The 281,224-nt window shown below is 45.0% G+C and overlaps 4 protein-coding genes and 1 long non-coding RNA gene across 17 annotated transcripts; 2 read left to right on the top strand and 3 right to left on the bottom strand.

The window, feature by feature from the left end:
• Positions 1–1,543: 1,543 nt before the first annotated feature.
• Positions 1,544–51,493, top strand: XIRP1 (xin actin binding repeat containing 1). Of its 12 annotated transcripts, none has more exons than XM_074946345.1 (8): positions 1,544–1,672; positions 5,696–5,851; positions 7,876–7,930; positions 9,614–10,015; positions 12,013–12,094; positions 36,107–36,249; positions 38,045–38,098; positions 39,986–51,493. In XM_074946345.1, the coding sequence occupies exons 2-8, from the start codon at positions 5,727–5,729 to the stop codon at positions 47,738–47,740; spliced, it is 8,616 nt and encodes a 2,871-aa protein (XP_074802446.1). In that variant the 5' UTR covers positions 1,544–1,672; positions 5,696–5,726; the 3' UTR covers positions 47,741–51,493. The 12 variants fall into 12 exon arrangements, with proteins under 12 accessions (XP_074802446.1, XP_074802449.1, XP_074802451.1 ...); XM_074946348.1 differs by having other exon boundaries at positions 9,830–10,015; XM_074946350.1 differs by having other exon boundaries at positions 9,953–10,015.
• Positions 51,494–52,365: 872 nt separating this feature from the next.
• LOC141983328 (uncharacterized) lies at positions 52,366–60,255 on the top strand. The gene is made up of 3 exons (XR_012638350.1): positions 52,366–52,843; positions 57,118–57,242; positions 60,245–60,255. It is a non-coding gene; the product is annotated as an uncharacterized LOC141983328 (long non-coding RNA).
• Positions 60,256–71,309: 11,054 nt separating this feature from the next.
• Positions 71,310–113,158, bottom strand: LOC141983327 (solute carrier family 22 member 13-like). The gene is given in 15 exon segments (XM_074946360.1): positions 71,310–71,394; positions 81,660–81,869; positions 82,696–82,804; positions 85,255–85,469; positions 86,198–86,292; positions 89,683–89,757; positions 89,759–89,804; positions 90,258–90,420; positions 92,969–93,123; positions 95,278–95,381; positions 95,780–95,953; positions 106,192–106,345; positions 107,446–107,623; positions 111,895–112,103; positions 113,012–113,158. Coding segments are annotated over 11 exon segments (1,407 nt in total). The 5' UTR covers positions 106,255–106,345; positions 107,446–107,623; positions 111,895–112,103; positions 113,012–113,158; the 3' UTR covers positions 71,310–71,394; positions 81,660–81,661.
• A 3,949-nt stretch (positions 113,159–117,107) lies between these two features.
• On the bottom strand, positions 117,108–238,939 carry OXSR1 (oxidative stress responsive kinase 1). 2 transcript variants are annotated; one of them, XM_074946359.1, is made up of 19 exons: positions 238,752–238,888; positions 229,603–229,805; positions 199,438–199,550; positions 188,544–188,652; positions 179,573–179,714; positions 159,314–159,369; positions 145,804–145,913; positions 142,062–142,163; positions 137,714–137,847; positions 136,191–136,239; positions 134,491–134,556; positions 134,090–134,212; positions 128,494–128,529; positions 126,106–126,264; positions 123,750–123,817; positions 122,284–122,336; positions 120,643–120,711; positions 119,580–119,644; positions 117,108–118,879 (listed from the first exon to the last, which is right to left on the bottom strand). In XM_074946359.1, the coding sequence occupies exons 3-19, from the start codon at positions 199,450–199,452 to the stop codon at positions 118,805–118,807; spliced, it is 1,431 nt and encodes a 476-aa protein (XP_074802460.1). In that variant the 5' UTR covers positions 199,453–199,550; positions 229,603–229,805; positions 238,752–238,888; the 3' UTR covers positions 117,108–118,804. The 2 variants fall into 2 exon arrangements, with proteins under 2 accessions (XP_074802460.1, XP_074802459.1); XM_074946358.1 differs by lacking the exon at positions 229,603–229,805 and having other exon boundaries at positions 238,752–238,939.
• A 20,513-nt stretch (positions 238,940–259,452) lies between these two features.
• On the bottom strand, positions 259,453–276,525 carry MYD88 (MYD88 innate immune signal transduction adaptor). The gene is made up of 5 exons (XM_074943555.1): positions 276,168–276,525; positions 269,119–269,238; positions 267,714–267,894; positions 266,124–266,215; positions 259,453–262,953 (listed from the first exon to the last, which is right to left on the bottom strand). Exons 1-5 carry the CDS (start codon positions 276,523–276,525, stop codon positions 262,799–262,801), a joined length of 906 nt encoding a protein of 301 aa, XP_074799656.1. The 3' UTR covers positions 259,453–262,798.
• Between the last annotated feature and the right edge of the window lie 4,699 nt (positions 276,526–281,224).

A 281,224-nucleotide genomic window follows, 5' to 3' on the forward strand; every position in this document is an offset into this window, starting at 1 on the left:
ACCCACCCACTCCTGCTACAGCCCCTAACCTCTGGCTGAGTTACTGGAGCCCTCAAATCCTGATTTAAAGACTTCAGGTTACAGAGAATCCGCCATTTACTCTGGTTCAAACCAGCAAGTGACCCGTGCCCCACGCTGCAGAGAAAGAACAACACTTGTGTTATTTCTGGAGGCTAGACAAAGAGCAGTTTTCCCAAGTGCCATAGCTTGTCCTTAGCAGATCACTTCCCGCACAAGTACACAGCCGGGCAAGTCTTGTACGCAGACCTGAGAAGGATGGTCATGTGTGTCATGTATTTCTGTACCACATAAGGACTGTCTACAGAGCTTGCTTACACACACCAGATGTGTTCATCATAAGATCTTTTAATGCTCTGCTAGGTACGGCTGAGGTTCAGTTAAATAAGGTATTTTACACACAGTGCCAGTTAGTGGCTGAATGGTACAATATAGTTTAGCACTCCCTTACAATGGGTTTAAGACACTAGACTGGGACTCAGGAGATGTGGGTTTAAGTCCTGAGTTAGCCACAAATTTCTTGTGCAGCCGTGGGCAGGTCACTCCATCTCTTTGTGCCTCATGACCCAATCTGTAAAATGGAGATAATGATATTGATCGCCTTTGTAAAGGAGTTTGAGATATATTGATGAAAAGGGCTATATAAGAGCTGGTTATTATCTGTAAAATGGGGATAATATTTCTTCCTTTTCTCCCATAATCCATCTGTCTTGCCTAGACTGCAAGCTCTTCTGGGCAGGAACTATCTCGTAGGGGATGTGTACACTAGATACGCTACAGCGGTAAAGCTACAGTGTGGCAGCTGGGCGCTGCTGTGGAGAGGGCGATTACTCCATGATGGAAGGAAGGGGTTCTTCCGTCACTGTAGTAAATCCACCTCTCTGAGGAATTCTTCCGTCAACCGAGCGGTGTCTATCCTGGGGCATAGGTCGGCTTAATTACATCGCACAGGGCGTGAACCCCAACTTTGTCCTCTATACCAGTCCTTACTATGTCTATATATAACACAGCACTATAGATGCTCTGATCCCGAGTGGATCCTTAAGTTGCTACTATAAACAATGGCCAGCGGTTTATTCCCTCCTCAATCTTTTTAAGACTCTTTCTTTGCTTTGTATGGCAGAGCAAACATCTGTCACCCTCTGGATCAGCCTGTTCTCGGTGCTGTTTTTCCTCCAATAGTAAGCCACCTCTCCTCCGTATGCAATTCGGTACATAACATGTACCCTAGCCACCAGCCTCTAGAGTGGCTGAGTGTATGGCTCTGATGCTCAGACTGATACATGGCTGCAAAATGCTTTAACAAGACAGCACGTTTTGGTGAAAATGTTCCAACCACCTCTGCTGAAATCTGGATTAGCCCCAGTGTTTTTCTAAGTAAAAGACTTTCTGAGGGGGAAACAGCCTCACAAGGACTGGTGGGAGCCATGCTCCTCTGCTCTTTGATGCCAGCTCTCCGAGTCGTGGTGACCCTGTTCTCACCTCTTACTTTTAATATTTAACTGGAGTCCTGCTGGGGGACTTTGCCCACCTAAGTTCCTAGCACCAAAGTGAGTGGACGGGAATAAGGAATCAGCTGCATGGTAGCAAGGAACATTAAGGAACAATTTATATGGCAGAGTCATATCCTGGGCTCAGACCAGCATTCTAGCAAGTAAGTGACTTAACTCTGAATTCTCCTGAGAACTATTATTCTGTGCTGTGATGGACTGCAGAAAGCTGAATGCACTCAGCCTAGAAATTACTGTGTATTCTTGTCAGCTGGGGGGCTGCATTGCTCATATGGGAAATGTTTAGGGTGTTCTAGAAAGGTAAGTAAAGTAGGAGTAATGGGTTGAAATTAAGAAAAGGGAAATATCAGCTGAATCTCAGGAAACATGTCCCTAATGGTAGGATGCGGCTGTAGAATAATCTTCTAAAGGACCAACACTGTGAGTCATTTAAAACTAGACATAATGCACTGCAACAGTATACAGTATGGCCTAACCCCAGACTGGCCCACAGCAGATGGGACTAGATGATCTGTTAAGTCTTTTCCTTCTCTAACATCTATGATTTTTAATTGAAACATCCTTGCCTGTGAAACGGAAAATGTCATGGCCAAAGGTTTCAAAAGTGACTAGTGCTTTGGGTGCCCCAGTCCTTGGGGACCCAGTTTGAGGGGCCTTGAAGGGGACAGATTTTCAGAAAGTGCTGCACCACCAAAATCAGGTCCTTTAACGTGTCTTCAGTTGGGCACCCAAAATCACTAGTTTCTTTCGAAAATCTTGGCCAGGCTATTCTTTTGTAGAATGCAAATGGCTACTGAAATACAGTTTGCAAACAAAGTGGGGAGTTTTAACGTGAAAATCTAATGTAGGAATGGTTTCAGTTTTTCCACAGTCTCGTATTGTGAATTTTCATTGTAAATAAATAACTTACACACAAACTGCAGCCAGTTATTGTTTCTGTGAGAGCAATGTCCAGAGGACCCATTCAAAAACCAGGGCCCAGAAGGTTCAGTACATATTGAAATATCAGTTTAATGATCTATAGACCAGTGCCTGATACTTTTGCTACTTATTCTTGGGGCTTGAATACAGCCATATCTAGTTAACAGACATTAAACTAGACAGACATATTTATGGCAGCAGAGGCATACAAATGCTAAATATCACCTCCTCCATTTACCACCTCAGTTAAGGAGAGGAAGTTGGAAGTTCACATAACACTGGGACTAAAGGATCCATTGGTACTAGACCAAATTGTGCCCTCAGATACAGACACAAAACTTCCATTAAAGTAGTTTATTTTTGTAATGATAAAGAACTCTCTGTCTCTGGTATGTCTTCATTAGGGGCTCTCTACCCTACTCTGGCAGAGGGATGGACATGAAGATCCAATAGGGTTCCAATAGCGAGAGACTGAAAAGACCTAGCTCCTGCATCAGACTTAAATTTGACGTAAAGAGCACCTTTGAGCTGGATTTAACTTTTTAAAAGTTAATGTCGCAAAGAATGAAAAAAGCGAGCACTGTCCTAGTTCAATCAATGTTGCCTCTAGCCCTTGCCGTGCCTAGCACACTAGTAGGTACTGTACAAATACTATATTTTTTATTAGTAGCATTTCCCAAAATTTGAAAAACCTTTCCCACATGGTTTCAAGAGAGACAGACATAAAAGGGAAAATCCTGGTTCCACTGAAGTCAATGGAGTTTTGCCACCGACTTCAATCAGGCCAGGGCCAGAATTTCAACCCAAATGTCTCCTGGTGGAGAAAACTCCAAGGGTGAGTTATTTTTACTTTCTCTCTGTAATTTACTTTGTAATTTACAAGCAGGCAGCCTGGACAGAGTATGCTCAATATCCCAGGCTTTGCCAGCTCTCTCCCTTCTCTGTCAATTCCCTCCTTCCCTGCTCCCTTTAATCTGATTTAAAGTGTAGCTGTTTCTAGCAACTCTAAACACCAGGGGTTGGATGAGGATTCACACTTCGGCATGCATAGCCAAGCTGGGCAAAGGAACTTTTGTATTTTCCTCCTCATTTCCATGCATCTATAGCCATCCTCAGGCTGTGCACTGAGGCCCCAGTTCAGAAAATCATCCTTCATCAAGGCAGAATTTAAGCAGGCGGAATTAACTTGAAGCACGTGCTTAAGTCATGCTGACCTGCTTTCCTGAATCAGAACTGTAAGCCTGTGATGGGGTGTACAAACCCCACTCTGGAGAACAGGGGGTTAAGGAGCAGATCTGGTCACAGGAAGCTCCACCCAGCCGCGCCTGGTGGGAGTGCTCTCACTAGAGGTGGGTTTAAAAGGCGCAGCACACTCGGTCAGAGTGGTCATGCAAGCAAGGAGCTCTGCACCGCCCTCCACTCAAAGCCGCTAGCCACTGCAGAAGAGACAGTGGAGTAGCTGCTCATGAGTGGGGAAGGGAATCTCTTAACCCTCTCCTGGGGGGATGCTGTAAGCCAGGCCTGCAGCGGGCCTCAGGAGAGGCCAAGAGATGGTAGTAGGCTGGGTGATACCTTATCCCAGGTCACATACCTGAACTGCCTGCCCCCAGGCCCTGGGTTGGAACCTGCAGGAGTGAGAGGGCCCAGGTTCCCCTACCATCAACTCCCTGGACTTGAACCACTGAGCACTACTGCCAACTATGGCTAGCCAGTGCTCTGACCACTAGTGGACTGGGTCTAACAAGATGGTCCCCATCACAACCTGCACATACCGTGGTAGTATCAGAAAGCGCTAGATCTTTCCTATGATGTTTCTGCCCTGTGACTGGGGTCCCGGGGGGAGCCAGCTGAGGCCGCTCAATTAGGGTGAACTGCAAAGAATGGGGCAGACAATCCCCAAAAACTGGTGGATAGTCCAATACTTAGATTTACCAAACCAGCATTAAACAGATTCTTTATTACCGCACTGGTTACTCAGAAGTCAACAACACAGTTCCCTTAAAGTAACCGAGCCTTAGGCCTCCACGTAGTTTACCCAAGTCAGATATGATGAGGATTAATGAAAATCTTGTTCATCATAGAAAAATGTTCTACCAATCCCAAAGGATTGGACACATTAAACCAGATTAATGAATATTCCAGATCTTACCCAAATACACACTTACAGCCAATTCTTATGAATTAAACTAAAATTTATTAAAAAAGAAAAGAGAGAGAGCATGGTTAAAGGATCAGTATACATACAGACATGAGTTCAGTTCTTGAGGTTCAGATTCATAGCAGAGATGGTGAGCTTTGTAGTTGCAAAGAGTTCTTTTAGAATTTAGTCCATAGGTTATAGTCCAATGTCCAATATCATATTCAGTGTGTTCGATCTGAAGACCGGGATCTCAATCCTTATAGTTTAGGCTTCCCCTGAATAGTTTAGGCCTTCCCCTTAAGCAGATCTGAGATGACAGGATCAGGACCCAAGGAGCTCTTTTACAGTTTTGCTTGACCACACAGTCCTAGCTCAACAAGCGGCTTTTGATGTAACCTTCTGTTTTCTAAACCTCACCGGTAATTAACTACATGTATTAACATAAGATAATTTATCCATTAAGCAGTCTATCACAAACTTCAAAGAGACATATAGACAATGACATTATTTCACCCAAGATCTAAATCATCTAAATGTTAATATTCCCTTTTGATCTCTGAATCAATAGCTATAGAGACAGACAGGAACTGTCTGTTTAGATGGCTAACATTTAACAAGATTAATAAGTAAACACATAATTAGTATCACCTTTAATTTCTAACAATATAGGTTTGCATTTCAAGGTTCTAGCCTATCTAACATTGAATGGCCTAATTACCATTCACATACTTTCTAACATGTCTTTAAAGGTCGGCTTTGGGTTAGTTAGCCTGCAAGCTGTTTAATCCTTTCTGGCCGTGTGTTATACTTTGTATATGTTGCAATTATATAACAGTGGTAGCAACAATGGTTTGCATAATTATATTTTAATTAGATAACATTACAGGCTCCATCAAATGCCAGAGTATCTATAGAGCCCCATGTTCGACATTCCGCTGCCCCCATTCAATCCCTCTGATGTAAGGAGTTTGCAGAGGTGTCATGGAAGATAGAGCTTGGCCCACACAATATACACTGCTGCACGGTATAAATGGACTGGAGAGACTTTCAAAGGCTTTCCCCAGACTCACAGTGCATTGATTTTGCTTCTTTTCTCTGCTGCCAGCAGATAGAGAGTTGGAGCAGGTACGGAGAGCATGGAAAGGGATGATAAGCCGAGGCAGCCTCAGTCCTTTCACGCTGCCTTTGGCTCTCCAGGGAGCAGGTCAGCCCACAGAGCAGTGGCTCTAAGAAGAAACTCTGTCTCAGCATTAGTGGCCAGGTGAGCAGCTGACTTCCAAATGCCGCTAACCATTCTGTATTATTGACGTATTGAGATCCGGACTAACTTCGGCAAAAAACCTCCAGTCCACCCTCAGGGAGTTCTTGACAAACTCTTAAACACACAGTTCATATGCAGCAGACTCTAACCAACAGGGCCAGTTACAACCTATCAAGCCCTAACTGGACACGAGGGCCTCCTACCTCTCTCCTCTGCTGTACTGTCATAGCTAAGGTCAGCGGGGCATGCGAGCTGGGTATCCCTCATGAGGCAGCAGCTAACAGGGCATGTTCTGTGAGGACTCTGGGATTCTGGAACTTGCTCCGTGCCTTGATCTGAAATAGCCCAGTTTGGTGACCTTCCAGGCACACTGGAAAAGCCCCTTGGTGGAAAGAGTTTTTGGAGAGGGTTAACCATGCACTTCCCACAAAGAGGAAGGGTTACTAGGTGACTGGCGGGCCGAGGTCCTGTTAAAGTGATCACCATGATGCTGCTGGGATTCTATCAACAATATGCCAGGGCAGCTAGAGCCTTGGAGAGGCATCTGTTTATTATTTCAAAATTAAATAAATCCTACAATAACACTTGCCCACTCGGAGCACAACCTCAGCAGCAACACTGCTCAGCAACACAACTCAGCTGTCTGGCCTCTGTTATATATGAGGTTAGACTAGATGATCACAGTGGCTCCTCCTGCCTGTAAAACCTATGAAATCCCATTTCTCTGTACCTCAAATATCAAAATCTCCATGTCATCCCTATGATGCTTCCCGGGGTACTCAGGGTAGTGAGGCACCTTGCTACCACCTGCCCTTAGCGTGAGGAAGCCTTGTCTGTGCCTGCCAGGGGTCAGCTCCCTGTCACCACCAGCCTAGAGGTAACACAAGCACTGCCTTCTGAGCCTAAGCAGGTTCCACTGTCCCTCTGCAGGTAAGGCACACTCCAACCTCCAAGCCCTTCGAGCATCCCCCCCTCCCCCGAGTGTCCAGCCTCTGTTCCGCTGGGCACTCGCAGAATTCACAGATCCGCTGTTCCCAAAGGAACAGTGTCTCCCAGCTCACCACGCCACCCAACTCACAGCACTTAGATTTGTTTACAGGGAAAACAAGTCAAAGTTTGTTTAACAAAGTCTAGAGATTCTAGAAGTAGCATGCAAAAGATTTGGAAACAGAGGCTTACATGTAAAGTAAAATCATACCCTGCTTTCTAGAGCCTAAACTTAAGACATCCTCCTGTCTCACAAAAGTTAGCTCACCCGAAGTTTCTCTCATGGGGTTAAACAGCCAGACCAGCTGTGATCATCCATTCATAAGATAAGCCAGCTGGCAGCTTGTCCCCTACATGAAGGATACCTGGGTGTACCTCTACACCCTCAGATATAGTTCCAGCAATCCATTGTGTTCACTTGTAAACAGGGTACCCCTTGCTGCTTGTTTTTACTGGAAAGACTCTTCCCTGGAGACTTCACAATCTCATGGTTAGCATTTGCTCAGCCTTTAAATAGGTGTTCCTTGTGAAGTATATAGTACTCAGTTTACATATAGCCAGGCAGGTATATAAGCACCTCCCAACTGAAAGAAACTGGTTTATCACCTTTTGGTACCCAGCCCCAACTCTGACCTTAAGAACATATAGATACATGACTCCTTACGAATTATCTGCACATACATTTCACAGCGATTGTGATGACCAGTGTGACACAAGCTTTCAGTAGAGACTTTACATGATCCCGTTTGAGGAATTATTATGTCAATACCAGACCCAGGGGATCCCTGTAACCCTATGCACCGCTCTGACTTTTGGCACCAGGAGGTCGCAATCCCAGATTCAGACCCATCCCTTTATCCAAAATTCATATCAAAGCCAGAATTAGTTTTTCATGAAACCTGAGTTTCAAAGGTTTCAGAGCCCCTCTTTGAAAAGACCTTTGAAAAACTGGGAATTTCCTGTACAAGAAAAAAATGTATGTATTCAATGCAGTGTATAGAAAGGAAGTAATGTGCCACATTCTGTCTTTTGTGTAGGTATCAGAACATACTGGATTGTGAAAGTGCCTCATCAAAGCAAGACAACTGCAAGGTGAGCTACCGGCAAACGGGTTAGTATATGAGGGATAGAAGAGAGTACAGGCTGACACAGTGTATTGTCCTAATGAATGAAAATCAAGCAGTTCATAGGAGCTGGCTAGTGCCCTTCTCACGAGGGTTCAGTTCAGTCACATCATTGGTATGCCCACAGAGAATCAGACACAGGAAAGGACACATTCGGTACGTCTACCCCTGAAATGCTCCAGCGGCAAAATTGCAACACTGTCGTGTTTCTAGTGTAGATGCTTACTGTAGCATCACTTTAGGAAATCCTGCTCTCCAAAAAGCAATAGGTAGGTCGATGGAAGAAGTCTTCTGGTGATCTGGTGGTGTCTACCCCCGGGCTTAGATTGGCTTAATTATATCACACCAGTAGTGAAATTTTTCAGTCTTAAGTGATGTAGTTAAGTCAACCTAATTTTCTAGTGTAGACCAGCCCCTAGAATTCTCTATCTATAACATTTTTAAAGTTTCCTTTAATAAAATTCAGTTGATTTTTATTTAATATATAAGAGGCTTTAGGACCTTGCTGAATCCTAAAACTGTTAGCAGAATTTCCCACTGGCTAGACTGCTGCTTATCATGCTGTGATGAGTACGGTCTCATTGTTGACTTGTACTCCTCCATCTGCCTGTATCTACCTACTGTGTCTCATCTTATACTTAGATTGCAAGCTCCTTTGACCTGTGTTTGTACAGCACCTAGCACAGGGGGGCCCTGATCCATGACTGGGGCCTCTAGGAGCCAGGAATACAAATAATAAACCCACACCAGGGAAAATATTCAACTCCCATTGAAGAAAGAGATATTTAACTAACCTATTTTCACATGACTAAATTCAAGATTTGAACCCATGTCTGAAGAGGTTAGTTGCTGATCTTGCAAGCTGATCCATGCAGGAAGACCCCATTGAAATCTGTGGGGCTCTGTGCAGGTGCAATGGTTAGCCTACGCAGACCAGCTTGCAGAAATGGATGCCTAGCATCTTAACCCAATACACCAACTTGGCCTATACCTGTGTGTATCTTTATTTGTTTAGTAACTTAAAAAGGAACAAGAACTAAGAGCTTCCCTTCCCTGCTCCCATCAGTCAGCACAATGCACTGGTATTTCTGCATTAGGACGCAAGCAAAGTGTATTTGAACTCAATATTGAACAAACATTTCTGAAATTAATTATACTAATTGTTATTATCAAGCATTTAAACAATACTGTAGATATAGAGTCTGATTCTCTTCTCACATCAGCCTTATAGCTTTGTAATTTGATTGACTTCAGTGCTGCCATTCTTGATTGACACCAGTGGAAGAGGGAATAGAATGTGGTCCAAACACAGCACTTTACAGAATGCAGAATAAGACAGTCCTTCCCACAAAAAATTACACTCTAGCATAGACAAAACATGCAACCACAGTTCAGGAAAGGGTGAGCCATGCGCAGATCAGTGTCGCTAGAGTTTATGGAAGGAGTGGTTTCTAGGGAGGAGTAGTCAGAAGGGCAGGAGGAGAATGATTGATGGAAGACTATTCCAAGCCTAGTAACATGACAGAAGACATGAAGTTGAGAGTGGGTGATGGGGATCAGGACTGGGAGTAGAGTATTACAACCACAGTGCACTCCCTATGGAGAGAGCTATGTGGGAGGTAGAGTGAGTCTATTTTGATGCAATTTTTAGATCATGGTGAGAAATGTTCTACAACGGGCTTCGGGGGGGAAACTTGCCTCACCTCAAGGCCACGTCAATGAAGGGTTGAGGAGCAAATCCATGGAGAACCTCACCTTCCATCAAACCAATAGCACGGCAATGAACTCCAGGAGACTTCAGACCAGCTTCAACACCGGTAAAGCTGCTCCCACTTCACGGCTTACGGCTTTCCCTTTTGCTACACAGCAGACAGCATCTTTCAGTGGCAGTTTTAGGGAGAGTGAAATGGAGTCCACCATAGTGACAACCACCCAGCCTCTGACCCAAGGGGCTAAACCCTGGACTGAATTGTCCTTCTCGTCATCCCAGAGCAATAGCAGGAGGCAACAATGGAGTGCTGCAACCTCCACAGGGAAGGATTCAGCCAGAAAGGTTGGTGAACTTTCTTCTTCCAAACCTCCCAAGAAATGTATTTCCCTTTGGGATTCAGGACGGAACCCAGCTGCCTTTGAACTAGGTGATGAAATGCCAGTGGTTGTCAATGGGATAGGGAAGCACTACTGTAGAATGGTGAGCGGAACTGAGGAAAGGAGATCAGGTTTCAGGAGGGACAGATATTGGTGTGAGACTAGATGCTCAGAAAAATAGGTCTAGGGCTTGCTCCCGGGTGTGGCTAGGAGACAAAGAGCAGCGCCTATGCACGCAACACTGGCTTCTCTGCATGTTCACTTACACCATCTTTCTTATAACTCACAGTGCTTGCTGTGCGAAACAAGCACACTAGCAGCTTCCCAAGCACACACCATGTTTCCTGTGGACCAGTTTTTGTCACCTGTACTTATGTGCTCCATGAGCCGCCCCACTGGGTTCAATGGAACTACTTCTGGAGTAGGGTACTACTTCATGGGAGTAATAGTGGCAGAATCTGGCCCTTCACTAGTAATTGGTGGTGTGCGTAAAGGGAAATTTATTAGAGTTTAGCACCAATTCATGTGACCAGTGAATAACACTGAGGAGAGCCAGGAAACAGCCACTGGTGAGAACAAACTTATTTCCACTTGTAGTTTAAACTAAATTTGAACCCTATTCTGCAGAGTGTACAAATCCACTGTGGGACAAAGTCCCCTCCTCCACAGCCTCCTAATCTAAACACGCATCCTTCTGACCCTGAAACACAGCTCAGCCTAGGCCATCCAGGCCTCAGTGATTTCAAACTGGCTGTTACCAGGAACAAGGGGCACGTGCCCCAACATCTACTAAGTACACTGAAAATCCTTGGGCGATCCAGAAAACACAGTCACACAAACGCACTCAGAGTACCCCCATGACAGTCACAGAATTGAGGCCGTACTGGATCTCGTTGTGCATACTCTTTCTGAGACCAACCAACAAAGACAGGAGAGCTGCTTGCCCTGTTTTCTACAGCTCTTGGCAGCAGAGACAGTGACGGAATCAACTGTAAATCAAAAAGTCTTGGAAGAAGGGAGTTAATGTGCCTTGACACTTTGGAGGAGGGGGTAGGGATGAAGCACAAACCCGTAAGCCCGATGAAGGGAGTCAAACAAGATACTACTGCTAGTCATTAGCATCAAGGTAGATGACTTGCCATAGTACTGCTGGATGAGGCCCTTTTGAGACCCCATCTGGAACAGCATGTAGCACCGCTGCAGTGATCGCGATTCCACAGGGAGGAGAGGATTCCCTGGCTGAGGAGGCAACAAAGGACAACAAAGATAATTCCAGGCATGAGAAATCTACATACTGTAGGGACAGGTTAAAGAAAGGGATGGGCTTACCTCGGTCAGAAAGATGAGACAATGAGGTGATCCTAAAAAAACTGGCAAAACATTGCCCAGGACTTCGGGTTGATAGGCAAAGAAACCTTTCTGGAAATGGCTAAAAAATAAGGGATACAATCGCCAAGGGCCAGATTTTGATCTCTTTACTTGCATGGAGTAGTACCTTACTCACTATATATGCTATTGAAACCAATGGGACTACTCCTGGAGTGATTTATTACTTTGTGTGAATACGGGGGGCATAACTGAGGCCAAAATTAAGAATAAACCGGGGATTTATTTGGTGACCTGAGTTACCCTGGGGGTTAAGTGGCTCTGGCGCATACTTAGGTGAAGCTTTAACAATGGAGTGGAATCCTTAGTGCTGGTTAGAAGTGCCTGGAATCAAGACACTGTCAGCTCTCTGGGGCTGGTGCACTCTCCTAATTATAAAACAATTTGGGCTTGACGATGGCACGCCAAAGTGTAATATGCAGTGGGTCTATCAGAACCACAATGGGACAATATACCCTATGGTCTAATGGTCTGATTGCCTTCCATACATGCCAGTGCCTAGCAAGGTTCTTAAAATCTGTTTATGGACATGTAACTGTTCAGCTAGCCGCTCAGACTGTTCTCATTCTCGTACAGGAAGTGAAGCTCTCCGGGAAAAGTAAGACGCCCATCTCTAAAGTGCCAGATACGGCCTATGACTCAGCTGTGGGCAAGCGCTGTGAGTCTCTGATTTATTTTGGTTCCTGGGTGATCTCAGCTGTTCTGCTGCCATGTCTCTGATTGCGCCGATCACAAAAGAGGGGTCATCCCCAGCTCTTGTGCAAACCCACTGATATAAGTTAAATCAACCCAGTTTGACCAAGGTCATTCTTGCCAGCATCAGTGGCAGCTTGGATGGCAAGGAGAGGTAGCTTGAGGGTCTGTCTTCCCTAGAGAGATACGAACCCAGTAAAGAGTCACTCTCCAGGAGCCAAAAGAAGAGGGCAAATTATCTAGCAAGTAAGACATACTGCAAGTGACTCAAAGCAAATCAAATGTAAATCTATCATTTCATTGACTTAGCACAGATGTGTCACAGTGAGGTTTTTTAGCCTGAAAGCGTTAGACATTATTATAGTCCGAGTTTAGAAACTGGGAAACTGAGGCACATTACTGTTAAGTGATTTGCTCATGACCGCACTGAGTCCATGAGAGCAGGGGTTGGAATGCAGGCCAGTGCTCAGTCCACTGGATCATGTTGACTCTCTCTATGCTGGTTAGTCTCGAGGCTAATAGTTAAAAATAGGTGATATCAAATGAGTCCATGTTTAGCCTGGCTGGGTTTGCACTGCATTCAAGATGAAATAATTTTTCCATGCTACTCAGTAAGCTATGCGGTTTATTTTGTACATACCTTATGATTGAACTACAGCACTCTTGGCTTGATTCCATTTCAGACATTGCATAGGTGATTAATCAGACCCAGTCATCATTGGCTTAAGATAGTATATAGTAAGTGATCCCAGTGCTGTGATCTCATTAGAGCCTAGCCATTGCTTTTGTACCGTCTTTAGGAATGTACTCAATAGTACAGTTATTTGGGGAAAAAAGCAGCTCAGGAGAACATGGAGGTATCTGGTTCCCACCAGCTTTTTAAACAGAAAGGTGATGGGAATCATCACCGGACCTTGCTAAATAGGTATTGAGATCTTTGGGATACCATTAAAGTTAGCTACATCATTCATTTTACAATGCCAAGTATAGGAACAAAGCTCATCATCTGGCTGATGAATGATGATACACTATCTATCTTAGGCCCAGTCCAATACTTCTCCTATCAGGAAGCAATAATGAGTCCTACTTTTGCTTGGTTGATGGTGGGGTAGGACCAGGGGCAGAGCAGAAACAGCAGATGGTATTGGTTAATAAACCCTTGAATTTTTGGCAGTCCCTATTAAAATGTTCTGGGAGGGGTCTGGGTACACAGCTGCAGTGCGTGCCCAGAGAGCAGCATTCTCGTTCTGCAGCCAGGCCACCGCTCTCATAGTATCTGGTTATCTGTAGGTTTCAGAGTAACAGCCGTGTTAGTCTGTATTCGCAAAAAGAAAAGGAGGACTTGTGGCACCTTAGAGACTAACCAATTTATTTGAGCATGAGCTTTCGTGTGATACACATTGTGAAGAGAGTGGTCGCTTTGGATGGGCTATTACCAGCAAGAGAGTGAGTTTGTCTGTGGGGGGGCGGAGGGTGAGAAAACCTGGATTTGTGCTGGAAATGGCCCAACTTGACGATCACTTTAGATAAGCTATTACCAGCAGGAGAGTGGGGTGGGAGGAGGTATTGTTTCATGCTGTGTGTGTATATAATGTCTTCTGCAATTTCCACAGTATGCATCTGATGAAGTGAGCTGTAGCTCACGAAAGCTCACGCTCAAATAAATTGGTTAGTCTCTAAGGTGCCACAAGTCCTCCTTTGGTTATCTGTAGCGTGCTGTGCCAGTGGGGCCTGCAGTGCCATATTTTCATCATGGAACTGGATGGATTACCTGCACAGAGCTTGGTTCTCTATTGGGAGCTGTGACACTTGGTCTTGCAGCATGAGGAGCTCCTCCTGGGGGTGGCCAACCATTGAGGCATCTCCAGTATCTTCTGGGGCATGCTGGGCAGGGAACGGCCAGCTGCCTCCATGCTCTCCCAGGGTAGGCCTTAATCACGGGTTAGGGTGGTATGGGCAAACTATTCAGAACCTGACAAGGGCAGTCAGGACCAAGAGTTAGAGTGGGGCCAAATCTGAGGCTGAGAGTAGCAGAGAAGTTTGTAGTCAAGTTCCAGGCTGTGGTAGATATCAAGAATCAGAGTCCGAGTCAGGTTTCAGGTCCAAATCAAGCCAGGAGTTCAAGAGCAGAATGCAGGCATGGTCATGGCAGCTGCAGGAGATCCACACAGTTGCCTGGATGCTTCCTGGAATGCCCCTTAGATGTATATAGGATGGGGATCCAATCAGGAGCCATGAGGCTGCTCTCTGTCAGACCCCTTGAGGCGGGACTTCCCGTGGTCTGTGTCTATTGCGGGTCATGGGTAGTGGAGCACAAGCTGGTTACTGCTGGGCCTTCCACTCGGTGACTGAACAATCCATGTCTGCCTTCTATACCTCAGCTGGGGATGCTTTCAACATTACCAGTAGGCTGTAATGTGGGCCTCATGCCAAGACTAAGGAGCAGACACATTGGTGAAATACAGCAGTCTAGCTAGGGGAAGATAAAGTCTATTGGATAGTTTGGAGCTGCATGGAGTTAAATTAGCCACTGAATCTGGTACATAATCATCTGGGAGATTTAAATGTTCATGGCATTGTTCAAGATGTTTCCGCTGATCAGCATTTCACTGTCAAATAGATTTACACCCAAAAGGCATCATGGGGGTGGGGGGGGTAGGACCAGGGGCAGAGCAGATTACAAAGCAAATGCACCAGTTGTTGCATTACTCTGCAGACCATCTCTTCGTTTTGTCCTAGACTCCAGTAGTGCATTTAGCACTTGGCGAGATCATGTAGTAAACCTCAGCATCATGAGATGACCCTGCCATCACTAGCCAGAAACCAGGCGCTCCAAGGGCTGTTGTGAATGCTCTAGGAGCATGAGTATAGTGAAGGGAGTAAGTGCCAAGGAGGAAGAATGATTCAAAAGGGCATAATTAGGAGTAATGGGATTAAACAGAGCAATGGAAAATTTAGACTGACTGTAAAGAAATATTTCCTAACAGTGAAGTCTGCAGGATCATGGAATAGCCTCCTAAAGGAAATGATGGAAAGCCAGTTGCTTGTGTCATTTAAAATTAAAGTGGGCTACGCACTGGAGACTACGCTGCAGGTGAGGAGCTGGAACAATCTAGGTTAAATAAGATTTAAGAATTCAAATCTTCTCCCGGTGGAACCTTGACCACTGGAAAGAAGAGACAGAGCAGTCAGCAGAGGCACACGATGCATTGGCTTTTGCGTGTCTGTGCGTTTCACTCCTCTAACGGACAGAATACACTTATATGTATTTTTTACATTATTCAGGTATTTTGGGGGGTGGGTGGGAGTTAACTGAAAGGCAAAGCAGGATGTGACATCAGTTCAGTGCAACAAAGCTTAAATTGGTGTCTGATGTGACTACAAATTACAGCATGTTCAGAGCAACTGTAATATATATATATATATATATATATATATATATATATAATTTCTTCTCTTTTCCACTCCATTTTGTATTCATTTAAGAATGTATCTACAGGGACTTTTCAAAACTCAAAGTGGGGAGAGAGAGAGAGAAAGTGAGAGAGTGTATAGCTAGATTATATATTTCTTTCCCTGGCGTAAGGTTCACACATCCTCAGTATAGTAGGAACGGACCATAAAATATCCAACAATCACTTTATTTTTATATTTGTTAGTTTACCAAAGTTTATCACTTTATTTTTATATTTGTTAGCTTATGAAAGCATTTCTGTTAAGGTACCTGTCCCTTCTGATCAAGTATCAGGGGACAGCCGTGTTAGTCTGTATCCACAGAAGAAACATCTGGTGGCACCTTAAAGACTAAAAGATTTATTTGGGCATAAGCTTTCGTGGGTAAAAAACCCACTTTTTCAGATGCATGGAGTGAAACTTACAGATGCAGGCATTATTATACCGACACATGGCCTTCTGATAGTCTCTCTGATGTGAGCGCTTACACTGCCATCTAGTGGTAGTGTGGTTTCTTCCCTGTACTCCAAATCCTTGGACTGGACCTTCGCAATTGTACAAATCACCTGGCAGAGATTTCTGTTGTTCAGTAGTGGATTGCGGGGGGAGTGAGGGAAGTAGTTGCTGTTTAGGAGGGAATATCTCATCTCTTACTCCCTTGGCTGTCTGGCAGAACTGAGGAAACTGTTCTCCAACTTGAGGGAGGCGAGCACTGTGTCACTCTGCAGCAAATTAAGGAGCAATATTGCTGGGCTCTGAAGATGTTGCCAAGTCGTCTTTAGCAAGGAGGATAGTGACTGTGATATGAGGCGCTGAAGTGTGGGGAGTGGAAAGGAGAGAAAAATAAGAGATTTCTCTGGGCTCTAACAGGTCAGCACCTAGCACATTCTAGTCAATTTCACTCTCGGATTCTCATGCAGGATGCTTCAATGTTAGGATGGCAAACTCTGCTCTTTTGTTTAAACAAAAGCTGTTTTCTTATGCAGTTGAAACAAAAGGCAATCATGAAAACATTTCTATTGCATTTCTGTTTCGGTTTATAAACCTGTTTTTTTGCACCAATGCTGACCTTATGAGTCTTTTTCAGTCTGAATATTAGCTTTGTGGATGGATAGATTGAAGATTGGCACCATTTCTGTTAAGGAAACTGTTGCATCATTTCTATTGCTTGAAGAAAATATGTATTTTTAAAAGCCATTTCATATACATATAAAGTTGCCTGATCTGATGATCCATTGTGCAAAAATCTCAGAGGTTTTTGTCGATTGAGTCATATTGGTCTCTTCCCAGTGAAAGTCAATATATGTGCTGAATGTTGCTGTACATGGACTGGGACACTGTACTTAGTAAAGGCCAGATTGTGATACCTTAACTCACTTACTCTACGAATACAACGGGACTACAAATGCTGCGAGGGTGAGTAAGGGTATCAAACTCTGGCCCTAATTTAGCAGGACAGAAACCTTGGCCAGAGCCCTGGAATACAGGCAGCTAATCAAATGAGAAGGGCAAGGATTTGTGACTCTCCTTTATACAAGTACGGCTGTGCATGTGTCCCAGCAAACACAATTACTTTCCTAACATGACAACAGACAACTGAATGCAAAGTCTATTGTAACTAGCCAATAGAGCTGGCTTTCAGTGGTTTGTCTCTCTCACTGTGTCCCAGTTAGCAAGGAACCTAGGTGTTTTAAAATAGGGGATCCAGCTACCTAGCTAAAATATAATGCTGTCTTGTGGCAAAGAAGCAAGGGAGAGTGTAACAGGGTCTTCCCTAAACCCAGCAGACCCTGCCTCTTCTTCAGTTTCCCAAGTCTCATCTGAGCTGGCAGGAGGCCAACTCCCCAGCCATTTTGTTAATGAAGCTCCCATCACTGTCAGTATTTCATTCTCTTTTCCCAATGATTCCCTCATTGTTCAAACACAAGCATGGATCAGTAGGAATCAAGGCAGGTAAACCAGGGCCTGCCCCCTGGTTCGCCTGAGGTTTTGGCCACTGCCTACACAGCTGGTATCCCAGTCAGATTTTTTACCTAGCGTTCCCTGACCAGGATCTCCTGTAGGAACCTCCCTACTTCCTGCAGCTCTCTGCTTAAGTGAGCTGCCTGTTGGCTTTGTATCTCACCAGCTGGGAGGCAGCTGACAAGTGGCAGGTAAGGGCTATGCCCAACCCCCTGACTCACCAACTCTTCTGGCAGCTACTTTGATTTAGAGGTCTCAGGAATGAGGCTGAAGTCCTCTTCAAAGATGAGCAGTTTCAGAACCATTCCGTTAACAAACTGCCTTGTTTGTTTTGAATTAATGACTTTTTGTTACAGTGTTTGTGTCTGTATAAATAACACGTGATTTTCAGGTTCTGATTTGCCAATTGAGGATAAACACATTTTTTTTTGTTTTTTTTAGCAATTTTGTAAGTTGTGTGTTGTTTAAAGTGCTATTGTGACTTTTCGTTTTAAAATTGATGGTGGTATATTATAGTCACCTAGTGATTGTGGTCTATTATTTGAATGCATGAAAATGCTCTAAGCAGAGCCATATGAAGTTAGCTGAAAAACATCAATTTACATTCGACTTTAACTTAAGCTGATCCAGTATTTAAATCCATGTGAAAATCTCTGGATTTTTAAACTGTTTTTATTTTAGTTGGAATTCTTCTTCTTCTTTCTCAGGGAACAGATGAATATTAGATTCTTTTCCACGTATTTAAAACTAATTGTATAATAATAGCTCTTAAATTATGCATTGGGCAGGGACTGAATTAACGATTTGGTGATTTGTGCCCCACCTGTCAAAAAAGTCACAAGCTGCCACTGGTAGACACTCTTAAGATGGGATCTCAGCCAAGCTGCTACCAGCTGCTGTCTTCTCCAGCAATGTGGTGCCGCCCCACCCGCACCCTGTTGTGCTCTGTCCTTGACCTGGTGCCTTTTCAATGCTCACTGCCTTTTCCTCTTCCCCATCCGTATGAAATGAATAGGCTGCAGCTCTGCCGTGTGTCCTCGGCGTTCCCAAGCTAGCCTGTCACTCCGTTTGCTGACTCTTGCTTGTGATAGAGCTTATGAATAATCTAGTTAGCTGAGCTGGTAAACATATGACAACCCCTGCCATTTCCATTCCTGAGTCAGAACCTGGCTGGTAATCAATGAAATGTATATTGCATGCTTACTCAGATCCCCGGCCTTTCCCCTCTCAGTGTTTGAGATACCCCGTGTGGGGATATTTCATATGAGACTCTACTACTGAGTAATAGTGCCTTACTCAGAGACCACCCCATGCGTGGAGTGCAATGTCTTGTTGACATGGGAGATTAATGACTGTGGTCTCTGCACGATAGTTTCTCCAGGGCTTTCCCCCCCCCCCCCCTTTCTGGTAGTTGGATTTCAATCAGTTCTGAGCGATCTCAACTTTCTTCCCTGATTCTAGTCTATCGAGGGAAACCAAAGAGCAGTTCCTGGAGGGGGCTGTTCTTGTGAGACACAGGTCTGAACCCAAACCCCTGGATCTCAGAAAGCGGCTAGTAAGTTGTGGCCTAATTGTGTATTTAAGGCGCTGGGGGTGGTGAGGATTTGAGCCACTCCAGGAACCACAATGGGAAAGGAGAAATATACAGTATTGTAGGGCGGAGATACCCAATGATTGTAAAAAGGAATTGAGCAACATGCATTGAAAAAGTAGCATTCTCAAGCTATTTGGCCATTGCCACAAGGAAAATAGGGTGCCCACTGGGGACCAAAATCTGCCCTCACTACAATTCCCACTGAATTCTTATCCTTATTTATGTTACGCTAGTGCCTGCAGGCCCCTACTGATAGCAGGGCCCCACTGTGCAAGGTGCTGTACAAACACAGTCATGGCCGCAAAGACTTTACCATCTAAATAGTGAAGGAAGACTAAAGAAGTCTGGGGAACTGAGGCCCATAGGATTGAAGTGGCTTCCCCAGTGCCACACAGGAAATCTGTGACAGAGCTGGGAATGGCAGCCATCTTGATTTCCAATCTGCTGTCTCAAGCGCAAGACCTTCATAGCCTCTATCTCGTCCAAACTTGTCCTTCATCTCTAGCTGGTGGTGGCCTTTCTACCTATGTTTCTAGTGGCCACATTATACGAACTGTCTCTTCTAGAGCAAGCCTACACCTTCTTACAATTCCTCAGCGGGTAAGTTAGACCAACTTAGACGCCTCTAAGACATCAGCAGAATGGGTGAAACTAGATCAAAAAGGAATCTGAATGTAAAGGGACTAAACTAGTGCAAGATCTAACTTATACATCACCTCTGAATCTGGCTGACAGGCATAATCTGAAGGTGGACTGAGACTTGAAGGCACTCAGACCTGCACAGGATTAGCTCCTGTATTTTTCACTCAGGCCAACAGTTCAAAAGAAAGCATGAAACCCACACAGAACACCTAGGTGCAATTTTCTAAGGGGGGAAAATTCCCTAGTAATCAGTTGTGCTATGAGGTATGAAGTCTGTCCACTCTTGTTGTCTAGGCTAATGATAGGTGCTATTGTTGTTTATGTGTAGCACCCTTCTCCACAGTCTAAGAAGAAGAAAGGAAAAATAAGAGGCAAAAAAATATAAACTAAATAAAAAGAAATGCTTTTTAATCAGAGGAACTCATTGTCACATGATATTATGTAATGTAGTGGACTGCCCAGCTGGCCTTATATTATGTTCCTCTGCCATATCTCCTCTTGCTGTTCTCTTTTCTAAACCAAAGAGTTCTAGAAAAAATACACATCCATTTAAAAGCTAATTAGGACTCAGCTCGTGTTAATTAATACTTGTTGCCATTACCAGCTTTTAACACAGTAAAAATCTTGTGACAGTCACAAGGTGCCAATGCCGTGGCCCAAGGACCCTTGAAAATGACTCAGGAAAGTGCCTCTTCTCCAATGCACAATATTTGGAAGCTTACACATCCCTTTACTGAATTACAGTGGGGCACTGCTGAATGAATAAGTCTATCGGCATTGCAAGCTGTTAGCGCCAGCGACAACTCAAGACTCCCCCCGCCATAGCTGCAGGAACTCTTGATTGACTCAGCCTGATGGAACAGCAACTTCCGTATTCCCTAAAAATAAACCATTTGGCTCATCCTCTCAACTTAGCCCAGCACACTGTGATAAAATCAGCTGTCAGAGACCCATCAGAGGCAGAGAACAGGATCAAGGGACACAGATCGGCACAGGGCTTCTCCATAGGATACACTAAGGGCTGCTTTGTTGTGAATTTCAAAAGCAACCAACTTCTGCTGGGATTTTCTACCGAAAAGACACGACTGGCTGGAACTCTCTGTAAGTAATCTTCTGCTTGGTGAGATTCTAGTGAAGATTTGCATGTGTTATGTGAACAATGTACCATTGCAAAAGGCCCAGTCCTGAAGTTCAGTGGGTGCTGAGGGCACTCAGCCCCTCACAGTATGAAGCTCCAAGTGAGTTTGCTGCCATTGGAAAGCAATGAATTTTGTCAGCCTGGAACCTAGTGAATCCAGATCTCTGTGGTCTCTTTTCCTAGGGAGGTTATTGTGTCTGTACCATGGGTTCTATTTTCTCTCTAGTGCAGCAAAATGTTGACTTGAGCATTATCGGATGCTTGAAATGGAGAGAGGGCTTTTAACATGGTGACAAAACCATTCCTCCCTTCCCCCATAATGAAGCAGCCAAGGTTGTCACTATTTCTAGCTTCAGTGCAGCCATTTTAAATTCACTGGGCAAGTTTCTCAACTTCACTTACTTTAATAGAGCTACATCAATTTATACTAAGGGGCTGTCCCATTGTGGCAGTCAGATCAGGTGTAGAATCTGTGCAAGGTCCGTGCATTCTGTACATCAGCTAGCCAGATGGCGGTGGTGATAGATAGATTAGATAGATGATGATATTCTAAGAGGTAACACCGCATGTGACTTGCTAATTTGCATCTATGTGGCATTTGAAGACTGATCAGGATGAAACAGGTCCCACTTCAATTTACACCCTTCAGGAGCAAGTGGCAGCATAGATTTTGCTAAGGATAGAATCTGATTCCCCCCTCTATGCTCCCACACATCAAACAATGAAAAAAGCATTTGTGTGTCCCTATCCAGGGATCATTCAAGGGGCCCGCTCTTGAGAGGTGCACAGCTCCTGTCTGAAGTCAATGGGATCAGCGGTTGCTCAGTACCTCTCAGGATCAGGCTTATAGGTTATAACTTTTGGAAATCCTTTTGTCACTTCTATTCACTTGTCCAGCCCAGTAAGCACCTTTGGACAAGCCCATAGATCTGTCAGATTCTTTGTACCTTGAGTCTCTCTCCTGCACTGCTGCATCTCTTTGCTTATTTGTTTAATGGGCACCAGAGCTGCAGCTCTAAAGTGCAGGTGTTGTCTAATGGGTGGAGCAGGGCCCTGAGAGACAGGAATCCTAGGGGCTGTTCTTGATTCTGCCACTGACTAACTGCATGACCTTGGACAAGTCCCTTAACCTCTTTGCTCCAGACCCTCAGTTGGTGTAAAATGGCATAGCTCCGCAAATGTCAGTGGATTTACATCAGCCAAAGACCTGGCCCTGTGTCTCTCTAAAAGAGGTGTACTACCTTTTATCCTGTGATCAAGCAGGATTAAAATTGTCAGGTGCTACTGACATGCAAAATATGCTCTTCATTTGTTTATTCTCTTATTTCTTTCTGGGATTTACCCACTGGCATTCTGCCAACTCCTGCAAGGACAACAGAGCTGATCTTTCCCCTCCCAGTTTTTGGCTAAAAACAGCTTCAACAGCTTCTTTTTAGTAGAAAAATGAGAGAGCGTGAGAGAGAGAGATTCCATCTGCTATAACAGCTACTTAAAGAGGGGAACAAAATGAGAAGAAGCTCCCCCAGGCCGACACCAAGTGGTAGATGGTTCGCTAGTCTAAGTGAGAGTAAAGAGAACCTTCGGCTGTGGGTGGGAAATGTTATGATGCACATTCAGGCCCATAAGTGCCTTGAACTATTAATTATTTCTAAGGAAAGGAAACAGACGAAGCTCAAGGTGATTCCCTGAGCACATTCCTGAGAAGCTGTGGGCTCATCTACTCACAGAAGTTGTACCCCTGTAACTATCCAGGGATCGCTAAAGCAGTAAAACTGCCCCGAGTGCGGGCACAGGCACATCAATCTAAAGGTGTTTTATATTGGTACAGCTTACTTCTAGGTGGGACTGGGAATAACCTCTACCAGTATTAGGCACCTTTATACCAGTATAACATGTCCACTCGAGGGGTTGTAATGGTACAAATGTAATCAGTAACACATCACACCGCTAACGGACATAGCTATACCAGTACGAAACCTGCGTGCAGACCACATCTGAGAGACACAGAGATGTCTGGAAAGTAGCAAAATATGATTATAATTAAGCACCCAACAATACCCATAGGAAATGTTGGGCTAATGTTGATTTCATTCTGCTGATTTTGTCCTTTAGCTCATCCTCTCAAAGATGTCATAGATGAAATCCCCACAGAGAATTCCATAGTGTCAGCTACTAACCAGTAACTCATTCAGTGGTGACTCAAGGTTACTAAGTACGACCCCCCCCCCACACACTTACTTCCTGATCTCTAGAGAGCTCATTGCCTGGCACAGCTCAGATCCTCTTTATTCCATCCCTACCACAAGGAATGGATTTCCCAGAAGAATTTTTCTCTTTTCCAGGCAGGAGCTCTCAAAACTGCACTGAGAGCAGCTGGCTTTTGAGAAAGGAGATACATTCTGGAAGCTCTACATTTGTATAGGGAGCAATAGATCTGTGTGTATGCACCTTCAGATCTCTATGCTTGAGCCCTTTGCAACAACTGCTGTGAGGAATTGGCCAGTTCATGATGCCTCAGTTAAAGGGCAGAATTCCCTTCACATCATGTTTAATTGTAAGCTCTGTGGGGCAGGGGCCATGTCTTTGTATAGCGCCTAGCACAATGATGCCCAAAAATGAGTGGTCCTGTGGTGCTACTGTAATATAAATATATAACAAATAATAACAATCAGATTTTGTCTGTGGACTTGAAATGGTGCCACAAACTTAACGCTGTTATCAGAACTGGATGCAAACACATCCCCTGAACTGGGGAGAAGTTTGGGGCCCGGATCAAAAAATGTGGAGCTATTCTAAAACACCAACATGAAAAAAGTAGGATTTCTCTCTTCTGCTCTTTTATAGGCAGTCCTCTTCCCCCCTTCTCCATTCACACCCTCCCCCCCGGCCCCCCAATCCTAGCTAACAGTTTGCCTCTCTTGGGAAGAGTGGGAAATGCTAGTGGAATACAAGGGCTATGCTTGTTTGGTTTTTGCAGATATTGTTGGGATTTTTTCAAACAAGGTTAGTTTTTTCAGAGCAGACATAAGTGCTGGAACTAGGGGTGCCGCCGCACCCCCTGGCTTGAAGTGGATCCCATTATATATAGGGTTTACAATTTGATTCAATGGCTCTCAGCACCCCCACTATAAAAATTGTTCCGACACCCCTGAGAGCAGAAGATAGATCTCTTGGCCATTACTGACTAAGAACAGTCTATAGTTTCATGGGTGCATATGATAATTTACCACCGCTAAATTAATAGAAAATATGGGAAAGCTTTGAAACAATTACTTATGACTTAATTGGTGACAGGCATGCAATAGCAGAGCATAAATCTCCACTCAGCTAACCTGTAAGGTCAACAGCATTGCAAACACTGTTTTAAGGCATACAGTCAGACCCCTTTTTATGGGGCATAGATATTTACTTGCCTTTATGTACTGGGATTCCTTCTGCATCCTAGAAACATACAGTACATGCAGCAAAGGGAGACACATACAGTGCTCAGACCTGTCCTGACATTCTCAGGATTCAGAGTAACAGCCGTGTTAGTCTGCATTCGCAAAAAGAAAAGGAGTACTTGTGGCACCTTAGAGACTAACCAATTTATTTGAGCATGAGTTTTCGTGAGCTGTAGCTCACGAAAGCTCATGCTCAAATAAATTGGTTAGTCTCTAAGGTGCCACAAGTACTCCTATTCTCAGGATGTCACTTCACGGTGATTAGAACAGAGCTGCCTTAAAAGGCATGGCATTCCTAGCACTAAAGGCGAGCCTTCTCCGCATTAAGATTTGAAACCAATGGCCAACTCCGTACTACTGTTCCGAGTGCTGTTGTCAGAAGCAAAGATATTACTACGAGCCTGTCAGCTGTAGTTTGGCCACACACAGAGTGGAAGAACCTTTAGGAATCAACTCTTTGCTCAGCTTCAGGTCACACCAATGAGTCAAAAAGCACCATAGAAGGAGACTATAGGGCTTGTCTACACTTACTGGGGGATCGACGCACGGCAGTAGATGCATCAGCGGTTGATTTAGCAGGTCTAGTGAAGACCCACTAAATTGCTCCCCCATCGACTCCTGTACTCCACCTGAATGAGGAGTGCAAGGGGAGTTGATGGGAGAGCATCTCCCATCAACATCGCATTGTGTGGACCCCATGGTAAGTAGATCTAAGTACATCAACTTCAGCTAAGTTATTCACATAGCTGAAGTTGTGTAACTTAGATCGATCTCCCTCCATAGTGTAGACAAGGCCTAAGAGAATAAGTTATCAAAAAAGTCACATCTAAATAAAGATCAGTTTTCCATTGGAAGAATGATCCTGTGGCTGTAGCACTGGATTGGGGCTCAGGAGAGCAGAATTCAGTTCCTAACTCTGTCACAGACTTTCTGCGTGACCTTGGGAATGTCACTTAACCTCTTTTATAACCTGGAGATAATATTCCTTTGTCCATCTTACTGTTGAGATTGTGAGCTCTTTGGGATGGGAACTGACTCTCCCTGTAGATAAATGCAGCACCTACCACAATGAGGCACTGATCTTGGTTGCAGGGTTTCAGAGGTAAAAACAACAACAACAACGATAATAGTTAATAACTGGTAGTTAGATAGTAAAGAGATGTGTATGGTAGAAAAGTAGAACAAAAGAGGCAGTTTAAATAATAGTCAGAGGATCCATTTGTGATCACATTTTAGACTAAAATCCATAAAGGGTTAAGAAATTATTAATATACGTTACAAGAGTGCTACAGACAAGAGTAGCTCTTGTGATAGGCTACTAAGCACATCAGAAGTGTTATAGATGGTTATAAGGCATGGTTATGAGCAACCTGTTGACCTGACGGAATCGATAATAATTTATTAAACATTGAATAAAACATCTGCTAATCATTTATTTCAACCCTTTACAAATGGAAGCTGACTACAAAGCGCGACCCCACTGGTAAAACAATTGTGAATCTGCAGCCATAGTTTCATCCATCTAGTCAATTAAATTCAGAATGCCTGGAAGGCTTGCCTGGGCGTGGCTTAAAGCCCTCTCTAAGCATGGATCTTTCTAACCAGTTGCCCCCTTGCCAGCACCCCCCGCCCTTCTCCAGTCAGCAATACCACGAGCAGCTGTTACTTGGGGAAGCGTCTTTGCATTTTTTGCACCCCAGGAATAGTGTCTCTGCATTCCATCGAGCCTGAATTTTTTACAAAGACCAAAAATAACAGCCCAGTGCTTCAAAGTGTCAGTCCAGGGCTGCGTTTTACTGAGTCACCTCGGGACCTCTTTAAATGGCATGGGAGTGTTAAATTGTGAGATGCCACCTGCAAAGAACTGTCAGATTCAAGTTATATGGCCAGGATTTTTCAGGAGTGACTAATGACTTGGTTGCCTCAGTTCTAAGGTACCCAACTTGAGATACCTTAAAAGGGACGAGGAGTCCGGTGGCACCTTAAAGACTAACAGATTTATTTGGTGTTTTTTTACCCACAAAAGCTTATGCCCAGATAAATCTGTTAATCTTTAAGATGCCAACGGACTCCTCATTGCTTTTGTGAATACAGACTAACACGGCTACCCCTCTGATACCTTAAAAGGGGGCCTGCATGGGCAGCACAGGAACTACGGGCTGGGGAGGCTAGCTCCCAGCCCCGCCCCTTCTACGCCCACTGGAACCCAGAGCCCCCCCACCGTGGCCGCCAGCCCCCCCCCCAGTGCTAGTGCCCGCAGCCTCCCCAGCCTGGGAGCACCGGGAGGGAGAGTGTGCAGCGTGGCGCCAGCCCCTGGAGCCCAGTGGCAACACAAAAGGGAGCCCGGGGGCGGAGTGTGGGCGGAGCCAAGCCTGGCTGGTTGGGAAGGCACAGCCTCCCCCAGCCTGGCCTCCACTACCTGCCGCCCAAGGGGCCTGATTTTCAATGGTTGGGGCCTTTCTGAAAGGCAGGCCCATTTAAGGTGCCTCAAACTGAGCACCCAAATTAGTCACTTTTGAAAATCTTGGCCATTCATTAATATTTAAATCCTAACTTGTTTTGCTCATAACACCTTAGATTATTAAAGCTGAAAGAATTTCCTTTCCACCAGAGCTGCTCTGTATTTACTTGTTTTGCATTTCACTCTGCTCTTTTGTTTATAGTCAGTTTCACTTTCCAGCTGACATGTATTTAGCACAATGTTGCAACAGGATTCTAAGGCACTAATACAAGGTTACTATGCAACAGGTGGGTTGAAACCTCTGCAAGAGGATGTTTAAATCCAAGCTTTTTTTAAAAAAAGCTGATTTATATTTTATTTTTGGTAAAGATTTGTATTATGATAATTTATTTGCATCTATGACATAAGAACGGCCATACTGGGTCAGACCAAAGGTCCATCAAGCCCAGTATCCTGTCCTCTGACAGTGGCCAATGGCAGGTGCCCCAAAAGGGAATGAACAGACAGGTTATCATCAAGTGATCCATGCCCTGTCACCCAATCCCAGCTTCTGGCAAACAGAGGCTAGGGACACCATTCCTGCCCATCCTGGCAAATAGGCATTGATGGACCTATCTTCCATGAATCTATCTAGCTCCCTTTTGAACCCTGTTATAATCTTGGCCTTCACAACACCCTCTGGCAAGGAGTTCCAGAGGTTGACAGTGCGTTGCGTGAAAAAATACTTTCTTGTGTTTGTTTTAAACCTGCTACCTATTAATTTCATTTGATGGCCCCTTGTTCTTGTATTATGAGGAGGAGTAAATAACCCTTCCTTATTTACTTTCTCTATACCACTCATGATTTTATAGACCTCTATCATACCCCCCCTTAGTCGCCTCTTTTCCAAACTTTTCCAACCATGACAGAGCTTAGAGACCCAAAAACAGATATCAGAGCCCCATTCTGCTAGTTGCTGTGCACACTCATTATAAAATACAGTCCCTACCCCAAAGAGTTTGCAATCTGAAAACAGTGTTACTAGCTCACTTACTTAGTGTTTTCCTTAAAGCCCCAGTTCCTGGAGTCATGTGAATACATGAGTATCTCAGCTTTCTTTTTTGTTTAAAAGGGACATTTCTAGCCCTCATAGTTGTGGAGAAAAGGCTGGAAATGTGACTCAGGTGCACCTAAAGGGTCAAAAACCAGAAAGGAAAAAAAAAACCCAAGATGTATTTTTAAAAAAAAAAAACACCGTGATTTTTAGGCCAATTTCATGATTTTTTGGGAACAGACTCATCTGACTATTTGTGGTTGGCAATAATGAACTATCCCATGCTGGCCCATCCCTAGAAAGAGCCCAGCTTGAATTTCAGATTCCAACTGGACTTTGCAAAACTGGCAGTTAGAGGGAAACAGGCAGTTTGCAAACCAGCAAAAACCTGCTCCAGAAGGCATGGAGCAAGAGAGAATAAATAGGAAGCCTCTGGACATCAGTGTTCCCGATTCTTTCCTGCCAGCAGCCTCACTTTAAGCAGCTGTTTCCTGCCCTCCGCAAATGCTGCCCTTTCTTCTCACATTGGCAAAATCAGCACATGGCCTTTGAATGATTTTTCTCATGTGTCTCCCAAATGCTCAACAGCAAGTTGGAGTTGGGCAGACAAGTCAGAAATAGCTGAAAGGCACTTTTATCCACTGCTGAGCTGCCTGAAGAAAACCTGCCTGTGCCCCCACCTTCACGCTAATAGAAGGTCTATAGCATTTTCCACTAGTTCCAGGGGTGTATCCCCAGGCTCACTTCCCCTTTCAGCCCAGCTGTGGGAACTCCTGGTCCTCAGAAAGGGAGAGTGATTTAGTCTGCCTGGTCAGTCCTCTGAGCTTCCCCTGCCCTCCCCCATCTGCTTCCCACATAGTTAGTATTCACCGCAGTGACAAAAGGGCTCCTGCAGAGCTGCTGTCGCTGGATCATTCCATGAGGAATGTGGACCCAGCGCGGGGCTGAACAAGGCCCATCGGCCTTTGCTCAAAGTGATGGATCAAGGGACTGACAGCAGCACAATGGGCTGTCACAGCACAGAATGGAGGAAGAGATTTGAACTTGTTCCCATTGATTTAACAGGGCCAATGAGCGCCTAGTCTCCCAGATTAAGCTGCCACACTGGCTTCTTCTCCAGCTATTATTAGTGCTTACCCAGCTATGAGAATTCCACAAGACCAGCCACATGAGTGGCGCTCGCATTGAGCAGGCCTTTTGTCAGGGGACTGATTATCTCCCCATGAAGCAGGGGGAAGGGCGTGATTCAGCACAACTGACTTTCAATGCTAGCGACAGGTACATGATCCATTAAAACTGGGGTGAAGGCAAATTGTGATTCTGATGCACAAACACTGAGGGCTGGGGTCACTGATCGGTGCTGGCTCCATCTCATGGAGGCTGATGGTGAGTTTCCCAGGTTTCACTAACGCACAAGGTGGGTGACCTGGCGAGGTTCGTGGAGATGGAGGTGGGGGCAGTGGCAAAGAACGCTGCAGAACACCCCTCCAGCCGGCCACACAAACACACTGCTGAGGAGTCTGAAGCAGCTCCTGCAGAGGACCTAGCAGCTGGGTGACTCCGAGCCCTTCCCACGCAGCAAAGAATAGCTGGGATTCTAGAGATTCTGTGCAACAAAACCAGCCAGCTTGGAATATGTCAAAGACCATACAGCCACGTGGGTTACGCTCAGTCGCTAAACTGCTTAATCCACGGAGTTACCCCGCCGCTCGAGGTATTGACAAACAGAGCGGGCAAATGGTAGAAAACATACCGTGGAGAACAATCCTGCTTTGGCAGGTAGAGGAAAGAGAGCTCTTTGCCAGCTCTGACTTCCACAGACCTGTGAAAAGGCAGGCTGTTCGTCATAACCACTTCACATTCAGTTTAGTGAGGCACAGTGCACGTCTGCTAGTGACTCATGGTACACTAGTGATTGGCACAAACAGGGCTCCGAAAAGCCCACTGGAAAGAGTAGCCACCTATTTCCCCATGGCTGGGGAAACACCATGCAAGGCGAGGTCTCCAGTGGCTTTAATCAGCCACACTTTCAGAGCAAGAAGAGGAAGCTATTTTGCCTGGCATTGCTGATTTGCGTAGATGTGAGTTTACTGAGCTGAGAGCTCAGTTTCACACTTCACATCACTGGATTTGTAAAAACAAATTGCAAACACATTAGCCCACACGGCAGAGCTCAGATCCCATTACGCCATCCCACTGTACAGTAACAGGCAGGGAAATACAGAATCACCACTACTGGGATGGTCAAGGTGGGGTTCAGATGGTGGGACTAAGGGCGTTTGCTTAGCAGCTGTGTTTGTTCAGTGCAGATGATTTCAGGAGCAAAGCTGATGACATGCTGTTAGCCGACCATCTCAGCTAGACTGGGTGCTGAGCTTGCAGCTTCTGGTTTTCACTAGGTGATTCAGTCATTCAGTAATTCACTGGGGACGGTGGTGCTAGCCGGTCTACGAAAAGTCCTAGCAAGAAAGATGATGGACACTAACAGGTGGGTGGCATTGTTTCCCTACAGCACATAATGGTTTAATGGCAGGAGAAGCCAATCAGGGTTGCTAGCTTATTTAAAGATAGGTTTTTTTCTCAGTGGCAAAAGAATTTTGTTTTCCTTTATTGGGATTCTGGCTGTTGGAGCTAACATAGTTAAGAAAAGAAAAGAAAGAAAGAATTTTGTATTGAGTTTTGCATTATAATTACCTTCTTCCTATGTAGCTCTGACGCTTTCTTCATCTTGTAGTGTTACCTTCAATAGAAGGCAGTGTGCTCTGGTGGTTTTAGCTACAGTGTCAAGTGGTTAAATGCTTGTTTGTGTTTACGATTTAGGGCTTATCACTACACACACCCCCCAGGAAGTCTAATAACTGATCAATTAATATGAATGAATATGATGCATAATTTCCCAAGCAGGGAAAAGTGTAGGTTTCTCAGGTTCTGTGTTATGCAGCTTTCCAAGATCCTTGTAACACTGGGAGACTCTGAGTCTAGCTTTAGAGACTGAGCACCAGGCTAAAATGTGCTTTAAACACAGGCTTGACAACAGAAATATACAACGCGTCAAACTCTACCCCGGGTGTAATTTAACTGATTTCAGTGGAGTCGCATCAGGGATGAATTTGGTCCTCTCTTCTGTACTTTGTGGGGCAGAGTCTCAGCAGCTGTAAATCAGGATCGCTCCGTTAACTTGAATGTGTCTACACTAATTTACACAGCTGAGATTCTGGCTGTAGGCGTGTGTTTTAAGGTAAAGATGAATTAAATGATTGGAAAAGTGACAGACTAATGGCCGCTAGCTGGCGCTGGGCGTAGCTCAGACAGGCACTGTGCAAGCTAACCACTGATACACTTCGCTGATACTCAGCAGGCCTGCAGCACCTCCTGCTATTCCACTGCTGGGCCACTGCAGACTTCTACCCGCTGCATCTCAGCTCGTGCCTGCAGCTTTCCTGGGCCTCGATTGCCGCTCCAGGCCTCTGTTGAGCTGAGCCCGCCAGCTGGCCCAAGCTGAAGGTTACGGCTAACAGAACTAGATGACTACCCAGAGGTGTTTGCCGGGGTACAGAAACCGTCGCCGCTTCCCAGATTCAATTTATAAATGCTCCATGACATTCCAGCTCCATTGGAGCCGATGGGCATTTTGATGTGGTCTACAATGGGAACCAAATCAGAGCTGGATCCTACAATCTTTACCCAGGCAAAATTCCCAGTGAAATCATCAACGGCAGGTTTTCCTAATCAGGACTGACTGCAGGGTGCAGCGGTCACGGAAGCACATTTTAATCAGCCGGCCAGTGAGGGTGGCTGTCGTGATCAGAGTATCAGCTTTTAAATCCCTAGACTCCCTGGGGCCACAGCAGGGTCTGTTTTATTTATGTCAGCGTCTGCCCAGTGCTACTGGGACGGCTGTAATAAATAAAACAAATTCTAGCGGCGTCAGCCTGGCCCTTCTTCGAGGGAAGGTAGAAAATTGAGTCCCGTACAGTTTACTAGAGCTTTCGGATGAGATGTTGCAATCCAGGGTCTCAAACATTTTAACCAGACCCAAGAGATTCCATGGCAGTTTTTGTGATCAGTAAGGGTTTGCCCCAGAGGTGGCCGCGCTGCACTAGAACGATATGTTTATAGTTTGTGAAGCGCTTTGGGATTCCAGTTGCTGTCTGAATGTCAAATAATTAGACCCCGTATAAAATGCTGTTTAATAATTGCAGACAGTTTATAGCCTGGCTTTCTGGTTACCAGGATGAATTGTTGTTCCTCAGCTGTGTGGGCCATTATCTATAATTAGCAATTTAGTGAGTGGCTGCTGTGCCCATGCTGTCCTGCAAAGCTGTGGGTCATTGCATACTTTCCATGCTTTCAGAGCACACAGCTCATGCTGCTGTTTTTAACTCCCTATATCTAAGGCATGTGATTTTCGGGACGGTGATAAGCAAAGAGCAGGTTTGCAAATCCCAAGCACCGTAGAAGAAAAAGAAAGAAAATGACAGGAAGAGACTTGACTGAAAGTCTTATATCTAACTGTGTCCATCATCCAAAGAGCAGCCCTTTGGTCTTTCATTCAGTGGATCCAAATGCTTGCGGCACTCAGGAAAAGAATTTTGCCACATGCTAGCAATGGAGTCATTCATTTCTGCTAGGCATATGATTTAATCTACTATAAATCTCAATTAGGTGGTAAAAAAAATGTTATATCCATAAATTCTCTGGGACAAGGACTATCGCTTTGTTCTGTGTTTACACTCACCTAGCACAATGCTGTCTTGGTCCATTTCTGTGGCTCATAGGCACTCTGGGAATACACATAATAAACAGTACTCTGCAGTACCACCAAAATACAAACCTAGGAGCAGGTCTGCTGAAACAATTTGTGTAGTGGGGATACTGAAAGCCATTGAACCAAACTGTAAACGCTGCGTATGATGGAGACCACTTCAAGCCAGGGAATGTAGCTGCACCCCCAGAACCCTTAGTTCCAGCACCTATGTCTAGGGTAACTAATGCAGACAGCACATCCCTGGATGGCTTCAGGATATAGAATATTTATGCAGCTCCATAATATTAATTTCTAAAGTGCCTGGACCCACTAGCTGTAGGCCGTATACCTGAATTTCAGGCGGCATTATCAATCCCGCTATTTTTATCTTTTTATCAGTCTGTTTGAATTTATCATTTTCAATTCAGAGATTTCATACATATCTAACTCACTCACCTCCTGGGTGTGGTGTTCTGTTCCATCTAGTGGCACCGAGACCACTTAGAGAGAGATTAATGAGTCTGCTCTACAGCCTGAGCTAGGGGCCACGTGGCTTTTAGCTCATGCAGTAGAGGCTCATGCACTAAGCTTCAGAGGTCCCAGGTTCGATCCCGTCCACCGACAAACAGTATGTTGGTGTTACACATACATAGACTGTGGTTCTTTGCAAGGGGAGGGGCTGGAGGGAGTGATGAAAATTAAGCTCCACCCCCAGTCCTAAACCCCTCTTGCACACCTAGGTCAGGTCTACACTCCAGAGTCAGGTCAATGTAAAGCAGCTTACATCGACTTAACTCTGTAAGCGTCCACACTACAGCATTGCTCCTGCCTACGTAAGTCCCCCACAACACCAACCTAATAACTCCACCTCCACAAGAGGCGTAGTGCGTAGGTCAATGTAATTAGGATGATGCAGTGTCTGTGCAGACACTGCATTGCCTGTGAGCCCCACTGCCAGGCTGTGGGCTCCTCTGTGGTGCCTTCTCTTTGTTGCGCTAAATGGAGATTGAGCTTCTTGAGTCTATCACTGTAAGACATGTTTTCTAATCCTTTAAGTATTCTTCTGGATCTTCTCTGAACCCTCTCCAATTTGTTGATCCTCCCCTTCCCATTCTCAAATACTGATGTGGCAAATACCTTAGCGGCTTGCATAGAAAAGTAATAATTAGATAGATCCCCGTATTTGGAATGTTCTGCTGGTGGTATCTATTTCCTCTCCTTCTCTTATGCGCCAGTGACCCCAGCAGATCCAACTAGGCTCATTCCTCATTGTTTCCAGCTGCTTCCCAGGTACCCAACCTCCTTTCTGCATTGAAAGGCCTGGGCATTTGTAGAAGCAACTGGAAGCAAGGAGGAACACCCAGCACCATGTGACCTACTACCTTTCAATGGACTGCCAAAACGGTCACCAATAATCGCAGGGTGAGACACACCATTCTAGTGTGTGTGTATCATTGTCACCAGGTCTCACGATTTTATCGTGAGTCTCATGCTACTTGATATACTACCTAAAGCCCAATCCCTTGGGGTCATATTATTGTGTGAGATTCTCAGCTTTCCATTGGTTTTGAAAAGTGCATTTCTCGCACTGATGTGAGCAGAGAAAAGCTTAATCAATGTGAAATCTGAGGATCAAAATCAAGAAGGCAAAAAAAAAAGGACCCTCCAATTTATTATTTTCACTGTGTCGTTATTTTAAGCCAATTGTGTGGTTCTTGGGGACCTGACTCAATGCGTGGGGCTGGCAATGCTGCATAATGAACCAAAAGGATTATTATTATTACTTATTCAGCACCATCAATATGCATACAGTGGTCACTTGTAAAAACCAAAGCAACCTTTACTGCACTGCAGAAGTTGGATTTATTGTGGTGTTTCCTATACAGTAGTTCAAGTAGAAAACACTGTAAATACTGCCGTAAATTGCAGTGCCACAAACACTGGGTTTTTTTTAAGAGGCATGCAGCATACAAGCAAGGTGCTGTGGTCCTCTCTTGTACTGAGAGGGGAAATAAAATCTTGACTAGCAAGAAGAGAAAACACATATCCACGTGCATTCATATGTGGACATAGCTGTACATATACAAGCGATGGGCTGTGGAATTTGTGATGGCATTTGTGATATTTTGGCGTGCATTTGGGATATCTGCCTTCCTTACTCATGACAAAGCAAAATAGAAATACATTGGCTGGACTAGGGAGTGCTGGATCTCTTTTGGCACGGTCCAATCGGCCACAATAGGTGTATTCATTTCAATATCCATCTCTCTATTAGGGTCTCACCCTGATCTCATCTCAGTCAGTGGCAAAGCTCTCAATGACTTCAGGATCAGGCCCTTAGCTACAAACACATGCACTGGTTGGGTAACAGTGAGCAGGGGAGAACTACTGGAAAAGGAAAGTGGACAAGCGGGCAAGCAACAGACTGTGGCCTTCTCCATAAGGCAGTGTTGGAATTATGTTAGCAAATGCTTGGGGTGGGTGCTGGCAGCTCAAGGAGAAGAGCAGATATCTATCATAAGGGAGGAAGGATGGTCTTGTGGTTAGGGCATTAGGCTAAGATCCAAATTCAATTCCCAGCTGTGCCACTGACTTCCCACATGACCTTGGGAAAAATCAATTAACCACTCTGTGCCTCAATTCCCCATCTGTAAAATGGGGATTATAATATTTCCCTACCTCACAGGGGAGTTGTGAAGCTAACTACTTGTGAGGGGCGCAGGTAGCATAGTGATGGGGCCATAAGAAGGGGGTGTTGATTAAAGTTTCAAGTAAATAAGAGTTTCATTTCCCCCCACCCTCTCATTTCTGGCAGTTGCATTCCAACATCAAGGTGGCATTGCCTTAGCTCTATGAGGTCCGGGTCCGAGCCTTACAGAAATGCAGCTTTGCTGATAAGACAACAGAATGAGGAGACTGTTTGAAAATATGTCTTTTGCTGCTCACAGGTGGCAGCCAGGACGTGGTCTCTCCTTCCAGCACATGGTATGGAACAGGCAGGACCTGGGACTAGATGGCCCAATGCTCCAGTCCAGTATGGCGGTTCCAGTGTCCCCTAGTTTCCGTCTGATCTCTTAGTTCTCCCCAACCCACATCTCACAAGTTAATTTCCGTCCCCTTGAGAGTTTGGAAAGTTTCATTGTCTCTTTCATAACCCCAGAGGAATCACAGTTAAGAAGGAACCTTGTGATCAGCAGGGCTCCCCATCTGCCACACATTTCACCCTGGGCTGCTTCCCTATCCAGTCCCAGAACATGCAAACAGATCAACGACTTGTCCTTGGAGCAGGGTCCCCTAGCCTCAGTGACTGACCACCCAGTTCCCCCCGCCACTCGAGACCTGAGCAATTGGGACAGGAGTTCCTGAAGGGATTGGGTGAGGAGTTGCTGAGGCTCCTGTCAGGGCCCCATGCAGTCACTTGTCTCGCTTGTGCATAAGGCCAGCCCTCTTTGCTGCCTCGGCACTCTGGCGTATATCTAACATACACCTCTGTCCCTGTTTCAGTTGAGAGGACACAGTCAGTTTTAGACAACACTAGACGCATACTGCACCAAGGACACGGGAAACCCTCCTCTCCCTCCGTGAAGGAGCGGTCAGCTCTCTATCTGTCTGAGACAGCTGCTCACGCAGGCAGCCTCCCAAAGTCTGTAAGTATCTCATGCTTTTCATTCCTGGCCCTCGTATGAGTCACCAAAAGCATCTCAGCAATGTCTGTTCCCAGCAACTGGCCATAATGAGGGGAAAGAATAAGTTTGTTTTATATAGATTTGGAAGAATATGGAATTAATCCTCCAAAAATCACCATCTTTCTCTTGCCAAGGAACTGCAAAACATATTAGTTTACCATAGATATATATATACACACATAAGCCCCTGGTAGAAGGGTTGTGTGTTATATTATACATGCATGTACACATACATATATTGTATATACATTATATACACGCAGACACTCATATATATGTGTGTGTGTGTGTGTGTGTGTGTGTGTGTGTATACACACACACAATTCTATATCCTGTATATTTAATAACCATCTTCAAGTACAGTGCCTATGTTAAGCATCTACAGTATTCTTGCAGCTTCAGCGGCCTGTGATTTTGTTCACTCCCATCCCTGCATTCTTGAGCAGTGTTGCTGCGTGCTGTTAAATTGCTCCTGTCTTACACCCCAGAGGTGACTACATTTCAGCAACAAATAAAGTCATCCTCAGCCTTGCTGGTCCGATCCCACTTGCACTGCAGTAAATAGCAAAAGTCCAATAGACTTCAAAAGGGCAGGATCAGGCCCTGTAGGAGACACATAGTAATTTGTAATATGCATTGGAGCTTTCAAAAGGTGCCAGACCCTAGGGTCTGATCCTAACTGAGGCTGAGCACCCGCAGTTCCCGTTGACCTCAAGGGATGTTGTGGATGCTCGGCACCTTTCAGGATCAGGCCGTACCTAAATCCTAATGGATAAATCAATTTCAGACTGGAAGGGAAAGGTTTTCTATGACATTTACTTGGATCTTCTTTCCATGAAACACCTATATAAAACCACATCAAGTCACCCTGTGCCGGCAGTGCAGCAGCACACACAAAGTTGGTGCACTCTAACACAGCGCGAGGGGAACTTATCCAGTCAGGCTTCATCTACATTTGAGCTGGGAGGTGACACGCCTGGCTCATGCAGCTAATCCTCTGCTGGCTCTGCTCAAGCTAGCACCTAAAGTAGCAGCGTAACTGGGATGGCACGGGCGGCTTCTCGAACTCACCACCTGAATCCAAACCCACCCAGGCCCCCTGGAACCTACAGGGGCGGCTAGCCCAAGCTGCTGTCTCTGCTACCACAGCTATGCTACGACGGTACATCTACCAAAGCTGGGAATCCCAGCTCCCAGCTCAGATGGGGATGTATCCACAGCCGCGTTAAGCCCTAGGGCAATCGTCCATACTGAGCGGCATGAAGTCTGAAGCTCTATTCACGTCCGGTTCCCTTATTCACAAATGGGCGGGGTACCAAAAAGGGGCAGGTGAAGAATGGATACAGCTGAGAACAATGGTTTAAATATGAGCTTTCTCAAGTAGCTTAGCTATCTGGTCCACGCTTAGGGCTCACTCCTGCTCCTAAATCAGAGGACAGTATCATTGTAGCCCCACCACAATGCTCTCATCCATGCAGGTTCCGATTCCCATATGCTCCCCGTCCTTTGTACTTATGTATGTAACACTCCATGCCTCTCCTGTGAATCAACATGTCCACAATGCACTTACCGGTCCACTAGGGCATTCTTGGTTTTCAATTATAACGCCTTCTTCTGGGTTTTGTGTTGGAAAACATAATTCTGAAATAATAAAAAGGTCTAATGTAAGAACTAGTAAGTTACACAGACATACACGCACACAGAGCACATGTGAATGTGTGCAGTTCTATATAATTATGTTTTATTTCTCTTTCAGAATACCACAAAGGAGAGCACTGCTCATCGTCTTGACAGCCAGAAAGCAAGCAAGGTAGGAAATGCTAAGAATACGTGTGGTTGTCTAACCAAGTCTTTGTGGACTGGTGTCTAGTGTGATTTAACTAGCTGTGCTTGACAATGAGGAGCGCTCTCATGCAGAATATGGAGGTCTGACATCTCAACTACCCAGCCGTATTTAGAACTTGTTTATGGGGTTCAAAATCGCCTTACATAAAAAGGGTCCAGGAATTTAGAAATATATCAGCTCATATGAAGCTGCAGTGTTTTGCAACTTGCCATGAAATATACTCATTTTGGTCTTTTGTTACTAAGGTTCAATGCATTTTTTTAAAATGGAAGTATGTGTGTGTTTAACCGAGTGACATAACATTGCACATAACCGATCTTGAGTGAAAAAATACACAAAGTTTAATGGCATGCAAAGGTTTCTGCTTATGTTGAAAGATGGACTGCTAGAATTAGGGTCTCTCCTAGGTAATGATTATTAGCATCCGCTACCTCCCACTGGTAAAATCTCCTATAGATTATAGTAGATATAGTAAATCTCCTATAGTATAGATGCTGTGCATTCAACATAGCATTATGCCATAAATCAATCAAACTTCACAAGCTAAAATACTAGGGAGCAAAGTCAGTGTATAAGCAGACAAAATTCTAATGTCACAGAGATGCAACTCCCATTCACTTCAATATCAATGTTTCCATGTAACCGAGAGCAGAATTTGGCCCAATAGGTCTGGAGGGAATCTAGTGGCGTAACTTACACCTTCTCCTGGCCCCTCAAAGTGTGTATGTTACACCTGCTTAGATTTCCTTTCCCCTCCTTATGTATCACCTCTGAATTTGGCCCACCAAGTCTAATTGCATCTTAACTGGTTTAATTCTCATGCTGAGGAGCCAGAAGAGAGGTGAGGACCTCATAAGGAAAAGCAACGAGGAGGAGGGTTTAAGGCAGTGGAAGTTAAAAGGGACCACACACTACCTTATTGTACACCTTTGTACATTTTCTTCTGGCTCCATGCTGTGTAAGTTACTCTCCCTTACAGATCACAAGTGGGCATGAGGGGCTCTCACTTACACCAACTCTCATCTTGGCCCAATACCTATGTCATTCCAAGTTAAACGTCACTCATCTTAGGTCTCTGATCTGCATTATGTTTTCCAAGCATATTAACTATCGTCGTTTCACCTGGAGCTATGGGACACCTGGTAGAGCCATAACAGAGGAAATCATTAATCCAGTGAAGTTTTTCTTCGTTCTGGAGGTGTAGGTTTGCACAGGTTATAAGAAAAGGCTTTGGCATAGATAGAGAAAGGCTAGCTCTGATTAAGACCCATCATTCTGACTACTTCATGCAGCGTTCCATCCACCCAAATATATAGATGGTCTTCACTCATCATCATAGTCACTGAGTTCTGCCTCCTCACTGGGTCTTCTCCCATCTGATTACCAGGAGGTGGTAGGTCCACCGGCTTCCTTCATTCCCCAGACCCACTGCAGTACCGCACACCTGGGAGAGATCTAAGCAGGGCATTAGCTCCCTGCTATTCAGACGTGCCCCCATTAATATTATTCTGATGCTCATCCTCTCTTGCTAACACTATCCAGATCAGGTCTCTTTGTTGCTCTCTAGCTGACTTTAGACGTGGAGATTCCAGACTATAACTGCTAGAAATGTGTGGATTAGAGACCTTGATTTAAACTGCCTGGCTGTGGAAACAGATTTAACACCCTAACCCCAAGCCTGGAGAGAGTTTGCTGTGGCGTGATGCTTTTGGGTGCTGTGTGCCGTTGAATCCAAGGTATGGAATTCATATTCACTAGGTGCATGGGTTTTCCTCACTTGTTTGCTGTACTCACTACTAACCGGGCTAGTGGGGAAAGATAATGCTGATGTTTAAAACTGTTTCCCCAAAGATGGCAGAGCTTCAGAACCAGACGTCATCTAAAGTGAATGGCAAGAAAATGGAAGAGGACTTACCTCCACCTCCCCCTCCCCTGCAAGACTCCTTCCAGGCCTCTACTTCCCTGGTTGGGAGCCAGGATTCAAACCCACGGCCGCCCCCTAAGGGATCCTTCTCAAAGTTCTACCAGCAGCGCCAGGTGAATGAGCTGAAGAGGCTCTACAGGCACATGCACCCTGAGCTGAGGAAGAACCTGGAGGAAGCTGTGACTGAGGACCTGGCGGAAATGCTCAGCACGGAAGATCCCAGTGCCCAGGCCTCAGTGAATCTGGATGCCGTGCTCCCGGGGGAGGTTCAGTCCATGCGCTGGATCTTTGAAAACTGGACGCTAGACTCTATTGGGGAGCATCAACCGACCAAGACGTTGGCGGAGGAGGAACCCATCCCAAGCGGGGATGTGAAAAGCACCTCCAGGAGGTTTGAAAGCCAGTCGTTAAACGGAGACAGGCTGTCTGCATTGACCAAAGTGCCCACGACAGTCCACACCAAAGGCGACGTGCATACAGCCCGGTGGCTGTTCGAAACCCAGCCCCTGGACTCATTAAACAAAATGTACTCAGATGAAACAGACGTGCAGGAGGCAGTTCTCAAGGAGCCTGTTCAAAAAGGGGACGTGAAAGGTGCCAAGCAACTCTTTGAAACCTACTCCCTGGAAGCGCTGGGCCACTACAGCTCAGTGGAGGAGCAAAGTATCCTGCAGCTCAAATCAGAAATCCAGGAGCTAAAGGGCAATGTCAAGAAAACCATCAAGCTGTTCCAGACAGAGCCACTCTGTGCCATCAGAGACAAAACTGGCAACATCCACGAGATCAAATCCGTCTGCAGAGAAGAAATACAGAGCAATGCGGTCAGGACCGCTCGCTGGTTGTTTGAGACTCAGCCACTGGATACCATCAACAAGGACACGTCCAAAGTGAAAATTATCCGGGGGATTTCATTAGAAGAGGCAGGAAGGGGGAATGTCAGTGGAGCAAGGTGGATGTTTGAAACTCAGCCACTTGATGCGATCAAAGAATTGACAGTGGAAGAAAAGGATTTCAGGGCTTCCATGGATTTCATTGACGGGGCAGATGTCAGTAAGCAGCGTCTACTTTTTGAGACCCAGCCTCTCGATTCTCTGAAAGGAGAGGTCTCAGACAGCAGCCCAGCCAAGGAAGAAGTCATCGGCGGTGACGTGAAATCTACACTCTGGCTGTTTGAAACCCAACCAATGGAAACCCTAAAAGATAATTTTGAAGTGGGTCACTTAAAGAGAGTGGGGCTTTTGGAAGAGGAGAGGGGGGATGTGAAACAAAGAAAGCAAGTCTTTGAGACCTGTCCCCTCAGCAGCATCTCAAAGGCATCCTCTGAAGACCCCCTCTCAGCCTCTAATGTACAAGAGGTGATGAAGGGGGATGTTAAATCTTTCAAAAACCTGTTTGAGACTCTCCCATTAGACAGCATTAAGCAGTCTGATGCTGAGCCCATCACCAAACAAGAAGAGGAGATACCAGCTGGGAACGTCAAAGCCAACCAGGTCCTGTTTGAGACAATACCTTTGTACGCCATCAAAGACAGCTTCGGAAACTTCCACAAGGTCACCTCTGTAAGCAGAGAGCAGATCATGAGCGGCGATGTCAAGAACTACAAATGGATGTTTGAAACCAAACCTTTGGACCAGTTTGATGACAGCACCAAGAAGGTGGATATAATCAGAGGGATCACAAAGCAGGAAGTGATAGCTGGTGATGTCAGAACAGCAAAATGGCTCTTTGAAACCCAGCCCATTGATGTCATCCATCACCAAGCCAACCAAGGAGAAGAGCACTCCTCGGTGAAGAGAGAGGTTACCCAGCAGGGTGATGTGAAGACCTGCAGGTGGCTGTTTGAGACACAGCCAATTGACACCCTGTATGAGAAGGTGGAGAAAAAGCAGGAAGGGGAAAGCTCTGTACCACAGGCTGACGTTAAGTCGTACACGTGGATGTTTGAGACCCAGCCCCTGGACTCCCTGAAAGGCCAGGAGGAGCAGTATTTGCAGGTTGGCAAAGCATACTGCCAAGATGACTTACAAGGAGTCGACGTCAAAACTGTCAGACATCTGTTTGAGACTGAACCACTGGTTACCAATGCCTCCAGCGAGACTGACTCAAAGAAAATGGTCAGGTACTTCAGCCACGTGGAGATACAGTCCGGTGAAGTGTCTCGGGTGAAGGAGTTCTTTGAAACCAAACCCTTGGATGTACTGGGTAAATTGGCCGCAGCCACAAAAGAGAATGGTGTCCCTGCAGATGGGAACATTGAAGCTGGATCAGTGCACAAGTTCACCTGGCTCTTTGAAAACTTCCCCATGGATACTTTAAAGAACAACACTGAGGGCATACAAGAAATCCCCCCAGAGAAGGATATCGAGGGGGGGGACATCGGAGGCAAGAGGTTCATTTTTGAGACCTACTCCCTAGACCAGATTCATGACAAGGTGGATGAGACGGAGATCAAGAGGATCCAGGAGGAGACAATGAGCAAAGCCAGCATCAAGTCCTGCACCATGCTCTTTGAGAGCCAGCCCCTATATGCCATCCAGGACAAGGAGGGGGAATACCATGAGGTCACCTCACTGAAGAAGGAAGAAATAATGAAAGGCGACTTGAAAGGTGCCCGGTGGCTCTTCGAAACCAAACCTCTGGATCAGATCAAGAAGGAGGAGGAGGTGTTCGTGATCAGGGCTGTCACCCAAGAGGACATCAAGAAAGGGGATATCCAGTCTGCCCGATGGAGGTTTGAGACGGAACCTCTCGATTCCTTCTCTGGGGGGAAGAGGTCTGTGGCCAGGACAGTGGATGATGTACAGAAAGGGGATGTCCAGACCAACAAGCAGCTTTTCGAGTCTCAGTCAGTGAGCCAGAAGAAATACGTGAGGATGGTCAGCGTCAGCGATGTCCAGCAGGGCAATGTGAGGACGTCCACCTGGCTTTTTGAGAACCAGCCCATCGATTCCCTGAAGGGAGAGTCTGAAGCGAGCTCCAGCATGACCACTGTGCAGAGAGAAGACAGCCAGAAAGGGGATGTGAAGCGCTGCACATGGCTGTTTGAAACTCAGCCCATGGATAGTCTCAAAGACCCTGAGGGGTCTGCCAGCACCAATGCCCCGGAGGTGGTCCCTCGTGCTGATGTGAAGAGCACAACATGGCTGTTTGAAACCACCCCTCTGGATAAACTCAGCTCTTCTAAACACAGAACCGAAACTGAGGTGAAAGAGAGGACAGTGAGGGAGACTTTGGAAGGCCTCTGCGCCTGCCAGGCCATCCAGCATGACGGGATCCTCATAGAAGCCAATGACGTAGGGAGCGTGAGGATGGTGAAGTACCAGTTCAGCAGGCAAACTACTCCAGAGATCCAAAAGGAAGAGATTGTGGGAGGCAATTTGCAAAGGATCATGCTGCAACTACTGCACAGGACCAATGTGGAGGCCCAGGGGATGCTGGTGGAGGAGGACGAGGAGGGCAAGATCAAAGTCAGCCCACTGCAGCTACTGGACCCAAGCGAAGCTGATAAAAGCAAAGAGGAGTTGAGGGATGACGTTGCTAAGGCTCTCCAAAGTCTCCTTAGCCAAGATGCCTCCATCAAAAAGGGAATAGTCATGCAAGAGACAGAGGTGGGGTCGGTGAAGATGACTATCTACTCCCTCCTGCACCACTCCGTCCAGCAGGAAGTTGTCAAGGGGGATGTGAAGTCAACCATAGGGAACCTGCTGGCTTCCTCGCAAGAGCAGAGGTTGATGGCAACCATCAGACGGGAGGACAATGAGAAGGGGAATGTCCAGCTGTACACCAGCTGCATCGAGAAGGGAGACCTGGACTACCTAAAGAACCTTCAGCGGGAGTCTGAGATAGAGTCCCTCATCTCCTCTCAAGCAGACCAGGAGCCAGCAGAATTCATCCAGCAGGATGTGCAAGGGGCTAATATGCATGCCTTGCAACAGGAAGAGCCAGCAGATAAAGTGACTGAAGATGTGGGACAAGGGGGCATTAAGGGGGCTAAGAGAGTGCTCATGTGTGAAGGTGTAAGCAAAGAGAACATGTTAGAAAGAAAGGCAGTGCATGCAGGTGACACAGACTCCACTGTGCAGTGTCTTGGGCAAAACCTGAGCCGGCCCACAGGGGAGGGAAAGGAAGATATTGTGTGTGGGGATATTCAGGCAACCACAAAGTCACTGAAAAAGGCTAAGAATGTCAGCAAGAAGGCAGAGAGAGAGGAGAGAGTCTCTAGAGATGTGAAGGAAGTGAAGATTGCACCACAGGGAGCAGCCTCCACTAAAGTGGCGGCTCAGAAAGATGACATGGCCAGAAGCCAGCATTCAGTGGCAGGGGAAACCAGCCAGATGACAAAAAACATGGAGGAGGAGGCCCTTGGAAGTGATCTTCAAGCCGCAATGCAGAGTCTAAGGCTGGCCACAGCTGAGGCAAAAAGCATTCAGCACCAAGTCCAGAGCAAGCTCCACAAGAGCACAGAGGAAATCCATCTCGCCTCTAAGCAGCAGGCACCCAGCATTTCGGGGACAGTGACCATGCAATCAACTGTTCGCCAACAGGAACGTGCACCCCCCAAGCAGCATCAAGCCAGCGCCACCATCAGAGTCCAGGAGTCATCCAAGTCCCACGCAAGTGCGTCTCAGGAGAGCATGAAGTCACACAAAAAGGTCAGTACTTCCGAGGAAGTACAGGGAGGACAGCATTTGTGCCAGGAAAGCCAAGGTGTGCCTAGTGCAGATGTTAGCGTTAAGGATGGTCTGTTTACTGCCAAGCCAGTGAAACCCTATGTAAACCCTTTTATTGAGTCTGATTACAAAGAGCAATCAGTGCAAGAAGAAAGAGAGCAAGATGTTATGCTCAGAGGGGATGTAAAGACAGCTATCAGAGCACTGCAAAGTGCTGCAACAGAACAGAGACAAGTAGAGAAGGAGGATGTTGTTCGAGGTAACTTAAAGGCCACTCTTCAGTCGCTGGAGAAGTCTAATGTTAATGTCTCCAAAGGGGATTTTAAAGCCGCTATGATATACAGAAATGCAGGGCAGTCATATTCCATATGTAAAAAGGAAAACGAAACTCAATCAATTAGTAACCAGACAGCTGTAGTGGCTTCAGGGTCCCAGTCTGATAATGACTTTCCTCCTCCTCCCCCAGTTGCTGTGATGAAAACTAAGTGTTGTCCACCCATGACACAAGCAAGAGAAGCTGCCCCTTCCCAACCAAGCAAAAAAGATGAAGCCCTAGGATGTTCTGCACCCATGCACAATGCTCTCCCTAAGACCCTCACTCCCGCCTCCACCAATGCCAATGATCAGAGGCCTTCAGAGAAACCAGCGATTCTCCCCAAACCAGAAATTACTGCCCCACCAAGGAGGAAACCCATTCCACCTCCAAAACCTGAGCGCTTCCTGCAGGAGAAACCTTCACGCCCTGCTAGCAACAGTAAAGGGAGGTTGACAAAGCTAGTCCCACCCCCACTGCCTCCTAAACCTCCAGGCCTGAGCGAGCTAAGCAGAGCAAAAACCCCACCTATGAATCAGGCAAAGGACTCGTGTTGCTCTGATGCCTTAGCACAAATGGGATGTGAGGACTGTCAGTCAAAGTGTTGTACCGCTCAATCACCAGTGGCCAATGCTGTTACAGTAAAGAACCAGAACTCTGAGAAGAAAGCACCAAAAGACATCAAAACACCTCTTCAGATAGCAGAGGAAAGGTACAAGGCAACCAAGGAAGAACAGGGCAAGCAAGAGTCAGTAGACTCCAAGACGTCAAAGCCACTTAAAAATCGAGTGGCTGTCTCTGAAACAGAACAGGTGATGACCAAAGAGAAGGCAGCAGCTCCAAGGAACTGCTGTCCAGCTGAGGAAATTCCGGGACACAGACTTTCATCTGGCCAAAAGAACAGCTGCACATTAACATCAAAACAAGAATGGCTGGATGGATATCAGATAGGTCTTACTAACCCCAAGAGTGAGAATAAGCCAAGTACCTCTCCTAAGAATCAAGCTACCCTTCTGAGAAAAGGATCTGCCACAGCACTAAATGCCTCACCTAAGACAGAAAGTGCAAGCATGTCTAGTACCGATGGGTCATGGGATAATCAGAGCACCACCCAGAAAACAAATCAGAGAAGACAAGAAGAGCCTTCAGCATCTTCCCATCAGCTTTCCAGGGACCTCTTTAAGGAGCAGCAGCAGGTGAACAGTAGACAAGGGGGCAGTCTTGAAGCGAAGGGGGAGCAGTTTGCACAGAAGCCAGTGGTGGTCATGCGAGAAAAGCCCTGCAGAGAAACGGAGGATGAACGTCTCAAGAGGCTGTCTTTCCACAAGGAGGAGATCATGAAGGGCAGTGTCAAGGAGGCTATGGAGATCTTTGAGAACCTGCGAAGGCAGGAGGAGCTGCAAGAGATCCTGACCCGAGTAAAGGAGTTTGAGGAGGAGACATTTAAGGTGGATGTGAAAGCCCTGAAGAGCTTCTTTGAGAACGTCCCAGAATGGGTGGTGCATCAGAAGGCTCACCAAGTGACACAGCAGCACAAGGCCGAGAAGACCGAGCAAACGACGAAAGAAGACTCTGACAGCGTCTCCTCTGTGGAGCTGGCTTTTGAAGACCTGGAGAGGGCAAGTGCTGAGATCATCCACCTGAAGGAGCAGACGTTAGCTAGGTTGCTGGACATTGAGGAGGCCATTAGGAAAGCTCTCTATTCTGTTTCTAATTTAAAGTCAGAATCAGACATAGCTGGGCTCTCTGGGCTCTTCAAGGAGTCTCTGGGGAACGCCCAGAGCCCTACAACCAGCAACAATATCCGTAAGATCAGCATCGTCTCCAGCAAAGCCAAGCAAGAGAAAGCAGCACAAGGGATGCAGAACGCAGCATCTGTGGGAAGTGCAAATGGGTCCGAAAAGACGGAGATGCCCAAAGGAGAGTTAGAGGTCCCCTGCATCATTGAGCAGCGAGTAAATTCTCCATCGTCTCCTTCTTATATCTCCATTGAGTCTGCAGCCAGAAAGCCTGCCGAATCACCCAAGATGGCATATTCCCCCTGGGATGCCCCCTTACAAGATTATCCCGACATGCCAGGAAAAAGGGACACATTCACTCAGAACATCTTTAACTCATTAACTCGCAAATCAGTGGGGTCCGGTGGATGCAATCCAGCTCCCTTGGAGACTGAACAGGAGCCCATCCAGATGAAGATAGGATCAAACTCAATTAGGCAACACTATCTCAGCAACCCTGAGCATCCGCTTAGTGGCAACAGTGACAAGGATGGGTGCGCACCGAACTCATCCAAAGGCAGCTGCCATGGTGCAATCAAAGGAGGCTTTTCTGACTACAAAGCTCCCCTGAACATCTCTAGCCCACAGAATCCAAGGAGGCAGAAAAGCATATTAGAACTGCAGACAGGTCCGGATGGATCCAAGCTTTACGGAGCCACCAGAACTGTGACCGAGCAATACGAGGAGGTGGATGAGTTCGGAAACAAGATCATCACTTCATCCACCACCGTCACCAAGCAATCAGAGACCCAAACCTCCTCCACGTGCAATGTGGTCTCTCCTCCCCGGTATGAGATAACCGCCTCACCCCTCCTTCGGAGGTACCTAAACAGTCCTGGTGAAGACTTCCACTCCAACGGCAGCTTCCAGGAAACAGGGGTGGTCTTTGTCACTTTTGGCAACTCCAAGCCAAAGAAATAGAAGGCTTTGAATAGTGGGGGATGCTAACCAGGTAAAGAAGAAACAATGAATTCATCGATTTAACCATGTGACATACAGGAACTCCGCCAAGCCTTGTGATGCTTTTAGAATATTCTCCTAGTGTTTGGCATACAAATACAATTCAGGGCCAGCACTTGTGGTAAACAACATCCTTCACCTCACTAACCCGACAGACTAGGAGTTACCCCACATCCGAAGATCTGAGTCTTGGATAGCAGCATAAGCAAGAAAATAAACAAATGGGTGTTTTAGATGGTTTCTTTGCCTCTGAATAGTGCTTGTGGGTGTGTCCAGGACATCTCTGAACACAGGCAGGAAAAAAGGACAACTAGAGCCAGCCAAAAGAACTAGCCTGTCTGGGTATTTTGGAACCAGACTCATTTATCCTACCTTGTCCATCTCTTTCTGATATCAGCGCAGACCTCATCTCTCTCTCTCTCTCTCTCTCTCACACACACACACACACACACATGGGTGTGTTGGAATAGTTTTCACTTAGCTATTAAAAGAAAGAACATCTTCAAATTGCTTTTGGGGTGGGGGAGAAGGGGGGAGGAGAGATACTTAGCAGAAACCAGTACATAGCAAGTATTCGGTACTACCTAAAATGGTAGTAATCAGGATTTCCAGAATATTTGCCAGTGTCATTCTCCCTAAGGTGGACATGAAGAAAGATGCTCTAGTTAAGATTGTATCAAGTTCAACTAAAGAAATAGATGGCTATTGCTTTCCTTTCTTTCTTTCTTAGACCTGTAATTTATTATTCATTATATACAAAATATTTTATTTTACTGTCCATGTATTCTTATGTTTAATGTTTAAATCCACTTTGAAACTTTGTAAAGAAATTTTCTTTTTATTATGAACTTGTTTTGTACATTCTCAATTCAAGATATTAGATATTTTGTGCCCCCTCCCCCTTTTTTTTAATTTTTATTGCTGCATTTTGAAGGTAAACATTACCTCTGAAAATACACTGGTCTGGTTCTTTTGTTTTGCCACGTGTTTGATTGAGTTCAAAGTATGTAGAATGCCTCTGCTGATGAAGTAGTTGAGTCTTTCAGTGTCACCACCAAGCTTTATCAATGGAAGCTAAAAAGAAAACAGAGCTAGAACCGGTAGAAAAAAACTGAATTTTCCAACACAAATGTATTTCCAACCAAAAAAAATCCACTCCACATTTTCGCTCTTTTACGGCCATATTCTTTTGAAAATTCAGAATTAAAAGAAAAATTCTATGTATTTTGACCAGCTATAAAAACATGAGCAAAGAATGTGTCTAATGTTTGATTAGTTGATTGGAGTTACTTAGGGCTACCTTGTGATTTGGTCATACAAGAGAACAAGAACACCTCTTCGCTGTCGAGTTCATTTGGGTGATCGGCATCCGGTTCTGAGCCAAGCCTGGCAGGAGCAGTCACACTACAAAGCCACATCCCCGTTAGTGTGTCCTTACTGAAGCTGCACTCACTCACATGCCTCACTAGGACTTCTGGGGGCATAGCCCATGGCTTTCAGAGCTACAGTGAATTGAGCTGCTCTGTGATTCTTTTCCAGTGACTTATGGGTGAACTTGTCTGTTTTTCTGGGCACAATTGTGGGAAGGCGTTGGAGAACTATCAGCACTGGAGTGGTTTAGCCTGTGTCCTCACTGCAAAATATGTGGGTTATCTGCCTGTGTGTAAGCAGCACTTGGGTTTTACCCTGTATCCCAGATGAGCCAGCTAGCCCAGGTGTAAAGCACCACCAAACTCAGGCCAGAGGGGTTTGCGTGCGGATTGCAGCTGGATTAGGGACAACACCTATGAAAGAACCTTCTGTGCAGGCTGCTCAAACCTTGAGTTAACAGGCCTTCTCTGGAGTGGCAGGCTCCAGCCCCATTACTCGTTGGCCAACACCAAGGTATAGCAGTTCACTGCTAGTACAGGCCAGGAGCAAATTACTCCCTCTCCGCCAGAGCACTGAGGAAGCAAAGCTGTTGTGACTCAGCGGGGTGTCTCTGCCCCTCAGGGCTACATGTGGGGCAGTGCAGCTGATGACCTCTGCTTGGGCTCTGCCTAAAGTCACAATCTAGCTCTTCCTCTGGAAAGGAGAAGAGTTAGTGGGGATTTTTCTCAAGCTGTGTGAGATCATGGAGGATCTATTAAAAAAACTAACCCAGCAGTGCGGTGTAGTGGTTAGGGCCCTCTGGATTCTTTTCCCAGCAATGTGAGTGGGCATGTTGGGTGACCTTGGGCAAGTCACTTTGCTGCTCAGTGCCTCTGTTTCCCCTTCTGTAAAATGGGGCTAATGACACTGATTTATTTTGCAAAGCACTTTGAGATCTACTCATGAAAAGCACAGTATAACAGCTGGGAATTATTAATTATTATTGTTGTTGTTGTTGTTGTTATTCTTTCTACCAATTCCCCTTTGAGATAGAAGGGGTTCTGACACTTACACTGATGATTAACAAGAAGAAAAAAAAATGAAAGAAAATATCTATTCCTGCCACGTGTAGTTAATGTATGGAACCTGCTGCCTCAAGATACCCAAGGGAGTTAAAGTGGCTAGATTCAAAGGGCAGGGTTATTCTATACTTGCCTAGCACTAGGTGAACTCAGATAAGGAGAAAGGTAATCAGACTTCATACTTCAGGACATAAGCTGATCAACTGTGGGGAAGCCAGGAAGAAATCTTGTCTCCCATATACGGTGTTGCATGCATTGGTCAGCTATGTTATGGCTGGTTTATTCCTTCCTTTGAAACATATGGCATTGGTCCCTGCAGAAGGTAGGATGGACCAAACAATCAGATGCAGACTGGAAACTCATGGAAGATACATTAAGAAGGAACACAGGAGCTCATCCAGTGAGCTGATATGGTCATGTGGTGGGGATCTGAGTTCACTCCTCACTCCTTGCGGAGCAGGGTCTGAGACGGCAAAGCTCTGGAAGGAAGGAGCACCTCACATATAACTCTAGGATGACTCTTCCAGATGACATATGTAGTAGCCCTGATAGGCTCCAGCCAGAGCCTTGATGAGCCTTTCTTGGAGCATAGGAGGACCCTTTGAAATGGAAAAACAAGTATAAGCCAAGAAGAAACAGCTCGACCCCTTAGAAAGAATGCACACACACCCAAGAGTGATTTTTAACTGAATGCATCCGATGAAGTGAGCTGTAGCTCACGAAAGCTTATGCTCAAATAAATTGGTTAGTCTCTAAGGTGTCACAAGTACTCCTTTTCTTTTTAACAGTGGGAAGATAAGGGATTTGGCTTTGGACCATGTTAAATTGAAGTTGATGGTGAAACATCCAGGAGGCAAAGTCAGAAAGACAAGAGGCAATAGGGAAGTTTCAATTCTGGCCAGAACCCAGAAGAACAGAGATGCACAAAACAATAAAGGAATGGGCAAAAGCACCTAGGGTCCAGGCAAGACACCATCCATTGAGTATACCTGATCTTGGGGGATAAAAAGATATCCAAGCGTTTTAGCTCCTCCAGCATTGTTTTGTTCAGGATCAATTCTGTAAACAGGACTAAGGGGGTTTATTTTGATTTTTTGGAGTTGCTGTAGAAAATATTCCTCCTTGACACAATATTAATTTGTTTCAAGTTCCCTATGCATCTGCTTTATTTTATTTAATTTTAAAGACAGCTGCAAAGCTGCTTTAGCAAACTGCATATTGCTTGCATGGGCTGTGTATTCTGGTTCCACAGGAACTCAGATAAACCCAAATATCTTGCACTGCCAGCACTTAATAAATAATAATCTTATTGTTTGCGTTGCTGTTTTTTATGGGCTTTTCCAGTGCCTCAGTGATCCATTTATGAGGTTGAAGTAATTTGAGAGGTCTTCCTTTCACGCTATTTCCATCACCCAGGAATGGAAATATCATGACAAGAGAGATGTTGCATTATTTCAGCTCTGTATGTGGCCTCTTGAAGTGTGAAAAGAGCCAAAGTAAAACAAATGCAAATACCTGCAACACAAATACAAGTTGAAAAATCAACACATTCTCACTGCCTCACCACCATTTGAGACCCTACAACAAACCAGTAGAGGGTTTTTCCTCTCAAATTCCAAGCAAGGTTGTATACTGCTTTCGGGGGGTCTTTGGAGACAATACATTATATTGTTCAGAACATAGGCACCGACTTCTGCAGGTGCCGGTGGGTGATCGACCTGCCTCTGCCCCCAGCCCCGCTCTGACTCCACTCCTGCCCTGCCCCGCTCCCATTCCAACCCCTTCCCCAAAGTCCCCACCCCAACTCCACCCCCTTTCTGCCCCATTAGACTCCTTCCCCAAAATCCCCACCCCCACCTCCTCCCCTGAGTGTGCCACGTTCCCACTCCTCCCCCCTCCCTCCCGGAGCTTGTTACACTACAAAACAGCTGTTTTGTGGCGGCAAGCACTGGGAGGTATGCGGAGGAGCGGGGACACGGCACGCTCAGGGGAGGAGGCAGAGGTGAGATGAGGTGGGGCGGGGAGAGGAGCTTGGTTGTCAGTGGGTGCAGAGCACCTACTAATTTTTCCCTGTGGGTGCTCCAGCCCCGGAGCACCCAAGGAGTCGGTGCCTATGGTTCAGAATATTTGCCCTGCTGCGTCTCTCTGCAGAGAACGGGGATCATTGTAAACGTATACTTGCAAGAGGAAATTTGAAAAAGACAAGTGCAAATTACTACACTTAGAAAAGAAAAATAAAATGCACAAATACAAAACCATCTTGGCAGTAGTACTGTGAAAAAGGTGTGGGGGTTATAGTGGATCACAAATTGAATATGAGCCAACAATGTGATACAATTACAAAAAAGACTAACAACACTCTGAGGTATATTAACAGGAGTGTCATATGTAAGACACGGGAGGTAATTGTCCCACTCTCCACAGGCAAGGAGGCCTCAGCTGGAGAATTGTATCCAGTTTTGGGCATCACACGTTTAAGAAAGATGTGATCAGATAGGAGACAGTCCAGAAGACAGCAACAAAAATGATGAAAGGTTTAGAAAACCTGACCTATAAGGAAAGGTTAAAGAAAATTGGACATGTTTAGTCTTGAGAAAGAAGACTGAGAGGGGAATCTGATCACAGTCTTCAGGTATGTTAAGGGGTGTTATAAAGAGGATGGTGATCAGTTGTGCTCCACTGAAAGTAGGGCAAGAAGTAATCAGCTTAATCTGCTGCAAGAGAGATTTAGGGTGGCTATTGTGGGGAAAATGTTTAACTATAAGGGTAGTTAAGCTCTGGAATAAGTTTCCGAAAGGAGGGTGTGGAACCCCCATCATTGGAGATTTTTAAGAATAGGTTGGACAAACACCTGTCACATATAGACTAGGTTTATTAGGTCCTGCCTCAGCACAGGGGACTGGACTAGAGGACCTCCCGAGGTTCCAGCCCTCCATTTCTATGATTCTGTGAAAGCAGATGGGTGGATAGACTGGGGCAGAGGAGGGTATGTATCACACTTATTATGCAGACCCAAAATTTCCAATCATGGCTCTGTCCCTTTAAATAATATCACAGCAATGAAACAACAAAAGGAGAGAGGAACAGACTGAAGTGCCACCCTTTATTCGGCTAGTTAGGCCTACAATGTCTGTAGCAGCATGTAGAGTGCATGTCCCATCAACCATTGTTAGGATACTTCTGTCACATTAGGAAACAATAGTGTATGGCAGAGGTGGAGCCTCTGCCTGAAATTTGAACCTCCCAATGGTTACCAAGTTGCATCACCACCTCAACGTGAGTTGGCTGGAGTTTGTCATCAGTGAAATAGGCTTGGGGAAAGGAAGGGGGCTTTGAATCAGGCTCTGGCCCCCAAACTCAGGTCTTTCTACTTTGTTCTTCATTACTCAGCCCTTAAGGAAGCCAGGCAGCTTTCACATGTCACTAAGAATGGACATGGCCCCAATCAGAAGCCTCTAGACAAGCTCAATTAAAGAAACATTCTGCATACCTCCCAAATTATTATTAAAATTACTTCCCAACTCCATTATCCCACCCCCAGACCTTCACCTCTAGCCCAACTAAATATATTTGCTTCAGCCCAAGGGAAAGAGTTGAACATGAGGAGCCTTTCACACTGCAATCAAGTCCAACGGGCATTCAGGATTGGGAGGGCCTAAGCGATGGTTCTGTTTCTCACATATTCATACCCAGGGGCATTTGTGATTAACTGGGGAGGCCAGTAACTAGTAGTAATACTGGATGGATAATCACAGAATCATAGTAGCTGGAGATGGAAGCAACTTACTACTCATTGAATCTGTGCCCTACAAAGAATGGATCTAATCCCCCAATAAAGGAGGTATCAAATAATAAAGTTATACCAAGCTTGATCTTAGCCAAAAGGCCAAGGCACCTGCAATGCCGAAGACCATAAAAGCTTTGGGCAATTGCTTTCCTGCTCAGAGCACCTGGTGACAACAAATACTAACGGCAGACTGTAGACTTGAATTAACTGCCCAAACACTTTGATAGCGCAGAATAAAGGATGCCCAGGCCTGCCTTGTGCCCTTTCAGAATGTGGAAAGTGGCTCAACTTAAACCTCTGAAAACCAGGAAATACAAAGTTATGATACATGCCAGCCTCTGACATTTCCTTCAGACCCCTTTTTCCACAAAGACACAGCACTTTGAGGAGTGACATTGATAGGTGAGATCCCTTGGCTCACGTAGATTGGATGAATTATTGTCGAAAGTTGACGTTTGTTTTCTGTGTTCATTTTTCAGGACAAACGTAAGTTGCTGTGTTGACGGAGGACAGTATCCCGGTATCTCGTTAGTCAGTGTTGACCATAGGCCAGTTCTAAGGCCATGTCTATGCTGCAGGCACAACAGACTAGCGATCGGACTGTAGCTATACCGCTGTAACCCCGTAGTGTAGGCACAAACTATACCAACCGCAAGGGCTTTCCCATCACTGTAGGAACTCCACCTTGCCGAGCAATGGTAGCTAGGTTGACAGAAGCATTCTTCCATTGACCTATCTGTCTACACACTGGGGGTTAGGTCAACATAGCTAAAGTGCTCAAGGGTCTACATTTTTCACATCCATGAGCACCTCAGCTATATCAACCTAAATTTTAAGAGTAGACCAAGCCTTAGAAGGCTGTCAGGGTTCCTTCCCCACTCTGAACTCTAGGGTACAGATGTGGGGACCCGCATGAAAGACCCCCTAAGCTTATTCTTACCAGCTTAGGTTAAAAACTTCCCCAAGGTACAAACTTTGCCTTGTCCTTGAACCGTATGCTGCCACCACCAAGCTTTTTAAACAAAGAACAGGAAAAGAGACCACTTGGAGACATCTTCCCCCAAAATATCCCCCCAAGCCCTACACACCCCCTTTCCTGGGGAGGCTTGAGAATAATATCCTAACCAATTGGTTACAAAATCATCAAAGACCCAAACCCCCGGATCTTGGTACAATGGAAAAATCAGTCAGGTTCTTAAAAGAAGGATTTTATTAACAAAAAAGAAAGGTAAAAATCATCTCTGTAAAATCAGGATGGAAAATACTTTACAGGGTATTCAGATTCAAAACACAGAGGATCCCCCTCTGGGCAAAACCTTAAAGTTACAGAAAACAGGAATACACCTCCCTCTTAACACAGGGAAAATTCACATAAAACAAAAGATAAACTAATCCGCCTTGCCTGGCTTACCTATGCTGGTTGCAATATTGGAGACTTGGATTAGGATGGGTTGGAAAAGATGGATCTCTGTTTGGCCTCTCTCAGTCCCAAGAGAGAGCCACCACATAAACAAAGAGCACAAACAAAAGCCTTCCTCTCCCCCACCAAGATTTGAAAGTACCTTGTCCCCTTATTGCTCCTTTGGGTCAGGTCTCAGCCAGGTTAGCTGAGCTTAAAAACCCTTTACAGGTAACAGGATGATGCCTCTGGCCTGGAGGGATTTTATAGCACTGTATACAGAAAGGTGATTATCCTTCCCTTTGTATTTATGACAAGGGCTCTCTAGTATGGGCACCTCTCCTAATGTCCAGCAATCCCTTTGATTATACAGCCATGGACAGTCTCTGCTACTTGCTTTTCTTTGATGACACTCAGTCCCATTGTTCAAGAAATGGGTCAGGAGCATGAGTCATGATTACATTACTCTTACCACATTACCCTTATCACTTAGTGTCTTTCATCTTCCCTCTATTTAATTAATGCTATTTTCCTTGACAATTCTTCTAAAGTAAAACTGGAGTCTGTGTGGATTTTAGAGCACTTCGAAATACCAGCTCTTAGGCCAGAAGCAAAGTCTCAGGGCACCTCTACATTTAAAACACTGCATCAGCACAGCTGCACCATGCAGCTGTGCCACCGTAGCACTTTAATGAAGACACTATGCCAACAGAGAGAGCACTCCTATTGGTGTAGTTAATCCACTACCCAAGATGTGGTAGCTATGTCAACGGGAGAAGCTCTCCTGCTGACATAGTGCTGTCTACATGGGGAGCTAGGTCAGTATAACTGTGTTGTTTGGGGTGTGGATTTTTCACATCCCTGAGCAATGTAGTTATACCAATATAGGTCTGTAGTTTAGACCAGACTTTAGGGAAAAGGCTGCTAGAGAACAATTGCTCCCCAGGGCGTGAGAGGACTTCCCTGCCTCCAGTAGCCTTTGATTACAATTATTCACCCCTTTACCTCCAAACTCTAGGGATGACTTAGCTATTATGCTCATGAAAATACTTCTGATGAACAATTGTTTGTCCTTTGAAATGCACCAGATGGCAGGCCCTTAAATTAAGTCCCCTGGGGAAAGATATCCCTGCCCCACACCAAAAAACATTCACCCCACTTTATACACATACGATGTGCCCCACTATCCATGTCATTCTGCAGAATTATGTACATACATTTCCAGCAAAAGTCAGATCAAATGTAAGTTTGCTCGCTAAGTGGCACTGCCTCCTTCCTAAGTCATAATTAAGAGAAAGCATTTTGGTTTATATGGGAAAACAAATTAATAGATACCCCTCTTCTCTGCAAGAATGCACACACCCTTCTGATATATGAGGGTTCAGCATAACTTAAGGGAGCACCTTTGCGGGTGTCTAGAGGTCACTGTGTTCAGTGTAGAAAAAATAGATCTGTAGCTTAAAAGTACATCTAAGAACATAAGAATGGCCATACTGTGTCAGACCAATGGTCCATCATCCGACAGTGGCCAATACCAGATACTTGAGAGAATGAATAGAATAGACCAACCAGGAATTTGAGAGCTTAAGAAAAAATTAACATCATTTGTAATATGACGAGAAAGTTCAACAAGAGGAACCAAATCAGCAAAATGATGTTGCATGTTTAATTGCAGGAGTTGGGGTCACAGAGCTATTTAACTTTGGGTTTGTCATTTCAGTCGATGATGAAGGAGGTATGTTCCTCATGCCTCCAGCCTGTCTCTTCTATGGAGTGTGTGGCAGCCAACAAGGTCCTTCTACACCACTCATGCTTCTGCTGCACGCTCTGCAAGAGGAAGCTAAGGTAAGTAGTGGGAGTAGGTGCCATTTACTCCTGAGGGATCTCAAAGTGGTTTACAAAGCATGGGCCCAGCAGTCCCCTCCAGTAACTCTGGTAGGGAAGAGCTCTGCAGTGGTCACAGAAAGGGGAGCAGTGTTTCTGTGATATAATCTCTCCCCCCTTCCCTGGAGCTTGAAGACTGCCCTTCTCAAACCCATGGTGCTAGGGTTCTGTGGATCAGGAATCCTGCTGAAGGCAGTTGGGGCTACAAGCAGGAAGCAGCTGCAGCCCCCAGGCATGCTCCCCGCAGACTTCAGGCTGCACCTTAGCAGACATCTCTGTAAGAATTAATGACATTTCAAGCAGCACGGACTCGTACCGGGTCTCCTGAGTACAGCACAGCCGTGGGGCGAGGCAGTCAGTGATAGTGAGCACTCCCTGCAGCCGCCATGGGGCGAGGCAGCCAGTGACAGCGTGACTCCCACAGCTGCCATGGGGCGAGGCGGGCAATGATAGCGCAGCCCCCCCCCCAGCAGTCATGCTACAAGGGAGAAGAGACATGCCAACAGGTCAGCACAGAGAGGCACCTATTCCCTGCTGAGGCTGTGGGAACTATGGGGCTTGAAGCAGCGTTCCCAGTGGATCCTAGGCCCTGCAAACATTCCCCCTGCCTTCTTTAAGGCTCCCCAAACTCCTCATCCCTGATGGGAGTATTAGGAGGAAACTGAAGGGCGAACCATGGCATTTCCTGGGCCCTCGCACTCCTGCAGCTGGCTTTACCACAGGAGGACCCTCTGCACTGTTACAATAATACTCAGCATAAAGGAATTATTTTACTTTTGACATGCAGCCACCTCTGGAGTGGAGACTGGCAACCAAGCAGCACACAGTGTATTGCACAACAATGGCAAAAAGGGGAAAGGACAACAAGGTGAAACCTTTCAAAAAAATGTCCTGAGATCTTTAAGAGGTGACAGAGCATCAGCTTTCAATGTCTTTCACACACAGTACATTGCTTGTGGCACCTTAGATGAAGTGAGCTGTAGCTCACGAAAGCTTATGCTCAGATAAATTTGTTAGTCTCTAAGGTGCCACAAGTACTCCTTTTCTTTTTGCGGATACAGACTAACATGGCTGCTACTCTGAAAACAGTACATTGATTGCCACTCAATTTATTGACCTAGATTCGTAGATATTAATGCCAGCAGGGGCCATTCTGATAATCTAGTCTGACCTCTTCCACAGGCCACTGAATTTCACCCAGTGATTCCTGCATCAAGCCCATATCCTGTGGTTGAGCTAGAACATGTATTTTAGAAAGACACCCGATCTTAATTTAAAGATTTCAAACGAGGGAGAATGCACCACATCCCTTGGTAAACTCCATCCAGCTTACTGTGTGCGAGAGGCCTTCAAAATGGATGCCCTCATCAGAAGGGTGAAGGACTTAGCTGAACCAATTGGGATTTGAACCAGTGTTGTCAGGGTGCCATGATATTTCGAAGGCCACTATTTTAGTCCCTCCAACTGGGCTTGTTTTCAAGGAACCTGAAGAGCCACTGTGAGTTGGCTCCGAGATTCCTCAGCCTTAACTCCCATAATAAAAAGTTGCGATAGGAAGAATGAACACTTGGTAGGCGGTATCCTCTCCCAGGCACGTTTTGAAATGACACCTGCTATTTGATGCAACAGGGTCATTCCAAAGGTAAATATACACACATCACTCTTGATGTGTATCGTTAAGCTCTCGGGGTAAGTGTCAATCACAGGTTAGGGTTGCCAACTTTCTAATGTCTGAAAACCGGACACTACAGCAGGAGAGTAGGACCCTCCCACCGCCCATGCTCTGCCTCGTCATCTTCCCCAGGCCCTGCCCCCCTGCTCATTCCTCTCTCCTCCTCCCCCCATCTCTAGCTGCTCTCCCCCCTCCTCATTCCTCAATCCTCTACACCTGCTCCCTGCCGCTGCAAGCTGACTCCCTCTGCTCCAGGGCTGGGACAGGAACTGCAGCCCCTGATGCGGAGCCTGCCTGCCCATGAGAGGCAACCCTGGCTGAGCAGGGGCTGGCACGAGTTGATGACCCAGCGCCTCCCTCCCCCCTCTCCCATGGTAACTGGACTTTTGGTGTGCAGTCAGTACATCTGACTGGACACTGCACAGGTCCCTTTCGAAAATCAGATACCTGGCAACCCTAGCCACAGTAGGATTGATCTAGCAGTATACAGAGGGGAGGGAGATCACAAACAAGTTTGAACCTCAAGATGGGGATCTGTGGGCTACCTGGGAAATCTCACAGCCATCCAAGAGAGCTGGAGACACCAGTTTGAGAACCTTGTTGACATTGTTAGTGCTTAACACATACACAGTGACAATAGATTCATAGATATTAAGAATCAGAGTTAGTTGGAAAATGGGCTTTTTTCTGTGGAAAATTCGACAAGAATAAAAATCACGTGTTTTCCTCAGAATTTTCCATAGAAAAATTTGGCTTTCTGGTGAAAAATTGAAAAGAGAAATATTTCAATTTGAAAATGCTGCTGTGGCATCTCATGGGAGTTGTTGTTTGGATGCCTCTTGCTCCCATTCTCCTTTGTACCTGGGCTTCCTGGTCAGACTACAATCTCTCATGATACACCGTGGTCTCCCCTCATGGAGAGGTGAGACATTTGTGTCATGGGAGTCCCCTCTCATGGTGCATCAAGGGAGATGAAGTCTGTCTGGAGAGCCTGACTCACAGAGGAGAATGGGGACATGAGGAAATGGAACTACGACTCCCATGGTGCACTGCAGCAGGATAGCCAAATAGAAATATTTCACTTTGCAGGCGTTTGGTTTTTTGACCCCACTCCCCCCACAAAAATCCATAGAAACCAGAAACTTCTAGTGAAAATTTTCATTTAATCAAAAACCAAAAATGTCCATCATAAAAGTATTTTGATGCAAACTTTTCAACTAGCACTAATGATAATGATAATTCTTTCCCTCACACATAGTACTCAACTGTTGTCCTGATGTGTGTTTTACAGCTTGCATAACTCCACTGCCCTCCATGGGGTATTTTACTGCAAAGTCCATTATAAGCAGCTTGCCAAAGCCAGGGGAGGAAGCGAGGAAGAAAAGATTGAATGCAAACAAGACCAGCAGCTACACGCAATGCTAACACCAGGCCAAGGATCAGAGCCTAGGAATAGATATAACAGGGCAGAAAAGAAAATTGTGCAGAGAGAGAAACTGCAACCCAGATCCTTTAATTCACGTCGCAGCTTGGCGCCACCTGATGGAAGTAGGCAACTGAGCAGTGAGTTTGTCTCGAGAAACCAGCTCAGAACTAGCTGGCCGCCTTTGAAGAAAAGCTCTGCAGAGGCAGCCAGGAACCCGGACAAACCTGGAAAGGGCGAGGGGCGAGACACTGCATTGAGCTTAGAAACCTGTCAGGCCGCAGGCAGCAGAGCCGATGGGGTTATGCTCAGAACACATGATGGAAAATCAATAGCAGAAAGGGCTGTGAAAAAGAAACCGAGCCTGTTACCTGGGGTCACCTTTCTAAAGGAGGAAGGGCAAGGTTTTCCCTGGGTTAAAGCAGCGGGTGGGAAAGGAGAGCTCAGAGATGGTAAAAAGAAACTGGAGTTCATGGAGGGAAAGGTGGCGAGAGCGCTGAAAGGAAAGCAAGGGAGCAGAGTATCTGAGAAAGTTGCTGGTTTCCAGCAGAGTAAACCCAGACTGGAGAGTAAGAGTCTTCCTGCCATCTCACCATTAGCATTGGTGCCTGTGAAACCTCCTGCCCATGGTTCCTTCGTCTCCCATTCAAAAGCACTAAGAGCTACCAATTGGATATCTACAACAGCTGTTCAGGCTGGTGCTCTCCGCACTGCAAAACTCCTGCCGAAGGATAACAAGCTTAGTGTAACTCCCTCCACCGAGGCCCTGTTTAAGGAAGGAGACATAAACCTTAGCATAGAGAGAGCTGAATCTGTTCCCAAAATTACAGTTAGTTTGCCTGAACTGACTCTATCCATGAGTTCAAATACACAGGACCAGCAGCATCCTCAGGATCCTGGGCGTGGCCCATTGGCCTCTCACGTCCTAGGAGAAGCTGAGACGCACAGCATTCCAAACATGGTACCAGAATGCGGAGCTGGGGGTTACATTTCTTCCCTGCATAAGCCTGAAGCTCAGATGCATCCAGCTGAACATGATGCTCTCAAAGGCAATGAAACAACTTGCCTCCCCAGTGAGTCAATGACATCTTACACAGTGGCTGGCTCACCAGAGCTGGGAGTTTTGGTGCCATTACTCCAGACAGCTCAGCAGGTGAATGAGAATTCAAAGACAGACAGCCAAGAGTTCTCTGGAAACCTAATGCCACTAACTTATGAGGCAAATGTGCAGGGATGTGGAGAAGACCTCAAAAGCAATGGGGCAGAGGTTGAAAAAGTGAAAATAATGCAACCAGAGAGTAAAGACTGTTATGAATTTGTGGAGCATACTTCTGGACATCTCTCTCAGGAAAGCAAGCCAGAAGGAAGAGCCATCTCTTCAGCTGGACAGGCAGGGAAAACAGATGATCAAACTGGGTCCTACTTACCAGAAATAGAATCTCAAAACATGTATGATCCCCTAGTAAATATCCCACAAGGGGATATTTTGATAGATAATGTTCAACTATCTACTAGGGACATTTCAGGATCAATGGAGACACATCTGAATACAGCCAGCGCTACTGGGATCTCACATGATAAGCCCAGCAGCTCAGAAGATACTAAACTCAAGTCAATGGGTCAAGATGACACTTTGGGACAGAGCAGCCTTCATATTTCTGAACCACTGGGCAGAAAGTTAGAAGCTTTCAGATCTAATGAATTAGCAGACAAACCTGAAACTCGCCTAGCAAGAAATGGGACTGTGGATGTGAAACCCCAACATGAAAGTGAGTCACATGGAACTGCTAGTGCTCCCCAAGGCAAAGGGACTGGAAATGGTCATGCCAGGAAAGATACACTCACAAAAGCTTCCAGTCTTGGGAAAAATCCCTTTGCTAGGCTTTTTGCTTCCGAAAATAAAGGCAGCACCTCAAAGAAAGAGCTTGCAGGGAAAAAGAAACCCACAAAGCCCCAATCTGCCTTGGTGACATTATTTGGCTATTCCTCAAATAAAGACAGGAATCCAAAGGAAAGTCTTACAAAACCTTCATCAAAACTTTCAGAGCAAACAAACAATGGAGATCAGCAGGAACCTTCCCAGACTGGAAGCTCCTCAAGCCAGGCAGAGCAAAAGGCCAACAAGAAAATAACAGCATCAGATGCTGTTACTCAGATCAGAAGAGCAGAGGCAACCCCACAAGATTCACCGCAGTCTTCTGGGTACCACTTGGGAGATGGACGAAGTGAACGTTTTCCACATTTAGACAGCACTGAAGTCTTAGGGTCCAATGTGCTTTTGTTGACTCCTGGTGCAGACAGTTTGAGCAATGCTCGACATTTACATGAGGCACCTAGTCTTGAATTTCATGACCAACCTGATTTAAATGTGCAAACTGCACAACAGGGTGATGCCAGTTGCTCATCTTTGATTCCATCAAGGGACTCTCAGGAAGAATCTCCAGCAACCACGGAAGGCAGACAGCCTCCTATGGGACCGACGGCTGCAACAGACACTAGTGTGAGTCTGACCAGTGAAGGAAAGCATTATGACACATGTCTACATAAAATGGAAACCCTGGCTGGTTTGGATGATCAAGATTCAAAGATCAAGACTGGAACCTTTTCCACACTAAGTCATTTAGGAGCGTCACACAAAGAAATTGACCTTCCTTTAGAAGACAGAGATCTTTTAGAGTCCAATACACTTTTGTTGTCTGCAGGGGCCAGTCATTTAAAAAGCACAAGCAAAAACTTTCCTGGCATCAGTGGCACAGATATCCAACGCCCAGCTGATTCAGACATGCAAAATTCGCAAGTGAAGGATCAACCTTCCTCCAATTTAAATTCCTCTGAATTATACAATACAAGTCCATGGCAGAGAAATGACCCTCAGCTGCTATTAAAATCCAGCTCCCTTCTCCTGATGGAAGACGACCTTTTAGATATTGACGATACTCATGGAATTTGGAACTCTGAGTTGTTACAGCAATTTGAGCTAGACTCCCACTCTCAGGTGGACACAGATGGTCCTTTTGGACTGGGTCTCGACACTAGACAACCAACTACTGATCATCTGCATACTTTGAGAGACAACTTTCAACCAATGTCCACATCTATTCCCCACGTTGCTGAGCCCCTTAATGATATCCTGGATACCTTGAATACTGCGGCAACAGCAGCACTCCAGCAAGCACTGATGATAGTGGAAAAGAGTGTACAAGCACCAGATCTTCCATAGTATTGCATGATCTCCAGCCCCACGCAAACCTGGCTTTGCTTAATGATGGTTTTAAAACCCAAGACTGTTTTATATAGATGTGATTAATGGCTAAAAGCACAAGCACACACACATGCACGTACTATAATTTAGCTGACACTGAATTTGAATGTCTGTGATAATTTTTGAACGGCATGGAGATCTGAGTTGGAGATCACAGCCCAGGTCCTGGTGGATAAGTGCCCGTATCACAAAATCCATGATCACAGCTGGATCCTTGTCAGCAGTCTCCACAGAGAATTGGCCACAAGGACTAACCTACCTTTTCTCACCCCTTGAACAGGGCCTCTTCATGCTGGAGCTGAAGCATGACATCAGGACAGCACGGAGAAAGCTTGAACTGCTGTTTTCTATGTTATAGTGGATTCACAGAGGCCTTCAAGCTCCAAAGATGTCACTCTAGTAAGCTTTCATGGGCAACAGATTCAATCAGAAACCAGAAGGGAATAGCACTGTCATTTGAGAATCTACCTCTCCTTAATAAAAATGACAGCAGTGGAGATGCAAACTCTGCAAAGCAACAATTTCCCATCGCTTTTCACCATGTTGTTTGTATAGCACCTAACAATAATCCTTGACTTCCTCCTGCCTTCAACACTCGTGATCTCGCTCCTCCTCCTCCACATCCTGCCCTCCCGTTGGCTTTCCTAGCACCTTCCTCCCATAGTTTCCCCTTGTCAGTCTCGCAGCTTTCTCAGCATGTCCTTTAGCAGTTCCTCTCCTTCTGGCCCATCTCCCCTTCTCAGAGGGAGTCCCACAAGATTCTTCCTGTGTGCATGCGTGCCTGCCTGTATATGCATGTATTGCTCCCCTCTACTCAATACTCCGTTCTGTGCAATGGGTCCTATATACTGCTAATAGTGATCTTCCCTTTTCTAAAGTGTGGGGGCGTGGGGGGGCGGTCCTGTGCTTCTTGAGAGAAGTTCTATCCCCTGCTGCTGCTGTGACGTTCAGCAGGGCCACACTGTGCAACTTAACAATAAATGTCACATCTTTGATAGCCATTGATTTGTTTCAGGTGTAACCTGCCTCCCTCCCCCTATGGAGTTTGCCAGCTCCTGGAGCTCTGGATTGAGCCTTTAGAAGCTAGCTGTCAAAGCCCACGGACCCCACTCCCAGCATACGTGGAGTCAGGGTTGAAACAGACAAAACTAGAAGCTGCTGCTGGGACCAGTGAGCTTTTATGCAGGGGGTGATCTGGACAAGCAGTCCACTGGACAATGACAACCCAGGGCTTCATAGCCCTCAGCAAGTTAACAGAGGAAGGGCCAGCCTGACAAAGAAGGTGTCCCTCCTAACTGTGCAGGAGGCTAAAGCGGGATGGGTGGGGAGCCCAGGTGCTGCCCCCGGGGGATCGGAAGTCCCAGGGGAGTTGTAGAGCAAGCTCACCCTGCACTCAACCCTGAGCAGAAGCTGCTGCGACACCTGTCCTGTAGGTCTGGCTGGGCTTGCCCTTGCAACCCCGGCGCTCGGGGTGGCAGCACTGCTCAGGTTTGGCCCAGCGCCCCTTGATGGTGGGGTTCACAGGCCCACATGTGAGTGAGTGTCGTGTCACAGTGCCACTCACTGACATTTGGCCTTGCGACCCTCTCTCAGACCAAACCTGAGCAGTGCTGCGACCTGGTGCACCGGGAGCTGGGTTACAACACGCAGAGCAGGGAGCCAAGCCCAGCCAGCCCCGTGGGAAGAGGAGCTACGTGAACTGGGACAGGGGATTGTGTGGCTCAAAACGGGCTAGTCCTGCAAAACATGGGGCTGCTGGGAGGTCGGAGAAAGCGAGTTTAAGTTGGGAAGCTGGGAGAGAGAGAGTGCACCTCAGGGCGTCCCTGCCACATTCCCACTGCCCCCAAAGGAGTTGGCGCTGCTCTGAAATCTAGTGGCTCCAGTGACTGGAGACGACCAGTAACTCTTGATGGGGGAGGCACAATTTAAAGGTTTGGGAGGCACACGGTGACTGCCCCACGTGTCGCCTCTGGCCCCTTTCCCACTTCCCCTGCGCCTCCCACACCCAGCACCACCTCCCCCCCACTCCCCACACAGCTCCTTCCTCACTTACTTCTCCCATCGCCTCCTACTGTGAGCACAGCGCGAGCCAGAGCAGGCTCCAGCCAGCTACTGCCGAGCAGGTAACTGTGGCTGCGGGTGAGGAAGGGACGAGACTCAGCGGGCTTCCCTGCACCCTCTCTGGCAGAGCTGCACTGCCAGCCCCATCTCTCAGCCCAAATCTGGCCTGCTAGTAGGGGGTCAGTGGGAGCGCTAGGTGCTGGTGCCTTTCCCAGGCACATCCCCCTCCACCATGTTCAGCCCAACTCCCACCCTGGCAGAAATCTGGGCGGGCATGTGACCCCACGTGGCCCCCACACTCATCTTCTCTGGCAGTGACCAGCACCCAGAGGGGGAGAGATCCAACCTGCCACCAGCTATCGAGGGCCAGCCGAGAGCCCAGGATTGCAGACCAGGGAAACCAGCAAGCCCAGCTGGTGTCAGGAGAGATCCCTGCCCCACTTGGGGGTGAAGATAAAGTAAAGGTGACTTTTGTTTAAGCCAGCCAATGCCACGGCACTCCAACTCTCCAGCTCAGGCCACACAAGCTCAGCCATGCCATCCACCTCGGGGAGGTGCCAGGGAGGGAGTTGGGGCTGGAGGAGCTAGAGAGTGTTAGGAGGTGGAGAATTGGGTTATTTATAAAATGTTTAGTAATTATTAATCCTTTCCTTCCCCAGATCCTAGTTTTCTGTTCCCAGTAAAGCCCCCACCCTCTGTTTTGCTGTTCGATTTGGTGTAGCATTCCTTTGCTGCAGTTTGTTGCATTTACTTTTTCTCCACTGTGCACTGGGGCTTTGCCCTCCAGGCAGCTTGGAGTATTACTCTGGCTTTCTAAAGGGACATCACCCCCAGGTATGCAGCAGAGTGAGGAGTCACCTTGAGCAAAGACACTAGGCGCCAAGAACAACAAAGCTAAACAGGTCCCAACCTGCACAAGGAGTGGGGAGAAGCCCCTCCAAGTACTGGGGATCCCAAGTAGCTGGGAGAGAAAAGGGAGAAGGCTTAAGCCACACCTCAGGGAAGGGGGCTATACAGATTTCAACACTCCTTTGCCCACATGAACCCTCTTATCCCAGCTGGGCTGGGGAACACAGCCTGAGGACAGCTGTGCCAGTGCTAGTTTGGGTTACAATGGGCTGTAGAGGTCATGTGATTTCCAAACGAAACAGGTGGAGAGACATGTGGGTGAGCACCTGAAATGAACCTCCAGTCCTCCTGAGGAGGCAGGGGTTAGCGTGTGAGCTGAGAGGCTGGCTCATTGCCCACTCTGCCACACTCTTCCTGTGTGACCTTGGGCTAGTCACCTCACCCTCTGAGCTGCAATTCCCCTTTTATAGAATGAAGATAAATACTCTCTTTCCCCTGCCCGTTCTCTGTCTTCTCTATAGGGTCTTCAGCGCAGGTGCTGCCTGTTATGTGTCTGTACAGCGCCTAGCACACTGGGGCCCTGTAACCTATGCTACTGAGGAAAAACTTCCTAAGTGTCAGGGTGGTTAAGCACTGGAATAAATTGCCCAGGGAGGTTGTGAAATCTCCATTGTTGGAGATTTTTAAGAGCAAGTTAGACAAACACCTGTCAGAGATGGTCTAGATAATACTTAGTCCTGCCTTGAGTGCACGGGACTGGACTAGACGACCTCTCAAGGTCCCTTCCAGCCCTATGATTCTATGAATAGCAACCCTGGCTCAGACTCTTGATACACTATGTTGGGCTAGTGAAACACTCCCGATATGCATAACTCCCAAACCCACCCCCACCCCCAAATTCCCAAGCCCCCGTTAAACATGGCCAATTTTAGCAGAGGTGAAGTCCAGCATCTGCTGCTACAAGCACACGTACAGACATTTCTGCCACTGTTTGTAATCCTCAATTGCCTCCTTTACACCGCAGCAAATAATTGCCAGAGTTCATATGATACATAAACTATCGGTAAGGAGGAAGGAACAATACAGCCAGCACACATGGAGGTTTTTATTTATAAACAGAGTTTAAGCCAAGAAGTTTGTGGTGGCAGATGTTGAAAAAGGAGGAAAGCCACATCTCATTAACAATACACAGATTCTGCTCCATCTCCAACCCCTTGTCCCTCCCCAGCCTTGTCCCTGTGCTCACCTCTCACACACAGCCTGAGTGAAGAGAAAAGCCTTACACCATCAATTGGAGATCAGACAACCACTGGCTTAAGGGAAGTTGTCAATACAGCTCCCAAGGAACGGGAACACACCAATACTCTCCACCAACAAGGGACCCAGGACCTCCCCACTAGATTTTACTGGCCATGAGGGGCACAGGCTTCATCTGCAGGTGAGAGGAAACCTAGGAGAACCAGAATCTCAGTGAGCTCATGTCAAGGTTCCTTCCCCACTCTGAACTCTAGGGTACAGATGTGGGGACCTGCATGAAAACCTTTAAACTTCCCCAAGGTACAAACTATTTTACCTTTTGCCCTTGGATTTTCGCTGCCACCACCAAACGTCTAACCGGGTTTATTATTGGGAAAGCGTCATTTGGAAAAGTCTTTCCCCCCAAAATCCTCACCAAAACCTTGCACCCCCCTTCCTGGGGAAGGTTTGGTAAAAATCCTCACCAATTTGCATAGGTGACCACAGACCCAAACCCTCGGATCTTAAGAACAATGAGAAAGCATTCAGTTTCTGAAAAGAAGGATTTTAATAGAAGTAAAAAGAATCACCTCTGTAAAATCAGGACGGTAAATACCTTACAGGGTAATTAGATTCAAAACATAGAGAATCCCTCTAGGCAAAACCTTAAGTTACAAAAAGACACAGACAGGAATATCCATTCCTTTCAGCACAGCTTATTTCCTCAGCCATTTAAACAAATCATAATCTAACGCATATCTAGCTAGATTACTTACTAAGTTCTAAGACTTCATTCCTGTTCTGTCCCCGGCAAAAGCATCACCCTTATTTCTCCCCCCCTTCAGCTTTGAAAGTATCTTGTCTCCTCATTGGTCATTTTGGTCAGGTGCCAGTGAGGTTCTCCTAGCTTCTTAACCCTTTACAGGTGAAAGGGTTTTTCCTCTGGCCAGGAGGGATTTTAAAGGCGGTTACCCTTCCCTTTAGATTTATGACAGCTCATGTTATACTTATTCCTCCTGATGTGGTTCTGCTCCTACCTCTGATTGATTTTATCCGCAAAATAAGCAGGAAACTCCTTACAGTGAAAACGCTTTCACTCTGCTTTAACTGTGCTGCACATCTCCCAGAACAGTCCCATCTTTAGTGGTTTGGCAGACAGTATGAGGGAGGAAAATGAAGTCTACTTGCAAGTCCAATGCACCAGTTGTGCTGCAAACAAATATCCTCCGAGCTGCCCTGCCTCTGCCCTACGCATTCATCCTTAGCAAGTTATCCGTATAACAAGATGGCCTGTGAGGATGCGCTAGTGTAAGGACAGGTTTCCCTTCAGAGGAAATGGCAAAAAGATGATCACAAGCAATTATAAAACATAGTGATGGGTGTGGCATAAGAAAGGGAACAGACCATCTCCCAGATCATCACTGGAGCAGGATATAGTCTGTATAACATTTTCTCTTGAGAGATCTCAAACTCCATGAGGTTCAACCATCTCCATGGTTGGGCAAATTAAATAAGGTGGTCCCCTACAAAGTGAAAACCTGCTTCCAAACAGACCCCCCAGAACTCAAAGCATTCCCCACAAGTTTTCATTTTAACAGCCAAGCAAGTGACACCTGAAGGACGATTGCTTGCCATTCTGCAGCAAAAACCTAGTTACCCCTCACCCCCTGGTAACTAGGAGCTAGATAAAAGCAGCAGGGTTTTATGCGAGTGCAGAGTAAGAAGAGAATTAGCGTTGACAACACGTACTGCAAGAGTCCTGAACCTGCTCTGAATCATAACCCACCTTAGCATTTAATTTGGAACTGCCCCCCATTACAACAGTGAGAAGGACATGGTCACCTAGTGTTGCAAATACATTTCTCCAAGGGATACCAAGCAAACCACTCAAATCAAAATGCAAGTCAAATGGTAGGCTAAAAACACCCTTACTTTTAGACCTAAATGGTGCTCTGACCCCATGCACCAGGCTGCAAAGCCACTCACTCAGATTTGGACCAGCTGCCGTTATGCCAGCCGAGAAGGGGGTCTGCCCTTATGCCATGCTGGTCCAGTCAGGAGCCAAGGGGGGGGTAGGGCTGGGCTTCTTTCCGTCCCCTTGTTGTGCCCCTGCTGAGTGCAGGTTCTCAAAAGTGGGAAGTCTGCACCCCTGCTTAAAAAGTGCGGGGAAGGGCCCCCGTGTCTGGAGCCTATGGCTGTGCCCAGTGTTCCCTCGAATTTTTCCCACGCTTGTGCAGAATGAATTTTGTACGTGCACAATGTGTGTGACACATCACCTCCATATTGGCGCACATAGCAAAATTCACATGCTGGGGGTGCGGCCGCGGGGTGCATGGGGGTACGGACTCTGGCTGGGGGTGCAGGCTCTTGAGTGGGGCTGGGGATGAGGGGTTTGGAGTGCAGGCTGCCCTGAGGCTACAGCGGGGAGAGAGGACACCTCCAAGCTCTCTCCCCGCCACAGCAGCTCCAGGGCTCGGGCCGCGGGATAGGTGCCTCTCACCCAACTGTGGCAGGGCTGGACCATGCTGGGGCCAGGGCGCCTCTCCCTCAGCCGCGGCAGGTCCGTCTGCAGTCCAGGCCACCGGTGACAGTCCGCGGCTTCAGGCTCCCCATCCATAACTGGCGGCCCAGAGGAGTGGCAGCGACTGTGGGCTCCTTCCCACCACCACGCCCGTCACTGGCAGGCAGCTGCTGCCTGATGGTGACTGAGAGCAGTAGCGGAGAGAGGGGGACATGAAGAGAAGTCCTGGTCCTGCCACCATTATAAACCTGGTACTATGGGCTGGGGAAGGGGCGCCGCAGCCCTGAATGCCTGCACAGCGCTTAATAGGCGGCTGCACGGCTACGCAGCTGAAAGAGAACTTAGTCTGTGCCCCCTAGAAAGCCTGGCAGGCGCGCGCCCTCCCTCGTTGAGCACCTATGACTTATTAGATGTAGGGTGACCAGATGTCCTGTTTTTATAGGGACAGTCCCGTTTTGGGGGACGTTTTCTTATATAGGCGCCTATTACTCCCCACCCCGTCCCGTTTTTTCACACTTGCTATCTGGTCACCCTAATTAGATCGTTTCATTAAATCTGTTCCCCTGCCCACGTGGGACTGTTTTCTTAGGCTGTGTCCAGTCCTGGTTTATATATTTGTAAGTGATTCCCAGGCTACTCCACAGATGAATAAAACTCACACTTGGGAAAGGTTTGTGCAGCTGGGGGAGAAGACGAAACAAGAGACCCTGTCTTAGCTTCTGATTTTTATCTTAAATTCATCCCTTCAATTTCTCCCAGCTCGGCGTTGTATCTAATACTCACTGAATGGAGCAGCAGTGACGAAATGAAGGACTTACTGGGGAAGGCCAAGAGGGAGCACATGGGGAAGGCAAATGGGAAAGAGGAGAACAAGTGCTGGCAGAGAACTGTTCTGCTCCAAGAATTAGTGTAAATAAAGAACCAAGCTGAATCCACTGATGGCTTGCAGACCTCATTCCCAGTACAACACTACATGGTCTTTGATTCCTCAGGATCTTATGGCTGTTTGCTGGCTCAGCTAAACGCGCGTGATCCTTGTGTGTCCTACATCTCGGTCGCCATCTTTTCAAGTGTCCATTTTCACTGGACCTAATGAAAGGGAATATGGTTAAATATAGGAGAAGGACCCTTTTCAATATTATAACAGCTTTTCCAGCTTTGCCACTGGCTTGCTGTGTAGCCTTGGGCAAATCATTTCACATTTATAACATTATAACATGAAGACAGTCACAGAGGTGACTAAGAAAGGGTTCTGGCTATGTTTGATGCATACTTTATACCTCAGAGAAATGTAGTTTATGAAAGAGCATGTTTCCACCAGAGAATTCAAGATCCAGGAGAAAATGTTGGTTTTAAAAAAAAACAACAACATGTGCACTGAATACAGGAGCTCTCTGCATACATTGGCTGAACACTGTGATTTAGGGAATGCAAAACATCAGACAGAGGCTGGTTACTGGGTTAACAGACAAAACCTTTCACAGCAGGTACGAGTGAAAAGAGATTTAACCCTTGCAACAGCTATTCAAATAGCAAAGCAGTCCAAGGTGGTGAGACAGCAAAACCCAAGAGCAACTTGCCAAACTTGAAAAACAAGAAACTAGCTTAGACGCTGTTAACAGATGCAGCATGAGTGCTAAAAGCTATTCCCATAAGACCCCTGAGGCAAGGAGAGAGAACTCCCAGGCCGAAGCACAAATCCCAGACCCATTCCTTGCTCTTCTGAGTTACAGATCAACACCAAGCTACTGCGTATAGTCCAGCACATCTACTGATGGGAAGACAACTCAGAACTCCTATTCTAAGTCTCTAGGGTGCCACAAGTACTCCTTTTCTTTTTGCAAATACAGACTAACACGGCTGTTACTCTGAAACCTATTCTAAGTTTGGAAAAGAATCTCTCTCTAAAGTAGCCAGAAGTGAAGAGAGTAGCCAAACTGGATAAAAAGCCAGAAGGAGTCTACAGACATTTTTACAACAGATATCACTCTGTTAGAGAACTGCTGGGTGTCAGGGACCGGAACAGCTGCCAGCCTGCTAACTGTCCTGCTAGGCAATCAAGGAGCCCAGCTGAACTGCCTTCGAACTCAGTGGCCACAGCCCCGACTGGTTCTTGGTTGAGCAGTCCTGCTTATAAGCTTGACTCCACAGCAGATCAGCATGTGCTGAGTGCATAGCATGCCCACAGCTACACTTGCCCTTGTTCCAGTTCTTGCTTCAGCCTGCTCCCAGCTCCTGCTTCTTCTTGTTCCAGCCCTTGTTCCAGCTCTGCACTAGCTTCTGCTCCCCACTGGCTTTGACCCCCAGCTCTGCCTCTGGCTTACAACTCTGGTTGCCCCTTTGGCTCTGGCATTCAGCTTCTGTTTATGCAGTAATGATCCCTAGATTCACCTCTTGCTTACAACTCCTGTTTACCTCCCTGCCCCTGGCTCTGGCATTTGGCTTCTGACCCCTCCAGTAGTGACCCTGGGCTTGTTTCCTGGACTCTGCCCACCCTGGACCCAGCTCCAACAGGTAGGCCGCCGAACTCTTGCTTTCACCACTAGGCATGACTGCCCACAGCCTAGACAGCAACAGTTGAAGCACGCCAGTGCAAAGGCTAGGGACCCATCTCACTGTCATGGACCTACACTTTCCTGACAGCTCTGGTAGGGGCCATACAGAGCTTGCAGTCACAGGTGTCCACCCTGCAGGGGCAGAATGTGGCCCTACAAGCCCAGGCGGCTTCACCGGCAACCCCAGCTCTTGCCCCCCAGGAGCCAAAGACCCTGCTCCCAGACAAATTTAGTGGTGATCATGGTCAATTCTGAGGTTTCCCAAACCAATGCCAGCTCCTCTTCTTGCTTCACCCCTAATTGTTTCCCACAGATAAGGGCTCATCATTAGTCTGCTTACTGGGGAGCCCATCGCCTGGGCCTCCACACTCATGGAACAATCACCTGACAAAGATGGTGCATTTTATGCCATTTCACGGCCACCCCAGCACCCAGGAAACAGCTCGTCTGTTCAAAGACAATGTCTTTCACTTTCTTGGATTGCCCACATTGCATAGTATCTGACTGGGGTTTCCAGTTCGTTTCCCACTTCTGGTGGGAATTTCTGCACATCCTGGGCATCAAAACTTACACCTCAACTGTTTACCACCCTAGTACCAACAGTTAGGCAGTGACAATCAGGTTCTGGAGCAGTATCCACGCGATCTCCTAAATTACCACCAGATGATTGGCTGGTACTCATTCCCCATACAGAATTCACCTACAACAACTCCACAAGTGCTGCGACCCAGCAGACCACTTTATTTGCAAATTATGGGTTCCACTCTCAGTATCACCCTGAAATCCCCCTTGACTTGCCAACGCCCAGCGTTGCTGACCTCACCACAAACATCCACCAAGTACATCAAGAACTCAAGCACTGGTTAGAAGAGATTAGGCCAGCATACAAGTGCCACACCAACCAACACCATCAGCTGACCTCTAATCTCAAGGTAGGGGATAAGATTTGGCAAAACCTGAGATCCATTTGGGAAACTGGACCATAAATACTTGGGACCATTTGCAATCATTGAACAATTTAACTAGGTAGCCGCCTGATTGCAGCTGCCAGAACCCCTTGAGATCTACCCACGTTCCACATCTCCCTCCTGGAACTTTTCATCAAGAAAACCTTCCCATAATGCACTACTCCTTCCCCTCCACCAATAGCCATACAGGGTCAAGAGGAATACATGGTCCAGCAGATTCTGGACTCCCGCCAAGTCCAGGGAAGACTCTAATATATAATGGGGAGGCCCAGAGGAGCTTTCATGGGAACCTGTGGAACACATCCAGGCCCTGGACCTCCTGTGCACCTTCCACTGGGCCTACCCCATGAAACCTGCCCCATGGTCCCCTGGGAGGCGATCCTGAAGAGAGGAGAGTGCTGTTAGGGACCAGACAAACTCGGAGCAGCTGCTGGCCTGCTCCCCGACTAACTGTGTTACGAGGCAACCAACGAGCCCAGCTGCATTGCCTTAGAACTCAGGGGCAATAGTCCCAGATTGGCTGTTGGTTGACCAGTCCTGCTTATAAACCTGGCCCCCACAGCAGAACAGCAGCTGCTCAACACATACCACACCCACAGCTGTGCTTTCCCTTGTTCTAGTCCTTGCTTCAGCCTGTGATGGGTTCGGTCCCAGAGATCCCCTTGGGACTGCCACCTGACGTGCTGGAGTTACCTCTGAGCCTGTTTTCCCTGCCAGCTTGGGACTCCAGAACCCTGCCTTGTTGAGCCAGACACACTAGCCTGCTGCAACACAGACTCAGGGTCTGAGCCCCCAAAGCTGCAGGCTTTAAGTGAAAACAGCCCTGCAGGTTACCTGACTCCAGCACCCAGACACCTAGCTCCCACTGGGATCCAAACCCCAAATAAATCCATTTTACTCTGTATAAACTGTATACAGGATAAACTCAAATTGTCCGCCCTCTATAACACTAATAGAAAGATATGCTGTTTGCTCCCCCAGGTGTTAATCACTTACTCTGAGTTTACTAATAAACAAAAGTGATTTTATTAAGTATAAAAAGTAAGATTTAAGTGGTTCCAAGTAATAACAGACAGAACAAAGTAAGTCACCCAGCAAAATAAAGGAAAAATACGCAAGTCTAAGGGTATGTCTACACTACAAAATTAGGTTGAATTTATAGAAGCGATTTTATACAGTCAATTGTGTGTCCCCACTAAGCAGATTAAGTCAGTGGAGTGCATCCACAGTACCGTGGCTAGCGTCGACTTCCGGAGCGTTGCACTGTGGGTAGCTATCCCACAGTTCCCGCAGTCTCCGCCACCCATTGGAATTCTGGGTTAAGCTCCCAACGCCTGATGGGGCAAAAACATTGTGGCGGGTGGTTTTGGGTACGTCGTCAGTCGCCCCTCCCTCCATGAAAGCAATGGCAGACAATCGTTTCGTGCCTTTTTCCGTGCGGATGCCATACTGCTTTCAGCAGACGGTGCAGTAGGACTGCAAACCATCATCATCCACCACTTCCGCTGCAACTCTGCTCTCCTGCAGACGCCATACCACGGCAAGCATGCAGCCCGCTCAGCTCAGCTCACCGACACCACCGCTGTTGAGTCCTGGTGCTGCTGGCAGCAGACGGTGCAGGAGGACTGCAAACCATCATCATCCACCACTTCCAATGCAACTCTGCTCTCCTGCAGACGCCATACCACGGCAAGCATGAAGCCTGCTCAGATCACCACGGCAGTTATGAGTGTTGTAAACACCTCGCACATTATCCTGCAGTATGTGCAGAAACAGAACCTGCAAAAGCAGGCGAGGAGGTGACGGCAGTGCGGTGACAAGAGTGATGAGGACATGGACACAGACTTCTCTCAAAGCAGGGGCCCTGGCAATTTGGACATCCTGGTGGCAATGAGGCAGGCTCATGCTGTGGAATGCCGATTCTGGGCCCAGGAAACAAGCACAGACTGGTGGGACCGCATAGTGTTGCAGGTCTGGGATGATTCCCAGTGGCTGCAAAACTTTCGCATGCATAAGGGCACTTCCAGGGAACTTTGTGACTTGCTTTCCCCTGCCCTGAAGCGCAAGAATACCAAGATGAGAGCAGTCCTCACAGTTCACAAGTGAGTGGCGATAGCCCTCTGGAAGCTTGCAATGCCAGACAGCTACTGGTCATTCGGGAATCAATTTGGAGTGGGCAAATCTACTGTGGGGGCTGCTGTGATCCAAGTAGCCAATGCAATCACTGAGTTGCTGCTATCAAGGGTAGTGACTCTGGGAAATGTGCAGGTCATAGTGGATGGCTTTGCTGCAATGGGATTCCCTAACTGTGGTGGGGCAATAGACGGAACCCATATCCCTATCTTGGGACCGGAGCACCAAGGCAGCCAGTACATAAACTGAAAGGGATACTTTTCAATGGTGCTGCAAGCACTAGTGGATCACAACGGACATTTCACCAACATCAACATGGGATGGCCGGGAAAGGTATATGACGCTTGCATCTTCAGGAACTCTGGTCTGTTTGAACAGCTGCAGGAAAGGACTTACTCCCCAGACCAGAAAATAACCATTGGGGATGTAGAAATGCCTATTGTTATCCTTGGGGACCCAGCCTACCCCTTAATGCCTTGGTTCATGAAGCCTTACACAGGCACCCTTGACAGTAGTAAGGAGCAGTTCAACTACAGGCTGAGCAAGTGCAGAATGGTGGTAGAATGTGCCTTTAGACATTTAAAAGTGCGCTGGTGCAGTTTACTGACTCGGTTAGAGCTCAGCGAAACCAATATTCCCATTGTTATTGCTGCTTGCTGTGTGCTCCACAATATCTGTGAGAGTAAGGGGGAGGACGTTTATACTGGGGTGGGAGGTTGAGGCAAATCGCCTGGCCACTGATTACATGCAGCCAGACACCAGGGCAGTTAGAAGAGCACAGAAGGGCGCGCTGCACATCAGAGAAGCTTTGAAAACCAGTTTCATTACTGGCCAGGCTATGGTGTGACAGTTCTATTTGTTTCTCCTTGATGAAAACCCGCCCCCTTGGTTCACTCTACTCCCCTATAAGCCAACCGACCTCCACCCTTGGATCACCACTTGCAGTGGCAATAAAGTCATTGTTGTTTCAAAATCATGCATTCTTTATTCATTCGTCATACAAATAGGGGAATAACTGCCAAGGTAGCCCAGGAGGGGTGGGGGAGGAGGGAAGCACGGGGTGGGGTGGTGCAGGAGGGGAGGACAAGGCCACACTGCACTTCAAAACTTATTGAATGCCAGCCTTCTGTTGCTTGGGCAGTCCTCTGGGGTGGAGCATTGGGTTCCCAGAGGTGTCTCTCCCCCACCCCCGCATTCTTGGGCATCTGGGTGAGGAGGCTATGGAACTTGGGGAGGAGGGTGGGTGGTTACACAGGGACTGCAGTGGTGGTCTGTGCTCCTGCTGCCTTTCCTGCAGCTTAACCATACGCCGGAGCATATCAGTTTGATCCTCCAGTAGCCTCAGCATTGCTGCCGCCACCTCTCCTCTTGCTCGTCCCTCCTGTCCTTGCATTCATTTTCTGCTTTCCTGGTCTCTTCCATTGTTTTCCTCCATGCATTCTGCTGAACTCTTTCAGTGCAGGAGGACTGCATGAGCTCAGAGAACATTTTGTCGCGAGTGAGTTTTTTTCGCCTTCTTATCTGCGCTAGCCTCTGGGACGGAGATGATAGGGGGAGCGTTGAAACATTTGCAGCTGTGGGAGGAAAAAAAGGGAGAGTAGTATTTAAAGAGACATTTTAGAGAACAATGGGTAGACTCTTTCACAGTGAACCAAGCTGTTAACATTACATAGCACATGTGCTTTCAGTACAAGGTCACATTTTGCCTCTTATATTGAGGGCCTGCCAGTTTGGTGTGAGAGATCACACATGCAGGGCTGGGCAACAGAATTCGGCTTGCAGGCAGCCATGGTAAGCCAGAGTCTTTTGGCTTCTTCAACCTTCATAACCTGTGGGAATGGTTTCAAACAACAGAGCCCTCATTTCCCATAGCAAGCACCCGCTGGGTTGGCCATTTAAAATGGGTTGGCCATTTAAAAGGAGGGGGTGCGGTTTTCGGGTTAACGTGCAGCACAAACGCAATTAAATCCCCCCACACACCCAATTCTCTGGGATGATCGCTTCACCCCTCCCCCCACCATGTGGCTAGCAGCAGGGATGATTTCTTTTCAGCCACAGGCAAACAGCCCAGCAGGAACAGCCACCTCTGAATGTCCCCTTAATAAAATTCCCCTATTTCAACCAGGTGACCATGAATGTTATCACTCTCCTGAGGATAACACAGAGAGATAAAGAACGGATGTTGCTTGAATGCCAGCAAACACTGGGACCATACGCTGCCATGCTTTGTTATGCAATGATTCCAGACTGTGCGCTACTGGTCTGGTGTGGTAAAGTGTCCTACCATGGAGGACGGAATAAGGCTGCCCTCCCTAGAAACCTTTTGCAAAGGCTTTGGGAGTACCTCCAGGAGAGCTTCATGGAGATGTCCCTGGAGGATTTCCGCTCCATTGCCAGTCACGTTAACAGACTTTTCCAGTAGCTGTACTAGCCACAAATGCATCCCAAGTCTTCAGGGCAAATTAATTATTAAACACGCTTGCTTTTAAACCATGTATTATATTACAAAGGTACACTCACTAGAGGTGCCTTCTCCGGCTTCATGGTCCAGGAGCCCGGGTTGGGAGGGTATTGGCTCCAGGGTGATCAACAGTTCCTGGCTATCGGGGAGAACGGTTTCATCCTCCACCTCCTCATCTTCCTTGTCCCCAAAATCCTCATCCCTGTTGAGTGAGACTCCCCCCCTGCAGGAGTTCACGTATAGGGGTGATGCAGTGGTAGGGGCATCCTCTAGAATTGCATGCAGCTCATCATAGAAGCAGCATGTCTGGGGCTCTGACCCAGAGCAGACGTTTGCCTCTTTGGTAGGCTTCCCTGAGCTCCTTAATTTTCAAGCAGCACTCCTGCGGGTCCCTGTTATAGCCTCTGTCCATCATGCCCTTGGGGATTTTTTCAAATATTTTGGCATTTCATCTTTTGGAACGGAGTTCTGATAGCACGGATTTGTCTCCCCATACAGCGATCAGATCCAGTGTCTCCCCTTCGGTCCATGCTGGAGCTCTTTTGCGATTCTGGGACTGCATGGTCACCTGTGCTGATGAGCTCTGCATGGTCACCTCTGCTGATGAGCTCGCCATGCTGGCCAAACAGGAAATGAAATTCAAAAGTTCCTGATGCTTGTCCTGTGTACCTGGCTAGTGCATCTGAGTTGAAAGTGCTGTCCAGAGCGGTCACAATGGAGCACTCTGGGATAAGTCCCAGAAGCCAATACCATCGAATTTCATCCACACTACCCCAAATTCGACTCGGCGATGTCAATTTCAGCACTAACCCCCTCGTCTGGGAGGAGTATATAAATCGATTTTAAGAGCCCTTTAAGTCAACAAAAATGGCTTTGTCGTCTGGACAGGTGCAGGGTTAAATCGATCTAATGCTGCTAAATTCCACCTAAACTCATAGTGTAGACCAGGGTTAAGCCTAATACATGAAGAAACTGATTACAGGTAAAATCTCACCCTCAGAGATGTTCCAATAAGCTTCTTTCATAGACTAGACTCCTTCCTAGTCTGGGCCCAATCCTTTCCCCTGGTACAGTCCTTGTTAGTTCCAGCAGACGTCTTAGGTGGAAAGCAGGGGTGTTCTCATGATTGGCAGCCCCCTTTGTTCTGTTCCACCCCCTTTTATAGCTTTGGCACAAGGTGGGAATCTTTTGTCTCTCTGGGTCCCCACCCCTCCTTCTAAATGGAAAAGCACCAGGTTTAAGATGGATTCCAGTATCAGGTGACATGTCCACATGTCACTGAGACCCCAGCCTCCATTCTTCCTGGGCTGTCCCACAGGTACCCCAGAAGGTTTGCAAGTAAACAGAGCCATTTACAGGTCATTAATTCTGAAGCACCCGTAATGGCTTCCACTTAATATGTTTACATCAGTAATACAAGTTTATGTCTTATTCTCCTCACTCCAGACATAGAAATAATACATGCAAACAAATGGGATGACCACACTCAGGAGATCATAAGCTTTGTAATGATACCTTATAAGAGACCTTTTGCATAAAGCATATTCCAGTTACATCATATTCACACTCATAAGCATATTTCCATAAAACATTATAGTGTGCAACATCATGCAGCCTGCTTCCAGTTCTTGCTCATTCCAGCCCTTGTTTCAGTCCTGCTCCAGCCCCTTCTTCTCCCTAGCTTCAGACGTCTGGCTTTAACCCCTGGATCTGCCTCTGGCTCACAACTCTGGTTGATCCTGTGGTTCTAGCATTTGGCTTCTGTCCAGGAGTGGCAGAAGGTCCCTAAAAGTGGGGGAGCCCCACACTGGTGTCCAAGCTGAGGCCCCGGCCCCCCTTCACTGCCCCTTCCCACAGAGTCCCCGCTTCTGCACCACCTCTTCCCCCCAAGACTCCACCCCCTGCTCACTCCTCTCCGCCCCTTCTCCCCCCCCCCCCTTTAAATCTGTTTGGTAGCCATCCTGCAGCAAAAAAAACTTCAGTACCAGACTTCCAAGAGAAACTGCTGAGCTTCAGTTCATTTGCAAATCTGACACCATCAGCTCAGGATTAAACACAGATTGTGAATGGCTCGCCAACGACAAAAGCAGTTTCTCCTCCCTTGGTGTTCACAACTCAACTGCTAGAAGAGGGCCTCATCCTCCCTTATTGAACTAACCTTCTTATCCCTAGCCTAATTCTTGCTTGCATATATATACCTGCCTCTGGAAATTTCCCCTACATGCATCTGACGAAGTGCGTACTCACCCATGAAAGCTTATGCTCCAATATGTCTGTTAGTCTATAAGGTGCCACAGGACTCTTTGCCACTTTGAAAGCTTTTACTGTATTTTGTAAATGATAGAAATCTAGAACTAAAAGGGGGAGATGTAATGGAATACTGTTCAGCCACTAGGTGTGTGTAAAATACCTTATTCAAAGTTAACCTTAGCCATACCTGGCAGAGCATTAAGAGAACTTATGATGAACACTGTTAGGGGGCTTATTCCTTCACCCGCTTTCTTCCCTGGTCCTTCTCGCATGAACAGAGAGCAACAATACCCAAAGTCCAAAGGTGCAAACAATTCAATGTTTATTGGGGTGAACTTCCAGCAAGCATGATTCCAGTTTCCTTCCTTAGTGTCCCCCTTCCCAACTCTGACACCACAGATCCTTACCTGTGTCCCTGTTCCCATTACACATCTGGTATGTATGAGCAAGCTCTGTGACCAGTCCATATCTGGTACAGAAGAACATGACAGCATGGCAGTAGATTTCTGACAGGGTAGATCAAGACTTGCTTCAAGCAAAAGTCTCAATCAGGTTCTGGCACTGGGGCCCCAGGGGTTCCTCCAAAACCTAGGAAGTTAAGCAGCTGGGGACTGGTATTTCCCTAGTGGCTAGTCCCCCCATTTTCCATAAACCTGACTCCCTCTCTCACCCACAGTCAGATTGTTTAGACTCTTCCTTTCAGAATTAGATCCTGTCAAGCTACCTGCTTGATGAGTACTGACAGTGTAGGTGGGAGTCTGATGGGTCTGAAAGAGCTGGAAGCTCAGCTGGAGACCACTCTTTGTTTCACCTCAATGCTCAAAACACTTTGTGCATTGCAGAGTTTTTCATGAGCTACAAGTCAGGCCTCAGCACTGCCTTGACGAGCATCAAAGAGGGAAGCAACAGATCCCACCAGTGCCATTTAGCCACAGGTGAAAAGACGAGGGACATAGAAACATCAGCAGACAAGTTCTGAGGACTCACCACTAGCTCTCCTTAGCTTCCTCCATGTGATCCTGAAGCTCTTTGTCATGCGTCTGTGGAAGCAGGAAGCAGAGGATTCCTGCAGTCACTGGAGTGCTTCCAAATATCGCCATAGGAATAGCAGGATGGTACTTGTCCAAGAGACTAATCAGAGGGAAGATGATGCCACGCACTCTGGCTGACATTGAACACAACCCCACACCAGTTAGCCTGGTAACAGAGCAAAATATGGAAGGTGTAAACTGCATGCATTAGAAGAAAGTCTTTGCTTATGGGGATGTCTCCAGGGGTTTAGATCCCTGTTCTATTCGATGGCTTGTGAAAATCCCAGTTCAAGCCTTGATCAGCAACCCATCTTCCACAATTGTAGGTAGTGCTAGAGGATAACTTAGGATTTTTAGCCTTTATAATTTTGGGCGAAATCTCCCATCTTTGCATTATCATTAGAAGAAGCTATAGCATAGATGGGACTCCAATGTCTGGAGAAAGCTGCTTAAAAACAACAGGTCCTCAGTCAGTGAATTCTTGATCACCAAGTGTAATTGATTATTGATCTTTCAGCTAAAAATTAGTGGCTTTAGGAATAGGGCATATTAGTGGCCAAAGGAAGGCATTTGCCAAAGAAGAAAGTAATTGATGAAACAAACCACCGGTGGGTAGAGGAGAGAAAAAAGCACCAAGTGGCTTCTGATTTTAAGGAAAATAGCCAGCCCAGTCCCCATGCTACTAGGCCATGTTGTCTCTCAGGCAGTAAAGGATGCATGTGGTCACCCAGTCTGGTATCTTGTCTCAATCCAAAACCATAACTCCAGAGCCTTAACAAAGACCACATCCCTGTCTGTTCTAGAGTTGGGAAGCAGGCAGGAATTGCTGTACAGGACTGTAAATGAGGACAGAGCTTCTGATCACAGCGATCTATTGAAGAAAAGGTTATTCTTTCAGCAGGCCTTTATCCAAATCCTCTGTTACCATATTAAAAGCTTGTATTAAACCCAGTTCCTGGGCTAAGGCAGCATGAAAAGTAAGGACACGTCACCTGATGATGGTGGGGAACAGCTCTGCAGAATACACATAGGAGATAGACAAAGCAGCCGCAATGGCAAACTTCCCTATCACAGCCAGCGTCGTGACCACCACCGGTGAATCTAGTGGCAAAAGGAGATGCTGTTATACAAAGCCTATATGGGGGGTGTCATAAATATAAAGGAAAGGGTAACCACCTTTCTGTATATAGTGCTATAAAATCCCTCCTGGCCAGAGGCAAAACCCTTTCACCTGTAAAGGGTTAAGAAGCTAAGGTAACCTTGCTGGCACCTGACCCAAAATGGCCAATGAGGGGACAAGATACTTTCAAGTCTGGAGGGAGGGGGGGAACAAAGGGTTCGTCTGTCTGTGTGATGCTTTTGCCGGGAACAGATCAGGAATGCAGCCTTACAGCTTCTGTTAAGTTAGTAAGTAATCTAACTAGAAAATGTGTTAGATTTTCTTTTGTTTAATGGCTGGTAAAATAAGCTGTGCTGGAGAGAATGTATATTCCTGTTTTTTGTCTTTTTGTAACTTAAGGTTTTGCCTAGAGGGATTCACTATGTTTTGAATCTGATTACCCTGTAAGGTATTTACCATCCTGATTTTACAGAGGTGATTCTTTTACCTTTTCTTCAATTAAAATTCTTCTTTTAAGAACCTGATTGATTTTTCACTGTTCTTAAAAGCCAAGGGTTTGGGTCTGTGTTCACTTGTACCAATTGGTGAGGATTATCAAGCCTTCCCCAGGAAAGGGGGTGTGTAGGGCTTGGGGGAATATTTGGGGGGAAGACGTCTCCAAGTGGGCTCTTTCCCTGTTCTTTGTTTAAAACGCTTGGTAACAACATACGGTTCAAGGACAAGGCAAAGTTTGTACCTTGGGGAAGTTTTTAACCTAAACTGGTAAGAATAAGCTTAGGGGGTCTTTCATGCGGGTCCCCACATCTGTACCCTAGAGTTCAGAGTGGGGAAGAAACCTTGACGGGGGTTAGCTCAGTTTGCGCTGCTCCACATACATCTGCCAGGAAGAAACGGTATTATACATGTACAGAATACAGTGAGAGCTTCGCTAAGGAGCCCACCTCCAATGGGCATCACCATAACCAGGGACAAAGGGTGGTTCTGCTCTGAAAAGTGACTCTGTATACATGGCATCTCCACGTTTATCGTACCTCACTGATCAAATGCACTCAGTGTACCAAGTGCAAAGACCTTTGCCCTAACTGCCAGCCCTACAAACTCACCCTGGATTCTGCAAGGTAAACTGAGTTTCCTTCTCAGCACCATAAGCATTAATCGAAGGTGCCACAGATCAGATTACACCCTCAGTTACACTTGTGTAGCCCCCTTGCCTTCAGATTATATGTACTCATTTACTCTTCTGTAATCCCCACTGTCTTCACATTGCTCCCTCGATGGCACCTGTGCAGCTCCACTACCTTCAGATTCGGCCATTGGTGACATCTGTGAAGTGAAGGGTAGAATTTGGCCCTGCAATTGAATTTTTGTAATTCCACGGATGATTTATGAGCCAGATTAGAATCCAGCTCCCACAGCCAAGCCGGATCTGCAGACCTAGCAGCTATGAAATTTTAGTTTGGGAATTGAAGTCAGTAAATACAACTTGAGATGCACACAGGGAGCCGATCCATGGGATAAAAAGGAAATCATTTGTATACAGTCACTTGTCAGACCAGAGCCACATTTTACAGAATCCCCAAGGTTTCATAGAATCATAGAACTGGAAGGGACCTTGAGAGGTCATCTAGTCCAGTCCCCTGCACTCATAGCAGGACTAAGTATTTCCAGTGCAACGCCAGCCAACTGCCAATTAAAGACAAACCTTTATTAGATGATCAGTTGCAGCAGTTTCCTTGGACGGTTACTTAAGATAAGTTATGCTGTAGACTTTCTAGAAGCCAGATAGAGAGGTGCAGAGACTCACACTGGTACAATCAATCAAGTTCCGCCCACAGCTGACTTCAACAGAGTTACTCTAGGATTGAATTTATGAGGCTACTTGATACTTCAGAAGGGGATTTTCAAAAGGTACAAATGAGAATTAGACGCTCCCAATTCCAATGGACTTTCAGAAGGCGCCGTGTGCCAAACTGCCATGGTGCCTTTGAAAATCTTTCCTTGAATGTCCTTTATTTGAAAAACCCTGACAGCTAACTCGCCCAGGGGAATTCAGATTTTCTAATCTATCCAGGCAACTCTTTGTCACTACTGAAATCTCTGGCTAGGCAAATGAACCCCAAGCGTTGCTTAAGGATGAAGCAGGAAAACAATGTTTTTCAATGGTGCTTGCTTGCAAGAAAGGGGGAATTTTAAAGAGCCAGAAAGAGAAAAAAGTAACACGAAGAAAATTCAGTGTATCATTGGCCAGTCAAGTGCCACCTCCGGAGAAGGTGGCTCAGGCATTGAAATCAAGTGTTAGGAGCCAACAGAGCGGGCCCCAGTCAGCTGAGCTATAGAAGGAAGGAAAATGGAGTACAAAGGAACGTGTCTGGGCCTCGACTGCTCCAGGCACCAGGTAGGTTGGGCTGCACTCCAGGGACTTGCCGTGTACCTTTTGGGATGCCGGTGATGATGAGACACACGGCTCCGCCCAGGAGCAGAAAGAAGCCCTGGCATTTCTTCCTCCCAAACCACTGCAGCAGGAAGATACAGCTGAAGCGAGCTGGTATTTCCACAGCTCCAAACACAAGCTGCGTCCGGTAAACGTCCGAGCCAAAACTCCCCACGTTAAGGCTCAGGCCATAGTACACCAGGCTGTTCACAAACCTGAATGCAAAGCAGAGCAGAGTGTATACATCTCCAGGAGTGTGGCTAGCCTAGAGGATCCTCGTTTCCATAGGGATGAGAAATACCCACTGGCCACATCTGCTCTGGTACTTCCGATTGGTCATTGCTACAGGTTGCTGTATAGGTTTGGGCTGTGATCTTGGGAGATTCACAAGGTAAGTAGGGTCAGATGAAAGCTCATTAAGTGACTACAAAATTTCCATGCACCAAATCTGCACACACAAAAATCCCTTAGTTTTTTTAAATAGCTGTTTGTGATGGGGTATACAAACCCCACACTGGGCAACAAGGGGTTAAAGGATTATTTGGGGCCCTGTCAGCCCCACCCTGCCACACTTTCAGCAAATGCTCCATCTGCTGGAGCAATTAAAAGACAGGGAAACAGCTCACTTGGGCCACAGAGCAAGAAGAGAGCAGACCTGCAGCCCGCAGCTCCAGCAGTGCAGAGGAAAAAGAAACCTAAAGTCTCTGACACAGCTGCCCAAAGGGGCCCTCCCTGAGGAAAGGGAGGACCCACCATAGAAACAGTCAGAGGGAAGTACCCCTCTTGCCCTGCCTGTGGACTCTATACATTGGTAATCCCCTCCCCACAACCGCCCAGCCAGTCATGGATTGCAGCCTTAAACACTAGGCCACGCTTCCCTACCATACCCCAAGTGAGGACCATTACACTGTTATAAAAATGGAGTAATGTTTGGACAATTTACCAGATATAAGCCATAACTAAAGTCAATTTCCTCAGGTGCTTCTTGAGGAAGAGATCCAGAGTATTTCCAGACTTAACCTTCTTCTCAGGTGTCAGCTTCAAAATTCACAAAGCAAAAGGGTCAAGACATGAAACAGAAACCAGTGGCCTGATCCAATTCACACTGAAGACTTTCACCAATGTCAGTGGAAGTGGAAGGGGCCCCAAAAGTTTTCTGCTTCTGAAAGGTAGAGCACTGCAGTACGCAACATGCTGGATTTACATGACCAAAGCCTGTTTTTCCAACTGCAATGTTTTGGTCACGAAGAACATTTTCTGACAAGTGAGTTTTGGGAAAATGTGGTAGAAATGTTGGGTTTGGTGTTTGGCTTTGTTTTTTGTTTGTTTGTTTTTTGCAATGCGATAAAGAGAAGAAGCACCGAAACATCCAACAAATTCCATGGTATTTGAGCAAACTCATCTGAAGAAAAGCCATTGTATGGCTTGAGAGCCTATGTACAACCTGTTTGGACACCATAGATGGGCCACAGAATAGCGAGAGCCCAAGAACAGTCTAAAATGTTGTCCTTTTCCCTGATCTGCTTTCTACAATATACAGCCTTGAATAGAGCCTGCTGGAAGCTGGAAGAATCCACCACATCCCTTGGTATGATTCCAGTCCTTTGAACTTCAAGAGATACCTCAATAGCCACCTGTTTCATGAAGCATTTAAGCTCTAATGGCCACTTTGTGTAAGTTCTATCTCATCTTGTGTATTGTCTTTCTTGCTCCTTTACTTTTGTTTGACCGGAAGCCCTTTGTGTCGGGCACTAGCTTTGTGTCCCACTGCAGCATTGACCCACATAAGATTTATGTGCTATATCTGCATAATTCAAATTATTATTATTAATCATCTGTTGGAGTTGCAACAAACCCATGGGCACAAATAGGCACTGCAGGCCCCAGCTGAACTGTGCACTTCCTGATTCAAGAAGAGAATCCAGGACTTTCAGAAACATAGGCCTCAATCATATGAGCTAAAGGTGAATTCTTTCCATTAGCTTTCACTTGTGATTGAGGATTTCATCCTTTGTCAGGCAACCACTAGAGGGCAACAGTCCTGTGCACTTGACCAAGCTTAACGCTGTATCCAGCAAATGGCAAAGTCAAATACAGCTGCACACTAGTGGGACCATGTCAGCTCATACCCAAAATAAAATCAGGTGATATAAATACAATGACAGTTTTGAATTTGGGAGAAGTTAAAAATCCTTCTTACATTTAGGATTAAAATGTAAAAGTGCTAGGGGGTTTTACAGAAAAGTTCATCGTTTGCGTGCATCTCCATCCTATGCCCTGGCATAGAATGCCCTCCTTGGACTGGTCTGCAAAGGCCACTCCCTCTCCTCATTAAGACCCAGCCTCTGCCATGGCACCTTTATGGAATGATCCAGTTCTTGATGGCTTGAAGGCCCGATGGGGATAGCTAGCATTCACTTTATTTACAATAATCAAAACAAAGTGCAAACGTAGATATAAAGCCCCCATTCGGCCAACACAAGGAATTGAACTTGGGACCTCCAGAACTAAAAACACAAGCCATTACAGCTTGAACTAAAGATCCAGCTTTTCTACTTGCTCATGTGAGAGGGTCATATTCTCTGTGGATTGGTCACAGCATGCTGACACTAAGCAATGGGCTATGTATATATGCATATAAAACTTGTACATTTGTATCCCTATTCCCCTCCTTTCGTATATGATTTGTTTTATTAGATAGTCAGCTCTTTGGGGGCGGGACCACGTGTTTGGACAGCACCTAGCAGAACAGGGCCTGATCTTAATCTGGGCTTCTTGATGTTACTGAAACAGTAACATGACAGAAAATACAACATATAAGTTACATTCTCCAAGGGACTAAAATCAATAAAGGAATAAAAATTGACACAGTTCTACCTCCAGCAAAATGGCATGAATCAGCCATTGCAATTTTAGTAGATGTTCCTTTCTGTTGTTTCAATAGAAGGTCCTGGGTCCTTTGATATCACACGTGCATGGTTTGGCTGGTGACCATGGTGGTCAACATGGCCAGCCATGAATTTTTTGCCAAGTGCAATGGAAGATACTTGCAAGTTTCAATGACTTTACTCCTGGGGGAATTCTGCATCACTGTGCAATGCAGAATTTTGCACAGAATTAATGTTCTGCTCAGAATTTCATTTTCCCTCCACAACTGATGCTGCAGAGCTGTTGGCTACCCAAGGGGCGGCTGGACCCAACAGAGTCTGGCTCTCCAGCTCGCAAATACAGGGCACTGGGGGAGGGGAGGGGCAAGGGGAAGGAGTAGCTGCATGGTTCCGGGAAGCTGCAGTTCCCAGCATGCCCTGAAGGAAGGAGGCAGCATGCAGGAAACTCTGCACTCTCTGGATCCCTGGCGGGAAGGGATGTGGGTGTCTGGGCTGGAGGGCGTTCTGCGGCTGGGCTCTGGAGTGTAGGGGGTGTGGGTGGCTTGGCTGTGGAGGGGCGTGCCTGGGCTCTGGGAGGTACAGGGTGCAGTTGTCAGACCAGAAGGGCAGAGTTTTCCCCCAAGATGTGCGCTTGACATACACAGACTGACACACCCATTGAAAGAACAACAGACAAACAGGAACTGGGTTGTTGTAGGCGTTCCTTTAACTTTCTATTCCTGAGGGGAATCTTTTTTGTTGTCAGTATTGTTTCAGACATTTGCTGACAGGTATTTTGAAGTAAATTACCAAACTAATTGAAAGTGGTGTGATTATATTGTGTTATTTTGATAAATAAAATAAGCAAAATTTTAAAATACTGTGCACAGAATTTTTAATTTTTTAGTGCAGAATTTTTAATTTTTTGGCCAAAATTCCCCCAGGAGAAATGACTTGCAGGACTTTTAAGGAACAGTGCAGTCACTCCCTTATGGAGCATCAGCAAATGGCACATCATATGAACGCAGCCTCTGAAGTTCTCTCTCCTCTTTTGGCAAACAGGAAAAAATGTTAGGAGCTTCTCTGAGCACAACAACATGAATTCACAAGTGAGGATTGGTTTGCTCATATGAGATTTGAGAATATTAGGATAATTCTGTTTCTGGGGGAGATTTTAAAAAATTCTTAAGGAATTTAGACGCCGCAGTCCCACTGACTTGAGACATGTTCACCTAAATCCATTAGGTGCTTTTGAAAATCTCCCCCCTGTATTTTGGGTTGTTTGCTAGAAGACAGAAGGAGAAATTCCCCCAAGAGTTTCTTGCCAAAACCACCTTATTTTACAGTCTAAATAACACTGAAACAATAAGGCCTGAAGTTGGATGTTCAGTACTGGAACACAGTAAAGGGTTATTCACAGGCAGCACGAGAGTCATTAAAAACATTTTAAAGCTGTTTATCCACTTATATAAATATTTATCTGTTTTACCCCCCAAAAATTGGTCTCTGAATCCTACACTTATACATATTTTGCAAACACCCCCGTCTCAGGATTTATGACCTGATCAAGCAGTTCTGGAGAGATGGTCCGTTTAGTCACAGATGCTGCTTTTGAATCAGTTTTTTGGCTTCCTTTACCTTCTCTTTTGTGTCAGGAGCCACCGAGCAGATTCTGGAAGGACCCTACAAAGCATGTGAATTCCAAAGAGTTCTTTGCTATCAAAATCCCAGTTACTCACTTAACTTCATCTACTTGATGCATCTTCCATAGCAGTAAAATCTATCTGATGATGTGAGTTTACTACGGGAGATGTAATTCTTCTGAGGTGCTATGGTTTGGGTGTGTGTATATGGGTTGTTTAGTTTCAATAGAAATAATGTTATTATCATGCCAACATTTTCAAATCTTGGTGCCTAAAGTTAGGCACCTACATAAAAGTGGCTGATAGCCAAAAATGCTGGGGGCCCAGCAGATCCCATTAACTATGTATAAACCTTTACAAGATATGGGCTATATTGGGAAAGAGCCAACCCTGCAATAAGTAGATGAATCCACCCTGTAAAGCCCGTGTATAACCTGGATCACAAATAACACTGCAATGTTTGAGAAGAGCTCTCTGGCAAATGCATGCTTACCATATGTAAAAGAAAAGACAAAATACAGGGGCAGCAATCTGCAGCAACCTCCAGTTGCGAACGCCATAAGCTAAGCCAGCCAAAACCATCTGTCCAACGGAAAAGCAGAAGTGGGTAACAATTACTGCATGTGACCGGTAGGGGACTCCAACCCATTCAGTACCTAGAGACATTAACACAGATTCAACTGCTGAGAATCCTAATGATTCAGCACTTTTAAAGGATTTTTTTTCTATTCCAAACTAGATCAGCTTTCATTTGGGGAGTGCTATCTAGTAGCTAGAGCAAAGGCTCTGGAGTCAGTACTCTGGGGTTTGGCCACTGGATGACCGTAGATAAATCACATACACCCAGGCTTTCAGAACTGACTAGTGACTTTAGGGGCTTCCATTTCTGACTGTCCAATCAGAGTCATCTTAAAGGGGTCTGATTTTAAGAAGCTGTGTGCTTGGCACTTTTTGAAACTCAGGCCTCTTTAAGTTGACTCTTATTGGGCACTCAAGATTCACTGGTCCCTTTTGAAAATTTCTGCCATAATTTCTGGACCTCAGTTTACACATCTGTAAAATGGGTATAAATAATAATTCGCTGCCTCTCAGTACTGCTGAGAGGTTTGACGAAAGAACTTTTGTGACTCTCCAGGGAAAAGTGCTCCATACATGTAAAGTACATTGATAAGAGAGGGGCTTTCCTGTCTGCATGTAGCCAGTGATCTTAGAGATACGATAGCTAATAGCCACTCATGGGAGATACTCAGGAGCGCAAGTACGGCTGTACCCTCTGGTGCCCCATACCTGCAAGAGATTTCTAGCCAGTACAGGGTACAAGAAAGACGTGGGGCCACCAGATGGCCCCACACTGGCAGCTCCGGCCCCACACCCACAGAGCTGCGTAGCCCCACCAGAGGACATGGCTGGAGGGGCAGGGCTGCGCTCTGCTCCTTTCCCCTCTGCTGCAGCCGGGAAAGGAGCAGAATGCGGCTAGGGCATTTGATGGGAAGGAAGTGGCTTCCCCAGCATCTGTGAATAAGCACATGAATGGGAGGAAAGAGGGTCTCCACCCATTCCCACAGGGGAGGTGTGAATCACACTGGCTCAAGTGTAATCTCCCTGAGGCCAAAGTCGGTGCCCAAGGAAGCCAGTTCACTGCCTGCTGTTATCAAGGAGATTCAGGCAGAGCTGAGCATTACTGTGGCTGAAACTGAGGCACAGCGGAGGCGTGCTGTGTATCACCTTCCATCCAAGAGTGGGGAAACTGAGGCAGTTAATGAGTACTGCCAAATATAGAATACCTGTCCGACTGCCCAAGGTAGGAGTAAAGCAGATGCTTGGGAGAATGCTGAGAATGGCTGTAGGCCTGTCACTTGAAAGATGCTGCATATGGAGAGACTGGGGGAGACAGATAGGGCAAAGGGACAGTTCACCCCAGAGCCATAACAACACTAATTTAAAATGAGAGAGATGCATATTGTCAGTGAAGAAATATGTTGACTGCATGACTCTGAGATTTCAAATTCTGAGTCAGAAATGTGGCTTCTCAGTTTTTCTATGTTGGCGGAACATACCAAATGTAAGTTCCCTGCCATTTCACAATCTGTGTGTCTGCAAAGCACTCCAGTGTAAAATAAATGTTATGCTAATTATATACAGGAGTAAATCACCAACAAATTAAGTACCTTAAATATTTGAAGAAGAATTAACAATCAAAGTACTAGGTTTCAGAGTAGCAGCCGTGTTAGTCTATATTCACAAAAAGAAAAGGAGTACTTGTGGCACCTTAGAGACTAACCAATTTATTTATGCTCAAATAAATTGGTTAGTCTCTAAGGTGCCACAAGTAATCAAAGTACTAGTCATCATCCTGGTAATTTTTGGGTACACACTAGGGACCCTATCCACGGATGCAGATCCTAGCAGAAGGCTCCCAACAGCAGAAAATCCAGCTGGGGAGGAGGCGGTTGTAAGCAGTCTGTTGCAGGGGGTGGGAGGAGGGGAGCAGTGCCTCAGTAGCTGGCACTGCTTACCAGAGAAGGAGAATGACCAGCCTGACTAGGAAATGTTCACTAAATCCTATTCATTCTTAACAGCACAATATGTATGCTAACAAAAGCTTTGTTTAAGCTTGTTGGCATATGTATTGCTGTTTTACGTTGATCAGGCCCAAGTCAAAGATGCAGTTGTAAAATTTTAAGATGGGTAAGGAGGGTGTCGGAGGGGACGGGGAGAGTGTGGGGGCCCCGGGCTGGGGTGGGGAGGAGTCACATGGAGGGTCACGTGGGGAGGTCACGTGCCCCCCTTTGTGTCCCTCCCATGAGTGCAGTACCAGCGAGAAATGATTTCTACTTGCACAGCTGGAGATACTAATGACAAACCGAGCACAAATAAACCAATATTTCACATTCTCCAACTCACTGAACCTGCTCCTATGCTTTCTGCCTACCTCCCACCAAATATGTAAATACCCAGGCCGGATTCTCCTCTTTCCTTCACTGGTGTCACTCACCTGACTTTAATGTGATTACTCCTGATTTACCCCAGCGTGAGAGGAAGATCAGGCCCACTGTATTTCGAGCAACATTAATTTGGTAGTCAATTTTTAACGCCATGTAGCATGTAATTGCACAGAGCGTTTGTCCCTGGGGTCTTTTCATTGCCTTTTGTCAGACCACATATCCTGTGTAGCTAAAACATCGAGCAGTGAGAGAGTCTTACCTAAAGCCAGGGCTCCTGTGAAGATTCCAGGTGCAGCAGCACCCACAAGACATCTCAAGACGACATAGACATAGAAATTTGGCACAAAAGCTGCTCCAACACCAAATGCCCCCATTATAAGCATGGGGAGCAAAATGGTGGAACACCGCCCAGTCCTAGGGGAGGAAACGTTTTCATAAATCTCTGAGGCTACTGTCAGCTTTCACTCCTAATACAGCAGGTAAGGCACCTGGAAAATGTAGTGATAGTCATCAGTGTCAGAACTTGGCTGGACACGCTAGTTGGTTGATATAGGGCTTAAATAATGTTAAGATTGGAATCCTGCAACATCCGAGTTCTGGCCAAGATGATCAGAAGAAACAAGTGACTTTGGGAGCCCAAAGTGGTACACCTTTAAACGGCCCCTTTAAGGTGTGTCAAGCTGGTCACCCAAAACTTGAGGCACTGGAGGAAGTGGGGCCTGGGGGACAGAGCATTGGACTGGCAATCGGGAGCTCTACGTTCTATTCCTGACTCTGTGACAGGCAGGATGACCTTGGGCAAGTCACTTTCCCAGTCTGTGCCTCAGTTTCTCCATCTATAAAATGGGGAGAATGATCCATAGTTTATATTTACAACACCATCCTCTCCATCAGATACACATTCACTTCATCCCACTTCTGAGTTCCCCTCTGTGTCGCCCTGTCTTAGAGAAGCTAAACTCTTTAGGGCAGGGGCTGATTTTTATTTTTATGGCACAGTGCACCTTCACCAGTAAATAATAATAAAACTTATGGTAGGTTCTGAACCCCATTCTAAACATAACAAAGGGCCAGACCAGTGAGCACTTAGCCTGCTTTGAGTAGGGCAGGAACACAAGTAGAAGAACGGGGATGAGGAAGAATGGGCAGCAGGGAATTGTGAGGAGACAAGGGAAACTGAGGTGTCGGGGGCTGGGGTAGGAAGAAATTCAGAGAATGCCCTCCCCCAGCAGTGGCTAAACAAGGCCCCAAGGGCCCTGGTGCAAGAAGAGGTTTGGGGCTCCACTTCCTTTTCTAAAATCCATCCCAGTCCAGCTTCCCGCACTCTTGGAGATCTCTCCACAGCCCCAGTCCAGCCCTCCAGTCCCCCACCACCTGACTAGCTCCCCCACAGCCCCAATCCAGCCCTCCCCTCTCCCACTTCCTCCCTAGCTCTCCCACAGCCCCAGTCCAGCCCTCCCATCCCTCACCTCCTCCCTAGTTCCCCCACAGCCCCAATCCAGCCCTCCCATTGCCCCAATCCTTCCTAGCTCCCCCACAGCCCCAATCCATCCTTCCCGTCCCCTCTATCCTGCCTAGCTCCCCCATGGCCCCAATCTAGCCCTCCTGTCCCCACCTCCTGCTTATCTCCCCCACTGCCCTAATGCAGCCCTCCCATCCCCCCAATCCTGCCTAGCTCTCCCAGAGCCCCAATCTATCCCTCCCATCCCCATCTCCTGCCTAGCTCCCCCACAGCCCCAGTTCATCCCTCCCATCCCCCCTTGGCCATAATCCAGCCTTCCCATCCCCCACCTCCAGCCTAACTCCCCTACGGTCCCAATCCATCTCTCCCATCCCCGCAATCCTGCCTAGTTCCCCTAGAGCCCTAATCCATTCCTCCTGTCCCCCACCTCCTTCCTAGCTCCCCCACAGTGCCAATCCAGCCCTCCCATCTCCCATAGCCCCAATCCAGCCCTTCCATCCCATGCCTCATGTCGAGCTTCTCTCTAGATCCTTCATGCCCCCCTCAGCCACACTCTCCAGCCTCCTTCAGTCTAGCTGTCAGCTCCCCCAGTCCCAATCCACTCAGCCTCCCAGGCCCTTTTAGCTCCCTTGCTGCCCCCCATTTCCCTGATCTGCCCTCCCCCCAGCCCCATTTCAGGCCCCCACAAGCCTTCCCCAAGATCCCCCCACTTGCCCTCCTTCAGCTTCATTCCATTACCCTCCACACGCACAGCCTCCCATGCTCTGATCCAGAACCCCTGAGTCCCGCTCCAACCCCCCCTTCCCCAATCCAGCCCTGCAGCTCCACCCAGTTCGGCTTCAACCCTCCTTTCCCACTCCCCCCACACCCCACCTCCCCACGCACAGTGGCTGATGCTTAGACCTTTCACTCCATCTCTAGAGAAGCCACATCTAGCCTATAGAGCACATCAGTGTCAGGGCCTAGAGGTCTGGGCTCCAGTGCTCTAACCTCATCAGCCTTCACCCCAGCCCCATGGCGGCGAGGCTCCATGCAATACGCCCCCAAGCGAGGTTATGTTGCTGACTTTGCACAGGTAACTGCAAGTGGATTTTCTCTCTCTTTACCTGTCACTTAAGAAACCAAAGACCACGGCTCCAAGGAGAAGTCCCACCATGTAAATGGATTGGGAGATGTCATGTAGCTCTTTTCGGTCACATACCAGGTCAAACTGAAAGAAGGAAACAAAGTAGGTTTCATTTTAAAGGGGTTTTATTTTGATGGCTCGATTCATGACTTGCTAGCAGCACAAATGTTCCCAGAGAGAACTGGAGATTAAGGTACACTGCCTATAAATCCAAACCACCATTCATTCACCTACTATAGCTGAACCACGGGTAGCCGTGCCCATGAGAGCTTTAATCTAGCTAACATAGGTAACAGCGGCAGTGAAGATGGGGCAGCATGGACCCTCAGCAACACAAGTACACATCCAGGTTCCCCCAGGGTCTTGTACTGGAGCTCCTAGTCCATGCCACCACTTCTGCTACGTGCACTAGTCAGGGTAAAGCCAGTGCAGGCATGCTTACCCACGCTACAATTACACTCTCATTTGCAGTGTAGACGCACCCTAAGTGCCTTGCACTGGGTCAAACCAGATATTTGCAGTAGAGGAGGAACTGTAGCTAGATCCCCCATGGTCCAGAAGTGCTCTAACCACTGGACAGTGCTTCCTCTCTCCTTTCTGCCTGGCTGCTCGCAAGCTGCAAACACTAATGGCTGGTCCACACCTAATAGCTGCACCTGTTTAACAAAAAATTGGCATTTAAATGACCAGACTAAGCTAAATCAATATAAGTCAACTGTAAAGCAATCTATGTGCATCCACACGGTTGGGCTGGTTTAAACTGATTTAAAATCCAGCATATCCATTATGTGTAGACAATCCCCAGTGTGCGTGTACACTTTCAGATCAGCATGATCCTTAGCAATAAATATAGACTCAAAATGCAGTTACAAACCTGAGTCACCAACATTGGGTTTTGTCCTGAAGAATAGACGCACCCCTCTTGGCACTTCTGAGTGACATTAAGGCCGTATTCTCCGATGGAGTCAATATCCCAATTCACAGGAGTTTACATGAGGCATCCTTCATAAGATCCCTGTGTGTTCCTAGGGATAGTTAGCTTCAGCAGCTGTTCCTCAGTCAGGTTTGGGCTAATGGCATAGATCCAGCTTGTCTTAGAGTGATGAGGCACATCCAGAACCAGGAACACTTGGCCGGGGAAAAGCCGGGAAACATGGGAAAAGCCATTAGAAAGTTTGCAAGGCTGAGCATCAGCACCAGCCATTTTTGAAATGGTCCCAAATCTCCTATTGTGTTGATAATATCTTCAAAGTCTGCCGTTGTTTGCTTGTCCAGTGGTGCACTGTAGCATGGAAGCTTTTTTTATATGGGCTGAAGTTAATGTTTAAACTCAATGTGACTCCAAAAAATAATCAGCTAAGACAACATGAAATGTTGTTGCATGCTCCATGCTCATGTCAGCCTAATGAATTATGTTTTTAATCTTCAAGCATGTACTTCGAAACCCACTAGTTACTTTCCACACTCCAGACTTCACGTGCAATAGTAAAGGATCTGTTAGCATTTCCACAGCAAATAAAACCAAGACACACAGAAGTTTCACTTGTCATGACTAACTGGCTTCTGAAGGCAGAAGCCTCAGCAAAATGGATGCAACCGGAAAGCATTGGTTGGGATTTTCAAAGCAGAGCAGGGGATTTAGCCACACATGTGGGGGAGCTTGGATCTAGGCCTTTTTGGGGTCTAACACTGATGTAATTCTAAAGGTTTAAGAACAGAAAGGAAGGGAAATCTAGACATTAGGCACTAGCCTAGGACGTGTGAAACCTAGGTTCAAGTCCCTGCTCCGCCACAGAATTCCTGTGTCTCAGGGCAAGTCTACAGGACCAATGCAGCTGTACTGCTGTAGGGTGTCTGGAGAAGACACGTTATGCCAACGGAAGAGGCGGAAGCTACGTTGGTGGAAGAGTGTCTCCCGCCAACATAGCATGGTGTGGACACTGCTCCATGTCTAGTTGGCAGCTGGTATCAAGCGGAGTGCCCCAGTGGTCAGTCCTGGGGCCGGTTTTGTTCAATATCTTCATTAATGATCTGGAGGATGGCGTGGATTGCACCCTCAGCAAGTTTGCAGATGACACTAAACTGGGAGGAGTGGTAGATACGCTGGAGGGTAGGGATAGGATACAGAGGGCCCTAGACAAATTAGAGGATTGGGCCAAAAGAAACCTGATGAGGTTCAACAAGGACAAGTGCAGAGTCCTGCACTTAGGACAGAAGAATCCCATGCACCGCTACAGACTAGGGACCAAATGGCTCAGCAGAAGTTCTGCAGAAAAGGACCTAGGGGTTACGGTGGACTAGAAGCTGGATATGAGTCAGCAGTGTGCCCTCATTGCCAAGAAGAATAAATGGCATTTTGGGCTGAATAAGTAGGGGCATTGCCAGCAGATCGAGGGAAGTGATCATTCCCCTCTGTTCAACATTGGTGAGGTCTCATCTGGAGTACTGTGTCCAGTTTTGGACCCCACACTACAAGAAGGATGTGGAAAAATTGGAGAGAGTCCAGCAGAGGGCAACAAAAATGATTAGGGGACTGGAATACAAGACTTATGAGGAGAGCCTAAGGGAACTGGGATTGTTTAGTCTGCAGAAGAGAAGAATGAGGGGGGATTTGATAGCTGCTTTCAACTACCTGAAGTGGGGTTCCCAAGAGGATGGATCTAGACTGTTCTCAGTGGTAGCAGACGACAGAGCGAGGAGTAATGGTCTCAAATTGCAGTGGGGGAGGTTTAGGTTGGATATTAGGAAAAACTTTTTCCCTAGGAGGGTGGTGAAGCACTAGAATGCGTTACCTAGGGAGGTGGTGGAATCTCCTTCCTTAGAGGTTTTCAAGGTCAGGCTTGACAAAGCCCTGGCTGGGATGATTTAGTTGGGGATTGGTCCTGCTTTGAGCAGGGGGTTGGATTAGACGACCTCCTGAGGTCCCTTCTAACCCTGGTATTCTATGAGTCTATGATTTATTAGCCCAATTAGAATCCGGTTCCCCCATAGATGTCCTGGATCTGCAGAACGAACAGGAGGGAAGACTTATTTTTGGCATTGAAGTCAGCAAATACAACTTGAGACACACACAGGGAGTCAATCCATGGGGTAAGAAGGCATCAGTTGAGCACAGTCACTTGTCAGACTAGAACCACACTTCACGGAATCCCCAGGGCTTCCACTGCAACTTCAGCCAACGGCCAAGATCAACGTTTATGAGGTGATCAATGGCAGCCACTCCCTGGGACGAGAGCTTGAGGTAAGTTACACTGTAATACGCTCCAGGAGCCAGATAGAGAGGTGCAGTGAATCATCCACAGGAAGTCAGCAGAGTTCTGTCAGCCACTGACTTCACTGGATTTACACTAGCGTCAAATTTAGCTCGTGATGCTTCAGAGGGAGATTTTCAAAGGTACAAATAAGAATTATCCCTCAATTCCAATGAACTTTCAGTGGGAGCTGGGTGCAAAACTGTCCTGTGTGTCTTTGAAAATCTTTCCTATTATGTTCTTTTTTCTTATTCTTATGATTTATTATTTATTATAGTAGCACCTAGGACTAGGTGCTGTACAAACACAGAACAAAGTGACAGTCCCTGCCCCACAGACCATACAATCTAAGTACAAGACAAGAGAAAAACAGTGGAGCACAAGGAAACAGTGAGACAATACTGTGTAAATAGACCAGACAGAAACAGGGTGGGGAACCGGGTAGAATATAAAGCAGAGTGATCAATGTGCTGGTGGCTAATTGCACATTAGTGTCACAATTTTGGAGTGGGGGGGGGGTTACTTAGGAGGGGATTTGCTACATGAAAAGAAAAGGGAAGGGAAGGGGGAGATGGGACCATGCAGGGGTGGAGAGGCATAAGAACGGCCAAAATGCGTCAAGACCAATAGTCCATCTAGCCCAGTATCCTGTCTTCCGACAGTGGCCAATGCCAGGTGCCCCTGAGGGAATGAACAGAACAGATAATCATCAAGTAATCCATCCCCTGTCGTCCACTCCCAGCTTCTGGCAAACAGAGGCAGATGTGGAGTAAAGGTGAGGTGAAGAGACTGCGGAGGGATGGGGAGAGTCAAAGCAAACAGCCAGTCAGCACAGAGCAGCGTCAGTCAGAGAACAGTCGTACCATTTTGGCTAGAATATCCAGAAGTCAGAAGTCCCCTGCTTGGGTCCTAGTGCACCTGGAGCGAGAGGGTCTGCAGAGTTCTGGGTCCAGAGAGCTGCTAGGGGAGGGCGTGGCCCCTTTTAGTTTAGTTAACTAGCACGGGGTATTCAGATTTTCTAATCTACCTACCCAGATGCCAGCAGGCTACTGTCGCTACTCAAATCTCAGGCTCTGCCACAAACCCCAAGCATTGGCGAAGGCTGAAGGAAGCATGAATCGCACCAGCCTGCTTCAGTCCCTTTGAAAAGCACTAGAACGGAACTATGGCATCAGCGAGTTCGAAAGAAATTTGTAATCGGTTTCCTTGCATTTTGTACAGTGCTGAGCACACTGCCGGCACTTCCAGAACAACAACAGGGGAAGGCAGTGAGATCACAGGCGACAGGAGAGAAAAGAAGAGGAAAAAACAAGGAGGGTGGGAGGAAAAGGAAAACACTGCCAGCCCTCTATAACTCCTCCTCGGCCTGCAAGAGGGAAGCGTCTCCTTGACAGGCTACACCATGTTATTCCATGGAGCTTGCCTGCGAGACCGGGGGGATTTTAAAGAACCAGGAATGTAAAGAGAGAAGAAAGTAACACTAAGAAAATCCAGAAATTGGTCAGGAATGGAGCCGTGTGGGTGGCATCTCCGGAGAAGGTGGCTCAGGCATTGAAATCAAGTGTTAGGAGCCAACAGAGTGGGCCCCAGTCAGCTGAGCTATAGAAGGAAGGAAAATGGAGTACAAAGGAACGTGTCTGGGACTCGACTGCTCCAGGCACCAGGTAGGTTGGGCTGCACTCCAGGGACTTGCCGTGTACCTTTTGGGATGCCGGTGATGATGAGACACACGGCTCTGCCCAGGAGCACAAAGCAGCCCTGGCATTTCTTCCTCCCAAACCACTGCAGCAGGAAGATACAGCTGAAGCGAGCTGGTATTTCAACAGCTCTGAACACAAGCTGCATCCGGGAAATGTCCAAGCCAAAACTCCCCACGTTAAGGCTCAGGCCATAGTACACCAGGCTGTTCACAAACCTGAATGCAAAGCAGAGCAGAGTGTATACATCTCCAGGAGTGTGGTTAGCTTTAGGTGACCCCTGTTTCCATGGGGAGGAGAAACATCCACTACTTACGCTACAGAGTAAGTACTCCATGAAAGCCAAGCCATGGAGTGCTGGAAGACCCAGTGAGAGAGGTAACATCAAAATGGCTGCTACTGAGCCTGTACCACTGCAAGCAAATCCTCCAGCAGCTGTGAGAATATGCCTGGGAAAGGTTCAAACAGCAATTTGCGCTGTATATGAAAGCCACAGGGGCAAATAAACTGGAGAATGAGCAAAAGGTTGCCCTGCTCAGAAGCCCTAGGCGTATACAATGCATTCCAGGTGGGGAAAGAGAGGAAAGCTTTGCAGAAATAAAGCAAATGTTGGAGCATCATTGTGCCATTAGAAAAAAATGTTACTTGTGAAAGATACGTGTTCAGGATGAGAACATAGAATGAAGGGAAACAATAGAGAAGTTTGTTACAGACTTACAATGAAACAGGTCTGCCAATATGGAATATTAAAAGATTCTCTCATTAAAGGCCAGAGTGTCCTGGGGTGTACCAATAAACAAGTCCACTAAGAAAGATGAATCTGACACGATAAAGGGCAATATGTGTATGGCAAAGAGCAGAACAAATACAAATTAAAACCCTAGAGAAAGTTACAAAGCATATGACCCAGTAGCAGAGCTAAGCCAGCAAGGGAAAGGTTCACAGAAATTAAAATGGAAAACAGGAAACAATGCCAACGATGTGGCAACCAGCATGACCATAGGAAATACCCAGCATTTGGGCAAATGTGTGGAAACTGTAAAAAACCAACCATTATGCTAAAGTGTGCAGAGAAGCAGGAAAGTGCATGTACTGAATGCAGAATGGGACACCTCACATGAAGAGGAAGACCTGCCCTTATGCACAGTAATGGAGAAGGCTGCAGACTCAAAAGGGTGACTACTTAAAATGTGCACAAATGGCACATGTGACATACAAGACAGGCACTGGGGCAAAAGTGAATGTTACAGAAACTGAACAGTGAGATGTAAGGAGGACCTAAAAGTGGAAAATTCATAAGTGTTGGGGAAAGACTATAATGGAGGAACTATTCCAGTGTCGGGACAGTGCACACTGACACTCAAATACAAAGGGAAAACAATAAAATAAGAGTTGTGTGGTGGTACACAGAGAAGCAACCAGGCTTGGGTCTATATACATGTGAGGTGCTTGGTCTCGTCAAAGGAATATATACCACAGAGAGCCAAAGACAACACAGAACCAGGTGTGAAAGTTTTAAGAGCATCATATAAAGATGTATTTACAGGAAATGGATCCCTCCCAGTAATATACAAGATGGGGTTAAGAGAAGATGTAGAAGCTGTTGAACATGCTACAAGAAAAGTTCCACAAGCTTTAAGAAAGAGGCTAGAAGAAGAGCTGGGAAACTGGAAAGCACATGGTATAATCTGGAGAATGGAAGAACCAATAAACTGGGTTCTCTCCTTTATAATCATAGGAAAAAATGGAGGGGCACAGTGGCTATGCATGGCTATGCAAGGAGCTGAACAAAAAAAAAAAAAATAAAGAGACCACCTTTCCTTTTGCCCAAAAGAAGTGAAATATCATCTCAGGTGGCCAGAGCCAAAGTCTTCAGCAAAGATGCACCAGCAGGATTTTGGCAGATCCGCTTGGACACCCACAGCTCCAAGATCAGCACTTTCAACACACCAGTTGGCAGACACTGCTTCCTCAAACTGTCTTTTGGGATATGTTCAGCTGCAGAAATACTTCACTGTACAATGAGCTGGATGCTGGAGGGTCTAGAGATGTCAACGTGTACGTAGAGGACATCATCATTTGGGGAAGCACTGCCATGGAACATCAGGAACCACTGAGAAGAGTACTGGAAATTGCAAGAGCTAATAATCTTAAACCAAATAAAGCCAAATGTCAATGTTAAACAATGGACATAGTGTACTTGGTAGAGAGACTAATCTTGTCTGATGAATCATCGAGTTAGGCAATGCTGAACATGCCAAGACCTCAAGATAAAAAAGGGAATGCAAAAACTGCTGGATATGTTGAATTATGTCAGCAAGTTCATATCTAATTATGGAGCTCACCTAAGACATCTCCTCTACAGTGTCACTGAATGGTCATAGATGCCTGAGCACGAAAGAGCATCCAATGATGTAAAGCACATCCTGATACCAGCTAAAATGCTGCCATTTTTTGACATATTGAAAAACATCAAACTCTCCATAGAAGCTGAGAAAGGAGGGCTGGGTCCAGGACAATTACAGGGTCACAGAACTGGTTAGTTGCTAGTCTCGTATGCATCAAGGGCTATGACAACTGCAGAGAAGTGGTACGCACAAACTGAAAGACACACCAGCTCTGGAGTGCGGAGGTACAAGATTTCATGACTTTCTTTTTGGGCGTAGCTTCAAAGCAGACACTGATCACAAACTACTGATTGCAGTACTGTTACGAATTACACCTGAGAGGACACGCACACAACTGCTGCGAATTATACCTTGTAGGACACGCGCACAAATGCTTCGAATTACACCTGGTAGGACACGCGCACAAATGCTGTGAATTATACCTGATAGGTCACGCACAGTTCGAATCTAGGCTGAGGCACAGAAACAAAGTCTACAACTGCAGAGCTCCCAAAAGACACTAACTTTATTACGCTCGAGCGTGGTGCCCCCCTGCTAGCCAGGAGGGGACCCTGAATACAGATTATACAAAGGTTATATACTTTTTAGCAAAGCATGTTGCCCTCATGCATCGGAAACCTTAGCCAATAAACAAACCCTTGTCTTATCTACCACCTATCCCTGCTTGGTGCATTCCTCGTGCTATACCAGTATGTTAATTACACAGCATGGTCCTAAAGCCATGCATCAGTAACTTTTATTATCAGGATGGGAGGCCTCACATCAAGGCCAAAAGACAGGGAGTTAGAGACTGACAAAAACCAGATACTGGGAGTCAAGGCAGGCTGGAGACAAGGAGGAGGATTTTCACAGGGATTCAGTATCTAAGGATCACTCCTCCTGGTGTATGATGTGCTGGCATTTAAACAATGGTGGGCCCCAAACCAAAATGAAGTCTAACTTTTCCTTAACAGTACACAAAAAGGGACTTGGAGAAATACCATCAAGGATACAACAAAAGTACAGAAGGAAGTATGGTGTGATCCTTGAGTTCCAACCTGGATGCCACTTAGCAATGACAGACACATCCTCAAGAGAGTATGCTCCATCTGTCAGTACACAGCCTGATGATCTAGAACAGTAAACATACCTGTGAACGTGATGAAAGTATCACGTCTGTATCCCCAGGCATTTGAGATGACTGGGAGACAGACTCAGCTAAAGACACTGTAAGCAGTGATACTAGCTATAAGCATAGTCTCACTATAAAATGAGCTTTCAGTGATCTCAGGAGTGCTCTTGAAGGGTACACAAATGGTGGTTCCCTCAGTTATGAGAAGGAAAACGTTTGCATGAATGCACGAAGGGCACCTTGGGAAGACCAAATCAAAAAGGAGAGCTAGAGAGATTGTATTCTGGCCATAGACAAATAGCGACACCAAAGAAATAGTGAGCAAATGTGGAATGTGTCAGACACACAGATATTCCCAGCAGCAAGAATCAATGATATTGCATAAACAACTCACAGTGCCATGGGACAAAGTCAGAATTCACATGTTCAGCCTGAGAAGACAGGATCACTTGAAAATCATGGAAATTGATCAATTTCCCAGAAGCAGTCGTACTCAAAGATACCACACAGCTGCAACAATTGTCAGGAATATTAAACCTGTATTTGCACATCATGGAATTCCAACAATAGTAAACAGAATACAGCCCTGTATTTACAGCCAATACACTAGTGTAATAATCTTTCTACCAAGTATGTCTTATAAGGTATCATTTGAAAACTCATAATTTGCTGGTCAGTATTGTCCTGATAAAATATGTGTGGTAATATTGTATGTGAAGTTATAAGATTTCCCTGTATGACATTAAGGGTGCATGTTCAAAACTCACATAGCAACAAACTGGTCAAACAGTTCTGTCTTGAACAAAGGAGTGCATGTTTGCCTTAATTTGTATTTAAGTATTGAACAGAGTCATCAAGCAGTAAGGGAAAACAAAGGAAGCTCAAACAGGTGGAAAAAAACAGCAGAGAACATCCTTCCACACAGATGTTGTCTCCTAGTTCCCAGCTGGAAATGTTTTTCGAAAGGGGGACAAACTATAAAAAGCAGGGGCAAACACTCCAAGAGAAACTTCTCTCTCTGACCCTGCCCATCACATTCGCTGCACCTGAGAAGATAAAAGGAAACAGCCATAGTACTCTGGGGAAAGGGTTCTGACCTGAAGAGTTTGGTCAGTAATCTCGCTGGAAGCATGGGGTGAGGAATTTTGCTTTAATCTAATATAGTTTGTTAAGTTAGGCACTAGTAAGCATTTTGTCTTTATTTTACTTGTAACTATTTCTGACTTTTATGCCTCATTACTTGCACTCACTTAAAAGCCACCTCTCTCTTTGTAGTTAATAAACTTGTTTTATTGTTCCATATAATCCAGTGTGTTTAAATTAAAGTGTCTGGGTAACGTCACTTATGATAAGCTGTTGCATATTATTTCCTTAAAGGAATAACTAAATATTTCTGGACTGTCTGGGAGAGGGCTGGACAATGCAGGACATACATTTATGGGGTGAAAGTCGAGGACAGGGAGTGTGATGGGGTCTGGTATGGTAAAAGTCAGGGTGTGACTGGAAGGCAACAGGTACACAAACACATCTGGGAGTGGCCTGAATGCTGGTGGCTGATTGTGAGCAGTCCAGACTGGAGGCTATAACAGCAAGGCATTGCAAGGCACCCCAGGTTACAGAGCAGGGGTAACAGCCCCACTCTGGTCTGGATTGTATCCCAGCATGTCACAATTTGCACATCATGGAATTCCAAGAACTCTGGATTTCCTGGACTAAAATGTACACTTTTCATCGTGAGACACCAAGTCCCAGATAGCCTCCTTGCCAAATGATTAGCTGAATGTGGAGTATGTATAGTGAAGAACTTGCTAAAAAATAAAATAATGGATGCAAGAGATGATCCAGATTTAGCACAATTTGGCTATAGAGCTACAATCTGGAAAGTCACCTGCTGAACTCCTCTACAAATACTCAATTACTAAATATGGGACAAAACTAAAGGATGACAAAGGTGTCAGTGATAGCAAGGAACAGACTGGGAAAAAGTTTAAGTACACAAAATATTATAACAATGGAAAAAGATATCTTCCACAGTTACAAAATAAAGACACAGGGAATTTTGCAAAAAACGGTTACTTACCTTCTCGTAAGTGTTGTTCTTCGAGATGTGTTGTTCACGTCCATCACACATCAGGTGTGCGCGTGCTGCGTGCACAAGCATCGAAAACTTTTTCCCTTAGCAGCTCCCGTTTGGCCGGCAGGGCCCCCCGACTGGCACCACTGCACCGTGCATATATACCCCTGCTGCCCGGTCCCCTCCAGTTCCTTCTTGCAGGCGACTCTGACAGAGGGGTAGGAGGGTAGGTGGTGGAATGGACGTGAACAACACATCTCGAAGAACAACACTTATGAGAAGGTAAGTAACCTTTTTTTCTTCTTTGAGTGCTTGTTCACGTCCATTCCACATTAGGTGAATCACAAGCTTACCTCTGGAAGAGGGTAGGAGTCATGGAACAACTGACTGGAGGACCGCTCTGCCAACCGCCGCATCCTCTCTGGCCTGCTGGTTGACCGTGTAGTGGGTCATGGAGGTGTGCACAAAGGACCAGGTGGCTGCTCTGCAGATCTCCTGGATCGGGACCTGTGCCAGGAAAGCAGTGGAAGTTGCTTGCACCCTAGTCGAGTGGGCCATGACCGCTGGGGCCGGAACACCTGCGAGCTCATAGCACACCCGGATGCAGCTTGTTATCCAAGACGAGATCCGCTGCGCCGACACCGGGAGGCCTTTCATCCTCTCGGCTACGGCCGCGAACAGCTGCGCTGAGTTACGGAAGAGTTTGGTGTGCTCCAAATAGAATGCCAGCGCTCGACACACATCCAGGGTGTGTAGGCTGCGGTGACTCAGGTCCGTATGGGGTTTTGGAAAAAACACCGACAGACAAATGTCCTGGCCCAAATGGAATTGCGAGACCACCTTAGAGAGGAACCTGGGGTGTGGTCGGAGCTGCACCTTATCCCTGTGAAACACTGTATACGGTGGCTCAGAGGAGAGAGAGCCCTCAGCTCGGACACCCTTCTGGCCGAAGTAATGGCCACCAGAAATGCCACCTTCCAGGAAAGGTGGAGAAGGGAGCAGGTAGCAAGGGGCTCGAACGGGGGGTCCCATGAGTTTAGAGAGGACCAAGTTAAGGTTCCAAGGAGGGAGTGGGGGGTGTGAGTATGGAAACATCCTCTCCAATCCTTTAGGGAACAGTCCCACCATTGGGTGGGAAAACACCGAGCCCCCCAAAAACCCTGGATGGAAGGTGGAGATGGCTGCCAGGTGCACTCTAAGTGAGGATGGGGCCAGCCCCTGCTGCTTGAGGTGCAGGAGGTACTCGAGGATGGCTTGCACCGGGGCCTGGCCTGGCTGCACCTGTCGAGGCTCACACCAACAGGAGAACCTTTTCCACTTGGCCATATAGGTAGCCCTGGCAGAGGGTTTCCAACTGCCAAGTAGAACCTGCTGCACAGGAAGGGAGCACTGGCTCTCCAAGGCGTTTAGCCACAGAGCTTCCACACCGTCAGGTGTAGTGATTGCAGGTCGGGGTGGAGAAGCAGCCCACCATCCTGCGTGATGAGGTCCCGGTGTAGGGGCAGGACTACCAGGGCCTCCACCGACATCTCTAGGAGCGTTGTGTATCAGTGCTGGCGGGGCCACGCCGGGGCGATGAGGACCACCGCCACCCTGTCCCTGCGTACCTTGAGCAGGACCTTGTGTACCAAGGGGAGCGGGGGAAACGCATACATCAAGCCCCCTCTCCACGGGATTGCAAATGCGTCCGCGAGTGAGCCTGGGCTGCGGCCTTGGAACAAGCAGAACCGCTGGCACTGGGCGTTGTCCCTGGTGGCAAACAGGTCTACCCGGGGAAACCCCCACCTGCAGAAGAGCAAAAGCAAGACATCCGCTCTCAGCGTCCACTCGTGCATGTGATACGACCTGCTGAGGTAGTCCACCAGCTCGTTTCGCACCCCCGGGAGATATGATGCCTCGAGGAGAATGGCGTGGGCTATGCAAAGGTCCCAGAGGAGGAGAGCCTCGTGACAGCGTGGCAAGGAACAGGCCCCACCCTGTTTGTTTATATAAAACATGGCAGTAGTGTTGTCTGTCAGAACTTTCATGCTGTGACCACTCAGAGTGGCATGAAAGGTCTGGCAGGCTAGACGAACCGTCCTGAGCTCCTTCACATTGATATGAAGCAACCGCTCTGCTCCGGACCACAAGCCCTGAGTCCCCCCAGGTGGGCCCCCCAACCGAGGTCTGACGCGTCCATCACCAGCGTCAGGTCTGGTTGTGGGGCAACAAAGGGAGTGCCTTCGCAAACCACAGGTTGGGACTGCCACCACCACAGGGAGTCCAGCACGTCCCTTGGGGCTGTCACTCCCAAGTCCAGGGGGTCCCTGCCTGGGCGGTACACCCAAGTGAGCCACACCTGCACTGTCCTGAGTCTCAGTCAGGCATGCCCAACCATGTGCGTGCATGCTGCCATGTGGCCCAGCAGCAGCAGGCAGCACCTGGCCATTGTCATTGGAAACTGGCACAGGGAGGCCACTGCTTGCTGGATAGCCAGGAATCGGGATATTGGAAGGCTTGCCCTGGCGTGCAGCGCGTCCAGAACCTCCCCTATGAATTCCACTCTCTGCGTGGGCACGAGCATGGCCTTGGGGACGTTGACCAGGAGCCCCAGCTCACAGAACAATCTCAGGGCCACCTCCATGTGGCCCCGCACTTCCATTTTGGATCGACCTGCCAGGAGCCAGTCGTCGAGATATGGATAAACCTGGACCCCCTGCCTCCGTAAGAAGGCTGCCGCCACCGCCATGCACTTTGTGAACACCCTTGGGGCCACGGCTAGACCGAAAGGGAGAACCGCAAACTGGTAACGTTCTTGGTGAAGCATAGGAACCGCCGACGTGCTGGGTGGATGGCAATATGAAAGTACACGTCCTTCATGTCGAGGGCAGCATAGCAGCCTCCCAGATCCAGGGAAGGGATGATGGTGCCCAGAGAGACCATGTGGAACCAGGCCTTGACCAGGAACTTGTTGAGCCCGCGCAGGTCTAAAATGAGACGAAGGCCCCCTTTGGCCTTGGGGATGAGGAAGTACCGGGAGTAGAAACCTTTCCCTATTAAAAAACCACCTCCATGAAGCGAATAGCTTCCAGCGCTGGGAGCGCGGCTCCCTGTTGTGCACGGTCTACCCTGGCACTTTACAGCGCTGAAACTTGCGGCGCTCAGGGGGGTGTTTTTTCTCACCCATGAGCGAGAAAGTTGCAGCGCTGGAAAGTGCCAGTGTAGACAAGCCCTTACTCAAGATTTGTAAAGCACCTTGGGATCCCAGGATGAAAGCTGCTACAGGGTAAAATAGTCAAGAGCATGGACTTCCATGTCCCAGAGGAACTCTTGAAAAGTTTATCCACAGTGTAGAAGCACAACAGAGTTTATTAGTATTAGAACAGTGTTTGTATTTCCATTAAAAAACATTCATTTTCCAAGAGTTTACAACATGGCCAGAGGGGCTGAATCTCTGGCAAGGAGGACATTAGCTAGGGAGAAAGTTACTTTAAGTTTACAAATTAACAAAGGGAAAGAATTGTTTTGGTCATTGAGTCACTGGAAACTATTTTTACAGAAGCATAGTGGAAACAGCTGTTTTGAAACAAACTGGTTTAAACAGGAGGTTACTATAGCGGGGTAATTGGTTCCCAGAAATAACATTTGTCTTGAGAATGCTCTGTGCACACGTGGCGTCTGCACTGACCCAATAAGAACAGAGTTGCTGTCCTATACGCGTGCTTCCTAACGCAACAGTGTAGTGAGCTTCCTAATGCAACAACCTGAGCAGTGAGACCGGTTTCAACAGCTAGCACAGAGAGGCCATTAGAAGACCAAGTGCAGTGTCACAGGGCCTGCTAAATAACTGATCAACTATTTTTTGCATTTATCCAACAGCTGGATGGGTTCTTAATTCTCATACAAATTAACAGATGCCTTCATGGCCTGCAGCATTAAGCCATTCAGTGAGTCTTTGCTCTAAACAACTAAGCTACTTGGATTTGGTTTCTCTGCAAACTTTTGACTGGCAAGGGACTGCACAGTTAATACTTGTCTGGTCTAAAGGGAAAATTGTTCGGGAGTCTCCTCTGTCCACATTCACCTCTCCTCGCTCCTGCTGCTGGGGTCTTTGCTTTTTACACAAGAAAAACAACGTGGAGAAACCACCAGGGCAGGTAAGTCCCAAATAACCATGTTGATTAAATATACCCAAATGTGAGGCCTAGCTACATGCACCCTGCTGTTCTGGTGGCTTCTAAAACAGAAGAGATTGCGCATTACTAGAGGGTTCAAACATTATTCAAAGGGTACTCCTCTGTTCCTTTGTAGTACAGCCCCAAGTCCTTTATCCATTCAATGAATCTGATACTTCCTTCATCGGGGAATGCTTCTTCCTGAAGAAACCACTTCAGAATAGCCCTAAGGTTTCAAGTAAAGCTTGGACTAACTGGTCAAAGACCAGCCACCTCTATTAAACAACTAATTTTTGCTGGCATCACTTGTGACTGCATTTCACGCCCTCTCCTTCAGGGGAGAGACCCTGCTTATTCAATGCCTGTATAAATCACAGGTTTCAGAGTAGCAGCCGTGTTTGTCTGTATTCGCAAAAAGAAAAGGAGTACTTGTGGCACCTTAGAGACTAACCAATTTATTTGAGCATAAGCTTTCGTGAGCTACAGCTCACTTCATCGGATGCATAGAATGGAACATATAGTAAGAAGAGAGATTGTGTGTGTGTATAAACACACACACACAGAGAAGTTGGAAGCTTCCATACAAACTGTAAGAGGCTAATTAGTTAAGATGAGCTATTATCAGCAGAAGAAAAAAAACGTTTGTAGTGATAATCAAGATGGCCCATTTAGACAGTTGACAAGAAGGTGTGAGGAGGATACTTAACATGGGGAAATAGATTCAATATGTGTAATGACCCAACTTCAGCCCCCAACTAAAACCTCTCCAGAGCATCATCAAAGATCTACAGCCTAACCTGAAAAATGATCCCTCACTCTCACAGCTCTTGGGAGACAGACCAGTCCTCACCTACAGACAGCCCCCCAACCTGAAGTAAATACTCTCCAGCAATCACACACCACACAACAAAAACACTAACCCAGGAAACTATCCTTGCAACAAAGCCTGATGCCAACTCTGTCCACATATTTATGCAAGTGACACCATCATAGGACCTAGTCACATCAGCCACCCCATCAGGGGCTCGTTCACCTGCATCTCTACCAGTGTGATACATGCCATCATGTGCCAGCAATGCCCCTCTGCCACGTACATTGGCCAAACCGGACAGTCTCTACGCAAAAGAATAAATGGACACAAATCAGACGTCAAGAATCATAACATTCAAAAACCGGTAGGAGAACACTTCAACCTCTCTGGCCACTCAGTAACTGATTTAAGGGTGGCAATTTTGCAACAGAAAAGCTTCAAAAACAGATTCCAATGAGAAACTGCTGAGCTTGAATTAATTTGCAAACTAGATACCATTAACTTGGGTTTGAAGAGAGACTGGGAGTGGCTGGGTCATTACACATATTGAATCTATTCCCCTAAGTTAAGTATCCTCACACCTTCTTGTCAACTGTCTAAATGGGCCATCTTGATTATCACTACAAACATTTTTTTCTCCTGCTGATAATAGCTCATCTTAACTAATTAGCCTCTTACAGTTTGTATGGAAACTTCCAACTTCTCTGTATGTCTATATATCTATATCTTCTTATTATATGTTCCATTCTATGCATCTGATGAAGTGAGCTGTAGCCCACGAAAGCTTACGCTCAAATAAATTTGTTCGTCTCTAAGGTGCCACAAGTCCTCCTGTTCTTTTTGTATAAATCACCATACCGTTAGTCTAAATTAATGTATCTTATGGCCGGGAGATTCAAGAACGTAGACCCAGCTCTGTGGATAGCTTTTGCTTTTTGGCTCTTTCAGTACCTTATGATAGTTACATATTTGGTTCAGACCAGGACAGGAAGTCAATGAAAGTTATTGTAAGCAAACAGTAGAGATATGGTAAACTTATGACAAATGGTTAGTGTCTAGCAGGATACGGCCATTTTAAGGGAACTAGCTACCTGGAGCTCCAAGGATGGTGTAATCAGGCCATTTGCCAAGGCCCAGCAGGGGAAGAGAGGAAGGAGAAAGCGTGGTCTGTCCTGAAGGCATGCACAGGTTGTAGTTAGGCTCGGCCTGTGTGGGAAGCCGCAGTCCCACACCGTTCGATATCCCCGGGCGTTTGGAATGTCCGGAAGCCAGAACCACTGCAACCTCCAGGCAGGCTGAGCTGAGTGGGAGGATTGCTGTTAAACCTGTATGGCTACAGGGCCCTTTTCCTAGCTCACTTGTGCCACAAGTTACCCACCAAGCAGAATTCTACTCCTGGGGGAATTCTGCACCAAAAAATAAAAATTCTGCGCACAATGTTTTAAAATTCTGCAAATTTTGTCAATAAATGTGGAGGCTCCAGCACGGCAGTGGGGGACACAGGCCACTGGCTGCATGGTGGTGGGAGATCACCCTGCACCACTTCCGCCTGGGACATGGAGTCAGTAGGGAGGCTGCACCCATCTCTGACACAGCACAAGGACTGGACCTGCCCCAGAAACACCCTGAGGCCCTGCCCCTCTGCGCCAAGCACACCAGGTGTGAGCAGGCAGGCTCAGCCCAGCAGGATCCAAGTGTAGAGGGGCTTGACATGGGGGGATCCAGGTGTGGGGCAATCTGGGTGGGAGTGGCTCAGTGGGGATCCGGATCCACAGGAGCTCGTTGGGGAGTTCCAGGTGCAGGGGCAATGGACTCTGCAGAGGGGTCCCGGTGAAGGTGGTTGGGGCTCAGCTGAGGGGTCTGGGTGCAGGGGAGGCGGGGCTCATCAGGGTGGGGGTCCTGGTGCAGCTGGTTGGGGCTCAATAGGGTGGAGGTCTGGGGGCTCATCAGGGTGGTCCAGGGGCAGGGGAGGTGGGGCTCATCGGGGTGGGGTCAATGGGCCTGCTTAACAGGGAAGCCCCAGCTGCAGTGAGGGAATGCAACATGGCAGGCTCCCACTCCCCCCACCCCGCCCCTGATTCCACTATCCCCTTTTCTTCCCCATCCCATGCCCCTTCCCCACGGCACCTTACCCCATCCCACCACCCTTCCTTCCCCACTGCTTCTTTCCCCCAGCCCCACTCATCCTCCCCCACCATGGGCACTCACTGTTGTGGAGAAAACAGGATGGCTCCCAGGACACAGAAGGGGAACAAAATTGGCTCTAGGACCAAGGAGGTGGTGCCCAGCTGCAAAGTCAGTGGAGCAGAGCAGCACTCTTTCAGCCAGGCAGCTCTGCGCTTGCAAAAATGGGGGGGGGGCGCAGTGGCACTTGACCCCATGTGCCCTCACCTCCATTTGGGGGCAATGCCCCCCCCCAAAATCTATGCCCACAGGCATCCCCACCCCCCCACCTCAGGCACAGCTTCCCTTTGCTTCCCCATCACTTTCTGCAGAGAAGCAAAGCAATCTGCGGGGGGAAATGTTTTCTGAACGTGCCGTGGTGCGGAATTCCCCTAAGAATAAGACTTCCCAGGAGTTCTAACCAACAGCTTTATCAGCCACCAGGACCCAGAGAGAAATAAGAAAAGCGTGTCAGCCAAAGACAAACAGCAGCTTAGGCATTAACACACGCTGAAACGGAGGACGATCCAAGCAGGACAGCACACAGGATAACACAGCTACCAGCCCTGCAAAATTCTGTTCACCACGTTAATGTTTTTTTTACCTAGTAAAAATTAGTTTATTCATTACCCTGAAAGGTTTAGAAAACCTGACCTGAGGAAAGGTTAAAAAAACTGGGCATGTTTTGTCTGGAGAAATTAAGACTGAGGGGAACCTGAGAACAGTCTCTTCAGATGTGTAAAGGGCTCGTTATAAAGAGGGCAGGGATCAGTAACAAGAGGTAATGGGCCTAATCGGCAGCAAGGGAGAGTTAGAAAGTTTCCCTAATATCTAACCTAACTCTAAGGGTAGTTAAGCTCTGCAACAGGCTTCCAAGGGAAGCTGTGGAATCCCCACCATTGGAAGTTTTTAAAAACAGGTTGGACAAACACTTGTCAGGGATGGTCTGGGTTTACTTGGTCCTGCCTCAGCACAGGGGACTGGGTCTCAATGACCTCTCGAGGTCCCTTCTAGCCCTACATTGATTCTCATGGAGAGCAGGAGAGGGGATTTTTTCTGACAGTGATTGCCTATACTGAAGGATTATAATGTTGCAGGCATCACAAAAAAGCAGTGTGCTTCAGTGGGCCTGGACTTGGGAGTCAGGAGGCCAGGGTCCTATTCCTAGCTCTGCTACTGGGCTGCTGGGTGACCCTGGGCATTTCCCCTCCCTCCACTGGTCCAACTTACCTATTGAGACTGCAAGCCTTGCGGAGGCAGGGATTGTCTAACGCACCTGGACAATGCCTAGCACAATGGGGCCCCAACACAAAATAATACAAGTACCACGCAACACCGCAGAAGCCAGATGTACAGCGATGTTGAGTGAGAAAGCGGTTGGTAAGATGCCATCTGACAAGGCAGTATGGGAACTAGTTTGTTCTAGCCAGCTTCCACGGCACAGGGTTATGGTCTGATGAGACAAACATTAACATGTTCCTCATCAAAGAGGCCGAGATGGATATGCGCAGCCTCTTTATATCACTGCTGTATAAGGTTCTAGTTAACCCTTTCTCTTCCCAATGTATTATGACATTTACACCCCTACCATAGAATATCTTAGTGGGGACATTACAAGGGCCCCTCAAAAAACAAGAAGGCATATCTCAGCAAGGCCAACACAATACATTTGCAGCATACAGGCCACAGCACTTCAACATGAGGAGCCAAACAAAGCCAGGCAGTTTGGAAAGGTTTCAAAAAAGCAATCACCGGAATCTTCGTTAAGTTTTACTTTTTTAACATAACAATTCTATTCATTTTCGAACTTCCTTGTCTTCCCTGCTTACAGTTTTTTCCAGGAAGATATGGAAATTTCAGAGGGACTGGTTTCTTCTTGGGACTATGGGGTTGAATGTTTGAAAAATTAGGTTTATACCATAGGAAGCCAACTGCTATCTCTGTTTCATAATAGGGAGCAATAATGAAATAGGGCAACAATTTTGTGTTTTCAGCCCAGTAGCTATATGATGCAAGATGCTGACTGAATACAATTTATCTACCAACAGACCGCTGGGGTGGTACGCTGTTAAAGACTGATCACTTATAGAACTATCCAGTCATTCACTTGACACACTGACTGGTCACTAGTTAATCTTTGGCACAGTGATACAAGTTACATAGGACGTCTGTAGTTCAGCACCAGGTTACAGTAAGAGTTTCAAGTACTTACTTTGGAAATCTATTGGTAGCTTGCCATGACTGGTGGCCTCCTTGCATCCTCACATTCCAACAAGGTCTTTAACATGGGGCACCTTCCTGTTACAACAGTCAAACAGAAGCAACTGCTAACAAAGAGGGGCTTGGAAGAACCCACACTATTAGGGTTTAAGAGGATGAGCTGCACAATCAGAGTTAGCTGGAGACATGACACTGCAAGATAAAGAGACTTGTAGCATCTCACTTCTGTCTGGTTTCTGTAAAAAGATTTCAGTGCACTCTTGACTTCTCCTAAAATTTGAAGCAAAGTTCTCACAAATTCCTGAATCAGATCCTCTACTGTGGAGGGTTCCTGATAATATTTCAAGACACAAGAAGAAAAAAGTTTGGCTCTTTAAAGTGCTATGAAAGCTTCTAACAGTGCTTGGATAATGGACTTTAAATTTGCAACACTCTTGGTTATTTCAGGACAGGAAACTGATTTTGCCCAGTCACACAGCACTTTTATAACATACACCAGTTTTTTATTAAGCATGAGTTCAGACATTTTGGTGTAACCCACTACAAAATGCTAGATCCCAGCTCTGCAGAGGTGAAACCCCAATGCATCCTCCCAATTCTTCAGAACCCATCCCCACTATGGTATGTCTATCTGCGGCACAGATATGGCTGACCCCAGTCCACTGACTCAGGCTCACAGGGCTTGGTCTAGGAGGCTTTAAAATTGCAGTGTAGACATTCAGGCTCAGGCAGGAGCCTGGGCTCTAAGGCCCCAGAATGGAGAAGGACTCATTACCCGAGCTGCAGCCCGAGACCAAACTTCTATGCTGCAATTTTTAGCCCTGCAACCCAAGTCAGCTGACGAGGGCTCTGAGACTCAGTGCTGCAGGTTTTTTATTGCAGTGTAGAGATACATTAATACTTTTTCACTTTGAGAGTCAGGTATGGAGCTTCTAACGTTCAGTTATGTACATGAACTCTGGTCTCTGTGACAGCCCCGTATACCAGCTTTCCAATATCGGACCCCAACTCTTAAAACAAAAGGCACCTAATGCATGGCCATGGACAATTTATTCTTTATTGATTAAAAATTAGAGATACATGCAATAAAATACAAAGTCAAAAGAAAAAAGGCGGAATATTTTACATCTGTCATTATAATCTACAACACAACAAAGTTGTGGAGAGGATCCTGTTTCATTAATGTAGCATTATCCTTAGAGTATCAACTCAATTAAAAAATACCACCTGGTCCTAGGTTCAGACCAGAATTTACCAAAAACCAAATCCATTAATGACATATTAAAAAAAATATTTTTTATGAACAGCATTGGCACTTAGAAACAAAATTATCTAGCACTGTAGTATCCCAAGCAAAATTTTGAATGACTACCAAAAATGTCTAGAGACCTAATCTCAATACACTCTAGCTGCTTTTTTTAATTTAAAAAAAACATAGAAGCCTCAATGTCAGTGCAAACACACTGTCTCTGCTAGTTCTGAATTAGGGAGGGCCAGGGATTATTTAATAAATAGATACTACATTGTTTCATTTGAGCAGTTTGAGTCTGACATTTCTCAGCACCAGTGCACAAATGAACAGTGAGGTATTCATGGCATGCAGGCAGAAGAGAATTAATACTGTACCAAAACTATTTGGTCTCCATATTCTGTCTAAAGTTTAAAAATTAAAGTAGTATCACCCACTGGCCTTCATGAATGTGCAGATCACAACCAGCTCTTCCAAAGCCAATAAGAACTTCAGAGGATAAGCCATGAGCGTATTTTGCATCACACAACACGAAAAGGTGCCCAAACTTTTCACACATGTTTTAAATGAGAACTAACCACCCTGTTATATTAAAAATTGTCATGTGCTTTATATTCCTTTATTCGCTCTCATACTCAGCACTTTAACGCTGCTCAAACTCTCTCTCTCATCCTCTTCTCCCATTCCCTCCCTTTGCACTCATTTAGTGATGGGATTGTGCATAACTGGCAGTCCCAGTAGGAAGATATTAAACTACAGGCTAAAGAAACAAGTGCAGTATAAAACCATGCAAAATTTAGGAAGCTTCCATAGCCGCTCATAGAGAAAAATATATAAATATATATTGTTCATTACAAGACTTAGAAATAAAAAAGTCCTAATTGAACCCAGTTGTCCCATTTTAACACTCCTTTCTGAATGGTATGCAACTGATGGAAACAGAACGTATTTCCATATTTCTGTGTTAAATTACAGGCTTACAATTTAATTGTATAAAACACTTCAAAGCCAATAGAAGATACAAAGGCGAACTGTAAAACAGTAGGAAAAAATCAACACCATTTATTATTCACATATTGCATTACAAGTGTCTTTTTTAAACTAAAAGTATAATTTATATTATTTATGTAGAAATTCAAATTAAACACCACATACTAACGAAACCTAAATGTGAGTTACATGGTTTCAGTGACCTCCTGGATCAAACTTCGACACTTGGGTCGAGAAGACATCTGAAAACCCAAGCAGTTAGTGCAGGATGGACACAAGGTCCAGAGCTTACTTGCCTAGTATACATCTACTGGCAATCCTTTTATTGCTGTAAAACAGAACAGGGACGGTTCCACATGTACCTGTTTGCAAAGCACATAAGGAATGACTCTTTCAGCAGGCCAGAGGGATTTGTTTTAAAGAATAATTCAATATGCAGGCTTTCTAAGTGCCAAGCAGCATGGATTTCCTCTCCTTTGTAAAAATGACTATTACTAATCTACCTGAAAGGTCAGTGTCTGGAAAGCCTCCCAGTTCTACTTTAAGAATGGACTACATCTGAGGATGTAGAATCAAAGACCTACTTTAAACAATAACCTGATCAGGGTAAATTAAGAGGTTCTGTCCCAGTGCCACACTTCGCACTAATGTGGAATAAAGGAGGGAAAAGGGGGAAGGCTATTAGCAATTTACTAAAGGGGCAGGTGATAATAGTTTAAAGGAATCTCTCAGAAATGTGATGAAAGAGAACATTTTTGGCTGTCCTACTGTTAAGACTTGGCTCGCTGTCTGAGGTGCCATCATTCAAATCCGTTGAGTTTTAAAAGCACAGCCAAAGATAAGCCAGATTCCCCAGCACGTCAGCTGACCAATCAGCATTTCCATTGCTATTTCAGATGCAAGGTGAAAAAGCAGATTCAAGAGCAAAAGAAACAAAAAAGGCCTTTTAAGCTTGTGCAAAAACAGCAAGTGAAAGAAATGAAACCCCACATAAGCAAACATCTAGGCTGGATGATTAGAGTAGTGGAACCCCTGTTTCGTACTCAGTAGTATTTTTTTATTTTTTTTTTTTTAAAGTAAGGCAATAATAAAATGACCTTGCAGGCAATGAATTGTTGGATCTGCACATGTGAGATGAAGGAGATATAAAAACTTACGAGAGTTGTTTACAAAAGCAGTAAACGGAATCAGTAATTTCAGGAAGTTGAATAGGTTTGTGATCCTATTTAGGAAAAAATGTTAAAGCTCCTAGAAAGGGGGCTGTAGTTCAATTCTTTGGCAGTAGTGGTTTTTGTTTTGTTTGTTTTTCAGGCCAACAGAAGCATGAGGAATATGCACATATAGGTTTTCAGTAAGGAAACCTCTCCTCGGATTGCAGTTTAGCTGATGCTGAGCTGAGCAAATCCTATAAGTTTGCCATCATCAGGAATATCTGAGCCTTCCACACCAGATGCCTGGGAACATAATGGGAAAGAAAAATTCAATAGCACCACATTCTACATTATTTATAGCTTGACCTGCGTGAGTCTAGTTCAGGGAAGGAGCAGGTACAGGACAATTCTGCATTATGCTCAGCAGATGGCAGTGTCTGAAGTTTACCTCTGAGCATTTTTCAGCTATGAAGAGCTGCGCTCAAAAAGTTTCATCAACAACTATTCACTTTATGGCTAAGCCTACTACCCAGGGTGAACAATACAGGTACTCCCTGTCCCAAGATAGGTCTAAATTTATAATGGGACACCTTCAACCCCCTACTGATAAAAAAAATTCTGGGTTTTGCTACTTCTTTGCAGGGCTCCCCTGCCACCATGCTTCTTGGGCTCAAGGACACCCTCAACCTCCCAACTTGTCTTCATTTGGTCTGTCTTCTGCTTCCTCCCCTCTCAAAAAAACCCTCCTGTCATCTGGAGCCTCCCTTTCCTCCTCCAGAAAGGAGCCCACGGCACCTCTAAGTCCCCTTACCTGGCCAAAACACTTCTACTCTTGTTGAGTACATGGGGTTTTCAAATCCGGATAACACCACCACACTATTTCAATACTCTTATTGAAAAGTTCAGGAAAGTAAGGAAGGGGTTCAGGAAGCTTGTCACTACATATGCAGTGTTTTATTTACAAAAATGGCAACTTGCTTAACAAGGGAACAGGAATAAATACCAGTTTGAAAGTGACGGATCTGTTTGCCTGGGGTTCTTCCACAATTTTCTGCAAATTAGCTGCAACTGAAATCACACACACACAGGTTACATTAGGACACTCAATACAGTTAATTCTAAATCCATTAGGAACTTACTTTTTTAAACACTACTCAGAGTACAAGCTTAGAACACTTTACAAATACAGGTTAATGTATGAAATCTTCAGGCGCATAACCAGGCAAAATAAAAAGTTATGTTTAATCTACACCTTTAAACTGTGCAAATATTATAGCTTGATTCTGAAAAGCAACCTCTGTTTATGCAGGTGTAGTCTTAAATGCCTGACTGTATTGGTAAATCAGGTGAGCTGCTAGCTGGCACCATTTCTACCTTCTAAGAGGGAGGCTGGATTGAGCCCCTTTTCAAAACCAGTCTCTCTGGAATGCAATTCGACATGCTATAGCTGATGAGAAGTGCTCATGCAGTGTAGATTGTTGTTAGTTTTAGACCGTTTAAGAGAAGGTATTCTTTTAGGGAATGATTGTGGGAGGTGGGGATCTGAGGCTTGGCTATACAAACACTTAGTTCGCAGCAAGCTGGGCTGCAGATGTACCCTGCACTAGCCTGCTGCGCGCTGTCTGCATGGACCCTGCTACAATCTACTAAGTGTTCTGTAGTGCACTTCGATCTACTCCTGTTTCAAAATGGGACACCAGCCAAGGGTCTCGAGAAGTGAAAGGAGGTGAAAGGCAAGTGTATCCACTGCACTCCCTAGATGCTGTTTATTTTAGTTTGTACTACAATTACAGTCAACAGAACCTTTTCTTCACAATTCTTATAAACAGGTCAAGTTCTCTGTGAACTCTGCCTGAGTGTGAGGATTTGAGCCCCAAAACTCCCAGTGGAATTAATGACAGTTTTGCCCAAGTATGATGTACAGAATCAGGGCCTAAGTGAGCTTTCCCAGAAGAACTCAGTACCTAAGGATCTGGCAATTCTCCACATGCTATATAACTAAAGGTGTTTATTGTAAAGCATACATATTCATACAGAGAAATACTACAGCATCACTTGTAAATTACCTATTACTAAATCTCTGCCATCAACAAGCCCAGCTGAGATGAGTTCTTGAGACACACCATCAGCAGTATCTGTAGGGGACAAAGATAAGTGCTATTAGTTTACATTACAACTAGTCTGGGACAACTTACACTATGGTCACTCAAACAACAAAGTCATAGGTACAACACTGGACAATCAAGTTTCTCATTAACCCAAATGATTTGGGAATCAGAAATTTGGCAAGGGTAGTTCTTAAAAACAAACAACTAAAACCTGCACAAATTGCATGGATTATAATTTATGATACAATAAAAGTTTGCTGAGCTGGCTGAGCTAGAAAAAATGTCTAAATGGTCACATTAGGACGCAATTATAATATATTTGCCAATTACAGTTTTGCTGCTTTTCTACCCTAAGCCTGTATTGACAGGTGGCCAGACAAATTTAAGGCCACTAGAGACTTCTGTAAATATCCTCATCTGCCTCCACCCCCACAAAAATCTAAGAGGTGGACACTATTTAAAATTAGCTACACCGTACCACCTCAGTTATCCAAAGGTCTTGTAGGGACACCCAGAACTTTCGGATTGAAGGAGCTGGTCCAGTAGCCTGCCAATCCTGCATTCATGGATTCATAAATTCCAAGGCCAAAAGGGACCATTGCGATCATCTAGTCTAACCTCCTGTATAACACAGGCCAGAGAACTTCCCCAAAATAATTCCTTTTGAACTAGAGCATATCTTTAAAAAAGAAAGCATGCAATCTTGAACATCAAGAGACCTTGATGCCATCATATTGAGTATGGAGGCAAGAACCATATAAAACGCAGATCCCAGCATACGTTGTTCCATCTTGAGCCAAGCTGCCTGTCACTTGGAGCATTACATGTTGTGACTTGTATTCTAGAGGCTGTAGACCACACTGTAGAACGTTGAGCTGGACATGGCCTGAGGACTGCATCTTAGTCCCTCCATTGCTGGTGTTCAGAGTGATATACTTTAAAAGGTTTCAGAGTAACAGCCGTGTTAGTCTGTATTCGCAAAAAGAAAAGGCGTACTTGTGGCACCTTAGAGACTAACCAATTCATTTGAGCATGAGCTTTCGTGAGCTACAGCTCACTTCATCGGATGCATACTGTGGAAAGTACAGAAGATCTTTTTATACACACAAAGCATGAAAAAATGGGTGTTTACCACTACAAAAGGTTTCTCTCCCCCCACCCCAAAAAAACCTTTTGTAGTGGTAAACACCCATTTTTGTCATGCTTTGTGTGTATAAAAAGATCTTCTGTACGTTCCACAGTATGCATCCGATGAAGTGAGCTGTAGCTCACGAAAGCTTATGCTCAAATAAATTGGTTAGTCTCTAAGGTGCCACAAGTACGCCTTTTTTTTTTGCGATACTTTAAAAGCATGCCCCACTGCCTCAGCACCAAACTTCCAAGAAGGTCTGATGCAGGCAGTTTGCTCTGGATATCTCAAACATTTAACGAGTGGAACAAGTACACTCCGGTTGAGCATAGGCCTCAATCTGAACCTTTGTTTGGATCACCACACATTCATTTCAATTTTTTGCCAAGAAAAAAAGAAACAAGAAACCCACCACAAAGATAGCCACCAACCCCCCCCATTCAATACATTTAATTTCCACAACTACTCACCTCTCCCTGGGGTAAATTCAAACCGAATATCATTTAGTTCTTTCTTTGAATTCCTGTGGTAAGAATACATAGTTTTAATAAATTAAAATGAAAAAGATGTTGTACAGAGTTTATTTCAGATTGTTTGTGGATTCCAGTGTTCTGGTTGAAGGGGAGTGATTCAAAAAAGATAATTGGATCTTAATTTTTAAATACCAGCTACTCTATCCAACAGGGATGCACAGACAGTCCCTGGATTTGCCTCTGGGAGGAAAGCTCTCAGTGCAGGGCCATCTACTTAGGAATTTGCTTCCCCCATTGGTTTGACAGAGCCAGTGCTTGTTGATACTCAGGATACATGAGGCCCATCTATCCAGGAACTTATGAGCGCCTCCCTACCACACACACACACACACACACACACACTCCAATATCCGAGCACCATGCAAACATGAATGGATTTATCCTTGAAGCATCCTTGTGGGGTAGGAAAAGTATCCCCATTTTGCAAATGGGGAACTGAGGCACGGAGATTAACTAACTTGCTTAGGAAGTCTGTGGCAGACCTGTGGAGACACTTGAGAGTTGAATATTCTTTAATGGTACTGCTGATGTTGCCAATTTAGATTGTATTTATAACTGGTTTCTCTTTCTTGTACCTAACTACAGAAGAGCACTGTACACAGTGGTAAACTGTTCTAAATAAGCTGATCTCCTTATACAATGAACATTAGGAAGGGCCTCCCTCCCCCATGAAGTTACCTAACACAGTCATGCTTAAGAAAGCACAGCAGAAGGCCATTCAGTACAACGATGTCAGGTCACTTGTGCAGACCGCTGGCTGCTACTCCATGAGACACTCCCAGCATGCCCACACAGAATCCCATTACAGCTGAGCAAGCCCACAAGAGATCAGGTACCGTAAGTGCTTTTGGTTGTTTTAAACAACTTAATATCCCTGAACACCCCTGGGAAAAATGGATAATTCATTCTTACCTAGTACATAGAGTTTGGCAAGCTTTACACAAAGATTGATACTTTTCAGGATACAGAATTTGCAAAGCTGCAAGGAGGAGCATGAATAAAAGAATTTGGGCCCCCTGGATTTCCTCATGCCCTCCAGTCCCATGGCCAAACATTGCTGGGTTTGGGTCCCAGTTAGGGGCATAGGATGGAACCTAAACTGGAGTACATGTATGGTCACCATCCCTTCAATGCAACAAGGGAGAAGACATGACGATCTATGAAATTAACGACACTTCTAGAACACTCTACAGTCATCCTCACAGCAACCCTCTGAGGTAGGGATAACGTCACCTACCTATCTTACAGATGGGGAAAACTGGTTATATAATTTACTCAAGGAAACAATGTTTCAGTGACAAATCCAGGATTACAATTCCAGAGCTCCCTAGTTTAACAGCCCAGGCCCTACCCACTCGTTCACACTGCCTTCCTTTCCAACAGCTGCACAGTAGCACACTTACCTTAACCTTAGCACAAGACTGATGGGGACTTTTACATCCTCCTGAACTGGTGCTGCAGCAGGGGGTGCCTAAAATGGGATTGGATTATTTTAAAATCAACTATCACGAACCCCTCTGCCCCCAGTCTTAAAAACACAAAACACAGATTACAACAATTGAGTATAAATGCGGAATACCATACAACTATCAAATACTATGTAACGTGTGGGCATATAACCACGCATTGGAATTTTGAGAGCACAATGAGAACCCAAACGAGAGGAATATTCATGTACAGTTGAACTATACTACATAGTAATATTTAGAAAGACAATTCTGTCTGGAATTGTCTCCAGAGAAAATAAATGGTGGAATAGGTATTTGCCTTTTAGAGACACTGGAAACTGGCCAGAGGCTTCAGAAGAGGTTTTCAGTGCATTTATCAAATAATTTTTCAGGCAAATTTGATTTGTTTGGAATCTAAGATATTTGATAAATCAGGATGGATTTTCCATCCCATGCCTCAAGATATCCTACACAGCTTTCTGAAGATACAGGAAAAAATTTTCAAAAGCATCTAAGTTTTTTAGGAGCCTTAAGCCCCACTGACTTTCAATGGGACTTAGGCGATTTAGAACATTTTAGCCACAATCCATAAAACCATAAATTGGGGGATTTATAGATTAGTAGGGAATTTACCTTTACCTAGATGTACATTCCTGAATGCATGGTTGTTTCATAGATCCCTAACACAATGGATTTTAAAAAGTTCTAAAAGGGGTTTATCTACCCATTTTCACTTCTGAATTATAGCTGATTATTTCTGCTTGTAGTCAGGTATTTGTTTCATGCTCTTCAGTAGTACATTTCCAGATCTTTATACTGCTGATGATAGATTTTAGGAAAGGGATATATTGTTTCATCAAAATCTGGCGGGGGGTGGAATAGATTGCTCTTTCATTGTCTAAATCTTGGTCTGTATTTCACATTCTGCACAACAGATTAACTTGAAGCAACAGGACAGACCGTACACGAGGCTGACAAAGCATGGAAACTCTACCCAAGACCTTTTTTCATCTGAATCAATCTCTTTTGAGCAACTTAAAAATTAACAGCTTGACTGAGAAATGAGGTATTTCACTCCATTCGATATCAATTTCACTACCTTTTCTGAAAAATCCGGGTCTAAATGCTGACCCTATTTAAAAAAGCATCAAAGATTCTGAGCTATGATTTAATGCAGCTAAGTGAATGTCTACTCCAAACTGTACCATTTCTCTTTAAGACTAGTATGTTGTCAGTAATGGTTATCTTTAAAATGGAAATAGGAATTAAGTGCAATGAGATTATATATAGTTCTACTAAAAAGAGTTTCTAGGAAAAAATGAAGACCAGAGTGTTACTTTTACTAGTAGCGTTGCCAAAACTCTTCCCTATGTGGCTATTAGAAAGAACAAAGCTAACATTGTCTTGTTAATATTAAATGCTTCTCCCCAACTGCAAATATGAACTTTAGTTTATTTTATTTAGAAGTACCATCATTCAGTAGTCTGGCAAATTTAGCAGCACTGTAAGCCAGCCGACTGCAAGACATATTCCAAATATCTCTGGAATGGTTTATTTTGGCAAATTCCGCCCCCACCCCCGCCCTTCAGCATTCACTTCTTTTCCTCCTGGGTAGGCTCTCCTAGCTGGGCTTTCCACTAAAAACAATACAGAACAGAATTAAGTTCTGTACTACTTAGCAAGGTTTTAGGTTTCCTCACACACATCAGTTCTCTTCTGCACCAAATGGGAGCCTGTCAAAAAACAGCCTCAAACTCAAAACCACAGGGAAATCTGATTTCTCTATTAGCTTCTGTTAATATGAAGGCTTTTTCAATGCACGTGTCATGCATCCCTTTCAGAGCCTGGAGGACCTCCTCCTTCCACCTCCCAGTTTCCTCCTACTCCTCCTTATAGACATACCCTTGAGGCTCTGAAGCTGCTGAGAGGTCTGGCCAGAACCTGCTTGACAGCCCTGACAATGTTACTCCTTAATCATCTTAAACAAGAAGCTGCTGATCCAACCAAGGCATTCCCCTCTTTCCTTCACCCTTCCCCAGACTCAAGAATGCACTCCCCGCACAGCACTAAAAGCCACTACTAGTTCGAAGAAAAGAAAACCCAGGAGCAGCAGATCCCTGCAGGACTGTGCAAAGCTAAGCACCCCAAAGCCATTAGGGCCTGCCTACTCCTCTTACTCAATTGGACAATTCACCACGCTAATACAAATCATAAGTAGCTTTCCTGGCTTAAATAAATTCTAGTGTGACTGATACTTTAAGGAGGATCTCCTACAAAATTGGAGATGTGTATAAAGGGTTTCTAGCCTTACCTGCCCTGCTGCTGGAGCTGCTGCAGGAGCCAGAGTGGGTGGAGGGACAGCAATTTGAGAAGGCTGCGCAGGTGCTTGTCCTGCTGGCTGAGGTAGTTGAGCAGGAGTCTGTGCTGGAACATGGAGTAAATGACCTGTGGGTTCAGCTGGTGGGAACAGCTACAAAAAACAAGATGTTTTAATGAGAAAAGGAATGTCATTGAAAGCAGGTGGCTGGGCATGAAGTGCATGGTGACGCCGCTTGCCAAAGCACAACTGATAAGTTTACTGCCAGCTACATTTCCATCCCCTCAAACCACTAAGTCAGATCAATGTGGGTGTCAAGAGGCTTCAACTTCTCCTTGTTCTGGAAGATGATTCCTCCTCTCCCTCATTATCTTCTGAAATGCTCATCCTCCCTATTACTATGGACAAGAAACTTGTATGGCAGAAGGACTGAATGCTACAAAGTAATACAAACCGAGCTCTTCCCTGGAAGATACAATCACATGCTGTAGTCTCCGTTTTCTTGGAACATGAGCATTATTGACGTCTCATTTGCCAAGTCATCGGGTCAACCTCTCACATTGCTTTATTAAAACTGGCTTGTGCTTCCTTTCAGAGGGGAAAGGGACACAACACAGGGAAGAATTAAATCTTTGTAGATAATTATCTGCTTCCAAAGAAATATGATTCCAGGTATTAAGATGTCATTCTTAATGACCTGCAGTCCCGCATTCAATTTTGAGGTAACGCAAACAGAGTGCAAGCTCTTCAAAGCATGTAAGAGCAGCATGATTGGGACTGGATGTATAGATTTAATGCTCTAGTCCCTGGCTGACCAAAAACATAGAAAAGAAAGAACCTAATCAGTTCTCCAGGGGAGAAGGATGGGTGAAATCTGAGTTATTGCAATTATAAATCTTCTGACCTCAATTCTGAGATGGCTCCAGGGAATCCCTCTCTAATTGATCAATTTCTCAGTTGCAAGCGGCGTTAGAACAGGATAGGCTAAGCCTAGTCAGAATTCTACAGGACATGCCAGTTTAACATCCCATGTGTGTCAGGAAGGAAATAAGTAATATCTACACACCAAATCAGAAAGCAACCATATGCTAATATCTATGATGCACTAATAACATTCTTGTGTAAGATTTGCAGATCGCAAAGAGTTCTGAAGCAAGATTTTAACTGTCATTAAATTCTTGCTCCACTACCAACTATGAAGGACTGCTGAAGGCCTAGCTCAGAGGCTTAGCTGTAGGCTGAGAATGAGTCAGACCAGGTCCTGTAAAATAGGCACTTTGGGTATGTCTACACTGCAATTAAAAACACGTGACTGGCCTGTGCCAGATGGCTTAGGCTCGCAGGGCTCGGGCTAAGGGGCTGTTTAACTGCAGCGTAGACTTTCGGGCCCCCCTTGTAGGGTCCTAGAGCCCAGGCTCCAGGCTGAGCCCAAATGTCTACACAGCAGTCAAACAGCCTCTTAGCCCGAGCCCACATCAATTGGCACGGGCCAGCTGCGGGTTCTGAATTACAGAGTAGACAAAACTGTAGCTCACGAAAGCTTATGCTCAAATAAATTTGTTAGTCTCTAAGGTGTCACAAGTACTCCTTTTCTTTTAGAGTAGACAAACCCTTTGAGTTGTTTGGGGGGAAGGGATGTGAAGAACTTGACAGACTCTGAAATAGTGGATTCAACCTCAAAGCGGAAGAGCAGTAACAATCTTCAGGATTTTATCTGACAAGGAAATCATCAGAGAAGATCCCCACAAGGGATATTCCTGGGATATTATTTTTAGAGCAACTAATTTTAGCAACTAATTCACTACACAGATGAGCCTCTGTCATGATAAGCTAAATTGAAAACAACATTCCCTATAAAGCAGCGGTTCTCAAACTGTAGGTCAGGACCCCAAAGTGGGTCACAAACCCATTTTAATGGGGTCGCCAGAGCCCAAGCCCAACTGCCCGGGATCGAAGCCTGAGGGCTTCAGCCCTGGGTGGTGTGGCTCAGGTTACAGGCCCCCTGACTGGGGCTGAAGCCCTTGGGCCTGGGCCCCTCACACTCAGGGCAGTAGGGTTTGAGCTTTGGCCCCGCCCGTGGTCATGAGGTTCAGGCAGGCTCAGTCTTTGGTCCCGGCTCCTGGGGTCATGTAGTAATTTTTGTTGTCAGAAGGGGGTTGCAGTGCAATGAAGTTTGAGAACCCCTGCTATAAAGGTTTGTTAAGGTTAGTGCTAAGAGGCTCTCTCTAGGTAGTCAATGATTCACCTTCTAGAGAAGGAACTAGCTTCCAAGTCCTGGGATATTATTTTTAGAGGCCAATAAGAACACATTCCTTGCAATATTGGCAATGATTGGGAGTTGTCAAATTCAAAGAGCAACAACTTCCAAAAGGCCCAACTTACCTCAGAATTCTGTAAAGATTCTTTCACTCTGGGAGACTAAAAAACGAAAAAAAGATCAGTTGTTACTATAAGCTGTTTAACAAAAAACCTTCTGACTAGCCACGGACTACCTCAATCATGTTAATATTCAATAAATGCACATATACGGGTCTGGTTTTACTGTTATCTACATATTAAAATGCACAATAGCAATCAAACCAGATAATTTCTCAGCAGCCTAGCCATGCTCTATCCCCCGAAAATGCATTATCATGGCTTGGCTTATTACTTACAGTTTCGATTTATACACAGTAGCATATAATAAGAAATGCTGGAGTTGTTTACTGGCAAAGAAATAGAATATTAATGAGGACTACATTGATCTGATTTGGATTTCATTAACAAGCCGAGACAATAAAATCTGTTTTAAAGCCACTCCAACACAGAATCACAGAATATCAGGGTTGGAAGGGACTTCAGGAGGTCATCTAGTCCAACCCCCTGCTCAAAGCAGGACCAATCCCCAACTAACATAACAGTCTGCAAAGCAATTAGAATATTAAAGGTGTCATAAGCATTCAATACATTAGAAAGTTGAAGTCATAAGCAATATACACGACAATGAAAAACAATTCCTAAGAACGATAAGGTATTTTTTCCTATCTACAGTTGAAACAATGAACAAATAGTCTTTTATTTTATATTTGGGAAACAATACTACCTTTTCCTATTAGTTATAAATTTCTGTTATGGTTATGCCTAGGACCCTCAAAGGTGTCAGAAAAGAAGTGGAAGAGAGAGTAAAAGGGAATTATTATTCAAATTAACTAGATTTGGGACACTCTGTGTTAGGTGCTATACAAACACGGGACAGTCCCTGCCCCGAAAAATTTATAGCCTAAAACAGTGTTTCTCAACCTTTTTGTGCTGGCGACCCACTTTGGACTTATTCAGATTTGAAAAGGTAGGTAGAGCCCTGCGCGGATACAAAATTTATATCCGTGGATACAGGTATCTACGGTTATAAAGCAGATATCCACGGAGTTGCAGGGCTCTAGCGACAACGAGAGAGACCAGCAGGGCCATGGACTGCAGCGGTGAAAGCAGCAGTATGTTGGGCAGTCGCTTGCAGGAGCCAGGGCCCAGCCTGGGCAGCTCCTCCAGAGTGGCTGTTCCACCCCCAGCCCTACACACTAGAGTGGGCACCAGGCTCACCAGCAGCTGTCGCTGGTCACGCTTGTGTGCAATCAGCTTGCACGCTCCCAGATAGGAGTCTTGGTCATCACTAACACTCTGAAATTCCGCAAATATCTGCTTTATATCCACGCGGGGCTCTAACACTGAGGGGCTGAAGCCCCCGGGAGCTGACAGACGAATCCTCAGCCCCGCCACCAGAGGCTGACAGATGGAGCCTGTAATCCCCCCTAAACTTGTCCCACAATCCCCCTGGAGGTCATGACCCCCAGGTTGAGAAACAATAGTCTAAAAAATGGGGCTGAGGTTGGGATAATAAAGTAATATTACATGTGGTATTACTGGAAGCAGAGGGTAACAAGGTGACTCTCAGTCCTGGGCGCTCCGTGAACTATCACACTGCCATTTGGATGAGACCCAAAACTGAGATCCTAATCCCTTTTTGGTTGTCAGAGACGCCACCATGTTTTTGGAAGAGTAGATGTTAGCCCCCTTATCTTGGCCAAATTGCCACTTTGGGTGATTTAAATTCGGCTTCCTTATATTCCTCATGCAATTTTAACTCGATAAGGTATCTTTACTCCCTGAACTAAGCTGTTCAACAGAATTGCTTCTTTTAAATAGCTGTCACATTTCATTCTGGATATGACTGCCTTTTAATGTTAACATTTTTTAAATAAAGTGACAGCTTGCTTTAGCAAAGTAAAGCAACAGATATGCAGTTTGGGACCCTGCTGGATGAAAGCTTCTACATAAATGAAATTAATCTTGGATATTTTTCTACTTCCATCTTTAAAGAAAACTAAGCTCATTTAATATTTATAGATGTTTTCTACAAATCTGTTTTCTTACTCACCAGCATTACTTATGCTCACACTTCAACAGCAGACAAACTAATGGCATTTCTATTCATTATTAGAAATGAAAACTAATGAAAATTCCAACTACTATCCCATTGAGCAAACTGGCTCAATTTTTACTTTCTGACAGAGATGCTAATTGAGCGGCTTGATCCCTCTGGAGTTTGAAAATTCAAATTAAAGATAAATCACAACGCACATGCTCTTAAAATGATTTACCTTCCACTATAAAATGAATGTATCAGTGTACAATGGCACCCTGCATGTTCACGCTCACTAGTTAATCACAACACTTCAGTAATTACTTTTGCATTCTTTAAGTAAGCTAATACACTTTAAAAACAAACTCAGAGTTGTGTATAACATGATGATATCCTTAATGTATAATCCTATTTTTTTAATCCTTGTCCTGCCTCTTCCCTTCTCTGTCTTGTTTGTATTCTTATTACCCTCACCTGCCCTGTGTCAGTTTAGATTGAAAGCTTTGGAGAAGGGACCAGGTCTCCATGCAGTGTCTAGCGTTCTTTTGAGCTCTCAGACAAACAGTGCTTCTAAGCTACACTGACTCATTTCTTGGGGTATTCAGACTCTTGGAAAATTGCATTTTAGAACAAATGAAGGGCTACAGTAAAGCTGTGTGCTACAGAGGAAAAGCGTCTGTGGGAATAATGCCAAACAATTTTTCTACATCTTGCTCGGGAACATGTCAAGTGAGGCTTAATGGTGGGATGGATTTCAGATTTTACCTTTCCACCTGGATTACTCTCTTCTCCTGGTGCCATCAGCATTTGATCACAGTGGAGGAGTTCCTCCTACACAGTATTCTCTGCAACCGACTGGTCTGCAATAAGACCTTTGTACTTTCTTTGGTGGAGAGGCTCTGGTAGTATGTTACAAATTGGCCAAAGTCAGTCTCGGATATTTGAAAATGGTATCTCCAGACACTGTTGCTACCTTCTGGCATTGGTTAGGCTAGTGACAAGATGAGCATTTTGCTCTTATGTTGTACTGTTAATTTTATTATTAGGTGCCCCTCGGAGATCTCCCACCCTAATATTGACCCAGCCTGACCCTGATTCACTTGTGAGATCTGAATGGATCACAGTACAAGGAATAATGTGTTCAGTTTTCAAAGAATCTTTAGCTAGTCCAAACATTTGGAATGGAGATTATAAATGAAGGGCTCAATTTTCTCTCACTCAATAGGAAAAAACAAATAAGCCATGTTTAAAACACAATAGGGGCCAGTGTTAAATCAGGGTATCGTGATTTCAGAGACAAGATATATAGGAACAAAATTTTAATTTTCTCTGAAACAAGGTTTGAAATATCAGCCTCCTTTAAAATTAGCCTTATAATTTAAAATATAGGGAGAGAGTATTTTATAGCTGAGAGTGTCCTAGATTAAGATTTTCAGAATTATCTATCTGATATGTAAGATCATCCGTGGATGAGTAGTAACAGTCTGACCACAAAGAGGAAGCTAGTCAAATTTGTAACTGGAAAGCTAACATAAAAACAGAGTTACTGTAACCACCAAGCATATTAGAAAAGTGTGTAAAGGTAAATATTAACAGGCACCATTTTAAAAAAATTCCAAGGTTGCGAAAAACAATTTTGCAGAGACTTAAGGAAATTGCTACACAGATCATAAATAGAAGGGATGTAATGAACCAGAAGACGGAAATGAGAAAGATGAAAGGTTTAAAGGGGCAAATGTTCAAATAACACCCCGAGAGAAAATAACTTTAGGACAAGAGTATTTGAAGAAGTCTCCAAAAGCTCATTCTTTGGCTCTCTTTTGTTAAATCTGACAACCGTTAAAATCCACGTGTTGCTATGAAAGGGAAGAATTACATTCAGAAAACATCTTTGAAGTGGTAGTGTTTGGAATGATGAGCATACATATCATTGAAGATTTAAGATCTACAAAGGATTTAACACTTCAAGTTTTACACCTGTTTTTTTCAACATAAAATATAATACTGTAAAATCCGTAGCTACTTAGGACTTCACGGATGCCACTTGATTGCCCACTGGGGCCATGCAAGTCCATGGCAACTGCTGAGATAGAACTGTTCCACCTGTCCAATCACAAGTCCCAATTACTTGAGCTAAGGGAGAAGGTTGGCTGTGTAAGACCGATGATGCAGTTGAGCAGTACTGATTCTATCATGTAGGAGGCAGTGATATCAATATCAATCAGGTCATTACAGTACTTAAGACAATGTTACGAAAACCATCTCAGGTAGTTTATACTACTGGAGTTTTAAATTAGCCATAAGAATATCCTGATTCTCTGTTAATCCACTGGACTGGGACCCAGGGGATCTGGATTCATATCCCCAGCTCTACTACAGACTTGTGTGCAACTTTGGAAAAGTCACAAGCCCTGTGCCTCAGGACTGCGTCTGTAAAATAGGGATACTACTACTTCTCCCATCCTGTCTCTCTCATGTCTGGTTAGACTGTAAACTCTCCGGGACAAGGACTTGTTAGGATATAGATATTCAGGCCTGTCTGTAAAGGCCAAACTCGAAGAATTTAGGTGTATTCTTACCACTTAGCTAGTTCTAGAGGTATAAAAGAGAATCAAAATCACTGACTGTATAAGGCCTTTTCTCACTATGACAGTCTGAAGCCCTGTTCTTAGGCTAAGATCTTTGGCTACACAGCAGAGGCAGCCATAAGCTGCGAAGCAAATTTTGGTCACATCTTTACATTCCAAACTAGTCTCACTGAAATAAGGAGCTATTGGGCTCTTAGGAATACAATCCTGTCCTGATAGTGCCTATCACCCCCAGAGAAAGGGAAGTGCCTAGAAAATGTAAAAGGAAACTTAGTTTGATAGCATCCTGTCTGGCAAGAACTCACTTATCAATAGCTGGGATGTGAAATCCTCATTTCTGTGTTGTTCTATCAATGTAGTCCCCCCATCTCCCTATTGTTTATATGTATAATCTCAGTCTGGTTCTGTGATTGTTTCTGTCTGCTGTATAATTAATTTTGCTGGGTGTAAACTAATTAAGGTGGTGGGATATAATTGGTTACATAATCATGTTACAATATGTTAGGATTGGTTAGTTAAATTTCAGTAAAATGATTGGTTAAGGTATAGCTAAGCAGAACTCAAGTTTTACTACACAGTCTGCAGTCAATCAGGAAGTATGGCCGGGGGGTGGGGGGGATGGGAACAGGAAATGGGGGTGGGGAAATTGGAATCATGTTTTGCTAAGGGGGGGAATGGGAACAGGGACACAGGTAAGGCTCTGTGGTGCCAGAGCTGGGAAGGGGGACACTAATGAAGGAAACTGGAATCATGCTTGCTGGAAGTTCACCCCAATAAACATCGAATTGTTTGCACCTTTGGACTTTGGGTATTGTTGCTCTCTGTTCATGCGAGAAGGACCAGGGAAGTAAGCAGGTGAAGGAATAAGCCCCTAACAGGACTGTCTTACTGTGTATGTGTAACATTTCACACAATGGGGTTCTGAAGACTGCTGGAGCATCTAGGCACTACTGCAATACAAATAATACAATTGTTGCAGAATCCAGAGGCTCACCCTGAGCTGTGAAATTGCTGCTCTGCCTTCCTCACTTTCTTCATCTAGTTCATCATCACTCCACTCCCAGCCACCATCTTCAGTCTTATGAAGACGCCCACTGGAACCTGGGACCCTCCGGACCTGTTCAGCAGAGAGACAAACCAATGCTGTATGAAGCAGATAATTCTAATGGTCTTTTTTAGGAAAAATGTGTCCAAACATCATCTAAGCTGTCATCCTGGAGTCTAACAGGAACCGATAAGAGATCAGTGAGTTTATATCTAGAGGGCATTAGAATATCATAATGCTAACTAAGAATTAGTCCAAAAAATTGAGCACAGTTTTAAGCATAAAAACTAGCAGAACTGTGACATCCATTGTTAAACAAAGGTGGTCACTGTCCATTGGCATCTTGGTACCTTTTTAGCTCTTTCAGTGATTGTTGGTGCTCTCTGCAACATCTTTTCTTGTAGAAATTCTTTATTCTGGAAAAGAAAAAGATTTTAAGTGTCTAATTCACTCTTCTACTGTTGAAAGTCATTTTACGGCTAAAGCATTTTTTGGCCATAAAAACCACTTTCAATCTAATTTTAACAGAACCAGGAAGACATATGCTGTTTGGGAGCCAACATCGTTCTAAGAACATCTGCGAGATGTAACAAGAAGCAATCCACCATTCATTCCCTGGGACTGCAGTCAGAATTTCTCTAATATGCATGCTAATCCTATATAACTTTTCATCTGTGATAGATTTCCCACTGCAAAATGATATAGGATTAGCAAGCAAGACGTGGTATACAAGAAACTTTGATTTTCCTTAAAATTCAACTGAATCACTGCAAAATCACTGCCCCCCAAAAGGGTACCTTGACTTAAGGCCTAGAACAAGAGAGAAAGAAATACTCTGCCCTGATCCAGTGACAGATTTAAGGTCTGGTATCTTGCTACCCACCCTTTGGGTCTAGAAATGGGAGTTTTATATCATTTGGTATGGGAGACGCCCAGCTTTCAAAAGCATACAGCACTTGCTACTAGTTTTGGAGAGCCCTGAAACACTTGACCTTATTTATGGCATAATACAGTAGAACCTCAGATTTACAAACACCTCAGGTATGGAGGTTGTTCGTAACTCTGAACAAAACGTTATGGTTGTTCTTTCAAAAGTTTACAACTGAACATTGACTTAATACAGCTTTGAAACTTTACTACGAAGAAGAAAAATGCTGCTTTTAACCATCTTAATTTAAATGAAATAAGCACAAAAAGTTTCCTTATGTCAATTTTGTTTTAAACTTTCCCTTTATGTTTTTAGTAGTTTATGTTTAACACAGTACTGTACTTGCTTTTTTTTTTTGGTCTCTGCTGCTACCTGATTGTGTACTTCCAGTTCCAAATGAGATGTGTGGTTGACCGGTCAGTTCATAACTCTGGTGTTCGTAACTCTGAGGGTTCTACTGTACACAGAAAGTCTCCCAGATTGTTTTCAGAGGTTTCTAAGATCTTAGTTAGATTTACTCCCTGTGAGACCTCATCTACACTTGTGCCAGCGTGTAGGGTACATGGAGCTACGTGAGATAGTGAAAGGCAGGCTGCATCTACACTCACTGCGGAGTATAGCTACGCTTGGCAGTGAAAGGCTCTGGCAGGGGGGAGGCAGTGGGAAAAGTCTCCAGCTGAGCTGCTGGAGCCTTTCACCACTGCCTCCCTCTGCCAGAGCTCTTCTACTTTACTTGCCTAAGCAGTGCCTCACTGTCTACACAGCTACTTTATATCCGTGCTAGCTGGGCATGGAGTAGCTAACTCTCCACATCACTGCAAGTGTAGACATACTTTTAGTTGGCTTTAGAGGTGGAGGGGGGAAAAAAATAAACCCAATGGAAGATGTTAAAAACGCTCCAAGATGTTTAAATAGTCTCTATGAAACACGTTTCTGTAACAGAATACATGATTTGACAGCATACAAAGGTTTTATTTCATTAATTTGCAACAAGCAGCCTAACTCAGAGTAGCACTGATTGTAAACAAAACAGCCATTCCAAACTCACACCAGTAAAGCCTTATACCGCCCCACAGATTTCATGATACATAATATTTCCCTTCCATACAAGTTTTATCATACCTTTGCTTTTGTGAAAAATTTGTGTCTTAATAGCTCTGCTGCTGTTGGTCTATTAACAGAAGAGGGAGAAAAATAGTTATAATTGTTACTTTGAAATGTCAGGTTTCAGAGTCGCAGCCATGTTAGTCTGTATCCGCAAAAAGAAAAGGAGGACTTGTGGCACCTTAGAGACTAACAAATTTATTAGAGCATAAGCTTTCGTGAGCTACAGCTCACTTCATCGGATGCATACAGTGGAAAATATAGTGGGGAGATTTTATATACACAGAGAACATGAAACAATCTGTATGGTAACACCCATTGTTTCATGTTCTCTGTGTATATAAAATCTCCCCACTATATTTTCCACTGTATGCATCCGATGAAGTGAGCTGTAGCTCACGAAAGCTTATGCTCTAATAAATTTGTTAGTCTCTAAGGTGCCACAAGTCCTCCTTTTCTTTTTGAAATGTAACTTATTCTTCCAAGCTGCTTGCCTCATTCACCGCAACCTGCCTACAACATGAAACTTTGCCACCTGACTGTTTACCCACAACCCAAGACCCCGAGTCAGCTGGCACGGGCCAGCCGTGGGTGTCTAGTTGCTGTGTAGACATCTCCAATAAGGACAGCAAAAGCAATGGCTCTTTTCCAGATGTGATGCACTGCAGTTCACACCTCTGCTTTCAGGCAGATGGTTACTAAATACTAATTGTGCATTAGGTTAGTTATCTTTAGAAAGTGACATATATAGACATTACACATTTAGGAGGTGCACTGATATACCTTTGGTTATCTGCTGGCACCATTTAGCTGAAACTGGTTTGCGAGCTCTTCCAGATTGTTACTACCTTTGTTTTACTCATCTGCACATTTTCTAGCACAATGGGACCCTGACTGGGGCTTCACGCCCGTACCATAGAAGAAAGAAAGAAATAGTAATAAATTGGGAATTGCAACGCCATTTGCTTTCCCCCCCCCGCCCCCATCACACCCTTAACACTGAACAGATGATCACCTACTTGTAGTGAGAGGATGATTTAAAACTGCTGTATCAGGATATTTTAAAAAGATTTGCATGGATGAGAGAACGTGTTATGGGAAGTTTACCAATGTTTTATATAGCTGTCCTTAATAAATAGTCCTTATAACCAAATGAGTCAAGATTGCACTAAGAGCCTTCTTATATTTGCAAATTTAAAAACAATGTATATTTTAAAAGCGCCACAGGTAAATACACAGTTCACAACCTATAATTTCTGATGGGCAAAAAACACAGTGCAGCTTGAACCAGAAGCAAGACAAAAATTGCAATTAAGTCTCTGGGAGTACAATACTGAGCTAGTCAGAACCGGTTAATCAGAATGAAAGTTGTGTGTCTTGCCAGCCGTACATAGTATTGAACATTTATCCCTATTTATAAAAAATGATGATGGGCAGAAGAACTTATTTTCAGACAGCAGGTCCTCTGCAATCATCTTGGCTCAAAGATTGCAGAGCTAACTAGGACAACTTTTATTTTTAAATTTTGGTGGTAGTTTTACCTTTTTTCAGGGTCTTTCTGTAGGCATGAGGAAATCATCTTCCTAAATGATTTCCCATACTTCTTCAGCATTTCTTTATCTTGCACGCCAGTCTCTAAAGAAGGTGGATCATTCTGTAGTGTCAGCATTAAAACCTGAAAGAATTAAATCCATTGGAAACATCTAGGAAGACCAAAAATTCTTAGAAGTCAGGTCTAGGGAACCCCACACATACAGCAGCCTGATGCATTCTGGGGACGCACATCTTTAACATGTTAGGAGTTGAGATACAGGCTTCAAATTGCAAGTAAGGTCAGAGCAAGTTTTCAGGTCAGTCACGCCAGCATGATGCAGCCCCAAAGGGAAGAAAAGGGGCACAGCATTTCTGCCAAGCATGTTCATTCTATAGACACTGGTCATATGAGACTTTAGATTCAAATGCTCAGTTCAGATTTCTTTGCAGGTATCTTAGACTTGTGGGAAAGAGGGAGTTAGAAAGAAATATGGCTAATTATGAATGTAAAAAAGCCCAAGAATAATTCTCTCTCTCACACACACACACTCTCTCTCTCGCACTAAGTGGAGGATTTCTTCTATTCCACTCAACAAAACATTCTGAAGGGGAAAAAAAAGATTATTCTTGCCACCATCTTACTCTTGTCGCTTCAATACAGGTTTCACCAATTTTAGAAGAGGAACCAGCCTGCAGCATAATTTAAAGGTGTCCACTGTTCTAAAAATGCAGTGGTCCATCAATTCATACAGAATTATACAATCCAATGTAAATGGAGATTAATCTTCCCAAGTCACAAATATGAAAACATAATTACAACTTAAGTGACCTTTATAGTCCAGGATCTGAACTTGGAGTTCGAATACAGTAATCGTAGAACTGAGTGCAGGCCACAAAACCTACTGTAAAATGCTTTTAAAATTTCATTATCACATAAGAAAGTATTATTGAAAACAACATTTACTAAATCAGTGAATATTTGTCTGTTGCTTTGCAGACCAGGGGCATTGTTAACATGATCACTGACTGCATCTGAAACAACTCGGTTGTTCAAGGCCTTGTCTGCAAAGGAAAGTTGCACCAGTTTAACTTATTTTAGTTAAACTCGTGCAAACCTCTGGCTAGACTCTTATTTCAATTTAAGACAAGCTTATTTCAGGTTAGCGTCAGTCAATAAGAAATGTGCTTAAATTAAACCAAAATTTGATACTCAAACTGAAATTAGAGGCCACGAAAGGCTTTGCACATGTTTAACTGAACAAGTTGAAAAACTGATTTAAATGAAACTGGTGCAACTTCTGTGCACAGGCAAGGCATAAGGCAGGTCTCTTTTCAGACTATTTGTCAAACCCATTAAATGTTTCAGTTTTGAATAAAATATAATTGTTTTCTAGAAAACATGTTTGTTCCATTGATGCTAGCTGGTGAAAACCTACCTTTAATTCCTGAGCGATAATCAGGGTAAGTGGTTGCAATATTTTGCAAGAATTTGAATAATATGCAACAGCAACACAAATCTAAAACCCCCTATTTAAAAATCTGGAGTACATGAAACAAGTATTTGAAGAGAACGGATGTGTCTTCTGCACAGCAAATATCTGACAAAACAATTACCATATCAGTCTGGAGTATGTCTGCATAGCAGTGAAGTCTCCAGGTCCCTTAACCCATAACGCTGTGTAGCAAGGGACAGCTAGTACAATCACAACACAGCAGACCTGCAAGGAAGGGAACTTCCACCCCCTCCCGAGTCCATGTGCTCATTACCTCATTTACTAGAAAGAGGTATGTCTGAACATAAGGGCATCTGAACATGTAGAAACAGGTCCTTATTTTCTGAAAGTTGAAGTCTTAAAATCCATTGCATCCTAGCAACTGTACCACTACAACAAGAGCTGGTTTTCCTTTTTTTAAAATAAAGGTTTTAATACTTAAATTTAAGCGAGGGGTAGAAAGATTTGACGTCTATTATAACAGGAGTTAAAGTATTTTATGTGGTTTAAGCAAGGTTTGTTTTATTCTTTTAATGGTAAAAACTGTGTCTGAATTCCGGATGGATGGACAGACAGATAAGGCTACAAGTCAGTCATGGAGCTCACAGATTCTGTGATTTTAAGAGACCTCTGTAACTTCCTCAAAATTCCACTAATTCAGCCCCAGGCAGCGGGGCTCAGACTTCAGAGTGAGCCCGAGCCCCGTAGCCAAGCCCCACTGCCCGTAACTTATCTTTGCGGGGCCTCCTGTGGAGTAGGGCCCCAGCCAATTGCCCTGCTTGCTACCCCCTAACACTGGCCCTTTGTACATTTCCGCAATTTTATTGTTTATTGCCTGTGTCCCATCTGTGACTTTTAATAAAAATACACATGCCAAAATTTTAGCCATATTTTTTTTTATTTCTATATTATAAATAAATAAAAAATAGACTTTTTTTTTTTTTTTTTTTTTAAGTAGCAGCATGGGGAAATCTGTCTCTCTTGCAGAATCTAAGGGTTTTTGCAGGTGGCAGCAGAATAAAAATGGGATTCAAAAAATATCCTGCCCAGGGCTCTAGTTTAGAGCAACAACCCTCCCCAGGCTTCAGTGATGTGCCTTTAAAATGGAAACCTCTGAACTAAACCAACAAAAATACCATATTACACACAAATTTTTTTTTTGTTCAATATCTTCATAAATGATCTGGAGGATGGTGTGGATTGCACTCTCAGCAAATTTGCGGATGATACTAAACTGGGAGGAGTGGTAAATACCCTGGAGGGGAGGGATAGGATACAGAAGGACCTAGACAAATTGGAGGATTGGGCCAAAAGAAATCTGATGAGGTTCAATAAGGATAAGTGCAGGGTCCTGCACTTAGGATGGAAGAATCCAATGCACCGCTACAGACTAGGGACCAAATGGCTAGGCAGCAGTTCTGCGGAAAAGGACCTAGGGGTGACAGTGGACGAGAAGCTGGATGTGAGTCAACAGTGTGCCCTTGTTGCCAAGAAGGCCAATGGCATTTTGGGATGTATAAGTAGGGGCATAGCGAGCAGATCGAGGGACGTGATCGTTCCCCTCTATTCGACACTGGTGAGGCCTCATCTGAAGTACTGTGTCCAGTTTTGGGCCCCACACTACAAGAAGGATGTGGATAAATTGGAGAGAGTCCAGCGAAGGGCAACAAAAATGATTAGGGGTCTAGAGCACATGACTTATGAGGAGAGGCTGAGGGAGCTGGAATTGTTTAGTCTGCAGAAGAGAAGAATGAGGGGGGATTTGATAGCTGCTTTCAACTACCTGAAAGGGGGTTCCAAAGAGGATGGCTCTAGACTGTTCTCAATGGTAGCAGATGACAGAACGAGGAGTAATGGTCTCAAGTTGCAATGGGGGAGGTTTAGATTGGATATTAGGAAAAACTTTTTCACTAAGAGGGTGGTGAAACACTGGAATGCGTTACCTAGGGAGGTGGTAGAATCTCCTTCCTTAGAGGTTTTTAAGGTCAGGCTTGACAAAGCTCTGGCTGGGATGATTTAACTGGGAATTGGTCCTGCTTCAAGCAGGGGGTTGGACTAGATGACCTTCTGGGGTCCCTTCCAACCCTGATATTCTATGATTTTATGAAATCCCAGCTCAGTCCCCATAGTTATAACTCCCCCAAATAGATATCAGGCAGTTAGAGCTGACAAAAACATACGGTGAAACGTACTACCTCTCTGACAGAATGAACCCAATTACCTTTCAGGAATACCCAAGGCTGATGCCCTCAATTCATTTTACACAGGCTACTGACCAGCCACCAGATAGCAACTTCCAGTCTCCAGCTGAGCTAACATTCAAACCAGGAGAAGAATGTAGAGCCTCTTACCTCTATTACTAATCCAATGAGGTATCCAAGCCCCCAGTTAAAAACTCACCTGGAACAACTGGTTCCAGATTTTATGAGTAGGTGAATAGAAGGTAGGAGAGGACTGATTATCTCCTTATCCAGGGGTCACTGGATGCCCTATAACCTTTGAACCGCTCGTTTTTCTACAGCTCTACGAAAAAAGACTGCTATGCGGCTTTTAAAGGATCCAGGTGAGATATCGAGTACTACTCATGAGTACCTGCGCAGGGAAGGGTATAGATTTGAACAGTACTATTCTCTATTTTAAGCACAAACACAAAAAAGGAATGTAACGTTTAAAAGGACTTCCCCATAGAGATTATAAAATGCAATTCTGTGAGTCTGATGGTATTTTACAAATACAATCACAAAGGACAGGCAGCTCTTCGACAAGAGGAAAATTGGACTGACCACATTCTTTCAAATAACCTCAGGAAACACTGGTTAATACTGTTTTTTGTCACCACAAGTATTTGAAGATTACCGCTCACCTTCATCGGTGGGTATTTGTGATAAGGAGCTGCCCCAGTAGCCAGCTCTATAGCAGTGATTCCAAAACTCCAGATGTCTGCTTTGAAGTCATAACCTCTGACCTGAAAAGTAACAAGATATTACTCTACATATTTTTCATTATCCCAACTACACCTCTGCCAGCAGGCTTTGAATGGAGCTTGTTAAATGTTTGCATCATTTCTTTACCCTCAAGGACTCTGAAAGACATCTTCCATTAACCTTCGCTGGCATTGCAATTATACCCAGGAAGGAACATGCCTTTCTTTACCTTTCAGTTCCTTCCTGGCTGCAAATCAGAAACCTTAGGTAGAGCAGTCATATCTGAGGAAGACCATATTTGTAGCTTGTAAAAGAGTTTTCATATGCCACATTACCAATACAAAGGTTACATTAAGATGGCTACTAGGTATTGGATTCAACCAGGCTTTGGCTTCCATACCAATATGGAAAGTCGGACTGCTTTGGTATGATTGAAATAGTCATAGTAAGGGGATTAATAGACATATGACTGTGTTTGGAGCTGTGCCTAACCAGCTACTTTGTTAAACTATCTGCAATCACGTCCAGTCCTGAAACAGGTTAGCACTCTGCTCTTTGCACTTGGAAGTCCGTGCCAGCCTGGAGTTGAGCCAGGCCACTGACAAATTCCTCATTCCTGCTTATATAGGCCATTGCTGATATTTAATATTTTAGTTTCCATTAGATTGTCTTTTGGTTTAATGGGTATTAGTTTCCACATTAGATGGGCAGATTTGTTCACTAAAGCCATATAGCACTTAAACCTCCACTATGCAAAGAAAAAAATTTCATATGCCAATAAGCCTTTTTCCTCATTAATATTACCTAGTGTTTTGGCATCTGAAATGGAAAATTTACTTTATCCACTGAAGGGAAGAGACACTGTGTACTAACTTTAATGAGAACTACAAACCACAAGTGTTTTGCCAAAATGAAATTTTTCGCGTTTCCTGCTCTCAAAACAAATGGGAGAAGACTGCAAGAGCTGAGTCAGGGCAAATTTAATACCACTATTGCACTAGGTAAGTTAACAGTTAGTTTAGGAGAAGACACTAATTCTGATGAAGCTAAAAGTTTTGCACAAACTACCTGTGAGGAACAAGACTATTGTTGCATTTTGAAGAACACTTCCAGATTTCAATTTATGGTTCATCTTGTTCTATATTCATATGGTTAAATTAAATTTGATAAGTTTACTACCCTTCGTTTACCTTGTACTAGTTCCTTAAGTTCTGCAGGCAATTTTCTTTTTGTCCATCTCTGGACACTCCATATCTAGCCTACCTGGGATACTCCAGTTTGATGGGATTTAAATGAGAGAAACCATTGGTAGTGATCTCCTTTTACTGCGTAAACTTGGCTTTCTTGTATTTATATGATTATATTAGTAGAGAAAAAAATCTGTAAAGTTTAATAAAATTAAGTTGCATCACACTGTATGTAGCTCAACAATGCCGGAGAATAAATTTAAACTATAGTCAAAGACAAAAAACAGTGAAGCACAGTGTTAGTCTTGTAGTAGGTGCACAAATACATCAATAATTTTCTACCGCCTAATCTATAGCTTCCGATTACAGTACAAAATCCTGCTTGTAAATTGAAGTCATCAGGGAAGTTTTCAAATTCCTATAAATTAGTTTAATATAGCTAATGGCTACCCAAAGGGAAAACAGCTCTTCATCTGAATTTTGATCCAGAATATACCAATAACCTTAATTTGTTTATACTTTATGGATTTAGATCAATGAAATTTACCTCTTCAATTTGTGCCAAAAGTTGTTTTCCAGTCAAAATGTGCATAGCATTTAGAGGGATAATGATGGGATAGGGAAGTTTATCCCAAAATTAAGAAATGGACTTGGGTCAAAAATTCTTTGATATCTACCTTTTCTATTTATTTATAACTCAACATATAATTGGCTCACAGCAACACCTGCTGGAAGAGAATGGGATGGTATAAACAGCCTTTCAAAATAATTTCTTGTAATAATTCCATACTCACAGTCCTTACGAACTCTTGTAGTCCCCAGAACATGTGTCAATAGAAAATACTAGATATATTTATAATTAAGTCTTTTCATTTTAGTTACATTTCCCTCCTGGTTAAAGATCTTTATAACCACTTTATCCTTTCAGCTTTCCCCTTGCTTTGATCAGTTGGTTCTTCATTGATCCAATCCCCTCTCCTCTTTAGTCACAGACATTCTGGACACAATCAGCCTGGAGAAGTCCAATACGGCCCAGCTCCGTACTGCAACATCATAGAATCATAGGACAGGAAGGGACTTTGAGAGGTCATCTAGTCCAGTCCCCTGCACTCACGGAAGGATTAAGAATTATCTAGACCAGAGGTGGGCAAACTATGGCCCGTGGGCCACATCCGGCCCAAGGGACCGTCCTGCCCAGCCCCAGAGCTCCTTGCTCAGGAGACTAGCCCCCGGACCCTCCCCCGCAACCTTACCTCGCTGCACCGCTGGCGCAATGCTCTGGGCAGCGTGGCTGCAGAGCCCGGCCTGATCTGGTACTCTGTGCTGCGCAGCGCGGCTGCCTGTCCCGGGGGGGGGAGGTGGGGGGCGGCATCAGGAAGGAGAGGAGGGGTTGGATGGGGTGGAGGGGGCAGTTGGGGCACGGGTTCCAGGGATAGTCAGGGGACTGGGTGTGGTCGGGGGGGGGGTGGATGGGGCAGTGGGGGGCAGTCAGGAAGGAGGGGGGGGTTGGATGGGGCAGTGGGGGGCAGTTAGGGGCGGGGGGTTCCGGGGCAGTCACGGGACCAAGAGCAGGGGGGGTGGATGGGGCACGGCGTCAGGGGGTGAGAAGCAGGTGGTGGGGGGGTTGGATAGGGTGCAGGGGCCGGACCATGCCTGGCTGTTGGGGGAGGCACAGCCTCCCCTAACCAGCCCTCCATAAAATTTCCAAAATCCAATGCAGCCCTCAGGCCAAAAAGTTTGCCCGTCCCGATCTAGACCATCTCTGACAGGTGTTTGTCTACCCTGATGCTCTATCCCTTGTGCCTCTATTTACATAAGACAACAAGAGCAGACACCACTTCCATTCCCAGCTGATTAGCAGGTCAAGGAAGGAAAGAGAACCCAACATCCTAGAGGCAGCCATTCCTTTCCAAGGGATACAAATGCTAACTAGGACTTCAGTAGGGGGTGAAAAATTCGGCAGGGTAATGAATCGTTCCCCCGATCCCATCGCCCGACCCCCAGTTTTCCTCCACACCAGTTACTGACATTTACATTTGTTTTGCCTTGTTGGGAGTAGTCTGCACTGCATGTTTAAGGAGAAAACATTCTCTTATCCCTCCCATCATCCCCAATATCCTCTATTTTAATGGAGCAAGTAGCTCCACTGAAACAAACTCTGACAACGGTTGCTGCTTAAGAACAATCCTGATCTTGAGTAGCCTTTTTTCAGAGGCTAGTTGGGATGACAAAGGGTGCTAGAGAAAAACTTAACAGATAGAAGGGCCTGAAATTGTGAGTGCTCAAAGCGGTCTGAAATTTTAGAGAAAGGAGCCTGTACTATACTGAGCAGCATGAGTACTAAGCTGTCCTCTGGGACCCTCAGAAAGCCACAGTGGGTGGGTATGAGGGCTGAGCCACCACAGTGACCAAAGTTTTCATAAACAAACATCAATGACTTAGCTCACTTGCCATGTACAATTTTCTAATAAGACACTACCAATTAAACAGTTACCTGTTCCATGACTTCTGGTGCCATCCAGCAAGGGGTGCCCACAAAGGTTTTTCTCACTTTATTTCTGGTAATATCACCACCAGTCGCTAAAAATGCACTAACACCGAAGTCTGAAATAACAAAAAAAGCCTACAGTGAAGAAAACATCCTGAACATGAAAAAAAACGACAAGAAATCTCAGCTATGCAGCTGATGGTCATGTTTCACATGGGGAAGTTTCTGAAGGACTAAGAATGATCGACTAAGGCAAATTAGTCCTTTGACAATGTCCATAACCATGGATACTATTCAATTATATCAAAGAGGTGTGAAGTGCAGTCCACAGAAAGGACAGAATCCTAATTTTTAACAATGGTTTTTGGGCCAGGGTACGAAGGAAGGACTACATACACACTCAATGCACAGCAGATCTCCCACTGACATCAGTGGGAAGTTCGCACAGAGACCAAGGAGAAAATGGTCATTATGCAGTAAGAAACAATAAGAGTTCAGTTGAGTGAGTTATTGTCTCCTTTAGCAACATCCTGGACTTTTATGATCAAAGGCTGGTCTTTCCTCTTCCTCTGCCCCAACTCTTTTTTAGTTTCTTTTTTCTTCCAGTATCTGCATCAGTCTTCCCTTCTCTCTGCAGTAACTCCCCACCCACACAGGTTTTACTCACCTCCTTCCCTATCCCATCAGCTAAAATGATTAGCAATAAATGTTGATGTTAATCCGAAAGCCTAACAACAATGTAAATATCCCAATCAGAAAAGCAGAGGGCAGGCAGGGAGCTCACATCTATCTACCGTCTCACTGACGGATGTAACTCACTTTAGTCCCAAAGTCACCTGCATTCTAACATGAAGAATGTGTCCCATCACTTTTATTTTGGATATAGATAGTTTTCCAACAATAAACAGTTGAAGCTGAAATTATGGAAAGTTGTTTATACTCAAGGGATGAATCCCACAGGATTTTAGGCTTCCTAAAATAATTTGCATCCCTCATTTAGGTCAGCCAAGTTAAGAGATACCACTCAGCCATTATTTCATTCTGTTTGCAGCCTCAGGAAGACAACACTGCACTGACTAGTGCTCTGCTCATTAGGAAGACTCTACACCAGAATGAGGGCGGGAGAGTTGGGTGTTTAAATAAAGGATTAGAACTGGTAAAATGTGAAAAGTGTCATGTGGACCACAAACTGTTTCATGCAGGTGGGATGGGAAACACCTTAGTTTTCGATACTATGCTACCAAGTGAAGTATATTCGGTCAATGACCCATGACTAGGTCACACAACACTTTAATTGGGTACCTGAAGTTCACAAGCTATTGCCAAGCAATGACAAAAAAAGTGCTAAAGTTACTGGAATCAAGAAGTGTAACTGTTTCCCACTGAAGTAGGAGGCTATGCAGAGACAGTTTGGGACTGGATGTTGATATCTCTATAGTATCAGTGTTTTAAATAAGTCCTCCCCCGCCACCGCAGTCCAACCTGAACTAGAATTCCTTTGTCAAGCTGAAACATGAGGAATACCTTATTCAAGAAGTAGCTCACAATACTACTGTTCTAGTTATTAATTAAATCATGCTTTTAAAGGAAGTTTAAGCTGAGCTTGCAATCACAATGGTGACATTTTGTGCAACAGATACTGGTGCGGTACAGTGAGTTCGTGAAAAGTGACACTGCCATGCAGGAACAAAGTGTGATACAAGCTCTCTGCTCAGAGTGAGAGGAGCACTTTATAAACAGACATGGTAACATGACAGTCACTGGTCCAAGAGGGAGCCAGGGAGAATTTTTTCATGGGAGGCTTTGGGTGTACGGGCAGAGTAAAGGAAGAGAAAACCACAGAAGATGGGAAAGAAATCCTGGCAAGACTGTCCTGATTTGTGCCTCATATCAATGGAAAGATCAAATCAAAATTAACAAAAAATTCAACTGATAATTCTTTAAGGTTGCATTTTTTTTAAAGTCTTCTCCAAGTCCCCACCCCTATTCTCTTCCATTTATTCCGTGGTGCCCCAAAATGCCAATATTCTACCCCGACTGCAGTGCTTGATTGCTGAAGGGGACAGGTCTTGCTGAAGAATTTTGGCTGATGGCTCCAGATGTAACCTCTCTAGCTGATAGTTGGTCATCCCAGATACAATCTACACTATTGTTATAATCTTTTGTATATAGGCACATGTACACAGAGACTGACTTCCTCCAAGCCCTACATACTCTTTGGATATCTGGTACCACACCTGCATTAAGCTCCCTTTAGCCCAAAGAATCCCAAATTATTTGACAAACTGGTGTACAAATGATGGGCCTGACCTGCAAGCTCCGACTATGCGAGATTCCAAGTAACTTCAGTGCGAGTGTGTGTAGGGCTTGGAGGATCAGAACCTAAACACAGAATTATTTCACCCACCAGCGAAGGGCAATCAATCGTTTCAGACCTGAACAAACAGCACATGGAAGCAATCGCTGACAGTATAATAGAGAAACTGAAAGAGACCATACCCAATTGTAACTACAGGAAGATTTTTTTCCAGGCAAAACAGTTACCACATAACACCAAGGTTAACAGCCATACTCCAATAAAAAGTGACATCTGTTTCATATTCACAAGTTGTCAGGATATGGAGTTCAAGTCTCATTCTGAAGACTGCCCCTCCAGCAGCAGTGCCCTCTAGTGTACAGGTTCAGCAAAGACACTAAGGAAAGAGCACCACCTTCTCCAGGAGGCTTATTCTACTCAATCGTAGAATAAGACGACATCCAGTTAAATTAAAGGCACCAACATTAGACTGAAAAGTAAACACTTAACACAATACAAAATTAACCTAACTCACTACAATTAGAAGTGAGAGAACAAGAACTTTGCAGGATTCAGAAAAGGACTGGGCATTTATATGAGCAACAACATCCATGTGTCTATTCACTAGGATAAGTTTTTCTAAAAAAGGACAAACTCACGCTTCAGGCCCTAAAGCCACTACCACCTGTTGAGGATTCTGCCTCTATTTATGGCTATTTCATAACTGTGTCATATTTTGCACCGTCCTCTGAAGGATCTGGTACTGAATAAAGGTCTAGATGGACCATTACCCTGATCCTGTAAAACAGTCCCTGTGTTTCTACAGAATCACCAAAGGTGCAGTGTCAAAGTTTTCCTTTGAGGCCTCCCATCCAAGTATTGACTAGTTTTATTCCTGATTAACTTGTAAGATCTAATGAGGTTCCAAAACAAGGTTTTCTAAAATTAGGTGTATTTAGATGAAGCCTCAGAATTTGTTTAGATAGAAATCATCCTAGTCATTTCAGGTAAAAATGTTCCAGCATCAAAAATAAAAGTCGTTTAATAGCACACACACCACATTTCAGAAAAAGTAAGAATTTTATAAATTCTATCTTGGAATTCTGACAATAAATCCCTTGAGCTCTGCATTTGTCTTGAGGTCACCAGAAAGCCTTGGTGGAATTAAATTGTATTCCATTACATGGCTGATTTAGTCAATGGTTTTCCAATCCATTTACTGATTTCCAATTTTCTGAAATAGCCCACTGTAACAGTGTGCACTAATGCTTTAAAGAAAGAGCGCCTGTTATGTCAATATTTGTAAAAAGCTAAATAAAAAGCTGCCCACAAGTTTAAACTTTATTCTTATTGCTGAGGTAGAAGCAGGGAAGCAGCAGCATCATTACACCAGGGTTGGTTCCCCTAACACAGGCTTACAACTGGATTTGTCTGCCGGTATCAAACATGTCGAGAAGGGATGAAATGGAACTTAAGAAATGTTTTCATCACATAAAATTTTCTAAACTCTGGGAACATGCACAAAATGTCACAGAATCAGAGGTGCCCTGATAGATACAAAGGGCAGATGTAAGGGACAAGATGCATAGTTCTGTGAGTTTGTGCTTTTTTAGAAGAAGGCCAAGTCTAGGATGCTCATTTCTCCTTTGATTTTAAGTAGTGCTGCTTTTGCGATGAAGCAGAAGTGAATCTGTACAGCTGGAAGTTGCATTCCCAGTTTATTTATTTGCAAACCTGGATAAATAAGGTCTTCTCCATGCACAGGCACCCCCGTGCCACCTGTGCCATCCATAAATAACCTACTAAGACTCCATAGTCAAGAAAATGCTTAACCAAAGACATGGATCTTCCACTACGAAGGTCAGAAAAGTTGAGCTTCAGAAAGCTCTCTGGCAACCCCCCAAAAGCTCAACTTTTCTGACCTTCATAGCTGAAGATCCATCTTTTGGTCAAGCATTTTCATGACTAAGGAGCTGTAGCAAATGCAAGAGTTCACTGCCAGTCATTGAAAAACAAAAACTGGATGGGGAGACACAAGAATTCCCATACAGTAAATGTCAGCAAGACTCTAATATTCAGTCCTGGAAGAAGGTGTCCCTAAGGAAGCTTGTTCCCAAACCATGTAGAGTGTTGGAAGTTAAGACAACTTAAACTGTTCTGGAAATGAATGGTAAGTTAATATATTATTTATTGCTGGCACTGCCTCACTCTACCAGATCCTGCATAAGCTGAACCTACACAGTCTTAAAGGTCTTTAGTAGATTTCACTCAGGTGGTCTAATGGCTGTAAGAGACCTGGGTTGCTGTAGACAGGTCTATATTAAGGAGAAGTCAAAATCTTTCCACTAATTGCTGTCTAATCAATGGTATGGGCTACCACTGCTCTTTAGGAATCCAGATGTGATTTAATGGTCCAACAGTGCTCCAAAGATTCCAAAATTCTGGCAATGACCCCTCTTGCAAGTCATAATCCAAATCTCAAGTACTTCTGGGATCTGTGGATAAAACTAACTGTGAAGACCATTTCTCTCCATCTGTTCAGGTGCTTCTGTGGAAGCAGTATTGGAATTAGCCCAGTCAGATAGATCTAATCAATAATATTGCAGCAAGATATGTTGACCATGTTATGCAGAAGTGGGTGAAGTAATATCTATTATTGGACCAACTTCTGTGGGTCAGAAATACAAGCTTATATGGAGCTCACTGCTAAATACAAGGTGGAATAGATTGTTTAGCATAAGTAGTTAACACATTTCAAGGGACCATTCAAGGTGAAGTGACTAGTCAGAAAGAGGAAGGGGGAGAGTAGAGTAGAGTAGCTGGAAGGGGTTGTTAGTGGGTTACAGACTGTTGCAATAAACCATAAATCCAGTGTCTCCATTCAATCCATGATTTTTAGTGTCTAGCAAATTTACGAATTTAAGTTCCCGGGCTCATCTATTGGAAATGTTGTGGAGATTTCCTTTGAGGAGGAGGACTGAGCGGTCAGATACAGAGTGACCACTTTGTGTAAAGTGTTCACCCACAGGTGATATAGTGTTTTTGTCTTTTATCTTTGTCCTGTGTGAGTTCATTCAAGAGCATAGTGATTGTCTGGTTATTGGGGCATTTAGTGCACTGGATGTGGTACACCACATACTGTGATAGGGGGCAGGGAGGCAGCATCAGAATCATAGAATATCAGGGTTGGAAGGGACCTCAGGAGGTCATCTAGTCCAACCCCCTGCTCAAAGCAGGACCAATCCCCAACTAAATCAATCATTACCCAGATCCATTCCCACACCTGGGGCCCTATCTGCCAGCCCCTCTCCCAGCTGTGGTCTCAGACCCCTTACCCCTTTCTGCACCACCACCACCCCCCGGAGCCACAGCCCTGTTCCCAGCCCCTCAGGGAGAGTGGGGCAGGGGTAAGGCAGGGGGCACGAGGTAAAAAGTTTGCAGACCACTGCCTTCAGCAGTTTCATCTAGACCACATCTCCCTAACTTGCTTATGAGAATATCATGTAGGATTGTGGTCAAAAGCCTTACTAAGATATAGATATATCACGCCTACTGCTCCCCATCCTCGAGGCAAGAACCCTGGGGGGGGGGGGGGGGGGAGAATAATGTGGATTTGGCATAATTTGTTCTTGGCAAATCCATGCTGACAATTTCTTATAATGCTATTATCCTGTAGCTTCTAACAGACTGTTTAATAATTTGTTCCAATATCTTTCTAGCTATTGAAGTTAGGCTGACTAGTCTATAATTCACCAACTCCTCTTTCCCCCATTTTTTAAAGGTAAGTACTACTTTTCCCCTTCTCCAGTCCTCTGGGACCTCACTCTTCCTCCATAAATTCTCAAAGATAATCACTAATGCTTCCATGATTGCTTCAGCTCATTCCTTAAGTTCCCTAGGATGAACTTCATCAGGCTCCGCCAACTTGAAAATATCTAATTTATCTAAACATTCTTTAACCTGTTCTTTCCCCATTTGGGCTTGCGTTCCTTCCCCCTTGCTGTTAATATTAATTGTATTTAAGTATCTAGATACAATTAACCTTTTTAATGAAGAATAAATCAAAACAGGCATTAAACACCTCAGCCTTCTTGATGTCATCTGTTAGCTCTCCTGCCCCACTAAGTAGTGGACCTACACTTTCCTTTGTATTTCTCTTTCTCCTATTGTATTTATAAACCACCCTTCCATGCCTTTTATGTCCCTTGCGTGGTGCAACTTACTTTGTGCCTTAGCTTTTCTCATTTTGTCTCCATATGCTTGCCCTATTTTGTATTCATCCTTAGAACTTGTTTCACTTTTGGGGGATTCCTCTCTTTATTTTCAGGTCATTAAAGAGCTCCTAATGAAACCATATTGGCCTCTTACTATTCTTCCTATCTTTCCTTTGCATCAGGATTCTTTGCTGTTGAGCCTTTAATACGGTCTCTGAGAAACTACCAGCTCTCTTCTACTCCTTTTTCCTTTAGATTCCCTTGTGACCTCACCTATAAGTTCTTGGAAACTGTTAAGGCTGCTTTGTGGAAGTCCATTATCCTTATTCCGCTGCTCTCAATCCTTCCCTTCCTTAGAAAAATTAAATCCATCATTTCATGATCACTTTCACTCAAATTGCCTTCTGTTAGTCAGAATCAAGTCTAAAAAACCTGTCCCTCTGGCTAATTCCTCCACCTTCTGAAACAAAGTGTTGACCTGAACACATGTCAATAACTTACTGGAGATTTTGTGTTTTGCCATATTACTTTTCCAACTGAGGTCTAGGTAGCTGAAGTCTTCCATTATTACCAGGTCTTGTGTTTGGGTATTTGTTTTTTGTTCTAGAAATGCCTCCTCCACCTTCTCCTCCTGAATTGGTGGTCTATAATGACTTCTACCATTATGTCTTCCCTGCTTTTCCCCCTTTTATCTTCACCCAGAGACATCCAACTGATCTGCCTCGCATTTCCTTCTGGACCTCAGAACAAGTGTATATATTCTTGAAGCATTATGCAACACCACCTCCCTTTTCTCACTGCCTGTCCTTGATGAACAAGCTATACTCTATACCAATATTCTAGTAATATCTTTTTAAAAATTAGTGCATCTATTAATTTTAAAAGACTCACAATTGCATTTAACTAGAAATTTAAGTAAATGCTATACTAGCTAACTACCTGGGAGAAAAAACAACAGTCTTAATTATGGACCAGAACCAAATCCCATCAACATAAAAAGACTCCTGTTGAATTTAATGAGCTTTGCATCAGGCCGCATAACAATTCCTACTTCCATGGGGTGGAATAATGAACCAACATATGCTGCCTGCAAACAATCCAGAGCTACTTTTAACTCTGATAAACCAATGTGTTAGGATTTCCCCAAGCAAAAGAAATGCAGGAGTGCAAATCTAGAAGTGCTATGGTGCAGCTGAAGTGTTTTGAAAGAGGCAATCTGAATGTTTCGTTCTGTGTTGCCTTGCTCTCCCTTCAGTTCTATCACAACTAGACCTGTACTAAAAGTTTTCCTGTTGCAAACCACAGAAGTTAATTCACTGGAGATTATTAAACCTGATGAGCAGAAGAGAAAAGCAGCACTAAAAGGAAACTGTCTGAAGGAAAATCAAGTGGAAGATGGCAAAATGCTAAGGAAAATGTAAATACTTTTATATAAAACCCTTTTTCCTGACTCTTGTTGTTAAGTAATGTTGTTTCCTTTACCAAAAAAAGGATAAGTGTATAGTAGGATTTGATTTGTAAATATGAATTGGGTTCCCCGATCTCACAGCTGGGAAAGTTGGGAGTTTGCAAGTAGCTATTTCTATCAATTCTCAAAAGCTTGACTCAGCTTCAAAAGCTTCCACCTAACCCGATAAATGCTGATATCCCCATGGCACTAAGTTTCCATCGGTCAACAGGCACAAAACCCCTAAGTCCCAACACCATGAAACTGCTTGATGCCCTAGCTCATGCTAAGCCTTGGCAGGATTCTCAAATTAGACACGCCTCGTCTATCTGGCCTGTGACGCCAGACAGTAAGTGAGCTCGCAACACAAGACTAATCTGCACAAAAGTGCCAATGGTGACCAGACTGGAAATTTCTAGTCTGGGGTGGGAGTGTGCACCAGAATACTCTATAGCCCAGTGGTCAAGGTATTCAGCTGGGATGTTGGAGATCTGTTTTAAAATCTTTACACTGCTTAATTTGACACACAGACTTGAACCCAGATCTCCCACATCCCAGCTGAGTGCCCTGACCACCCCGCTATTGACTACAATAAGATGGGAGGGTTTTTGAGACAAAAATGACCTGGCTTACACACCTAACTCCAGGAGAGGGTTCACAGCTGTGAATTCCAAGCAGAGCTAGGCACTTAACCATCTTTGAGGGGCGTGGCCTAATCCCCACCATCTCCTTGGCAATTCCTGCTGGGTAGTTTAGCCAGCTTCTTGACTTCTGAGAATCCCATTCTTAGGGTAGGTCTAAACACTGTTCAGGTGTATATACACATGCTAGCATGGCTAAAAACAGCAGTGTAGACGTGACAATGTGGACTTCAGCAACACAAGCACATACCCAGGGTCCCTGGTGTGCTTGTACAGCCCATGCTGCCGCATCTACACTATTTTTAGCTATGCTCATGCAGGTCAGGAAGGAATTTTCCACCAGGTCAGACTGGCAGAGAACTTGGTGGGGTTTTGCCTCCCTCTGCAGCATGGGGCACGGGTCACTTGCAGGTTTAAAGTAGTATAAATGATGGAATCCCTGTAATTTGCAGTCTTTAAACCATGATTTGAGGACTTCAGTAACTCAGCCAGAGGTTAGGGGTCTATTACAGGAGTGGGTGGGTCAGGTTCTGTGACCTGCCATGTGCAGGAAGTCAGACAGGATGATATGATGGTCCCTTTTGACCTTGAAGTCTATGAGGTACACCTACCTGAGCTGCCATCACACCTCAGACTAAAACGTAGAACTACCCTTTGGCACCTAACTCTCCCCATGCATTGTACAGGGAGCCTGGACACCTAACTCTGGGCTGCGGATTCTACTGTGCAGCACGACTCCTACGTCCCTCAGTCCATTTAGCCCTTGCATTCATTTTGCCACAATGAATTAAGAGAAATCAGGAACAGAATGAACTGGTGAGAAGCTGGCATGAATTAGTGGAAAGTTACATACATTTTGTCTGGCCCTAACTATTCCCATTTTATGAATAAAATAAGAGACATTAGGCAATTTGCTCAGGATTAGTCAGCGAGTCACTGACTCTCCCCAGGTCTTCTAACTTCTAAAACTATTTTAACCACTACACAATGCTGCCTCCCTAGTAAACAGTATGAACCCTAAGCTCGAAAGAAAACAGCATTTGAAAGACCATTCAAAATACATATTGACCAAAAGTCTTCGTTTACAAACCCTCAACAAGGACAGCACAAGATTTCTGTCACCTCAGTAGCATACACAACGATCCTCCAGATGGCAAGTGTGGTAATTTCAATAAACATTTAGCCCTTCAACAGCCTCCTGCTTCTCCACTACAATTCAATATGAAGAAATGTAAAACAGCTTTAAATATGGTAGTGTCACAATGAATAAGAGCAGGATGAGTATTAGCTCTGCACAAAATAGGCCAGGCCAATGTTCCTTTAAAGAAATCAACTTCGGTTTGGATTTAACTGAGCATCTTTGCATCTGTCAGTGGCAATTTTATTACTTAGCCAGGTGGGTATACATTTAGAGGGAAAAACAGCTATGAAGTTGCTAAAATACACTCTCCATGAGTAAAAATACTGAGTTCTAGCACTTCAGCAGGTCTGTTAAGCTCCACCTTTGTGATGGCTGCCAAGGGAATTTTTAGAATTTGTACTAGCAAATGCTTCTTTAATTCACAGATTATCTCCAGTCTACCTCATGGCCTCATTCCATGACCTCAATTCCTGTCACTCTTGAAGTGGTTTTCAGACAACACAATTTGGCAATTTAAAATTACAAATAGAACCTAATCGTTAAGAGACATCTGGTTTACCTTAAGGATTTTGATCAGTTATATAAACTAACTGTGCTTCTACTTTTGGCTCCTGATGGGAATTGCTAGAATGTGCTCCTGTGGACTGTCTACAAGATTAAGATGATTGGTAGTTGCATCATGGTAGAGACTAGGAGATTCAAGTCAGAATCAGGGCTCAGGTGTGCTTTCCGCATAAGAAGTCTTAGTGATGATTCCTGACCCAAAGAGTTGACAGATCAAATTGTGACAAGATGCAAAAGGAGGGAAGTATGAAGATGAGGGTAACAAAGATGTTCCTGATGGTTCAGAGGTTTTTTGGGGGGTGCCTGAGTGGGAATGGGGATTAATTTAAAAATAATTAAGGTCAATATCCCCAAAAGAGACTTATTTTAGGTACTCTGAGCACCACCTACTTCCATGGAGCTAGGAGCTAAACCAATACTCAACAGCTGAGGATCTGGCCCTGCATGTTTCATTCTAGAGCTGATCAAAAATAATTTTCCAATGGAATAGTTTTCTGTTGGAAAAGGTTGGTTCAACAAAACTGAAATGATTTATGGCAATGTTTCCCAGGAATTTAACTGAAAATTTCAACAAGGTTTAAGTGCTTTGTTTCAATCAACAAATATAAGTCAATGTGAAGTGCTTCAATGAGCTGTTTCCATATTTCCAAAAAGAAATTTTTCAGACTGTTTCAGAGGAAATTGACATTTTATTCCAATTTGTAATGAAAGGAAATTTTGAAGTGCTGGAATTTCCTGTAGAATGGAGATTCTAAGTCTTAATCAGCTTTGCTTCATTCAAAGTGTTCCCCCCTGCAGTTTGTGATTTTTAAAAAGATGTTCAAATTAGCAGCTGCTTTCACAAAAGGGAACACACTTCCTTATGAACTTTATGACCTTCATAGTTTAGACACTGCCATCAGCTTATCCTATGAAAGATTCTGAAACTGGTCCTTACATAGAACTTTAGAGCAAAACCACGTATTATGAAGAGTTGAGTTCATGGTGTATATGACTAGCTAGATTCCATTTTTTTTAACGCCTGGCGTTGTTGTTTTTGTGGATACAGACTAACACGGCTACCCCCTGATTAGTATATAGAGTAATCCCACAGATATCCTACCAGTGTGGTTACACCCAGATGTCCCTTGAGATGCAAGACCTTTAATAACCTGGTGTCAACATAAGCAAGAGATTTAATACACAACTAGGACATTTGATCAAATTACAAGCTTCCTATTGCTCAGTTGAGAACCCTCCAGAGATAGATGCTTTATGTGCATATTTGTTATCATCTCAGCAGTTTATAAATGTTGAACCTCAATATCCTTATGAGTTAAGAACATAGAAGTTAAGTGACTTGCTGTTGTGTAACAGAAAACTAACCTAGGTGCAGGAATTAAAAAAAAACAAAAACAAACAAAAAAACCCAGGAATCATAGCTCATCCCCCTACTGTAACAGCTCTACTAATGGTCTCTCCCTTAAACAGATCACGTGTTCTACAACGAGCCAAAATACTACATCCGACACTACTACTGAAGGATATTGTAGGCTTTTATTAATAAATGGCTTGCCCAATTGAGAAATCACATGTTACCTATCAGCTGACACATGCGATTAATTCCTTACACTTCATTAAGTAGCACACTAGCAGGCATTAAGAGCTCTGGCACCATTTAAGGGAAAGTAAATCTATTTTGGGGTTTATACAGAAGCCGGATGTATAAGTGTTGTATTTTTCTGCACCAAGACTTGTTCTCTCCTGCACAAAGTAAGCAGCATATGCTGTACATATCATGCCACACTGCGACAAGGAAGATTTTAACACCACTCTTCTGGTGAGAACTCATGTATTTCATGGGAGGATGCAAACAGCAGGAAGTTTGTCAGAGGAGTGTTACACTCAAAAGAAGTTTTAACATTAAAAAAAAACCAGGGATAACCTCTTTCCAGATTGAAAACATATATAGGATAAGAACCAAATATGTATCCCTCTTCAAACATTATTCAGGCATCTGACACAAGGAGGTATGGCAAATGCCAGAAAGTGAACCATTGATAACTACTCTGAGTAGTCTTTCAAACAGCTGTGCACTCACCTTATAGTAATTTCATCTAGAACACGTCTCCCTAGTTTACTAATGTCAACATGGGACTGTGTCAAAACCCTTAACAAAAATCAAGATATAATCACTCCTACTGCTCCCCATCCTCTATCCACTATGCCTGTAACCCTGCCAAAAGGAGGAAATTAGGTTGATTTGGCATAACTTGCTCTTGACAAAACCATATTAGCTATTCCTTATAACCCTATTATCCTCTAGATGTTTACAAACTGATTGATGAATAATTTGTTCTAGCATCTTTCCAGGTATCAAAGTTACATTGACTGGTCTATAATTCCGCAAGTCCCCTCCCCTGCCCCCTTTTCAAGATAGGTACATTTGCCCTTCTCCAGTTCTCTGGGATCTCACCCATCCTCCATGAGTTCTCAAAGATGATCACTGACAGTTCTGAGATTGTTCAACTAGTTCCTTAAGTACCCCAGGGTGAATTTGATCAGGCCCTGCTCACTTGAATAAATCTAATTTATCTAAATATTTTTTAACCATTCTTTCCTTATTTGGACTTGCATTCCTTCCCCCTTGATGTTAACTTTAATTGTGTTAAGTACCTGGTCACAACTTACCTTTTCAGTGAAGAATGAAACAAAACCGGCATTAAACACCTCAGCCTTTTTGATGTCATCTTTTATTAGCTAGTGGAGGACCTACACTTTCCCCATTAAGAATATGGGCATCAGCAATTTACTTCAAACAATTCTACCCCCTTTCCAGCAGAATGTTACACATCAGTACTGTATGTACTTTATACAATGTACTCTTCAATCCTGTGAAGCTACTGTTTATGGTTTTGACTACCTCTGCTACTTAGTTTAAAAAAATCATTGTCCAAGCAACCGATTTAAAGGAGTGGCTTTTGGTTTATGCTGAAATGATTTATTCACATTGATAGAGACCATTTCCAGCACAATAATCTTAAAATATCAAAAGAGTGAGAAAAATAAGCCAAAAGAAAAACTGCTCCTAGAAATGTTTGAAATACGGGACCATCTGACAGCGTGGCATTTTTTAACTGGGTTTCTACGTGCCACTGCAAGCCACTTTGGCCAAACATGAAGCAATACAGTATTCTCCATATTCTCTTTACTCCAAGTTGATAAGAAAGTTACCTGCAATCTGTACTGAGCCATCTTCTCCAAGAAGAATGTTCCCTGCTTTCACATCCCTGCAGAAAATAAAGCAACAATAAGTGTTACTTATTAAGCAAAGCTACTACAAATTATTTCCCCCCCCCCACATGACACAGGATTGGAATGTGGGTTTGGCTGGGAGAGGGGATGTGTTAGGCCCCTGAAAGTCTCTTTATCCTTCATGACTTCTTCAGGAGCAGCGCCTCTCGTCCTTCTGGAGAAGTCCTGAAAGTGGCAGCAGCTCAGGTGTAGATCAGTTCCAGCGCTGAACTCCACGTGCTCACTCCCAAGTTAATGTTTGCAAAGCTCTTCCAAACACCAGCATGGGATATTTGCTTGACCCCCCCAAAAAAAAGCACATATCAGAACAAAATTAGACAAAGACTGCCCATGGATAAGGATTCTAAATACACTTTTAGTAACAGTAAACTGGAGTTGACAGCATCATTTTGAAGAATATTTGAACAACTATTTAACATCCTGCCAATTGTGAATCTGTTTCGAGCAGTGGCCATCTTGAGACATGTATTTGCATCAGTAGTGCCAGAGCTAAGTAGAGTGACTAGATTCCAATCTGCCTTAATCTAAGAACTTTAAGGCATATTCAGGGATCACTAATATATTAACATTAATTACTATTGTGCATGTTAAGCCAATTTTATAGCTGAATGGGATTCACATTTATTTAGAGGCATTGTGCAGTATCAGTGACAAAAAATAAAACTTAACTTCTATGAAAGTAGTATACCACCAGTGTTTACTGAACATCCTCAATACACTAATACAATAGCTTCCCATATATTACAAGCCTGAAATATGTTTGTGATAAACACTTATTTGCCTATCACTGACATACACTGAATACTAGAAAAGCTGTAATATTATAGCATGTAAGTGTGACTTGTTGAAAAAGGACTTTGGGACGTGAATTACTTGTAAAGGCTGCTGAATGGACAGGCTTGGATAATCAAGTGTTCTAGTTACAGAGCAGGGACAACACAAGGCTGCTGCAGTACAAAGATTTGCCACTATGTGACTAAACTCAGACTTGAATAATCCATGGAGAGAACCCGTCCAATTTTCAGTGTCTGCTGAGACTGCCAATAAGGGGGCTACATGCATTGTGGTGTAGCTGTGCTGGCCTCAGGATATTAGAGAGACAAGGTGGGTGAAGTAATATCTTTTATTGGACCACCTTCTGCTGGTGAGAGAGAGAAGCTTTCAAGCTACGGAGAGCTCTTCTTTAGGTCTGGGAAAGGTACTCAGTCACAGCTAAGTACAAGGTGGAACAGATTGTTTAGCATAAACAAAATCATAACTTTGCTAGACACTAAAATCATGGACTGAGTAGACACACTGGCTTTATGGCTTATTACAACAATCTATAACCCTCTAACAACCCACCCCCAGCTGTCTCCCCCCACCACACACACACACACACACTCTTCCCTTCCCACTATGACTGAAGAGGTGCTAACCAGCCACTTCACCTTGAATGGTCTCTTACAACGTATTGACTCTTACCTCTCACCTACCCTGTCTCTCTAATAAGGGACTAGAGAGACAAGCTGGGTGAGGTCATATCTTTTATTGAACCAACTTCTGTTGCTTAGACACAAGCTTTCAAACTACACAGAGCTCTTCTTCAGGTCTGGAAAAGGTACTGAGTGTCGCAGCTAAACAAAAGCTTATTTAGCATAAATAGTTAATGCATATTAATAGAACACTTCACCTTGAAAACTCATCTCTTTCACCAACAGAGGTTGGTCCAATAAAAGATTACTTCACCCACCTTGTCCCTCTAATATCCTAGGACCAACACAACTACAACACAACAAACAATAAGGGGGGATCATTTATAAATAGGACAACTGTCCACTGCAAGCTAGACAGACCATCAACTCATTTCACCCAGGTCAAAGACCTAAGTTTGTTTGTGTGTGCATACACACACATCCAAAGCTATTATCAAAAAGGAAACCAGTTTTCATAGTGAAGATGGGCATTACTTAGGTACTTTTTCCTATAATTAAGTCTCCACACAACGTGGTCAAGAAAGCACTATCTTGCAAACAGATCAGCTTCTATATGCTATAGATTTTAAGGCCTCATTTTACAAACCTACTTTTATACACTTCCATTAATTCCAAAAAGTATCACAGCACTTTTGGGCAAGGGGGGGGGAAGGGGCAACAATGGGTTAACTACGTTAAAAATATAGCTGTCATTTCCTCCCCCAATCCCTTCTTGTAATATTGCAGTAAGAGGACAATATTTAAAATCCCAGTACAATTAGCAGTTGAGAGAGTTGTTTACTCTTTTCTGTTTTTAAAGCAGTAAGAAATGAAGCCTTTCCTGCATTCTGTCATAGGCAAGCCCTCTTGGTGCATATGAGAATGGATTCCACCAGGATTCTGTCCTTAACAGCACCTGTAGCTGGGAAAGTTTAGAAGGTGCTAAAGGCTGGACTGCAAATGCCACCAGTTAGCTAGCTACGGATATAGCCTTTGTTCAGCAAGAAATATGTGCTAGATGTATGCAAAACCAGCTCTAGGAATCCATCCTGGCACTTATCCATGCAGAGGTTGCTCAGTGAAGCCCTCTGGATAACTGGCAGAACAAGTCACTTCCTACAGCAAGTTCTCCAAGCCATTTTCTTCTGGCTGCCCCTTTGTCTCCCCCAAGACATACTGATTTACAAGTTGCAGCTCAAAATGGTGTGGGGGATGGGTAGGGGGGGAGAAGGGGAGGGTTGTTAGAAAAGAACAGAACGGCATGCATGAAGGGTGGCTTTTGGGGTCCTTGCCTCTCTATGTGGCTGGACCCACCTAATACAGGAAGAACTGGTACTGAATGGCTCTTTCAATTTACTAAGAATCCAGCACTGTATATGAGAGTAGTTTTCAAGGTAAGACTGGTCCATCACTGGCCTGTGCAATGGTACAAAGCCTTTCATAATTCACCCTATGGCTACGCTATATCACAGCTGGCTAACCCACTAAGTGGAATTTGCTGTATATTCAATCAAGTACTAGAGTTAAAACTTGGCTGACATTTACAAAGCAGAGTCAGCAAATGGAGAAATGTTAACTGTCATGCACTGTGTTATATAGAAACCAGTTACATTTCCATTTACACAAACAATTGGGTAACAAGCTCCATGCAGACTCAATGCCAGACTGCCCCACCCTTGCCAGGGTATGTTGTTGAATAATACTGGGGCATCAAGAGAGTTAAGGCAGGCATTTAGAATACATCTAGTAAAAACATCAGCAGAAAAGTCCTTCTATTCCTTGAATCCCCTAAGTTCTTGTTAAGATGTCTATTAAAATAGTGCTCTCTGCTAGCTCAAAAAAAAAAAAAAAAAAGACCGGTTTTACTGGGGGGGTTTAATTGTAAACAACCTATGGTCACTGCCAAAAATGCAAGTCAAATTTGAGAACTATATCACAGTTTGATGTGGCATTTCGTCTCCATAACAAATGTTCTAAGAAGGCTATTACTCATAGTGTGGTATACACTCCACCCCAATAGCAGCAAAATGGTTCAGAGGCAAACAATTATTTCGACGTGCTTCCATTTTGGTTTTACTGTACCAGAGAGGCAGGTTCCAACCTTTCCATCATCTTCACCACTGTATGTAAGGAGGAAGCTCACTGAAACATCTTCAGAGCTATTATATCATGGCCTTCATGCAGCACTAGAATTTCTGAGATTAATTTGTTGTAATAAGCCATAAATCCAGTGTGTCTACTCAGTCCATTATTTTAGTGTCTAGCAAAGTTATGAATTTGTTTATGCTAAACGATCTGTTCCACCTTGTCTTTAGCTGTGACACTTTAAGGCTTCCTTAAAGTTAGTGACAAGAAAACAAATGAAAAACAACTTAAAAGTGCTTCCCATTTATAAGCATCTCATGGGTTGAATAAACTCACAAGCTGAACAGTGAGTGGTTTATTTGCCCAGAAGATGGTTATTACCAAGTATAAGAAGTTGAAAGTACTTCCTAATAAGACCGTAATAACTATATCCTGGGTTAATACATTCCTCAATATTTATCTGAGTTACTCAGCCCAAGGAATGGTTATTATCCTGGAAAGAAAAAACCTGTAAATGAAGTTACAAAACCTTAAGTGAGCAACATGTGGTTGTGAAACAGGGATGTTTTTAAGAACAGGTTAGACAGGGGTCAGCAACCTTTCAAAGAAGAGAAGCCATTTTTTTGTTTTTGTGACCAAAATATTTCAAGAGTTGCATCACACACACAAAGCTACTTGTAGAGTTAGAATTTATCAATTAATAATAATCGAACATATTAAAGTTATTACTACTCACTAATACTTTTAATGTGACTTCTGCCATTTGACTTTAAATATAAACTGGAGGGGGCTGGGGCAGGAGATTAGGGGGCAGGAGGGGGAGCAGGGTCTGGGACAGGGGATTGGGGTGCTGGAGGGGGTGCGAGATGCAGGCTCTGGCCGGTAGGCACTTACCACAGGTGGTTCCCAGCCAGTGGCATAGCAGGGCTCAGCAGACTGCTTACCTGCCCTGGCCCCACGCTGCTCTGGCTGCTGGCACCCCCCAGCACCCCCCTGGAAGGCAGGGGGAGAAGCCGCTCTGTGCACTGTCCCCACCCCCAGCACGGCCTTCACAGCTCCCACTGGCCGGGAACCGACCAATGGGAGCTGCAGGGGCGGTGCCTGCAGGCATGGGCAGCCCACAGAGACCCGATGGGCCCCTCCCACCCCAAGAGACACGCAGAGACATGCCAGCAGCCAGCCCCTTCTGGGTCCTGAAGGGATTGCTGGATCTCCATCAGGAGACTGGAGGACTGCAGCCATGAGCTCCTACGCATGGCCACTGTGGAGGCCATGGACCTGGCTGCCGAGTCCGCAACATCCAGGGCTGCCTGCAAGGACACCCTGGCTATCACCTTCCCCTCCTCTACCAGCGAGAAGGGCTCCTGCCTGGACTCTTGGGGAAGTGAGTCTCTGAACTTCAACGGAGAGTCCCACACAGTGAACTCTTATCTGCCCAGTAACACCTGTTAGTTGGCAATCCTGAGCTATAGTCCCCCAGTAGAATAAACCTTTCTACCAAAAAGATTCACTTTTTTTTTTTTTTTTTTTTTTTTGAGGCTTTTGCTTTAGGGGTTACCCCTTGTAGGCCCTACCTCTTCCTGTCATTGGCCGCAGAGACCATCTGGAACCCTGGGGGAGGAGGAAAGTATTGGAACTCATAACCCTGGACAGGTATAAAATACTTCCTTTGGGCTCTTTTCGATGTGGGGGGAAAGAAGATGGGGGTTGCCACAGGACCTTCACTGGCCTCACTGACAGGTAGGGCCAATTTTGAAAGGCCCGCAGTGGCCAGGATGTCAACCAGGCTATAGGAGGATTCTTTTACTACCTCCACTTACAAGCCTAAGTTTAAGGCTACCCTCTTCAGCAACTCCCGGTGGATCTAGAAGTCCTCGAGGGGGCAACATACCCACCCTCAAAACCACCTCGCCCAGAGAAGAGCCACCGCCAGCCTGCACCAGCAGAGGGCCCGCCTCCTCTTCTTCTGTGCCAATGGGATCCTACAAATCCAGAAGGTTGGTACCAGGCTCAGTACCGGAGTCCAGGTCGGGTACTGCCTGATGGGACAGCGGTGCCCTTCTCCCAGAACCTGCCAAGTAAAAGCATCTCAAGTGAGGCCCTGGCATCAGGGGAGGAATCCCCACAGATTCTAAAAGGGCACTGCAGTGGCATAGGCCAGCCACTGCTGGGGCAAGCACTCAATGGTACTCCTTTGCCTGGGTCCACAGCTGGGTAGGGCTGACTGGATGGATAGCAAGGGCTGACTGGATGTATAACAAGGGTGACTCCTCGGCTGACTGAAGTACGACCCAACCTTTGACTCAGACGATGAGCCTTCCTCCAGGAACCATGGAGGTATGGTTCCCACCGGAGCCGGGGCAGAGACACTTGCGCGTGGGTCAGCAAGGACGGTTTCTCTCTGGATGGTACCATGGGGCCTGGATCTGGACAGCAGCTAGGGGCTACCTGCTTCATCCTGTCCAATGGCACTGACGCCAGACTCTTGTACTGCTGGTGACGACGGTACCGAGAGCGCCAGCAGATCTCTGGCCGCAGCGAACGCCTCCACAGTGGACAGCTCTGCGATAGCACTGGCACCGCGCTGTCCCTTCAGCATCTACTGCTCATATAGGACCAGACTCAATGGTATCTGCGAATGGGCCAGAGGCAATGATGCCACCTGCAATGCTGAGGCAGAGGAGCAGCGTGACTTCAGCCAGGCATGGAATGCAGAGCAGGGTGCAACCTTCGGAGTAGGGGAACGCTTCCTCTTGGCCAGATGCTTCTTTCTCAGCACCAGGGATGGCAAATGGTGCAGGGACCCCCATATGACAGGACGAGCACTCCGCACAGATGCTGAGATACCATGTGCCGAGTCTGACTGGAAGGTCTGAGAGCTGCTTTCATCAAGGGGAACTTTAAACCCCATATGAAGGAGGACTAGGAGGCCAAGTTAAACTTGCGGCACAGCTATACAGCGATGCCCAACGTAAGCCTCACCCAAGCACATCAGACAACAAAAAATGCAGGTCGCTCAAAGGCATAGCTTTGTTGCCGGAGGTACAGGGCTTGAAGCCCAGCGACCAAGGCATGCCTCAGCACTGGAAACAGACGAAACTCCGCTGACAGAGAAGCATTAACTAAATTAACAACTATTTACACTCTCACTATACACAATATGAAGAAATGAAGAAAACAAAGACCACTGGGAACAGCTTGCCGCAGCAAGGAAAGCTGTCCCAGCAACAGTCACAGGCGGTAAGAAGGAATGAGGGGGTGCAGGGTCAGCTAGGCGCCTTATACCAGCGCTATGAGGGCACAGCACCAGGGGGTGCCGGAGACATCCCAATGGGTATCACTGAGGGGAAAATTTCCGGCAACTGAGCTCAGGGTGCACACACCTACAGTGGAATAGACATGTGCAAGCACTTAAAGAGCTTATACATAGAAAGTGTGTTATAAACACACATAGTGATGTAACAGAAAAGCTATGGGGAAAAAGGATTCTTCACTTGCAGCACAACAAGTTATACAAGCCAATCAAATGCTTGTCTTCTTGGCCCCTTCCCCACCCCCACAGACCACAATAGGTAGAGATGAATCAGACCTATCACAAGAAATAATCAAGCCCATCCTTCCTGCAAAAGCAGATTCTAATCCCAATAGAGGACATACAAGATATTAATATGAAACTAAGGCTTATTTTAGCTGAAATGTATCACTTTTCAGTGGATCCATGCTGTGTTGTGCAATTGTCTTTTCTCATACTATACTGAGAGTGAGGTTAGTGCCATAGTTGACTTTTTATTAAATGTTTTAAGTACACACTTCCAGCACAACAGACTTTTCCATCTATCCTTAGTACATAGAATAGGCAGACGTTATGGAAATTTGAAAAAATAAAATGGAAAGCAGCTGTTCGTACTTTGTACAAAATCAGGTACCAACAGCTGCCCCAGCACGTCTTACGCCTAACAAGGATCTCTAGTCTCAAACTTCTACCTACAAAAGGGAAACAGTACCAAACGAATCAGTTCTAGCCCGACTAAAATATGCCCGAAAAGCCAGGCTACACCATCTCAGGATTATTTGAGTCGCTATAAGACATACTGAATTGCTCATGTAGTGAAAAAAGAAGTTGCAGAAACTGTATTATAATAATTCGCTCTGTGAATGCTGCTGTGTCTGTCAAGCATAGAAGGTGATGCACGGAATGGTCTAGTAGTGTCTGCATCAGGAATTCTAGACTAGAATGACTGCCTGGTCTCAAAGAATATATAAAAAGCTGGGGCAATGGCGGGAGGAGAGACAGGTTGCAATTCTACAGTTCAGGATCTTGCTACAATTCCTGCTGTTTTCTACAGAATCTTATTACTCGCTTTTAAAAGTTTATTTTTCTTCCATGCCACCACTAGCTAGTGGCTAATGCAAGGGACTGGGAGCCCGGAGACATGATTTCTATTCCCAGCTCTGAGACCACGTAGTTGTATGACCTTGGACAAGTCACAAATCCTTAGTGCTCCAGCTATAAAACAGGGTAAGTTACCTCACATGGATATTGTGAAGCATAACAGATTAGTGTGAAAAGTGGTGTGTGATGCAAGGACAGAAGACCTATAATTAAGGCTGCAAGCCTGTCATGGAAATCACAGATTCCATGACTTTCCAGGTCCCCCGTGACTTCTGCAGTGGCTAGTGCAGCTGGCCCAGGGCCGCCTGAACAGCTCAGACGGCCCTGGGCCAGCCACACAGACTGCTGCTGGGGCAGCGTCAGGCCACCACATCCCTCCCCAGCAGCAGCAGGAGTTTGTGTGTGGGAGGGGGCTCAGGGCTGAGGCAGGGAGTTGGGGTGCAGGAAGAGGTGAGTTCTGGGCGGCGCTTACCTCGGGGATGGGGGAGGGTTCCCCGGAAGCAGCAACATGTCCCTCCCTTCGTTCCTAGGCAGACACACGGCCAGGCGGCTCTGCATGCAGCCTTCGCCTGCAGGCACTGCCCCACAAGCTCCCACTGGCCGTGGTTCCAGGCCAATGGGAGCTGCGGAGCAGGTGCTCAGGGCGGGGGCAGCATGCAGAGACCCCCCTAGCTGTACCTCCACCTAGGAGCTGCAGCCACATGCCGGCCACTTCCGGGACCTGGGTAGGGAGCCTGCCAACCCCCTTGCCCCTGGGCCGCCCCCTGCCCCAGGGCGCCCACGTTTTAGTCAGGGGTATAGAGTACAGGTCACGGGCCATGAATTTTTGTTTACACGCCATGACCTATCCATGATTTTTACTTAAAATACCCGCGACTAAAACATAGCCTTACCTATAATTGACATTTGGTGAGAAACGGAGGAGAAGGGGAGAGGGAGACATGCTTCCACCATCACAGCCTACTGGAATAATCAGGCTACTTAAAATGAAAATTTGACTGATACTCTCCCTGCTACCCTGCCCAGGTGTTCCTGAAAGCTGAGTTTCCATGTCACAGTCCAGAAGCTAGAAATAGACTGGGAAATTCTCCTGTGTTCATCCACTGAATTCTTGGATTTCCTGATCTCATTTCCTCTATAGCAACTGCAATAGAGGGCGAGCACAAAGCTCCTTTAACAGCTGCTACAAGCAGTTACATAAATCAATGAGAGGGCATACTGTGGAGTCACAAGGTCTGCTTCTTACCTCTAGGGAGACAAATAATTTTGCAATGCCCAGTCTCAGGCACTAGTAATAGATGAGAGATTCCAGGTTTGAGCTTGGTTTGCATTTCAAAACCTAATGTCAGATTTAGGTTATGTAAATGGCTGGATATACTTGCCGCTGTGGCAATACTGATATATACACTACAGGGCTCCAATTCTTATATATGTTCATTTAAAACACATTCCTAACTCATATGTCTGTTTATCTGTGAAAATTGAGGGACAGAAGCAGGAGATGGCACTTCCCAGTTCTCAACCTCCTTCCCCAAAAGCTGGAAGTAGCTCTCAGGCTAGGCCAAAGTAGTGAGAGGGAAAGGAAGTTCCCTTGATTTATAATTAAATTGGGTGTTTACACATGTAAAGGGACCTTTAAAATGGAGACAGTCGTCCTTTGAGCCATGGATCCTCAATCAGCGTGGCTTGCGAGGGTTCCATTGCACATCACATTTCTCATTCTGGGACAACAATCAGAGACTCGCTGACTGCGAAATGTTCTCTCTGGTATGTATAAAGCATTACAATATTTCTGTTTTTAATAGAAGAGGGGCTACAATGTGGCCTAGTATACATTTACTCCTTCTATCCAAAACCATTTCTGTTGCAGGCTTGCAAAATTTAAAGTATATATTACTAAACAAATATCGTAAGTGGCCTATTTCTAATGCTTTAACTGAATTCTGTAATGGATGGAATAAAAATACGAACACCATTTTCCCCATCCTGGAAACACTACAGTCCAGTAAATATAAAGCCTGGAAAGAATATTAGCCTGGAATAATTCAGGAACTTTCATTGATTTTGGGTTTAAGGGATCTCCAATTAAGTAACTAAGTTAAACTAAGGAGAGAAAATCTGTTTCATTGTGACGAAACATAGGTATTATCCATCTTAAAATGGTCTTTGAAGTGGTTGATTCACTGTAGACATGCTGCACTGTAAATGCTAAATGAGAAGATTGCTTACTGAATCCACCGCTTTATTGACTAGAATGATGTGGGAAGACTCCTCTGTATTGGGTAGCAGTGCTGACAAATCAGAACGTGCTTTAAATAAGGCAGTGATGGCATTCCTAAAGTAAACAATCCTTCCGTTTCTAAAAGTGATTGTGTATTTCACCTGCAATAACTAACAGTTGCTGTGATGCAAGTAGAGGATGGAGATGATCCACTCAAGGTCTCTCCCAACCCCAGATAATTCTAACAACTCAAGAATTGCTAAAAACAACACTAGCTTCATATGTTACAGAGTAATCTTTCTACAGATCCCTGAATTCCAAGCCACAATCAGAGCTGAACCCACAGAGCAAGTGTGAAAGTTGTCTTGGTTATTATTTCATGCTATACTTTTCTCCATTCATTACTAAGCAGCTTGATTTACCAAGTACTGAGGAGGAAATTCAAACAAGCTTTCTTGCTTTTAAATTTCCCAGCAACAGAAATGATTAAAAAGAACAAAGCAAAGGAGAATCAGTAAGATTAAGATCTTTCATATCTCCTTGCAAGCACCACTCTCACGCTCATGACAAAGGTCTGAAGTGAACAAAAAAAAAGTGTGGAGTTCATTTCCTAAACACAAATAAAATGCTGTGATAAACCCAGCACTTACAGTAACGGTGAAGCACGTGACACTTACGTCAGGGATCGCAATGGAAAGGTAAACAGTGCTGAAAGTGGTCAGAGCCTGAAGTACCAAAGTGAGATTTATATTGAATAGATCCTCTAGGTTTTACAAATTGCATACACACAGTGGTATCTGATCATCCCTCTTCCTTACATGCTTTTATCAGCAGTGACAATTAATGTCATCATCATTAGCCTTCAGAGCAATCATCACTTCCCTTGAAGTGGATAAGGGCACTCTTCACAGGAACTATTGTTTCTGGCTGTTTGCAGCCCCAGGCAAACTGTCTCAGGTTTACCTATAGTTCATATTTGAAGGTTGTCTTTGCGACCATGCAGGTTAGGCACTTTTTACAAATGAATTCCAAGGTGATAAAGTATAAGTTGTTGCCACCAGGACAGAGCACTGGTTTGCTAAGTCACCACAATTTGATCTAAATTGGTTCCTGCTCACAGACATGGATGCAACAGTGCCATGTGCCCTCTTATGCCAGATACTGTGCTAGACGCTCTGTGAAGCAAGTTTATTGCTTCCACAGATCAAAAATGCTTGGGATCTGTTCTTCCCTACAATGATTGCTTAAGGCTGTAGACAAAAACTCTCATCATTTTGGATAAAGTTTTCAAATAAAACAGAAATGAGTGACTTATGAGCTGTCCCTCATTCTTACTGAGAAAGAAGATGACTAAATCCCATTAGAAGTGTGACTTAATCCAGGTTTCTGTGAATTTAGAGTCCTTGAAGGGCACCATATTGACAGTACTGGCTACCAGCAACCTGTTTGTCCACAGAACAAATGTTGCTAGAACAACAGCCTTCGCAGGTGGCAAGGTACTTGAGTTTCCATTCCCCTTCAGACACTTGTCTCTTGAGCCCGACTGTGCACCAGTCGCAGTAGATTTCTATATAGGCACACTTTCCTACTGGATTTTGGCATGATACCAGCTCATTTCCCATAAGCTACAGAATGGCCACAAAATAGCAACAGCTTTCAGCTACCACCAACTTGGCCTGGTTTCAAACTGACAATTAGAGATGAAAGGCTACATATCGTGTTACCAATCCCTTGAGCTATTCAGTTCCCTTTGGGTTTGTCTTTTTTCAAATACACTCACTAAAACAAATTTGTAGTGCTGAAAAAAAATGTTACACTATTGTTATTAAAATAATGAACTAAAGTACTTAGCAGTCTCCATGGCAATTATAAGAATACTGGAATCCAGTTTTGCTGCACCACCTGCCAGCAGACCTGTCAACGCATTACTCAGCTACAAGGAAATCAAGTTGGTATACAGAGTTCTGCCAATACACTTCCAGAGCCACCTCACATTACCCCCTACCAGAGCAAGTTTACTGCAATCACCAATAGAGTAGGTATTTGTCCAATTTATTGCAGCTGTATTGACATAGAAAGGTGCAACCTTTGACTACTATTCTCAGCCACAAACCAAATTTTTCAGCTGGGACTTAGTTTAAGTTAGCTGTAATGTAGGCAGGGAAGTTAAAAAGTGGATTGTTAGCCTCACAGTGTCTCTTTAGCTCCCTCACACATGTGCACGCCCATAACTTCCACTCTGCTTTCTCCCATTCATCTGGCAAGCACCTATTAAGTCTCTGATTTCCTTCACTGTGTTTTTCCTCTTCCCTCTTGCACCCTCCCCAAGTCAGGAGACCAAGCCACCTTATTTGGTGTGAGTATCAGGAACTGTGTTTCTTCTTCACAACATTCAGTTGGGCATCACGGCACTCTCCCCTAAAAGACTGACAATTTGGAAGAGGTGGAATATTTTCTAGATAAATGATTGCTCTGCATCATTGTACAAACAGCTTCAACTAAGAACACCACAGGTGCTGCCTCTTCCGGTAAAGATGGGCCAGCAAGTGAATGCCTAAATGTACTGCTGCCTGTTTTCCATGCAAGGCCAGTATTTTCAATATATATAATTTTTAGTCATTTACTGAACCTTTTCATATTTGGAAAACACTATTTGACTAAAGAATTCTGTGATCCTGAAGGGTCTTACTTTACACATGAGTATTGGTGATTTATCATTTCACCTGGGTTGAAATTTCAGTTACACAACAGCTAATCATGAACAGAAAAATAAGCTCAATTAAAATAGGGAGAAAGACAGAGACCTTGAAGCAATTAATCAGCATGATTCATTTGTCAGGTTGCCATAAAAATTATCACCTGAAAAAGTGCTAATCTTAACTTTGACTAATTCATTGTAAGTTCAGTAATTTCAAAAGCTTTTTGGTTACTTTTGCTTTAGTTACATATTGCATGGAGTCATCCATCAAACTCCCGGACATCTGATAATTCCTGATCAAATACACAGAAGAATCAGAGTCCAAATCATGGGAGGTGCAAAATATCTACAGTCATCCTGCCATAGTCAATCATGACAGCATTATCTGGGAGTGACCTGTCAGCTTAGTCATAAAATGGGCTTGTCTCGCTTGTTTGACTTCTGTGGAAACGTCATCGGGTGCAATCCTGAAGCCGTGCTCATGAAAGCAAACCCATGGACATCAGATTGCTCACACAACGGCTGCAAGATTTGGTCCTTAATCTTTAGCACACTAGCTAGTTCTCAGGTGTTTAATACTTTATCTGAAATCCTAGGAATCTAGCCAGTGTCTAGTCACTGGAGTCACTGTGCTAGGAAGGGAGGATTGGCTTCTGGCTATGGAGGTCAAATGAGTAGCATGAAGCCAAACAGTGGATGTATGCAGTAAGACATGGCCAAGTGCAGATGAGTGTATAACATAAGGCTGTCTGCTTCTAGCTCTGGGGTACTGGAGGTGGTGCCTCGTGCTTAAAGAGGCAAACAGGAAGTGTGGCTTCTGCTATTTGAAACCTACAAGGAATTGACAAACTAGTAATGTTAAGGTTGAGAAGCAACTGGAGATAAGCTGTACTTTTAAACGAATCTCAGTAAAGTGCAGCCAACATTTACTGATATGTACCACTTTTCCCTTTGCTTTTCAGATGGTAAGCTCTGTGGGCAAAGGACTCTACCTAGCATATTGTGAGTACTGGTCCCAAGACCTGCCGGGGACATCAGCTGGTGGCTCCTTCATGGAGCCGTGAGCACGGGCGTGTACTTGGCGCAGTTCACGCCCCTCCTGGACACCTGTCCCTTTTGCGGCATGAAGGAGACCCTGGCGCACATGTACCTGGAGTGCACCAGGTTGCAGCCCCTATTCCAGCTCCTCCTAGATATTTTATTACGGTTTTGGTTGCACTTTTCCCCTCACCTGTTCATCTATGCACTCCCTATCTGTGGCCCCACAAAGTCACGGGACCTCCTTGACAACCTCCTCCTAGCCCTGGCCAAAATGGCCATCTACAAAACCAGGAAGAGGAGGTTGGCCAACAGGGTTTTCTGCGACTCTGGGGCCTATTTCCATTCCTCGTTCCTGGACGCCTTCGAGGAGCAGTGGGCACTGTCCAGGGTTCTCTGCTCAGTGTCCCCATCAGGTTCCCTTCATTTAGCCCTGTAACCTCACTCCTGTTCCTGTTATCTCATTAGTTGTCCCCCGCACTTATTTGGAATCCCGGACTTGTGGATCCTCCCCTTAGGCTGGGGGGAGGTCCTTTAGTAGTGAGTGGGCAGAAGCCAACAGGACATTGTGAGTACTACTGGATACACACACACACACACACACACACCCCACACACTTCCACTAAGGAAGAGGTGGAGGATTTCGAAGCAGTAGTTCCTGGCTCCATTTTACGTACTTACATGGCCCTCATTACTATATATCTGAGCTCACAATTTTAAATGTATTTATCTTCTCAACAGCCCTGTGAGGTAGGGGCAGTGCTATTATTCCCATGGTATACACGGGGAACTGAGGAAGAACAAGACAAAGCAACATGAAGCCTATGGCACAGCAGGCAACTTAAGATGGGTCTCCCCAGCTCCATGCTAGCACCCTAACCCTGGGGCATCCTTCTCCCAATCAGGAATTGGAGATAAATATGAAACTTTTCAACAGAGGCGCCTGTGCTTCACTTTGGCCGCTAAGGAGGTTAAACAAGAATTTCAGGAAACATTTAAGCCCTCCCTAGATGTTTGACTTGCAAATTCCCCCAAAGAGTACTATCCAATTACTTCTACCTACCCAAAACAGCAACAGACTCACTCTAGTGATAATGAAAAGACGGCTGCCCAAACCTTAATTGGAAGCGACACTGCAACTATGACAAGCCTGTGTGGAGTGAGAAGCAGCAGCAGGATTTCATTAAGCCAGTTTGCCATGTGGTAACTTAATTTCCCATTTAAGAAGGTACATTATTTAAAAAGTACAACATCATCAGCTGCACAAAGAAGTTCCATTGCCAAAATATATATAGAGACACACACACACACACACACACACACACATTTATTTTCAGTCTCACTGCTGATTTTACAGCAATAGCTGTTAGTACTCTGTTCAGGACAAGAGTTCCCATAGTCATCCTTTAGGCTCTGCCAATGGCCTGGTGTTAAGCTTGGCCAGATGTGCTACTTACATTTATTCTACCGTACTGTGATTAATTGTATTCAGCCAGTTTTCTGCTAGGTGTGATATATGACTCAAGTGTTCCAGCTACATTTGTGTAATTGACTGAACAAACATTTCATTGTGCTAGCTATTTGCACTCTTATTCTTTAAATATCTAACAGAAGGCTTGTACTCCACAGCTCTGACCCCATTTCACCCTGCTTTATACCTGCACTCAGAAACCCCACATTACAAGCATCATTCAGGTGGTCAGTGATCACCAGATGGATTTCCTCCAGAACCAAGAGATCTTCGGTCAGCTTAAAAAGTGAGTCAAAGTTAGTTACATTAAACACTTCCTGTTGGAACTGCAGCCGCAAACCTTTCTTCCCTCATAAGAACATAACAGCCATAATGGGTCAGACAAAGGTCCATCTAGCCCAGTATCCTGTCTTCCAACAGTGGCCAAAACCAGGGACTTCAGAGGGAATGAACAGAACAGATCATCAAGTGATCTATTCCATATTGCCCATTCCTAGCTTCTAGCAAAACAGAGGCTAAGGATACTATGATACTATCCCTGCCCATCCTGGCTAATAGTCATTGATGGACCTATCCTCCATGAACTTGTCTAGTTCCTTTTTGAAAGCTGGTATAATCTTGGCCTTCACAACATCCTCTGGCAAGGAGTTCCACAGGTTGACTCTGTTGTGTGGAGAAATACTTCCTTATGTTTGTTTTAAACCTGCTGCCTATTAATTTCCTGGGGGGAGGGTCACCTAGTTCTTTTGTTTCTCATAGGCACATTGCTTTCTTCCTGCAACCAGTATAAAATCTTTTCTTTACAATGCGGAGTGGACACTCTAAAACCTTGCCTTTGTAATAGGATTGGTCAGTCATCCTTCCACCCACCTCTCTGTACAGTAGAACTTCCCAGACTGCTTTTCCCCACATGCTGCTGGTATCACTCTACTTTCAGTCTGTGTATTCTCTTGCTGAGGCATTGAGATAGCTGTCCAGATGTTCCCAGAATGCACAGACAAACCAGATTGTAACTCATGGTTGTGGACTTAAAGATGCAGCAATGACACAGCACAACAAAGTTGGCTGTATTTAATTCAGGACACTGACCTAATTAGAAAAGTACAATGATATTTGTGGCGTGACTGGATCCAAAATGGATACAGCACGTTTGGCTCCACGTGCCAAAAGTTTTGTGAAAATCAGATTTCTTTCAATTGCACTAAAAATATCCTCACAATGCCCCAAATAATCTTTACCACAGTTACTTTCATACTATTTCATTACAAGTCAAATGAAGAGACCATCATCTCTCTTTAATGCAGAGTACTTCTGTTTGGGACTGGTACGATCGCTGCTGGAATACTGTGTCCAGTTCTGGCACCCATAATTCAAGGATGTTGATAAATTGGAGAAGGTTCAGAGAAGAGCCAAAAGAACGATTAAAGGATTAGAAAACCTGCCTTATAGTGACATACTCAAGGAGCTCAATCTATATGTTAAGCTAAAGAGAAGATTAAGGGGTGACTGGATTGCAGTCTATAAATTCCTACATGGGGAACAAATATTTAATAATGGGCTCTTATATCTAGCAGAGAAAGGTAGTAGATGATCCAATGGATAGAAGTTGAAGCTAGGCAAATTCAGAAACAAGGCATAAATTTTTAAACGGTGAGAGTAATTAACTACTGGAACATTTTACCAAAGGTCAGGGTGGATTCTCTATCATTGATCGTTTTTAAATCCAGATTGGATGCTTTTCCTAAAAGATCTGTTCTGGGAATTATTTTGGGGAGGTTCCATTGCCTGTGTTAAACTGTAGGTCAGACTAGAAGTAGATGATCGGAATAGTACCTTCTGGCCTTAGAATCCGTGAATCTACGAAAAGTAATTCCTACAGAAAAACCTAACTTTAAACAAAAGCAGTGACAACATCAGTCGTGCATGTCAATAACATTATACTGAAAAATCAGCAGCTTCAAAACACCAGCTAAACAGATCTATTGGAATGCCCAGCAGAGCACATTTGATATGCCATTTTGCCCTTATTAAATTCTAGAGACTTTTTCTTTGAAATTCTCTAGCATCTCTATGCTTTGGAGCAAGGATGTGACATTCAGCACGGGGTGGCCTTAGCATTAGGTACGTGCCTTTGCTACTCCCATGAAAATCTGCCCTAATTTGACCAAGTTAGAAACTTCTGAAAGTCGGTTTGTACAGGCTCAGAAGAGACTTGCTAGAGTAGTGATTTTTAACCTTTTTGCATTTGCAGACCCCCTAAAAAATTTCAAGTGGAGGTGTGGACCCCTTTGGAAATCTTAGACAGTCTGTGGACCTCCAGGGATCCCCAGACCACAGGTTGAAAACCATTGTGCTAAAGCTTGCTACCAGCTAAAGACCACGAAGATTCCATCTGCACTGAGCACGCTCCATCTTCTTGCAGCTCCTACACGTTACAAGCAGTGCATGTGCCATTCCCACAGCATGACTGAGCATGCTCCAGCCCAAGATGAGGGGTTTAGGATGACTTTTCCTGTAATTGCTGCTCCGGGCCAGAGTTGGGCCAGACACCAGAATTGAGAGCAAGGAGCCTGTCTCTCTTTGTACTCTCAATGACACCATGCTGGCATCCAAGCAGCATGGAGGAGGAAGCAGTCTGACTTAAATGCAGAGGGGACAAAGGCCAGGCCAGGCGAGAGGGAAAGAAATATACTGGGACAAGGAGTCTGGTTAGACTGGGACTGGAGAGCAGAGAAACTGACTGGGAGGGAGGAGGGGGAGGCTGGGACTGGAAGCGGAGGGAGAACACAGGGGAGGGGTGAATTATGACTAGGAGGCAGTGTGGGAAACAGGGTGGGGGGAGGAGACATATGACAAGGGTATTGGAGTGGGGGGCGGGGGGGAAACAGACTGCCTGGGCAAAAAGATTGGAAAAAGCAGTCCCAGGAGGGAGACAGTGTATGACAGCCAGCTGCGGGGAGGTGGGGAGAGATTGGACAAGGAGCCAGGAGGGAAGAACTGGGATGGGCTGGACAAGGAGACAGGGACTGGGTATAAGGGGGAGGAGAGGGAAAAGACTGCGAGTTGGACAGTGAACCTGGAGGGGGAACTAGGACTGGCTGGGCAAGGAGACAAACTGGGATGAGATACGTAAGGAGTGGCGACTGGGACAAAAAGCCAGAGGTGGGGAAGTGACAGGACAGGGACAGATAGCAGGGAATGGGGCAGAGGGACTGGAAATGGACAGAAGAGTCTGTGACCACTAGAGAACACTCCCTTCCAGAGCTTAAAATGAAACCCAAGATTCCTGAATCTCACCATCCTTCACTTTCACAGATATTTGCCGACAACCACTGGAAAAGCGTTGCATCTCCTCCTCCTCTTGCGCTGGTCCACATAGAGGAAGACAACCTACTATTGCTATCACTAATTCAGTTAGTTCACGCGGCAAAGGTCCGTGAAATGGATCTAAAAGTTCATATTCAGCTGACAACCCACATGGGTGTCAATATGATGCTATATGACCATTTGTTTTCTCAGTTTGTTTTTTCAATAATCTAGGAACTAACAGCCACATTAAGGATGCAAAATTAAGCACTCAAAAAATTAGGAAACGCCAAAATTATTTATTTACATGATCACACCCTATTTTTTCCACAGGACCGCTGCCCCAATCAGTGCAGAGGATGGGCAGTGCTCATTCAATGAACAGCCACTCAATATTTTGTTTTCATCTCATTGTTCAGTGTGTGGTCCCATGTCTTGTTCACTGCTCATTATTCAAACCCTGCTCTGAAGACAGAAGTATTAATTTCCTCATGGTCTTTTCTATCGCGCTCATCTCTATAGTATCCAAGTGATTCACAAATATTCATTAATCAGATCCACAAAACCCATGTGAGATGAGTGGGTATTATTATTCTCACTTTACCAATGGGGAGCTCAGGCACAGAGGGATTAAGGACAACAGTATTCATTAATTTTAAGTGCCCAATTTGAGATGTCTACACCACATGATTTTTCAGAGTACTTAGCATTATATAGCACTTTTTGTATTCAAGCACAACTCCCACTCACTTCAGCTGCAGCTGAGAGTGCTCAGCACTTCTGCAAACCATACCCCCTGGTCTCAAGCTAGATAACCAGCAAATGAGGAACACACAATTTGTGACCACCTGCAAAAAGTTTGATTTCATTGGATTTGCCCAGCATCAAACAGGAACTCTGGTAGAGCCAAGGACAGAATCCAATCTTCCAGGGCAGCATTTGACTGAGTTAAGCATCCTTCTTCCTTCTGCAATCCCCTGCCTTGTTCACCATACACCTTCAAACTTCTGTAACAAGTGAGGAGGGGGTTCAACAGTCTCCTTTACTACACAACCCTGATTCATCCCCACAGCAGGTCCATCGGGTGCAGTGAATAAGGCAGAGTCCTGTGGAAAAGTCAATATGTGATCGTGTAATTAAAAGCTATATTATATCATATCATATAATGCATATGCACAAGGGGATTTCCTAACTTTTGAGTGCTCGACTTTGCAACCTTAATAACGTTCTTTTAACATAGCTTTGTGCATGTAATTCAAATATACTATACCCTTTTGCCTTGCCCCTCAGACCAAAGTATATGGCAGCCCCTTTCAGTACTGTTTTTTTTTTACCATGGCATACTGTACTGTTTCAATTCCCTCATTTCTGCCAGGCGCTACATATAGCATTACAACCGGTTTAAGCCTCACTCATAAGAAAAATTTTCCACATATACTGTGTGTGAGCAAGCCAAGAAGCACTTCTACAGTATTGACAAAGCTTTGCACTACAGGAAAGCTAAAAAAGTACCTGTGGATTTGTCCATTTTTATGCAGGTAGTCCAGCCCCTCCAGCACCTCCTTTAGGGTTGTGGCTATACTAGGTTCATCCAGGACTCCATTCTTGTGTTCCCCTTTTGCCACTATGTGTTTAATAACATCCAAAACAGATCCTAGAGAGAAGACAAAAGTTAAACTTGTTCTTTAGCTTCAACTGGAAGGAATTATCCCATGTGATTAAATGCCATCTACACAGCCATCTTGTGGGTAAATCAAGGAAACCGGGAAAATAAGTGGAGGGGTTAGGGTTAGTAGCATCATAAAGTCAGTAGCATCCATTTTATGTCCAAACAAAAGGGTACCTTCTCCATTCCAAAGGGGATGCACTGAAAGGACTTTTACTTGCACTTTCTTCATGGTTTTACTGAAAGTGTTTAAGCCCCCCATTTTTATCTGCTCAGTGGTGGGGAAGGTCTTACAGATCCTCAGTAGTACAAACATACACCTCTAACTTGACTGAAATGTTTGTCAAGAAGTCCAATACCAGGTAAATGCCTTACAGATCAAAGGGCACCTAGTTTGTCAGCTATTTGTAAGAGTTAAAGTTCATTCTGACATTAAAATCACAAAAGACTAGTTCGTCAGTTGAAACAGATACTGGAGCACAGATGTTGAGGAGGAGCTGTTTTGGCAATGATTCAACTTAAGAGTGGGGAGAGAAAATGGAGAATTGGGGAGGGAGGGAGTTGCCACTCTGCACAAACTAAAATTTGGTAGAATTTTATTTTCCAGTTTCTAAAAGATACATTTGGTACACAGTTGCTAACATTGGTACTATTCTTAACACTTAATGGTGAACATCTCTTTAACAGATGGAGAAAATATGAATTTAAAACGTTGGTAACAAATTAATTCCTCACTATATACAGAATTGGAGTACAGTTTAGATCCTTCCTGAGATGCATCAATACAGCTCCTCTTCCTGAAGGAGTGTGAATTACATCATCCTGGATGACAAACCATGCTTTACAAACCAAATCAGCTCTTTGAACTGCACCCAGGAATAAATCGGGAATCAGTTCAGAGACTGCCTCTTCTCATAAAACATTGTGATCTGCTGATGTGTTTGTGCCAACATTCTCTGTATTTTCATCTGGGGACTGGAAGGCCATATATTTGGTATTTACTACTCCCATTGGCCAGAGAGCCTGACCTTCAAGGCACGGTGTATAGCCTGTCTCTATTCTCATGGGCTAAACTGTGTTTAGCAGCTCAGTCTGGGGGTTGAGTATCTCCAACCCGGTTTTGTATTGTTTAACCCTTGTATATGCAACTGTAGGAAGCTTTAGTGATACAGGTATAAAAAAAGACAACGTCACCAATGGTGATGGGTTTTGGAAAGAATTAGCTTCGGACCACAGGTTTTCTATTTTAAGTCCCTGAGTACTATACTTAGTCAAAGAACATTTCGGTACCAGTTTAGCGAGTTATAAGAGTTAGAGTTCATTCTGACTACCTTGTAATTAAAATTACAAAAGAAAACGAACATGTTTCGACTTGTTAAAGAACAGTGAAAAGCCCAGAAGGGTTTAAAATTGGCATGTATTAAAAACATTAAGACTTAGTCATATGAATTTTGATTACTGACGAATTTCAAGAACGTGCAGGTTAACATTTCTAAGCAGATAAAAAGCAGAACCTATGGGAAACACAGGTAAGAATTTTTTTTAAAAGAAGTGTGCGTGCACACACACATACTTACACTTCTGCTGTTATAGACGCCCTATGAAATTCTGAGGGTTTTTTTTAAACTATAGTTTAGGGGGAGGGGTTTTTTTCTGGAAATTTTGCATTATTGTGTTATCCATTTTATCCACATGGGGAGGGGAGGTTGGGTCCTGCCCCTCATGTGTGGGAGACCTTGGGGGCGCAGGCAAGGGTTGTAGAGCAAATACTCCCTGCATTCACCCTGCAGTGGTGACTGCTGTCCCACGGAGCTGCGCTCAGCTCTCCACTCCAGACATTGCAGCCTGGTGCACAGGGTCACTGTGCTGTTCAGGTTTGGCACAGCCACCCCTCCATCATGATGGAGGTGCATACAAGCCAAATTTGAGTGTATAATCAGCCGAATGTGAGCTCCCAGTGTGACACTGAGGCAAAAGGGTTAAATCAATCCTTGAATGCATAAAGAGAATCTTGGGTAGGAGCAGAGAGATGATTTTACCTCTGTGACCTGGAATACTGTGTCCAGTTCTGGCACCCACAATTCAAGAAGCATGTTGATAAATAGGAGAGGGTTCAGAGGAGAGCCACAAGAATGATTAAAGGATTAGAAAACATGTCTTACAGAGGTATTTTGGGGAAATTCTATGGCATGTTACACAGGTGGTCAGATTGATTACAATGGTCCCTTGTGGCGTTGGAATTTTTGACTCAATGAAAGGAACAAATAACAGAAGACTGAAAACAAGAGTTGTCAGGATCTGCGTCTGCACCGACTGCTTAAATGTTCTAGAGATCAGGACTCAACCATATTCAGTTTCCCCCCACATTCCTAGGACTGTAAAATGCATTTTATAATCAGTATCAGAAGAAGTGTCTAAAGGTACGTCTGTTCTTAGCCAAAGGTCCCCTCTTACAGTAACAACCTAAGTTATAACACATGCCTGCATTTTCTACAGGGAGAGCAACATTTATTGTGTGACAGTGAATGATTGAATGTGACTTATTTCTACTAAAGAAAATTCACAAAACACATACCAAAAAATCAGAGTATGTGCCTCTTCATTTTACCCCAGAAGGGCTAGACTCTGATGTCTTTTAGATTCTGAGGTCTTCAGGACAAGGGACGTCTCTTTTGTACATTTTTGTATGACACTTAGCCTTGTTTGGGTTCTCTCAGTGCTACTGTAATGTACGTAGTAGATTTTTAAGTTTGATTGGACAAAATGTTTGTATTTAGGAAATACCTGATGTGTGCATATACCTTGATGATCTCTATTTTAGAAGATAGCTTTGTGAGCATATCAGGCACAAAACTTCCACATAGACTGCTTGGTCCTTCCCCCTTAAATACACTATCTGCAGGACCGAATGCAATAAGAAGTCCAATAAAAATATTGTGTTCGTGTTCTCATTTCATCCTCCTTCCACCGCCCACTCTGCCAGAAGACTTTGCAAAAAAGGTTTCCTTCTCCTGCAAGAAGTTCTGGAAAACACAGGGGCAGACCATACAGAGTATATACACACAGATTTTGACCATTAAAAAGGTTTAGGTAAGTTCAAGTTTATGTTTAATACAGAAAAACAGCAATTTTGTTTATAGAATAGCTACAGCCAACACAGATTCATGTAGCGTATAACTGGTACAAGGCTAGCTTGTCATTTTAAGTCTGCTAATGTATTTTTAGACTCCACTTTCAGGTGGGGATGTTTAGAACAATGGAGGAATTTGGAAGTTTCCTATAGAAACAACAAACAAAGGAGAAATACAAAGAGCTCTCTCAACCAATATTTAATGTTGCAGACCGCAGATAAGTGACTAAAATGCCCAGGGCTTAAATTCAGCTGATTTCAACCCCTTCGTAGTTTTTATAGCATGTTTGGGGATGGGGGGTTTGGGACCCTGGGAAATATAAGAATTTAAGCCCTGAAAATGTCACCTTCCTACTGAACTAAGTGTCATCTGAGTCATCCCCACCTTGTCTCTCTCATCCCCACTTAGTTTACTCAAAGAAAAACATGCTTTTACTACTGTCTCCATAGCAGTGTAAGAGCTATATTTATTCTACCTCATGCACCAACAAAATTGCTAGTTAAGCTCTGATTCCAGACTCTTGATTGCAACTACATATGACAACACTGGGTGATACAAAGAACTAAACTGAGCTGAGCTGCATTACCATACAAGATTCAGCCTGAAGTTAGAAATCTTACTTCTGACACGTTAGCTACGCCAGTTTGATATGGAGTGACTAAGAAATAAAAGGATCATACGAAAGAAACTGACAAATCCAGAGCAAAGCCATTCCTGAGCAACTTGAGCCAACTACAGTATACTTATTAGTCCAAGACCACTACTGATTTAGGATTTAGACAGACTTCTCACTGTCACAGATGAATACTTATAAGATTCTTATACGTTCAGAGGCCTTTTTACCTTTACCTGAAAGATCCTCCGTCACCTATGGAGCACTATCTTCCTATCTGGGCTACATACTTCTAAGTGTGAAATAAAACGGGCACATTCAATTATTTCATCAAAGTCAGTCCTTTGGAAGATGGAGAACATGCTCTATAGGTTGGTCACAATATTTTTTTATATAGCACTATAGTTTGACACAGCTTCTCGGCACAACAGCATGCTCCCAGTCCCAAGGGGCTGACAATCTAGAGCAGCGGTTCTCAAACTGTGGGTCGGGACACCAAAGCGGGTCATGACCCCATTTTAATGGGGGTCACCAGGGCTGGCTTAGATTTGCTGGGGCCCAGGGTCAAAGCCTGAGCCCTGCTGCCCGGGGCCAAAGCCAAAGTCAGAGGGCTTCAGTCCTGGGTTGCGGGGCTCAGGTTACAGGCCCCAGCCTGGGGCTGAAGCCCTTGGGCTTCAACTTGGGTCCCACTAAGGGCAGTGCAGCTTGGCCGGACTCAGGCTTCAGTCCCTCCTCCTGGGGTCATGTAGTAATTTTTTGTTGTCAGAAGGGGGTCACGGTGCAATGAAGTTTGAAAACCTCTGTTCTAGGGGCACAAATGGGAACAGCACATTACACCAAGCCCCTTGTGATCATAGCTCTAAAGGTTCATAAAACTGGTGACTTGTAAGATGCTCTTTGAAAGAGACAGAAGAAGCTTGGCAAATGTTGAAAGGAAGGCTATTCCAAGTGTTCAGGGCAACATGTAAAGCAGCACAGTCAGGAGTGGGCACCCAGCAATTGAGTCTAAATTTAATTCACTGAAATGTTAAGCATGGGTAGAGAGGAAGCTCTGATGAAGAACCATCAATGGATCAGAGTCAAAGACTATAGGATTCCAATTCAAAGAGAGGAGATATGTTGTTAAAACAGCGTTTTACTTGAAACTGTAATATGAAAAAATGCAACAAATGAGTGTTTCAGTGCATCAAATGCCTGCAAAATAGTATACAAAAAGCTGGTGCAACATACTATGCACTGCGATAAGATGTTCAGAATTACTGTTTATTCCCCTGGAATTCAAAACCTTCACTATCATTTAGCACCAAACACAACCCATCAACAACTATATTATCTCTATTATGTACACTCCCATGGTGCGAATTATACTGTAATTAAAAGTTAAGTGGTTTTCTGTTCAAACTTCCATGCTCCATAATTAGCTTTGAAAGATACAAATGCACCAGAGTTTGCAATACTTTCTAACAATAGGTGCTCTTGGAGAGGTCTGCTTTGTAGCACATACATTTTTTTCCCCACAGCAGATAATACGGCCTCCAGCCATTACAGGTCAAGTCCAGCACAAGCAAAGCAAATGATTTATTGGGATCCCAACATCCCAGGTTAGCTCTGGAACTGTTCAACTTAGAAGAGAGACAACTAAGGGGGGGAGGGGATATGATAGAAGTCTATAAAATCATGAATGGTGTGGAGAACGTGAATATGGAAGTGTTATTTACTCCTTCCCATAACAAGAACCAGGGATCTCCTGAAGAAGTTGATAGGCAGCAGATTTAAAAACAAACAAAAGGAAGCCGTTCTTCACAGAATGCACAGTCAATTTCTGGGTCTCCTTGTCAGGAGACGTTGTGAAGGCCAAAAGTACAGTAACTCCCCACTTAACGTCCTCTCGCTTAACGTTGTTTTGATGTTACGTCCCTGCTCCATTATAGAACATGCTTGTTTAAAGTTGTGCAATGCTCCCCTGTAACGTCGTCTGGCCGCCTGCTTTGCCCACGGCTGGCAGCCCCCCATCAGTTCCCCTACGCCGCCCCCCGCCACCCCCATGGCCTCCTGCCTGCCAGCGGACCAGCGCCTTCCCCCTGCTCCCCCCATCTCCTGCCTGCGGCAATCAGCTGTCTTGCAGCATTCAGGACGATGGGGGGAGGAGCAGAGACACAGGGAGAAGCAAGGACTTGGCATGCAGCCTCCTGACTGCCACAAACCAGCTGACTGCGGTGGACAGGAGCTGCGCGCCACGTCCTCGCTCCTCCCCCCAGCCTCCTGAACACCGCAAACCAGCTGATGGCCACAGACAGGAAGCTGGCGGGAGAGGGGAGGAGCAAGGACATAAGGTGCATAGTAAAGGGGGAGGAGATGGGGGAGAGAAGAGGTGGGTTACGGGTGGGGGCTTGGGAAGGGGTAGAGGTTAATTGGGGAGTTACTATATTAAATTGTTTCTTTAAAATTGTTTAAAAAACTTATACCAGTATTAAATTGCTTGTTTAAAATGTATATAATGCCTTTTATCTGGCAAAAAAAGTTTCCGTAGAACCTAACCCCCCCATTTACATTAATTCTTATCTAGTCACACTTAGCAGTAGCAAACGATTTAAAGAGCACCATTATCAGCTCTAAGAATTACATCTACTTGGACTTATCTGCCTCTGACTACCTCAGAAATATAGATAGATGCTTGGCGTTACAGAACTGAGACAGAATCAGATAAAACAAGGAGATCAACACACTAGAGATACACCAAACAGTGTCCAGAGAAGAGAAAAGGAACAAGCGACACGGAGAACAGAAGAAAACATTTGAATAAGTTCCAAGTTCATGGATCTGACAATTTAGTCATGTCATCACAGACAAGATGTCACTGCAAATGAAAGAAATCTCTTCCTCGAAATTGGCCCTTTTTCTCCAGACTGTGGACCATCTGCACAGAGGTGTAGGTACACAAAAAGCAAGATTAGGACTAGCAGAAGGGAAAAGGGTATAGGTGATGAAAATGACGACAGATGGTACAGAGTATTCTATTAGGGCTTTTTGTAATTTCCCTCTTGTCTTTTTAAACTTGATCTTTTATATTTAACATATTCGAACTGGACCTATCAAAATGCAAACATGCCTCACACAGAGCAAACATATGGATCTTATCAGATACCCTCCTCCTTTTCCCACCCCATGCCCAAACGTCAACTGTTGTAACTCAGTTACTTAACTGGACTCATTTGTTGAATCACTCCACCACATTTGATTATAAATCCTTGGTGATGGAGACTGTGTTCTGTGAAGTACTCTCCGGGACACTATTCATGATTACAGAATAATTCAAATTAAACGAAGATTGCTTAAGAACGTTTGTTTGTCCATTGATCTTAATTAATTGCTGGTCATTTGGAAGCCTTGCAAGTTGTTAGATCAGTGATTCTTCCAAATAGATTAAACTCCTGAAACGTGACAGAAGCTCAGAGTGCATGACCAGCTCGCAGACCTTCAATACCTCAAAGACTTGCACAATTTAAAAATACATTGGGAGGCTTCTCATGCTGTAGGCTGGAATGGTAAGAATTGCTCTCTACAGTAGAGCTGCCACAGACAGCTGTTTGATGAGCAAGTGTCTTCTGTCACAGGTTCAAATGACAGTTCTTAACTGTGAGCACATTAAAGGAGCTAGCAGATTTGCAAATCAGAGAAGATCTAAGAACAAGGATAACGGCTCCTCGTCTTAACAAACGAGCAAGCCACACAATTTACAGAGCAGAACCACCAGCAGTTAACTTAGAAAAGGCATAGTTAAAAGTCATGACATGGATGTGTTAGATGGGCCAAATGCAAATCTGCCCCATTTTAGAAATACTGGACACTGCTGATTGCTTTGGAGCAATGTTGCTGCATAAAGGCCAGAATTTCAAGTCTGAATGATTAAAGTAGATACCTAAGAAAAAGTGGCTTATTACAGGTACAGAGCACCTGCAGCTTCCACTGAACTAAATACCAGCAGCAGATACTCAGCAACTCTGAGAGCAAGGCCACTTGTTTAAGTGACTACATTTCAAAGCTGGGTGCCAAAAGCGTTGGCCTAATTGCCCAGAAGAGATTAAACCCTACCAGTGTAGTCAATTGCCTGTGTATTATCAAAAGAGAATGCTAAAACGTAAATAGGTTTTAGACTGTTCCCCTTTAGGATTATTTCTACAGCAGTTGCATTACCGCTCCTTTAAGATTTCAGCAGTACTGGTGCCCCAAGACTAAGAGATTAATCTGTACGGATGTAAATCAGAAAAGAAGTCCCAGTCCTTGCATTCATACTTTGTCTTATTTGTGGGACAAAGTAATGAGGAGCCTGAAGCAGGCTAACGTTAAGTCAATTTCAACCTGAAAAACAGGTCAGTGGAGATTGATGCTGTTGAAAAAGGAAGCAACAAGAGTGCGTGTTATGTAGAGTCAGTCATCTACTGTTCCAACTAAAAAGCCCATGCTAGGGGCTGTGGGAAAAAGGGAAGCAACTCCTCTGGGAAAGCAACTCTGGGAACTGAGCCTTGCTTGTTAATATGAGTACAGAAATAATACTTCAGAAGACCTCTCACCCAGGAAGTTTTACATTAATCAATTTTCAAAAACAAGCATGAGATAGCTTCAGTTACTACAATTTTTATAGTTTGTTATATTTTCCTATTTTTGTGTCTTTATGTGAATCTTCACATAGCAAAGAGGGATGGGAAGGACAGAAAAATGACTATACTAGGGGAACAGTGACTATATAAAGTGCTCTCAAATGCACAAAATGAAACAAAAATAATTTTCTCCTCCAATCTTTCAGTTACAGTACTGTGAGTTGCTACTTGTAACAGTAGCAAACAAGTGTTCAAACAGAGGCACTATTTTAAATGTGATTGTATTCCTTTAACTTTGGGAAAATAAAAAGGGAATATTTGCAGTGATTTCAGCATCTTTAACTACAGATTTGGGGGGGATGTGGGGGGGGGAGGAGAGAAGAGATGGTACAACAGGGAAAGGGCACATTTAACGCCAACCATTTCCCATACTTTTTCCATATGGTTTAGGGTAGATGAAAATAGTACCACTCACCTCCACTAAGTAACTTCATCACTAGCCAGAGCTCATCTTTCACCACAAATGATGTGTAGTAAGATACAATGTTAGGATGATGGCATTGACTCATGGCTTGAATTTCTTTCTGCAGAGAGGAAAAAAAAGTTTTTTTAAATGCCTGTTAAATAATCACCATCTACTACTAGTTTATATCAAGACAGGGTGTTCATGAGGCGAAAATAACTCTTGGGAGACAACAGTGAACATCCAGAAATGTAATAGTCATGTTTGATCTGCTCAGATCAAACTTTGAAATTTTTTCTGAATACAGGATTAAGCTATCTAGTCCTGGCTAGTAAAGAACAAGGTGGATGACCTCCAGTTACAAGGGTCAAGGGCAACACCCTGGCAAGAACCCAAGCCCCTACTACCGAACTTAGCTAAGATGAAAGGGGAGGTGGCTTCTGGGACTTCTACCAGGTTGTTCCCCCTAGAACTTGCATAGTGGCTCCATCTATCAACCTCTGGTTAATAGGCGTTTCTTCCTTATACACACTATAAAACTTTCAATGCTACTGTTGCATTTTGAATCAGTAGAGAATATGGTAGAGCACTTAAAAAAAATTAGGAGAAGGAGGAAGTCTTCAGAGGATATTATTTCCAGAAGTCAGGGCTGGGCTGCGCAGTAAAAAAAAAACAAAAAAAACCAAACATAACGTTTGTCACACGCTTGTGTGAATGTTGAGGAAGAAAAAAGTCACATGCACAACATATGCAATCAAAAAACTGTCAGCTATTTGATTTGTAACATAGGGGGACTAACAAATGTTCCGTTCCTCACACGAGGTGGTGAGGCCATGAATAATTAATGCATGCACAGCCCTTTCCTTTCAATGCAATTGACCTGTGCAATCTTAGAGGTGAGAAAAAGCTACTAACAAAAGCAGAGCTTCTTCCCCCAACCTCAACAACCCTCATCTTCTATTCTAATCTCTCACTGGCTACGTAAGGGCTTCTCTTGTGTCCACAGAGGATATCAATATCCTTGGAGGCTTGGCGCACACAATTGCTCTAACTGATCATTGTAAATCACAACGGGCATTGTGGTTAAAAATGCTTCCTCCCATAACTGAAACCAATACAATGTGTACAATAGCTCTGTTAGAGCAATAGAAATGCAGCACAATTGCTGAAGAGCTGTATTTAACAGCCAGGAACCTTGTTTTATAAGCATATTGGATGGGGATAGGGAGAAATGTGAAAGACTATCCAAAATCCATGTGTATTTATTGCATCCTCGGTTTACAATAATTTTCCGATATCCTCTAGAAATAAATAAGGTTTAAAGAGTGATTTTAAGTGAAGTGACTTGGGAGTACGTTGCTAGACAAGGACAGCAGAAGTGAAAGCTGCTACCACCAATGCCCATGCCTTGTGACCCTAGTCACAGAGCAGAGTAATAAAGAGAAAGGCCCTACTTAACTTGTGATACTGCAGACTCCACAATATTAAGCTTCCACCGCAATTTTGACAGTGGGAGCCCCCACTCTCAGCCCCAGGCGGCTGAGAGTGGAAAATCACGGAAAAGTAACAATGGACTTTATTACCACAAATAATAAAGTCCGTTATGACTTTTCCACAATTTTCCATGGCTTGTCTGCAACTCAGCCAATCTTTTGACTATCATCCTGCAATTCAAGTAAGGCCTTAGTCATGAGTGAATTACACTTGCCATTTGTTATGTTCCTTTTCACTCCTTCCTTCACCTTGGGGAATCCTATGCAGCCACCTGATGTCAAGTATCTAGAGGCAGAAACTAGGAGAGCTGCAGAAATGAGTTTCGCACAGTCCTTCTCCTGGAAGCAGGCTCCCATTTCCCTATATTCAGTCTTTGTGGCTATTTTAACTTCAGGTAGAACCTTAAGCTGCATCTTGCCAAAGGTTTCTCAAACTTCAGGTAAAGGTAGGACCAGGTACATTTATCTGAACACCCTGAACTAGTTGAAGCTATCTTGAACAGAGACTTATTTCTGATTTATAATTTGGGAAACAGTATTTAAAGTGTTGCCTGTTTAGGTATTGAGGATGAAACACTGACAAAAACATGTTTGAAGACATGCAAGAGTCTTGAAAAAGGCACATTTCCCATGAATTGGGTATTAAAATATCCACTTTGCCAGACTCCAAAAGCTTGTATCCAGAGATCAGCTCTAACTGCTCTGATGCCTTCTCATTAAGTGCCATGATGAATACCTTAACCACATCTCTCTACAGTAAATTGAGCATTTGGAAGCTTCTGAAACTCCAATAAAACTACTACAAACTACAATTTAGAATCATAATAGATACCTTATGTAAAAAAAAGTCAAACGCATCAGTGGAAGACCTGGAATAGCATTTTGTTTATTTTGAAAGTGGTCTACTCACCCACTGATGTCTGATTCAGATTTGAGTTAACTGGAGTGGAGATGTGGGAGGCTGGCAGACCAAACACCTGACCCACCAACTGAATTTGACTGCAGGCATATGTACATATGTTAAACGCACTTTCCTCTGGAAGAATTTTGTCTGGAAGAATTTTGCTCCTTAAAACACTGAGCACAGGATCCTGGTAAATGTAGTTTTCCTTCCTACACATTAACTCAATGGACACAGTATGGGGGAAAGCACTGTGCTTACACACAAATACCTCTGATTTCAGAGAAAACCAGGATGCTGTTTACTTACTGAAGAGTCAAAACCAATGCAAAACAAATCTATTCCAGTGTTGCAAACCTTATTTGGGTGGCCCAGTCAAGCCACCAGAAGATCTGCGATAAGCAAAAGTAGGTTCAGATGCAGCCTACGCCACTGCCCTGAGTATTGAGGGGAAGAGTTCTCCTCCTTTAGTTGAAATAAAGGCATGTGTTAACTTTTAAAAAACCTCCCTGGTTTTGCTCCATAAAGCATTTATACATAACTGCCTCAGAAGTCACAAAAAGCCATAGCCCTTCAACTTTTCTATTTATTAATTCTAACATTTAAGTTGAGGCTATGAATTGATAACATGAATGCACATTTTTTAAAAGAAATCTTAAATCCTTCTTCCCTGTATCCTAATCAAACTGGATAAAAAGCAGGATATGAAAAAAGGAAGGACAGATATAGAAGCCAGGAACTGTTTTAATCAGAGTTATCAAAAATTAGCCCATGAAACTCATTACAAGATATTAGAGCAAAAAGCTTGGAAGGATTTAAAAAGCATTAGATATTTATACAGAAAACAAGAACATCCACACCTACATTAGTAAGGATAAAACAAACAGTTTGGAAAGAATATAAGTCTTCATGCTTCAGGGGTTAAGTCAATCTGAAGGGATGGGAAGAAACTGCTCCTATGGGAAAGTCATTGCACATATGCCCACTTTGGCATGTTTTGCACCTTCCTCTGAAGATGCTAATACTGGCCACTCTCAAAGACTGGATACTAGACTACGTGGACCACTGGGCTGATCCGATGTGGCAATTCACATGTTCCGATATGTTACTCTGCTATTAACTCACAGCACGGTCTTGAGAAAAATCACTCAACATCTGCTTCCATTCTCCTCAGCTGCAAACTCAGGACCACACTTGTGTTGTCAGGATTGATGTTTGTAAAGTCCATTGAAGATATAAAGCAGTAAATGCAAGAATACTAAGAGCGTCTTCCAGCTGGCCAATCTCAACCTCTATGCGCCCACTGCCACCTCCTATGTCAACTACATTGTCGCATCCTTCCTTTTGACTACCAGTATTGTTCACCACACTGACAGAAATTTATATAGATTTACATGTACACTCTGAATCAACTTAAATTACACAAGTTAATGCCTTGTAAATAATTATTATGGGAATTTTCTTTAATATGCCATTTTGACTGGATCAACAGAACAGGGGCAAGTAGATTGCAGTTTCCTTTTAGAAGCCAGGCTTTCACAGTCCCTCAGGAATTGATGTCCAAACTAAACTATAACATGATCTAACATCAATCAGTAGAGAAATTAAGACTGCTCAGCTTCAGCTCTGATGTTCATGTACTGAGGAATGATATGGCGAGGACTGCAGTAGCCTTAAGGCTTCCATTTTCTGTTAGTTGAGGTCCCACCACATGAGATATTTAAATCAGTCACATACCAACTGTGGTTATTTGGTATGTCAAGTTATACATTTACATTTCAGAATCTGAAATGCTTTGAGGGTTTTGTAACTTCCCTCCAATCACCCAATTTAAGGGATATTTCAAGTTTCTAGAAACTATCAGAAAATAAGAGTCCCAGTAAGGAAATGGACAATGATGACACATCTGTGCTGACCCTACTGGATCAGTCTGCTGCTTTGATTCTAGCCACCATCTGGTATTGTTAACCCACCTGTGGGACACAGGAATTGGCCTACCAGACCAGATGATTATCTAGTCCAGTATCCTGCCTGACAGTAGCCAATGTCAGAGCCTTCAAAAGACGGTATAAGAAACCCAATAATGGGCAATTATAGGACAGCCTGCCCATAGGGGAAATTTTCTGACTAAGCCTAGGCAGTTAGAGCAATTGGTTATGCCTTAAGGGATTATAAATTCTCATGCCTTAACCTTGGATATTCTTATCCATGTGTCTGATTTTTTTTAAAAAAAAAAATCTTTCACAGCTCTTGATCTCAGTATTTTGTGGCAGAAAATGCCACAGGTTAATTTTGTGCAGTGTAAAGATATATTTTACCAGGTTTAAACTTCTTGAAAATCACTGCAATTGACTGTCTGATTGCTTTAGTATTACAAGAGGTGGTAAACAGGCAACCCAGTTTACATTTTTCTTTGCTATTGATTATTTCTAGTCTGTCATGTCCAGTCTACTCCATCACCTTGCTGAACGAGACAGATCCAGCCATTTCAGTCTCTTCACATGGAAGCCATTTCATGTCTCTAATCATTTGTCACCTGTTTCTAAACCTATTCTAGTTCTCTGCTCTGCAACCTAGAAATCCACGGAATCACTCTCTAAAAGTCATGACAGACAGCTGCTGCTTCCACCCGGTAGGAACCCTATTTGGAGTTCCACAAGCTTAATGATTTCCCCTCAGTTGTTCAACATTTAGACTAACTATTAGAGGGCATTAAGCAGACAATCCATTTCACCCAGCTATCCCAATATCGGTTGGGGGTGGTGGTGGTGGGGGAACACGACCAAACAACTGGATGAAAGTTAACTGGCTTACATTTAACTTAAGGAAGATGGAGATGATGCTGGTGAGTATAGAGGAATAATTAAGGCCTTCTTGATTGTTAGCTCTTCCGAACAAGAATGTGCCTTTTTACTGTTTGTACAAGGTCTGAGATATGGAGGACACTAGTAGAAACACAGTTAGAATCCATGACCATTCCATTAGGATAGCCATCACTGTGATCGACAAGGAGATGCCTGCTCCAGGAGCCACGCAACTCAGCTCTGCACTTGGAAACCAGGTTGTATCATTGGCCAGAAATGCCTATTCCACCTCAAAACGGCAACACTGCACCCATTCATTCCTGGAGGGCAAAGGCCTTGTTACTGTTAATCTCTCTGCACCACACCATGAATGCTATGATCAACAGGGACAATGAAGCTGGAGGATACAAGGTGCAGCACAGGAGGTGGAGGAAACACATTCACAGTGAACAATGTCCAGCTTGAAATTCTCTGCAGCAGGAAACAGTAACCTTTAATAAAACTGTCAAAAGCACCTAAGTCACTTAACAGCCAAAGCCCCATTCACCTTCAGTTATACCTAGACTCCTAAGTCACTTTTGAAAATAAGACATAGGCTCAGACTTAGGTGTTTTTGAAAACTGTACCCAATTTTTCTTTCCAAATACAATGATGGACAAGACACTGCTTGACCTTTCCCCTAGACACATTCCTTCCACAAGTACTGTGGCAAAAGGTGATTTGAAAAACCATGAAGAATTACTCTGAAATCCTCTGGCAATATATGCTCTAAGTGCAAAGCCCCCAACCCTGCTGGAGAAAGTGAGACACAGAGGTGGCCGTGATTTCTCCACAACCATGCAGAACAGCAGAAGAACAGGAAACAGGTCCCAGATGCCCTGGTTTCATTCCGTGATTTCGCCACAGACTTCTAGTAGTGGCTCTGCTCCCGTGTATTTTTTTTGTGGCAGTTATCACTTTCTGCTAAATAGCCAAGGTGTCCTTCTATTACTTGGTGCATATTTCCATACTAATCCCTAGCATGGTACAATTGGTATTCTAAAATTAACACAGCTACAATGTATGAAAATATATTCTATTGCCTTCATCTAGAAGCACACATCTGTTAATTATAAAACACATGACTGTTACAAACAGCGTCCAAAACACCACATGGTGAGGGTTACACCAGGACACCAACTTGGCTCAAATGTATTTTGAGACATGAGAATCAAGGTCAAGTACCTTCAACTAGCCAAGTAATACCACTTGTCTTGCTTAGCCACCTTTCTCCTGAAAGGATCCGCCAAGAGCAAGGATCTCTCCCAGCCTCCCTTCCACTTAACCCATTTTCAAAACCCTGTGTCACACCCACCAGCTGCTACAGCCTAAATCAGTGGTTCTCAAGCTTTTGTATTGCTGACCCCTTTTAAACCCCTCTGAGTGTGACCCCCCCTTATAAATGAAAAACACTTAAAAATATTTAGCACTATTATAAATGCTGGAGGCGAAGTGGAGTTTGGGGGGGAGGCTGACAGCTCGCAATCCCCCATGTAATAACCTCACAACCCCATGAAGGGTCACAACCCCCAGTTTGAGAATCCCTGGCCTAAATGAAGCTCCTTCCAGAGTTCATGGTCTTCAGCTTGATTCAGCTGACAGTGCTAGAGAGCGCAACCTAAGATTTCTCCCTACCCCTCTCCCCCACAATCCCAGGACTCTGCATGTTAGTTCGACAGAAGTCCCCGCCCCTTACTAGCAAGAGTTTGAAACAAATCTCATTATTAACAGGGGAAACATTTCACCACCCAAAATGAGGGTATAGCCCAGAAGTGGGCAAACTACGGCCTGCGGGCCACATCCAGCCCGCGGGACTGTCCTGCCCAGCCCCTGAGCTCCTGGCTAGGGAGGCTACCACCCGGCCCCTCCCCCGCTGTCCCCCCTTCCCCTGCAGCCTCAGCGCTTTGACCCGCCGCTCCTGCTGGGCAGGGTGGCAGCGTGGCTGGCACCGGCAGGGCTGTGAGCTCCTGCTGCTCTGAGAAGCATGATATGGGGCCCGAGGGGGGGGAGAGGGGTTGGATAAGGCGCAGGGGGTCCTGGGGGCAGTCAGAGGACAGGGAGTGGTTGGATGGGGCAGAGGTTCGGGGGGGATGGCAGTCAGGGAGCAGGGTGCATTGGATAGGTGTGAGAGTCCCAGGGGGGGCTATCAGGGGGAAAGTCAGGGGACAGGGAGCGGTCGGGGGTCAGGCTGTTTGGGGAGGCACAGCCTTCCCTACCCAGCCCTCCATACAGTTTTGCAACACCAATGTGGCCCTCGGGCCAAAAAGTTTGCCTACCCCGGTATAGCCCCTCAGATCTATGCAATTTTAGCCCCTTGACCAAACAAAGTGGGGATAAATATTTCCCACCTCACCCCAAAACAATAATCCCCCCAAAATGTCCACTGGTCTGAAGTGCTGTAGGGAATTAGAGTTGACTGAGCCCCGTATGTCATTTTCTGTCCCAGCTCTTGATGAGTGGGCAGCGTTTTATTACACAAAAGCAAGGATTTTGCTGCCAGGGGACAGAATGGAATGTTTGTTGTAAGCTGACTATTATGCTTGGAGTCCCTGATCAGCACAACAGAGGGATAATGGATCTAGTAAAGCACACTAGTTTATGTTTCTAATGGCATGATATAGGGGTGTACTATACACCAGCGACAATTTCTGGCATTTTTTTTTTAAATATTTATTCTTGGATTCCATTTTGGCCTTCATCAAAACAAGGTTTTAAAAAAGCCCATAAATATAAGGATGAATGTTGCAGAACTAGACAGGTTTCATAAAAGCTATTAGAATGATGACAAAATGCACAGAGAAATTTAAAAAAAGACTAGGATTCTCTACCTTTGAAAACTGAGGAATAAGGGAACTTGATAAAACTATACAAAATACAAACATGTTTGGTTCATCCACTGGGCAGGGGCAATGCCATCCTTTGTGCAGCACATGGAACAAGGGAGCCCCTGAACTGATTGGGGCCTCCAGTGCTAATGCAACAGAAATAATTGTTGATTGATATTACAGTCATGCTCAATGGCCCAAACCAAGACAGGGACCCATCATGCTGAGTTGCTGTAAAAACTTGAAAAAATAGTCCAAGTCCCAAAGAGCTTAGAGTTTAACAATAGAACAGATGAAAGGTGGAGACAGGTATAACACAACAAATAAGCGAGCATGGCTAAAATAAAGTCAGGCTTACATTTTCACCCAACTAGAGACACTTTAAAGGGTCATGGTTTTCAGAGGATACTGAGCACCACCTTCTGAACAAATCATGTGTCTCCAGTGGGGTGGCAAAAAACACTAATCAGTTCTGACCATTCAGGCCTCGCTGCGTTAAACAGAAACGGACCATCCTCACACATGCTATTTCATTGCCATGACGGAGCAACACAGAACTCCGACCATACTTGATTCAGGTATTAACATAAGAGATTTATTGTTCTCAGTTGGGAAATCAATATTTCTTTTGCTATCTCATGCCCCGTTTGTTCTTGGCCAAATTACTGACATAACCACATTTGAGCAACAGACACTTCAAGTGCATGGCTGTTTTCATTGGCAGTATCAAAATTAATGTCCATCGGACCCCCTTTAATACATATTTTATTGATTATAATGATCAATTCACTTGGCTTTAGCACTAAAGAAAGTATATCTTCACACAATGCACAGTCAACCTGTGGAACTCATTGCCAGGGGATGTTGTGAAGGCCAAAAGTATAACAGGGTCCAACAGAGAATTACATAAGTTCATGGAGGACAGGTCCATCAATGGCTATTAGCCAAAATGGTCAGGGATGCAACCCCATGCTCTGAGTGTCCATAAGCCTTCATTTGCCAGAAGCAAGGACTGGATGACAGGGGATGTATCACTCAAAATTTCCCTGTTCTGTTCATTCCCTCTGAAGCATGTGGCATGGGCCACTGTTGACAGACAGGATACTGGGCAAGATGGACCATAGGTCTGACCCAGTATGGCTGTTCTTATGTTCTGATGTAACCTGCAAGAGTCTACTTTTCAGTTTACTGGTGCAGAAAGACACCCTTTGATTCCTGTCTTTAACCCAAGTATCTGCCCAAGAGATTATTCCTGTATGTTTTATTTTTAAAATGATCATGGTTTAGAGTCATCCTAAAGCATGACTTGACATTTCTTCTTCACAGCAGCCTGTAATCAAGCCTGCAGAAGGGGCCAGCACTAAATCATGTCACATAATTGGGACTTCATGAGAGAAGAAAGCAGCAATTCATTGCAGTCCTATTCATTATGAGATAAAATGGAGGTATTTTGAAGAATGGGTCAGCTGGAGATTAAGATATGTAATTAGTGGACATTTTTATCTAAAATTACATGCCAAGTCTCTACTGCAGAGCTTTCTGAATATAAGCCTTTTAGCTGAAATTGGCAATTATTCAAATACTGATCTCAGTTTTAGTTTGTGGTAAAGCAGTTAGGAATATAGTGAGGACCGGGGACCACAAACTACACAGAAGGCATTAAAATTGTGACAGGATATGTTGCCAAGAGGAAAGATCATGACTGTGGGAGGGAAGAGAGATCCAGATCCCCCTAGACTAGCTAGAGCCATAATGGTGTTTAGACACACTTGGTCAGAGACAGGGCTTAAAGCTCCTACAGATATGTTAAAAACAACTGCACTTGTATAGCACATTTTCTCCTCTCTACAAGTACAGATTTACAACACTTGAGTCTGACAAGTATTGTAACCACTTAATAGATGACAACCGGAGCTCAGAATTTAAAGTGTTTTGCCCAAATTTGTACAGTAAGAGCTAGAAACAGAACCCAGGAGTTCTTGGCTCCCAATTCACCAGCCACCAAACCACATTGCCTGTTCTCTTCATGATGATGCTTCTCTCTGTTGTCTTATGATTAACAAGGCTACCATTACTGGCTGTCAGGACCCAAAGGGAGGGAAATTCTGGCCAGTATTTAAGTTGTAATTAACCCCCCCAAAAAAGGAGAGTAGCTGTTACAGAAGGGAATGTGCATGGCTAGAAAGCGAGCCCACCACCATGCACACTACAGCAAAGAGGGAATAACCATGAATTATAACAGCAGCCTGACAGAATCAGCAGTTAAAATATTAAAGGGATTTTGGTAAGCCAGCATGTAATGGGAGTAATGTAATGCAATGCTACTGCTACATCTGTCCTGAACAGAGTTGGTGTTATTTACAGGGCTACTAGCTGCCACAAAAGCTGCTACTAGTCGAGAATGAGAGAATGTGAAGGCCTGGGGGGAAGTGGAGGAATGTATTCACATACAAGTAATGAATCCCACAGTATTTCCTACAAGAGTAATTATGTCCCTCTCATTTTGGTTCAGATTGTAGAGCCCTCAAAAAACACTGGCTGAGTCCTTATTCATGTGCATTTAGTCCCATCCAAATGAATGGGACTACTTGAGTAAATGCTCCGTGTGAATAACGCCTCCATAATTTGACCCGCTGGGTCTTTGGTCACACATTGTGTCCGACACTTGGGATCTTATGGGGGGGTACGTCTTTGAATCATGCAACCACAAAGGGGGAGGGAGGGCTCATCATCCTCAAGATCATAACTTTCCAAGAAGGGTTGTTTAAAGGCATCTCAGAACCGAGCAGGAGATTATGCTAACTAGAGTAGTTTTCCCAAACAAAAATTTATATAACTGTGTACCAGGAGTTCATCCATGCTGGTCTGACATTTCTCGAGATTGATCCGTTTAATTGCCACCTTCTCTTTTTTCGGGATACAATAGGCTGCTTGCACCACAGCTGTTGCTCCACTCCCTGGAGGGAAAGAGAAAGAGAAATAATTAACACCAGCTCTTGTAGGACTGTTGCAGGAAGGTACAGAATTTGGAGAAACCAATATTACAAATCCTGGTGACTGCTAATTGCAAAACCAGGTGAAGGCTTGAGGAATCCAATCCCCTTAAAAAGGGAAAGTTCTACCATACTAACTTCTGCACAGCTCAGCAAGCCAAACAGAATGCATCTATTGAAGCACTAGGTTAGCAGAACAGAAACAATGCAGATCTTTATGAGAGATCATCAGAACTGGGCAAGCTAAATCTTGCTCTTACTCAATCAGACAGCCCCACTGAAGTCAACAGGACTATTTGGGTGAATGAGAAGAGCAGGATTTGACCCTTGTGGATTGACTGGGGGGAAGGGGAGGAGTAACATGACTAAAATAAGTTTTTAACCTGATGCATCTATTTTAATTTTTCAAAAACAAACTGTACCATCTGTTTTGCTACCAACACAGGTTATAACTAAAAAACATTGGAAAGTCTAAATAGCTTTTCACATTTCCCTCAGTTTGGAAATGAAGATACATTAATTGGCTTCATTTGGATCCATTCTTCAGGTGTTCAACTCCAGGTCTCTCATACTAGCACAATACCGCAGCGTCCAACGCATTTCCTTCTATCCTTAAAACTAGCATCAGCTTTCCCCTTTTCCAGCTTTCAGCCATTTTCCCTCTCCACGAAGGTCCCAAAAGAGATGGGGATCCTGGGTTGAGAAGGCAGGGATAGCTCTCTGTATCTTTCTCCCTTAACTGTTGCTCTGTGCAGCAAAACAGCAGGAAGTCAGGAGGAAAGCAGAGAAAGTCAGCAGCTGCGGACTGCCCAGCGGTGGGAGAGAACTGTCTACCAGCAGAGGAAGGCCAAGAAGTTACTAACGGCCTTCAGTCATCTCAACTCTGCCCCTGGGAGAAATCCATTGGTAAAAAAGGACACTTGGCATCTGCAATTTAAAAGAAGCTTCCAAAAGGCCTCAGCTATGCCATTTATTATTTATACACACCTCCTTTCCCAAGCTAAGTCATCCTAGTGTTTGCAAGCTCTCTTCCCACAAAGCTGCATTCCGAGGCCCTCAGATGCACACACCCCCGATCGCTTTTTTTGCCCATTTCTGGATCATTGCTATTCCTATCATGTCTAAGAAAAGGCAACAATGCAGCATTGGAGGAGAAGACACAAACTCAAGCTAATGACTCTGTTCTAAACACTATCTAGCAACATTGTCATTCACAAAGATAACGCACATAGCTCCCAAACCTTTACGAAATTTAATCAGGCTGGCGGATAGGGAGGAAGAAGCACTGGTGTTAATTTTTCCTGTTTGCTTGGCTCCTTCATTGCAGACAGAAGAGCTAGAAGTTTCCATTTTTAATATCACAAAATCCACCCCATCATTCTGTGACACCGTTCAAGCACAGTTGGCTTGGTCACCCTCCATTTTTACTTATTTTAATTAATAAGGTTAGAAAGAGAACGGGGGAGAGCTTGACAGTCCAATTTTTAAACAAAGGCTGTTGAAGCTGTACACAAATAGCTAACGTCAATATTTTCCTTACAGCAAGTCTTATAAATGAGAGACAAATCTTTAAATAAAAGCACTGGTGGAGAACAAAGAGGTCGGAACACAACCCTGAGGATTTAGAGGGACAGCTGTGATCAAAGTCTGACAAATAAAAGCTCAAAGACCCAACCCAATGACGTCACTCTTCAGATCCTCTTCCAGTATCTAGCAGACCGGAAATGCGAGATCCCCGTTTTCTTTATGTGGTGTGGTACGTGTACTCTGTACAGTGGGTACACTTTGCTAGCGGAGTCCCTTAACTTAAGACAGCAAGGCAGTCTATTTTTTTCCCTAAGGTCCAAATTTCTTGGTCAAGGTCTAGTAAAGGCCCAGACTCCAGAGAAAATAATTTTAAAAATCCCACCCAAAAATGATGAGTAAATAAAAAGATTTTGGGGTCCGTTCAAAAGGTCTGGCAGTCTGGATTTGACCCACAGTCTGCCTATTGATGACCACTGGTTACAGTCTAAAGGCACACAATCTAAAGGAGGTGGAATGCAGAACACAAGAGTCTATGGTCATTACAGCTGGACTGTATCATGTAGCAGCTGGCTTCTGAGAAGTTTTGAGGAAGAGGGTCATATATTTCCAGGCATTCATTAATTCACAGACTGTTCCTAGCACAGAGGGCAACACGAAAGCTGCCAGGAAAGGCTTGGGTGGAGCACGGGGAGAGGGGGAAGGGTAAGAAGAACCGCTGTATTAACAGGAGTGCCTACCATCCAGTGCTTCAAAAATGAAGCTGGGGAAAAGAATCAGGGGATGAACTTGGCGGAGGGGGCATGGAGAATCTGCGCAGACAGTCAGGAAAGAGGAGACATGCTTAGAGATTCAGGAGAGGAAGACCATGATAGCTGTGGCTTTGGCTGGACTAAAGGGAGAAGGGATGTGAGGGTGGGGAGCGCTCAGGAGTTGGATGCAGGAATTAAGAGGAGAAAATTAGCTGTGTGACAGGCTTGCAAGACATACCCACTGTGTTAAAACCAGACATGATTACTATGCCTGCATGGTATTGTGCTCAGGTTATATTCATGCTGAATTCTTATGGGACTCCTTACCCTTGAGGAGTCTTGGTCAGGTTTACTGGGGGGGGGGGGGGGGGGGGTCTTTTTTTTTTGTTTTTTTTTTTTTAAGTCTACTTCTTCAGATTTTAGGACTCTGCTCTTCTTGAGAAGCAAACTGAAAATACAACAAAAACTCAAGGGGACTCAAGATGAAAGGGGCAGAATACGCAGACGTGACAACAAAGGCAAGGAAAGTGCAGTGTTGGCATTTCCCATACTCCCAGGGTATGTCTACACTACGAAATTAGGTCGAATTTATAGAAGTCGGTTTTTTAGAAATCTGTTTTATATATTTGAGTGTGTGTGTCCCCACAGAAAATGCTCTAAGTGCATTAACTCGGCGGAGTGCTTCCACAGTACCGAGGCTAGAGTCGACTTCCGGAGCGTTGCACTGTGGGTAGCTATCCCACAGTTCCCGCAGTCTCCGCTGCCCATTGGAATTCTGGGTTGAGATCCCAATGCCTGATGGGTCTAAAACATTGTCGCGGGTGATTCTGAGTACATATCGTCAGGCCCCCATTCCCTCCCTCCCTCCGTGAAAGCAAGGGCAGACAATCGTTTTGCGCCTTTTTTCCTGAGTTACCTGTGCAGATGCCATACCACGGCAAGCATGGAGCCCGCTCAGCTCACTGTCACCGTATGTCTCCTGGGTGCTGGCAGACGTGGTACTGCATTGCTACACAGCAGCATCAACCCACTGCCTTGTGGCAGCAGACGGTACAGTACGACTGGTAGCCGTCATAGTCATGTCCGAGGTGCTCCTGGCCACGTCAGCCAGGAGCGCCTGGGCAGTCATGGGCGCAGGGACTAAATTTGGAGTGACTTGACCAGGTCATTCTCTTTAGTCCTGCAGTCAGTCCTATTGAACCGTCTTATGGTGAGCAGGCAGGTGATACGGATTGCTAGCAGTCCTACTGTACCATCTTCTGCCAGGCAGGCAAGAGATGAGGATGGCTAGCAGTCCTACTGCACAGTCTTCTGCCGAGCAGCCATGAGATGTGGATGGCTTGTAGTCCTTCTGCACCGTCTGCTGCCAGCCAAAGATGTAAAAGATAGATGGAGCGGATCAAAACAAGAAACAGACCAGATTTGTTTTGTACTCATTTGCTTCCCCCCCTCCCCCGTCTAGGGGACTCATTCCTCTAGGTCATACTGCAGTCACCCACACAGAAGGTGCAGCGAGCTAAATCTAGCCATGTATCAATCAGAGGCCAGACCAACCTGCTTGTTCCAATAAGAAGCATTACTTAGGTGCACCATTTCTTATTGGAACCCTCCGTGAAGTCCTGCCTGAAATACTCATTGATGTAAAGCCACCCCCTTTGTTGATTTTAATTCCCTGTAAGCCAACCCTGTAAGCCATGTCGTCAGTCACCCCTCCCTCCGTCAGAGCAATGGCAGACAATCGTTCCGCGCCTTTTTTCTGTGCGGATGCCATACCAAAGCAAGCATGGAGGCCGCTCAGCTCACTTTGGCAATTAGGAGCACATTAAACACCACATGCATTATCCAGCAGTATATGCAGCACCAGAACGTGGCAGAGCAATACCGGGCGAGGAGGCGACGTCAGCACAGTCACGTGAGTGATCAGGACACGGACACAGATTTCTCTGAAAGCATGGGCCCTGCCAATGCATGCATCATGGTGCTAATGGGGCAGGTTCATGCTGTGGAACGCCGATTCTGGGCTCAGGAAACAAGCACAGACTGGTGGGACCGCATAGTGTTGCGGGTCTGGGACGATTCCCAGTGGCTGCGAAACTTTCGCATGCGTAAGGGCACTTTCATGGAACTTTGTGACTTGCTTTCCCCTGCCCTGAAGCGCATGAATACCAAGATGAGAGCAGCCCTCACAGTTGAGAAGCGAGTGGCGATAGCCCTGTGGAAGCTTGCAACGCCAAACAGCTACCGGTCAGTTGGGAATCAATTTGGAGTGGGCAAATCTACTGTTGGGGCTGCTGTGATGCAAGTAGCCCACGCAATCAAAGATCTGCTGATATCAAGGGTAGTGACCCTGGGAAATGTGCAGGTCATAGTGGATGGCTTTGCTGCAATGGGATTCCCTAACTGTGGTGGGGCCATAGACGGAACCCATATCCCTATCTTGGCACCGGAGCACCAAGCCGGCGAGTATATAAACCGCAAGGGGTACTTTTCAATAGTGCTGCAAGCTCTGGTGGATCACAAGGGACATTTCACCAACATCAATTTGGGATGGCCAGGAAAGGTACATGACGCTTGCATCTTCAGGAACTCTGGTCTGTTTCAAAAGCTGCAAGAAGGGACTTTATTCCCAGACCAGAAAATAACCATTGGGGATGTTGAAATGCCTATAGTTATCCTTGGGGACCCAGCCTACCCCTTAATGCCTTGGCTCATGAAGCCGTACACAGGCAGCCTGGACAGTAGTCAGGAGCTGTTCAACTGCAGGCTGAGCAAGTGCAGAATGGTGGTAGAATGTGCATTTGGACGTTTAAAGGCGCGCTGGCGCAGTTTACTGACTCGCTTAGAGCTCAGCGAAACCAATATTCCCACTGTTATTACTGCTTGCTGTGTGCTCCACAATATCTGTGAGAGTAAGGGGGAGACGTTTATGGCGGGGTGGGAGGTTGAGGCAAATCGCCTGGCTGCTGGTTACGCGCAGCCAGACACCAGGGCAGTTAGAAGAGCACAGGAGGGCGCGGTACGCATCAGAGAAGCTTTGAAAACCAGTTTCATGACTGGCCAGGCTACGGTGTGAAAGTTCTGTTTGTTTCTCCTTGATGAAACCCCCCGCCCCTTGGTTCACTCTACTTCCCTGTAAGCTAACCACCCTCCCCTCCTCCCTTCGATCACCGCTTGCAGAGGCAATAAAGTCATTGTTGCTTCACATTCATGCATTCTTTATTCATTTATCACACAAATAGGGGGATGACTACCAAGGTAGCCCAGGAGGGGTGGAGGAGAAGAAGGGAAGGAAAATGCCACAGCACTTTAAAAGTTTACAACTTTGAAATTTATTGAATGCCAGCCTTCTGTTTTTTGGGCAATCCTCTGTGGCAGAGTGGCTGGTTGGCCGGAGGCCCCCCCACCGCATTCTTGGGCGTCTGGGTGTGAAGGCTATGGAACTTGAGGAGGAGGGTGGTTGGTTGGTTACACGGGGGCTGTAGTGGCAGTCTGTGCTCCAGCTGCCTTTGCTGCAGCTCAACCATACACTGGAGCATACTGGTTTGATCCTCCAGCAGCCCCAGCATTGAATCCTGCCTCCTCATCACGCTGCCGCCACATTTGAGTTTCAGCCCTGTCTTCAGCCCGCCACCTCTCCTCCCAGTCATTTTGTGCTTTCCTGCACTGACATTATTTGCCTCCACGCATTCGTCTGTGCTCTGTCAGTGTGGGAGGACAGCATGAGCTCGGAGAACATTTCATCACGAGTGCGTTTTTTTTTTTCCTTTCTAATCTTCACTAGCCTCTGGGAAGGAGAAGATCCTGTGATCATTGAAACACATGCAGCTGGTGGAGGAAAAAAAAAGGGACAGCGGTATTTAAAAAGACACATTTTATAAAACACTGGCTACACTCTTTCAGGGTAAACCTTGCTGTTAACATTACATACATAGCACATGTGCATTCGTTACAAGGTCGCATTTTGCCTCCCCCCACCGCGTGGCTACCCCCTCAACCCTCCCCCCTCCCTGTGGCTAACAGCGGGGAACATTTCTGTTCAGCCGCAGGCAAACAGCCCAGCAGGAATGGGCTCCTCTGAGTATCCCCTGAAGAAAAGCACCCTATTTCAACCAGGTGACCATGGATTATATCTCACTCTCCTGAGGATAACACAGAGAGATAAAGAACGGATGTTGTTTGAACGCCAGCAAACATACTGCAATGCTTTGTTGTACAATGATTCCCGAGTACGTGTTACTGGCCTGGAGTGGTGAAGTGTCCTACCATGGAGGACGCAATAAGGCTGCCCTCCCCAGAAATCTTTTGCGAAGGCTTTCGGAGTACATCCAGGAGAGCCGCGAATGCCAGGGCAAAGTAATCCTTTCACATGCTTGCTTTTAAACCATGTATAGTATTTTAAAAAGGTACACTCACTGGAGGTCCCTTCTCCGCCTGCCGGGTCCAGGAGGCAGCCTTGGGTGGGTTCAGGGGGTACTGGCTCCAGGTCCAGGGTGAGAAACAGTTCCTGGCTGTCGGGAAAACCGGTTTCTCCGCTTGCTTGCTGTGAGCTATCATCATCCCCCAAACCTGCTTCCGTGTTGCCTCCATCTCCATTGAAGGAGTCAAACAACACGGCTGAGGTAGTGGTGGCTGAACCCCCTAAAATGGCATGCAGCTCATCATAGAAGCGGCACGTTTGGGGCTCTGACCCGGAGCGGCCGTTCACCTCTCTGGTTTTCTGGTAGGCTTGCCTCAGCTCCTTAAGTTTCACGCAGCACTGCTTCGGGTCCCTGTTATGGCCTCCGTCCTTCACGCCCTGGGAGATTTTGACACAGGTTTTGGCATTTCGGAAACTGGAACGGAGTTCTGATAGCACGGATTCCTCTCCCCATACAGCGATCAGATCCCGTATCTCCGGTTCGGTCCATGCTGGAGTTCTTTTGCGATTCTGGGATTCCATCATGGTCACCTCTGCTGATGAGCTCTGCATGGTCACCTGCAGCTTGCCACGCTGGCCAAACAGGAAATGAGATTCAAAAGTTCATGGTTCTTTTCCTGTCTACCTGGCCGGTGCATCTGAGTTGAGAGTGCTGTCCAGAGCGGTCACAATGGAGCACTCTGGGATAGCTCCCGGAGGCCAATACCGTCGAATTGTGTCCACAGTACCCCAAATTCGACCAGGCAAGGCCGATTTAAGCACTAATCCACTTGTCAGGGGTGGAGTAAGGAAATCGATTTTAAGAGCCCTTTAAGTCGAAATAAAGGGCTTCATCGTGTGGACGGGTGCAGGTTTACATCGATTTAACGCTGCTAAATTTGACCTAAAGTCCTAGTGTAGACCAGGGCCCAGTCTCCCTCGTTAAGCATCTTTTCAGCAGCAAGCAATGAAGCACTTTTGTGCCTTCGCTGTTCCTTTAGCAAGTCCGAAGTTCTGAACAAGCTTTTCTTGCTGGCTTCTTACATTTTAGAAATACAAGTGTCTTGACTTCAAGTCCTCCACTAAAGAACAAAAATCACAGCTGAAGGTTGAAAACAAGTTAGGGTATGTCTACACTGGCAGAGTCACAGCACCTCTCAGAGAGCTCTGAAGGGAAATTGCTGTTGTGCGTTCACACAGTCAGCTGCCTACACAATAGTGTGTTCATGCTTGCAGCACTTGCGGTGGTCTTTGGAGCTGTGCACTCTGGGCAGCTATCCAACAGAGTATCTCTTCCTCTTCTGCCGCTAACAGTTGTGGGAAGGTAGAGGGCAGCGCAAGGTAGCCTGGGTCATGTCCCTATGCCCCATGATGCATTCCTTCGCATCCCAGCAATCCATGTGCTTCTGCCCACATTTGGAACCATCCTTCAACGGTTTGTGTACTGCATGTTCTGCTCTGCCTCTTCGGTCTGCAAGAATGGATCCCGCACGGTTGACCAATACGCTGCTTGCACGTCATGAGTAGCAGTGGAGTTATTCCTTAAACTACAACAGCAAGAGCAGTTCGACATTGATCTTGCCATGCATAGTAGCTATGACACGAGATTGCTTGTGGCATTCATGGAGGTGCTGACCACAGTGGAACGCCGCTTTTGGGCTCAGGAAACAAGCACTGAGTGATAGGATCACATTGTCATGCACGTCTGGGATGACGAGCAGTGGCTGCAGTACTTTCGGATGAGGAAAACCACATTGATGGGACTCTGATGAGCTTGCCCCAGCCCTGTGGCACAAGAACATGAGAACGAGAGCTGCCCTGCCATTTGAGAAGCGCATGGCAATTGCACTGTGGAAGCTAGCTACTCCAGACTGCTATCGATTGGTCACTAACCAGTTCAGAGTGGGAAATTCGACCGTTGGACTCATGCTGACAGAAGCGTGCATGGCCATTAATCGCATCCTGCTCCAAAAGACCGTGACTCTGGGCAACGTGCGTGACATTGTGGATGGCTTTGCACAAATGGGCTTCCCTAACTGCGGAGGGGCAATAGATGGCACACATTCCAATTCTGGCACCAGACCACCTAGCCACCGAGTACATTAATCGCAAGGGGCATTTCTCAATGGTTCTCCAGGCACTTGTGGATAACCCTGGGCATTTCACAGACATTAAAGCAGGCTAGTCCAGAAAGGTGCATGACGCGCGCATCTTTCGGAACACTGGCCTGTTCAGGAAGCTGCAAGCAGGGACTTTCTTCCCGGACTAGAAGATCACCATAGGGGAAGTTGAAATGCCCACTGTGATCCTGGGAGACCCTGCCTACCCCTTCCCTTATTGCCATGGCTTATGAAGCCATACACAGGGCACCTTGACAGCAGCAAGGAGCAGTTCAACAACAGGCTGAGCAAGTGCAGAATGACTGAGGAGTGTACTTTTGGCCATTTAAAGGCCCGCTGGTGCTGCCTGCATGGAAGGCTGGACCTGGCCAATGACCATATTCATATGCTTATAGCCATGTGCTGTACACTCCATAATATTTGTGAAGGGAAGGGTGAAAGCTTCACTCAGGGCTGGACCACTGAGGCTCAGCGCCTGAAGGCTGAATTTGAAGAGCCAGAGACCACTGCTATTAGAGGGACGCGGCGCGGGGCCACAAAGATCAGGGATACCTTGAGGAAGCAATTTTAAGCTGAAAGCCACTAATATTTGTTGCTATGCTCAGGAGTGTAGTGCTTGAAATGCTAGGGGGTGATTGTGACTGGTGCAGACAATGCACTATCAAGGTTTTAGAAAACTGCCTGTTGCTTTGCAGGGCTCTGTCTGCGTTCAATTAATGGAATAAAGATTGCTTTCAAACCAAAACAATTCTTTTATTAAAAAAAGAACAACCAGAAGAGAGAGACAAAACAAAAAAACAAAACACATCAGCAGTGAGGGGATAGGGGAAGTGAGGGTCCCAGGAGGAGGTGGGGTCCCAGGAAGGTTAAAAATTTGTGTATATCCAGGGATCGTATCCAGCCTTCTCCTTTGGAGTATAGTGCAGCGAGTACTGTACTTCAGCAGGGCTAAACTGCAGAGGGAAGAGCGTTGAGTGCAGTGGTTATTGGGAGTCTGCAGGCCTGGACTCTGACAGGAGTGGAATGCAGCGGGTACAGACTGGAGCCAGGAGGTTGATAAGAGTGTGTTGGCTGGGGGGCTCATGGGAAAGAGTTTTGTGACAGGCGCTGCAGGGGACAGCGGGCATGGAGCTGCTCCATTTGCAGTGCTAGTAGCGCCTGGAGCGTGTTTGCTTGGCGCTTCATAACATTTAAGAGCTGCTTTGCGGCTTCCTTCTGGCACGCCGCATTCTCCTTTTGGTCCCTCTTCTTGCTGTCCCGCCACTCCTTGTTTTTTGGTCACGGAGTGCATCATGACATCACACAGAAATTCCTCTTTAATTCTTCGTGGCTGCTTTCTAATTCTGTGTAGCCATTCAGCCAGCAATAAAGAGGGAGGCTGGGCTCCCAAGCAACTTTCCCTCCAATTTTTGACAGGCCATGTGCGCAAAAAATTTCTTCTGTGCAAATTTTTGTGCACACAGTGTTTCGCCATGCATGCAGGCTTTAGGATCTGTGTGCGCATGCACGTGCACAAGCGCACAGGTAAGAGGGAACAGTGCTCCCAAGGTCTCATCTGTGATGCCAAAATGCAACATTTTACAGAACCAGTATTGTTTGCAACATACAGACAACTGATTCAGTTATTTAAAACAGTCACTATTCATATACCGATCACTAACTGGCTGATCCCAGGCAAGCACACATGAACCACAAGACCCCCAAAATGGTGAGTAACCAGAGGGGCAGGGAAAAAAAATCAGTGTTCCAGGACCACACTGTACACTGGGCACATGGCTCTTTGGGAGAGCCAGCACTGTGGGGAGGGTGGGGGGTGGGCTTATAACCATTACTGTCCCCACATTTTCCGTAGGCTGTGTTCATTATGGAAGATACCTTGCTGCTGAGGGTGAGCAGGGAATCAAGGGAGGGTCTTCTCCAAGACTGCGGCTTCCACCCTGGCCCTTATGCAACTTGCCAGTGTGCAGCAACAGTTTCGTCCACCGTGATGGCAGAATGGCACGGGAAAGTTACCCCTTAATGGGGCAAGAAACAAAGCAGCTCTGCAAAAGAACCTGCGGCAGCGGATTGCCCAGTATCTCCATGAGAGTTTCGTGGAGATCTGAGGCAGATTCCCATGAAGTGAGCGAGTCAATCAACACCCTGTTCCACCGCTCAGACTAGGCATGTGGTGGTACCCACATCATACAGACACAAGCCTGCTTTCTGCAACCCTCCTACCCCCAAAAACTCACTTCAGCAATTCCCAAAATCAAAGCCACTTACTAGGGGCCTCCTCTCCTGTTTGCGCTTCGCCAAGCTCTGACAGCTGTGACTGACTAGCCTCCTCCAGGGTAGAGAGGAGCACCTGGCTGCATGCATCTCTGACCTCCGAGTCATCCTCTGCCTCTGGCCTCCAAGTTGTCCTCTGCCTTTGGGTCCCCCTCCACATTCTCATCTAAAATTTCCTCCTCCCAGCTCAGTCCACTCCCGACTGGCATGCAAGCCACCAAAGTATCCACAGTGGCCTTCGCAGTGGAGGTGGGGTGGCCACCCAATATCGCATCCAGCTCTTGGTAGAACCAGCACCTCGTGGGCGCAGCACCGGAGCAGTGGTTTGCCTCCCGCGCCTTGTGGCAGACATTCCGCAGCTCCTTCATTTTGACATGGCACCGCAGTGTTTCCCAGTCATGGCCCCTTTCCGTCATGCATCATGAAATCTGTCTGTAGGTATCATAATTCCTATGGCAAGAGCGAAGCTTGGACTGGACAGCCTCCTCTCCCCAAATGCTGATGAGGTCCAGCAGCTCGGCATTGCTCCAAGCGGGGGAATCGCCTGGTGTGTGGAACAGTCATGGTCACCTGGAAAGATGCGCTGAGACCACTGTATGCATCACCGAGCAAACAGGAAGGGAACTTTCAGAATTCCCAAGGAATTTAAGGGGTGGGGCTCACAGTTGGTCACCTGAGGGCAGGGCAGCAGAGTTCAAACCAATGACCAGAGAGGTGAGAACAGGCATTGTGGAACACCTCCTGGAGGCCAACTGCAGCGCTGTAATCAACCAGGGTGTCTATACTGGCACTGCGGTGCGGTAGCCCCGGCGCAGAAAGCTGTTTGCCTCTCGTCAAGATGGTTTTTTTTTACAGTGCTGCAACTGCACAGTTTCTACGCATTAAGTGGCTTAGCAGTCTTTACACCTCGGGAGTTAAAACACGGAAAGCTGCTTTACTGCGTAGAAACTTACCAGTGTAGACAAGGCCTCAGACTCTACCTGAGTAAACCCCAACATTGTGCTGTACATCCCATGACTACTGCACAGCCCTCTCTACACTCTTCACTGGGGCTGGCAGAATTGCAGATGTTTCAGACCATATCACAACTATAAGCCAAATTCTCCAGCAAAAGAGTCAACGCCCATGTGATGCTGTACGGAATCTGGGGGACACTTGAGGATATTATGAATATTAATACTGTAAAATTGCAATGCGTTATACCAGATAGGCCATGTAAGGTATCTGCAAAAATGTTATAATTTGCTAGATATGATAATCTAATTTATGTGTTTAAATCACTTTTGTATTACGAGTTATAGATATGTCTGTCTGTATTTCAAACTTGTGCTATGCTTCTAGGTGACACCCCCAGACAGTTTGGCATCAACACTGCCTAACCTGCTTGATGGCTTGTTAATGACGATTGCCTATACAACTGACCCACTGAGAGAAGGCAGATATATCTTATGACTCAGCAAAGCATGCAGGGACATGCCTATGGACAGAACTTTAAGGCTTTCCAGCCATGTGCTGGGCAACTTCTGTTTAAAACAAAGGAAGCTCAGGCCGCACGGCAGAAGACTATAAAAAGCCAGCTGCATCTTCTCCATTTTGTCTTCAATCCTGCTTCTTAACTCTACAGGAACTTTCCTACAAACAAAAGCTCTGAACAAAGGACTGAATGACCCATCCAAGCTGTGGATGTGTTCCAGAGGGACTTTCAACTCAGCAAACTCACCAATACCGCTAGAAACCGGATATATGGACTTTGAAGTCTTTGTACATATGTGACTGTTTTCCAACCCTGATATTCTATGTTAAATGGTAAGAGACCTCAGGACTTCATCTAATCCAATCCCCTGCTCAAAGCAGGACCAACACCAACTAAATTATCCCAGCCAAGACTTTTGTCAAGCCAGGCCTGAAAAACCTTTAAGGATGGAGATTCCACCACCTCCCTAGGTAACCCATTCCAGTGCTTCACCACCCTCCTTGTGAAATAGTGTTTCCTAATATCCAACCTAGACCTCCCCCACTGCAACTTGAGACCATTGCTTCTTGTTCTGTCATCTGCTACCACTGAAAACAGCTGAGCTCCATCTTCTTTGGAACCCCTCTTCAGGTAGTTGAAGGCTGCTATCAAATCCCCCCTCACTCTTCTCTTCTGCAAACTAAATAACCCAGTTCCCTCAGCCTCTCCTCGTAAGTCATGTGCCGCAGCCCCCTAATCATTTTCATTGCCCTGTGCTGGACTCTCTCCAATTTGTCCACATGCTTTCTGTAGCGGGGGGGACCAAAACTGGACTCATGACTCCAGGTGTGGCCTCACCGGTGCCGAATAGAGGGGAATAATCACTTCCCTCGATCTGCTGGCAATGCGCCTACTAATACAGCCCAATATGCCGTTGGCCTTCTTGGCAACAAGGGCACACTGCTGACTCATATCCAGCTTCTCGTCCATTGTAATCCCCAGGTCCTTTTCTGCAGAACTGCTGCTTAGCCAGTCGGTCCCCAGCCCGTAGCGGGGCATGGGATTCTTCCTTCCTAAGTACAGGACCCTGCACTTGTCCTTGTTGAACCCCATTAGGTTTCTTTTGGCCCAATCCTCCAATGTCTAGGTCACTCTGGACCCTATCCCTACCCTCCAAGCGTATCTACCTCTCCCCGAGTTTAGTGTCATCTGCGAATTTGTTGAGAGTGCAATTAATCCCATCATCCAGATCATTGATAAAGATGTTGAACAAAACATCTCTCTCCTTGTTCTTTTTTCTTTATAATAAACCTTTACTTTTAGACAGTCAAGGATTGGCTTGCAGCGTGGTATTTTGGTAAGATCCAAACCTATACTGACGGGGTAATAGGTTTCAGAGTAGCAGCCGTGTTAGTCTGTATCAGCAAAAAGAACGGGAGGACTTGTGGCACCTTAGAGACTAACATTTATTTGAGCATAAGCTTTTGTGGGCTACAGCCCACTTCATCAGATGTATACAATGGAACATATAGTAAGAAGATATATATACACGTACAGAGAACATGAAAAGGTGAAAGTTGCCAAACCAACTCTAAGAGGCTAATTAATTATGATGAGCTATTATCAGGAGAAAAATGAACATTTGTAGTGATCATCAAGATGGCCCATTTCAGACGATTGACAAGAAGATGTGAGGATACTTAACAAGGGGAAATAGATTCAATTTGTGTAATGACCCAGCCACTATGTGGCTGACCCTTTAGGGTCAGAAGAACATTTTGTATATGTGAACAGAGTTTTTAAAATAAACTTCCCACTGTACTGGACCTAGGTGCTGACTGGGAGCCAAAGACTGGAATGCAATAAAAGGGGCTGTGATTTCTTTTTTACTACTTGATAACCAGCATGGGGAATCAGAAGCACAGTTTGTGACTGGTTGGGGAGTTTAACTTCAGTGTTACCCACCAGTCTTGGGAGTATCTGCTCTCCCTTTTGCAGCCTGCCCTGACCCTGGCATTTCCAGTGAGGGCTGCCCCTGTCACCACGGGTCACAGTCCAATGTAATAAAGAAGCAAAAAAAAAGCTATTGTGATTTGCATTTCCTCTTTAAGCCATTTTACCAAAAAACTCTGGATACAGACTAGCCAAAGGCTAAACCATGTATGCAACTATTCTCCCAGCCAATGTCTGACTGGATAGTAAGCTCTTCAGGGTAGGGACCATCTCTCAGTGTGTTCGTCTGTTCAGTGCCTAGTCCAATAGGGACCTGATCTCTATAGAGGTCTTATTGGAATTAGACAGTGAAAATCCAAATCACTTTCTGAGGCCAGGCAGGAAGGGAATCCTCCAAGTTGAGGACTGAGTATAATTCCCTGCTGCTCTCACTGCTCAGTCACCACCTGCTCTTCCGCTACCCCCACCCCAATATTCCTTGCTTCTCCTCTTTTCAGCTCCCACTATAGCAGTTAATTATAGTGGAACAACGAAATATCAAAAGCATATCAAGCAAGGCTTAAGCCAAGCTGCAACAGGATGTGCCACGAGTGGAGCAGCTCTTTGGTAATGGCAGCAGCATACCTTACTTTAGAGGCTGAACAAAGACAGGTTTCCAGGCTCCTCTAGAGAGTAGTGAAAACATAGCAACAAAGCCACTTCAGGAATTGCAGCTCTGTGATTTACTTGTGAAATTCCTTGGGGGTGGGGGAAGGACGAGAGAGGGAAAGACAAGAGTCTTAAAGCTGTGGATCAAGGTTAATGCAATGCAATATATTTAGCAAATGATACTGAAAGCTACAGATATGGAGGAAGGGAGGCTCAGGAGAGGTGACCTTGCCTGGCTGGGAAGTTACTGAACATTTAGAACCAGGAAACCAAGTTTGGGGGGGGGGGGGAGGGAATTTCCGTGGCTGTCTGTCACAAATCTCAGACTGGCTAATACTCCAATCCCTTTATGTATGGTCTCAACTGGTCCACTCCAGCCCTTTCAATGGGCAGTAGTCTATTGTGAAGATATTACCGCTGAATCCCATGTGCTACTAACCTGCCTAGTTTTGCATAGTGCAGGGGTAGGCAACCTATGGCACGCATGCAAGCTGATTTTCAGTGGCACTCACACTGCCCGGGTCCTGGCCACCAGTCCAGGGGGCTCTGCATTTTAATTTAATTTTAAATGAAGCTTCTTAAACATTTTAAAAACCTTTCAGAGTAACAGCTGTGTTAATCTGTATTCGCAAAAAGAAAAGGAGTACTTGTGGCACCTTAGAGACCAACCAATTTATTGAGCATCCGATGAAGTGAGCTGTAGCCCACAAAAGCTTATGCTCAAATAAATTGGTTAGTCTCTAAGGTGCCAGAAGTACTCCTTTTCTTTTTAAAAACCTTATTTACTTTACATAAAACAATAGTTTAGTTATATATTGAAGACTTATAGAAAGAGACCTTCTAAAAACGTTAGAATGTATTACTGGCATGCGAAACCTTAAATTAGAGTGAATAAATGAAGACTCAGCACACCACTTCTGAAAGGTTGCCGACCCCTGGCCTGATCACTGTTGCTAGCTCTGGGTCACTCAGGCACACTCCCCAGGAGCAGACCCCATGACTGACACCCATTTTCAGCAGCAGGGATGTTCTTTCCTCGACCAGCATATTACCATTGGTAACACTGAAATGCAAATAGCAATTTGTGGAGGGGCAGCCTACCTTTAGCTCCCCTGGCTCACAAAGCCATACACTGGACACAACAGCACCAAGGAAAGATTCAACTACACGCTCAGCAGGTGCAGAATGACTGTCAAATGTGCCTTTGATAGACTGAAGAGACGCTAGTGGTGTTCACTCACTAAACTGGATCTCAGTGAGAAAAATGTCCCAATGGTAATCTGTGAGGCAAATGGGGAAAAGCTGCAACCATGACTTTGAACAGCCAGACAAGTGCTATTGCAAGACCCCAGCACAGAGCTATGTGGTGGAGGGAGGCTTTAAGAGCACTTGAATGGTCAGCCAGAGTTTCTCTGGGCCTGGAGCTTTGGTTGTTAAGAACTGTGTAGTGCTTGCCGTACACATTAATGAATATGACTGGTTGTTTTCCTGAAGCTATGAATTTACACTATCATTTGCTTTGGCAACCGCTATGCATTCTGCAATATTTGTTCTGAACTAAAAGAATTTGATTTGCCAAACATAGAACTTTGATTTTTCCGTGCTCTTTTTCTCACTCAACATGTGAAAAACCCCATAGGGAGAGTTATACACATTTTTAACATAACTAAATGGGGGTGGAAATATAAAATTATAAAAAAAATATGTCCGTTTCAGTAAACAAATGTAGTCCATTGATGCTATACCTACATCAACCAGGATTCTCTCAGATTAGTATATATGGAGCTGTGGTTTTCTTGCATGGAGTGGTAGGGTGCTTAAGGAGTTGCAGCTATGTGATTTATTTGTGAAATTCCTTGGGGATGGGGAAGAGATGGGAGAGGGGAAAGACAAGAATCTTAAAGCAGTGGATCAAGATTTATGTATCACAATATATTCAGCAAATGAAACTGCAAACTACAGATATGGAGGAAGGGAGGCTGAGGAGAGGTGACATTGCCTGGCTGGGAAGTTATTGAACATTTAGAACCAGGAAACCAAATTATTTGGGGCAAGGGAATTTCCGTGGCTGCCTGTTACAAATCACAAACAGGCTAATAGTCCAATCCCTTTCCATAGGTCCACTCCAGCTCTCTCAGTGGGAATCAATCAATCTTATTATGATGAGATCCTACCATTAAATTCCATGTGCTGCTAAGCTTCCTGGGTCTGGGTAGTGACTGATCTCTGTTCCTAGCTCTGGGTCACTCAGGCACACTCCCCAGAAGCATACCCCACATCTGACACTCATTTTTAGCAGCGAGACCCACAATCCAGCCATCTAGACCCTGGAACCAGTGTGCTCCCACACCCACCAGGTGCTTAGACACATGTTCTCTCTCCCCCCGGCCCAGACGACCTCGTTGTGGGAGCTCTAGTTTCTAGTTAACCCAATCAGGGACAGCGTGGCAGTAGAACAAGGAAAAACAGTGTTAGCAAGGAATTTCCTAAACACATACACTTTATTCTTAAAGAGCACAAAAGAGTTATAGATCTATAGAAAAACCACTCCTGAACACAATCCCCTCCAGCCTGATCTCACCCCTTTTGTAAGTGTCTAGGTTTGGTCCAAGTCCATACGGAAGGCAAAGTCCATCCTGCCTGCATTCCCTCCAGCTTGTCCTCCGTTTCTAGTGATACACCCTGTGAGGACACGTAGTATGTTGGGGAGAGGGGTGTAGGGAGCAATGACTATGGAGTTCTCCAAGGAAAACAAAAGATGGAAAGGCTGGGATTTCTAGACTTGTAGGTCCTGCAGCATTTGAGTTTGCTACTTGAGAAGACCCATTATGTCCTGGTGTATTTCCCACTCCTTGTCCTGCTTGGACTCCTGGGCCTTTTTCCTGTCCTCTGTTTTTCTCCATGCTGTTAGCCATATTCACACTGCAAGCCTTTTGACGACAATCCAGGGCAGCATAGGCCTGCAGGCTCTCACAGAACATCTCTTCCTCACCAAAAAGTCATGCTTCCTGCATGTGTGCAAGGGGTACCCCTTCAGGCCACCACACGAGGAGCTTCTGATAAAAACAGATGTACCATTGGATTGACAGGTTTCAGAGTAACCGCCGTGTTAGTCTGTATTCGCAAAAAGAAAAGGAGTACTTGTGGCACCTTAGAGACTAACCAATTTATCTGAACATAAGCTTTCGTGGGCTACAGCTCACTTCATCTGATGCATACTGTGGAAAGTACAGAAGATCTTTTTATACACACACAGCATGAAAAAATGGGTGTTTACCACTACAAAAGGTTTTCTCTCCCCCCATCCCACTCTCCTGCTGGTAACAGCTTATCTAAAGTGATCACTCTCCTTACAATGTGTATGATAATCAAGTTGGGCCATTTCCAGCATTGTGCTGGAAATGGCCCAACATTCCAGCATTGGCCCAGCATTGTGCTGGAAATGGCCCAACTTGATCATCATACACATTGTAAGGAGAGTGATCACTTTAGATAAGCTATTACCAGCAGGAGAGTGGGGTGGGGGGGGAGAGAAAACCTTTTGTAATGGTAAACACCCATTTTTTCATGCTTTGTGTGTATAAAAAGATCTTCTGTACTTTCCACAGTATGCATCCAATGAAGTGAGCTGTAGCCCACGAAAGCTTATGCTCAAATAAACTGGTTAGTCTCTAAGGTGCCACAAGTACTCTTTTTTTTTATTGGATTGACAGTCGCAATGGCAAAGGAAAGATAAGTTTCAAAATTCTTCCCTCATTCCATAAACACTTTTATTAAGAGATGCTTATTGACATTTTGACTTTGAAGCACCTGGCACAACACCGCTCTTCAGGCCCAGCTGTGGTGAATACAGCCCACCACAAGTATGGGGGAGGGTGGATTTTTTGTTCCATGGAGCTATAAAATTTTCAGCCACTCTTCCCATGGGTCTGAGCATATGGCAATGACACTATTTTCCACAGCTAGTGGTGATTTTAGCTGACATCTCATACATGAAGATCACAAAGGCACAGAACAGGTGCTACTGGTGTCAAAGCCACCCAGGCCTGTATATTGCTGACTGCAATGAGCCTGCCAAAGCCATCAGAGTGGCGTGAGAAAATATCCTACAGCAGAGAAAAATAAAGCATCCACCCTAGAAATCTTCAGGAGAGGACCGCGGAGATCTCAAGAGCACAAATGGGATATCCATATGTGCATAAACCACTCCGCATGCCCTGCATGCCTAACTCTACAAGGGGAATGAGAAGCAAATACCAACTCCATTTGTTGCATCTCTACAATTTCTCATATGAGTAAAACGATGAAATGTGTCTTATTAACTTGGGGATGGCCTAGAAGCCCTCTTTAAATGTTAAGATCGTAAGGAAAAAATAGGCACACACTTACCCACATTCTCTTCCCCTTCATCAGGCTCATCCATGCTCAGCTGGCAGGACTGGCTAGACTGTGGCAGAGTCTCAAACAAGCCCTGGCTTGCAGCTTGACTTGAGTCCCCCAGTGTGCACACCCCTCCATTTCTCCCCTCCCAAGCTGTTCACAGCAGGAGTTTGTCTCCTCTGAGGTATCCGCAGTGGTCTGTGGAGTGCTGATAGGGTCTCCGCCAAGTATGGTATGCAGCTCTTGTAGAAGCGACACGGTGGTAGCACAGCACCGAATCTATTGTTGTGTTTCCTGGCCTTGTGGTATCCCTGATGAAGTTGTGTCACTTTCACTCAGCACTGCTGCTGATCTCTGCATCCCCTGTGCAATCTGCTTGTAAAAAGGTGGAGATCTACAGCTGGTCTGTAGCTGTGCTTGCAGTCTCTCCTCCTCACTGGCCCAAGAGATCCAATACTTCCTGTGCGCTCCAGCCAGGAGCTTGTCTAGTACCTGTCTGCGTACATGGAGCCAGCATGGTCGGTTGGGCAGTTGCACACAGCAAAGGTGAGCTGCTAGGTGTGCTTGCCAAGGTGGACAACCAGGAAAAGGCATTTCAGAAAAAACATATGGGGAACTTTAATTGGGCTGGCAGCTTCTGGTCTCCATCACTGGGCACTGGAGTTTAAAATTGTGACCAGTGCAGTCAATGTTGCAGGAAATGGGGCATTGTGGGACAGCTGTTGGAGGACTGTTAGGGTCACCACAGCTCATCCAAGGTCTACACTCTCACTGTCATCTCAGTAAGTCAACCAGAGTTTTACACTATTTAGGTATGTGGTTTTACTGCATTGCTGTAACAAGGAACTTTCATCTGCCGGAGACAACAGACTGTAGATGCATGCACATATAGCTCAACATAAGACAATTTATGTCCATGTAACTTTGTAGTGTAGTGTCTGGTAAATTCAGTCCCTGAATATACCAGGACTGTTTATAATTCTCTGTAAATTGTAGGGCCATTTTATCTGTTTCAGTCACTGTTCCTAAGAGAAAATACTTAAAGTGTCAGGATTCAATTACAAATTTTTAATCTCATATTTCCAAAGCTTGAATAATTTCTCATTTGCTTTATCCCTCACCCATTGTAGTGGCCAACTATCACATTCCAGGGTGCAATCCAGATCAGTGAGGGGCTGTGCCACCACCTGCCCTGCAACTGTGGGTGTCTTACAATGCTCTGCTGTTGTAACTCTCAGCCTGCAGGTCACATCTTGAGTATCTGTACAGCTACAGCCCTGGTCCAGCAACTCTGACTCCAGCAGCCTGTCAGAGACACACCAAGCATACTCTGGCTTCCAACAGCCTTGGTTATTACCTACAGAGTGACCCTAAGACACCCCCAGTCCCATATTTTCCCCAAAAACATGTATTCTGCACTGTCCAGCCCTCTCCTGGACAATTATTAGAGGTCTGTTGCCCCTGTAAGGGGTCAATATGCAACAGTTTGCCACTTTAAATGGAGGTTACCAAACAGCTAAGTTTAAACACAACAATGGATTCATTTTCATTAAAAAATAAAACTAGTTTATTTAACTACTAAGACAGATTTTAAGTGCATACAAGCACAAGGTATTAAAGTCAGAAATTATTACAACAGAAAAAGAAAAACACAGTAGCTAAAACTTAACAAGCTAGACTTGGCTCAAAGTAAAATCCTTAATACATGTTCTCAGCAAAAGGACTGACCAAATTCTCAGTTCAGAACGCCTCCCAACTTCTTAAGGCTGGGGGGAGGGGGGGGGCAGGTGTGTGTGTGTGTGTGTTTTTGCCCCTCACTTTTAATAGTCCAATCACCCTTTGAAATGCATGTTCCTGAGGGTTACCCCCCGGAAAAACTTCCTTCCTACTGTGAAGATGGAGACATGGAGTCTCCTGGTTAAAAAGAGGTTCCAGGTTGCTGTTTCTTACAATACAGATTGATTTGTTCCTGCCCCCTTTGTTGCCAAAGAATGGCCACGATCAACTTTGATGGCCTCTGCTGGAAGCATCAGCCTGTCCTTTATCTTTGAGAAATACATTTACCCCCTTCTGAGACTTACCCCCTTCTGAGGGCTGGCAGCTTACTTGTCTGGTAAACACATTTCAGTCAATTTAATCATATGTTAATAACTTCACATATAATGTTGCGACACATTTCATCATATTATTGACCAGTGAGTTATTAGTTTTCAAATAAAAAGAAAAGGAGGACTTGTGGCACCTTAGAGACTAACCAATTTATTTGAACATGAGCTTTCGTGAGCTACAGCTCACTTCATCGGATGCATACTGTGGAAACTGCAGAAGACATTATATACACAGAGACCATGAAACAATACCTCCTCCCACCCCACTCTCCTGCTGGTAATAGCTTATCTAAAGTGATCATCAAGTTGGGCCATTTCCAGCACAAATCCAGGTTCTCTCACCCTCCGCCCCCCCACAGACAAACTCACTCTCTTGCTAGTAATAGCCCATCCAAAGTGAGCACTCTCTTCACAATGTGTATGATAATCAAGGTGGGCCATTTCCTGCAGAAATCCAGGTTCTCTCACCCCCTCACCCCCCTCCAAAAACCACACACACAAACTCACTCTCCTGCTGGTAATAGCCTATCCAAAGTGACCACTCTCCTTACAACCTGCATGAAAATCAAGGTGGGCCATTTCCAGCACAAATACAGGTTCTCTCACTGGGACTGGGAGTGGCTAAGTCATTATGCAAGGTAGCCTATTTCCCCTTGTTTTTTCCTAACCCCCCCCCACCCCCCGACGTTCTGGTTAAACTTGGATTTATGCTGGAAGTGGCCCACCTTGATTGTCATGCACATTGTGGGGAGAGCGGTCAGTTTGGATGAGCTATTGCCAGCAGGAGAGTGAGTTGGGGGGGGGGGGTCGAAGGGTGAGAAAACCTGGATTTGTGCTGGAAATGGCCCAACTTGATGATCACTTTAGATAAGCTATTACCAGCAGGAGAGTGGGGTGGGAGGAGGTATTGTTTCATAGTCTCTGTGTATATAATGTCTTCTGCAATTTCCACAGTATGCATCCGATGAAGTGAGCTGTAGCTCACGAAAGCTCATGCTCAAATAAATTGGTTAGTCTCTAAGGTGCCACAAGTCCTCCTTTTCTTTTTGCGAATACAGACTAACACGGCTGTTACTCTGAAACCTAGTTTTCAAATGATAATTACGTCTTGTAAGGTCTTTGTACAAAATATAATAGTCTGTATAGTGTGAATGAAGGTGTGCATTTGGTCACACCAGCAGACAACTACTGTCTCAGCATCAATCCAGTGTGTTCAGAAAAGAAATACACAGAACCAAGCTATGCAGAATTCACAAACAACTATAACAGATGGGCTAACTGCATATAAAGTTGCTGGCAATGAATAATCCAGAATTTTGATGAGAGCTTTTGCTGTTTACAGTGCCATTCAAAAAACAAGCACTGAGTTCAGAGCATGGGTGTTTCTGTCCAAGACAATGTTTTAATTCAAGATTCCTGATGTTCAGCACACACAGAGGAAAGTACCAAGAGGACAGCTAAAAATAGTTGGCTGTTGTTAACACTCATTTAACCGTCCTTTCTCTCCAACACCCCCACATCAATACAGGCTCAAGCAGTATTTTACAGACAATTAGAATTACTGCCCAGCTCTGCAATTTATGTAAGTGAGCAGACAACATTTTAACAGTCATTTGGCAAGAGGTCATCTTGTCCTCAAAGGCATCAGCCACCAATAGGCTGCTATAGCTCAGTTTTGGTACACTTCCCCCCGCCCGTTGTACTGTGCGCTATAATTAGAGGGGACTGTTTATTGATGAATTAGTGGGAAGCTGGAGTGGTCAATTCACTTCACCAGACATGTCAGGGTTTTACAGTGAGCAAGAGGAATCTTATTCCCCATTGCTGACCACCCCTACATACACACTTTACTCCTTTGCCCACACCTCTTAATATCGCTTGAGCATTGCTCCAGGAAATGTGATCTGTTCCCCCATTCCTTCTCTTCCATCCATTCTCAACATCCAAGTGGGCTGGGTCGACAGCAGTGGTTCTCAACCTTTCCCTAGTGGAATCAGATGGTTTGGGGGCAAAGGGGGCTGTGGGTAATCTGCCACCGACACTACGGAGCTGCAGGAGCTGCCCTATACTAGAAGATAATTAAAGTGGAATAGGTGGTAGCCATTCTCATAAATCAATTTAGACGAGTTAGCAGATACATTGCCATTGAGGCACTTGGCTTTCCAACTAGTTTTCCAGGAAGCCACTCTCTCAGCAGTTAACCATACCTGACCACCGCACCCATATTATTTAAATCTATATATATATATAAAGTCCCAGCTAATATCACAGGAAGCTGAGCAGACTGATTTTTTTAAGTTGGTTTCCTGCCACTTAGAGAGTGTTGTGCAGAGTAGAGCGGACACCTCCCCATCCGTCCGCATTCTGCTGGCCAGCCGTGGAAGTTTCAGCCAACGACTGTATCTCCCCCAGTACTACAATGAGGAGAAAAGTGGGGAGGTGCTCCATCTAAACATGTTTGTGGAAGGAATATGATGCTGACCAATGTTGGAGTTGTTTCCTTGTAATCCCCCATCTGTCCGCATCCATCTGTTGTCTCTTGTCATATAGAAAGGGAATGTGTATGCTGCCAAAAAAATGTGTTCTTAACTCAGGTTAAAAGCAGTGAAGACACTGCAACTTAACTTACGGCTGCAGTTTGGGTAAAAACTCGGAGGGCATCTTAGGGTTGCTATTTTAACCTGAGTTAGCTAACCCAAATAAGAATACCGTTTTTGGCAGGTAGACATACCCTTAAATTGCAAGTTCTTTAGGGCAGACACAGTCTGTTTGTCCAGCTTAGCACACTGGGGCTCCTAGGAACTGTGGTAATAAAAATAATAAAATAAGGAAGAAGCCTCAGACCCTTCTCCATTCCAAGAGAGACTGACTGAAACACACTATATCAAGCAGGTACAGGATTTTGTAGGGGATGGTGAACTCGGGGCCCCCATGGTTTTGGATAAGCAAACCTTCAGAGGTGCTTAGAATAACTCAGGATTCATCACAGGGTGCACAAGACTGTCCAGTACCCCCAAGATGCCAGGGTTATCTGGAGAATTGTCTCTGGGAAAGGTATTCCCCACACTGGCAACCATGGTAAGCACTGAGGGCCAGGTACACAACTCCTTTGCAATCTGCCACATTTACTTAAGATGATAGTAACATATCCACATTAGATATGCGGTTTGAACCAACTATATCTATTTCATTACTTGCCAGCCTCCTTGGCTAATTTAAAGGACACAAAAGTTATGCAGCATTAAGTCTGCAGGATGGAAGGTGAAGGCAGGCCGAGACATCTTATTTCCGAACCCAGCAATACGTTCACTTCAGCTGTCTTGATGGTATCTGCTGCAACATATTATGCAGGGGATTAGACTGGATGACCTCCTGAGGTCTCTTCCAACCTGAATCTTCTATGAACATAAATGTCATGCTTATTGTGTTCCTATTACCACAGCTTAAAAACACAGCCCTGATACATTAGCCAAGCAAATATTCTCACTCCTCCCCTCTCAACCTTTATCTCTGAATTTCGTCTGGAACAGTATATGTCAACTATAAGGGGTATTTTATTTGGCTGGAGTTCCACCAAACAAAACTAGCTGTCAGTATACAGTGCAGATGTTTGACAGTAAAAGCAGTGGTTATTTTAGGTAAATACATTTTTACATATAGCTGCTTAACCATCTGATATGTCCACTATTGCAGAGGTTCTCAACCAGGGGTCCGCAGCCCCCTGGGAGTCTGCGAGCCCTTTCAAGGAGGCTACGGCACTCCCCGCAGGGTTGAAGACCAGATCACTGCCAGCACCCCCCACGGGGCTGAAGCCAGGAGGCGCCGGACTGAATCCCCCAGCCCTGGTGATCCCTATGGGGTAGAAGCCCTGAGCCCACATGCAGAGTTGGGAACATGGAGAGCACTGCCACACCCAAACTGCAGCGCAAGAGCATGGCAATCCCAGGAGCAGCACAGCTCCGCACCTCTCCCCTGCCCCTAGGACAGGTCGGAGGCAGGAGGCCAGAGCCCGTGTAGTGGCACAAACAGCTTGCTGGCAGAAGAATTTCCTATCTAGGTTGTACTGAGCGTGCTCACCCGAACTGAGCAGGCTCAGTACAGGTAACTGCTATTTGTGGGAAAACGTGCCGGCTGCTGTTTTTGCCGTTACCAGCCCGTGCAGGGAAGCTGATGCTCTAGCTGGTGCCGTGGAGCAGGCAGCCACAGCGTTCCCGCCTCTCCTGCTGGTGCCCCAGGTTGAAGCTGCTCCTCAGCTCCAAGCCCCCTTTGTTCCTGCAGAGGCAGCAGGTAATAGCCGCCCGGGTGGGGAGACCCGGCTCCGTGGCTGGCAGATCCCTCCAGGAACATGGACCGCAAGGGAGTCCTACCAGCACACAGCCCCTAGCTACCCCACCCCCTGCACCCTAAGCTCTTTTCAAATTTTTGAGCTAAGCCCCCCCACCTTTGAGTTATAATTTTTGGCTGCATGCCCTCCCAAACCCCCACCCCAACCCAGACAGGCTGGGTGGCCTGCTGAGAAGTCAGGGGGTGGAGGTGGCGCTCCCTCCACAGACCCTGCCACGCAGAGCTGGCTTGAGCCCCGCTGCACCCTCCTCCACCCCCACCCCCAAACAGAAGTCAAACTACACCTCTGCCCAAGGCCCCTGCCCCGAGTCTGCTGCCCCCGGGCCCTGGAGTTTTTATAGCATGTTGAAAGGGACCTTAGAGAGAAAAAGCTTGAGAACCCCTGTCCTACTGGAGGCTGCTATCTTGTCATTGCAAGGCATAGGCTGGATGTAATAAGATCTTTTCTGTCTCTATTAGCGGGTTCAAGATTAGTTGAATTGCTAGAAACAGTAATCCCTAAGCATGAGTAAGAAGAGTTACTCTGGATCCTGGATCCTATATGCAGAAGGAATAATTTTATGTTAAGGATACTTGTCCATCATGCCCTCACAGCTGTTAAAATCAAGGTTTGGGTCCATGACATGGAGAAATGTCAATCTAATGAGAAAAGGAGTACTTGTGGCACCTTAGAGACTAACCAATTTATTTGAGCTTAAGCTTTCGTGAGCTACAGCTACATGCATCCGATGAAGTGAGCTGTAGCTCATGAAAGCTTATGCTCAAATAAATTGGTTAGTCTCTAAGGTGCCACAAGTCCTCCTTTTCTTTTTGTGAATACAGACTAACACAGCTATTACTCTGAAACCAATCTAATGAGAATTCTTGTGCTGAAATGCTGTTTGTGGGAGGTTAATGTCAAGGTATTTACTAGACAAGAGTTTGCATCCTCTACTACTCAATTTTAAATCAAGTTCCAATTGCCATCTTTTTAATAGAGCTATTTGGAAATGTTTGGAGAATCTGAAAGATAAAACAGGTCAGTGCTGAAATGTCAGTTTGCAGCTCTCCCATCCCCCAAACAAGAGGAGAGGATATTCAGTTGGGTTTAAAGAAAAAGAGCTGCAATATCACCATCCAGATGCTCCAAATATCAACCAACCCCTCCAGCAAAGAGGTTGCCAGGACCAGCATCACTAATGTAGAACAACCAGCAGAAGAAAAGTTGAAGAACCAACAGCATCTCTATACATCATAAAGAGGCAGTAGAGGGCATATTTACTCCCTCCTACAGCAGTTTACCTTTACACGTCTATCAGAAGTATCTGAACAAGCAATAAGAGGATGAATAGGAGTTCATCCATCGGGGACATACAACACACAGAGAAATCTGACTAAACACAGTGGTCTGCAACCTTTACAAACCCAAGATCACTTTTTGAATTTAAGAGCAACACAGGATCTATTCTACCCCTTCCCCAAGGCCCCGCCCACTCCATTCCCCCCCATTACCACCACCCTTACTCACTTTCACTGGGCTGGGGCAGGGGTTTGGGAGGGGGTGCGGGCTCTGGGCTGAGCCTGGGGCAGGAGTTTGGGGTATAGGAGAGGGTGAGGGGTGCAAGCTCTGGGAGGGTGTTGAGATGCAGAAGGGGGTACAGGGTGCTGGCTCTATGAGGGGGCTCAGGGATGGGACAGGGGCTCAGGGTTCAGGAAGGGGCTTGGGGTACAGGCTCCGGGAGGGGGCTCAGGGTTGGGGTGCAGCCTCCCGCCAGATGGCACTTCGCCTCTCTGTGCCTCCAATCAAGGTAAAGCAGGTTCCCTGCCTGCCGTGGCCCCACACCACTTCCCGAAGGGGCCAACGTGCCCCTGGAGGGGTGGGGGCACATGACTCTGTGCACTGCCCCTCTCTGCAGGCACCGCCCCTAAAACTCCCATTGGCCACAGTTCCCCGTTCCCAGTCAATGGGAGCTGCAGGGGCAGTGCTTGCAGGCAAGAGCACTGCATGGAGACCCCTTCCCCGGGGGCCTTCTGGCCACTTCCAAGAGTGGTGTGGGGCCACGGCAGCAGCCCCGTTGTGCCACCGCAGCCAGAGATCACAATCGACTAGGAGAATCCCCAGGATCGACCAGTCGATCACGATCGACAGGTTGGTGACCATTGGACTAACGCAATGTACACATGTAACTCTCACATGCACTTTAGAAAAGATGTACCATGTATTCGCTCATCAGCCCTCTTAATTTAACTTAGGTCTTTCCAAACACAGCAGAACCTCAGAGTTACAAACACCAGAGTTATGAACTGACCAGTCAACCACACACCTCATTTGGAACCGGAAGTACACAATCAGACCAAAAAAACCCAGATACAGCACAGTACTGTGTTAACTGTAAACTACTACCAAAAAAAAAAAAAAATGAAGGGAAAGCAGCATTTTTGTTCTGCATAGTAAAGTTTCAAAGCTGTATTAAGTCAACATTGAGCTGTAAACTTTTGAAAAAACAACCTTGATGTTTCGTTCAGAGTTATGAACATCTTCCATTCCCCAGGTGTTCGTAACTCTGTGGTTCTATTGTATCTATTCCCTTTACTTCAGTTCTGAAAAGCAACTATGAACAGCATCAGAAAGCTCAGTGCCCCATGGAGTCCATGATTCCATAGAGGTTGAATTGGCTGTTACAGAATTGCTTTCACGAATCTAGGCTCTTTTTTAAGCTAAAGAATTGTTTCTAGCCCTCATTGTTGTGAAGAAAACCTTAATCTTGGATTTAACCAATGCTGTCCTGTCTGCATGAGTCTGCAAACATCCTGAAATAATAACTCTGATATCTGAATTGCACCAATCATCTCAATGAGGTTAACGATGAAACCTAGAGATGACAATATCAACATACCTATTTCACTGCTGATGATTTTAGTAGCAACACCCATCTGATGTGCTTACCACTCCACAATCCTAAATTGGTTCTCAGCTCCCAGAAACCAGAATTCCCTACTGTCAAAACTTCCAGATTTCTTCAAAAGAGCTTCTACCCAACTGTCCAGCATCTTCAGTACAAGAATGTACGGCGTATTGAAAAAACTGACAGCATGGCAAGAGCACAAAGTGGATTGAATATGAAGAACACAACACTACTATACCACTTGCATTTTTTCATTTTTGTGTTTAAACTAAAAAAAATATGCAGGGTTTTCAATTATCTAAAACTGTTGCAGAATACCCCCAGGATCCAGAAATGTCTTTCCATTTGTGTTCCAGCCATTTCCCAGTGACATATATGCGGTTAAGACGACCCGCCCCCTCCCCCCACCGGCCAAACTTAGGAACTCACCCTTTGCTTTGAGAGGCAATTAAAATTCTTTCCTCTCACACATCACCTCTAGAAGGAGATACCACAGGCATGCCAAGTTCTGGACTCAGTTATGTTGTGCAACCCCATATGCTCAGTTGGGGATAACAGAACAGAATTTGATCCTGCAATCTGAATCTAGTTAACAATTCTGTGGATGGATGAAAAAGTGAAGTGATTTCCCTCCTACATAGATATATTGATAATGAGGCACTAGAAGGAATAAAAAAACTTGTTTGACTGAAGTTATTTATGACTGAGGACAGCAGAACTATAAGCAATAAGCAGCTTGGGTTTATCATAGCAGGAGATACTGCTAGTTTGTATTTCATTTTGTCATCAATCTCACCTCCTTCATTTGCTCATAACTTTCTGAAGCTTTCACTTATTGGGCTGACACAGGCTTGCTCTCTGATCAAACAGGAGTTTCTTTTGGGAAGTTTCAGTAAAACCAGTTTAGTACTTTGAGTAGGAGGAGAGTGAAGATGGCTGGGGTAGAAAGCTGAAGTTTGGCCCTTGATGAGAAGAGCCTTTATGTATTCCAGTGAAAACTCATTTTAATTTGACCGAGTTATGAGCCTTTGAAAGTTGCACTTCATGCATACACAATACAATTGGTATGACTTCCTTTAAGCAGTGTTTGTAGTGAACGTCAGCTACACTGAGCAGGAGACTGGGACTAACTTAACAGTGTAGCAAAAAAGTAAATGCACAGAGTGAATCCAGAGCTCTTACCTCATTCACTGTGCATCTTGAAAGAAATGATCTGTGCAGCTTTTAAGGCTTGCTGGAGAGAGCTGTCTCCTGCAGACTTCCCAGAGTGCAGAGTAGAAGAGCTCCCTCTAAGAAAACCTTGTAAGGTGTGTGGGATGCAGCATTTGATGTTGTCATGTTGTGTAGCCAAACAGTTCCATATCACAGAATTTCTTTTAATCTCCCTAGGAGATTACAATAAAAGCCACGTTAAACACTCAAAAGTCAGGAAGTGACAAAGTCATAACTGTCTTAAAGTTACTTTTAGAAGTATTCTATGTTAGATGTAAAACCTGATAAGACTACTGTGACCGAGAAATGAAAGATTTCCATTTTCTAATTTGTTCACTTGGTGCACTTGACAACCCTTTGAATCTAATCAGCTTACTCAGAGGGTACGTCTACACTGCCATTAGACCCCCACAGCTGGCCCATGCCAGCTGACTCGGGCTAAGGGGCTGTTTAACTATGGTGTAGATGTTCAGGCTTAGGCTGGAGCCTGGACTCTAGGACCCTGTGATGTGGGAGGGTCCCAGAGCTGGAACCTGTCCCTAGACAGCTACACTGCAGTTCAACAGCCTGTTAACCCAAGCCAGCTGGCATAGGCCAGCCGCAGGTGGACATATACAGATCATGTGGGTCTGGCATATAGCAACGGGGAAGAGAAAGATGTGTAAAAGATAGCAAAAACTGTCATTTTAAAACCACAGAAGCTGACAGAGCATTTCAGGGCAGGTATAGGACAAAAACTGTTTCAATTGTCTAGATCTCAGGCAGTATACCTTTATGGTGGCATATGAAGCCTTAGCTCTGCCCCCTGGTGTTTAAGTACTATGGAACACACAGCATTTCTCAAAATAATAAGGCTTATATCTGCCACTTTAGATGTACATATCCACAGAATTGGCAGAATTTGATTATATAAATTTCAACTCATAACATCAATGTATATTTTAAAGCTTTTTTTTTTTTTAAAGATTTGTTTAAATGTTTACAGTAGCAAGAAATTACTGGGAGTCAGACAATTGTTTAATGACAGGACACAGATCCAAAATGTTAAAGTTTTATAAACTGTTAAAATAAACTGTCCCCTTTACATGTCAAAATATACAAAGTAAATATGTTTAAATCAACGAGTCTTACTGATTTTTGCTATTCATTTACTCATCCTTTTCTAACAAGCTTAATTCAAAAGTCGAACGATGGATTTTGACTCTAATAAGGTCCCAACCAGCATTTTTCTTTCTTTGCCCATCTGTAAATTTCAATTCTCAATGGAAATATTTTTTCCAGCCGTTTGTAGGTGTATGGTGAAATCTATGTTTACTGACATTTATGGATACAAATTTCATCCTTCCAAGCTGACATTTTCCATTCAAGTATACTCATACCACTTACTGACATAATATCCAACTTCATTCACTCAGATTACATTTTTAAAGACATGTTCTCTTCACTAACATAGTTATGACTAAATGTCACCTTCTAAGTAGTCCTTTCAGGCACCGACAGTCTTCTTCAAGTACAATTCAACAGAATGGCTGTCCTGTGGTTAAGGCACTGGATCAGTAGTCAGGAATCTGGGTTTTAGGCCTGACTCTGTCACACATTTCCTGTGTGACCTTGGGCAAGCCACATAAGGCTTGATTTTCTGAAATGCTGAGCATGGACGGTTCCAACTAAAGTCAAAGGGAGCTACAGCAACTTTGAAAGTTGGAATCTTCGTCTCTGAGCCTCAGTTGCTCAGCTATGACAGGAGTCAGGAAAATGGACTGGGCAGATCACTAGGATGACCTAGTACAGCAATTCCCATTTGCCTAAGACAGCAGTCTTTTCTACTGGCAATTATTCCATGGTTATTTTCTATACTCACTTGCTCACAACTTTGTGTCTTCTAAGCTTGCAGGTAAAAAGTCTAATAAACTACATTTAGCGTTGGTCACCCTAGTGGCCAAACTGCAAGTGAAATAGTTTGACCAGGGAAAACACTTCACAAAAGATCAAGTTTTAACAGATTACAGTTTCAGAACTCATTTGTAATTAAAATACCTAGCTGTAGTTGTTTGCAGCTTTAAAGGCTCATATATTTAAAATTTCAGAAGAACTCAAGTCAACATCTAGAGCCTTAATGGACCAGCTCCTGTTCTCATCAACAGCTCCAGCCTCTGGAATAAAATAGTCACTATGAACTTTAAAAGCTGAACATTCTGGGGAGAATCGATTCTCTCTCCGAGATGCAGTCAGTTACATAAGCAGTAACATCCCAGAGTGTGCATTTGTCAGCCAATAAATGCACCCCTCAGGTATGCAGAGAAGCCAAGGACACCCAAGATATTTGGCTACTAGCCGAGAAATGCCTACCCCAGAGTGTGTTACTATACTTATAAAATGGCTTACTGACAAACTAAAGTGTGAAATATTAATCTTTCCAAAAAACTAGCTCCACTGGAACTAACTGCCATCCAGGAACAAACCACAGTGGTCTGCTTCTATTTACAGCTTCCCTGTGTGTGTCTCACCGCAAAATAGGTGAAGGAAGCAGAAGCAGAGTCCTTTGCCCTCTCCTCAAGTCAGCTGGAAAGGCAGCCAAGCTGATTCTATGAGGTTCTCTTTCAGCCCTCCTCTTCAGAAGAGAGGTACTACTGCTGCTTGATTTTATTATTTTTAAATACCCTCAGCCTCCTTCCTCCCTTTTATCCTCCTCCTATGCCAACTGGAGGTAGCAGGGGCTGGCAATAGAAGCTGGACTGCATTTGTAGACACCCCTTTTCCTTCATTCCAAGATGATCAGGTAGGAGGAAAGATTCAGGGACAAATGGTTGGCTTTTACTAGGCGATGGTAACAAGGTTCTAAGTACCTAGAAATCCCCACTGATCAGATGAGTGGATGATTTGGATAAGGCAGGGACACCGGACTGCTTAAGTGGGTTTACAGTCCAAGCACTTGCGTTTGGATTTCATAGTGGGGGGCATTAGTTATGGTGATGAAGGCTATGTGCTAGGATGCTTAGATAGGCTCAGCACTTCGAATACACTTTATGTTCCTCTTAAGTTGGTTTTGTAAGAGCTTCAATACAACCTAAGACCAACAGAAAGGTTTCCATTTTAAAAGAACAGATCAAACTTTCTACTGAGTTGTTTGTTGGAGAGATATTTCCCTGCAGTGTTTTGAATCTGAACACTGAGAACTTGCAATGGAAATTGACTTAGGTTAGCCAATTAAAACAAATGGAGAAATGCCAGAAACAAATAGCGCAAGTAAGAGTGAAAACTGAACTGGATTTTATTACTAATGCTGTACATTGAAAATGAAAGTAACAAAAAAAACCTGGTTGTTTAAATTATTTAGGCTTATGCAACTGACTGTAGTTACAACTTGCCTACAGTCACCATACAAGACTCATAGGTGAACCATCAATTCTAGTCCCCAAACAGATTCTATACAGCTTATTACTGGATAAATTTTTCCCATTCCATCTCCTTCTCCCGTTACATAAAAGTGTTCTAACTGCTATTACAGCATGTAGATACTTATGAGTACATAAGTACTACTTATGAGTACTCCTTCTGTACTATGCATTTTTAATTTGTTGGATCGGTCCCTATAGATATTTTGATAACATTCAGAGAACTAGACTGTTTGAGATGCTCTTGGGGGTGCAACAGAATAGTAATCAATCTCTCCCACCTAACCACATTCCCCCCGATCCACAGGACTTGAAAATTTACTACACACCTAAATGCCACAAGATTAAGCTACAAGCTCTACTGTTCAGGGGCAATGCCCATGTAAAACAGCTACCCACATACCCAGCTGCTGGGAAGGAGAAAAACCTTAGTATGTATTAACTTTATTTTAGACTTCATTTCTGGAAGGAACATGCATATTCACTCTTTGTTCCTCCCCCTCTCAACCCAGAGCCTCCTGGCTGCTGTGAAGGCAGGAGTCTTCAGGGGTGGAAGGGAGAGAAGAGGGAGTTCTCTGCTAATTTACCCCCAACCCTGGCTCTGGTTTTACATTCTCCTCCTCCTCAGTTAACAGTTTGCTCCAACGTTACTCTTGGGGGAATTCTGTGCTAAAAAATTTAAAAGTCTGTACACTCTTTTAAAGTTCTGCAAAATTTTGCAAATTTGTCAAAAACAACAATATAATCACACCAGTTTCAATTATTTTTGGTCATTTATTTCAAAATACCTGTCAGTAAGTATGTCTGTCACAATACAGACAACAAAAAAGATTCAGGAAATGCTTTTTGACAAATAGATTCCTTACTAGGCATATTAATGCAGAATTTTGAGTAATAGTTCATTTAAACTACAATACAGAACCATACTTACTGCACGCCTCAGAAGCAGTGCAAAGGCTTTGGGGAGTCAGGGGTAACGGAGGAGCTAAGAGAGTGGGAAGTAATTGCTGGGAAGAAGCCTGGGTGTGAAGTTGGAGGGTTGTTGGGTATGGGTGTGGGAAGGGATTGTTCGGGAGATTCTCCCATGCAGACCCTGGCTGACCCTTAGCCTCTCCCATTCAGTCAGTCACATCTGTTCCTGTCCCCATGTGTCCCCTTGTACCCCAGCCACGTGCCCCTCCACCCCCACTCAGCAACCCCCCATCCCTATGTGGCCCTGCACCCCCTCCCCCATGTGTCTCTGTGCCCCCACTCAACCATCCCCCTTTGGCCCTGTAGCTCTGCACCCCCTTTCCCATTCCCATGTGGCCCTGCGCCTCCCCTGTCCCTAAATGGCCCTGCACCCGCTCCCCCATCACCATGTGGTTCCGCATCTCCCTCCCCCCACAGCCCCACACCTCCACTCCCATTCAGCCCCTGCCCCAGTCTGTCCTCCCCCACTAGCCCTTATGAGCCCTGTCTGACCCTCAACAGCCCCACGCTGTCTGTCTCCTGACCTGGCCCAACAGGTGCTGTGAAGAAAGCAGACACTCTCTCTTCCCTAGCTGGCCAGGAGCTGCTGCTCTGTTCTATCACCACAGCACCCTCTAGTGGGCAAAAGGCAGTACTGCAGCAGCTTTCAAGCAAACGCTTTTTCTGAACAAAAAATTAAACGTGTAGCTCATTTATTATGCATGCACACAGTGGCACAGAATTCCCCCAGGACCATAGTGTCTACTCCCCATACTGCTCACAGCTTTCTGAAGATGCAGCAGAACCAATATGAGTGAGCTGAGTCTACTTAGTTTCATTGTTGCCCAGAGGTTTCCCCCAATAGCAACTTTGAGAACCCACAGAATTCTATTTGGTCTTCACTCTATGGCAGATTGGGGAAGCTCTGAGCAGCAGCAGCAATGGGGCTATCTTCCTTCAGACTTTAGAAAACAGCTTTGCATTGATTTCCATGCAGTCGACATCTGGAGGGTCATCATTACAACCATAAGAGAGACTACTTTTTTTTAAAATGAAGCCAGATTCCACAGTAGTTGATGGTCACACAGGAAAGATGCCTACTCACAACAGGCACACCCTATAACTATTATAATTTCAGTGTGCAGTAAATTTTCGTTTGTTTAAAATTAAGTCAAGTTTTGATCCTGAACAAGACAATTTGCAACATTATACTGAAAAAAGGAATCTGTATTTGAGAATACTCAGCTGTTAGTCACTAAAGCTAACACAGTATAACAAATATAGGCAATAATCTATACCTTTAAAATTGAATGAATCAGATCCACTGCTGACTAACAGGTTTTTAAACCTAGACAGAAACTGTAAGGTGATTTATAAGGGAACTTCTTTCTTGAATCTGGAAGAATGTGTTCTCTCTTAACTGCTGCACTAAGAGGCCACATTGCCCACTGGATTTCTGCATGGATATTTACAGGCAGAGAATTAGTATGAGGAAATAAGGGATCAGAGAAGAGAGTGAAAAACTGATTTCCTTTACTTGGGTATCAAAAATAGCTGAGTATGTAACATACAGAGTGCTAGGCTGAAAACCTAATGAACTTTTGTCATCCCTGAGGATAAAGTTATGTCACGGAGGTCACAGATTCCGTGACTTTCAGAGATCTCTAACATTTTTGCTTCAGCCCCAGTGAGGCAGGGCCAGAGCTGTCAGCCAGCGGGAGACCACAGAGCTCCGAGCTGTGGCATGGACCCTGCAGCAGTCAGCCACCGCAGCAGCAGGTGCTGTCTTCCCCCCTGCTTGGGCTTCAGTCGTCCTCCCCCCAATTATTTTTAGTAAAAGTCACAGACTTCCGTGAATTTTTGTTTCTTGCCGACAACCTGTCTGTTACGTCTACTAAAAATAATCACGACAAAATCTTAACCTTAGTCATCCATCACAGATCTAGTTAAGTACCTTGAAAGTATAGCTGCAAGGGTTAGCACTTTCCATACTAGATTCCCTCTTTGACCATGACCACAAATTGTAAGCCTATAAATCTGGAGTAATGAGAACCCAGCAAGCCCCTGATGAGAGTTAGAGGGTATGTGGAAGCAGGAGGGGAAAAAGTCCAGATGCTTAGCCAACCGTGGACCATTTTGTCCCTCAAATTAGGAATGTGCTGTGAGACTTAAATCACATCTACATCCTAGACATTGGAGGACATTCCAACATTTAGAAGGAATAAGATAAAGGGGGGGCAATAAAAATATTTATAAACACATTTCAGCATATGTTCCACAAAAGTAGGCAATATAGTCCAGAATCCTGATGCAGTCTTTCAGGTAGCAGTTGGCAACCAGAAATTCAGCATACAGATTTTTTGAGGGGTGGGGGGAGGGGGGAGAGGAGAAGAAAAAGGAATGAAAAAGTTTATTCCCCAAGCTCAATATGTTACAAGCGGACTACAACGTATCTATGTCCCCCTAGTGATCGTTAGACTATGTGAGGAGTGTCTGTCAGCAGCTCCCTTGAAAGCAGCTGTTGGGAGTTTAAATGTCTCCCTCAGCCCTATGTGAATTTTCTTTTCCCCCCAGCACAGACTAACATCTAATAAAGGTAAATAAGAGAAGAACTTTATAGGGGGAAAAATCCAGTCACAAGGATTTGGTCTTGTTGCAGGGTGGGGCGGGCACCTCTTAGTAGACTCCCACAAGCATAGCACTTCCTAGAGACAGCTGCAATTGCTCTCCAGCTTTAGAGAGACTGGAGCCTAGTGGCAGCTTTTTCTAGCTTTTGCTTCTTCACAGGACAAGCCCAGTTTTTGGACACCAGCCTCCCCAGGATGTGTTTTCCTGGAAAAGGTTTAAGAAGTGTTTATTCTCACAATTTAGTTTCCCCAGCCCCTGCTGCAGGCACCAGACTCTCCCCCTTCTATAGTACAGCTGCTCCCAATAGGCTAAGGGAGGGAATAGAACCTGATCTGATGAAGCAATGGGGATTTTCAGTACTTCAAGAAGGATTCCATACCAGCCATAGCTTTAGATCATTCCTACTTTTAAAACAATGCCAAGAATTTAATCTCTGTAACCATGATTTCCCCAAGTTCTCCCACCCTAGCAAAATAAAGCAGCTCTGTTACAGAGATGCAAAGCCTAGGCAGGACAGAAACATCTTCATTTATAATCTTTAAAAGATAAAAGTTCCTCAAACATTAAATTTTTAGTTTAACTGTTCTAAGACCTTGACCAACAACCCCTCCTACGCCTCCATTCTCTGCCTCTCTGGTGAAATGGAACATGAGGCACTGACCTTACAGTCACCTGTGCCACTCAATAAGTAATGTGCTAGATACTCAGTGTGCAGCAATATAGCCTTCACACCACCATACTGATAAAGTGACTAAAAAAAGAAAGACTGAGTGAACTGGTGCAAAGAGATCTACCGCAACAACAAGGTTTAAGTCAAGAGAGATTCAGTCATTCATAAAGAGCAAGGGCTGCTGCCTCAAGCTGAAGTGAGAATGAATGAGAGAGATTTCAAATATAAAGACACGCCCAGCAAATTCCTCCTCCCTTAAACAGACCAATATACAGTGCCTTGAAATTAATTATCACCATATGGATGGACTCTCCTTTCTGACTGAATACAGCTTGGAGCAGCTGTTCTATAAAAGAAACCTTATATTCCAGACTCTGAGGAGGAGGAACTGCCCTTCATTATTTACCTACACCCAAAACGCCACAACGAACACCTTACATCCTCATCCTTTCCAGCAGCCAAGACAGACCACTCACCATGCGGCATGACATGAGTACCCCTCTTCCAAATCCCAAAGTGGGCAGGCAACTGCCCACAGCAGTTACTTCCAATCCCAAAACAGAGACAGCCCCCCCAAAAATCAGAAAAATATAGACAACTCCTTCCCCAAAGGTTAAGCTAGAGAAACACACAGACCCCCAACAGAAGGGGGAAAAAAAACATTAGACCCTAAGATATAATGTGCACCTCTCCGGAAAAAAAGAAAGAGAGAGTCCCCTAGAAGACACTCCCAGAAACGCACGTACCAATTAATTTGGAAATCCATGAACAGACACTGGAGTAAGTACAACCCTTCCCTTTTCAGTTAAAGCCGAGACACACCCCCACTGCTGAAATCCCTGCACCCCTGGTGTAGAAACACAGATAGCCGAAAGCGCTGCCAGACCCGCCCCCCCAGCTCAAACTGGCCCAGCCCCAGGAGCAGAAATGCAGCTCTCAGCGCATCGGCAGACACACACACCCCAGGCCCCGAGACACCTCCACCGAAGAAGACAGACCAGAGTCCCCTTTTGCCCTCCCATTTCCTGAGCTGTAACAAAGACCCTCAGCCGCAAGCACCGCCCGAGGCCCCAAGATCCCCCCCCAGCCCCAGCCCCGGAATCCACCCCCGCCCAGACAGACTCCAGCGCTCAGCGAGACACACCCCCCGCGGCCGCTACACCCCCGGAGTAGGAACAGAGCCAGCCCCTCTCTCCAGGGCGAGGGCAGACACACACGTCCCCTGCCCAGCCCGTCCCCAGGGCTAGGGCAGACCCGCCCGCGACGGCTCCTGCCCCCCCGGAGTCAGGCTCCAGAGCTCGCGCAGACCCCCCCCCCCACCCGGGCTGGCTCAGACGCCAACACACCCCGCGCCCTACCCGCATGGAGCCGGGTCCGGTCTCCGGCGCAGCCACCCTCCGCCCGGCCGCAGAGAGCGGGCAGCCCAGGCCGTGGCCGGCTGACAGGCCGGGGGGCTCCCCGCGCGCCCCACTCACCGATCACCTCCTGCAGCTCATAGTCATCCCTGTTGATGGACCAGGGCAGGGAGCTGGGGTCCTCGGCCATGGCGGCGGCGGCGCGTCCCCGGACACAGCGAGCTCAGCGGCGAAAGACGAAGAGAGGCGCGCAGCCCCGCCGCTCGACAGCCACCCTGCCTGAGCCCTCCCCGCGCCGCCCCTCTCTCGCCTCCCCATTGGCTGGGGTCTCCGCCCTGGGGGCGGGGTTAGGGAGCGGCGGGGGGCGGGGCGTCCCAGTCATGCTAGGCGAGGCCTAGTCACCCCCCCCCCCCCCCCCAGCAAAGAGCCCATAGAAGAGGCGGCCTATAGAGTTCAGTAGAAAAACCCACCAACCTCGAACAAGGTAAGCGCTACCATGGCAACCTCTCCCCCCCCACGAACATGGGCCGTCCCTCCACCAGCTCACACCGACGCGGGATGATGTCACCCGCGCACGCCTGCCACGCCATCTTGAGAGAGACGCAGTTCATCCGCCATCTTGAGTGAGGCGCTTGCCAGACTCCGCCAGAACTTCACCCTTCTCCCATCCCCACCATCGTATGAACGGCTGCTTTTAGCCGTACATCCCGTGAAGGATAAAGATTTGGCTGTACTATAATCCATCCCGGAGGGAGGTGGAACGAGAACATGCCACACACAAGATGGCTGCCGTTTGCGTCTCACCCGTGCTGTCAGGGAGGAGCGGAAAGGGATTCGCCCCCAGTCTCTGAGACCGGTGTTGATTGGTCCTCGGCTATAAGCTCTCCAGCAATGATTGGCTTCTAAGCCTGTCCATAGCTTGAAGTCCCGGCCCGACCTGTGTGTGCGCGCCATGCTCTTGCATAGGGAGGAGAGAAAAGGGAGGGAAGGAGAAGGGGTCCTTGAAGGGCCTGCATCTGTGTGGGGCCCTGTGCAAAGTGAGCCAGACTTCTGGAGCCTGACCTAGCGTGCAGAGTCCATCTTGGGGGGGAATGGCTGTAGGGAATGCCGGAGGAGCATGGGTTCATGCAGAAGGTCCACTCCGTACATTGCCACCTTGTCACTGTCATGTAGCCACGTCACCCATCCTGGTCTGGCCAGGAGCGTTTGATTTTGCTGTGATGATCCCCACTGCTGCAGTCAATCCTTTGGGATATTAATAATTCCCCAGGGTCACTTTCACACTGCAATGCCATGACGTTTTGATGCAGTGTATCAAAACATCACAAACTAGAAGTTTCTGCCAGACTGGAGAATCTCAGCGAAGCAGCCTTCGGGGAGGGTAAGCAGTTGGCACAGAGCCTCTGAAAAAGGGAGGAAAATTTTGGATAAGGCACAACCTAAACCCGTTAGGAAAAGTGCTGTAATATTTCTAATGCCCACACATATGAGACACCCCTGCCTCTCAATATTAAGTTGTGTGAGCACAAACTTATCTATCTTGAAAAGATGAAGGGCTGCAAAATATTTCATCCAGAGAGCACAGGGATTTCAACCCTGAGGTTTAGATTATTGTGTTAAATTAACTAAACCAGTATCTCCAGGCAATAGGGCTCCCTCTTCTTCAGTGTATGTATATTTCCAAGACTTGACTTAATTTAATGGGCAGGTGCAGTAGTCCACCACAGATGCTTTTGGGCTCCATGTTCTGTATTTAACTACAGGGAGAGGTTATGGTGGATGTCATCTGGTGTAGAAGAAAGGTCACTCTTTCTCCTCTCTTCAAGATCTCCTAGTTGCCAAACTCTTCTGCATACTCCCCTCCCTAATTTCAATATTGAGTAATATAGCCAGACTTTCTGATTCAAATACCAGGTCAATCAAGTATTCTGACTGATTACAAACCATGATAAAATCCTGGCAGTATCTTCTGGGTATCTCAGCAAGACGTAGCCCCTATAATTATGACATTGTAATAGTGCCCAAAGACAGGATAGGGGAATCATTGTGCTAGGTGCTAATTAACTGCACAGAGGTGCACAGCTGAGACTGCGTGGAGCCCTATTGATCCATGTGTGTGGCAGAAGTAGTGCCTAAGGGAAAAAAGATGACTGAGAAGGAATGGAGCAAGGAAGAGGATAAGAATAATAACATGAATTTACATACACTAGAGAGACAAGGTGGTTAATATCTTTTGTTTGACCAACTTCTGCTGGTGAGAGAGACAAGCTTTCAAGCTACACAGAGCTCTTCAGATCATACACTCATTATGCACACAGCTAGACGCTTTCAAGGCAGTTTTTAAACACACACAAAATACATAAAATAGTGTTAGTGTCAAGGACAACCCAAATCAGCTGGGACATTTGGCAAAATCTGTGAAATTTGTGTGTTAGGTTTTATTTTTGCTTTCTATCTACTGGAGTGGCCACTATCCAGCTTAATATCAGATATGACAGTAAGTCACAAGGAACATCTTCCATTGTTGTATGCAGTGTTGTTGTAGCCCTTTTGGTCCCAGGATCTTAGAGAGACAAGGTGGATGAGGTAATATCTTAGGTGGTACCAACTTCTACTTGTTGAAAAAGACAAGCTTTCAAGTTTACACAGAGCTCTGCTTCGGGTCTGGGAAATGTACTCAGAGTGTCACAGCTAAATATAAGGTGGACCAGATTGTTTAACATAAGTATTTAACACATATTTCAAGGGACCATTCAAGGTGAAGTGGCCTGTCAACAATGCTCCAGTCATGGGGAGTGGAGAGAATGCTTGGGAAGTCGAGGGAGGTGTTAGTGGGTTAGAGAGTGTTGTAATAAGCCATAAATCCAGTGTCTCTGTTCAGTCCATGATTTTTAATGTCTAGCAAAAAGTTGTTCTTCACTTTGTCCAAACCATGGGACAGCCATGGATACTAGGATAGCTTCCCAATATGCCAGCCTCTTCGTGGGCCACCTTGAAGAAGAATTTCTGGATAAGTGCACCACAAAACCAATAATATACCTAAGATGTGTCAATGGTATTTTCATCCTCTGGACAGATGACCTAAACTCCCTCATAGATTTCCAACACAACTTCAGCCACTGCCACCCATCCATTAAATTCGCTCTAGAACACTCCTATACTAGCATCAACTTCCTGAACACCATGATCAGCTTCAACAATGGAACCCAACAGACAACTATATACAAGAAACCCACTGATCACCATACCTGCCTTCACAGATCCAGTAACGACCCCAAACACACAAAGACGCCAGGCAGGCACTCAGATACCACAGCATATGCTCCGAATAGAAAGTCTGGGGTATACATCTTTACACACTAAAAGCAGCCGTCATCAAACAAGGATGTTTCCCCAGAGAAATAGATTGCATCATGGAGTGGGCCATCCAAATACCCCAAGAGAACTTGCTTCAATACAGAAATGAAACCCTGTCCAACCATACCCCTCTAGTTGTCACCTATCATGGGAAGCTGTAGGAGTATCATGAACAACAACAACCCATACTTTATGGGGACCACATCTTGTAAGAAATTTTTCCTCAATCCCTGTTCTGGCCTTCAAACAACCCCCCAGCCTCTCCAAGCTCATCATCAGAAGCAAGCTCTCCATACACCAGGACGTACCAATTCAAAGCAACACCAGACCCTTCCAGAATAACAGCTGCAAAACCTGTAGACATATCTCCACTGCTCTGATGATCAACACCCCCCATAACATACCTTTCCAGATCCATGTGGCGTACCTCATTCAGTGCACTAAATGTCCCAATAACAACTATGTGGGTGAAACCAGACAATCACTACACTCTCAGATGAACTCACACAGAAAAATGATAAAAGACAAAAACACCACATCACCTGTGAGTGAACATTTGACAAAATGATCACTTCATACCTGACCTCTCAGTTCTCACCCTCAATGGAAACCTACACAATACCTTCAAAAGATGAGCCTGGGAGCTTAAATTAATAACTTTGCTAGACACTGAAAATCATGGACAGAACAGAGACAGTAGATTTATGGTTTATTACAACTATCTATAATCCCCTAACCCTCCCCCTCTCTCATGACTTGAGAGGTGTCGATGGGCCACTTCACTTTGAATGGTCCCTTGAAATATGTTTATTTATGTTAAACAATCTGTTCTACCTTGTAGTTAGCTGTGACATTCTGAGTACATTTTCCAGACCCGAGGAAGAGCCCTGTGTAAGCTCAAAAGCTTGTCTCTCTCACCAACATAAATTGGTCCAATAAAAGATATTACCTCACTGAGCTTGTCCCACAAGGAACATCAGTCATACATTTTTTTTACCTTATTAGAACAAGTTCCCTGAGGTGCAGCTGACAAACCAAGATTCATAGAAGATCCACACAATCCTGAAAAATGCATGATGTGAGTCCACCATTTTTAGCTGACATCATAATACTGCCTAATGTATTCGACAGCAACCCCCTCCTCTGGTTATATGTATAGACCAAGAATTCGTTATGCCTAGGTGCTGTACAACCACAGAACAAAAAGATTATCTCTGTTCCACAGAACTTACCATCTGAAAACGGATGTTCATTTTACTACTTTCCTTTGGTTGGTAGAGCGATAAAAATAATTGTGCTGTGTAAGTATAATACAGTTATTGCTCCACACTATCTCTTGTGATCAGCTAAACATATTATGGAAGGAATTGTCTGTACCAGGGTATACATTGGTGGAGCTTGTGATGTTTCCTGGAAGTACGAAGGGTTGTGAGGCACCCAGGAGGAAGCCTTGCGTACACCTGCTGTGGCTCAGCTCCCCAATTTCTCTGGCAACACAAGCACTGCCCTCCAGGCCTAAACAGGCTCCATTCCTTCTTTACAGGTTAGCAATAGGCAGACTCCAAGCCTTGAGTCCTCTAAGGGGGTGTTCACACAGCAAAGAAAAACCCATGGCTGGCCTGTGCCAGACAACTTGGGATCATGGGATTTGGGCTGCAGGGCTGTTTCATTGCTGTGTAGATTTCTGGGCTCAGGCTGGAGCCCAGGCTTTAGGACCCTGCAAGGTGGGAGGGTCCCAGAGCTCAAGCTCCAGCCTAAGCCAGAAAGTCTACACAGCAATGAAACAGCCCTGCAGCACTAACGCTGCAAGCCCAAGTTGGCTGGCACGGGCCAGCACTGCAGGTATTTATTTGCTGTGTACATATACCCTGAGTGTCTCCCTGGAATGTCTAGCCCGGATCCACTGGACACATGCAGAATCCACAGACTCACTGTTCCCAGAAGAACAGTACACCCCAGCTTGCCAGTCACCTCAAATCACTGCTCCTCTTAAAACACAGCCCTTAGATATGTTTTTAGTGAAAGCAAGAAGATGTTTATTTAACAAAGCTTGGAGAGTCTAGTGACGGCGAGTAGGAGAATTGGAAACAAAAAGTATCATATAAAATAAAACCATAACTCATCTTCTAGAGCCTAAACTTTATTAACAAGTTACCTTTTGTCTACTGAAGGTTAGCTCACCCAAAATCTTTCTTAGAGTGCTTAACAGCCAGACTTAGCTGTGATCTTCTGCTCATGAGACAGGTCGTTGGCAGCTTGCCACCTTGGCAAAAGAAGCTCTGTACCCCAAGTTAACCCAAACAATCCATTGTCTGTGCTTGTAAATGGGACACCTCACTGCTGCTTCCTTGCAGAGGTCCTTTCCTATAGATTTCTGCAATCTCTGGATTAGCATATTTCCACATTTGATTAGCATTTTGCTCAGACTCAGTGAGGCAGACAATACAGGATTTACACATAGTCAGACAGATAGATAAGCATCTCCTGCCCAAAACAAATTTCTTTATCACCTTTGGTGATCAGCCCCCCTTAAGAACATATAATTTCCAGTATACATACATAACACCTTACATCGTATCCATACATACATTCTGCAATTATTATAATAACCAATGTGACACAGGCTTTCAGTACCTTTGGTGAACTATTATATAGATACCAGAATCAGGGGACTCCTGTAATTCATACGCACCCTTTTTCCCTCTGTCATCCTGCCCTAGCTTCTGGCAGTCAGAGGCTTAGGGACACCCAGAGCATGGGGTTGTGTCCCTGACTATCTTGGCTAATAGCCGTTGAACCGATCATCCATGAATTTATCTAATTCTTTTTTTGAACCCAGATATACGTTTGGGTTTCACAACATCCCACAGTAACAAGTTCCACAGATTAATTGTGCATTGTGTGAAGTAGTACTTCCTTTGGTTTGTTTTAAACCTGCTGCCTATTAAACTCATCAAGTGACCTCTAGTTCTTGTGTTAAGTGAAGGGGTAAATAACACTTCCCTAGTCACTTTCTTCACACCACTCATGATTTTATAGACCTCTGTCGTATCCCCCCTTAGTTGTCTCTTTTCTAAACTGAACAGTCCCACTCTTTTTAATCTCTCCTCACATGGAAGCTGCTCCATATTCCTAACCACTTTTGTTGCCCTTCTCTGTACTTCCTCCAATTGTAATATATTGTTTTTGAGATGGGGTGACCAGAACTGTATGCAGTATTTAAGGTGTGGGAATACCATGGATTTATACAGTGGCATTATGATATTTTCTGTTTTATTAGCTAACCCTTAACCCTTTCCTAATGGTGTCCAACATTCTCTTAGCTTCTTTGACTTCCATGGCACATTACATAAGAACACTGGGTCAAACCAATGGTCCATCTAGATCAGGGGTTCTCAACCTTTTTTTTTCTGAGCCCCCCCCCCCCCCCCCCGACGCTATAAAAATGCCACGGCCCACCTGTGCCACGAAAACTGGTTTTCTGCATGTAAAAGCCAGGGCTGGCATTAGCGGGTAGCAAGCAGGGCAGTTGCCTGCTACATTGCTCAGGCTTCAGCTTCAGCCCCAGGTGGCCGGGCTCAGGGACCTGGGCTTCAGCCCCATGCGGTAGGGCTTTGGCTGTCTAATGCTGGCCCTGCTTGGAGGCCCCTCTGAAACCTGCTCGAGGCCCCCTAGGTAATTATCAAGTGATCCATCCCCTATCACCAATTCCCAGCTTCTGGGACACTTCAGATCATGGTTTTGCATCCCTGGCCATCCTAGCTAATAGCCATTGATGGACCTATCCAGCACTTTTTGAGCTCTTGTACAGTCTTGGCCTTCACAACATCCTCTGGCAAGGAGTTTCACAGGTTGACTGTGTGTTGTGTGAAGAAATACTTTTCCTTGCTTGTTTTAAAACTGCTGCCTATTAATTTCATTGGATGACCCCTAGTTCTTGTGTTATGAGAAGGAGTAAATAACACTTCCTTATTTGCTTTCTTCACATCAGTCATGATTTTATAGATCTCTATCATATCCCCTCTTAGTCATCTTTTTTCCAAGCTGAACAGGCCCAATCTTTTTAATCTCTCCCATACAGAAGCTGTTCCATACCCCTCATCATTTTTGTTGCCCTGCTCTGTACCTTTTCCGATTCCAATATAACTTTTTTACGAGGGGGCAATCAGATCTGCACGCAGTATTCAAGATCTGGGCATACCATGGATTTATATAGAGGCAATATGATATTTTCTGTCTTATTATCCATCCCTTTCCTAATGATTCCCAACATTCCATTAGCTTTTTTGACTGACGCTGCCCATTGAGTGGATGTTTTCAGAGAACTATCCACAGAGACTCCACAATCGCTTTTGTGAGTGGTAAGAGCTAATTTAGACCCCATCATTTTAGAGAGAGAGAGAGAGAAAGAGAGTTAGGATTATGTTTTCCAATGTGCATTACTTTGCATTTATCAACAATGAATTTCATCTGCCATTTTGTTCCCAGTCACTCAGTTTTGTGAGATCCCTTTGTAACTCTTCGCAGTCTGCTTTAGACTTAACTATCTTGAGTAGTTTTGTATCATCTGAAAATTTTGCCACCTCACTGTTTATCCCTTTTTCCAAATCATTTATTAATATGTTAAACAGTACTGGTCCCAGTACAGACCTCTGGGGGAATACCACTATTTACCGCTCTCCATTCTGAAAAATGATCATTTATTCCTACTCTTTGTTTCCTATCTTTTAACCGGTTACTGATCCAGGAGAGGACGTTCCCTCTTCTCCCATGACAAGTTACTTTGCTTAAGAGTCTTTGGGGAGGGACCTTCTCAAAGGCTTTCTGAAAATCTAAGTACGCTATATCCACTGGATCACCCTTGTCATCATGCTTGTTGGCCCTCTCAAAGAATTCTAGTAGATTGGCAAGGCATGATTTCCCTTTACAAAAACCACATTGACTCTTCTCCCAACAAACCATGTTCAGCTATGTATCTGATAATTCTGTTCTTTACTATAGTTTCAATCCAGTTGAGTGGTACTGAAGTTAGGCTTACTGGACTGCAATTGTTGGGATCGTCTCTGGAGCCTTTTAAAAAAATTGGGTGGATGTTTTCAAAGAACAATCCACAATGACTCCAAGCTCGCTTTCTTTAACTCCTCAAAAGTGAGAAATTGCAGTGGCATTAGTTCAAATATCTGTTTTTAACCAGAATTGGATACAGTCTAAAAAAAGGAGGGGGAAAATCATAACCCTTATGCAATTTCAAAACTTCAAGCAATGTCCCGACATTTCATCATTAATATTCCCCTTGCTCAACTTCTCCTAGTTGAGAAGCTAGTATTCTGTGCTGTGTTTTGTCTGGTCTCGTTTTGATTATCAGCTCTTGAGGGCAGGGGAAGTGTATTTTATCTCTGTTTGTAAAGCAGCTGGTGAAGTTATGTTGCTGTGTAAGTGTTTTGTCATAATAATAGCCCTAAATCTTAATAGAAATCTGAAATGGAGTAGTAACCTTCTGCCCCTGAACCTCCATTCTGTGCCAGGCTTTAAGGAATACTCAAGAGTGGTACAGTTCATTCTCCTTCCAAAAGGAGGTCTTATATCTGGGGTTACCATGTTTACCATATGGGGGTCTATTGTTCAGTGATTAGAGCAGAGGACCAGGAGTCAGGACTTGTGAGTCCTTTCCCTGGTTTTGACACTGACTTAGGGCATGACCTTGGGCAAGACACTTAGTGTCACATGGTGGGTGACCCTTACATGGGTGTACAATAGAGAACAAGGAGCTCCCCTACCACCTGTGCTCTCCTGAATGCCTCCTGCCATTCCCCAAGAGGAGGGACAGCTCCACACTGGCCTCAATGCAAGCCTGTGGTTTAATGGCACAATTCAACCCTTCCCGCTCCTTGTGCCTCAATTTCCCCATCTGTTATAATGATGTTAGAATCCATCGCAGAGATAATATAGTTGTGATATTATAATGATCTTAGTATTTAACACAAGGATGTTGTAAGAATTAATATATGTAGGAACTCTGGGTAGAGAGAACAAGTACAAGGTTTTATTATCACCAGGGGCACTATAGGGATGCAACTTCTAGCATGTACAAAGCTAATTTGATGTAACTCCATCTTGCTAATTCAGGTATTTCCTACATCATCCTACTATTCATGTGTACTTTATCCTTTAGCTAGAGTTAAAGAGTTGCTCTTTCAAGACAGCCATACAGAGGTATCTAGTGTTTACAGTTCAATTGTGGTTTAGGGCCATGGAACTTGCTACCACATTTCTAGTTAAAAGCTTTTTAGGGACTATAAACCAGTGTTTATAAGTGACTGTGCATTAGCTACCATGATTCTCACAAACAATAGTAGTTAATGTGCTTACTGAACTGCTCAGTACGGTCATGGTTTACTAAAGCAAGAGGGAAACTAACAATGCCTGTCTTATTGCATTCATAATAGTGCAAGTGTGCATTGGCAAGCAGAATGCCTGACCTTGTTTCAGTACGAAATTTGCATGCTGTTCTTCACTGATGGAAATCCTTTCAGGCTTACTGAAGGGAACTTACTCCCTCAAATTGTGGATGATTATTTAAACAAATTACATTGCAGTTTGCTCTGTAGCCAGCAAAGCCAGGAATGCACTTTATCTCCTGGGCTCTCTCGGATCATGTGTGCTTTGTTTGTTCTTGAGAAAATGGTAAGACTCGGATTGGACAGTGCAGCAAGGAGCCTTGCTTTAAAATCCTCCAACCAATGCACTGTTCTTACAAACAGCTCGGCAGAATGTTTTCAAAACATAAGCCAAATGCAAGCCTAAACTGCTAAATAGGTTTGCACCGACTATTCTGTGTAATATTGAGTACCCCCAGTCATTCATTGCACTCCATGCTAGTGTACTAAGTACTTTTAAATTCACCTTTGAGGTCACTTTGAAGTAGCCAAATGCCAGGTTTGAACAGGTGCATTCTGGTTCTCAGAGTAAGTTTATGGGATCCAGATTTTGCTCTCACTCTGTTCTGCAGTTTCCCCTTATCACATCCCCACCTCCTCCCACTTAACAAACATTACATTCTCTCTGCCTACTTGCTTCACTGAAAATGCATCCATAGTTTTAAGTGACAGGCGACTAGTGGGAGGGACACAAAGGAGGCACCAGCTAAAGTGGGGCACATGACCTCCCCATGTGACACCCCCCCCACGTGACTCGTCCCCACCCCTCCACGTGACCCCTCATGTGACTCCCTGCCCCACTCCCCACATGATCCCCACCCCAAACCCAGCCCAGGAGCCCCATGCTCTCCCCATCTCACGTACCTGGCAGTGGAGGCTCTACTCCAGTCCCCCTGGCATGCATGGAGCCACTAATGCTCTCTCCCAGGAAGCCTCTGGCCACGCTGCCTGCCAGGGACGCTACCCATGGTGTGGCACATAGTGGCTGCTCTTTCCCAGGGAGCCTCCCGCCACGCTGCCTGCCGGGGACGCTGCCCGGGGCGCAGCACACAGCAGCTGCTCTCTCCCGGACAGCCTCCCGCCACGCTGTCTGCCTGGGACACTCACTCCCCTGGGATTCCCCCAATGTGAAACATTAGTGCAGTGCTTCTCAAACGATAGGTTAGGACCCCAAACAGCGTGGCCGGAGGCTGCCTGGAAGAGTGAAGCCGCTGCATGCTGCACCAGCCAGCATGACCAGAAGAGGAGAGGCTCTGGCCCTGCCCCTTCATCTCCCCAGCTGCCGGTCTTGCCCCCTCACCAACATTTTGGGGAGGATATTGTGACCCTTCGGGCCCTCCCGCCATGGGTCGCTTCTTCCTGTATGTTCTATTTTGCAGCTGGTGTTCATTTTTCCTTGCTGAGTGTACCAGGTGGAAGTAGATTAATCCGCTATGAAAGAGGGAGCCTTACTATTCCCTTCAAATCTGATATTAGATGTTAAATAAGTAAAAAGTCAAAATCTTCCTATCATTCATGCAAACTGCTCTTAAATATAGAGTTTTGATTTTGCATTGGAATAAGAGTATATCTTAGTGACCCATGGCCAGAAAGGGTTAAACATCCTGCAAAATAAATGACTCAAATTCAACCCTTAAAGACATGTGGGGAGACAAAGTTTGTGTTTTTGTGTATTTACATATATATAAATAGGGTCAACAATGTAATCAGTCCCTGTCAGTGCTGTATTCTGATGATCAAATGAACATCCTAGCATTTAAATGAAGTGTAAACACGGGATCTCTCTGTATTTATCTCTCTTTGAAATGTATAGCAAATCCCCAGTGAATGGTGGAGGAACAGACAATTGTCTTATGTTAATTCGTATAGCTAAGTACCGTGATGATCGCCTGATGGATAGACTGCCTTATGTTAATCTGTATGAATAATTAACAACGATGCTTAGGAAATAAGGGTCTGTTATTCCCCAAGGGACTCCAACTTGTCAAAGAAGTCCTGAAATTGTATAAAAGATCCTTGGTCCTGATCCTTTTTATCTCAGATCTGCTTAAGCTTCATCAGAGGAAGTTTGAGTCACACGATGAGATCCCAGTTAAGCTGGCACACCCTGGATATGATATTGGACATTGGACTATAACCTGTGGACTAAATTCTAAAGGAACTCTTTGCAACTACAAAGCTCACCATCTCTGCTGTGTATCTGAAGCTCAAGAATTGAACTCATGTCTGTATGTATATTGATTTTTTAACCATACTCCCTTTTCTTTTCTAATAAACTTTAGTTTAGTTCATAAGAATTGGCTGTAACATTTATTTGGGTAAGATCTGGAATATTTGTTAGCCTGGGAGGTGATGTGTCCAATCCTTTGGGATTGGTAGAACCTTTTCTTTTATATGATGAAATAAGATTTTCAGAAATCTTCATCATATTTGACCTGGGTACCTGGATGGAGGCCTGAGGCTGGGTTACATCAAGGGAATGGTGTTGTCTGGACTTCTGAGTAACCAGTAAGGTATAACAAGCTGTTTAGTGCTGGCTTGGTAAATCTAAGTATTGAACTATCCACGAGCTTTGGGGTTTGTCTGCCCCATTCTTTGGGGTTCACTCTAATTGAGTAACCTTGGAAGGCTCCCCACTGGGACCCCAGTCACACTTTTATATTACTTTGTCTTTGAATAAGTCTGTAAAAGACTATCCACATTTATTCCAGCATGGTTTTAACCACTGGGGTATAACAATCTTTGGAACAACTTCCCATTATGTGAGAGACAGGCTTCTCCCAAGCTATTTTCAACAAAGTGGTATTCTTTGTTAAGAAAGGTTTTCTGGACAGGTGAATGGCTCAGAGGGGTTGATAATGGGCTATGAAGCCTTTCACCTCTTGGTCACTTGTATGAATCCAACACTGGCACATATGTTGCTCTTTGATGGCCTATGTGCAAGGAGTTGGATGGCCTCATTCCAGCGTGTAATGGGCAAGTGTGTACACCACAATTGTCACGTCTTTTGTAGTCTCTATACAGAGGCCCAAGATTAAATGTCCTGGACTCTGGGGACTGAACTATCATCTCACGCCCCTGGGATTCCCCCAGTGTGAAACATTAGTGCTGCAGTTCTCAAACTGTGAGTCGGGACCATTGGGCCTTGGTCCCCCGGCCTGGGGAGATGGGGCTTTGGCTTTGCCCCTGCCCCAGCGTAGCAAGGGATGGGTGGGCTCATGGCTCGGTTCCCCGTCCTGGGGTCCTGTAGTAATTTTTGTTGTCAGAAGGGGGTTGCGATGCAATGAAGTTTGAGAACTCCTGCATTAGTGGTATAAAGCATGGGAAGTATGAACTATATGTTATGTAAATTAAATTAGGTCTGATGGTCCTGGCAAGTGCAATATGCCTCCTTTTACAACCCCTTTGAAACAAAAGAAAAGAATTTTTCATTAGCAAACTCAGAAGGAAGATAAAATTATTTGGGGGGCAGGGGCAATAAAAATAGCTTGGAATAGCAGGATGAAGCAGAAAAAAAGGAAAATTTAATCTCACCATCTGGAAATAAGTAGTGGGAAGAGATATTCTTGTTATCCATAGAAGTGTCCAAACTTAGAATGTTACTAAATTGAGGCCAAGGCCAAACTGGCTAGTGCCTTAAGATAACAGATTCTGATTATGTGATTTTACAGGAATAGCATAATGGTGCTGTGCAACTGTCTTTCATTCCGTATTACTTTAGACATAGTGCAAAGAGAGCTCCTTTAAAAAAAAAATGCAATTTGGATAGTTAACACCCTTTCCTCCCCACTCATGAACTTCTATTTCATTGATTGCTGGTTACAAAAGCTAGGGCAGTTTCTGTGTATATAAAGTCTAGAAAGGACTAGAATCAGAGAGATAGTAGGAGAAGGAAACCAAGTATTTTGTATAGAGAAGAATCAGGAACTACTTGTAACTGCAGTCCTCCAAGGGAGTTTAGAAATGTTTCAAACAGACGGGGCAAACTATAAAGAGTGTCAGTGGGATTATACAGATAGAAGAATAAATTATACCAGAACCAAGTTTTTACATGTTGAGGCTGCCTTTGTGCTGTTTTGCCTTTGGGAGAGAGGATCAGCACTTTGTATTTTACCAAATACAACATGAGTCAGCATTTGCTCCTGTGAGACTCTCCCATCCTGGATCTTGAAATAAATTGCAGGGACTACTGTCCCCAGAAGCCCTGCCAGCTGACAAGAAGCCAGAGGAGAGCATGTAGGCAGCACAGAAATACAAGGCTTCTATTCAGATGGCCATTGTTGTCCAGCAGATTCTCAAGATTCATAAGAATCTCAAGGAATCTTGGGGCCTTAGGCCAGAACCCCCTGATTCTTGCAGTTTAACAGAAAGATTCAGAGGAAACTTCCACAAGAAGCCTCAGTTTTCCTCCCCTTGGCAGTGTCCTGAAGTTGCTTGGATTCTTGGAGAATATAGCAGGAAAAGGAAGCTAGGAAGACGTGAGCATCGTATCTGTGGGTCCCAAAAAAACCCAAACAAACAAAAAAACCAAAACACTATGCCGACAGCATTGCACATCAGAGGCTAATGGCTAAAATGTGAAGTCATGTGATGGGCAAAGTCGCCACAATGAATCAGAAATGTAATGGACAAAACCAAACTGAATCCTGCATAAATTGTAGGGCTTGCTAGCCAAAATAGCTAGTCACAGCTCTTCATTGCTTAGTTACATTCACCGCTTGGCTGAAAGGTACTAAAAGCAAGATTTCAGAGTCAGTAGATTCTCCGTGGACTGAATGCTTCCTCTTCAATACAGGAGAATGAAAATCAATGAGACAGGATGAGGGTAGCAAAGGAGAATGATTGATCGATATGCATGCCTTAGCACAAAAGGAAAACCACAGCCTGCTAACGGCAGCATGCTGGTCAGCAGGGATGGCTGAGAGCCAAGATCTCAAAAGCTTTCATTCCCAATGTGCAGTAAAAAAAGAGCCAGGATGACTGATGCATTGCCAAGGGAGGTTACGTCACAGATAAGAGGCTGAATAATGATGGTATTAGGAATAGGATATACTCACTGTTAGGGAAAGTAACTTAATTGCAGTGCCCAAAAAATTATAACTGCACTTCTGTAGTTCCTTTCATTTAAGGAAATCAAAGCATTTTACAAATCCTGATAAATTAGGCCTTAAAATACCCACATGAGTTTGGTTTATTCCCAATATAGAGACAGGGAAATCAAGGCACAGACATGCTAAAACCAACATTTTCAAAAGCATCCATTAATTCTGGCAGCCAACTCAAGACTCTTAAGGTCTGATTTCCAGTCATTCTGAGCCCCCACATCTATTGGTGACATCAGTTGCTTAACATCTCTGACAATCAAGCACTAAGTCTTACACTGACTTGGGGTCAAATCTTACATCTCAAGTGGACACTTATGAAAAGTTTGGCCTAAGTGGCTTTCTGAATGAAATATACAAATTCTATTGGAAAACTAGGAATGAAACCAGGTCTTCCGCCTCCCTGGCCTACGCTTTGATCACTACCCCAGTGAGGAAGCTTGGTATGGTAAACTTGCTCCTGACGCAGCAAAGCATACAATCAAGTGACACAAAAACAGTTTTTAAGGATCTAAGTTATGAGACAAGGCTGCAGGTCACAATTTAGTTCAGCCAGCTAAGACGAGGAAGAACCTGCCTAAAGTGGCACAAATAACTAGAAAAAAGGTTTGTGAATACTCACTCAAATCAATTTCACAGATTTGCTCGGAGAGTATGTGCCAGATGCAAGCAGCTCCCTTTCCCAACCTGTTCTGCAATTATAATCCATGCATTGTGTAAAGTACAAACTCACCCCATCTTGGGTTTGACTTTATTATCAAACAAAATGCAGAAACCATCTTACCAGGCTTAATAGCTGCTCCTAGGATTTCCACATCCTAAATGCTAGCTCCCTATAAAGCCCATCACGACTCCCTTATACGCAGGTTGAATAACCTTCACCTGTCTTAGTGAGTCAGCAGACCCCAGTTAACCTTTCCCAGCAGGATCAACACTTGCTAACAACATGGGTTGTTTCTAGCAAAAGAGAGGAGAAGAGAGTTGTTTTCAGAAATGCTCATGAATAAAAGTAAAGTACGTATTGCATGAAGGTTCATGGCATAAGCATTTAGTGGCCATATTTAAATCACTTTGATATCCCACCTCTGGTTTACAGACGTTTCAGTCATCCAGTCAGGCAGCAGAAACAATGCTATGTTGACCAATCTCACACCACCAACGTTCAATGCTACAATTGCAGCGACTATTTCGTGTACAACCAATAGTCTGTCAGACCTTCACATCAAATATTTGTTGAGATAAAAATGCAGGTCCCACTCCTGCACTCCTGGGTTAGCAATAGCCACTGCAGTGCCATTTAATTCACTTCATTTCCAGCCTGCATAAGGAATGCAGGTTTGGGGGCTTAACGATAAAAAAACAAAAGAATCTCTCTCTCTATCACACACTCACACGAAAAAGGAACAGCCGGAATGATGCTGAACCTGTAAAATTGGACAGCTGGCAGAGTGTACTGTGCACCCGTACAGATTTCCCAGGACAGCTACCTCAAAAAAGGGACAATCCTGGGAAAACCTGGCCAGGTTGCAAACCGAGAGAGTACTGATGTATATCAGCTACCAGTGATACACTGTGACAGTCATGCCCAGGCATAGCCTGGCAGGTATTTTACATCAGTGTCTAACCATTTTCTCCATATTACACCAGAGGGGGTCATGTGTGGCCTCTGCTCAAAGCTAAGAACTAGCTTAGTGTCATGGTTATTGTGAGATGTTTGTATGGGAAATAGTTTATGAGAATGTAGAATGTAGAATATTAGGTTGCAAAACTGTAACAGTGAGACTTGTCACCAGAGGCAAGGTAGGGCCTCGGGACTAACTCAATTAACGTTGAGAACAATGGACATCCGTAGAGGCAGTGCTGTGTTTACTGGCTGTTCCAGGTAGAGACTTGAGCATTGACAAAGACAAACGAACTCCTGGAGGGTTCTCTGAAGAGGGGATCCCAAACAGGACAAGCGCTGCAAGAACTGACCCTAAGCTCATCTTGTTAGCCAGGAAAGAAACTCATTAATAAGTATAGGCTATAGTTTGCATCTTATGTTTGTCGTTTACCTGTAACCTTATGTTTCCAAATCCTGATACTTGCTTGTATTTGACTACCTCTGTTAAATAAACTTCAATTTGGTTTTACTATAAATCTGTCTTAAGTGATTTGTGTTAAGAAGGTAGAACTGAGGTGAAACCAGTGAATGGGGGTGCACTGGTTCCACAGAAGCAGCAGACAGGTATGTTACAGGTGTCCAGAACGTAAAGGACTGGGCATTCCAGTGTAGCAAACTGGGGTGTGTAAATTGCTAGCCTACGTAGAGAGAGAGCAAGGTTTGCGGAGCACAGAGCAGAGCACCGGTGGTGCTGGAACCCATGGCTAGGGAGAGTTTCCCCAGATGGGCACAGACAGGGCTGTCCCACACTGTAAGCGGGTGATTCATCCTGGGTACCTCACCCCAAAAAGTGTCACACATACCAGAGCACTAAAGCTTACGAAAGGACATTACAGCTTCACCTTGACATGGCTCAGTGATGGATCAGCTCCTTCCTGTGCACAGTTCATCCAGCTAGGGAAAAGTTGACCTAAAGTGAACTGGAAAATGAGCTGAGTCCTGCCAGGGGGGAAAGAGGGCCCCCAGAGGGAGTGGGCTGAGGGGACAGGTTCTTTAGGGGGACAGGGCCCTGAAATGGGACCAAAGCTCCAATGGGTAACAGACTGGGAAGACAGATCAGGGACAGGCACTCGCGAGGTGTCCCCAGCTTGCTCCTCTTAGGACCCCAGTCCTTCTCCCCTCCGACTGGCAGGGCCTTGCAGCAGCCATCTGCCTCCTGTTCGCACACCCACCAGGGCTCTGCCAGCAGTGGGGGAGAACCAGCAGCAGGGGAGCATTGTGGCAGTGCAGGAAAGACAGTTGTTCTGGCCTCAGAGTCAGCCCCCAGTGACTGCCAGGACGAGTGACTGTGTGTGAACCCCACTCAGTCCCTGCAACCTTCTTGGCATGAATGTACATGTAAAATCTAGAATAAAAAACCCCAACCAACCATTTGCATTTTCTTACTTTCTAGGATTGTAAATAAACTATGAGGCTCTGACCCCATTGAGAAAACTCACTTTAAAGGGTTAGCTATTGTGGACAATAAGTAATGGGGTGGGGCCCATTGCCCTGTCTGCAGTGTGTCCTGGGAGTGGAGAGAAGCGGGAAGAACTGGCCTCTAAAGAGGCGCTCGGGCCAGATTGCTAGAGCTGGTGCCCATTAGTTTTTATTCCATGCAGCAGAGGGCAATGGTGCACATACACACTTGCCCGTACATTACATAGCGATGTTCATTAATACAATCGGTTTTTAAACCAATTGAGTTAAATCATTGCACAAACTGGGTGTAGGCAAAATGTCTCTACCTTTGCACCAGCGTAGGCAAGCTGAGAACCAGCACCAGAGAGTTCTACTTCCACAATACTTGCATGGGCAGATCTGTTGACGTCAACCGTCAACGTGTTTGAAGTGCAGGTTTATTGCCAGATTGGGTCCTTAGCTGATCACAATTCAGCATGCATTGTTTCTCATCAGGGCTTGGAATGTGTTAAAAATTAATTCACTGTAAATCAACTTTTTTTTTTCTTTTTAAACTGAGAGGAGACAAGCTAGAGGCAACTTCAGAGCAGACACACAACAATCTGCGCTCTGGTGCCTGTGGTTTTGCTACAAAAAGAACAATTTGGTGGGCATGCTTCCAGAGTCCTCCTCAAGCAGTTCCACCAGGCTTTCCTATTACACAAATGTGCTGATGGGATTTGGCGAAAACACAAGTATCTATAATTTAGCCCTGGGAGAACTCTTACCAACGGTAGATTGTTTGAACTACATCCAGGACCGACTGACGGATATCAACTAAAACCTCTGGAGTTCGGCTAGCTCGGTCTCTTTACTAAAGTCTAATAGCGTGTTTTTTAGTGATGTAGCCCTTGTACTTGTTTGCTTCCTTTTATTTTCCTAAAGATAATCAAGCAGCATTTTTCCTGCTCCTTTTTGTGCATAATAATGTCACCTTTGCCATCTTTCTTCCTGTGAATGTAGGCTCTGGACTAAATTGCTCTTATGCTGAGGCAACTCCATTCATCTCAATGGGGCCATACGGGTATAACTGAAAGCAGAATTTGATCCAGAGAGAACACTACTTGGTGTATCACCTTCCAGCTGAGGAGCTCAGAGCATTGCATACAACCTACTGAATTATGCTGCATAAATATCTGTCAGGTAAATATTGTTCTCATTTAATAGATGAGGAAACTGAGGTGCACAGAGGTTAAGTGACTTACTCAAAGTCACAAAGCAAATCAGAGACAGGACCGGGAATAGCTCTCCTAGCTCCCAGTTTTGTGCCTCAAGCACAAGACGATCTTTTATCAGTCAAGAGACTGAACAGACCTACAAAAAAACCAAGACCCGAAGACCTAATTCTACCCCAAGTTATACTCATCAACCGTCAACCAAGGGCAGAAGTTGTAACCTGAGTGACTTAGGCACCTAAGTCCAATTTTCAAAATGGATTTAGGAGCCAAGTCTCACTGAAAGTCAATGGGACTTGGGCACTTTTGAAAATGTTACCCGCTGTTGGGTTTTGTAAAGGTCTTCAATTCAGTGTTAGCGCCTAAGTCTTTTCAGATATGCTCCCCACAGAACTGTGTGTGTTTTGTATCATCCATTGCTGGGCACTTCATAGCATACAAGTGGAAACTAGACTACATAATAGCATCATGCAAGTACACTGTTTAACCTAGCCTGATATGGAGCAAAACTGCATTCTTGTACCTTACCTTTGGAAGGCAGAGCTGATCCTGAGAGGCTTTGTGTTTGCATGTGTAAATTACCTTAAGGGTAGATTGTGCCCTGGTCCTAGGTAGCTGCCCAGGGGTTAAAGCTGGCAAGCCCCCCCAATCCTGTACAGCTGTGTGAGACCTACTTGGACCTCTGGGCATAGAGGGAATGGATGCACAGTGGCTGAATGCCCAATACTCCCCTTGCCCATGAGCCAGTGTGCAGGGAATATGCAGAGCCCTGGTACCACCCCACAGGCCAGCTAAGAGAGCTGGCTGGATGCAGGCAATGGGAGAGGGAAGAGGCTACATCTTGTCAAGTGAAGAATGAGACCTGGAGAGGAACTGTACCTTTCTGAAGCATAATTTCTTGGTAGCGTTCCTGCTGGGACACAGCAGTGAGCTACACACTGCTGAATACCCAATACCATACTTCCCTATAAAGGCAGGTGTTCTCTGATACAAAAACAGCATGTTCACAAATCCTGTTGCTTTTCTTCAGTCTTTATTTTTGGCACAATTTCAAAAGTAGGAAAACTTTTTAAAAAGAACCAACCAGTGGAACAGTTGATATGAAACATGTATGTCCTTCAAAAGCTGGACATCAGAATGGACAGAAAATAATGCAAATATACAAATAAATGTTTTGATATTAACAAGCACGGCTCTGATTGTTTTAAAGTGAGATAAAAAAATACAATGTAACCAACATCATTTGTGGGTAATTTTTTAAAAACACATTGAGGATTTGGCTCTTCCTCTGCACAGGACGAGGTGGAAGGGGGGAGAAACACTCCATTGCAATTTAATTGCATTTGGGATAAATACGATTTTATGACTTAAGGAGATGTCACACTCAGAACAGATTTATGACAAATTCAGAAGTGCATAGGATCTTGAGGTTACTTTAGCATACAGCAGCAGTCCCCAAACTGTGAGGCGTGCCCCTTTAGGGGGGCATGGAGAAACATTCAGGGGGTGCAGCGGGGCCAGGGCCAGCCCCCACAAGGGGTTGGGACGGAGCACCACGCAGCCACGCTCTGCCCCCAGCTCCATTCCAGCCCCAGCTTCGACCCCCAACCACGGCCTGCCTCCCCTCCCAGCCGCATGGCTCCCGCTTCCAGCTTCCAGCCCGCCCCCACTCCCAGCCATGGCCCCAGTTCAGCTCCAGCCCCAGCCTTGGCTCCCAGCCCTCAGGAGGGGCATGGACAGATTACATAAGGGACAGCATGACATAAAAAGTCTGGGGACACCTGACATACAGTATATTACGGAAGTACCTCTTTAAACCTCCAGACCTTCTATTTCTGGGATTACTACTTCTAACCCCAAGAGAGTTATTTTAGCCTACTTAAGAACTTTTGACTTGATTTTAAAAAATTGAGTACATGCACATCCCATTCATTAACAATACTTTGCAGTTATAAAGAACAGCAGCTTTCTTCTGAGACACAGAGGTGAAGAAACCGAGGCACAGAGAGGTTAGGTGACAATATGAGGTCTCTGATGGTTATTAGGAATGGTAAATTCATCTGGGTATGTTTGGATGAACTAGAAACGATGAAGATGCTGCTGTTTCTTTCCTTGCAAAAGCAGCATCTTTTCTATTCAGAGAGCAGAGATATTCATCTATCATTTCATCACCTAGTAAATATGAATACAGTATAGTATCATTTTATTATCTGCATTGCTGTAGCAGCTATAGGTCCAAACCAGAGATCAGGGCCCACCACAGACGGCGCTGTACAAACGTTGTAAAATTATAGTCTCTGCCAAAGAGTTCAATATCTGTGCAAACATTTCCTACTTAAAACAGGACACGGGGAGTCAGGGAATGTGGGTTCCAGATGGTGCAATGTTGGATAAGTCACTTAAACTTTCTGTGCCTGTTTCCCCGCTATGAACTGGGGACAAGTTTCCCCTGCCAGCCAGCAGGATTAGGAGGTGTAATTCACTACCAGTCATGTGTGTAAGTGTGGCTCACTGTACCCCCTCCAGTGGCTAGACCATGAAGAGTTTTATGTTTCTGCTACAGCCTTCGGAGTTAATAGACCTAGTCATTCAACAGAAGCTCATGCTTTTAGATCCAAACATATCAGGTTCAATCCCACCGCTGGTGTATTCATGTTTGTAAAACACTAGGGAAGTGCTAATATTCAGCAAAAAAAAATCAATCCAATTCCCTACAATGGCTGGGGACCTAGCAGTCCTCAGAACCCCAGGTTATTTATATAATTGACATTTAGAAATGATGCAGGAATCCCAAGATAAGCAGCTGTGCTCCACTTCTGCACCAAGGGCCAGAGGACAAGAGGACTGGGAGATACATTTATATCCATTTAGATCAGCTAAGTTTGGGGGTTTCCCCAGAGTTCTCTCACTAATTCCCACAACATCCTCAGGACAGACCTATGCAGGGTGATCTCATCAGAGTGGTGGAGACCACTATGTTAATGGCAGAGATGGCAAAAAGTGTGTTTTGCAGGCCCATCCAAAAGTGTTCCCCAGCACTGATGCTAAGAGCATTAACAAGCTTCAGTTAACTGAGGTTCCCAACAATAGGGTTGGCTTGTCTATTACAAGAGACCTAGTGGGCAAAAAGAAGTTGGTAAAACATATAGCAACAGCTTATGAGTAGACATCAATGTCCTTTAAAGACACTCAGACACAGACATTTCTAACAGAAGAACTCAACACAGCTAATATTGCAATGAATAGTCAAGAAACGGATGATCGGCTACTGTTTGAAAACGTACACGAGTGACTCCTTTTAAGAAATAAAATCCATAGCAAATCAGTGGCTGAAGGAATGAACCAACCTGCAGCAACTCAAGCAAATACAGATTTGTAGGCACAGGAAAACCACATTGCTTTGGAAAGTAAACATTTACCAAAACCCTGTTTTAAAATAACCTGTCAAACAAACAAAACAACCCACCCACCCTCCAAGTTTCCATAAGGGCTGGATCATACAGAGCCTCTGAGGTCAAGATCCACACGATGCATACAACTACAGCAACAATAGTGGTGCTCCTAACCTCATTCATGCAAGCAACTGGGGAGTCTTTTAGATTTAAAGTATACGGATTAATTAATCACAGTTCCATAATCTATTAATTAAAATATACATGTTCATATTAAAACATTACTATTTGTTTTTACGTAGGTCTGATCTATAATGTAAGGCATTCTTTGTCAGACACTTATCCTTTTGGTTTTGGGACATTCTAAAGCCAGTGTGTTCTGCGAGATTCTTAGAGGCCAGATGATTTAGGGGCTGCTCCTAGAAAGTTCTTAGCTCAATTTTCCCATTCAAGTCAATGGAAGCTGAAGGTATTCAGCACCTTGTGTGTTAAGGGTTCAGTCCTGCAATACAAATCCAAGACTGAGCCATCAACGTGAGATTGATCTGTTGTAAACATTACAGGATCTATGATTTCCCAGTGCTGATGTAAGAGCGATCACTTAGTTAAATGGGACATGTGCACAGACGGACAGACATACATGCTACAAGCAGCACCCTCATTATTTAGTATGACTTTCTCTATGGCTTTTGCTTTTAACGAAGAACCAATCGTTGATCAAGGTCGGAAGGCTGTTTCAGAGGATGTCAGCAATAGGGGCGTTACATGAGTAACTAACTCTCTGAATAGGTTGGAATATGACGTAAAATGTTTTAAAAGACCAAAATTGAGAAAAAAATATTAAACAAAAAATAAACTCACTTCAGCCATTTCTCAAGAGTCAGATATTGCTAAAAATAATGGGAGATCAGTTAATTTCTTATAGATAGTTAAACGATGTTTAAGTAAATGTGCTGCTCATTAAATACAAAGAGTGTCCTGGAGATTGAAGTCCTCCGTACAGCCAGAGAGCAGGTACAATCCGGGCAGCGGCGATGGAACCTGCCCTTCCAGTGTGCTACAACCCGGATCTGGAAGGGTTGCCTCTAGGGAACAAAAGGGTAGTTCAATCCTTGGCCTCTCTCCCAACCAAGGTGCCGGTATCAATGATTTTCATGGCATTTGGCATTTGTCCACTAGGAACCAGACTGAGACCCCCAAACTCATTTCACACGGGTCAGTAACCAGCCATCAGATTTCACCAGGGATTAAAGAGAGAAACTATTCCCCTGACAATCCCCAGATACCACTACGGGAGCCCTGTAACAGTGTTTAAAACCATATAAAAGTTGTGTACAATATCGCTTTGGTCATTTCAAGTTACCCACCTGGAGAAGTGCATTGTGGTCCCTTTACTGCAATTAACTCCCCATTTAATGCAATTAAGCCCCCCTTCAGATATCACTTGTGTGTCTGTTGCAGGCCCCAGGCACAATATTGCAAGGATCAAAGTTCTGACATGTTGAAAGACTGTATAGACTACACCTGGACATTAGAGTTTCTTTTTTTCTGAAGGCACAACTGTGCAGGATCAAAAGGCACCTGGCTTATGTAGCTTTGTCTCATGGAAGCAAGAGGGATTTTGCCAGTCTTATCCAGAACCATTTTTTGGTGCAGGGATTAGTGTAGTCACAGACCGTAATGAACCTCAAGATGCTTGGAAACTCATTCTTCATGGATTTGCACTTGACTGGAATCAGCCGTTTGTGGCGAGCACCTGAAAGACAGTCCACCCAGGCATGTGAGTAAAGAAAGTTGCATCGTAACCATAAATCCATTCTTTACATCCCCCATAGAGTGAAAGCAGCAGCACACACACACAGGTCCATACACCTAGGCCTGACTCCGGTCTCAGTTACACCAGTGTGACTCAACTGGCCATGCTCCTGGACAGCAAGTTCCAGCGTCGAAGGCCCTTTCCCCTAGCCAAACGCACATGGGAACATGCATCTCAAATCTCCCTGAACAGGTTACAACATACACAAGCCAAACCTTGAATGGCTTTTGTCATAAATATAAAGGGAAGGGTAACCACCTTTCTGTATACAGTGCTTTAAAATCCATCCTGACCAGAGGCAAAATCCTTTCACCTCTAAAGGGTTAAGAAGCTAAGGTAACCTCGCTGGCACCTGACCCAAAATGACCAATGAGGGGACAAGATACTTTCAAATCTGGAGGGGGGGAAAAAGGCTTTTGTTTGTCTGTGTGATACCTTTGCTGGGAACAGATCAAGGATGCAAGCCCTCCATCTCCTGTAAAGTTAGTAAATAATCTAGCTAGAAAATGCATTAGGTTTTCTTTGTTTTGGCTTGTAAATTCACTGTGCTGGAGGAAATGTGTATTCCTGTTTTTGTGTCTTTTTGTAACTTAAGGTTTTGCTTAGAGGGATTCTCTATGTTTTGAATCTGACTGCCTGTAAGATTATCTTCCATTCTGATTTTACAGAGTTATTCTCTTATCTTTTTTTTTGTTCTTCTAATAAAGTTCTGATTTTTAAGAATCTGATTGGGTTTTTGGGTCTTAAAAATCCAAGGCTGGTTTGTGCTCATCTTGTTTATTCTCAAGCCTCCCCAGGAAAGGGGGTGTAAGGGCTTGGGGGGATATTTTGGAGAAATAGGAACTCCAAGTGGTCCTCTCCCTGTTCTTTGTCTAAATCACTTGGTGGTGGCAGCATACTGTTCAAGGACAAGGCAAAGTTTGTGCCTTGGGAAAGTTTTTAACCTAAGCTGGTAAAAATAAGTGTAGGGGGCTTTTCATGCAGGTCCCCACATCTGTACCCCAGAGTTCAGAGGGGGGTGAGAACCCTGACAGCTTTATAAGTCAGTACCATGAACTGCACCAAAAACTCCAACTGGCAACTAATGCAATGGCTGGGGCATGGGTGTGCTGCGTTCCATGCGAGACGCACAACATTCTGCACCAGCTGAAGTCTGAGAAGTACAGGGATAGCCCTGACTGAGCAGACTGGATTAATCCAATCTGCCAGTGATGAAGGCATGGAGAACTGCGGTGAAGTCCGCCTCTGAAAGAATGTAGAATGGAGGGGTGGAAGCGAGAGGACTTGAGAGGCCATCAAGTCCAACACCCTTCACTTAGGCAGGGCCAAGTAAACCTAGACCATCCCTGACAGGTGTTTGTCTAACCTGTTCTTAAAAACTTTGCATGATGGGTATTCCACAACCTCCCTTGGAAACCTGTTTGAGAGCTTAACTGCCTTTACAGTTAGACAGTTTTTCCTAATATCTAACCTAAATCTCCCTTGCCGTAGATTAAGCCCATTACTTCTTGTCCTTCCTTCAGGGGACACAGAGAACAATTGATCTCTGTCCTTCTTATAAGACCCCTGAACATATTAGAAGACTGTCATCAGGCCCCCCTCATTCATTGTTTCTCAAGACTAAACATGCCCAGTTTTTTAACCTTTCCTCATAGGTCAGCTTTTCTAAACTCTTTGTCATTTTTGTTGTTCCCCTTCCACTTTGTCCACACCTTTCTTAAAGTGTGGCACCCAGAACTGGACACAGTACTCCAGCTGAGGCCTCACCAGTGCCAAGCAGAGTGAGACAATTACCTCCCGTGTCTTACACACGACACTTCTGTTAATAAACCCAAGAATGGTATTAGCCTTTTCCACAACTGCATCCCATTGACTTGTATTCAGCGCGATCCACTATAGCCCCCAGACCCTTTTCTGCAGTATGACCCCACTAGCCAGTTATTCCCCATTTGGTAGCTTCACATCTGATTTTTCCTTCTTAAGTGAAGTACTTTGCACTTGTCTTTACTGAATTTCATCTTGTTGATTTCAGACCAATTCTCCAATTAGTCAAGATCATTTTGAATTCTAGTCCTGTCCTCCTAAGTGCTTGCAACCTCTCCCCGCTGGGGAGATTTTGTTATCCACAAATTTGATAAGCGCTCTCCATTTCATTATTCAACATGCCACAACCTCCTGGCCAGATGCCACTGGAAAGATTTACTCTTGGCAACCTGTGCTGTAGGGATATCCAGATGCAGCTGCGGATCTAAAAAGATACTCAAGTAACCAAAAAACAATGGGTAGACTGATCCTAAACCACTTCTCCAGATCTTCAGGCTTTTCTAGGTTACTACCATTTCCTTTTCTATGAACATACTTCCCTCAGAACTGTAGGTTGCAGCACCCACTGGTAATTAAAGGGCAGCAAGCAATCACTCTACCAATGTCTCCATAGGATCAGACTCCTACCCTTCTGATTCCCCCTCAAGGAAGCAGTAATGGCTCTCAAGAATGACATCCTTTGGTCTGAGTGAAATCCCTTTCTTTTCCTTTGAACACTGGGCCAGCACTAGCCATGGGGAAGGTTTTCCACACACGAGACAATGTGCTAAGTGGATACAGCACTGGGCTAGGTTTCAGGAAATCTAGGTTCTATTCCTAGCTCTGCCATTGGCAAATCACTTTACTCTTCTGCAGCCCTCCCCACCCCTCATCTGTTCCAGCTATTCTCGGCAGGGACTGTCTCCTAGGGCTTGTCCACACTGTGAGTTAGTGTGCAGCAAGCCAGGATGTGAATCTACAGCACACTAGTTTGCTACGCACTGACTCGGCAGATGGACCCTGCCGCTGTCTACTAAAAGATCCATAGTGCACTTTGATGTAGCGCAGTTTGAAATGGGAGAACATCAAAGCTCCCTATGGATCTTTTAGTGTGTGGTAGCCGGGTTCACCTGGCAAGTTAATGCAGAGCAACCCGTTACTCTGCATTTGTACAATGCCTTGCTCAATGGGCACCAATCTCAGCTGCGGCCTTTAGATGCTACTGTAATACAAATAATTAAGAACAACATTGACTATGCATTGTTGTGGGAAAATGTACCCTTAATGGGCCATCTGAATTCTCTTACCTGGGGAAAGGCTAAGAGCGAATTTGGTCTGGAAATCACATTCATTGCTGTCTAGGTAATCATCTGAAATAACAACCACCATCTTCCTACACCTGGATTTAAACCGAGAGTGGGGAAAAATTGGTTATTAACTGAACGAAAGAGAGATGCTTTTCATGCTTGCTGGAAAAATATATATTTTATAGCACTGTTCTGCTGAAAACATGCAACCATCAACAGTGTTCCAGCTCTAATGTCAATAAAATCTGAAGTGTTTTGATACTTTACTTACATCTGTATATATATTACACACAAAAAACATACGTAAAGGGAACATTATTGGGATTGCAAAGTCAAGTACTCAGAAGTTAGGAATGCCAGAATTAAGGTCACTTGTGCATCCTTAATTCAGCCCCCTTGTACGAATGCATTATGATACAGTCTTTAACAGTATAATCTCATACTATGATATCAGGTGGGTATCACTGATATTAATGTATATTTTTGAAAACGTGTTACAATGATTTGGAACCATCAAGTTGTGCATTAGCTAACAGTAAGCTACAGAACCACAAGACCTCATTACTGTTAGCTTCATCCTCCTTCTACTCATTACTTACACTCATTTGATATGTCTTGTCTTACATTACATGGTGAGTTCTTCAGAGCATCATCTGCCTGTGTATTTGTACAGTGCCTTGCACAATAGGCCCCTGATCCTGGCTGGAGCCTAGAGATGCTACCATAACAACCCCCTCTGTCTGAAAGGATCCTTCGGAAATCCAGACAAGTAGCCATTAGGATAGCTAAGAAGTGGTTTATTTTTTCACTGAGCATGTATAAGTTCCCCTGTGCACCACCAGTGTCTTGGGGAGAAGACAGATCTCTCTTCTGAATTCCCTGGCTGCTCCAAGGTGCTTACACTCTGCACAGGTAGCTGTTAGCTGTCCAGAGAGAGAACTGACATCATAATGTTCCACTGGGTGGAAAAATCAACTGGATAAAGGAAAAAGTACTAGTGCTGGTGCATTTTCCTTCACACAGAGGCATTGACGCTCTCTCCAGACAGATCTCCCCTCTGGGCATAAGGAGGGAGGTGGAGGAGTTAACCCTCTGTGGGACAACTCCCCCTTGAACTCTATGAAACGGGCTCTAAGGAGTCCTGGGGTGAGGGCCAGAGTGACTCTCCACAACACTGTCTCTTGAAAACTTACTGGATTTCTGTGTGGAAATCTGGCTGTGTGGGAGTTGATGCAGCTGGGAGCTGTTTTATCTCCTGCTGGGCCCCCTTCACAGCTGCCTTTGAGCAACCACAGGGTATCCAAACAGCAGAAGAGAGCGCAGAGACCAGTGGTGCCATAAGGAGGGGTCTTGGTTTGGGACACCTCCCCCCGTTCCTTCTTGAGGTGATGGCAAATAGGAAACTCCACAAATACTTCACTGTGGAGTTTCCCTGTCTCTCTATCCCATCCTGCATGCTCCAACAGGAGAGGGCAAATCTGGTCCCAAGGAACCAATTCTCCTTTGGCTTACCCAAAGTCTTACACTGGAAAAATCTAACAAATACTTTCCTTTCAGCCAGTCCCCCCCCCGCAAACATTGTTCACTCACCGTCTCTCTATAAGCTCGCTAGTGATGGACCACACACACGATCCTGGCAGGACATCCCGATCAAACACACACAGCTTCAGCTTGAACTCCGTTTGTTCCAGCTCTCTGATCATCTCTTGGACAAAGTGAATGTCTTTTTGACAGTAACAGATGAAGGCATCAAACAGCTCTGGTGTGTTCCCTGAAACCATTCAGAATTATATGCAGACATATTAAATTAATTCAATTCAACCACACGTACTGGAGCCTCGGATTCATAACTTCACCTCACCCATATTAGCACAGTGTGGCTCTCTGTCCCCCTCTAGTGGCTAGTCCTCATACAGAGATTTATGACTGAGTTGGCTGCAGCTTTTGGGCTAATGAATCTGGTTGTTTGGTCCAGGCAGTAGAGTCTCCTGCTTCTAAATCCAGAGCTCTAAGGTTCAGTCCCTGCAGATAATTCACGTAAGGGCAACACTACACTCACTATTTACAACAGTATCAGGCAGGCCCTCAGATTTGGGAAATACAAACATGCCACAAAGAGAGCTATATGAGAAATAAATCTAATGGGGAGAAGACTGGCCAATATTTTCTGACTTGGGTATCAGACACCTGAATAAGTGACCTAACTGAGTTAGCCACCTACAGCTCTCACTGAGGCCTTCTTTTATTTATTCAGTGCCCAACCACAGATTCAGGTGCCTTATTTTAAGGCTAGCATTTTGCACAACTGGGTGCCCAACCTCTACTGGCTCAATTCCTCACTGTGTTACTCCAGTTTTACACCAGCATGACAACACTGATTTCAGCGGCGTTGTGCCAGCATAAAACTGCATTAATGTAGTGAAGGATCAGGCCCTAAAAGTGGGGTAGGGAAAACATTAGCATTCTATGGCCCAGATACTAAAATCAGATCCACACAGGCAGAACCTTGTACCTGAGGGGAGCCCCACAGGATTCAAATGGTGGGGCTCTGTTTTCAGGCTCAGGGCCTAAACTGGTAAACCGGGCTTTGTGATCCCGCTCACCTAAAAAGGTCTCCTTCCAAATGAATGAAAATTTAGATCCATGCAATGAACTCTGACAAGATGAAAGCTTTTTCCAGAAAGTGGTCCTGGCACAATATCATGCTGCACTGGCCTTAGGCCTATAAAACTGCACAGAGTTCCACATATTTTATTGCACTACTACTCTCTAGCCTCATTTACATTTGCCCTACTGCCCCTCTTCCCTCCCTGAGTATTTCAATCCTATCTCCCTGCTTGGTCAGGATGTCATGTATATGCATAGGTTGAGGGAAGGACAGAGATAGGAAGGGAGGTGAATGATTCTCAGTACTTCTCACAGGGGTCTAATACATAGAAGACAAGCCCTAGCACAGTATATCTGTTATTAAATCTATAGATCTATGGCTATTTACCGTAAGGATCATCTCTGGTAGTGATGCCTGACATCTCCAATGTCTTCGGGACACTGCTGTCTACTGCTGGCACCTGAAGAGGCTGCTCTTTCCTCTGTAGGTACTTCTTACAGTCCTCTTCTGCAAGAAACACAAAAGGCTCACTTGATGCTGATCATGCTGCTGAGGTTCAATACACAGAGGAACTCGCTTAGCGGTAACTAAACAAAATACAAAAAGCACCCCAGTCCTTCAGCAACATTCTGACTTGAAAGTAAAAGGGACTTACAACGTTAAGGTGAATTAATTTCGGAGTATTAGTTGTGTGTAGGATGCACTGAGAGACTGGACAAAAGGTGTTATTTAGGTGTTGTTGTTCTCATTGAACAGCACATACAATGTATGCAAATATCACCAGAGCAGTGACTCCATAGGTTTTAACATCTCCATGTTCTCCTTTCATTGTTGCCCATTTTGAGTCTCTAACTAATACTTAATGAAACACCATCAGGTAGTTTGGGGCCAAAATCTAGGGGTTGAGAGACTCGGGAGTTTTGTTTTTTTAAGAGGTTTCAGAGTAACAGCCGTGTTAGTCTGTATTCGCAAAAAGAAAAGGAGGACTTGTGGCACCCTAGAGACTAACCAATTTATTTGAGCATGAGCTTTCGTGAGCTACAGCTCACTTCATCGGATTTTTTTTAAGTCTTCATAAAAATCTAATAATAATAAATGTAATGAACTGACTAGCACATCTGTATACTATTAGCTAAGAATCATAGGGTTAGAAGGGACCACAAGAGTTATCTAGTCTAACCCTTTGCCAAGATGCAAGATTTGTCTAAACCAGAGGTTCTCAAACTGTGGTCCACGGTCCACCAGTGGTCCACAAGCTCCATTCAGGTGGTCCGCAGATAGTTCCCTCTAAGGTGCGCGCCTGGGCGGCTGCACACAAGAGAATGAAGGGCCACACACCTAATTAGTGGAGCCACGCAGGTGTGGCTCCACTAATTAGGTGCCTGGACCCTGGAGAAGACGCACATGTAAGGTGAGGTGAGAAGACGCACATGTAAGGTGGCCTTAGGGGGGAATAGGCAGTAGGAGGGAGGGGGCAGTGGTGAGAGGAGGGGGTGGGGGGGGGATTTGGAATGTGCAGGGCTGCAGCAGCCAGACAAAGAGGCATCTTTCCACAGCTCCAGGGCTGCGGATGCAGGGGAGAGACCCCCCCCCCCTCCTTCCCAGCCCCAGCTCAGGGGCTGCCGTGGTGGGGGAGAGACCCCCCCCTCCTTCCCAGCCCCAGCTCAGGGGCCGCCGTGGTGGGGGAGAGACCCCCCCCTCCTTCCCAGCCCCAGCTCAGGGGCTGCCGTGGTGGGGGAGAGACCCCCCCCCTCCTTCCCAGCCCCAGCTCAGGGGCTGCCGTGGTGGGGGAGAGAGGGAGAGACCCCTTCTTTCCCAGCCCCAGCTCGGGGGGCACATCCATCGCATTAGAAAGGTAAGACTACTGATATAAAAATATGTGAGTTGTGTGCTTTTATCTGTAGAACAAAAAAAAACGTTAATTATTATTGTTGTTTTATATATAGTGCTTTTATCCAAAGCACTTTACAAAAGTTAGCTAACAGTACAAACAACATTTGGAAAGATCATTAAGTGGTACGCCGAGATCCTCAACAATTTTCAAGTGGTGCATGAAAAAAAAAGTTTGAGAACCACTGGACTAAACCATCCTTCTAGAAGATGGAATCAGAATTGATGATCAGTCTCAGAATCAGACGTTCAGATACTATAGTGAGGAAGGCCATATAAGAATCTAGATAAACCCACAGCAGAATAGGGCTGATTACAGTAACTGTCAGCGGAGATTCTCCCTTAGCTCAAGTTGTGGTAGTATGTTCTTCTAGAGCAGTAAGATCTGGACTCTGATCCATTGCTGCTATGAAGTTCCCATGAAATCCTGCGTGGATATAGGTTTGTTACAAGTAGAAATATGTTCATTAACTTTATTTTTTAAACAATCTAAATGAAAATAGTAATGATTTGTTTTTTAAAATTTAAAATTTTTAAATTTGTTTTTTAAAATTCCCCTGTAGTGTATATAACCAACCCATTGCAGCACTGTACTAGTGCATGAGAACTAGTGAGTAAGACTAGATCTGAAACTATTAGAAAAAAACAACAACCTGAAAACTGACTAGTGTTTTTTCCACTTCCCAAGTGGAAGTGCAAAATGCAAACAAAAAGCACAAATGGAGAAAAGCAAACTCTGAAATATTGCTGTGTGTTTTTTTAATGTATAATTTTTAATCAGACATCATGCAACCCTTTCAGACATCATGCAACCCTCTGGATCTTAGTGATGCTGGTGTGTTGCACAGGCTGGTCTTTGTGATGAGAACAATTGCCGCGGGACTGGAAATAGCAGGAAAGAGAATCTACTGGAAGTAATGACACATTTTAAAATAATAACTGGGTAAAGAAAAAACAACAAAAGAGACCAAGAGGAAAAATCAGAGCTATTCAGAGAGCTTACAGGGGAAGTACCAGAAGCTGGATGAAAACAAGTCATTTGGGTGCATGAGATGGCAAATGAACATTTTAAAAAATATATTTTTCCCCCCACATTGTATAAATGGAATATACAGTGAGTGGCCTTATCTGAATTTCTCTAGACTGTTTCCCAGTTCCTTATCAGAATTTAATTCAAGCCTCTGACACTATGTTCATGCTCTCCTCATTAGTCTGTTCAGGGTCATACACACTTATTTGAGCACTTCAGATTATTCCATTAATGATGCAAACATGCGCTAATCCTTCTGCCCATCCATCTCCAAGAGTGAAAGCTTCTGACTGAGGCAAAACTTTCAGAATGACACACCAATCCTGGTAAAACCCACATAGTATTGTTACACATACAAAATTGAGGCCAATTTCACTGAAATTGAGATGAGGTTTTCCAGCCAACCTGAGCTGATTAATGGTTTCCAGTAGTTTTGGCATGGGTCAGTCTCCATGCTAGGAAATGTTGAATGAGTTTTGCTTTGAGTCATGTGTTAACTAGGGCACAAAGTCAAAGTGACCATCAAGGGGTCTGAAACCATAAGAACAAAACCAACTAGATGAGAGTGCACAAAGCCTGCAAACTGAAATAGATTCATAGATATTAAGGTCAGAAGGGACCATCATGATCATCTAGTCTGACCTCCTACACAACGCAGGCCACAGAATCTCACCCACCCACTCCTGCGATAAACCTCTCACCTATGGCCGAGTTCCATGCAGTTGTATAAACCCCATCCAGTCTATGCAGATAACCTCAACATAAGGCATATAACATAGCTCTGATCTTGAAATGCATAAGGGAAGCTGAAGGAGAGGAGCAAAAATTATAAACAAATAAACCCTACGAGGAAAGGGTAGATGAACTGGGCATGTTCCGAGTAGGGGAAAAAAGACAACTGAGGGAGATTAATTATTAAGCAGACAAGTACCAGTTTTTGTCACTAGTCAGCAAGAAAGCAACAAAAAGTAATGGGCTTTTGCAAGGAAGATTTGGGACAAACACACCAAGGTAAAGAGCTTTACAACCCTAAGGACAATCAGGCAATGGAAAGAGCTGCTAAGGGAGGCAGAATTGCCATTGCTGGAATGGGAACTATTAAGGCTAGACTAGACACCACCTCTTCAGGAATGATGATACGTATTGTTGCTATAATTATTGCGTATTGTTGCCATCCATTGGGATGGAACAGTTGACCCACGGCGGCATGGAAAGAGAGGTTGGTTCCGAAGTGCATGCCACAGACCACATGCAGTCTTTGGAATTCTATGCTATGGATAGGCCCCTTCGGTTTCGGTTTTTGATTTAATTTCCCCCAGAAATTTATAGGTGTTTATTACCACAACAACCAAAACAGGTGAAAAATCAATGCAAAAAACTATTAATCATTTTTCTGGGTAAATATCAGGGTTTATTTTGGTGGACAGAAGGACAGGGGGAAAGTATTCAGTAGATTAATGCTTTGATGAACGGAATTCAATGTGGTTTGCTGCAGAGCTAAAACAGAACTCAAAAAACAATGCCACTTCTGAGTTTAAGAAAACAATAGATCTCTAATTCCCAAATAAAACTTTTTATCTGAATGAACAGTTTACTGTTGTAGACTTAGATCTCTTAGCCTATAAACATTTACATTTAATAATTGGGCCACACCATTTGCAGCGCATACACTCAACTTCATCCTTTTCTCCTATTTTTGTTTGTTTTTTAAACTTTTGAATACTTCCTTGTGCTCTGAAACGTATTCTGATACAGATTTCTGTTTCCTTCCCATTTTAGTGTGTCAAATCTTTAAACCATTATCCACTAACAGCATGAAGTGTGCATGTGGTGGGTGTGAGATTCATCAGTACGTTCAGCTGTGCACACACTTCAGAGCTTGCGTGTGCCTGGTGGTTTATTATCTGTCTTTTCTAGACTAATACATAGCCTTATTTCAATGGGCAGCTTTGCATATACACACAGATGCATGATCGTAATACATACATCTCATATAAGGTATTGTATTTTCCTAATCAAACAAGCTTTTTAAATATATTTGAATGATACAAAAGTAGGGTGAAAATCGGAAAAAAAATGAATAATACTTTTTGTAAAACTCGGGATTTTTTGGTAAAAATCGGTTTAAATGGAAAACAAAGGGGCTTAGTTATGGATCAATTATGTGCCTCACAAAGAGTCTTACATCCAAACATATAACACAACCAGGACACTCAGATCAAGAAGCAGCACTGTGTAAAGCCCAAATTTCTGTACTAACGATATGGGTGGCTGAATCCTCCATTTTTTTTTAATGCAGGTTAGGGACCTGATCCTGAGAGCAATCATCTCCCACTGACTTTCATGAGAGCTTAGGGTGCTCAGTAAGTAGCACAGGATCAGACCCAAGCTATAGTCTCCAGTGTGAACGTCTCAATGTGACTCTCAGCTGGGAGCCTCCTCAACCTTCAGGCCCCACCCAGTTAAAACCATTTGGTTCTATATTCCCTTTTTGAAAGGCATTCAGACTCAGTGCCTCTTCCTGAACGAAACTGTACGTGTTAATGTGGCAAGAAGAACTGAAAAGTCAGCTCCTGAATTAAGAGCATCAGTGCCAGAATGAAGAGCTTCTGAAGTGCAGCTTCATTTGGGTTGTAAGTTCAAACCTTCTCACCCAGCCAGAAGTCTCTGCTTCTTGTTATGGACCTCAAAAAAAAAAACAAAAACAGACTGAGGCTCACGAGGCATAACACTGATAACAGGTCCCTTAAAAAAAAAAAAAAAGCAGCAGAGGGTCCTCAAAATACATGTGGGAGTAGGAGGGACCCAGTGGGAATCTCTACACTAGATCACTGGTTTATCTATTTGGTGTTTTGCAAGATGCAGTGGTGAAGTTTTCCATCTTGATTTCTCATCAGCAAGTAACAGGAAATGAGATCTCTCACTTCCCCACCAGTAGCCCAGCAAGTGTACAGCCTATAGACACTCAGTGTCAAGCATAACTTGTGACTCGAAAGAGACCTGAGAAATATTTAGGTGATAAAACTTCATTTCCAGTTAGTGCCATTTGGGTTCCCGTAAAGCGTGGTTCTATCGTAAATAATGCTTTGTGAAAATGGCTCTGTGGCGTTCTGTATTTATTTATTTATTATTTCTCATGGATTCCTGTATCAAGTTTGCTCAGGTGAAAAATAATTCCGGCCCACACAACTACCAGGTCCACAAATTCAGGCTGTGCTCTGACACAGTCAAGCTGGGCTCCATCCCATGGATCATCACCAGACCTGAAGATTCTGCTAGCCAAATCAGACTCTCAGTCCAATCCCATTACTTTCAGGTCATGCCCTCCATGTCACCTGGGCAAACTCTCTCATGGCTAATGTTGCCAAAGGCATTGTTGGACCTGCAGGATTTATATCACTGGAGATCACATGCAAGACAGAAAGGATGCAGGGTGAATTTGCAGGGCTGGTAACTAGCAGAAACATGAGGCTCTCTCTTTCCATTGAAAACTGAGCAAGTTTACTATGAAAAAAAAATCAGAGAAGCACAATAAATATGTAACTGCAATGTCAGTTTTCAGAGTAGAACAGCAACAAGCAAAACAAAAAGCATACCACTCAAACTATGGTTAGGCCTCAAAAATTATTTTCATAAAGAAAGCTGTATCTTATGCAGTATCCCGGTATTATTTATAATTCTCTACAGATGCCACACATAGGCTTTAGCTTTCCCAAACAAAGCTAAATTTCAGGACCTAAACAAGCTGACAGTGACTCTTTAACCTATCAGTCTAGATCAGGCTTTGAAATTAACTAGCAAATCTCAAAAGGATGACAAGGATATAAAGGAAGTTAGCCACCAAGAACTGCCAAACTAAACCCACTTCAGGCTAGCAGTTCACACTCAAAACCTAGCCATGCTTACACCAGAGTTTTAACACTGACTAATGTTGAATTTCAGGGGGGAAACCAAACCAAACCAAACCTCCCAGAACTTTCTTTTTCCAGTTGTCTCTGCAGATTGAACAGATCCGGTCCCAGGCCCAGGAGAAACTAAACTATTCATTCGGTCTTGGGTGGGGCGTGGGGGGAATCATCAGAATTGCTTCCAGGGTGCTTTTGTTTCTGTACAGCCCATGAAGCAGGTAGCCTATAATGTCACCAGAACCTATTTAGACGGTCATCCAGCGATCAGGCTGAACTGTGCCCCACCAAAGCGCGCAGGCTCGGCCCCCCCCAAGGGCTGTGCCAAAGGCCACTCTCCTCTTTCACAAGCCCCCCAGGCTCCTACAGCGACCCGGGGAGGAGTCCAGCCCCAGCGGCCCGGCGCAGCTGTCAAACAGAGGGGCCGAGGGGAGGGGAGCGGCACAGCCGGACACACGAGGGGCTGTGGGCGCCCCCTGGCCGGGCAGCGGCTGCAGGGCCGGCGCCGGGCTCGGCGAGGGGGGCAGCACCGGGCGGGGGAAGAGGCAATAAGGGGGCGCAGCGGGAGGAAGCGGCGGGGCCTGGGGCGTGGGTTCAACTCCGGCTCTCACCGATGCGGCCGCCCAGGTCGGTCAGGATGTCGTGGCGGCCCACGGCCCGCAGCAGCGCCAGCAGGCGGCCCACGGTGGCGCCGCCGGGGCAGCGGCCCTGCCAGTCCTCCAGCAGGCGGGCGGCGGGGTCGGGCTGCGCCTCCAGGTGCTTGATCTCCAGGTACTCGTAGCCCAGCTCCTCGGCCAGCGCCGTCCAGTCGGCGGCCACCGGGGCTCGTGGGTTGAGGTAGAGCCCGAGCCGCCGCCGCACCGCGAAGTTCAGCGCCACCAGCGGCACCGCCTCCAGGTCGGGGGCCGCCGGGGAGCCGGGCCCCGGGGAGCCGGAGCCGGCCGGGGCCGTGGCCGCGGCCGCGTCCATGGCTCGCGATCCGAGCCTGCCGCTTTCGCAACTTCCCGCTCCCGCCCCGGATCCCCGCGGGTTTCGCTTCCCACCCCGCCCCCGGCTGCAAGCCCGCCGCCCGGCCGCCGTGGAGCCTCCCCTGCGGGCGAGAAGGGCCGGACGGGAGCCCCGCGCCCGGAGCCACAGACACGGCCCGGGGCAGACGGGAGCCCCCGACAGCCACACACACACCCAGGCCCGGGGACAGCCACACACACACACACCCCAGGCCCAGGGACAGACGAACAGACAGGAGCCCCCAACAGCCACACACACCCCTCCCCCCCCCCGGGCCCGGGGTAGACAGGAGCCCCCGACAGCCACACACCCCCCTCCCCCCCCCCGGGCCCGGGGCAGACGGGAGTCCCCGACAGCCACACACACACCCAGTCTCGGGGACAGACGGACAGACAGGAGCCCCCGACAGCCACACACATACCCAGTCTCGGGGACAGACGGACAGACAGGAGCCCCCGACAGCCACACACATACCCAGTCTCGGGGACAGATGGACAGACAGGAGCCTCCAACAGCCACACACACACACACCCCAGGGACAGACGGACAGACAGGAGCCCCTAACAGCCACACACACACACAGTGTCTCGGGGACAGATGGACAGACAGGAGCCCACAACAGCCACACACACCCCCCAGGGACAGACAGGAGCCCCCAACAGCCACACACACACCCCAGGGACAGACGGACAGACAGGAGCCCCCAACAGCCACACACCCACTCAGTCCCGGAGGACACCATGGCAGCCAACCTGTCCCCCACACACCTTCCCTAGGAGCAAAGGGACAGACACCTATTTCTCAGTGTGGGAGGGGGTCAGGGCGCCCTCTTCCCTGGAGAGGGCATTCTTCTAACTTCCTCCCCTTCCCCCACAAAACCTGACAGAGCTTGGCTCTCCGCTGGCCTAAGAGCCAGACACCCCCATTGCCCCAGCCTGGGAGCAGACACACACCCACACCGTCCTTTCCCCTCGCCTTTCAGGGAGCAGCTGGTGACCCCTCTACCCATCCCTGAACCCACTTCCCTACCCCCACCTCCATGGAGACAGACACCCCCATCCTTGCACTCAGAGCCTGCATTTCCCATGCCCCAGCCCAAGAGGGATGCAATATGAACACCACCAAGGCCTAGGATGGGGGGAGTGATGTGTTGATGGCATTATTTCTGTTGGGATCAAGCTAATTTGTATTAGGGACCAAGCTGAGGCTCCCATTGGGCTCGGTACTGCAAGAACACAGAGAGCGTGCATGTGAGCTCAGGCAGGTGGTGGGAGAGAGGAAGCATTATTAGCCCCATGTCCCAGAGGGGGCACAGAGAGATGGGGTGACCTACCCAAAATCCCATGGGAAGGCTGCAGCAGAGCTGGGCATTGAACCAGCATCTCCTGCTCATCCCAAACCAACAGGCTCCTGCTTAGAGTGCTGGTTTTAGTAGGGGACATCTATACATAAGTCAGTTGAAGGCTCAGCCCCCGCTCTGGTCTACTACTCCGACTTCAGGTTAGCTTGTTTCTGCTCCTATTCACACACACAAGGGACACATTTGCCTTCCCCTGCTGCCATCCCCACAGAGATGTCTGGGTGGAAGGTCCCAACAATGCCCTCGTTGGGTGGCTGTGCCCATCACAGCAGAGCCCTTGGTTTAGGTGGCAGGAAGCGCCCTCCTCTCCCCACCAAAACCCCCCACATTGCTGAAGCAGTGGAGAGCAGAGATTTCCTTCCTCGCCCCGAAACCAGTCAGCTGAGGGCTGAGAAAGAGGGAGGCCCCACCCAGGCTGCAGCCCAGGAGCTGCCAGCATAGAAAAGGACATTTGTACAGGGCACAGCCCACCTAGAAGAAGGTTCAGTCCAGAAAGCTCAGACCACCAGCTGTACCCTGCACCAGCAGAGCCTGCGGTTGGACACCCCTGCTCCATGGGGAGAGGAAAGCCCCCCAAGGAATGGCTGTGGCTAGGCCTGCTCCTGACCAAACAGGCACAGCAACACTGGCTGACCCCTGTTTCCTTAGCTACCTGAAGCAGGGCAATGGCCAAGCTCACCCAGCCACTCACTCCCAACACCCTGAAGGGTGGCCGAGGCAGTACCCAAGTGCCTAGCAATAACCATCTTTCATTCTTCCACCCTCCCTTACCTGAGCTGCATCTATGGGGGACCCATGCTGCAGGTGGTCTGCCCCACATGGTCTCCTCCAGGCTGTAAGTGATGATGTCACTGACATCACATGACCCCAGAAATCCTCAGCACTCACCTGTTAAATCAGATCTAGGCTGCTCTGCGTTCTTCTTTGTGGATGCTAAATGGCAGTAGTAGAGGGGACTCCAGATTATTTGGCTGCAAGGGAGGCGAGGAACTTGACTGGAAGAAGGGAAAAGTTTTTCCCTACAACTACTCTGTCTCATCTTACTTCAGGCAGAGCTTGGGTGTATCACCTTCCCCAAGTCCCCTGCCTAGTATTCTGCTACAGATTTAAAGAAACAGTGCACATACCCTTACAGGAGCAGAAGAGAAGGAAAAAGATGGGGATGTAGGGCAAGAAAGAAGGAAGCCTTAGAGACCATGCTGATAAATGCTATCTCATAAAAACCTGAGATAGGAAAAAGCCTGTGTTGTTGTGTGCTAAATCCATCTTCTTGATGCTTTCTATGTCTGAATTACATTGTTGACAGAAAATGCAAGCTCCTTAGGACCAGTACCAGAGTGGGGTCCTCCATAATGAATACACTGTACTTTAATTTAATCAGCGTTTAAGATACATTTCAAATTTTTTTTTGTTTTGTTTTTAGAGCAACTGTGTGACATTCAGAGCAGCTGGGGGGTTGATTCTGCAACAAGCATCTTCACTAACATCATTTACACTTTGTCTTAACTTTGATTCTTCATCCACTTCTCTTCCTCATCCCCTCACTACACCTTAGGTTTCTACTAGATTGAAAATGGAGGTTATGTTTGGAACAGACTATCAAATTAATGTTAATGTACATATCCAACAGCTTGTGGTGATAGCATGCCACCTACAAGGCTGCAACTGAAGATATCATACATGCTCCTGCTCATTTGTCAAATAATTTGATTCTCATTTTGGGCCTGTTTCAGCTCCCCTGGATTTTTAAAGGATTGGGTTCCAGCCAATGAGGGGGCACTCTTACATCTATAGCATTAGGCCCCTGTTCAACTCCATTTACTTGAGGTCATGTCTACACTGGAAAAAGGCTTGCCCGTATAGCTATTCCTACACAGCTATGCTGTCAAGAGATCCTAGGTAGATGCAGCTTATACCCATGAAAGAAAAAAAAAACAAAGGAGTGCCTGTCCCAGTACAACATATTGAATTTGCACAGAAAATAAGTTATACCAGCAAAAGCACTTCTGTGTTGGTATAACTCTGTCTAAGGTAGGGGCCAGATTTTTAAAGGTATCTAAATCCCTGACTCCCAATGTGATAACCGATGGGTGTTATGCTCCTAAATACCTTTAAGAATCTGGCCCTAGGGCTTTGGCAGGATCAAAATGTCACACACAAAGATTTAAAAAAATAAATCACCCCCCTCCTTGACATTCCCAGACTAGCAAAAGTTTCTAGTGTAGACCTGGCCTCAGACAGAACTTCCCATGAAATCAGCCCCAGACTGGAAAGGTTGGACTCCTCTGCCAGAGGGTAGAGTGCATCAGGTCTTCCTGGGAAAGGAACTAAACTCTCCTCCCCTCAGATAAAGCCAATTATGCAAGGTTAAACATGACTGGTTACTTCCAGGAGCAATGTTGCAGGAGCCGCTACACAACTCATTTGTTAGGAGGAAGTTTGGGGAAAGAGATGAATTTTGCAATCTGCCCTGAAGGTTACCAGACCAGTATAGTCAAAGCAATTAAGATGTCATTTTTATATCAGCAAATGCCTTAATGCAGATGCAGCTCATACTGGCAAAAGGGTGCTTTTGGTGCTATAGTTTTTTTTGATTACAGGAACCAGTATAAGTTATACCGCAAAAGCAATTTTTGCCAGTATGCACTGCATATCGAGTAGAAGGGTTTGCCATTTTGGCCATGTCAAACCTTTTTTGTGTAGACTAGACCCTAGTTCTTGTCCATACTAGGAAAGTACCCTGGTTTAATTAAGTCAATTTAAAAATTGTTCTAGTTAAACTGGTGCAAGCCTCTAGTGTAGATGCCCATGAACTGGCTTAACCGTTGCTAATTATGGAGGTGCAAGTCACGGCTCCATAGTTAGGGTTTAATTCCATTTAGCACTTAAAGCAGGGATTCAACCTATGATATGTGTGAAAGATACATATGGGTTTAAATTAAGTCAGTAATTTACCAATACAACTAAACCAGTTTATGCAAGGGCTTACCTAGTTGAAGGGCTTCTACATTAGGGGTTTGAACCAGTTTAATAAGATTGATTTTAAACTGACGTGTTTAAACCAGAGCAGTTTCTTTATAGGTAGGGCCTGTGGCTCAATCTGATCCCTGGTGGTAATGAACTCCAGAGTCAATCAAGGGCCCTCCACTGAGAGTACCCTGCTCCCAGACTCAACGTGTTTGAATCTGGACTCCTCAGGGAGCGAAGATGCCATGCTAGGGAACAGTGACAGGAAGGATCTCGCTAAAGCCATGGTTCTCAACCAGGGATACAAGTAACCCTGGGTGTACACAGAGGTCC

Source organism: Natator depressus, chromosome 2 (assembly GCF_965152275.1).
Source record: "Natator depressus isolate rNatDep1 chromosome 2, rNatDep2.hap1, whole genome shotgun sequence".
NCBI lineage: Eukaryota > Metazoa > Chordata > Testudines > Cheloniidae > Natator > Natator depressus.

Coding starts and splice junctions, on each gene's coding strand:
- XIRP1 (XM_074946345.1), top strand. CDS start 5,727: ATGGAAAGGGATGATAAGCCGAGGCAGCCTCAGTCCTTTCACGCTGCC. Junction 5,852..7,875: donor GTCTCAGCATTAGTGGCCAG/GTGAGCAGCTGA, acceptor TCTTTTGTGTAG/GTATCAGAACATACTGGATT. Junction 10,016..12,012: donor GGAAGGATTCAGCCAGAAAG/GTTGGTGAACTT, acceptor ATTCTCGTACAG/GAAGTGAAGCTCTCCGGGAA.
- OXSR1 (XM_074946358.1), bottom strand. CDS start 238,821: ATGGCCGAGGACCCCAGCTCCCTGCCCTGGTCCATCAACAGGGATGAC. Junction 134,557..136,190: donor AATTTTTCACAAAAGCAAAG/GTATGATAAAAC, acceptor TTTCTTTTCCAG/AATAAAGAATTTCTACAAGA. Junction 123,818..126,105: donor CAGCTCCAGCAGCAGGGCAG/GTAAGGCTAGAA, acceptor ATCCCATTTTAG/GCACCCCCTGCTGCAGCACC.
- MYD88 (XM_074943555.1), bottom strand. CDS start 276,525: ATGGACGCGGCCGCGGCCACGGCCCCGGCCGGCTCCGGCTCCCCGGGG. Junction 269,239..276,167: donor CGACCTGGGCGGCCGCATCG/GTGAGAGCCGGA, acceptor TGTTTCTTGCAG/AAGAGGACTGTAAGAAGTAC. Junction 267,895..269,118: donor TACCAGAGATGATCCTTACG/GTAAATAGCCAT, acceptor GAATGGTTTCAG/GGAACACACCAGAGCTGTTT.